At 39.5% G+C, this 237281-nt stretch overlaps 4 protein-coding genes across 15 annotated transcripts in view; 2 read left to right on the forward strand and 2 right to left on the reverse strand.

The window, feature by feature from the left end:
* The window catches only part of LOC136848114 (beta-1,3-galactosyltransferase 5-like), an 18536-nt gene extending 10713 nt beyond the window's left edge, over positions 1 to 7823 (forward strand). The window contains exon 3 of the mRNA XM_067120341.1: positions 7381 to 7823. Within this exon, the coding sequence (XP_066976442.1) occupies positions 7381 to 7540 (160 nt within the window). The 3' untranslated portion in view covers positions 7541 to 7823. The remainder of the gene's footprint in view (positions 1 to 7380) is intronic.
* Positions 7824 to 27840: 20017 nt separating this feature from the next.
* On the reverse strand, positions 27841 to 78716 carry HDAC11 (Histone deacetylase 11). 6 transcript variants are annotated; one of them, XR_010855936.1, is made up of 11 exons: positions 78566 to 78669; positions 67518 to 67636; positions 53100 to 53156; positions 50990 to 51128; positions 48202 to 48312; positions 43571 to 43662; positions 43031 to 43238; positions 37359 to 37525; positions 36942 to 37050; positions 30973 to 31210; positions 29640 to 30592 (listed from the first exon to the last, which is right to left on the reverse strand). XR_010855936.1 is itself a non-coding variant. In XM_067120336.1 (10 exons), exons 2-10 carry the CDS (start codon positions 67541 to 67543, stop codon positions 31046 to 31048), a joined length of 1074 nt encoding a protein of 357 aa, XP_066976437.1. In that variant the 5' UTR covers positions 67544 to 67636; positions 78566 to 78676; the 3' UTR covers positions 27841 to 31045. The 6 variants fall into 6 exon arrangements, 4 of the variants coding, with proteins under 4 accessions (XP_066976437.1, XP_066976440.1, XP_066976438.1 ...); XM_067120336.1 differs by having other exon boundaries at positions 27841 to 31210; positions 78566 to 78676; XM_067120339.1 differs by having other exon boundaries at positions 29082 to 31210; positions 78562 to 78716.
* Positions 78717 to 82884: 4168 nt separating this feature from the next.
* l(3)07882 (Nucleolar protein 14 homolog l(3)07882) lies at positions 82885 to 138469 on the forward strand. Of its 4 annotated transcripts, none has more exons than XM_067120342.1 (16): positions 82885 to 83015; positions 88628 to 88834; positions 97378 to 97527; positions 97685 to 97805; positions 104882 to 105129; positions 105462 to 105688; positions 106052 to 106188; positions 106928 to 107161; positions 110500 to 110654; positions 116129 to 116269; positions 117550 to 117615; positions 120753 to 120917; positions 124116 to 124282; positions 124844 to 125176; positions 128418 to 128573; positions 137550 to 138469. In XM_067120342.1, exons 2-16 carry the CDS (start codon positions 88658 to 88660, stop codon positions 137641 to 137643), a joined length of 2571 nt encoding a protein of 856 aa, XP_066976443.1. In that variant the 5' UTR covers positions 82885 to 83015; positions 88628 to 88657; the 3' UTR covers positions 137644 to 138469. The 4 variants fall into 4 exon arrangements, with proteins under 4 accessions (XP_066976443.1, XP_066976444.1, XP_066976446.1 ...); XM_067120343.1 differs by having other exon boundaries at positions 82888 to 83015; positions 88636 to 88834; XM_067120344.1 differs by lacking the exon at positions 82885 to 83015 and adding an exon at positions 83136 to 84152.
* Positions 138470 to 141037: 2568 nt separating this feature from the next.
* Ate1 (arginyltransferase 1) lies at positions 141038 to 219376 on the reverse strand. Of its 4 annotated transcripts, none has more exons than XM_067120347.1 (10): positions 217936 to 218092; positions 208976 to 209102; positions 207382 to 207497; positions 206897 to 207007; positions 198220 to 198393; positions 197569 to 197780; positions 170287 to 170442; positions 163525 to 163706; positions 158338 to 158590; positions 141038 to 145031 (listed from the first exon to the last, which is right to left on the reverse strand). In XM_067120347.1, the coding sequence occupies exons 1-10, from the start codon at positions 218039 to 218041 to the stop codon at positions 144885 to 144887; spliced, it is 1584 nt and encodes a 527-aa protein (XP_066976448.1). In that variant the 5' UTR covers positions 218042 to 218092; the 3' UTR covers positions 141038 to 144884. The 4 variants fall into 4 exon arrangements, with proteins under 4 accessions (XP_066976448.1, XP_066976447.1, XP_066976450.1 ...); XM_067120346.1 differs by lacking the exon at positions 170287 to 170442 and adding an exon at positions 184708 to 184869; XM_067120349.1 differs by lacking the exons at positions 170287 to 170442; positions 217936 to 218092 and adding exons at positions 184708 to 184869; positions 219260 to 219376 and having other exon boundaries at positions 142890 to 145031.
* Between the last annotated feature and the right edge of the window lie 17905 nt (positions 219377 to 237281).

Genomic DNA, 237281 nt, shown 5'->3' on the forward strand with positions numbered 1-237281 from the left:
GAAATTGACTAGTCGGCATCTTGTCTCGCAAAAAAACAGAAGAACACTTTAATTTACTTAGAAGAATCTCATGAGAGACCCGATTTAAAATAATGAACAAATTTTCTTTCTCAAAATTACATCCCATGGCGTTTGCCTGCCTAGGCCACTCCCCTTTTAAATCAGGGTTGTGCATTGACGGAAATTCGTATGCTAAATAGATAAAGATGTCATACACAAATTTCCTTGTTTTTCTGATTTATGTGACAGGTAGCGATAGCACAAGACACCATGAATTAGCTATGTTAAAATGTCAACACAATTAAGGAGACCGTATTCCTGCTTTGACAGCTGACAGATGACGAGCATGGTGTAAATGGGGCAGAGCTTAGTGATGTTACCAGAGTAACGTCATAGATGGCCAATCAGGACAAAGAAGTTTTCAATTACGGCTTGTTTTTTTTTTTATCCTTGTCAGTATCAGTATCAGGAGTGCAACAAAAAAATTACACTTTGTTAAGGCGTGCGAAGCTATTTTCATTGTTGTGAAACTTAAAAAAACAAACAAGTAAAATCATATTTTGGTTTATGTTACCATAGCGCTCAATGTGGATGACACTACCTCATTCTCTAGATACCATGCCTCTGTCCAAGGTATTATGTAAGAGACCGCATTGGCGGTCTTACGGGCGCACGTGCGTGAATCATCCATCGGAGAAAACAAGACAAAGCATCCTGCTTTCTCTCTCTCCCTTCCTTGCGTCACCTGGAAGGGACCGCTCGAAGGAACGCAACTTCTACCATATATATTTCTGTCTGTTTCTCTCTAACCATTGTTGTCTCAATTCATGCACAATCACCACTACTTGCATTGCCATGCAAGCATTCCAATCACGTACTCATAATGTTCCACCGAATCTTCTATGTCAAACTGTATGTATGTTTCTGCTTGTGAAGACGCCAAACGTCTCGCCATTTCACATATATTATGCTACTGCATTGTATTCATTAATCTGTCTCGAATCCCATGCAAATGTGTCATCCACATTGAGCGCTGTGGTAACACAAACCAAAATATGATTTTTACCCGTTTGTTTTTTAAATTTCACTGTAATAAAAATAGCTTCACAAGCTTACACGAAAGTGTAGATTTTTTGTTGCACTCCTGATACTGATACTAATACTTACAATGATTATAAGATAAAAAACAAGTTGTAATTGAAAACTTCTTTGCCCTGATTGGCTGTCTATGACACCATTCTGGTGACATCACTAACCTCTGCCCCATTTATACCATGCTCGTCGTCTGTCAGTTGTCAAAGCGGGAAAGCAGTCTTTTTAATTGTGTTGACATTTTAACATACCTAAATTATGGTGTCTTGTGCTACTGCTACGTGCCACATAAATCAGAAAAACAAGGAAATTTGTGTATGACGTCTTCATCCGTTTAGCAGACGAACTTCCGTCAATGCACAGCCCTGGTGTAAAGGGAGCGTGGCCTAGGCAGGCGAGTGCCAGAGCTGAGACAAGACGCTGATTAGTCAATTTCCTTCCGTTACAGATGCAACCACCTTACTTATACCCACCTTGGCTTCTATCCATTTACTTTCCCCAACCCCAACGGGGGGGGGGGGTGTTTGGAAGATGCGCTCAGTTTTTGTTTGCGTGTTCTTTTATTTTTTAAATATTGATTCGGTACGATCCTGTACCGTAAGAATTGCCTTTATAGGCACTATTCCAGTTTTGTTACCCTCATGATATGTTTTGCTGAGGGAAAAGTTATGATTGGATAACTGCATGAATCGTAACGGAATGAAATGTGGTAATTGATTGTTAATGGAGAGATCTTGTTAGGTTATAGAAACAACTACTGTGTATAGATAATACTAGTAAGACTTGAGTTGAAGAGAGGCATGTCTTGTCTGCTTTCCCATTCAGTAACTGGTTAGGTCCTCTGCTACTTCTCTTCGATCTGTTACTCCAAATGAGCTTTCCATTGATTCAGGGCATTAGATTTGATAGGCGGAGTAATTTTTTATTGTTATTATTATTAGCGTTTTATTTTTGTGCCGACCCTCCAGAGAGTTCAGGTAAGTTTGGGTTGTTTCCTGCATTGGAGGAAGGGTCAGTGCTCCAGCTTTTTATTGCCTTGTCCTTGGAATATCCTGTCTCACTCCCTTGTTCCCTCATGACTCAGAGTGACAGGGAACTGGGACGTCAGAAAGTGATGCGGATTTGTGCCCACTGTCCCCTTCCTCTGCTCTGTTCAGTATGGTATGGCACCAGGTCTGATATTAGTCACGTAAGGAATTTGTATTCGTGTAGAAATAAAATTCATAGCTGCCTTAGCTTATGTATATATATATATATATATATATATATATATATATATATATATATATATATATATATATATATATATATATATATATATAATGTATATATATATTTCAGCATTTTCAGCAATGTTAGTTAACTATGAAACCTTACATCTACCTTTTTATGATTGGAGGAGAGATCCTTATTAATTTTAAAGAATTCAAGGAATACAGGATGTTCCTAGCGGTACCTTGGTGTCTTAGGAGGAATGATCATGGTTTCTATTGCCTTTTTAGTATTTTTCCCTAGAACTCATACTTGGGAAAGTTCTTCTAAAACTTCCACTTGCTGAAGTTTTCCAAGTTTCCTCATGATTCAGATATTCACGTGGACACCATAACCATCTTGTGCTGAGTGATGTTTGTCTGGTGTGGACTGAGGATCTTTCCTAAGTTGGTAAGAGGTTCATCTACTAATGTTTTCAGAGGCAGTGGTTAGTTTCTCTCTTCTGGAGTTGGGCTGGAGGTATTTCCTGAGCATGTACCTCTATAGTTCTTAGTTTCCTAGTTACTCTAAATGCTGTCAGTTCCAGCTATTAGAGTTTTTAGGTCTTTGTCTAATATTTTATAGGTAATGATATACTAGACATTGCTAGCAACCTGCACCACGGGAGGTCTTAGGTCGGGTGTAATTAAGGTGCCTGGTACACCATAACTCTTTTTGGGAACCTTGATTGTTTCAGTTTTTGCCTCTTAAGCTGTTTGAGTCTAGTAAAAGCCTCTTAAAGAAATTAACCCTCTCTTTGTAGTCCTAGGACCTGTGATATGGTAAGAGAATTACAAGTGCATTGAAGATACTAGTCTTTTGTCCCTGACCTAAGTTGTGAACAAAATATCTATTTTGCAGTTTTTCCCTGTCAGGGTTGTTAAATGCAAACTGGACCTTATTTAAGGATAATGAGTTTGACACACTTACAAGCCTCTTAGAGATATTAATCATTTTATGTTTGAGGAGGAGCAAACACTGGTAGTTGATCAAATTACCACACAACCTCATCCTGAGTTACCTTTGCTGGAGGTAATTATTCATTATCAAAATTTTAGTGGATGTACTCAGTCACTGAGATAAGTAATAGTAATGGAAGGTACTCAGCATCCAAAGGCTGGCTGTACACAGTGGGCCATGGGCATCCCCTGTTATGTACTTGTTTGAGACTAAAGGAAGTCTTCTTTTTACCAAATTTTGGTTTACCATTACAAGGTCCTCTAACTTGGGCAGGTACACCAAATTGTTCCCTTGGTAGATCTAGACTGTAATTTCTTTCCTACTCTTGCTAGGTTTCAGAAAGTCATCAGTGTATTAGGGCAACTTGGTAAGTTGTCTCTTGGCGTTGATTAACCCAGGTGACCAGGGAAGGCTGAGTTTCCAGTTTCTTTCAGTGGTGGACACAAGCAACTGAGAGATGAAAAGTTTTCATTACAATCTCTCAAGCTACAGATGACTGCCTGGTATGGTCCATGGTTCTGGTGAACTCTAGGCGGGATCTCACGGTAATGCCATCATCAGTGCTGGGAGAGAGTCTACTAATCGATTCTTCCAACACCAGTGGTCAGGTTGTAAGTCATGGTCCCACGTTAAGGGGTTTTTTCCAGTACCAATACCTCTGTAAACAACATGGTTAGGCTGCTGTTGGTTCTCAAACATGAGGAAACTTCTTGGTAGCAGCTTTTAAGGCTAAAGTGCCAGTTGGCTTTGGCTATACACTTGTCGGAAGACAAAGAAATCTACATGTTTTTCAAGGTGTTAAAGTGGAGTTTCCCAGGTCTCTGCTGTGCACTTCGCCTTGGAATCTGTATGCGGTTTTTCAGTTCATTATTTTGTCAACCTTTGAAATGTTTAGAACTAGCTCCTTGTAAAAAAGTCTCTATGGAAACTTCACAGTAGCCTTAGACCCAGCTAAAGAGTTAGAGAGCCACAATCTTAGATAATATAGGCCTTGCTAAGACACGGCAATTATCTTTGCCTTATTTTAAGCTAAGTACAGTTTTGGGCTAGGCCCTCACCTACAACAGTATCTTTACCTAGCCTGGAGTCACTAGGGTTGAGGAACTTGACCCCTTGGGGTTCCAGTACTGTCTGTAAGGATTGTTGGAATTGCGCTAACTGAGTTAAACCTGATGTAAAGGTTTTGTCTTGAGTTATATGGAAACCGGAGTTTCCTAAGAGTAGAAATGCAGCGTCCTTTTCATTGGTCTTTGGTTAAGGACTTTCATGCTAATTTCTGTCCTTAATGGAAGGTAAGTCACTGGACATGTGAGCAATGCTACAACTTTTAAATATGAAAATTTATCCTTGGATAAGATACTGAAGTCACACAGTGGCATGGTCTCTTGTACTTGCTTTGACTTACCTTCATGGTGCGGAGATTAAATACGATAATTGCAGAACATTTACTCCTCTGCTTTGTGCAGGGGATATTAGGTCCCGAATCGATAGGTTGTCTATTTTTGGTCTACTAGCTTTTAAACGTGGTTGTGGTTTTTGGAAAGCTTGGAGGTACCCAGTGTTGAGTATTAGAAGCATACCTTCTTGCACATATGTACTTGTTAGTTATCCATCATTGGCTCTGCAGGGTTTTGGCACAGTAACCTTACCCCTCCTTTTCGCTGAAGGGGGCATCCTCCAAAGAGACCTCAGTTGTCTTCATGATGAGGATCTTGTACCCGAGTGACAGTCCTCCTAAGGCGGCAGTAATAGCCTGTGGACTGGTTCTCTGGTTAAAACAAACACTTATGTAGAAATATTTTGTTACTAAGTAGCCTTTAAGGTTGGCTGATTTTCACTTTGCCCACCTCCTGTTTCAAATGTGGGAATTACCTAAGATTAGTTGTTTAACTGCTTACCTTTCCATTATATAAATTGCCCTCCCTACCTCCCCACTTTCAAAATGGACAGAAGTAGACTGCTGGCTACGGGTTTGTACCTATTAATCCCCTGGTAAGTAGATGTATAGAAGAATATTCATAGAAAACTTGAGTGTTCTCCTTTTTTTGTTTTCCAATCTGTCGAACTCCCGCTGGTGCGGAAGTAAAAGCTATATAATGGAGGTAAGTATTTAAGAAATAAATCTTAAATTAAATCTTTATATTTTTTATTATTGAGCATTCTCTTTATACAATTTACCCATAAATAATTGTAATATCAGCAAACATACTGCTGGGACAGTTAAAACAATTACAGATTAATATTTGAAGAAGATATCTACAGTCTATGGTATAGGCCATGAACTTTCCTTTGCAAATAGGTTAATATTTTGATATGTCCATTTGCAGCAATTGTAGGTTACGATCAGTGGAATAGTAAATGACTAGTTCCTTTTCTTAGATATTTACAAATGAAAACCCATGTTAGACTACCATTCTCTGTTAATCACACCTTTGGATTTAGAGTAATCATCTGCTGGACTTGACAAAGCAGCACTATAGTTAATGAATTTTGAACACATTGGCTCGAGTGTCTCCTTGTTAATTTATTAAACCTTTTAGATTCATAGTGAGTTCCAAGGCTCCTCCGTAGTAAGACACTGTCAGTTCTGGATGAAAGCTTTTGAGCTTAGAGATATTGTTTTCTATTGCTTGCTGTGCATTTATTTTTCATGATATAATGCTGGTATGATCTCATAGTTCCATAATTGCAGGTTTTGTTGCATTTAAAAATGAAAAACAAATTATAAACTCAGAAGAGGTATGGAAGTTAGTTGAAATCATAAATTTATTACTTTTCATAAAAAGATTCGTAAATTGTTTTGCATCACAATAATGTATGATAAATTGCTGCTGTTTCTAAATGTTACTGCATATAAGAAAATATAGGGAAACAGGCAAAAAATTTTTATTCTATTTAGAACTGGTTTTAGTGATAACTACCCTTTGAACTGCCAATATATTTGTGGGAGATGAACTAATGTTATCTGACAGCAGAATATTATTTTTTTTTATTTCCCAGAATCCCAGTAAATTCATATCTCTTGAGGTGTACATTAGTTTCTGACTTCCTAAACTATACCGTACTGATAAAAGCCTACAGGAAAATGTTTATGATGACTGTAACAAACTTTATTGTAGGCTTTATAACAAATTTGATTCTAGATTTTTTTTATTCAAAAGAATTAAACTTATTTGATTGGTATATTTTTATTCACAAGAATTACACATACTGTATGTAGGCTTAATTGAAACTGGCACCTTGAGAATTTGATTACTGATAACGGTAAAAAGGCTAAGTTTTAAATTTAGGTGTAGTTGATAGTAGAAGCTCCTCAGAAATTGCATGAACTTTGCAAATTAGGTCTAAAGATGTTTAAAAGAGCCAATAAAGATGTTTAAAAGAGCCAAACAATGAGTATGGAGGTAAATTGATATATACACGTGACGTTCATGTTTGACGGTATGGAAAGGGACAAAGCTGGCACTGGCTGTGCTGTCATTCAAGTGAGCAGGAAATGCTTTAACCGTAAATAACCTGGTTGATACTCAGATGCATGTCTTAATTGTATATATATCTGCTCACAGTTGATTGATTGATTGATTATGAAATTTAGGTCTTGAAGACCAAGCACCGGAACCCATCAGGATTATTCAGCGCCATAATGAAGGTGAAATATATAAATTAATGATATGATTGATAATGAATAGGTGAATGATGACATACTAATAAAATTCAGTGTTAAAATATGGACATAAAAAATGAAGAATGATATTAGATAGAACCAGCAAAAAAATAAATATATATTACACTTTTATATTCAAAATATATACTTAGTATATAAAATAAATGTGACTAAAATCTTTATTAAATATTTGTAGAAATACAGATCAAGTTAGTCCTTCATTGGATTCTCAATACAAAATCTGTGTAGTGCACATCTTTTTCTGTCTGTTTGAATGCCAAAATGATAATCTTCAAGAGCCAGTTTTTGCAAAAATTTATAATCTCTATACTCAGCAGCTTTTTCTATCTGTTTGAATGCCAAAATGATAATCTTCAAGAGCCTTTGTGTGCAAAACTTTATTCGCATTTCAGGCGTCAGAGTGAAGTAGTACCAGAAATCCTCCAGCCAGAATACTACAATGGAACAATGCTGTTCATTCATGACCTTGATGGACAAATAGGTCAAGGAGCAACTTTGTATGTATGGAATAAGACTTTAGAACACTATAATGTTACGACTCTGTTATTGTGACTTTTAGTTTTGTAGGTTATGCCATCCCTATTATGGCTTGTAATTACAAGCCATGTTAGGGATTATGTATAATAGTCCTTTTTAATTAACAGGCAGATAAATAAACTTCAGTGTACTTGTCTTTAAATTTTTTAATATTATATCATTACAGAAGAGAAATTCCTTTTAAAACTTTTATCACAAATGAAAAAATTTATATTCTACCTCAGTTCCTACTTCAGGTACAGTTATTCTACGTTTTATTATACTATTTTGAAAAATACACTGCACTAACAAATAATTGTCATAAGACTTTTAAATTCTTCATCACAAGGTTTTATAAGTGAACTACCACATTTAGAACTAGAATAGTAAGGACATAATTATAAATAAAACTCCGTTATAGCTATTATCAGAATGGCTGTAGAAAGGCTGCATGCTAAAATGCCAAATTTTTTACGTAATTTGTATTTTTCCTTGGTGTATAAATCTTAGCCTTTCATATAAGGAATATCCTGCTGCATCTGCACTAGACTGGATAGCAAGGAAGGTAACCGAGGAGGGGCCATGCTCTCGGACCCATGCCAAACGTTGCTTCTTAGTCAAAGATGATGCAACTGTGCAACATCAGGGAATGCAGTGAGGTGGCTGAGGCAGGCAAAGCCTACATGAAAGGCTGCAGGTTGTATACCTAGGAAAAATGCAATATATTTTTTTTAAATGTCATTTGTTCTTACAGGGTTACATTGTGTCTTTCATATATGGAGACTCACTCCTGAGATTGGAAGTACGTCCTATGTCCAAGGACAAGGACCTGCTGCTCCTGCCAGTGCCAAAGAAAGCCATGAGCACAGGAGACAGAAGGAGAATTACTTGATAAAAGATAAAACTTTGTAGGATCATTGGAAAACCTTTACTTTCTGCAGGGAAAGTCACCTTGGTTGGCAGTTTTCCTTAACTATTGTAAGGTAATGAATTACAGGAAAACTCTACCATGGGCCCTTCCTTATCATGGAGAGAAAGAGGCAGAGGGCAAACACATCCTAACTGATAGGACAAGCAACTGTAGCATACTTACCTGGTACTCGTTCAGATCCAGCTTATACCTCAGCATGAATGCTCTAAAATATCGAATTAAAGAAAAATTTGTATTTATCCTAACATATGAACCTATGCCTTCATATATATTGAGTAATTGCTTCAACTGTTTTTGAGTCATCTCTTGAAAATAAAATCTTAATGCTATACCTGGGTCACGTGTGACCTGGATTGACCTACCCTTGTCCATTATACAAGTCAGCCTTGCTCTTCCTCCTAGACGGACTGAAAGATCGAAACTATGTGGGGTGGTACAAGGAGAGTAAATTTCCCTATATGAAAGCGTAGGTTTGTATATTAAGAAAAATGCAAATTTCTTTTTGATTTGGTATTTGTTCTGACATATATGAACCTATGCTTTAGTATATATGGAGCCTCACCTGAAGGTGGAAGGACACTCTCTCTCGGGTGACCATGTGGGAGTGCTCCTACCAGGTACCCCAAGGGCATGCAATGGGTGAATGCTGTGTGTACTATACTCACCATGGGCCTCATGATGTTTCCAGTGACACTGTCTCCCCTCCAGACAGAGCTCGTAGGGCTCCATGGCGTCATATGACCTGCTGCGCCACCGCTACCAACCCAGGATGAAGGTATCTAAGAAATTGTATGCTATATCCTTGAGGTAGAAAGAGGTGAATGTCATCTGCCTCTTCCAGACCCCAGCCTGTAGGACCTGACTGACCGAGTGGTTTTTCTTAAATGCTGCAGGTGGTCCTATCCCTCTGATATCATGAGCCCTGACTGGTTGCATCTGGATCTCCCTACAGTCCAAGTGGTATGCCCTCATGATTACCTCTCTCAGCCAGAAGGAGGTGGTGTTCCTTGAAATTTCTCGCTTCTCCCAACCTGTACTTGAGAAAAGTCTCTGACAGGCCGGTCTGTGGAGGGCTGTACGTTTGAGGTAGGCTCTCAAGGCTCTCACTGGGCATAGCAACATCTTGTCCTCTTCACCCCTACGAAGTCCTTTTATGAGGGGACGGAAAAACCATCGAACCTTGGGTTGTGTGCGGCGGGGTTCGGGGTCTTTGCCACAAACTCAGGGGAGAAGGTGAAGCCAATCGACATTCACCCATGAGTATGGGTAATGTTGTATGAGTGGGCATGCAGTTCTCCCACCCTCTTCATTGAAGCCAATGCCAACAGAAAAACTGCTTCAAGGGTCAAGTCCCAGTCTGGCACCCTTCTGAGTGGTTCATAGGGTGGTTGTCTCAGGGAGGCCAGGACCTTGGTTACACTCCACTCTGGGGGTTTCATTTCACAAGGGGAGCAACTCTTCTTGAAGTTTCTGATCAAGTCTGACAGCTCCCCATGATGTTGCAAGGTCTATGCCCCTCAGTTTAAACACAGAAGAGAAGTTCCACCACATCCCTCAAAGACATTTTGAGGGGATGGAGACCCCTCCCATTGCACTAACGAAGGAATGCATTCCATTTTCCTAGGTGCAGACTGAGGGACAAGGGCATGAGGGGATTGGCAATGACCTCTGCAACTTCTCCTGAAAAGCCTTTCTTTCTAAGGAGTTGCTAGATAGCATCCACCCTTGAAGACGGAGGGAGACCACCACCTGATGATACTGCACCTTGTGTTCTTGCTTCAGCATGGTGGGAGTGGGGGGAAGTTGCCTTAGTATGTCCACTAGCAGGTGGAGGATGTCTGTGTACCATTCCACTTGGGGCTACTAGTGTCATTCTCAGACCTTAAGATACAAACCACTTGTTGATGACCTCCCTTGGCTGAATGGGAAGGGAAGGCATACACTTCCAGGTTGTCCCATGGGTGCTGGAAGGCATCCTGCAGGATGGCTCTTTGGTTGGGGACTGACACAACAGGGGTAACTTCTTGTTCCTTGCTGTGGCAAACAAGTCCAATGTGGGGCCCTTCCACAACTTGAGTAACCTGTCCACTACGCCCTGTTCCAACAACCATTGTCCCCATTACTATCTGGTCTGCCACAATGTTGTTCTTCCCAGAAATGTACCTGGCTGCCAGCAGCAGTCCCCTGACCTCTGACCACTCACGCACTCCCACTGCTAAGTCATTCAGGTCATGGGAAATTGTGTCTCCTTGCTCTTTTACTTATGTGACCACTGAGGTGTTGTTGTTTATGACGACCATGGACTTTCCTTTGAGGAGATCTTGGAAGTGTTGGCGTGCCAGCCAGACTGCTTGCATCTCTGTCCCACTCCAGTCTCAAGGAGGGGCACCTCCATGACCTGCTTCTCGAGCAAGATCAGGAACTCCTAATGGAGTGCCGGAGTGAACCGCTCCTGCGGTGGTGCTGGTGTTCCCATTCTGATCTGTTGGAAGTTGGTCCCAGACGGTCTCTCTCCCGACTTGTTGAAGAAGGTCCCGCCACTGATGATGGTCCAGAGAAGTTTGAAGTTTGACTCCACTCGGGGATCTCTGTCTTGCCCAGCTGCCTGACCAGCGGGTCCGCTCTTCCACCCTCTGGTGCTTGATCAGTTGGGAAGAGCTGTAGGGTAACTACGGCCTGATCCTTTTTCCGGTCCCCGTGCTCACCTCCCCCGATTCAGTCATGCCGCTGTCCTGTACCTCTTCCTTGAGGAACTGCAAAAGAGCCTGCAATATCTGTTTTGGTTTCTTCCTACATGTCGACTTAATGGGAGGAAAAAGATCCTAACTGGGCATCACGGGGAAAGGAGGAATAGTTTGCGGGAGAAAAGACGATGAGGAAGGAGGGTTCTCTGGAGGTGGGGGTGGACTTCTTCCGGTCTTTTTTTTTTCTTTCTTTTTTCTCTTTCCCCACTGAGGTGACGGCCATGCTGCACACTCCTCACACAGCGCCTCGCGGGAACATTCATGACCCCTGCATGAGATACAAACCAAGTGGGGGTCCACATCTATTGGAGGCATGAATGTACTGTATGGCTTATCCTTGCTTGCACAATGACGTACTTCAGGCTCCGTTTTATTCCATCACTGTGGGGAGAGAGAGAAGACAGCACACGAATGCTAGGTATGCTGGGGATTCGCAAACGTACAACCACACGGGAACAAAATTTTACTATTTCCAGCCCTGGGAATTATCTCTCAGCTACATTATTTACATGTGAAAGGATGGGAACAACACTTATTCTGCACACTATTTTCTCCCTCACAGAGGAAGAGGCATTTGAATCACGTTATAGCACGCCACTTCTTTGAACTGCGCCAAGGGACAAAACAACACATTGTTTAACCAGTGATATATTCTACAGAAGTGAAGGTGTAAACCAGGTGTGACAAACCTGGTATGACAATAACTAGATACGGGGAGTACTTGCCCCAATCACAAAGAAACAACACAAACAACTACGTGAGACGACTCAGAAAATGTGCGATCGCTAGGGCGGCTGCAAATACAATGGACAAGGGTAGTTCAATCCAGGTCACAAGTGACCAAGGTATAACGTTGCGATTTTGTTTTTCAGTGAGGCAAGCATGGATTACTCCTTATTTATGAAAGCATAGGTTCGTATATGTCGGAAAAATTAGGAAAAAGGAAAAGGAAAGGGAGTTCTCACACATTGCTCATTCAACCCCAACATAAAGCAATTCAGCATTAGTACGAAAATGAGAATCCTGTGTGCCTAACCTGAGACTACGCAATTACACTACTTGCTGAGCAGCCATCATATGACCCAAGGATAACATGTCAAGGGACTTGCAGGCAACATCCCTATGGTAGAACAGAGAACATGTCAAGGGACGTGCTGGCAACAACCCTAAGGTAGAATGCAGCACTAATGACCTCATAGGTCCCAGTGCTTGGCCTTTGGCCTAAACTCTATATTCATTCCATTCCTAAAGTAGGAGGAAGTAAAAATCATTTGACTCTTCCAGACACCAGCCCTCATTACCTGTAGGACCAAGAAGTTCTTCCAAGAGGTGAAGGAAGATCTTACACCCCTGATCTCATGAGCTCTATGATGGGAGGAAAGGTTCAACTCCTCTGGAGCAGAATTATAAACCTGTGCACTCACTTTACAAAGTCAGGAGGAAATGGTATGCCTTGACATTTCCTTATTTAGATGGCTGGTCCTTACAAACAGGCACCTACACCCCAGCATATGGGTTTATGTTCTCTTCAAGGAGCACTTGAGAGTTCAGACAGCACCACGACATCTCATCTAGGTTATCACCAGCAAAATCCTGGAGGGGAACCAAGAAACTCTCAATCTTGTGTGTGAAACAGCCAGATTCTGAGTCTTAGCTACAAACTCTGGCACAAAAGATAATGAGTGAGATCCCACCCCACTGAGTACTGGACAGGATAGAATAAACTGTGTGATTCGTGGACTCTCTTTGCCAATGCAAGGGCCAGAAGAAACTTTTTTTAAAGTGAGATCCCTGTCTGATGACAGGGATAATGGCTCATATGGGGCAACTCTAAGGCTCCTCAGTTCAAGGGTAACGTCCCACTGTGGAGGATGCACTTCTCTGCTCAAAGTTCTCGATGAACATAACTCCACTGAGGTGGAAAGAGATACACCTTTCAGATGGAACACCTGTGAAATACCTGTCAAGTGGCCTTTAACAGCAGAAACTGAAAGGCCCTTATCTCTTCAAAGAAGGAAAGTCTATCATTTTCTGAAGAGGGGTACCAACTGGAGTGTAATCAATTCTGACACCAACTGCAGATGGCCCACTTCCCTTGCTAATATGTGCAGAGGCTACCTGACATTTCTCTCACTGCCTTGCGAGAAGAGTCTCATGCAGGAGGTGATAGATACCTTCCACCTGTGAAGTTGCAGGGAACGAACTGCCACATGGAATCTGTGTATGTTTGACTGGCAGAGAATAGTGGGCCACCTGGGATGCTCCCTCAGAATGTCCAACAGCAGAGATAGGTCTGCATGCCATTCAGCTACCAAGGTCATCCGCAGACCTGAAGTGGCAAACATGTTGCCTGTCTGACAGAGAAGACTGAAGGCAAAAAGATGTAAATGTCCGTATTTTCCCACCAGTGCTGAAAAGCATTTTGTAGTGTTGCTAATGGGCTAGGAACCAGAGATCAAAAGATTAGTTTTTTGTTCAGCCTGGTTACAAATAGGTTAATCATCAGTTGGCCACACATACAGAATAGCCTTTCTGCCACTGCTGACTGTAGTGACCATGACCACCACCAGGCCCTGATAGCTCAATTGATCCACCAGGATATTTTTCTTGCCAGTATGTACCTTACCTGAAGGTCTATTCCTTGAACAGATGCTAGTTTGCGCATCTGCATAGCTAGCTAACACGAACGAGGACACTGTTCCCACCTTGTTCATTGATGTAGACCACTATGGTTGTGTTGTCACTCATCAGCACTACTTAGCGGCCTTGCAACCAATTCTGAAAGGCTTGTAGTGCCAACCAGAATGCTTGCCTCTCCAAGGAATTTATGTCCTGATTTTGAAGGTCTTGGGTCAACGTCCCTGAAATGAACTCTCCACTTAATGCACTCCAACCCCTTCTGGAGGTTTCTGAGAAAAGGAGTATCTTAGGAGGAGCCTGGAGTCTGTGAGCTACCTTGGTAGGTCTTCACACATTTCCTTGTTCAGGGGAACTGGATACTGTAGTGGTTTGTTGGGGAGGGACCAGTGGCATTTCAGCTGCCAATGAAGGGGCCAAAGATGGCCTCTCCCCTGAGAGACAAGCTTTTCTGGGGACAAGAGATGACTCAGGGTCACTTGCCATTGCTGAACTGGTTGTGTGTGCTGCTAGGAGGCAGGCAGCTACCTTCTTGAAGTTGTCTCCTCAGGAAGCTGCTGGGAAAGCTTTTGCTGCTAAGGTGTTGAGAGTAATCCCCAGGTATTTAATGCATTGCTTTGGCATGAAATCAGACTTTTGCCAATTTCTCACTATCCCCAGATCCTGGTAATAGGACACAAGTAGTTCCCTGTCATGAAGGAGTTGCCTCTTGGAAGGGGTGAGTATTACCAGTAACTGATGGGCTGTCTCCATTGTAAACAGAGTAACAGATACAGCCGTTCAGCGTTAAGAGGTCTCTAACCAATCCCCATCTACCTGTTGCCTTCTCCGTCATGAAAAGGCAACTGTGAAAGCCTGGGGACAAGAAACAGACTTCCTTGATTGCTCCCTTCTGCTAAATCATCTCAACCTCTGCTCACTTAGCCAGAGACTTTTCCAAATTCACTACATATGTTGGAAATGGGATGGGATCCAGTGATAAGAGGAGGATGATACTTTTTGAAGGGCAGCCTGTATTCATCCCAGAGAACTGCATCTACACATGGCCCTGCTCCACGTGTATGCCACAATGCCCAGCAGCTCAACAGGCAACCCCATACCCTTGACAGCAGAGGCAGGGAGGTGCCATTCTCAGTGGCTTCCTCTTTTTTGCCCGTCTCCTCTTTTTGGCTGGTTTTGAAAGGGAGGCCAATAGGGCTGGAAGGAGTTAGTGCTCTTATTCCAAGTGTGGGGAGTGTCTTGTCTTGGTTATTGTGGTGCAAGTTGGTTTAAAAGTGGCCACTCTGGTGAAATAGACAGGAGTCCTTGTTTTTCAGTTCAGTAGCCACCTCTTCTACATGGAAGTAAGTAAAACTGCGAAACAAAAAAAGGATATTTTTTGCAGTGAGAGCCAACTCTCCTGGGACACCTGCTTCGATATCTAGGAGAGGAAGGAATCCCTTTGAAGAATGAAGTTTACCCAGATATTGGTAAGCTGGTGCAACAGACAGGTAATGGCCTTGCCACCTAACACCACTAACCTTCTAATGGAGGACTACGGCTTCACAAGCAAATCATGAATCATCAGGGCAGTGACTGTGCACTAGCAAAGGTCCAAGCACAATGTGGCCTGATCTGCGGACATAATTGCTATGTTATTTGCCTCCCTATGGTTAAAAGTGAACCCTTGTTTGTTGTTGCATCCTTTCCAGAGGCACATTATTTGTTAAGCAGCAGACCAGAAGGAAGGTGTCATCCACTCCCTCTGAGAAATAGAATTTCTTTTGCATGGAGGGCAGAGGGGGAGTAGCTTGCTCGATTTGCTGCCTGGAAGGGAACTACTTGACCCACAGATAAAATTCATTTCTACAAAAACCATGAGAGTTATAACTACGGTAACCTTATCAATGGTTTCATGTCCAGAGCAGAACCGACTAAGCTCTCCAAAGCTGAAACGCTGGGTAAAGTCAATGCTGTAGTCACCTCCCTGAAATTACTGAACTCAGATGAGTGCATTAACCTTATTGAACTCAGATGAGTGCATTAACCCGCTGGAAATATTCCAAATGGGTGGGATGGGCCTTCAAGGATGGGGTGTTTATCAGAACTTAAAGCTTTTCCTCCTGCACAACAGTGCTGATACTGTGGGGTCAGGGATGGAAGCTGAGCAAGGTTGGAGCGGAGAAAATGAGGGAGACTGGACCCCCAGGGCTTGGTACGCTGGGTCCTGACAGGGACCCGAGCACCCTCTTGTGTTGGCATTGGAAGATGAATGTCTTGAAGGGGGAGAGAAAGACCATTTTCTCTGATGGCTGATACAAGGAACCTATGCAGAGCAGGGAGCGATAGTGCCATGAGCGCCTCCTCTGAGAACAGTCTTGACTGTTCGGGGAGAGCAGCTATCCTGAGAGGAGAGGAGGCCCTTCTTAGGAGACCAGGACTGGGGATGGGAGGAGGAGGCACTATCCCTGCAGTGCCAAGAGGCACCTCCATTGTAAATGCTGATCACCCAGAAAATGACCTACAGTCTCTACTGTGCCTCCTATGCGATGAACATCGATGCAGAGGGTAGTGAAAGCTTCTCTTTTAAGACTTGGACCTCTTGTAACTACATTGGTAACCCTTAGAAGAGTATGAAGAGTAGAAGGGAGAAGGGGTCGGGAATGAGGGGGAGTGGGATCTCCTTCCTGTTGACCTCCCCCTCTTCCAAGACGACTTACGTACCAGTAAGGAAGGGGGCTGGATGGTGGGAAGTTAGCACCCCCACATTGTCGGCTACAGAAGGGACATCCAATGTTTGGGGGAACCTGAAAGTGAGGGGAGTTTGACAAACAACCCTTATTGTTTACCCTCTCTCCCAACCAAGGAATCCAAAAAAGCTGAGAGCGAGGAGTTACCACTAATGTTGAGGGAAAGCCAAGCCTTCATTAACTGAATTAAAGCAGCTAACTGGTTAACCTCCTCATCATCTGAGGAGGAATAAATGGGTTTGACGGGAGAAATATAAGCCTCATCTTACCTAGAAGTAGAAGCACTGAGGAAGAGGGGGGAGAGGAATGGAAAGAGGTGCATGAAATGTTCTAGGATTTTATATAATTTCTGGATTAAGCCTTTCATCAAGGAAAGAAGTTGGAGACTCCTTCCCAACCTTCCTTTGCCTTTTAGTTTAATGCTCCCACTGAGGAGAAAACCAAGTCTTTCTTCAGAGGAGACTCATGAGCATATCTGCTTCCTTTGAATGAATTTACTACAAGGTCAACTCACAACAGTGTTGATCCTGTTTATTCTCCATAAGAGTAAAGTGGCAAAACTCATGACCCATAGAACTCAACACAGACTCTGACAGTGTAAAAAAATGAAAGAACAAAAGAAAAATGGGTACTCACCCAAACCACAGACAAACAAAGAACAAAACCACAGTAAAGCACTTGTTAATCATTCAGTAATGGTTGGCAAGGGTCAAAGAGCGTAGTTCCCCTCTCTTCCTGGGTTACCTTCCTTGTTGTCCAGATCACAGCTGATCCCATGCATGCGGTATAGAATACTCCATATATGAAAGTTGTAATGTTTCCCTGTAGGAACAATTTATTTGTCAATCTTAAAAGCAGTTAAAACCAGAGAAGGAAGACTGCTTGAGAATATAATCAGTCTAAATGGGAAGCACTGCAAGTAGTTAATGTAGCTCTATGCTGCCAAGGGCAATGGCCATAATCAGCTTTAAGACTTAAGAAAAATAATTTGATCAACTGAATGTCAATACAGTAACACAGTACAGTATAAGATTAAAAAATTATAGTAATTCTTTCCCATTAGGATAAACAAATCTTTATTTTGGGACTTATACTTCTAATGCAAAATGAGATGACTGGCTACATAGACATATTTCAATAAAATACTTAACGAACTAGAAAACCTTAAATAGCCCCCTTAAAATATATTTCATAAAATTTTATTCAACAGGAATTATAGTAAACACTCTAACACTCCTAAGTAAAACATAACAGTAAATTAATCTTTTTACAAAAACATTTACAATAATTCTCTCCTAAGAAAAAAAAAGTTACTAACAAAAACATATTTTTAAACCTGCCAGTATTGCTTTTAGGTATAAGTACTTGTCCTTTGGGACCATCTCGAATCGTCCACGTAGCTAGCACAAGACTTCATTGTACTACAGGTGTTTACAAAATGAAGTTAGAGATTACGTGTATGTGTGATGTATACTGTTGCAAAAACTGATCAGTTGCAGCCTGTTTGACAAATAGTCCAAAACACTAAGTAGCAGAAAAAATGACATGCTATAGAAAAATGTATAGGACTGAAATCCACAATTTTTTACAGTTTTCACATCTACAATTTATTCTTATGCATTCATAAGAACAATGTTTGTGTTTTCACTCCCAGGTCTACTACTACACAACTTCCAGCTGAAATTTTTCTAGTACAGTATGTGAGCAATGACATGCACTAATATTACACTGTGACATTTTCTTTTAAATAGTTTGCAATATAGCTACAAATATAGAAGTCTTGCCATTATATATAAGCTACAACTTAATTACTTGGGCTTCACTAAGGCCACTGATAATGTATGTGGGGAAAGAAGGGTTAGCTGATAAATTACTCCATTTCTGAAACTTCTCCCAAAGGAGTTTTATTAAATTTAAAGAGAAATTTAACCACACCACTATATAAGACAACTGAGCTGGAAGGGGATAACTAACCTTTAAGCAAGTCATGCCATGATACATTTTGAAATTAGAGTATTTGCACTATTCTGAATCAGTTGAAGCTGATAAATTTATTTTTGTGGAAAAAGTTAGACAACAATGATTACAACAATGAATAAGAACTTCAAAGCAACCTACCAACACAATGACTTGTAATTCATTCTCTATAAAACTGCAGTCCTCTTTGAAAAAGAAATGCAACTGTTTGGAAATTACAAAACTGGTAGATATACTCTACGTGACTTGCTGGAACTTCCTGCATGTAGCAGTCTACATTTGCCAAGATATGGCCAAATTGTCAACCTAAAGGAGTGACTGTTATATAAGTGCATTAAAAATTTTTAAAAAGGTGCTAATCTCACAAAGTTTGAGGCAATTTGTGACATCAGTGTCTGCCCATGCTGACTTTTTTTTATATAAAAGTGCTTCAGAATGCTATACAACTCGTACTGTCTATGATTCATGCAAGGCACCTCGTAAAAGTGACAATACTATGCATCAGTATTAATGTGAGGTAAGATTATGTGCTAAGAAATCTGCTTCAATATTCTCTCTCTAAAATGGAAATGAGCATTCAAGCTATTATATAGGCATATTAGATTATTTTACCTTAATAAAACACTGTACTACAGACTATTGTATTGTACCTATGTATTTCCTGTACTGTAATTAAAAGGCTACATGTTAAACCTCCCAGAATCTCACATAAAGATTAGTTTTTGGCTCAACAAGATTCTCAAACACTAGCAAACTGTTCATTTTGAACCCTATAATGAGGAACTGTGTTAAAGGTTTTCCAGCATTATGAAAATTTAAAGCATGAAGAATGAGAAAACGACGAGAATTGAAAGCTAATTGGACCCTAGAAATACAAAATGCTCATGAGCTATTAAAATAAGTGATACAGCACAGTAGTTTCAAATATTAATAGTGTTACCAAAATTCTAGTCAGATCTTGAAGAAATAAAAAAAAAAGATGGCCACAACAACCACTGATGTCATTTTATCAAGAAAACTGACCTGGTATATTAATAAAATGTTAACATGTAAAAAAAAAAAAATTCTGTACATAATCAGTCTCTCTTGATCTTGCAATATAGCCAAACATACTGAATGGGCATATGCTGTGGAAAAAAATTTTCTGACTTAAGGATCGGGAGCAATTCCAATATGGAACACTAAGAAAATACTAATCAAGCAGTAAAACTTTCATACATATATATATTATCCTGAAAATTCCATTGAAAGTTGCAAAGTTTTATTAAGACAGAAAATTATTAAACAACAGTGATCTAAGAGGGAAGGGATTCACAAAAATGGCAATTATTAATCAGTTTCTTCTCAATATCGATAGAAAAAAAAATTTGGTAAAGCTCAAAAATGTTACCATCCAAATCCATTTAATATGTGCATGGGATAATAGTAGTTGAACTTAACCACAGAGTATGGATATTTCACTGATTAAATATATAAAAGGGCCAAGATTATCAATGACCCTTAAATGTGTAAAAAAAAGATCACATACACAATTCAGAACACACAAGCTTTGCCAACATCAGTGACACTATGTACTTACAGACATGATGTTCAGGGATGCATAAAATGCAAGTGACTACATTCACATCTCTATGACAAAATGTCAGCAACAATAAAGTGCCATAAAAACTGCTACTTACAATCTTCATTCTGCACATGCAATATACTAGATAACTACAATATTCAGTTTAGACCCAAGTACATCATTTCAAAATATGAATTAAAAATAAAAATTTCTACATTACAAGAACCTCAAATATATTTCTTGTGATAAACGTAATTTCATTAATGACACGAGTTTAATAAGTTCCATACATTTTACATTACCACATAACTAATCAGCATATATACAAGGACTAGTACACATTTTAGAAATAACCCTGTCTAATATACCTGTGAAGTCTATAGTCCAATACTCTGGTAAAAATTTTAATGAGGCACTAAGAGAATAAATTCTATTAAGAACTTGTGAGGTACTAAAATTTCCTAAACTACTTTCATGCATTTATACACATTATGTATAAGTAATATGACTTGAAGATAAATATTCACAGTAATTTAGATCATAAAATTAAAGTATAGTAATTAATCAAGTTCATCTACAATTTCCAAAATTAGAAAAATATATTTAAATATCACAGAACCTCTATAGTACAGGAATTATTCCTCCCTTAAAATTTCACAAAAATATGAGATTTAGTATTGTTTATAAACTATGAATAGATATGAGAACAACAAATAAAAAAATATCTGTACAATACTGTATGGCTTGTACACTAATATCAGATCTTACAGTCAGGTTCAGCAATCATTATTTTACCATGGTAGCTATCCTATTAAATTCCAAATAAATATTTACCATCTCACCTAATTCTCAGAATACAAGAAATTTATCTTAAGTTTATGTAACCTGTGTCAAACTACTGAAGTGCTAAAATCTTGACTGCGCAAGTGAAAAATGTTTTAATCTCTGCAGTGCATACAATAAAGTAGAAAGAAAAACTTGCCATCAGACAAAAATGCAAACCTCTTAACGTTTTGTCTATTTTAAGTTTCATTTATCCAGGTACAGTATACATGATGAGTAGGTTCCACATATCTGCAGGTAAATGTGAATTGGCATACAGCAGCAGACCCAAAAATACAGTACTACAGCATATTGTATATTTTTAACCCTTTCGCTCACTGATGGCCAATATAAATGTCATCTAAATTTAAGTCCTTTGCTTATTGATGACGTACACAAACTTAGAAAAAAAAAAAAAAAAAAAAAAAAAGATTGCACAAACCAGCAGACAAGATGAGGATCATTTTCAGTAAGTGTTTCTGTTATTTTTTATACATGTGCAACATTTATTTTTTTTTAAGTTTTTTATTCTATAATATTACTTATCCATTTTCTGCGAGAGAGAGAAAGAGAGAGAGTGAATACTTTTTATACATATGTAACAAGCATGTTTATTTGTTTTATATAATCTTAGTTTTTTTATTCTTTAATTACATTACTTATCTTTTTTCTGTGCACATGAGAGACAGAGAGAGAGAACTTTTTATGCATATGTAACATGTATGTTTATTTGTTTTGCATGATAACTCCAACAGTGTCAGAAGGGACAACAGCTCCATGTGAACTTGAAATTCACCAATAAAGAAGTTGATGGAATTCTTTTGGGGATGTCATGAGCTAAGATGATGGAATTGCTTCCAGGACATCAGGAGCAGAGGTAGTGGATGGAGTTGTTTCCAGGACATCAGGAGCATATTAATTGATTGGTTATAAAGTTTAAGCCACGAGGCCAAGCACTGGAACCTATTTTGGTTAAGTGTCTTTTTCATTTTGAATTTCCTGCAAGTATCAAAGAGCTTTAAAGATCTTCTCTATTAGAGAATTAACACAAAAAGTTAATTTATAACTAAATCAAATTTAAATATTTTGTAAGGTTACCACAGCTACTTTGTCATTTAAAATATCTAAAATATTCTTACCATCTAAATGGTATTTCTTCCTCAAACGGTCATAGCAACAGACTGAGGATTATCACAGTAGGCACACTTTGGCCCACTGACTCCTTCAAAATAAAACTATGGATTAATCCTGTCTCCCCAATTCTATGGCAGGTTCAACTGATTTCAAACCTGTTCAGATCATGGCCTAATCCCCTGAAACCAATTTCTCCTTTAATATAATTTTTATTTGATAGGGGCAATGACCAATGCTTTATTCAAAATTTGGGACCAATGTCGTTGAAAATTTGCATCTCATCATACCTTTAGCTTCACTGTCTGTGGGAGCAAGAACCCAACAAAATCGAACAGATGTGTGCCTAAAAATAAATTTACTTTTTCTTGAACACAAGTTATGGGTGATTTTGACACTGAGTTCCATCCAAGGATCATGTATCAATGTTCTTTTCATTCCGTATAGTATAAAATGCCTGGCTAATTTCCTTTTGTTTGTGCATTACTCTATTTCTTTTTCTTCAGTTTCCATTTTTTTGTTTTTTCAATTTTGCCTTTACTATGTTCTACTTCATCATCAATCACATCAGCAAATCCTCCTTTGCAGACATCTCCTACTGCCTGGAGTATTCTCTTAGCTTCTTTGTCAATCATAGGGAAGCCTTTGGAGTCATTCACAGCCTTACTCCTGGTCAAACACCAGGTGGGTGTATGTAGCTTTCACACTGGATTACATCTTGGTCATGAGCTACTACATTCATACTTTACGGACTCTAGATGGCAATATGGAGTGTTGACAATGACAGAAGGACCATGAAGGGCAAAATTCTCCAGGAAGTACAGTAGAGCCCAGTCCTCGACACTAATCCGTTCCAGAAGAAGTGTCGAGCTCCAATTTAGTCGAATTCTGAATCAATTTCTCCCATAAGACATAACTGAAAATGGATTAATCCATTCCTGACCACCAGTCATTACCCCAACTTTGCCTTTTTATACAAAACATTACACAAATTACAATTAAATAAGTTCAGAGTTAAATAACTTACTGTATCAGAAACTTTTTACATTTTTAAATGCATAATGTATAAAAAAAATTGGCCTACGACCAATACGGCCATATTACCGATGGTAGACCGAGCACCATAGGCTAGGCTAGGCAGCCTATACGCACTACCAGAACGTACTGTAACAGGTACACACAAAAACTGTTGTTAACAATAATAACATTGAAAAACAAGCCTGATTATTACAGTAAATTAATAATACAGTATTTATAAGCCAAATTACTGTATGTCTGTTATCATAAAATTAAGAAAAATTTCCTAAGTTACGTCGGCACTCAGCAACTTGTGGCATGAGCAGATGTAAACAAACCAAAGCGCCACCCTGGTGGCGTATCATGGTACCAATTACATAAATGTGTTTACGTTCAGTATTTATGGTAAATTTCATACAGAGTCTACTGGAATAGTGTACAAAATCACTGTAAAACATCTTTCAATAAATATTATGATACCCTAACATATTGGGACACATGATTGGATGAAAATTCAGTGCAGAGAGCCACAAAAAAAAATGATATACCTGTACAAGCATGTACTTCTCCAACAACAGCAGTAGTGTGTGTGGACTTTAAATGCTTTTAAATACGAGTGGGAAGAACACCACCAACAACACCAACTAGCGGCAGCCGACTGGAACTTTTTTTACAAACATCATATGATTCGTCGGGTCAGAAACCAGTTTGTTGTTCAAGCTACATCATATGATTTGTCGGGTCGGATTTCGGTTTGTTGTTCAAGCTCCGACGCAAAATTTACTCGACATTTCATGTCGAAATCCGATTATGTCAAGTTCTGGTACAGTCAAGGACCAGGGTTCTACTGTATTCCTTGACTTCACAAACACTCCATCAAAAGGGCAGTGACACACGATTTCTTACTAAGGTGTCAGAAAATTGGATGATGATTTATTCTTGAGATTGTGGGTTATCTGGGTGTTATGTAATGCCTGGCTATATCATTTGACTGGCAACATCACCTCATGGTACCAACTCAAATCTGCTCTTCCTTGCTTTGCAGTACCAAAGTGTCTGTACTTCTATAGTTGACAGTACCAAAGAGTGTCTGTGTCTGTATTTTCCTGGCTGACAGTGCCAAAATGTCTGTACTTTTATGGGTGACAGTACCAAAGTGTGTCTGTGCAAGTGATCACTAACCCCTACTCAACAGTGTAATGAACATCATGGGTAAATAATTACTGACAGACTTAACAGTACTTCAACAGGCAAGACCCAGTGAAAAATTACAGTAAAATTATATCGTCTCCAGAATGTGTTACAACCAATGTTCATATGCTTCCTGTCATCATTAAACTTGTTATTACTGTTCAATGCTGGTCAATCTGTGAAAAATAAACTTTCTGAGGAAAGGGAAAATACTGTAGTTAGTTGTTAGCCTTGCAAAAATACACTATCTGCAGGATCAAAATAATCTCCTCAGGCTACTATGCCTGTTTATTATAGTTACCCATCATTTTTATCAGAGACAAGTTTTTTATCTAATCATCAGTATAGCAGTATTACCAGAACCAAAATAATAAATTCCTTTGCAATTCTACATTAAATTCTCATATATCTGTGTTTCCTAACCTTGTCCATCCACATCTCAAACTCCTATTATACTCTAACATGGTGATGCATGTCCTTAAGACCAATGAATGTATAATTATGGCTAGCATGGAGAATAACATACATTGTTTATACAAAATAAATGCAAAAAATCATGGGAAATCACCCACTGAAAATGTCTTATGATATCTGTTTTCAAAAAAAAAAAAAAAAAAAAAAAAACTGGCTGCCTGACTAATCAATAGTATGGGAACATAAGGCCTGCACATTCAGTCCCTGGTTATTGGTGGGGATTGCGTTTGGATGGCGTGATAATAAGCGAAAATCGCCAATTCTCGGTTATCGGCGCCTCTGTTAGGTATGTATCGGCGCCAATACTCGATTATCAGTGCCGATAAGCAGAAATCAGTGCATATTGGTGCCAAAAATCATGGATTTTCGTTGCTAGACAAGCACCAAAACACTGGATCGCCGATAACCAAACCCGCCAATAACCGGGGACTACCTGTATTACTCTATACAGCAGGATCATGGACATATGTTCTTTCTTATGCAATTTCTATTGAGGTCAATGGCACTACTTACTGAGATTATCTTTTTATGCTGATTACTGTATTTTGTAGTAATCATAAACAATTAACAAATAAAAAAAATTATTTTAGCACTAGCAACTGTAATACTGTACTTCATTGAAACATGTAAAATACGGATCTGGAGTTGCAAGTAAATGGCAAAAGTTCAAGACACACCAAACTTCCTTGTTATTACCAAAATAAACTTTTAACAAATTTTTTATACACAGTCTATGTGAAAATATTTTAAGCATAAAGTGAAAAATCCTTTCTTCCAAAATGTAAGGTAAACAACTTTTATATATTTCAAGTTCTCCAACATAATGTTTCCATTAGCATTATACCCTTTTATTCCTATAATGCTAAGGAATATTATTAGAGCATTAGTATAAATGATATAATCATCTGTAAATATAGGCTGCTCTTCATGCCTTTTCTGTTAATAAACTTTAAAAAAAAAATCTGAAAATAGCTAATAATTTAACAGGCCAATGAGTTAATGAAAATGTCTAAAACAAATTTTCTGTGCAGAATGGAAAGGCCTGAGAGTTATGAGTACCATAATAATAATAATAATAATAATAATAATAATAATAATCCATAAACTCCTAGTCACCAACCTAAATGGTTTAGTAATCCATTTTTGGGTTGCAACCCAAAGGTTAGGAACCATTCTCTCATACACCATTTGGTAATTAACCTACTATTTTCCAAAAACATTTCTTCACCAATAACTTATGGATGAACATGCACAAGTGAACACAATCCCAAATCACTAAAGAAAAGATAACAGTGGCAAGCCCTGAAGCCCCTTAAACCTACTAACAACTTCAACCCAAGACCAGAAAAATAAGGTCTCTGAAAGAATTTAAATATATAAATACTGAGTTTTGAGTCAAGAAGAGTCAAATTTCTATTCAATTTTTGATCTGTCATAGTTCTAACATTTCAGATTTGCAAAACTATATACATTTAAAAACTCATAACAGATTTCGTCAACGTCTGTACCAATTCTGTAAGTTTCAGCCGCATATACTGTACCATGTGGCTGAAATTTTTAAAAATACCCACCACTGTTTTCTTTATTGTACCATGTGGCTGAAATTTTTAAAAATACCCACCACTGTTTTCTTAAGTTCAAAACTTGCATTAAGATCAACTGAGCTGATGAACACTACCTAAGATATCTGCTGAGCCATGAAATGTATTTTATTTCAAGTACCTGACATTTTTGTGACTTATTTATGCACAACCATGAAAGCATTCATATCTTCTTGTCACAAGTTCAATGCCTCTCTCGACTTTACAACTACTATATTCACAACCAATTTCACCAGTGTTCAAACCGTGTCTGCATTTCCAAAATATGCTTTGCCTTCCATTTTATATGAACATCAGTATCATATCTGCTAATGCTTGTCAACATCCTTCATTATGGGTGTGTAATGGCGAGGAATTTGAAGGACCACTTTTTTGAGACACAAAATCATTACTAGTGTTGGTATTCCTTCTACCCTATGACCAAATTACAAACATCCTTCAGCTTACTGAATGAAAAATATAAAAAAACCAATGGGCATGTTTGCACAACATAAATATAATCCTCAAATTGAGTAAAGCTTATTAAAGACATGTTAGAATATCACAAAAAACATTACAATGTTCTTAAAGTTGTGTGGATAATTTTTTTTAGAAAATTTCTTGCGACACACTCAAACTTATGATGTCCATTTCACTTGCCACATGTCCTGAAACGAAAAACTTCTCTCAGGAAGGAAGACCATCAGTAAGCCAGTAAGTAGTGTTCCAGTACAAGTGAGATCCATCAAGTCTTGACTGTCAACCACCTCATTATTTCTGGAACAGCCTTTGACATGCATGTAGAGCAGGAAGAAGGTAATTAGGTACTGTAATATAAGTTATGTTTGTTTTGAAAAATTAATTAATCTTATAACAAAGTGTGTTCAAGCCAGAACTCATTAATTATAGACCCCAAATCTCAATTTAAGAAGGGAAGGTTAAGTTGTCAAGTCCCCAGACTGCTGCTGTTGTTGTTACGAGTCTGTTTATTAGATTAGTTTCTAACTTTGTTATTAATTTTAATTCTTTTGGGTGACAGACCTGAACCCTGGGCCTGCTACTCATTATGGTAAGAAAAATTGCAGAGTACTACTGTATACGCTAATATTCAGGGCTTCCAGTCAAATTTTCTTGATCTCTAGAGTTTTGCCCACAACTGCAATTTGATGTTTTTATCCTAGACACTTGTAAGTAGTAACAAGTCCATATGAACAGGGTTCATCTTCCAAATACTGCAGTAGTAATAATAATAATAACAATAATAATAATATAATAATAATAATAATAGTCTTTCCTAGTAAAAGAAAAAGTGCTACCAACCAAAATGTTACTAGTGTTTTCAGCAGTATTATCAACAAAACTTCCATCACTTCAGAACATTAAAACAGGTAAAAATGCCAAAATATAATGAAAAAAAAAGCATAAAGTAATGCAAATGAGGGAAAGTCAATCTTTTAAAAACCTCTGATGAGTATCGTGAACATTCTTTTGGAGAAGTTTTTGTCAGGGAACATTCTGTGACAAATGAAATGGGCACTGTACAGTGACGAAAAACAGTTATGTGTTTACAAATACATTACAAGGAGACAGAGTATTAATATCTATCTTATTCTAATACAGTTCAGCTAAGTTTGACAAAAAGTGCAGTCTGCATCAACAATATGTTTTAAATTAACCCTGACTATTTTACCAAAAGGTCCTTTGGACATGTAAATCATATTACCAAAATCATAGATGTCAAGTTACAATGATGCAACCAAAATTATATGGTCTTATCGACTTTTGATTTATCTAACTAGGTTTCTTTTTCCTCTTCAACTTGCTTGAAATATATTCTCACATTATAGTGCTTGTACCCCAATATTTATATATTTACAGTAATATGAAAGTCAGTTCACCATCCATCATGCATGATGATTGTACAAAACTATGCATTTTAGCTACTAATATACACTTCTTGAGAAAACCTTTTATTTACACTGAAAAATCTTTGTGAAATAAGATAACAGTTCACTAAATCTCCTGCATTAAACAACTTTTAAGAAGGAAATCATTCAATGTACTTGTTTTTCTATAGCCACACCACTGGTAAAGGACATTTCTACTGTAAGTCTGTAAGCGGTATCACTAAATTCCTTTCTGTGACTAAAAACTATTAAAGCTAAGAGCATAATGAACAAAGATTTTCAAGTCATTATGACCTGTGTTTCCTGGCAATGAGTTTGATTTTAAAACCCTCTTCAAAGTAAGGTTCTTCTCTACATGATTGATTATACTGCTTCAGTTTAAAGAGATTATACTGAAAGTAATTTCCTTGGCAAACTTTTAGGTCCCCTGCTCTAAAACATTTATATTTTTTGCTCCCAATCTTTGGGCCATAACATTTTTCACCTACTGAGTTGAACGTGTTTTCTGTGAATAATTCTGCTCAAAGTGAGAAGGGAGAAAAACCTAGATAACCAAAAACAGTTGTAATGAAATTTTACATGGTTTGAAATAACAAACTAACCAGAGGTTAATATAAACTTAGATAATAAATCACTGTCTGAACCCTATTTGGCAAAATAAAAGATTTTTGCCAAGTGCCATAAGGCTGTCATGTTAAGTTACGCTGTTAGCTACTGAAATCAATGTACAAACTTAAAAAATAAATTCAATATTTTTTATAAAATACTATATCTAAAATAACACCATATATACTACTCTAAAGCCATATTAATTTGTAAATTATATCACAGGCTGTATACAAGTCTCCAAAAGTGGGGTATACAAAAATTAAATAATCAACCTTTACAAACTCCTAAACTTGCATAAACCCAATAATGTATATACCTTTATTCATACTTTTGTTGCAGATCCATGAATTTAAAGAAAATTTAGTTTGCAGATAATGCCTTTGACCTCCTGCCACTCTGAAAATATTTGGCTCCAGTTTTTCTCAAAAGATGGCAACGGTATTTATGTTTTTATTCAGTCATCTGTTAGCTGCATGAAGCATATGACTGTTCTTTATCATTTATTTTCCCTAAATATGATGACAAAAATGATGATATAGATTTGATGAACTCTGAAAGTAAGCTACATACTGGAGATTATCCATCACCAAATGAAGCAGAAGACTCATACCAATGAAACCACTAAATGCCATGGTGCACAATCAAGTTCAGAGTTACTGAAGATAAATTTTGGCCCCTTCCAAGTGTGCATGTCATTTTCATGAGATGAACCTTTTCCACCAGCCATTAATATCATATAACAAATTAATATCAAAGTAGCATAAAATGAGCAAAATTACTCATACTGTATTATTAATGTCTACTTCAATCTTTGGCATTCCATTTATTTTTCTGGTAAGTTGGAACCTACATTTTTCGTTCACATTTTATAATATCTATTTAGCAGTACTTACCATGTTTATTCTTGAATAATTACTTTTTTATTCTTAGGTCTTTGTGAACACTGTATCTGGCTATGCTCTAACATTCACATTCATATAGTTTAACTTACAGTCCTAGAAAACAGTCCACTTATGTAGGTAAGGGACCACCTGCAGAGGGAATACACTATTCATAAAAAGAAAACTTAAAAAAAAAAATTAACGTATGTCTAGAAACTTTATCTTAAAAGTTATGCTTCTGGAGTCTACATGCAATGGATACTGAAGATCCATGCACTATTTTATAACTGGATTGAGATGGCAAAAAAACTAAGTAATACACACAAAAAAATCTATAGCAGAGATAGGAAGAGGGGAAGTTAGAAATTCTCAGGAAAACTACTAAAAATTAGGAAGGAGCCAATGTTGTGCAGTTGATGACAGCCAGAGACAGATTTGAAAGAAATGATTTTACATTGTTTAAGATTAAAGTTGCAAGCAAGATGTATAGCTAAGCTTTTTTTTCAGGCACTAGGGTATATCATAAGCAATAATATCAGTGAGTTAAGAAATAATGATCTCAGAATCCTTGCCTTGAAGTCCAACTGGTATTCCAAATGGGGCATGTTAAGATTCACAAGGTCTGTCTGAGAGAAAATAAAGTGATGTATTGAATATTTAAGCAAGGGAATTTGAAAGACTGGAGCTACTAAATGCTTAAAAATGGTTTCAACCAGTTGAAGTTTCTGAGAGAAAAGATAAACATGAAAAGTGAGCTTGGTATTAAGGAATGAGAGAAGAGCTTGCAGAACTGAAGGCATTAAAAACGGTCAAGAAAATCACATGACTCTTATTTGCTTACACATTAGACCTCCTGAATGGTATCTGGCAACCTGTTCCCAACTGTAGTTTAACCTGAAGAAACAACCACTTGCTGTAGCATATAAAAATCTCATATATATAAACAATACTAGAATGATTACCTATTTCTTTTGTATTATGACTCCAATCACACTTGAAAAATAAATAATTTGGCTCTTACTCAAGTAATGGACAAACATTAAACATGAAAAGGCAGGAGACGGCTGGTCTAAAAATTTGTGAATCAGACCACCCCAAAAAAAAATTTTATTTGTAAATAAAAGGCATTAAAAATCACTATATTTAAGCCAAAATAATGATTTTGTGTAATCAGAGATATTGATTAAATGCCCACATAAACAATACATATGACATTCTTACAGTAAAACAAGTTTTTATAAAACCCATTTATCATAAAATACCCATTAAAATACCTTCAACTATGTAGGACAGATCCAGGTACACAAAGCAAAAACTTGTCTGAAGTTAAGGAATTAATAGCTTTGATTACTGTACAGACAAGTCAATATATGCTTTCTTATTCAAATTGGTAATGGAATCTGCTATGACAGCTGCTGTAGTACGTTGGTAGCCTCCACTTGTCACCATTACAATTGGAATTTTTCGCTGGGAAACTTTTTGGAACACTATCTCATCCCTTTTAATGATTCCCTGAAAATGTAGGAAAAACTTGAAATTACGTTATACAGCATTTGCATGAAACAGTAGACCCAAAGACTAACTCAAACAAAGCAAGGGTTTAATATTGTTCAACACTTTAAAGGACCCTGCAACTTATGACCCCTATATTTGTTTTTTAATTTAATCCTAATTAAATAATTTCAGTGTGTTGATTATACAATCAAATTGCTGAAAAATAGTTACTTAGCTGATATTATAAAAATCTGAATTTTATAAAATAAAACTATGAAAAAATTAGGAAAAGGATAAATTTTTTAAACTGCTAAGAATATTTTATTTTGAAATCAATCACATTTCTTTTAGTAATATTGAAAACTATACACATTCAAGTTTATAAAATGGACTGAATTATTCAATTACTCTTATATTCTTTGATGTTGGTATTAACTGATTAGGGGGACTATCATAGACATAGAAAAAATTGGAAACTAATATTGTACTGAAATTCATTTTACAAAATATGTACCGCAATGGTCACTCAAATCCGTGATTTCTTTTTTTCTATATTTCATAAAATTTCTTATAATGTTTGTCCAACCATCTTTCGTTAAGTTTTTGTTATTATTGCACAATTCTACAAAAAAAAAAAAATCATTACATCCACATGTGTTTTCATGTACATTCCTTGTTTCATTTGCTCTTGTCCCAATTATTGGTGACAAGAGTAATCTCTTCTCCCTTGACATAATCATTGTTATCTCTAACTTCAGTGTTTTGGATATCTGTATCCACAGATTTTACTATTATTTTAGGAGATAAAGGTATATTCTTAGTTTGTTTTTGTTCATTCTTTACATCCTTTGTCTTTGGTTTAACCAATGTTGCTCTAATTATAGTTGGTTTTTTTGTTTTGGGTGGCATTCTCTCCAAAAGCCTTTTTTTATCTTTAATTTCCACTCCATCACGACTTTCCTCTGTTTCTTCTGTAGTAGTATCATCATCTTGTGCTATTTGCATTAACATTTCAAAAGAGTTGGATAAAATGTTACCCATATCCTTTATGCCTGTTTCTTGATTCTTTACAATTTTATTTTTTTCTGTAAAGCATTATTTTCTTCTTGAGATTTATTTGGCTGCGGTTTGTTACTTCTATCTGTATTTATTTTTGATTCATTATTAGTTCTTGTTGTCAAGGCATAAGTATGTTTCTTAGCAGGGTCTTGAATTCCTCTCACTTTCAATTCTAATTTGGCATCTCCAATAGACATTCCTGTTCTTTCTTGTAGCATTTTCAATTCCATGTTGTACATGTAATACATGCATTCTTTGGATCTTGCATGATGATTCTACCCACAGTTTATACATTTTGGTTCGCTGCAATTCCACTGTGTGGCATGTTCTTCAGATCCACAAACGCATACAGGTTCGTTTCCACAATATTTTTTTGCATGCCCATATTTACTTCAGTTTTGACACTGTAGTGGCTTTGGGACATAGGGCCTTATTTCTCTGTTTTGACCTAAAACTTTTATTTTTTGGGGTAAATCTTGACCCTCAAATTTTATTTTAGTGATTTTAAAAATTTTCTTATTTTGTTGTTTACTTGGTATATTATATACCTCACAATCTTGGACTCTAGGATATCTTTTTAAGAGTCCAAGAGAATATTCTTTTCGATTGGCTCATCACTGTTCTCAGGAAGCACAATGGTACCCTGAATGCTGTTCATAATGTTTTTTTAATTTTTACTTTTGTATTATCTATTGTTGTTATAGACATACAGTCCTCAGACTGACTCTTTGTTGTGGCTTCTATAAGCCATGTATTTTCTCTTATCTGTCTAAACAACATTTCTGCTGTTGAATGTCTGTTTAATTGTTAGTTTTCCAACTTTAGGGCTGAAATTTTCTGTTCTGTTTCTAAGGTTAGAAACCTTGACCAACTTCCACTCCCAAAGAGGGAGTCGAAGTAAGTCAAGGTTGGGTCAAAACGATATTTACTTCTTTTGGGTTTGTTTTGTACTGGAGTATAAGGTTCCAGCGTAATTACATTCTGATTTTGTTTTGATTTTTCTAAAGAAAGGTTGTCATAGGAGGTTCCAGCAGTTGTCAACTGTTCCGAGTTGCTACCATCAAAGGGTCCAGGGGTACTCAAGTCCTTATAATGACTTGCTATAAAGATTGAGAGGAGGGGAAAAAAAATTTAGAAAATAAACCTGAAAACCTTAAAGGAAGATGATTTCTTGATAGCTCGGGGTGCAAATCTAACTGAACCTCGGGACCTGAGGCGCGATCTCTGATTTCCTCCATGAAATGGCTTTGGTTGTTCAAGAGGAGATGCTGGTTTAACTCAGAAGGCAGACCAGTCCCTCTGGTGCTTCGTTGATTGAGTCAACAAATCTTGCATTGACTTTTGGTGTAGACTCGCTGCAATCTCACTTACAGTGGGCTGAGGAAACAAATAATGAAGGGAAAAAAGGAGAGCCAATTTCTGTGGGGCCGTAACGCCCTTCGATGCGAAAGAGACCAAAAGTTCGCACTTCTTAAGGGTGCCCATGGCATAAAGGGCAGCTATTTCCTGTGAGCCATCTCTAACTGCTTTATCTGTGCAAGAAAGGAATTGAAACAGGTCTGCAGCTTCATCACACAAAAAAGCTGGTTCTTGAAGCTTCATGGCGACTACTCCCAAACACCAGTCGAGACAACTCAACACCTTGAAAGACTTAAACTCTTCAAAAGATGATCCTTCTCATGTGCTGAAAAGAAAGTTTTTGCCGAAGCGAGAGCCAATCTCCGTCCTGAGCCAATGAGAGCAGAAAAGTCCCCATGGGAGGAGGCAGCCACTCCCAGGGAAGGAGCTTCTCCCACTGCGTACAACAAGTACTGCATAAGTGCGAGACGAGAGGGAGGAACACTAAAACAGGCTTTCCCTTAATCCCTCTTCTTGGAAAGCCAGTTTCTCTACTTGGCGGAGAGCTTTCTTCGATGATTTAGAGAGAACCATCTTTGGAAGTCTCATCGAATCCACAGCCTGATTGCTCATCAAGAAAGACAAACTTGGAGAGGAAGGAGAGGTCGGAGTGAAAAATTCTGGGAACTGCTGAAGAAGGCACTTGAGGACTGACGCATATGGCGTACAAGACGCATCCTGCTCCTCTTTTCATCTTAAGAGATCAGAGACGTCATCGAGTCTAATTCAGGGGCAGTCTGTGCTGCTGGTTTCTGTAAAAGATGAAGAATATTACCCAGTTTACGTTACAAAGCTCTTGAGTTCAAGAGCTGGGTCCAACGCAGGAGAAGGCTTATCCAAAGCTGCAGGGCGCTTGGAGACTTGAGGGGCCTCGAGCGCTATGGGAAGATCGGAAGCTTCAAGGCGCTCCGACGAAAGAGAGCATCCGACCACCTCAGGTCGCTTGGCTGCATCAGGGCGCCTGGCTGCTACAGGGCGCTTGTCTGCTTCATGGCACTAATCAAAGCATTCCACCGATATGGGACATTCCGAGGAACAGGGCGCTTACGCGAAATCTGGAGCTGCTCGCCCGAGAGGTGTAGCGAGCTAGAACCTCACTCCTGGCGCTGAGGAGAGGAGTGTCCCACTTGCCACAAGAAGGTTGAGGACTGAAGGAAGGTTCCCTCATTCTCTTGTAAGGAAGATGCAGGGACTGCTCTTTACCCGAGAAACGTCTCTTAAGCGGGCAAGATTCATCAGGGAAATGACGAAGACAGCTCTTATGAGGTGAGGACTCCTCAGAATTTGACGAAACCCGATGCACTTCTGGGACGCCTTTCCAGCGGCTGTCTCTAGTCACAACCTGGGGTGCAACAGGTTGGACTGAGGGGACGACTGCCCATGGGCAGACCCCACTGACCTCCCTTGGGCTACCGGGATGCCTCCTCTCAGGTAGCAGGGAGTATGGCAGGGACCAACACCTAGGAGAATCAGTGGGACAAGCAACGGCCTCCTCCACTGACACTTCACCTTTAGCACTGTTTTCAAACTTGGGCATCAGGACACGCACTGATGCCCCTAACTGGGCCACTGTACTCATTACCAGATTTAAACGTTGTTCACACTTATTCTCAAGGCTGGCGAAGTGATCGGGTTTGGAAGTGATGGAGTCAGGAGAAGGAGTAGGTGGCTTAGGAGAATTAATTGATGCAGGTGGGGACGGGTTAACAGATGGAGAATTAACAGATATGTCAGCCTTATCCCATCTAGGAGTCAATGCCTGACTAGCTAATTTTCCGCTAGCTTTAGCGGCTGCTTTCCTCTTCTTATCTCTTTCTAGCTTAGCTAAATGAGAATTTAAAGTCTTCCATTTTTGTTCTCCCCAATCCTTGCATTCGTCACGTCAAATTAATTGAGCAAACTTGACCTCTACAACCAGAACACAAGGTGTGAGAATCATAAGTCAATTTTGTCATCCGTGTATTGCAGCCTTTACTGCAATACCAGAAACTAGAACTACTAGTGTCAGACATATCCTAACTAGTTGAAAAGGTCAAAATCGTGAAAGTCAATATGAAAAAATGCCGAAAAGGCTACAAAATACTTCACCAAAGAAGAAAATTACGAATCCGAAAACTCTAAACTGCTGTAACAGCACCAGGTGTTGATGCTACAAGCGGTAAAAACAAATTATCATGTTGGCGGTGTTGTTCCTCTTTCGTACCCCAAAAGTGGGCAGGGCATAGTCGTCTATAAAAAACAAAAGAATCGCTACCGCGGAATTCAGAATTCTAAATGCTGTTCGAATAGAAACTCTTAGCTAAGTAATTACTGGGTAAGTTACATATATAAAACTTACATTTACTCTTCATGATTGTCATGCACATAAAAAAATATTTTAAAAATTATATTACTGTAAGTGCTAACTTGACAATCAGTGAGACATAAGGAGGGGAGGGTAGAAGACTATACCCATACTCCTCCTTGCAAGGGGGCCCTTCCCAAATGCAACCCCAAATGAAAATGAGGAACAATGAATTAATTAAAAAGTGTAAAGAATGAATGCAGTATTGACACTGAAAATATGTGGACAAGGAGGAATTAAAGGCAAATTATGTGTGAATACTGAGGCCAAGTTTAACAAAAGTCTTTTGTGTCACTTGACCACTTCAGCTAGTAAACTTCCAGAGATAAGGGGGCATATTCTCCAACCTCTCTACCTTTCATGTTTTAAGAGTGATCAAAGTCTTGTTTAATGCCACAGGGACTGTCAACTAAAGTTCAAACATGATAGGGTAGGGAGAGAGGGGAAAAAGATCAAGGCAAGCGACAACAAAGCACCACTAATTTAACCACAGAACTAAATTAATATGAATAATTCAATCAAGATGTAGAAAGTTGCTTTCTGATCACAGCCCCACCATGACAATTGGCTCATAATCTAAAGGGGTGAGGAACAGATATGGATGTAGCAAAAAGTTTCAGAAAATTATGGAAAAAGGAATAGATGAAGATCTAGACCATACAGGAATTCAATCAGAAAGTGAATAAGATTCATTTTACAACCAACCAAATGAAGGAAAATGGGACAAAAATGTTATTGGTGATGATAATAAGGGACACATATTTCATTTGTTCTTACACTGTGGGCAAAAATGTATCAATATTAAATTTGACAAGTTAAAGGTGACAGACTGATTGTGTCAATTAAAAAAACTAATAAAGATGAATATCCTAACTCATCCTTAAATTGTGTATAACAACCATTTTCTAAATACATTTATTCACAGATAATGAGAGACCAATATCATACCTGCTTCGTTACGGACAAGAGGCCTAATGAATCACCTTCCATTATGTCTGTGCCAGCATTATAGATTACAGCATGAGGACTGAACTCATTCAGGCCACCCTCTACATGCCTATAAAAAGTAGAAAACAATTGGAGATTGGTTATAATACATGGGAAAAGAGTACATCCTTATATAAGAATAAATAAACTGTTTGAAAACAAACTAAATTCTCTGCAACATTTTAGTTTACAAGGTAAAACCAATATTTCTCTAATGTAAAAATCTTACAATATCTAACCATAACTCTACAGTACTTCATGGTACAGTATGTAACTGCATGGTATGTAGTTTACTAAAATTCTGGAAGCTCATTAGCAATTTTAAACATGCTAGATATTACTAAAATGTGCCTTCTGAAGCAAAGCAATGTTACTTACGTATTAACTTTCTCCAAATATTCGTCATCTTCTGTAAAAGCACCAAGTTCAACTTTGCGCTTAATTGCTCCCTTTGCGAAGGTGTCGTTGGGATAAATATGCTTATTGTACATGTCCATAATATAAATGTCTTTACGACCCATGAAATCACGTTCATGTCCATTACCCTACAATAAGAAGTTCACCTTAGATAATACCAAGAGATAAACTTTGCATAAAAAAAACAGACTCTTATGCATCTTATTTTCATGCTATCAACTTCATGACCAAAAGTGGCTTGTTGAAAACAAAAACATGCACATCTGGTAGCTTTATGTCTACATGAATTTGGCCAAGACTTAATTCCAACATTATATCTGTTAGGAAACTGAAAATGAACTAAACTCATTGAAAGAAATAAAACAACAGACTTCTACAGTTGTTCAAAGTACAGTTTTATCCCTCAGTCACCTGTCTTACCAAAACTGACACTTTTGCCTTTTGCTCTTTGATAACTAATATCAATGATGATTTCCCAATAGTAGTAAATGTAAATACATTTAATTACAACATAAAATAATTTTTCATACAAACCTATTACAGTATTATAGAAACTTCATTCATGTATCCATTGACATGTATTTTGATGTTTGGTAGACAGAAGCAGCACCGCAGCTCAATGTTAGTTCATGCATTTACACCTACCCCTAACTGAAAATAGCTACTAACCTTCAGGATGTGGGCACTTCCCTTATAACTGATTGGTTTGTATGATGCAATTTCATTATGAAACCCATCAATTCTGCATAGCCTGAATCACAACTTAAAGGGAGGCTGAGCAGTTGGCAATTTCAACCTTTGAAAAGGTACAATGAATTCAGTGAAGCAACTGGGAATAAAATAGGTCAGGAATCAATTGACCAAGTAAATCTCATTGGTAGCTAAATCAAGGGAGTAAAGTAAGAATTTTCCACTTGTGGTATAGTTACAAAAAAAAAGCGCAGAAATCAACTAAAGATCAACTAACTGTTCTGGTGAGACAGGAAGGTTGTAACATGAAGGGGGTGGCTCAAGAGTAAAAATAAAACAAGTCACTGCCAAATTCATACTTTAACAGCTGAATCATGGGTGAACCCCACATGCTTCTGTGGGCAATGAGAGTTTTGCTGTGCTGTATTTCTCAATATCTTGGGACTTTCTGTGCTGTATTTCTCAATATCTTGGGACTTTCTGTGCTGTATTTCTCAATATCTTGGGACTTTCTGTGCTGTATTTCTCAATATCTTGGGACTTTCTGTGCTGTATTTCTCAATATCTTGGGACTAAGCATCAATATTTGTTAGTTACCAAAGACAAACACACTCGCAATGACCCTACATCTAGGAAAAAATATTCTCTTGCACATGGGCACAGGTCTAGTCTAACATCGGTCCCAGCTGCATCTGAGAAGTAGCAGACTGGTTACTGTGCAGGAAGTGGCATCAGAAGAGTAGGCACGGTAAGATAGTAGCCAAAACTAGGAAACAGTCCAATCAATGAGCAAAGCTGGCAGGTCAGGGAGCTGCCATTATCTTGGGAGCTGTCCAGTAATCAGCAAAGCAGCTGGAACAGGCATCTTGCATGAGGGTGAGGGATCAGATGTGCAGTCAGTTTGGGTAACAGTACATCTGCTGAGAGAAGTCAATGATCACAAAGCAGAAACTTTCTTAGTAGAACACTTGTCCTTGCATGTTATTATATTGTCCAATTTTTGTAGTGAGCCCCATGGTTGGCAGCCCAACCCTGGCAAAAGCCAGTACTAGCCCATTTCAAGTGAGGCCAAGAAAATACAGCAGATCCTACCTGGCAAACCTCAACATTCATTTAGGCATCTTTGAATGAGCAATTAACTTTAAAATACTTTTAGTGCACAACACAATACTTGCCCTAGCTCCAATATAAAATACTCAACAAGTGGCAAATATACAAACTAAGTCATATATGCAGAAATACAGAATATGCCCTTATACTGTTGGAGAAAAGCAAACATTACTACTACCAATTCAGATGGCCAAACAAGATGCAAATAATACCTGGGGAAAGACAGTAAAACAACAATAATAAGCATGAAATAACCCAAAACTTATCTGAAGAACAAAAAAGTTACACCACTACTTAATCAGTTTACTGTACATATAAACTGGATTACTGAATTAAATATGAGAAAAAATAAACAAAACTCAACACACGATTACTGAATTAAATATGAGAAAAAATAAGCAAAACTCAACACACAAGGCGAAAATAAGTCAGAATACCACCATCTGACAAACAGAAAAACACCACGACACTATCTGTAATTCCTCAATAATGACTCACTTTTCCAAGAAAAAAAGGGAGGAGGAAACAGATAAGACAAAGAAAAAGCAATTAAAAGAAATGAATATAAAATACTGTATATGACAGCATATAAGGCAACCTTTTAACCTTAAAAAATCTCCCTCATAATAGGGGGGGGGTCATCTTATATGTTGAGCTGCCTTAAATCCTGCCAAGATTTTTCATGATAGGCTAACCCCTGAAGTGTTGATAGTTGTTTCAATAGTTAACTATTGACACTGTAAACAAAAAAAAACTGTAATAACGGTAAAAACCATAGGTAATTCAAGTGAATTACTAGCAACGCAACTATCAATACTGTAAACAAAACAACTGTAATTACAGTAATTACCATAGGTAATTACCATAATTAGACATAAGACAATACAGTTGACCCCCCGTGTTCATGGGGGATGCATACCACTAACCCCCCCAAATAGCTAAAATCTGCGAATACTTAAAACCACCTCTAAAAATGCTTATAAATGCCTATTGTGATAATTCAAAAAACCAGAAAACTGTCTAAAAATGCTTATACCTGAATATTTTAATACTTTTATCACAAAAAGTGCATTTATTCACAAAAATGATATGAACATACAGTAATATGTGAATATTTCTCTGTGAAAAATACCGCGCATAGGTGAATTTTCCGCAAATAAAGTGTATATATGTTCCACAGAGAAATCCGAGAATAGGTGAAGCCATGAATCCGGAACTGTGAATAGGTGGGGGTCCACTGTAATAGACAATTTTGTTATTGATACTTGGTATACAATACCATTTTAACAATGAGGGTAGTCTAACTTTCTTGCTTACGAAAAATAGCTGTGTTCATGGTTCCCAGTCGCGCTTGACTTATGAGCCTTGTTGTTTGCTAAAGGCCAATATTTCCTTGGTAGTATTTTATAATCAAACTAAAGAGTGTTGTCATATCGATAGTTCCCTAGTTATCCTTAATACTGGGGTTCTTTCCAATTTCAAAGGAATACATTCATGTGGATCTACTTCCAAAAGGTTATCACAAGTGCTGAGCATTTGCCGTGATGTTTACTGTATATTTTTTGTAATGGTGAGCTTTGCCAAACATTTTCAAATCTTGAAGATACTGCTTTTACACACTTCTGGTATGGTAACTCAAGTAATTGTTGATTTATTTATGTACCAACTAACTTACAACAGCGAATAATGTTATTTAATTTAATAAATTGGGGGTCATCTTATACAATGAACACAGCTCTAAACCTACATTTTTCCATGAAAAATGGGGGGTCGTCTTACGCGCCAAGTCGTCTTATAAGCTGGTATATACAGTATGTGAAATGTATTATAATTATCCAACCTGCTGAAACAAAGCAAGGGAAAATCTCACACTGATGTATTCAGCCCTGAGACACAAAACAAAAAAAGAGGATAATTAATATCTAACAATAAGCCTTGGGTATCAATGTGTGAACCGTCACTTTTAGCAACTGTGATGCTTTGAGCTACAAGAAAGAAGAAAAGCATGTCTGGGGGTATTCAGACTACTAATGAGGGCTCTACATGACAATGATTTTATTTGCCATGCAGTTACAGTAAATAGTGAGCAGATATGATATACAGTATTCTCTTTCCTTCAAAACAAAACAAAGGTGCAACTATGATAAGGTTTTTATTTTTATTATTATGTAGTTCAGCTACATAACTGAGTCAAAACACCCTATTATCTATAGATTCAATGTCTGTTATTTCTAAAGTTCTGTGTTTCAAAAATTTCTGTTTGTCTTTATTAAGCTGTCTCACAAAATAATTCGAGTTTTACAGACATCCCAGTAAAACATGTTACAACCACAAGTTCTTCTATGTCTTTATCCACTGTTCTATATTTTCAGTCTTTTGTAGTGGTGTATAACTAAGAGCATATTTATTTTGACCTATGATTTGTTTTAATGGTGACAAATCAGGAGCTCCATCATGGAGTATGTGCTCTGCCCCTCTTTCTTTTACTAGTAAGGGCAATGGTTTAGGTTTTTGTTCCACTATATTTTCTATCATCAAATCTTATTTTTGGTCTACAAAAAGGGCAATTTTTTTTTTAACAATCACAATTTTGTTTCTTATTTTTAAGAATAATAATGCCCTTATTTAGCAATTATATTTTCTTTGGTAATCTTTAATTTTCTTGATCATCCTCTGTAGTAAAAAGTTCTGTTAGGAAATGTGCACTTATATTGTCCATTTTTTGCTATAATTCAGTTTTCAATAGTACTCTGAGATAGAGCTATTTGGTACATAAAATATTTTGGTGGGTCAAAAAGTCTTCTAACTTTGAATTCCAGTTTAGTTTCTCTTACAGATGTGACATTCATACTCAGCACAGTAGTTTTAATGTACAAAACAAACATTTCTTGGATTTGGCACTATGGTCATAGTTTATACATTCAGTATTTTTAGAACTCATGAATGTGGAATGACTTTCAGATCCATATACAAAACATATTTCTTTCTTATGATGACTTTTTTTGTTATGACCAAATTTACAGTATCATTATAGTATCATTTGTATTGCCTTGTACAGTATTTCAATTTTCATTTGTAAGTTTTGTCCTTTGAATTTTACCACTGCAATTATTTTTTTACTTCTTAGAATCTTGGATATTACTGTATTTGAGGCATAAAGATTTGATTGATTAAGTTATTTTTTGTGATTTTTATCAGTTTAAGTCCACAGGCAACATAAGCCAAGTGGGAGTGATTTAATTATGATTCAAAATTACCATTATTTCTTTCACTTAAGAATTAGTGTCAGAGTGATTGGGTATATTGAGCCTACTCATTTAATAATTCTTTTTTCTTAAATTAAACATCTTTGATATTGTCTCAGAAGATAGATGGCAATAGTATTTTGTAGCAGTGTGATGGAACTTAAGTCAAAATACTGGAAAACAAATTGTAAAAAACAATAATGATCATGTGCTTTCTTATTTTCAACATCATGCCAATATTCAATCCCTAATTGTTTACTAGTACCTTATATTGTGAACTGTGGGCAGTACTACAGAGTTTTTGCAGTAGCCTTTCAGCCTCAAGCTAAGTAATTGCTGTTTTTATTTTTCATCTGTTCCCTTCGGTTTCTCCCCAGCTAGCCGTCCAACTTCAACTTGTCCTGCTCAAACTTTTACATCTCATTTAAGATCAAAAGATCAAATATATTGAGCCAACCCAATCATAGTCTAAACATAGGGGTCTAGAGAAACTGAAGAGCATAACCATTAAAATCAGAACCCAGTAGTCATGTAGGTAGGTATAACTTAAAAGCACAAATGAAAACATGGCTGTAATAATATTCTTACCTGATGAGCATCTAAATCAATGATCATGACCTTTTTAATCTTTGGATAATGAGAGAGAAGAAAGTGGATAGTAAGTGTTATGTCAGCATATGCACAAAAACCCCCGCCTTTGTTCCCGCAGCAGTGATGAAAACCTCCACCAATGTTTATTGACCAGCCACGTTCCACAGCCAATTTTCCAGCCAGAACACTACCTCCAGTTTGGTACCTACAGTATTAGAAAACAACTCGTAACTAATTTTTCTATTTTTCTATATAAGAAAGTTATTTAAAAAAACATGAAACAACATATATTTGAAGAAACTACACTGCTAGTCATGATGATTATTCATAGTGAGGTGTGGCACTCCCATATCTAATATCCATATACCATGCAGGCATACAGCATGCTCTTTTTCCTGTTGCTGACTGCGTATCAACTATATTGAGGCAAGTAGGTAGATAATGTAAAATTTTAATGTTCATAAAGTAAATTATTTTATTACTTCAAAATAACTTCACTTTGAGAAGTATAGTCTTATAAAACTGAACTATACATACCTAAAAGGTTTTAAAACTTTCTTTTGCAATAAGACATTAGGTACAAGGGCAGCTGGTGGGACTTCAGTAATTTTGGCTACATTGACACTCCACTGAAAACATACGAAAATGACATTTTTATATAAAAAAAGTTTTATATATACTTACCAAGCAATTACATAGCTATTAGTTTCTATTAACCAGCAGCTAGAACTTTGAAATTTGCAGTAGTGCCACTTTTGTTTTGGCCAGGTGACTGACACCACCCACTTTTGGGGTAAGAGAGGAACCAGCTAGGCAAACGAGCTCATCATGTTTCTGCCTTCCTAACCATGCGATGGGAGGAGGAAGGGCTTTGATTATGTAATTACTTGGTAAGTATATATAAAACTTTATTACAAAAATGTCATTTTTATATAAGCTAATTATCAAGCAATTACAAAGCTGAATCCCACATAGGAGAAGGTGGGATGCAAGAATTATCTATTCTAATATATTAAAAATTGTAATGTAAAAGAAATATAAATATTGCTAGCATTGGTAAAAATGCTTGCTGGTACCTTACCTGTTGAGAGAGCTGCTACGGGAAAGTACTGCCTCTGGATGGTGCTCATCTCAACAAATAGCAGTGTGGCGGTATAGCCTACTCCATTAGTGGGATTCTTTGTTTTGAAGGAGTGTCTGATTGCACACAATGGATTAACAAAGTTGTCCCTGCCCTGGGCACAGTACAATAAAACAAAACCAAAGAATAAAAATACAGTCGCCTATTGCAAAACGTTAAAAAACACCATTACCTAACCATTAATAGATAAAACTGGTGAGCACTTCAAATACAAAGTACCCCCAGGCTCCCCTACAACTTGACACCATGAATCAAAGCGAAAAAATAAGAAGGATGAAGGAAGACTTCCTACACTCCTTCTCCCGACACCATACCACAATCAAAATAGGACCCAAGGTACTGGAATTTTCATAAACAGTTTCAATTTCACGCATATAATGAAATTCAAACCCTGATTTGCAATTCCAAAACGTTGTTTGGATGATAGAAGCGATAGACAAATTATGTCTAAAAGCCAGGGACATGGCTAACGCCCTCACTTCATGCGCTTTTACTTTCACTAAAGGTTACACATCCTCCTTAATCTGTGAGTGAGCCTATAGAATAAGATCCTTCATAAAAAATGCCAAGGCATTTTTTGAAAGAGGGCGAGAAGGATTCTTTACTGAGCACCAAAGTGCAGGAGCAGGAGTGGGCAGCACAGAAGAGGACATGGGAGTTGCAGAAGGCTCAGAAGAAATTGGGCGATCAGAAGTGGAAATGGACTTGGGCGCCAACAGACTGACTTGCAGCAAATGGCAGACGGATGCTAACGGGTGCTCGGAGCTAACGAGCGCTTGGGAGCATACAGGGACACGGGAGCAGTTGGGCACTCGGCTAAGGAGCGTTCAGAAGAAGATGGTTGCACAAAAGACAATGGGCACTTGGAAAGAGCCACACAAGGAGCAGCACGTTCAACAGGTAATGGAAACTCTGGCGCCACTGGGCGCGTTGGCGCCAAAGACTTCTTCCCAGAAGCCAAATAAGATCCAGGTAATGCTGACTGTTCAGGAGCTACAGGTACAGGAGCTGGCACATGGGCGCTGGCAAGCACTCTGACACCACTACATGCCCAGGCAAATCCTCTGAAACTACGGATGAGCGCTTAGAAGAAGACGAGGTCCTAGAAGCAGAAGAGCACTTACAAACAGCAGCATACTTACTAGACAGAAACTATCCCACTAATTCCGGATGATCTTGGGAGAAATGTTCCGGACTGTCCCAAAAACTACAGGACGGCAGTCGCTCTGGAGAAGCTTCTTTAACCTTCTTAACCCTTAAGGGACGGAATAATTTATCAATGTGCAGCACCCTAGACCGGGGAAACGTTGAGGTCGGCAAAATAAAAAAAAAATCACATCAATGAAAAGAGAATGACAAGTACATTCACACAGTATAAATAAAAAAATTCTAAAAATTTTCCCTACCTTCCACAAGAAGTTGAAAATGACTATTTACAACCCCTTGTGGGGCCTCATTTACAAGACAATCTAAATTTACCAACTTATACTGTATATGTTTTTTCTAATAAATAAATTCATTGTATTTTGTAAAATTATTATTACTGCTCACACAATATCAAAACAGATAAGAAATAAAAGCAGTACCAATTTTTGGCATATTTGTTGTAAAATATTCACGTAAATTTACGAGTAGAAAGATTCAGTAACTTTTTTTTTTACTTTTACATGCTTTTTCTAATATTTCTTTGCAATTTTCTTTGTAAAATTACATTTACAACCGACATACTATCGTAAAAGACAAAAACAAAAAACAACAGCAACCCCTTCGTATATTTACAAGCAAATTTACAAAAAGACTCATGTGAGAGAGAGAGAGATGCAGTACTTTCCCCCTTGAAATCACAAGCATTACTGATACTGGCATAACTCTCACGTCTGTATAAAAGTTGCCATTAGTGAATTTATAGCATATAGAAGTACTGGCACCTTTGTTTTGAATCACTATTACCATAACAGTGGTGCGTAATTCTGCTTCACACTGAAGCTCAATCCATCCACCTCCCCAAACCTGTTTTACTTCACACTGAGGCTCAATCCATCCACTAAGGGTTAACTGGAACTGAAGGAGGCTGAGACACACCCAGGGCATGCCTCTTCAGAGGGCGAGATTCTCCTTGAAAACGCCATTGGTGCCTAGGATTAGAATCACTGCTGGAAACACTAGATGAAAGACGATCCACTTCCACAGAGACTCCTTTCCAGTGGCACTCCATCATAACCTGGGATGCGGCAACAGGTCCAACTGATGGGGCGACTGTCTGTAGGCAGACCCCACCGACCTCCTTTGGCTACTAGTTTGGCTCCTCCCAGGTTTAGAGGTTTGCCAGGGACCTTGGCCTAGAAGAATCAGCGGGACAGACAGCCACCTCCTCCACTAACACTTCACCATCACTTTTCATGTTCACTTCGTCCATCAGGACTTTTATAGAAGCACCAATTTTCTCCACTGTATTAACCAATAGTGCAAACTTAAGGTTAATTCTAGATTCAAGGCTGGCAACGGGGTCGGGATCGGGAGTAAGGGAGCCAGGGTGTGGAGTGGTTGGTACAGACTGAGAAGAGGGATCAGGTGGAACAATAGACAAGGAATCAGAATTATCATCATTAAAAGATACAGCAGACACCTGACTAGCTAAGAAGCACTCTTACTACTAGCTCTTGCCGCTGCTTTCCTCTTTTTGTCCCTGTCTAATTTGGTCAAATGACTAATCAAAGTCTTCCATATTTTACTATCCCATGAAACACACGCCTCACAAGTCAATTCAGAAGAAAATATCTGACCCCTACAAGCTGTACAAAGAGTATGAGGGTCATAGAAGGCTTTAGTCAGTCGCATATTACAGCCTTTACTGCAATATCTAAAACTTCGAGAACCTGCATTGGACACTGCTGACAGTTCACGAGTCAAAATGCCTCAAGACAGTCAATATTCAAAAGCAAAAGTCAATATCGGTAACACTGTTCTTTTGAAAAAACCTGACACTAATTGTGCCAAAAAGGCTACCATAAAGAGAATACTTCGCCAATGACTCCAAAGATCAAAAGAGAGGAGAAAATTCCAAAACATCGCTGCTGCCAATCACTGTATCCACAGCCATCAGCCGGCAGAAACATTTTGAGCTCGTTTGCTGAGCTGGTTCCTCTCTTACCCCTAAAGTGGGCGGGGTCACTTGCCTAGCCAAAACAAAAGTAGAGCTACTGCAAATTTCAAAATTCTAACTGCTGGTTAATAAAAACTAATAGCTATGTAATTACTTGGTAAGTGGCTTATATATAAACATACTTATCTCAGAAATACGCAATAGAAAAAATTTCAAGAATACGTCAATACATTATTGGTAGTGTTACAGGCAAAACTACTAATATACTGAAGTGATTACTTGAGCAGTGACATATGTGGGATCACAAGAAAATGTCTTGTCAAAAGGAAACATGAAACAGACTGCACTCTCAGATCTTGACATTAAAAATGAACCTATGAACTGAATGTACACAACTACCACAAACTATTCAAGTGTTCAAATTGTAAAAGTTGGGGTACGCTAACAAGACATTATCTTAAGAAGTGAATTATTTTTCACAGACTCCCTTGTCTACCCTGTACTTACTGTTCAAAGAGCAATGTATGAAAGGTAAAATATTCCTGGAAAATCAATGCAATACCATACTGAAATACAAAGTAATGTTCTACCTTTAAAACTTCGACATAAATTATGTAAAAATGGAAGATATCAAAAGAAATTAAAGAAAGAAAATGGAGCAAAACGGCCTGTTTATAAGGGATGTCAATCTGGCTTTAATTGAGATTCTGGAGTGGAAGTGTGAAAAAACTATTTAAGTAATGTACAGCCAAAAACATTATATATTTTCACAATCAAGGCCAAAACACCTGTCCCACCCTCCTCTTTCCTTGCAGACCACAAACACAAACTGGTACTGAAGTTCTCATTTAACATCTGTCCTATTTGTATCACTCATTTAAAAAATACAAAATTCTAAGCACTGAATAACTAAATCATACACACCTTGAGACTTTGCAAATATGATGCTGTGTGAACTAATCTTAAATCTGCCTCTGATGCTTCGTTAGGGGCCACCAAAGTTGTGTCTTTTACCAGCTGACGCTTCTTCAGGTACTGAAAAAAAGTCTCACTGTTCTCGCTATATTCATTACTGTCTTGCATGCTATTGGTTTCCATAAAAAAATACAATGCCTTATAAGCCATTCAAATATGAAAAGATGTTATAATTTCTGGTCAGCTTGGCTTGGATATTTTATATACAAACAATAACAGCTAATTACCAATATTTCTTATCAGCCAAGCCACAACTAAAAAAAGTTTAAGGATACAACTGCAATATTAGGTTCATCATATACCAAATTTATGGAGAAAATGGGCACTCAAGTTCAAAAATAGACTAGATTTTTTTAAAGGAAACTGAGTCACTTATAAAAAATAAACCATCAATTAGGACCACTTATTTATGAGAGAAGCAAGAATGATTAGTGGTAACAACTGCAGTCACTTAAAGTATGCAGGGTAATAAATACTGTACATAGAGGGAAACTACTACCACAAAATTTTAGTTAGTTGCCTTTCAAAGAACTGAAATGCAGGAACTATACTGCTTGGCTCTTTTACATTCCCCAATATTTAAAGGAGACAAATGCAAAAGCAAATATCTAGGTGCTGGGAAAAAACCTGTCTATCCTACTGACTGACAATGATTACACTCTCTAACTTTTTAATGTGTACCAGGCTGCCTAATGCTCTTTCTAGCCAAAGCCTGAAGAATATGAGAAAGATGGAAGCAATAGACCCACTTCCTGACATGTGAAAGATCATGGTAGTCAAGAGAAAACAAAAGAAGAGAGATTTTTATCAACAGTAAATTGAAAACTGGCCTTGTACTGTGCAAAATGAACAGTTGTGATATCTACACTTTAGATGTGGATTATAGTTTACCTAATGGGTGCCCAAACAGCCATCTGAAAGAAAGGAGACATTTTCCTTCAGCTGTAATGAAGGGTCATAGTACCCCTGGCAATGAGTCAACGCCACCTCATTGTCAAGAGAAAGAGGATTTCTATGGGGAGCTATGGATGAGGTACTCAAAATAATCAGTACACAAAATTGGAAAGAAAAAGCCCAATATAAGGCCACAGTGATGGTAATGATAAAAACTTAAAGCAGCTTAACAAAATAGGAAAATACCCTAAACTAAGTACAGTATCTAAGTACTGTAATAAGTACAGAGTGGACTTATTACATTGGAACTATCTCAAGCTTTGTTGTCTTTCCCTGGATTGAAGAGCATGAACTGTACACAGCAATTAGAAGTCTTGAATGGAATGAATTTTACGATGTTATCAATTACCACCATTCATTCTCTCTCAATATCAAACTGACTTACAGAGAAACACCAATTCAAGAGCTTGTATGGTGAGAGTGGGAAGTCAAAGGCAACAATTATCAGCAAAAGTATGAATGAAGAGATGGTGGGCTGCAGGCCCTGATAAATGAGGAAGAAATGGAGTATAAGAGTATTGATGGCTTGAGAGTGATGTGCAATTCTCCTTGATGACATGCTAACTGAGAGTATAGCACTGACTATTCTGCATACCTGACAAAAGTATAGTAATAGGAGTCTGGGGCAGTCCAGTCCAAAAAGTCACAGGAGGACTTGGGGTACCAAGAACACTTAGGAACCCTCAGGTCGACCCTACCTGAAGTAAACGTTCCACCCACTGCTGCCAACCCTAAAAGAGGGAAGGCAATCACTCAAAGTCCATCAGGACCTCTTGTGAGAGAGCTTCGATTTCTTTTTGCTTCTTCCTGGGAGAGGAAGAGGCAAAAAACAAAGAGTAGGAGGAGGAAGAGGAGGAGGAGGAGGAGGAGGAGGAAGTAGTACACCTGTGCTTCTTCTCACTCCTCTTATGGAGCAAGAGAACTGGTTGAGTTAAGGAAAATAGATGTCAATGGAGCACTATTCATGGTTGATGCTGCAGGGGCACCTCCCATGGGTAGAATGATGACTATCAGAGGCCAAACGGGGATTAGCCCCTTGACAGGTGCAGCAAGAGCACATGGAGATCTTACAGACTAAAGTCAATGCTAAGTGGTTTAGAAAAGAAGTAAAAGATGGGATCCTGGAATACCGAGGGAAGGCCATACCTTCTGTAGGTACTCAATCAACATCATTACTATCTGTAGAGCAGCTGATGTGATAGGGATACAAGGTAGCAAGGCACATGCATGCATCAAAGTCTCATCTGTGGTTTCAGAGGAGTATTTCCTCCTGAAAACACCAGTGAACACACCGAGCAATTTTTACCCATCCTCCTCATTTTCAAACCTTTTCCACTTTGAAATGGTACCAACTCATAAACTCCTCACAGGGGAAAATAAAGATTGCATGTCCCACCCATAAGGATCAATATCAGTGGGGATCCAGAGACATGGAGGACATGATGAGGCCACACACTCATGTCCTTCACATCTTCACTATTCATTCTTCTTAGGCACATCCATGATTCACAAAAAAAACACTGTATATAGAGAAAAAAAATTTTCAACTTTGCAGTTGGCAAAAAAAAGTTCACTGATAGCATATGAGTGGGGTTCCTCCTCCCACTCACCCATTTACCATCAGTTAATTACCTTGTTACAGCATTCACACTGAGGTATTTTACTCCTACTTAAAAGGCCATGGTTTGTGTTCCAATAATTTTAGTGAATGTGCAAGCTCGACAAGCAACAAATAGTTTGGTATATAAAGGTACAAAATCAAGAAACAAAGTTGAATAGTTACCTTTACAACATTACCCCATTTCCCAGCATCAAAAGGATGTAGTTTTTCCATGCCACAAAGACGTATGTTGTATTCATCTCGATACACAATTGGAATTTGATCAGTCCCAATATCAATGTATAATTTGCTTTCACCAGCCCTAAGAAACGGAAGTAGAGATAAAAAAAACTGTATCTCTAGAATTAGGCAATGGAAATTACAAAAATCATTCTTATTCATTTTACATTAACCCTTAAACGCCTACTGGACGTATCATACGTCGACTAAAATTGTCTGTTGGGTGCCAAGTGGACGTACCGTACGTCGACTACAAAAAATTTCAACCTTCGTTCAATTTTGACTCGACCGAAATGGTCGAAAAACGCAATTGTAAGCTAAAACTCTGACATTCTAGTAATATTCAATCATGTACCTTCATTTTGCAACTAATTGGAAGTCTCTAGCACAATATTTAGATTTATAGTGAATTTTTGAAAAAACTTTTTCCTTACGTCCGCACCAGAAATTCTTTCGTCACGTTGTCGTAATGTTTGCACTGTTTTATATTAGTCGTTACATAAAGTTTTATATATGGAAATGTGCGCAATTTCATGTAGAATACAAACAGAAAATAACTCATGGTTGTAGCTAATATCAGTTTTGAAATATTTTCATATAAATCACGATAACTGCCAAAATTTCAAGCTTTGGTCAACTTTAACTCAACCAAAATGGTAAAAAAAACGCAATTATGAGCTAAAAATCTTACATTCTAGTAATATTCAATCATGTACCTTCATTTTGCAACAGACTGGAAGTCTCTAGCACAATATTTCGATTTATGGTGAATTTCTGAAAAAAAAAAAAACTTTCCTTACGTCTGCGCGCGGTAACTCGGCCAACATCTCAGAAATTCTTTAATCATCACGTTGTCGTAATGTTTGCATCGTTTTACATTAGTCGTTACATAAACTTTTATATATGAAAATGTGCGCAATTTCATGTAGAATACAACAGAAAATAGCTCATGGTTGTAGCTTTTATCAATTTTGAAATATTTTCACATAAATCACGATAACTGCCAAAATTTCAACCTTCGGTCAACTTTAACTCGACCGAAATGGTAAAAAAACGCAATTGTAAGCTAAAACTCTTACATTCTAGTAATATTCAATCATTTAACTTCATTTTGCAATAAATTGGAAGTCTCTAGCACAATATTTTGATTTATGGTGAATTTTTGAAAAAACATTTTCCTTACGTCTCTTGCTGTAACTTTCGGCCGAACATCTCAGAAATTCTTTAACACGTTGTTGTTGTAATGTTTGCACAGTTTTATATTAGTCGTTACATAAAGTTTTATATATGAAAATGTGTGCAATTTAATGTACAATACAACAGAAAATAACTCATGGTTGTAGCTTTTATCAGTTTTGAAATATTTTCATATAAATCTCGATAAATAGAAAAATTTGACTTTTCGGTCAACTTTAACTCTGACCAAATGGTCAAAAACTGCAATTATAAGCTAAAACACTTACAGTCTAGTAATATTCAATCAATTAGCTTCATTTTTCAACAAACAGGAAGTCTCTAGCACAATATTTCGATTTATGGTGAATTTTTGAAAAAAAAAAATTTTTTATGTCCATGCGGCGTTACGAATTCATGCATCATTTTGTGATAATATTTTCTCTGTGTTGCTTTGATCGTTTTACAATTTGTTATATACCAAAATCATCGCAATTTAGTGTACAATACAAAAAAACAAAATAACCCGTTAGCTTTAATCGTTTTGCTCACAGCGATTTGTATAAAATTATATATGAAAAATTTTTTTGTGCTGTCATATATTTCAATATTTATATATGATAATGACATTTTTTTCCATTTCTGATGGTTGCATACTAAACTTCGGGCAATGACAAAATAAAGGAGCCAAAAATGAACTCTTAATCTTAAAAACTAAGCGTGCTGTGATTTTTTGAAAAAAACTTTTTTTCCGCTTCGGCGCTAACTCACCGAACGCAGCCGGCATACGGGAGACGTTTTTGTAAATAAAGGCTCGGTGTTTAAGGGTTAATTAAAGCAAAAAAATTTTAACGAAACTTAATTCATACATAAACCTTACATTTCTCTTGGCATGGCATCATTTTCTGTTGACTCCTCTGGGCAGACAGACGCCATTCTGTAAGAAAAATTTAATAAGATTAACATTAAAAAACAGTATTAGTATGATTAAAAACCCTCACAATTATTACCTGGTCAATAAAGTATTGAAAATTTCCAGACTGGAACACAATTAAAAAAAATAAAAGTGAAGCTAATCTGTGCAACAGCTCATCAGTTTCTAATACCACTACAGTATTATGCATACTGCTACATCTTTCCAAGCATCCAAGCTTCCAGAGCTTTAATATAGTTTCATTAATAAGAAATGCTGTGCTTTGCTGAGCACTGCCTGACAAGGAAGGGCAAAGAAATATTGGCTACTCCCAAAATCCTTCAACTGTACTCTGTTTACCTCTGTCCCTTTATCTCTGTAAACCTGTGACTGCCAGAAGTTCCTTTGTTTCAGAACCTGGAGCCGTGATAAGATTAATCTTGGCCAGAGGTGGAACAGAACCGGTGATAAGGATTAAGAGAGAGGAACGGGCCCCATAGAAACTTGCTGTCTTGATTGACCACTAGTGACCGAATCACAATGATGCACATGCATAAAGGAACGACACTAACCCCATCTGGACAGGAAAGCATCCTAATCCTAGAACCGAGGTTTAAAAAGGACTGACCCAAGGAACAGGTCGTCAGAGACATACGAGACATGCCTAGATGCACTTGAGACACAACCCTCTCCCGTGCTTTCCCACCTTCTTCAGAGTGCTGTGCCACTACCATGAGGTCCACCTTGCGGGGCCTCATTCTTCTTACCAGTGAGCCCCAAAAGTCCTCCTCCACCGCCATTTCTACACTGAAGCCACCTCTTCTACAAGAGGGACATTAGCCATGGAATCCTTCCTTGATTGTGCCTTGCACGTTGTGACCCCACGAGGCCCTTATCAGCATTGTCATAGAGACGGACTATTCTCCAAAGTGTTCACAGTCTTGTATTATACTTAATCTCCCAGACCTTACCTGCCTGATATGTTCACTTCATCTTCTGATGTTTTCTAATGTAAATATAAGTAATCTTAAAAATTACCCTAACTGTTTACTTACAAAGTGCCTTGTGAGTAGAGCCCTAAGCTCAGTAAAACCGCCCCTTGTCTTTGGATATTATGATTGCCTGAATCAACTGCAGTCAGAATTAACGAATTTTATGTGGTAAGCAAAGTAAACATCCATTCAGAGTCTATAGCCGGCTCATGGTAAGCATTCCCCCGGTTAAAATTGTAATAATATGATCATCCTTTTCTCAGTAAATGCCACACGGAGACAAACCTAATGTAATCACCATAGCCACTTTATAAACTCTCCAAACCAAATGATGATCCTTCTGAAGAAGCCACCGATTCTAGAACATTTCACAATGGCAGCGCATTTACCTGCTCAAGACAGCTGGAGAAGGGACCACCTACCTCAAAAGTCCCCCTCCCTTCCATCTGGGGCCAGAACCTGAGAGGTACCCTGAAGGGCAGAAAAGACTTTAGCTCTATCCTGAAGAAGATTGAACTCCTTGTTGAGATTTTGTGAAGAACTGGCCCTTCCCCAACAGACAATATAAGTGTAGCCATCCCCAAAGGCTTGGCTGTGGTCTCTTTTCAAACCATGAAGGACTTCAATAATACTGCACAATGGATTAGTGTCTCCCATTTATCAGAATGCTATTTCTCCACCACTACCTAAACTACTCTTCAAAGAGTAAAGAGAGTCCAACCAATATCTATTCCACACAAACTAATCTATTTTGAAGCTTGAGAGAAAGGCATAGAAATTACATCATGCTTTCTAAGAACATAGTTAAATAAGTACCTTTTCTCCCTGCACCAAAAACCTTTGAACTTTGCCAATCATCCAGGGATGACACACCAATGATGGTGATGTTAGCAAGCCCTTTTATATAGAGCTCAAGCCACACTGTTGCCTAAAAGAAGGCCATGGCAATCAACTCCACAACTCCTGCCTCCACAGGCAGGAAGGAAACACCTTGTTGATAGTCACTCCAGGGAGAAGTTGGTGGCGATTCAGCAAACTAACAAGTCAACCAAAAGTAGAATGCAGAACTTCACCTGGTTTGTCACATGCAGGGAAAGCAACTTGCTAGAGCAGTTGGATACCAGGGAACCTTTCCATCTGCAGATCAGGCTGTTAACTTGTTCCATGACCCCCTTTAACAAGTAGAGATCACAGCGGCAAAAATAATAGTCTAGTCTTCACGCAAACCTTTGGGTTAGCTCAATCACTGGGATTCAGTTCCACAACTGCGCCAAGTCAGTTCCTGAAGATCACTGTACTCATGAAAGAGCACAATGATCTCACAGAAGTGCCTCTCCAACTCCACCAACGTGGGTTATGTAGGACACACAGGTCCTAACAGTTCCCTTGCTGACCAAAAGGATCATCTCCTTGAGGAGAGACAACAGACATTACAAACCTGCCCCAGTAACCACTCTGGGTAACTGCACAAGACAAAAAGCTGGTGCTGGAATGGAATGAACATGATCCAAACCATAACCAACCAATCCATATACATACCTCCTTGTGATCAGCTGGAGCCGAACTAGTAGAAGGTCCAGGCCAGAAGCCAGAAGTGTACACATGCACACAAAAAGACCCAAACATACCAGGTAGGCTCCGGGTGAGAGAAGGGGTTAGAATGTAATAATGCAGTAAAACTGGAGAGTCATTTGATGGAGCCCTCCAATGCTTCCATTCGCACTTTTATGCGCCATTCTAGGAAGTCACATCAGGTTCTCATAAGACTTTTGGCCTCAACAGCAAAAATTATCCTGGAATCTTCTGGAAGCCTTTTGGTGGCAACTTCCAGCAAGGTGGTAGGGGTTATAATACCTAGCATAAAATTCTGATGAGGCTCTCCTCTCTGAGAGTCTTCTCATAGGGGTCCCAAACTGCTGCTATACCTAAAGGGAACTTTTTCTTTTCAAAAGGGAGTTGTAGCGTTGCCCATTCCTTGGTGGAATTTCCCAAAACTGGGATGACCATGGCAAATGGTTTTAATGCTGCCATTGTCTCTTGTTTTTAGTCACTACAAATTCTGAAAATCTGTCTTCACATGATTAACAATTTTGAAAGTGAAGGGACAGAAGGCTGGGGCGACTTGGTGAGCAACTTGGGTCTTATTCACAATGGAAGCAGAGATCCATTTTTCACTGGCCTGGTAAAGGGTGATTTCTATAGCTTTTAATGCTATAGGCAAAGGTAAGAAAACCGTTTGTTAGTGGTTTCTCCATGTCTGGTGAAGATGGTACCAGGTGCCATTCTGTATTAGGGAATGCTACCCTGTTTCTAAATTCTACATGTACAACTTTGAACACAGTTTTTATCTCATTAATTACATGCTTGTCATAGGGAGAGAAAATGCACATTGAGGCATCTCGCCAAGGATTATCATTATCATCAGGGGTGAGTATTGGAACCTCTATTATGTTCTGATCTGAAGTTCTGTATTCCGAACTGACCATTTTGTTGTTTCCAGTCGGAATTCTAACATCAGACCTTGTTTGGGCAGCATTTGTGTCCACACTCACTTTTCAGTTACAGGATTTAGTACTTTTACAATTTGGGGTGTGCATGACCAACTTACTTTCCTTTGTGGAATCATGCTTCATGTCCCTTATATGTTGCCGTTCTGTGGCAAGGGCATCTTTGATGATACTCAATTTCCTTACAAAACTGATCAAATGCCGCAAACTATGTATCCCCTTTCGGGGAGCTTGAGCAATCTGAGCTTCAGCAACTGAACTGTCTTCTTCTTCGTCTTCAGCCTTTACCCATCTCTATATAAGGTTGCTGTTCCGTGTAAGCCTTCTCCATTATATTCTATCTTGCGTATCCTGTTCTCTTAACCCTTTTTCCTGCATGTCATTTGCTAAGTTATCTTTCCATCTAAATCGTGGCCTTCCCCTCCCCCTCCTCCCAACCACCTCCATGTCCATGAACCTTCTACACACATGATCCTCCTATCTCTGCATGACATGACCAAACCACTGCAAGCTTCTTTGCTGAATCTTCTTGACACTTCTACCACTTTGACTGTCCCTCTTAATATAATTGTTCCACACATCCATCTCAACATTCTCATCTCTGCCACTTCCAACTTTCTTTCTTGAGCCTTCTTTATTGACTACGTCTCAGCCCCATACACCATCGCTGGTCTAACTACACTTTTATAAAACCTTCCTTTTACTCTTGCATTAATCATCTTGTTGCACAATATTCCCGATGATCTCCAATTCATCCAAGTTCACTGTATCCTGCGGTTTATTTCTGAGTCCATGCCACCATCATCCATCACACAGGACCCAAGGTACTTGAAAGTGGTAACCCTCCTGATGTTGTCTATACCTAATTTAACTGCACCCTGTTTTCCTTCCCCTCCCATCTACAGATATTCTGTCTTAGCTCTGCTTATCTTTAAACGTCAATCCTCAAGTGCTTATCTCCACAACTCTAGTTTTATCTCCACCCCTTCTCTAGTCAGGTCCACCAAAACAAAATCATCAGCAAACATCACACTCCATGGGACTTCTCTGACATCTGATGTAATAACATCCACCACACGGTCAAAGATGCAGGGACTGGGAGTTGAATCTTGATGTAAACCAGCTCTTACACTAAACTTTTCTGTTGTTCCCACAGTGCTCCTTACCTGAGTGGTAACCTCTGCATACATATCCTGGACTACTTTAATATACTCTTCTGAAACACCCTTCTCTCTCATACAACTCCACACTTCTTGCCTAGGTAACTGATCATATGCCTTCTCCAGATCAATAAATACTAGATGTAGCCCTCTCTGTCTTTCTGCATGTTTTTCCACTGCTTGCCTTAGCGCAAAAATTGCATCTACTGTACCCATTCCTGGCATAAACCCAAATTGTTCTTCACTTATTGTTGTTTCATTCCTTATTCTTTTCTCTATAATTCGTTCATTATCTTCATAGTATGAGATATCAATTTTATCCCTCTGTAATTTGTGCAGTCTTGTATATCCCCCTTTCCCTTAAATATTGGGACCATAATACTATTTCTCCAGCTATCCGGCATTTTTTCTTGGCGGTAGACCTTTGAAACGAGGTCCCAGAGTATGTCAACCCCTTCTCCTCCCAAGCATTTCCACACCTCAACTGGTATACCATTAGGTCCAACAGCCTTTTCATTTTTCATTTTGTCAAGTGTTCAGCAACTGAACTGTAACTGCATGTTAATCAAGGGGAAAAAGTCCAGGGTAAGTTACTATACCCCTCAGAAAATATAGTCATTTCAGTCGGAGTTAGGTGGATCCTAGTATTCCTTTTGAGGGAAAGATCCTATTCAGCAATGCTAGCTGCATGGGGAATAGAATTCCTTCTGGAAGGTTTCTCCCATGGCTAGCTAAAACTTGTATCCCTGAGCCTTCTGGGTTCAGCAGGGCCATTTCAGTGTAAATGTCCACTTCATATTCTTTAATAAGAATGTCAACCCCATGTAAAGATTCATCTACTTCCTCCTCGGGGTTAACCTGGGAGGTATTGGGGACTGATGTTACTGGGTTTTGGCCCAAACATAGATGTTGTTCTGAGAAAGAGATAAATATCTGCTGCCAGAGTTCTGCCGGAAAGATATAATCTCCCCCTTACTCACCCCTACTGAACCCTAAGACCCATCAAGACAGCTTAAAAGGAGCCGTTTCGTCCTTAAAACTTACTGCCAGGAGCATACTACAAATCTCGCCCATATCTGGCAACCAAGCAAATTTTCCTTACTTTTCACATGGACTATGCTCATGGCAGGTGGTATGTGTTGTACCCACTGGCAAAAAGTGAACCAAGTAATTTGTTACAGAAAACTTGAACTGAGGATCCTGCCTAATGGTGGCCCTGTAGTAATATAAAACAAGTTGTTATTATAAGCTAGTTAGTATTAAATATTTTTAAATGAGGGATGCTTCTGTAGTTCCTCATATAGTTTCCATATTAAAGGTAAACTTGATTACCAGTGTGTAGTTGCAATACATTTAATTAAATATCTATGTTAACTTAAACCCTCTAAGAGTCTAAGGTTTAGGTTAGTTTTCATACCTGTATATGGCTGTATTACTTATACACTGTTAGTCCTTTTGCAATGGTTATATGAAATTTTAAATTCTAACTGTCATGCCATTCAGACTAAATGCAATGAACTAATTTGTTTAACTAACCCAAGTTACTGTTTTATATGGGTTCAGCTTTGCTGAAGATAAGGAAAAGTGCTCCCTTATCTTTGAGTCCATTACATACTCCATCACGTGTTATATTGTTAATCATTACGATACAATACCTGGCCAAAAAGACCAACTAGAAGAGAATTCTTTGATATTAGTTTGGTCACCATGGAGCTCTGGTAGACCATGGAAGGTAACTTCTTGTGGACGAAACAAGCTATTATGCTATCAAAAATACCAAAGATGATAGCATTCCAACTTTCTGGTTAACTTAAAAAAATTGAAGCACAAAATGTAACTTAAATGATTTTTGGATTCCCAAAATATATTTGATTCATAAAACATACAGAAAGAATGATTTCTGGATTCCCAAAATATAGTTCATTAATAAACTTACAGACAGGATGATTTCTGGACCACCCCCATACAATTAATAATTAACATAATACTGTAAGATCATTTTTTTATTCCACAAATATGAAGTTTTCATAATAAAAATAATATTTTAATACTTACCTGAACACCTGAATTGGCCCTTAATCCCACTAGCCTGAACAGCTCTCAATTACCAATCCCACAGGTGGGAAATTTTAACAGCCAGCATTACCAACGCTGCAGGTAAAATCTTGTCCTTGAGCTACCATAATAAACAGTTGGCAACGCCGACACTCCTACCTTTGTCAATTGCTTTATTCAGGTTCAAAATAAAGGGGGGTGGGGAAAGGAGGGTGGGAATCATTCAGGTGTTTGGTAAGTATTACAATATTAGTTTTATTATGAAAACTTCATACTGCAATACACTCCCTGAACACCTGAATTTGCCCAATTAACAACATTTAAAGGAGGAGGGGTCAATTCTATTGCACGCCCCTTTTTACAACCGCAGAGATGGTAGCTCATCAATCTGCTCTGCATAGGATATCTGTTTAGTCATACACTCACCATATCAATCACTGTTTTCGGTGAAGAGACATGCTAGAGAGTACTTTGATTGTCAATCAGGTCAGTACTATCTCAGTCCGTCGACCTCCCATGTGGCTCCTTAGAACCTCTCATGTATGGAGGAGTACGATGAGTCTCCCATGTGGAGGGGAATGAAGCAGAGTGCAGAGCTGCTGTCCCCCTGGGTAACCCATATAGGTTGCAGATAAGGCCCGACGACCGACAAGCGACGAAGTATCTCAGCGCCGACGAAAGAGCCTAACCCACTACAGCACCCCCTTGAACTCTCGTAGGGAGACTATCAGAGACTAAGATACTTAGAAAGTACTAAACCTAAGTTCATGTGATTATACTATCACTGCTGCCTAAGATTTTAAAGACTAAAAGGAATTCCTCTACTGTATCTGGCTAACCTAAGAACCTCCAAACTAAGTGAATACCACTTCAGCCAAAATGAACACACCCTAGATAATAGAGTTAGCCGCTACACACGGACTAAGAGAATAACCCTCCGATGAGGGGAATTGAATGTCTCTTAAGTAAAAAGAAGTAAACACTGAGACAGACTTTCAAGTAGCCGCCACCAGAATAGAAGACACTGAATAATTCCTTAGAAAGGAAGATGAAGGAAGTGGCTATACTCCGAATACCATGCATACCAGGTAATACTGAGCTTGAAAACTACAAAGAACCTGGAGAAGCCTGGTAAATCACCACCCCCCCTCAGAAAGTAACTAATCGCATTCTTTGACAGCAGACGGGAAGGATTCCCCGAAGAGACAAAAAGTGTATGTGGATGAGGACGGAGTTTCTCAACCTTACAGCTTTTCGTTGGAAGAGTCGGTAGAGCTGTGGACTGGCACTCGCTGGGCCGGAGTTCGATTCCCCGGCCAGCTGATGAAGAGTTAGAGGAATTTATTTCTGGTGATAGAAATTCATTTCTCATTATAATGTGGTTTGGATTCCACAATAAGCTGTACGTTCCGTTGCTAAGTAACCAATTGGTTCTTAGCCACATAAAATAAGTCTAATCCTTCAGACCAGCCCTAGGAGAGCTGTTAATCAGCTCAGTGGTCTGGTAAAACTAAAGTATACTTAACTTTTTTTTTTTTTTTCTCAACCTTAGACAGATAGACTTTTAATGCCCACACCGGACATAAAAACATCTCCGCTGGATCGCCAGCAGCAAACTCTTGCAGAGAAAGAACCCTAAAAGAATAAGGCAGGGAGTTAACCTCCGACTCCATCTTCGCCACAAATTCCAGAAGAAAAGAGAAATACATGTCATTTCCCGCATAGGAAACCAGCCTAGAAACTGCCTGAAGCTCGCCCACCCTTCTAGCTGTAGCTAAAGCAGTAAGAAAAAGCACCTTCTTAGTGAGCTGTCTTAACGTTAGAGCTTCAATGGGTTCGAAAGCAGGGGAAAGCAGGGGAACGCAAAAATTGAAGTACTTCTGACAAATCCCACGGAGGAGCCTGAGTCAGCAAGACAGGACGTTCAATCTTAAAAGAACGTAATAGGCCACGGATGATCTTACTACTAGAAATTTCGGGAAGATTTTAACTAAATGTACTGCTAAGCATTGAGCGGTAGCCAGGAATAGCTGAATACGAAAGACCATTGACTTTCCGAAGGAATAAAAGAAAATCAGCTATCTTAGCTATAGAAGGTCTAGAGATGGAATGACCTTCCTTACAACACCAACTTCTACACATTGTCCATCTGACCTGGTAAAGCTTACGGGTTGACTTTCTCAAGCTGAAAGAAAGCTGTCTAGCCATTGCTTTAGAGAGTCTGGCCTGTCTAGCTGCTCGCTCGACAGTTGCCATGCAACTAGGTTCAGCATGCGAGGGTTTGGATGATAATGGTGAAAATGAGGTGGTCTAAAAAGATCTTTCCACATGGGTAGGAACATCGGAACTTCCGTGAGGAGCTCTAAGAGTTCCGGAAACCAAGGGTGCTGGGGCCAGCAAGGAGCTATTAGTCATAGATGTCTTGACACTCTCCCACAATTTCCTGATTACCTGATGAATGAGACTGAATGGAGGAAAAGCATACACCTGCATGTGATTCCAATTTTGTAACATCGCATCGGTGCCTATCAACATAGGGTCCACCATTGGTGAGAAATAACCCGGAAGATGATGGTTTAATCTCGTCACAAATAGTCTACAGTTGCTGGCCACTTCCAGAGAACCTGACATACTACTTCCTGAGCCAAAGTCCCCTCTCCCCCCAATACCTGACGAGAGCAACTTAATGAATCAGCCAGTACGTTGAGACTCCCTGATACAAATTGGGGAAGAAGAGACACTTTCTGCTCTTTGCACCATCTCAGGACTCTCTGTGCTACAGTATTGAGTTCTGTTGATCTTGTTCCCCCCGAGTTCTTCAGATACGACACGGCAGTTATGTTGTCACAAAACAGAGCCACTACTCTGTTGCGCAATAGGTCTGAAAAGCACCTGAGGGCTTCTTCTACAGCCCTGAGTTCCGGAAGGTTTATTGACTCCTCTTGTTCCCAACGCCCCACCCTTGATCTCAGGCATCTGTGTACAGATGACATCGGGAAGAGGGAAGTCAATCGACCTTCCGGGTGTCAGATGCACTTCTGACCACCACAGAAGATCTGACAGGCAAGAATCGTTCCAGACTATAACTGCATTCTCGTTGCAGAAGTCCCAGTGATTCCCGAGACATACCTGAAGAGAACGCATCCAGAGGTGGGACCCTGGAATTAAACGAGAGGGAGAAGACATTCTCCCTAAGAGGCTTCTCCAAGCTGATACTGGCTGTTCCCTGTTGGACAGGAACACCGCTACCTGCTGAAGGAATGACTGGATCCTCTCCAGGGTTGGGAAAACCCTCAAAGGAAAAGAGAGAATCCTCATCCCTAAATAGGTCAGAGATTGTGTTGGAACTAGGCAACTCTTGGAAAAGTTTAGACGAATTCCTAGTATCTTCCACAGATTCAATAAGAAGTCCCTCGCCCTTACTAGCTCCTCTAGAGAGGAGGCAAGGATCAACCAATCGTCTAGATACCTCAACATTCTGTACCCTCGATGATGCATAATTGCCGACACCAGAGACAGGACCCTCGCGAACACCTGCAGCGATGTGGTCAGCCCGAAGGGGAGAACGAACTTTGAACTGGAAGGCTCCGGCAGAAGAAACAAACCTGAGGTACTTCCAAGAATCCTGATGAACAGGAATCTGGAGGTATGTGTCCTTTAGATCCACCGAGACCATCCAATTCCCCCTCCTGAGTGAACGCAGCACCTACTGCGAAGTCTCCATATGAAATTTCACTGAAACCACTCAACGGTTGAGGCCCGAAAGGACCATAATGGACCTCCACAAACCTTCGGCTTTCGATGTAACGAAGATTTTGCTGTAAAACCCCAGAGAGGGAGGGGCTGGTTCTAACGCACCCTTCTCCAACAGGGCCTGATGGAGGACGGGGAATAACACAGAAGGTTGACAGGGGAGGAGGACAGAGGAGGAAGGGAATGAAAAGGAATCCGATAACCCATCCTCAGAACCTCTACTACCCTATCCTCCGCCCCCCAATCCTTCCAGACTCGCCAGAAAGGAGCGAGACAACCTCCCATCGGAAAGGACGAGGGACATATCTCCTATTTGGCAAAACCCCGAGATGTAGAAGGCTTAGAAGAAGACACCGACGCAACTTTATTCGCAAAACGCACCCATGGTGTTCTAGGGGAGACTTAGAAGCTGTTATCTTAGAAGGAGAAGACTTACGAGCTCCTTTTGAGGAACAAGAACCCTGAGCTGCTACCCTGATCATTGCCTGTTATGATTCTATAGCTGAGTTAGAAGCAACAAAGTTCACCATACTGGCCACATCATCATCCTTGAACAAAGAATTAGCTAAGGCTAAAGGTGCTCTAAGCAAAACCCTCTTATGAACATCCAGATAATGAGGGGGAAGATGACCAAGATAGAAATCTCTTTTCTTGCTCACACAAACATAGTAGACGAAGCCAAAGCATTCGCCTGGTGCGCCAGACCCATCGAGACAGAAGTTATTAAGCTGTCAAAAAGCCCTGGATCCGAAGGGACACAGCTGTCACTCTTTAAGAACCCCATTAAACCAGACAGCATCCAAAAAGAGTGCGAAAGAGCCTTAGTTTGATTGCGCAACACATCCTCCAAAGCACCTGCTTCCCTAAGAGAATTCCCTGCAAGCCGAGATGACGCCAGGGACCTAGACAGGATTGCCTCAACCGATTCATTGAATGGCAACCTGACACCTGCTGAAGGGTTACCTCGAACTGAATAAATTGCCTTACGTGGAGAAAGAAGAGAAATGTCCTGCCTGTTAGAAGCCACCACCGAAACTAAACGACCTTCTGCCTCCTCCAAAGCCTGTCTAACCCGATCGAACCAAACCAGCCCACACAAAAAAGGAGCAGGAGCTGGCTTAGTGGCATAAAAAGACTCAAAGACTGATTTGATGAATGCGGTTGGTCCGGAACTCTTGCTTGAGGGTACAAAGAAGTAACATATTCAAGCATGTGTCTGTAATCATTACTGCTGGCAAGAGAACATTCTAAGTCTGCCAGAATCTCCTGAACCTCCGTATGAGAATCCTATTCCGCAATGTCCGAACGGTCTAAGACCGATGAAGGAGGAGGAACTGAACGAAACCCAGATGATGACGAAGAGTCTGCAAGCAGATCACCATAACCAGAATGCTGAAACACCCACACCTAAACGGGTAACCGGAGCTGAATCCACACTGTTCATTCCACCGGGAAGAGAGGAAGGAACCAAGAAACCCAGAGCCGATTCCACATTGTCACCAGAGGGAAGATGAGTGAGGGGAGCTAAAACCGCATTGCTAAACCCTGGGGGAGGATGCGCAAACAAAACCGCTTGCGGGGGACGGAAGAAGATGAAGAGGAAGGAGGGAGAATGAAAGAGGTAGAAGCTACACTCGGAGGATCCACAGTGGAAAATGCTGGCGATGACAGCCGCAGACCGCTTGGAGAAGGTGCTGCAAGACCAGTCAAAACAGCGGAGCACAAACCCAAGCTAGAAGCAATGGGCAAACCCTGTGAAATACCTGATACTACCGTAACAGCCGCTTGATGTGGAAGCAAGGGGTTGTGCATACCCAAAGGGGTGGAACATGAAACGCCTGAGGCCAAATTCTACCGAAACTGTGTTTTCACCTGTCCAGAGGATGATCCTACCGAAAAAGACTTTACTAAGGAAGGAAAGGCGGGAGACCGAGGAATAGTGGACGCAGAAAGTTACCTAAGAAGAGGAAATGCCAAAAGTCAAAGAGGGAGGGAAAGCAGATGCGGAAGCCATAGGAAAGACAGGAGAAGAAGAAGCCAAAGAGGAGACTGAAAAAGGAGCAACAGAGAATGTGGGAGTGGAAGATGAAGCAACAGATAACCCAGAAGCAGAAGAAGAATCCTTAGAACGAAGGGACAGAAAGTACACAGAATCCTCCCCTCCTTGACAATTCTGAAGCATATCTGACATGAATTCTGGATACTCCTGTGTCACATACTCTCTAATGTTAGAGAAACCATTCAACAAACAACCTCTCACCAAAAGTCTGTACCCTTTTGAAAGACCCAACATATTCGCATTATATTCCGCCACATCCAATTGCCGATAACGCAAACCACTTTTAGAAGCCAAGCAAGACACACCAGAATCCGCCTTACTAGATGAAGGAGTAGGAAAAACAGAGAAGGGGGAAACTAAAGTAGAAGATTCAGAAACAGTCGAAGGAGAGTTAGGAGCTAAAGCAAAAGGATTCTGCACCACAGGAACTCAAACACTGACTTAAGACTCAGAGCCAGACCGAAAAAGAAGCGATGAAGGCAAAACTTTTGTCAGAGCACACGTTCCACTCGAACCCGAAACCAGAACCCATCCAGGAGAACGACTCAGCACACTTAATACTTTCTCCTCATTACCTAACCCAGACCTATCCGTCTTTGTCACACCTAGATCCATATCCTGACTAGCATTATCAACATTAAATTTATCATCAACACTACAAAGGGGTTGGGGGGGATCCTTCACTGCCTGCTCTGTGCCGAGAAGGGCCGGCAGAACCTACCCACTCAGAGGCTTGGGGTTCTCCATTACCCTCAGCACCCATTAGGGCTGGTTCTGGAACAGGCAGGGGAGCTGAAAAGGAAGAAGGATTAGACATCCTAATGCTACTACTATCCCTATCTGAAAATTATTGAAAGAGACTATCTATTAAATTTGTCATACTACTTGAAATCCTATCCTCTATCTGTTTGATTACCTCTGAACTCGCTAAATTTCTGTAACAGAAGCCTGAGACACTTGAGGCAATGAAGGATTTGACCACCGTTTGCCGCCCTTACTAGCCAACGACTTGCGATGACCAATGTAATCCTCCATCTCTTCTACCGTCCAATCGGAACATTCATCGAAACGAGTCTGCAGATCACACTTAACCTTCCTACATACCAGACAGACTGAATGTCTATCATGCCTCAAGGTACTCATCCGTCTCTTGCAGGCAGAACAGGAGCGATGGGCGCTAGCATCCACAGTCATAGAGGCAGTCGAAGTCGAAGCCAAAGGCACGGTAGTAGAAGGTGAAAGAGAAGACTTGTCCATGATGACCAATTGAGTCCAGGAACTGGCAAATCCAAATCCAAAAATGTTCCACTTCAAAAATACCCAGAAAAGCTCAGCAACCAAGCCAAAGTCATAAATCCCAGAGAAAAACCAGTAAATCCAATCCAGGTCTTCACCAGAAGTCCAAAATACAAAGAGAAGTCGGGCAGTAGGATTAAACCTCGCACTGTGGAAGGAAACAACCATCCAGCAGCGTGAACAAAATGCAACTGACAAAGGTTAGTGTTGGCACACACCTGTGCCAGTGTTGCCAACCGTTTGTTATGGTAGCTCAAGGACAAGATTTTACCTGCAGCATTGGTAACACTGGCTGTTATAATTTCCCACTGGTGGGACTGGTAATTTGAGAGCTGTTTGGGCTAGTGGGATTAAGCAAACAGCTCGTGGGATTAAGGGCAAATTCAGGTGTTCAGGGAGTGTATTGAAACATAATTAATTAATAAGTATACAGGGTAGGTGACTTCTGGATTCCCAAAATAAAATTCATTTGTAAACATGAAGAAAAGATGATCTCTGGATCCCACAAAATATAATTCATTAATAAACATACATATGCAAAATGAACTGGATAATGTACTCACTCATTTACAGATGAACACTCAGCCATGGTTAAGTACTGTACTTAAATCTTTTCTTGCCACATCATCTAAGGAGCCCCTGATCCTCCCCCCAATGTTTATCAATTGTGAAAACAAACATGCTGCAAAATATCCAAATAATAAAACTTTAATATGTAAAACCAAATAATCAGGAAGTGTTGGACAATCCTAGCAGTGTCCTTCAGAACAATATGGTAGACACAAAATGTAAATAAAAATAATAAGCTCCAGCTTTTCATAGTTTTGATTCCTTCCTATGCAATGTACAAGAGTATTTTATTACCATTTCAATCCCATTAATTAAATTTTACCCTTAAAACAATTAACAGTACAGATAAAATATGTGATAGTATAAATTCAACTGGATTTTTAACAGGTCATGAAGTCGACATGACCAGAAAGGCAGTGAGGAAAAATCAGAGCATACTTCACTAACTTATTACATATGGAATTCACATTGTCACTCTGTAGGCTCTAAATAAAGGCACTCTACTAAAGATTATTGAAACCCAGCAGTGTAAAGATTATTGAAACCTAGCAGTGTAAAGATTATTGAAACCCAGTAGTGAAAAATACAGTTTTTTTTTTTATGAACAAGATATTTCCTGGTCCATATAGGACAGCTTTGACAATTTCCTAAATCAAGTAGGACCCTGGAATCCTAGGTTAGGTTGGGTTAGGCTAGGGGGCAACCCTGTAAACACTGCTGCCAAACTTTTTTACTTACATAATGGTGAGTTCTAAGAGAAGCAAAAGCCCCCACCCAGCTACAAAGGACCTGGCTTCCTAGGTAAGTCATTATAACACTAACATTCTTCAGGGCTGGCCTGGAGGATCTGTCCTTAATGATTACATTAGATCTAAAAAATTACAAATGTCTGTGGTGGCATGTTTTTAATAAGTTATGGAAAGCTAGCTTAGTTCAGAATGCAACCATGTAAATACCATTGAAACATTTTTGGCTCAGGCTCAGGGACAGGGTTCCTTGGGGGGAGGGGGACTTGATCTCCAGGTTAATGGGAAATGCGTAGGTGCCCGGCTGTGTAACCTTGTCCCAGTTGGCCTTGAGGAAGAATTGCAAAACTCTAATAAGAAGTTTGTCTAACTTGATGACCTCTTGACGGACGAGAGTCTCCACTAGGCTCATCCACTGATGGGCCAAGCAAAACGAAGGGGATAGAAATTTGTGGACCATCTGAAGGCAGCTGTGATTCTCTTGGCAGATGAAAAAGCCCGAAAAGTTCGAGAGTTGAGACTCATTCCCAAAAAAGAGGAACACTTACAACGCCAACTGGGACTTCTAAAGGTAGATGACAATTACCAGTTTCTGAGGGAGGAGATCTTCAAGTCCTTTGTGCACTTTTCCCTTGAAGGGGACCAAAGAGGCAAGTTGTCCAGATGTAGACTGACGTTATACCTATTAAAAGAAGTCATTTGCTAGAGGAGCAAGGACTCGAGTGAACACTTGGGGCTGAAGAGAGGCTGAAGCAAAGAGCCCGAAACTGGAAGATTTAGCTGGCACCAGGCACTCCGAGAGGAGGCAGGTGTTTAGATGTCGACATGGGGTGCCTGAGAAAGTGTCCTGGAGGACGAACATTAGATGCTTCTGGAGTCGAGATGGATTGGGAAGTGGAAGCATGCGCCCTGCATATCCAAGGTTATCCAATCACCCTGGTGAATGGATGAAAGGACTAACTGGATCGTCTCCATTTACACTTCGTCTGCCGGATGAAGAGATTGAGGGCACATACGTTCAACAATTTGGGGACCAAAACAGACGGTAGAAGAAGTCCCCTGAGTTGATGTCCTCGACTTCTACTATGGCTCTTTCAAAGGAGAGAGGAGACCTTCTCCAAAGAGCCGAATGTTTTTCCGAGCCTCTTGAGCAGGCCATCAAAACAATGGGAGAAGGGACTAAAGGGGGCTCTCCATGAACAGAATGGAGAAGCCCTCCCTCAGAACCTTGACAATCCACTGTTCTGTCCCTCTGGTACTTCACTTCTCCCAAAACTCGAGAAGAATGGCTCCCACTTGTGCACGGAGGACTTCTTTCTCATTTCTCGGGCCAGGACTTGAGCTCCTCTTGATAGTTCTGGCTGAGAAGCAGACACTGGACCGGGTGCCAGACTGGACTTGGGCTTACTCCAGCAAAAGGGACATAGGTGGAGAGGAGAGACCGTCTTAGGAACAAACGTGGACAAATCCTTGGGGCGTTTGGAAGAATGTGCCAGAAGACCCTAAGTCGACTTCTGTTGGAGGTCCAATTTCTGGCCTAAGAGACTCCTTTAGTAGACTGAGAGCACCAAAAATCTCTTTCTTCAAAAAACCCCCAAAGACAAAAGAGCCACAAGTTCAAGAGAGCCATCCCTGATGGTCTTGTCTGCACGAGAAAGGACTCTTAGCCAGTCCGAAACAAAGTCTCCAACTTCAGTAAATCCCCCCGTATTCATGGTCTCATTATTTGCGGACTCACGTATTTGCAGATTTCTCTATGGAACGTATCTACCCATTATTTGCGGAAAATTCGCCCATTTGCGGTATTTTTCACTGAGAAATACAGTATTCACTAATTACTGTATTTTCATATTTTCATGACTAAATGCACTTTTTGTGATAAAACTATTAAAATACTCAGGTATAAGCATTTTTAGTTTTTTTATGTGTTTAAACTATAAATAGGCAGTTCTAAGTGTTTTTAGAGGGGTTCTAAGTATTCGCGGACTTTAGCTATTTGTGGGGGGGGGTGCGGTACGCATCCCTCGCAAATACGGGGTTTTACTGTAATTCACTGCAATCTACAATCTTCTTGCCCAACGCTCTCACCATCCAGTCCAAGAAACTGAAAGCTTCAAACAACTCAGAGAGGTCTTGGACAAGGAGGTAAAGTTCTGTGGACAAAAAACATAATTTTCGCCAACAAAAATACCAAGGGTCAGGAAGAAGGAGCTTTCCCAGTGGCATAGGAATGAAAACCTCCCATGGATTAAGCACAAGGGAGGAAAGATGAAGGAAGCCTCTCCTTGTTCCCTCTAAACAGAACCAAACTTCAATCTCCATGAGTGCCTTCCTAGAAGACGAGGAAAGCACCATTGTGGAGAGCCTAGGTCTGTCATCTAGATGGCTCCTCATCAGGAAGGTTGACAAAGGCGAGACCGGGGCAAGCTGGAGTAAAAAAATGTAGGAAAGCTCGCCTGCAAATATTGAAGGAGAGCTGCATAGGCTAGGAGACCCGCGGTCAGAAACTGGTGCTTGGTGCTCCAAGCAGGAGATTGATACTGAAGAGTTGGCGCTGGGTGCTCTGGAGCTTGGGAGCTGGCGCCGGGCACTTGGGAGCTGGCACTGGGTGCTTTGAAGCTTGTGCCATGTGCTCAGAAGTGGGCACCAGGTGCTTGGCAACTGGCGCCGGGAACTTGGAAACTGGTGGTGGATACTCACAAGCTGGCATCGGGCGCTTGTGAGGAGATGGGTGCTTGAACGAAGAAAACAGGCGCCTGAGAGGGATCACTGGGCACTTGGGCGCCAAATACTGGTGTCCAACAGAAGTACGCTCAGGAGAGAAATACTCTGGACTGTCCCATGCGCTGCAGAAAGGTTGAGGACTGGGCCTGGCTCCTCAAACCATTAACTGGGCAGTGGAGAAGAGCAGCCAGCATCACCTCCGTTCTTCTTCACTGGATGAGACGAATCTAAAAAGCGCTTGCAGCGCTTCCAAGTCTAGGCTGGAGACCTGAGAGTCATACAACAACTGGTACACAACCAACACGGCTTTCCAGCGACTGTCTGTCGAAACCTGGGATATACAAACAACAGGTTCGACTGCAGGGGGCAGCAACCTGCAGGCACACCCCACCACCCTCACTTGGACTTCCAGTATGTCTTCTTCCAGGTTCAGGGGAGCAGGACAGAGACCTTTGTCTAGAAGAACCGGCAGGTTGAGAAGCCACCTCCTCCATTTGCATAACACTTTCTCCTGTCAAGACACCCTTCCAGTGGCTGTCTGCCAATACTTGGGAATGTGCAACAGGTTCGACTGAGGGGGCAACTGCCCGTGGGCCAACCCCCTCAGCCTCCATTGGACTTTCGGTATGTCTTCTCCCAGGTTCAGGGAGAACCAAAGGGACAAGTAGCCACCTCCTCTGCTTCACTGTATTAACTACTAGATTAAATTCTTGTTAAACCTAGACTCGAGACTGGCAATGGCAAGGATCGGAAGGAAGGGAGCAAGGCACGGAAATAGGTGTATTAAAAGTAAGAGGGCTAGTAGCAGGAGAAAGCCCCAGGAGAAAAGGTGGGGAGGGGGGAAGAAGGAATAGCAGGGTTATCTTGTAACCTGGGCTTTGGGATAGATTTAGGCTAAGAGAAGTACTTCTCAGCGCTAGAGGCCGCATTCTTCTTCCTATCACTAACTCGTCTCGGTGAGGTTTAAGTGCCTTCCACTTAAGTTCACTTGGCACCTGGTGCTTGAGAGCTAGCACTGGGCGCTTGGGTAATCATACATTCAGCACAAGTCTCGCCTTACTACGTTACTGCAACCTACACTTACTACAAATTATATGTGTCCTAACTACAAGAGTCATATGAAGATTCAATCAATCTGTCTGCAACCTTTGCTACAGTAGCGATAACTATATGAACTTGAATTAGACAGAATAACAACAAACACTGGAAAACTGATCCTGAAAGTTATCAGAGTTTGAAGGCTACTCAAAATAAGCGATAATACTTCACCGAAATTCAGTTACTCAATCAAAAACCAATGAACAAGGCTGCTGCAAACCCCCGATGTTTACTCAATTTGGCAGAAACAGAATGGGGTTTTCTGCTAAGTAATTTCCAGTACTCCCGTTAGTGGGCAGGGCTTGCCACCTGCACTAAACCATCAAAGTGCTGCCACGAATTTTTAAATACTGGCTGCCGTGCAAGTTAGAAACTATAGCTGTGTAATTACTTGGTAAATTACTTACATGAAAACTTTTTTTCTTGCAGATTTTTTATAAGACAAACATATCACCACACATAAAAAAATAAAAACAGAAGAAAAGAGCTTCGATTTAATAGGTACTAAGAGCATTAGCAACATGCCTTCACTCAACAACAGAGTAAAAATGCTGGCTTACAGCAGGTGCGCAGGACTCTCCCTATTACCCGTCTATCACCAATTAACCACCTTTCTATCAAGCTTCAAAGACCATTTCTAGCTTGCACTAAGGAATGCTATATAAAAAGCTCTGGTTCATATTCTGTAAGAACAAATTAAAATTGAATAATAATCATGTATACAAACTCATGAAATTATAACTGACCTTAAACTCATTGGGGCACTAGCCCATTTGGTGACGGATGTTTTGGCACCGAGACAATTTTTAAAAAATTTTAATACTGTCTTTAAATACAGTTTTAAGGTTACCAAATTATAATACTGTATAGCAAATTTTTAAATTAATTCATACTTTTCATAGCATACAAACCTAAAGTTCTTTACATTGGGGATATGCTTTCATACACGAGCTGAATCAGGCATTCATACTTTTCTGACAAGGTAGTTAACCCTTAAACGCCTGTTGGACGTAGCAAACGTCGACTAAAATTGTCTGTTGAATGCCGAGTGGGCGTAACAAACGCCGACTACAAAAATTTCAACCTTTGGTCAACTTTTGACTCGACCAAATGGTCGAAAAACGCAATTGTAAGCTAAAACTCTTACATTCTAGTAATATTCAATCATGTACCTTCATTTTGCAACAAATTGGAAGTCTCTAGCACAATATTTCGATTTATGGTGAATTTTGAAAAAATTTTTTCTTACGCCAGCAAGTAACTCGGCGAAAATTTCAGATATTCTTTCGTCATTTTGTCGTAATTTTTGCACTGTTTTATATTAGCCGTTACATAAAGTTTTATATATGAAAATGTGCGCAATTTCATGTACAATACAACAGAAAATAACTCATGGTTGTAGCTTTTATCAGTTTTGAAATATTTTCATATAAATCACGATAACTGCCAAAATTTCAACCTTCGGTCAACTTTGACTCGACCAAAATGGTAAAAAAATGCAATTGTAAGCTAAAACTCTTACATTTTAGTAATATTCAATCATTTACCTTCATTTTGCAACCAATTGGAAGTCTCTAGCACAATATTTCGATTTATGGTGAATTTTTGAAAAAACTTTTTCTTACGTCCAGAAATTCTTTCACACGTTGTCGTAATGTTTGCACTGTTTTATATTAGTCGTTACATAAAGTTTTATATATGGAAATGTGCGCAATTTCATGTAGAATACAACAGAAAATAACTCATGGTTCTAGCTTTTCCATTCTCAGTTTTGAAATATTTTCATATAAATCACGATAACTGCCAAAATTTCAAGCTTCGGTCAACTTTAACTCGACCAAAATGGTAAAAAAACGCAATTATAAGCTAAAACTCTTACATTCTAGTAATATTCAATCATGTACCTTCACTTTGCAACAAACTGGAAGTCTCTAGCACAATATTTCGATTTATGGTGAATTTCTGAAAAAAAATTTTTTTCCTTACGTCTGAGCGCGGTAACTAGGCCGAACATCTCAGAAATTCTTTCGTCATGTTGTCGTAATGTTTGCATCGTTTTACATTAGTCATTACATAAACTTTTATATATGAAAATGTGTGCAATTTCATGTAGAATACAACAGAAATTAGCTCATGGTTGTAGCTTTTATCAGTTTTGAAATATTTTCACATAAATCACGATAACTGCCAAAATTTCAACCTTCAGTCAACTTTAACTCGACAGAAATGGTAAAAAAATGCAATTGTAAGCTAAACTCTTACATTCTAGTAATATTCAATCGTTTACCTTCATTTTGCAATAAGTTGGAAGTCTCTAGCACAATATTTCGATTTATGGTGAATTTTTAAAAAAAACATTTTCCTTACGTCTGCGCGGTAACTCGGCCGAACATCTCAGAAATTCTTTCGTCTCGTTGTCGTAATATTTGCACCATTTTATATTAGTCGTTACATAAAGTTTTATATATGAAAATGTGCGCAATTTCATTTACAATACAACAAAAAATAACTCATGGTTGTAGCTTTTATCAGTTTTGAAATATTTTCATATAAATCACGATAAATAGAAAAAATTCGACTTTCGGTCAACTTTAACTCGATTGAAATGGTCGAAAACTGCAATTGTAAGCTAAAACACTTACAGTCTAGTAATATTCAATCAATTAGCTTCATTTTTCAACAAACGGGAAGTCTCTAGCACAATATTTCGATTTATAGTGAATTTTTGAAAAAAAAAAAAAAAAAATTTTATGTCCGCGCGTTACGAATTCATGCATCATTTTGTGATAATATTTTCTCTGTGTTGCTTTGATCGTTTTAAAATTTGTTATAGGCTATACCAAAATCATCGCAATTTAGTGTACAATACAACTAAAAAAATTAAGTCATTAGCTTTAACCGTTTTGCTTACAGCGATTTGTATACAATTATATACGAGTTTTTTTTTTTGCTGTCATATATTCCAATATTTATATATGATATTTTTTTTTATTTCTGATGGTTGCATACTAAACTTCAGGCAATGACAAAAAAATGAACCAAAAATGAACTCTTAATCTTAAAAACTAAGCGTGCTGTGATTTAAAAAAAAAAAAACTTTTTTTCCGCTTCGGCGCTAACTCACCAAACGCCGCTGGCATACGGGAGACGTTTTTGTAAATAGGGCTTCGGCGTTAAAGGGTTAACTAACGACAGGCAGGAGGAAGCCGCACTCACCTGACAGTCTGCATCCACTTTACCTTCCGGCCCAACTGACAGATTAGAGGGTCGCTGAGGTGGGCCATGTTTGTATGTTAAGAAAAATAAAAATTACAAGCAGTCCCTGGTTAACGGCGATCCAGTTTTATGGCACTTGTCTAGCAACGAAAATCGGCAATTTTTGGCGCAGAAAATTGCCGATTTCCACTTATCGGAGCCGATAATTGGGTATTGGTGCCGATAACCGAAGATCAGCAATTTTTGGGGCTTATCGGCTCCAAAAAGCACTGAAAATGCCCCGAAAATCACAGATTTTTGCTTAGCGGCAATTTTCGGTTATCATCACACCCTCAGAAACGGAAACCCGCCGATAACCGGGGACTGCCTGTACTTTTAAAATTTACTATTTGTTCGTACACAAATACAAGCCTTTGGCCTTTACATTTGGAAACTTACCCATTGGTGGGAGGAAATCTGGGTACTCTTTGAACCAACTAGTAGGTTTGCCCAACTTGGAAATGTCATCTTACTGGTCTGTTAAGGAGCAAAATAAGAATGACCTCACACCTCTAGCTTGCTGCTCATATGGGATGTTGCAGCTCCTAGACCTTTGGACCACTAAAGAATGGATTATAATGCAATTACTGTACTTACTCAGGCTGTAAGAACCTTGAAAAAATAAAAACGTCAGAGATAATATATGGCAGGCCTAAGTCGATTAGGGCCTGATATATCGTCTATCCTCCTCTCACCATTACCAAGACAGGAGCAGAACTTGTGTTCCTTTGAAACCAACGAAAAGACTGATGCTCAGTCGAATAGCTAACCTGCACTCTCGTCCATCTTGCTTATACATGGATTGGCACTCTGACTATCTAACTTACAGAAAAAGGAGAAAGGGAGAGAAAAGGAGAAACAGTCATTCTTGAACCCTTCTCTTGCCAACCAAGTACCTTAGATGAGGTGCCACCTGTCCCTAAAGGGAGTCAAGCTAGCTACCCAATCCACGAGCAACCACCACCAGTCATCCAAGGAAAGTGTGTCCAAGGCCAGCGGTTAAGGTTCCTTGCCAGGAAAGTATGTCCAAGGTTGCTCAGAAATGAAAGTGTTCCAAAACTCCTATGTAGATGGAGGGGAACCCTCTTCAATGGAGATGCTGAAGTGCCAGAATTCTCACACCTGGAGGAAATCCAACTACAAGCAGCTGAATCCAATAGTCAACCAAAAAGAAAAACTCTCGGGACCTCAGACAACAAAGCTAGCAGGTCTGGATATTACTTGGCATTGGCATACAGGAACCACTAGAATATGCCTTAGAAATGAAGAAATCCACCTAATGTTGATTACCTACTAAAAAGGTGGAATGATAAGAAAGACATAAAGTTTGAGATTGCCTCTCAAAAACGAAACCCTTCCTCCATGCTTACCACAATCCAAACAAGAAGAAATTACTTCCAGAGCCTCCTGTTGTGCTGAAAAGCAGCCAGGTGTAAGCTTGAAACCTGAAAATCTTGAACAACTTTCTTGCCATACAGGTGTCGAAAAACTAATACAGTACTTCCCTTTTACCTTTTTCCATTGGTAGGGCTAGTGTGAGAGCTCAAAGAGTATCTGGACCTTAGCTCTAAAATGAGACTCACCACTCTGAGCAATGCCCAGGTGTGTGCCCCACCCTTCAGTGATTGTGTCTGCAAAATGAAGGTATTCCTGAAGGAAAGAGCCTAGAGACTCTTCCAAATGCAGTTCTAAGGTAAAAAAATGTGAATGTGGTTTGCTGGGACCACACCCTCGCCCGTAATACTTGTAAAACTGACAGGTTCTTGTGGAATGTGAGGAATGGACTGGTGCCCCTAACCTCATGAGCTCTCACTTGGATCATACTCCCAGCTACCTCGTCAGATGAAGAGTATGCCAGCTTGATTGTCTCATGAAGCCAGAAAGAGATCATGTTATTTGATACCTCTTACTTGGTCGAGCCAGTACTAACATAGAGTCGTCGAAACTCAGCCTGAGACACTGAGTCCTATTAAGGTAGTACCGCAGCACCCTAACTGGACACAGTAGCATTTTGTCTCAATCACCACCAACAAAGTCCTCTAGGGAGGGGATAAAAAAGGACTCAAATCTGGTGTCAGGGACCAATTAATTCTGAGTCTTTGCTACAAATTCTGGGGCAAACTCGAGCATAACAGATCCCCATCCCCTCAAGTAAATAACATCGAAGGAAAGGCCATTAAGCTTGCCTACTCTCTCTGCTGATGCCAGGGCAACCAAGAAAATAGTCTTAAAGGTCAGATCCCTGTCTGACGACTCTCATAAAGGCTAGTAAGGTGCATGAGTCAGGCTCCTCAAGATGAGAGTCAAATCCCACTTAGGGGGTTTAAGTTCCCTGGATGGGCAAGACTGTTCGAAGCTTCTCAAAAGCACGATCTGCCATGAGGACGCGAGATCTAGGCTACCCTCTTCAAATAAAGGACTTGGCCAAGGGCAGTTCTATAGCCCTTTATGGCTGAAACTGAGAGAACCTTCTCTTGATGAAGAAAGATGAGAAAGTCTGCTACCTGCTGAAGAGTAGCTCTGACCAGAGAGATACCCCGTTGACGCCAACTACAGAAGATGGCTCATTTCCCCTGGTACATAGCCGCAGAGGACTTATGAAGGTGTGAAGTGCCAGCCCTTCCACTGCCTGAGTGGGGGGGGGTGTTCATGAAACTTTAAATGGTATGCTACAACTAAGTTTTAAGTAGGCCTACATAGCCTATACCCGACCTGGCCTAAATGATTATTTATTAATAATTTGGTCAGTTGAATTTCTCTGATCAGAAACACATATTTTGGTTGGAATTTGGTTAAACTATGTCTAACACCCACTAAGCAAAGCGAAGCGAAGAAATTTCTGCAAAACTTTGTAGGTTAGGCCTAGGCCCATGGTACCATTGCATAAACAAACGAGATTTCGAGCACATTTACATTACTGGGCTACAGGGCTACGCTAGGCTAAGCTATATATCGAGTAAAATCGAAACGATTATTAACCTATATAAAATACAGTCTTGCAGTCTAGCCTGGATGAATTTTACGGTAGTATACAGACAAATAGGATAGTCGGGCTACCAAAAAAACTACGCTATCCTGCATAGCCAACCTCTTAAGCTACTTAAAAATAAAATAGCGTTGCAAAATTGGTTAAAATACATAAAATACGTACTAGGTTCTTTGAAATTAGTTATTAACTCAGCACTCAGAAATTAGTTATTAACTCAGCACTCACTTACAAACGTGACAACTTCTGGCAACTAATAAAAGCGGTAGGATATTGGATAGTTAAAGCACATAAATTCGTTCGTCCTAAATTTTCCTTCACTAACGTCACTGCTATGTTGCTCAAAGAAATTTTACCTTTGTAACGGCTCCAACTTATATTTTAGAAACTTTCTTTCTAACTTCGAACAATGGCTTTTATGTCATATATTGTGTGAGTTTCTTTTATATTACAGCATTCGTGTCTTCTTCAGGTCTTTGCTGAATGCCGAGTAGTCTGTCTCTTTTTATTGTAATATGTGATAAATTAATTTTTAACAATGCTCTTTTGTTTCCTGCGATTCAAGCAGGTGGTAAGGAAAATTTAATTAAAAAAGGACGAAGAAACCTGGATGGAAATTTTTAGAAAACTATTAAAACTTAAGAAAGTAGTAATGTTAGGTAAGAAAGGAAAGAAAATATGGAACTGTTGATGAAGTCGGGCTGCCTAATTCAAGAGCATCGAAGTCAGTCCCAGAGGACACCAAAATACGGGGTATGGTGTGTCCTTTGCGATGACAAGGAAAATGGGATTTTGCTTCAATTCCTTGAGCGAGGGAAACGGTGAATACACCGCTACTTTTTATCACGCCACAAACTACGTCAAGACTTAAGTAAGGGAGGAGGCAAAAAAAATTAATGCAAGCTTCTTACAACTCTGATAACGTACTGTACGACCCCTCTCATACCTTTACTTATCGCCTGGAGAGGAAAGAAATAGGGGACGGGACGGCTTTCGACGATGAGGGGCAAAGGGACAGACGCTATCAAACCTCCGGAAGAGTTTATCCTTAGTGGTTTTACCATGCCTTATGGTCAGGTTCCAGCGTACATCTTTAAAATATATATATTCCATTCCTTACAGAAACCCATATTGACGTTCTAGAGGTTATTACATCAATATTTGAATTTTCTACGTAACAGAAGATATATAAAGGGCAAATAAACTACTTAGCGAGAGTTTCGTTCTATTATGAAATAAGTCCTTTTTGTATACATCACTTGATTTAAAATAAATAATAAACACAATTCATTAATTACCATAGAATATCTGCCATTGAAAAGTTTCCAAAGAATTTTCAACGGACACAAACTTATTCGTCTCGCTGATAATTGTGCTGCTTCTTCCAACGTATTCTTTCATTACAATGTAAGTCAGTAATCTACATATTCGCAGTTTGAAAGAATTAAGCCAATACACTTTTATTAACTGATAACTGAGCGTGGGTCTTAAAAAATATCTAAAATATTCGTGATAGCCTACATGTTTGTGGAGTTGGGACTTGTTAAACCCTGATGATTTAGGCTACTCTTCACCTTGATGCATCCCATAAACAAAGAAAAAACAAAGAAATAAACATAAATGGTGTCAAAAACACTGTTTTATTGTTATAAAAGTTCGTCTACACTACAGTAAAATGTGTCATAAACCAGTCGAAAACTTATGGCATTCATATCACAAACAGGTTAAATACAAGTCAACGATCGTAAGTGGAGAACGAATCTTTATTTGGTGAAAGCTGGATAATTTCGTAAAGTGGTGGCTCAATATATGTCGTTGACTTCGTGTGATAAGTGGCCGAAGTTTGTTTTTGGCACGTTATACTGCAATGTGAAAATGCCCTAAAATTTGATAAGCAACGATGCATTCTATACCCACCAGAGAACGTGTGTGATTATGCGTCTCAAGGTCTAGAGACCTTGATGTGTCTAGAGCTAGACTCCAGGAGATCGATTTTCCCGTTGTTGTCGTTCTACTCAGGAAGCTTTGAGATTAGAGAGTATTTGTTGTTCTTGCCATAGATATAGATATAACTATGGTTCTTGCCTCCCACTGTAGCTCTCTGGTGTGGAATTTGTGGCAACGGTCTAGGGCACTAATGCTAATATAAAACCTTTTCTTTTTTATGATTGTTTCCAGCACTTAGTAACAACTGCGGTTTTGCAGCACTGGCACCACTTAACGAACAATGAGAGTGTCCGTCTGTCTCCCAGAAGAAAACTTTTGTCTGCAACTGATTCTTTTTTCCTTAAACAATTCCGTCCTTGATTAGTCCATATTAATTTGTGCGCTTACGGTGTAACTTATATTTTCAAAACTGATCATGTATAAAGGGGAATAAATTTGCATAATTTCCATAATTTCATATTGAAATATTTCTACTGAAAATTTACTGATGATATTTTTATAGGTGCCTTTTGCAATTAAACCTCTATAAGATAACACTGATGTATACTAAAATTATGATATACATAGGAATGTATAGAATCGGTAGCACTAGCGGATCCAGGGGGCGGGCACCCGCGCCAGCTGCCACCCCCCCCCCGCCCCATAAAAAGTAATGACAAAATAATAATATTGAAGAGTTAGATAATAATAACATAAATAAGAAATATAAAAATGGGGAAAAATCTATTATATATATACATACACATACATACATATATATATATATATATATATATATATATATATATATATATATATATATATATATATATATATATATATATATATATATATATATATATATATATATATATATATATATATATATATATATACATAATATGAAAATTAGTGCACCCCATGAAATTTTTCTGGCTCCTCTAGTGATCGGTAGCAACTGTAACCTATATCCATAAAAAATTTTCCAATATGCACAAGAAACTCTTTAAATCGTGAAACATCTTCTGATGACAAGAAAGACAAAAGTAGTGTATTTAGTCGGTTTGTCTGCTTAAAATAACAAATGTTTATGGCCAACACATGAAAGTCTGAGAATTTATCAGTGATATTACGTCAGTTGCCTTCATCGCTCTCTCGCGCAAATGCGTGATGGTATCTTTCACTTAGACTGCGTAAGAAACATTATTAGTGGACAAATACAAAGGTAGCAGACTACAGTAGATACAGACAACAGGAAAAGATTATCTATTACAGGCACTATAAGTAGAATACTTGGAAAGGCTGCATTTATGAGAATAAAGGATAAGACCAGTGATGTATTAATCCCTTTCAGTATGGTGGAATAAAATGAAGGTCGAATGACAGACCATCTTATAACCTCTAAATGAAGATGTAGATTATATAAGATATTTGAGGACTTCTGCTTACATACGGTGCAACACAAGGCTGGCTGAATGTAGATAGGGCATTAGAGTGCTTTGCACCTACACTAATAACGCACCCGGCGTCCAAGTTGTGGACAGACCAACTATAGGGAACAGCAGCTGAACCTGGATACTACTGATGTTGCCGCCGAAATGAAATGAACATAACTACATCCGAAGACTCTACACCTACGACTTGCTCGTCTGGAAAATCTAGACGGTGCAAGCATGCAGTTCACGGTTTGTCTGTTTAAACTGCTGTTTAAAGGAGATGCTATAGTTTATGATGATGATGATAACAATTCTGCGCAGTTTCCTAAGAGATGAGAATAGTTAGCATCAAGTAACTTGACATGAGATATATGAAAGATAAACTGTTGTAGCCTACGCTGTGCTACCTAGTCCAGCATGTACACAATATTCTATATGAAATGTCAAAAGAACATGTTGAGAATAAGATCAACGTGGACCAGCCAAAAAAAGAATACTTAACTGAATTAAATATAAGTCTGAGTAAAATTATTAAATAAAGAAAAGATGAATAAAGAATATATGAGCCGGTTACAGTATGATGGCAAAATGTCAGTAGAATATATATATATATATATATATATATATATATATATATATATATATATATATATATATATATATATATATATATATATATATATATATATATGCAAGAAGAATACTGGTATGATAATACAAAAGGTCAACCTTAACTGTTATGGCTAGGCTAAATACTTTAGAACTTATCATTAGGAAATGATACAAGATGGACGACACAATATGTCCATTAAAGTTAAGAAAATTCTTAGAGAGTAAAAAGCTAGCTACTAGGTTAAACGAATTGTGTAGTTTAAACTTCATACGCAAGAGTAGATGTTCGATGCATTTTGTGTAACAGAGAGAAAAAAAATAGATGCTGGATATTACAGATGGAGGCATATTAGAAATTCTTTGAATTAAAGTGTATTAAAACTAAATGGTTGACTAAAGTAGGTAACGTTTTACTTTTCACTGATCTATCCAGAGAGGATATTAAGAATATGAAAGTATCTATCCAATGCACATGGTACAGTACACGTACCGTGGGGAAAATAATCTCAAACGATCAGCAACAAATTTGAACGCACGCACGCAAGGGAGAGCTGCTTTAAAGAAAGGTGAATCTAATACTACTACTACTACTTCGACCCTACACGCCATCCGAACGTGTTTTCGTACTACACCTACTGTCCTACTGCGACTGTTTTCGTGCACGATTAGTAATAAAAATTACGGAAAGAGTTTAAAATACCAAAAAAGGTTAGTTCCCCAGATATATACAAAAGTAGCAAGTTAATATTTTTAGGCTACCCTATTTGTATCTGTATTGGGTATTCAGAATGCAGACCTGCATTTCTTCCCATAGGCGAATGTTTGTTTGGAATCGCTAGGTTTTGTTTCCCCAGCTTCCTGTTTATAACAGTTATCGGGGACTTGAATGGGAGTGGGGTCATTAGGGTAGGGTAAACACATAAGTGAATTTTACCTCAGGAATGGTCGGAAATGTATAAATTACAATTTAAACAACATATGGTTTTTCCTACACTTTTAGGGGTTTTGATACTGGCGGTGCATCTGTTTGTTGTCGGCCAAGTGGAATGTCCCCTCGCCGTGTTTAGTACTGGCCCGGGGGGCATTGGGTACCCATACGTTAACAAGTTATTGCACTTGCTGGACGGGATATGAACCGTTCGAAACAGATGCACCCGTGCTCTATTTTGTGAAGATCGCGTATGGAAACCCCTTGTTGGATGGACTTCTTGGGTTAATTACAGGTTAAGTACACTCGAGCGCCAAAAATTAAAGGCAAATTCATAATTAGCAACCAAAAAACTGTAGAAAAAGTCGAGTTGTAGTACCGTCGCCACCGAGGAGCTACTATATAGTTCTACCAATGGCTGAAGTGCGGCGCTCCTCTCACCCTGTAGTTCCTAAGACTGCTGCCGTAAGTCGTCCAGACCTAATCGCGGGACATTTTATTCCATCCAATTGTATTGCAGCTGACCCAGGTCATTCCCTAGGGCCCATGGATTAAATACATTGAACCAACCTGAATTTGTCTGATCAATATGATTCATAGGCCCATGCCCTGACCACAGTCACCCTTTCTTTCCTTCTGTAACTGCCGAGATGGAGAGTCCAGAAGCGATATCTAGAAGGTCTTCTGTGTCCATTTTGGGCGTTTCTTGATTTAATTAGGCGCGTCTATCCACTCGAGCCACCCAACATCCCCCGTCTCTGATTTACTTTTCCGGCCGAATACATTAAGACCCTGACCGAGTACTTCGGATTCACCTAATTGGCAGCCAGCAGCTGTAAAGAAGCCGAGGCTTGTAGCACCTGCAAAGAAGCTGATACTGTTACCTTCATGGTCGGACAGCATCGATTTTGAATAAGGTAAGTAGTGCATTTACGTTTCTTTTTACATTTTCTGTAACCCCTGTGGTTAGCGCATGCAGCGCAACATTACCGCCTGCCAGAACATACGAGCTCGCCAAGAATCTTTCAAAATGCGGACAAGGCGTGAAGCTCCGTTCTGCCACCCTCAGACTGAAAGCAGAAATGTTAAAAAATGAGTGCTAAAAAAATAGCGTCCATTCTAATGTAGGTAGGAGTAGCCCAGCCGATGTTTCTTATGTAGGCTACAAGTTTTCTGCAACCCTGTGGTTAGCGCGTGAGTGCAACATTACTGCCTGCCAGAACATAAGAGCTTGCCAAGAATCTTTCAAAATGCGGATAAGGCGTGAAGCTCTTCTGCCACCCTCAGACTGAAAGCAGAAATGTTAAAAAAATGAGTGCTAAAAAAATAGCGTCCATTCTAATGTAGGTAGGGAGTAGCCCAGCCGATGTTTCTTATGTAGGCTACAAGTTTTCTGCAACCCCTGTGGTTAGCGCGTAGTGCAACATTACTGCCTGCCAGAACATAAGAGCTTGCCAAGAATCTTTCAAAATGCGGACAAGGCGTGAAGCTCCGTTCTGCCACCCTCAGACTGAAAGCAGAAATGTTAAAAAAATGAGTGCTAAAAAAATAGCGTCCATTCTAATGTAGGTAGGGAGTAGCCCAGCCGATGTTTCTTATGTAGGCTACAAGTTTTCTGCAACCCCTGTGGTTAGCGCGTAGTGCAACATTACTGCCTGCCAGAACATAAGAGCTTGCCAAGAATCTTTCAAAATGCGGACAAGGCGTGAAGCTCCGTTCTGCCACCCTCAGACTGAAAGCAGAAATGTTAAAAAAATGAGTGCTAAAAAAATAGCGTCCATTCTAATGTAGGTAGGGAGTCAGCCCAGCCGATGTTTCTTATGTAGGCTACAAGTTTTCTGCAACCCCCTGTGGTTAGCGCGTGAGTGCAACATTACTGCCTGCCAGAACATAAGAGCTTGCCAAGAATCTTTCAAAATGCGGATAAGGCGTGAAGCGCCGTTCTACCACCCTAAACTGAAAACAGAAATGTAGCGGGTCAGCCTTGTGTATGTAGTGTAGCGGGTCAGCCTTGTGTATGTAGAGTAGCGGGTCAAGCTCTTATATGCAGACTAGCGGGTCAGAAAATTATGAATTCCGTACGTTACGGGCCGCTGCGTAGAACCCGTCTGTTGCTTCCCCCACCCAAAACCCTTATTCCCAACAAGGTCCCCCTTACCGTTAGTAGTTTTCCTGGTGCTTTTTTTTTTTTGCGCCATCGAATGCAGTAGTGATTTTTTACAACTATCAAGCAAAGAGGGAGCTGTTTTCGTTGCATTTTCTATAACATCTTTTTGGTGGCAAATTGGGGGTACCACGGACATTCACATGCTCCGGCTGGTACTAAACACGGTGCCCATTTTGCATGTAAACGTACTTACATCCTGAGGTTTGGAAACTTTACAGTGAATTATTTCTGGATGAAATCTGGAATGGGACAGTTGAAAACAGTAAGAAAACTGTCAGAAAAATATTTGTCATGTGGAATTGTAGTTTGGACCGGAAATGAACATTTACTGGCAATAGGTTAGCGAGTATCAATCACAAAGCAGTAAAGTTTTACTTTAAATGTTTATCACAGGTTTTCCTGTGTGCTTTGAACGGTTTTGATATTTGTTTAGTTAACCATGACCCAATCAACCACACCTAGCCCAACTTAACGTGACTTACAATACAGCTATGCTCAAATCTGACGCGACATGATTGTTTTTTGTATCGTCTAGAATCTCATACTCAACGTAACGTTGCCAAGTAGTGTTAAACTTTATTTCTATTTCTAATGCCATACATGTCGACAAGTTTGCGAATTCACAGCTAGCACTATTTTCCTTATGGTCATATATATATGATCCCTTTTATGCATTAGTATAATTTGTAACCTGTGTGATTTGAACTGATTTTTTTTTTTACATTGCTTAGCTCAAAGCACGGTGTGATAATGTTAGCGGTGCCGTCAGTGACAGCATGCTTAACATTCTCCTCGTGCTGGTCAATGTAACTACCCATGCAGCATCATAACAGTAGACCTAATAAGCTCAACAATCATAACAACATTTTCAAAATAGGAATATGAATTACTGCAAGTTTTCTTTGAATTTTGAAGTTTTAGGGTGTGTTCAAGCTGCCTGTGTTGCAAAATGATTTATAGGCCCCAAAAAATAATCTAAGCCTTCTGAGATGCAACATCTGCTACTAAAGAATTTATCTGTAGAGATTACCTGTTCTTTAAAGAATGAAAGACGATGATGATTTGTTGCGACACGATATACAAACCGTCAGTCCTTTACATTAGGAATTACTTACTATGAAGCTGGGCACGCCCGTTAAACTCTTGGACAAGGTGGTTAGGCAGTAACTACCACTAGGTAGGCAGGAATACCTGCCTGCCTGGATGTAAACATTCCAGTTTGCTTTCGGCCGCCTCTCTAGCGGTTGCATCACACACGCTCCGGCCACCTGTTGAAATCAGTGGATGCATTCTACTTTTGTATTTACCGGTACTTATTTACATTTTTTCAGTGTTGAGGCGTAAAAACAATCAAATAGGACTACAGTATTTCAAATTTTATGGTTGCATTGGACAAAATATTGATGTTACGACAAATTTTTTTTTCATTTAACATTTGAACTGAGGTTTGATGATGACTTTTTTTTTGTCAAATGCGTCGGCGATGGGAACGAAAGTTTTGAAAATGTTTCATAACTGTTTTTCCAAAATTTGGCTACATGTGAAATTTTCCTACAGTTTTGAAATATATGACAGATTTCACACTTATGAAACATATTATGGCCTTATTGTATGCAATAACTGTGTTTTTGCATTGAAATAATAGATAAATATGGAGGATGTTAGGTTGCCAGTTTGTGAATTTTGAATGAAATCCTATGCAGTCATGTAGCATCAGTTCTAAGCATAGCTGTACCAGGTTCTTACCTTACTGCATGGTGTTAGTTTGAACATTCCATGAACTAATCTTAATGTGGATAATAATTATCAGTGGGATTAAGGTGCTTGTATTTAATTTATTTGTATTTTCCACCACCCAAAAATTATGCTTTTCCACTGTGATCCCTTGAATTGTAGGATATAGGCTAAAGGTGGAGTCCACTATCTGTAAAAGTATTCATTTGCCAAAGAAATGAATACCAGAATCGTTCAAAGCGCACATTAAAATATATGAAAATGATGTTTTTAAGTCCTAAATGTTTATTCTAACAACACTGGGGCCTATCTTCCTTGGTAAGGGTAGGGAACCTTCCCCTCCTTGACTTCCATCCTAGTTTTACATAGAGCCCCAAATCATAAAAGTGAAATGTTGAAATTCATCCCAACCTTGCACACTTGGTCGTAAAGGGACTTCTATACCCGTTTTACCATTGCGTATAGCATATTTCTCACCTTAAGGTTGGGAGGTGCACCCAGAAGGCACACATTTGTTCCTGCAGTCCCAATATTGGCAATTGACTCCAGCTAGCATAACAGTTGGGGTATGAGCATATGTGTAGTCACTTCATGTCCACTCTTGCAATAGACCACACTTTTTTTTGTACAACCTGTAGGGATAGGCTCTGCAGTTCTGTATTCCCATGTGAGGAGTGTGGGAAGTAAGAGATATTACCTGAACCCATCAGTTATACTGACTGGATCTTATGATCTATGTTATCCCTGTTAGGACTACACTTGGTTCTCTAAGGATTTTTCTAAATGAGTGATATCCTGGACACTTTTTACTTGGGCTTAATGCTCTATTTGATCTGGTATCCCTATGCCAGATCATATAGGAGGCTCACTATCATGAATGGGAATAAGACATTTCTGGGTGGAGATTCATCGTGCCAGTTAGTTGAGAGACTCCCTTACCACTGAAGGAGTGGGTCTCCTACATACTGAAAGGCAATGATTTTTACTTCCACAGGAACAAATCACAGACTTTTAAAGTAATTTGTATATTTCATAGGTATACAAACCAGAGCATTTTATCAAAATCCCACTTGACCCACCCTAGTTAGCCCCTGATGACAAAGAAAAGTGCTTGATGATGACAAGTCAGTTGGGGAGGGGGATTCCCCATTCACCCAGTCAACTACCTTGTTACTACCGTAACAATTTCGGCTTGTGCTGAGAAGTACTCCTACATAGAAGGTTGTGGATTGCATACCTCATACTTAAGAAAAATATAAGTTACTTTAAAAATTTGTGATGTGCATTGTAGTGGTACCTTTACTGTAATGCTCTTGTAAATAAAGTTATGTTATTGTAAAATTGATGAAACAATAATAAAAGCAATTTTGTAATAAAAATAATATAGTTATTTTTAATTGGTTGTAATAGATTTTTGCACCAAGGAAAATTTTTTTAATGATTTTTTTTTATAAAAAAGGCCACTAATACTATAATCTTAATGTTCTAAAGTTAATCAGGTTGAAGTTGTCACCTTGAGACATGGCCAAGAGGAGCAAATTCAAGCCAAAAACTGGAGGAAAGGCACATAATCGGGCAGCTGAAAAGATAAACCCATTTGAAATTCATGTTAATCGATCAAAGCATGATGTTTTGGGTAGGAAAAGGAAAGAAGACCGAGGTTTGCCCGGAATAGCAAGAGCAAAAGCTCTGAAAAAAGTAAGTACAGCTCTGTATTCTCATGTTAGGCTGCTGTCATGTTTGTGTATTTTAATTTTGTAATTTTTCATCTAATCACACACACATATATACATATATGTATAATTTTTGGAGTTCTGTAGTGTTTTTTAAGATTTTGCATTAATTCTTCCTTGGAAGAATTAATTCATATGAGAAAGCCTTATTTTCCTTAGTTTTTTATTACCTCTTGCTTTTATGTTTCTATAATTTTATACTTTAGTAATGTTTCCATATATGTTTTAATAAGCACTACACTTGAAAATTTGGTAAATCATATATGAAGTGAATATGCTTCATTATCTTGGTTTCCCTCTGTATGTCATGTTGCCAAGGTACAGTAATACTGTACCTTGAACTTGCGCTAGGTTAGGTTCCAGAACCCCTCATGTAAGGCGAAGATTCGCGCAAGTTTGGTACAGTCACTTAAAATGCTAGTACATACAGTATATGCTTATTATATGTAATTTCACTTAGAAGTTAGCTTAATGTTGTACTGTAATTCATATTTCATTACAGTACCGAGAGAGAGAGAGAGAGAGAGAGAGAGAGAGAGAGAGAGAGAGAGAGAGAGAGAGGGGTTGTCCTTATGTTAAATGTCAAGAGAGTGAAATTATTCATGAATTGTTATGGAGACAGAGAGAGAGAGAGAGAGAGAGAGAACAAAAATACAACTCATACATCAAAGAGAGAGAGAGAGAGAGAGTTTAAATCGACAGCTGTTTTGTGATTTTGATTGATTTTACTGTATTTTAACGTAAAGTATGCTAGTATCATGTGGTATTTATGTACAAAAATAAAAATAATACAGATTTCATACCAATTTATACATACAAGCATGAAAACTTATACATTACTTGAAAAATTAAACATAACCACCTCTACAGGGTTTCTCGAGGATTTTGCAAATGTCACGTGTCTGTGAAAAAATCATGAATGCCAATCAGTTAGGTTCCAATGAAAAGTTCGCGTGTCTGTGAATTTGCGTAACTCAAAGCGCATAAGATTGAGGTATTACAGTACTGTAATCTCCGTTTGTGTTGATCATTTGAATCATGTATTTGGTCTGTAAAAATGTTTTTTTTAGAATGTTAGCTTTTATTTGAATTTTGCCCTGTTGTCATCTTAATATATACATCAATCTTGCATCCAGATTTTTATATGATGTATGTGAATATTCCCCTAAAAAGGCACATAAAAAGGAAAATTTCATTTGTTCCGACATGATGTACAAACCATCGGTCCTTTACATTAGGAATTACTGTACTTACGGTGAAGCTGGACATGGCCGTTAAACTCTTGAACAAGGTGGTTAGGCATTAACTACCGTTAGGTAGGCGGGGAATACCCGCCTGCTTGGATGTAAACTTTCCAGTTTGCTTTCGGCTGTCACGCGCTGCAGACATGTTTTCAGGTCTCTTTGCCAGACAGTCACTAAGCTCTTTATTATCCCAGTGGGATCTTTCTGTATTTTTGTGTATATATTGCATGTGTTTGATATTTATCAATACAAACCCACGATTTGTGATAGACTTGCATAAGCCATCATTCCCCTGCGTCTGGTTGTTGGGTTTGATGGCTAAGAGTGTATTTAGAGGGGAGTAACCGAGTGGTAATGCTTCTCTTCCAGTAGCCCTTTATTTAGATACTGATGGTGTTCCCCAGTATGTTTGGAGGTACAGTACAGGCAGTCCCCGATTATTGGCAGTCTCGGTTACCGGTGATCCGGTTTTACAGCGCTTGTCTAGGGACGACGATAACCAGATTTTCGTTGCTGATAACCGATTATTGGCGGCGCTAACCAGGGATCAGTGCTATTATCGCCAATTTTCGGTTAGCGGCGATTTTCGGTTATTGTCACACCGTTGGAAATGGAACCCTGCCGATACCCGGGGACTACCTGTATTAGATTGGGACATAATATCTTCTCTCCCCATGTCGATTGGGACGTAAGAGTTCGCTCCCCTTCTAGGGCTTCCGCCCTCCATGACTACTTCCTTTCTACTTGTGCTGAGTGTTGTTTTCTCCGCCTGTGCTATGGAGAGTTGTGGGGGGAGGTTGCGGGCGTTGTCGGTAAGTTTCGTTTCCACGGCACCCTTGGTGGCCTCCCCTCCTTTCTTCTCTCTCCCTGTAGGTTCTTCCTTATCTCTCCTTTGGGAGAGATCTCTCTCCTTCGTCTTCTTCACTCTCTCGTCGGGTGAAGACCGCTAGGGGGTGGGCGTGGGCAGTCGAGCAACCTCTTCTAAGGGCCTCCTCTCGCTGTGTAGGGCAGTTCCCCTCGGAGCAAGAGGGGTCTCCCTCTACTAGTCGTCTTTGCTTTTTCTTTCAAGTTGACTGAGCATCACAGGCACAGCAGTAGTTGGCTGAATACCTCAGTTGGGATATCTTTGTATGAAGGAGTCCTGATGTTCATTCAATGTTTATTCAGGATTGACCACAGGACCTGGTTGGAATGGTATAGTCCCACGTTGGGATCATTCCGGTTCTGTTCCTGCCGATGTGGATTAATCGCTGTCATTGCTGGCCTTCATGTATGCTGTGGTACTGCCTCTGGCATATCCTTGTTCCATCTGCTCCTGCTGTTTCCTTTGTTATGCTCCTGTTGACTCGACGACAGTCTCTGGGCAGCTCTTCCTGGTCTCCTGCCACAGTCATCCTGATCGTTCCTGTTGCTGCTGGTGACTTTCATGTGACGTTCCTGTCCGTTGCTGTAGCTCCTGCCTGCCAAACCACTTCCATAGCTCCTGCATTGGCTGTCCTGATCGTGCCTGCAGCTTCTCTTGGTGGTCATGTCCTGGGCTGCTTCCATTGTGATCATGCTTAGCTGGCCTGGAGATTACGATGTTTTGTGTCCACCATCCTGTAGAAGATGTCCGAGTGAAGGTAAAGGAAGTCTCCCTGTGGAAGTAACCTCCATCTTCTTCAACTTATCCTCGATTTCACCTTCTGCTGCCTCTTCCCTTCCTCTCCCGAGGTTCGAGGGAGTCCCGGGAAACGGATAGACCTCTGTTGGCCGAAGGAGAGGAAGGCTACTTCTTTCCCCTTGATGCCCTTGGACATCTAGGGACTGCCTCCTTCTGAGGAGGCAGTGGGTCTCTCGTTGGCTCTTCCCAACCTTGAGGTTAGGGAACTGATTCGCATACCCCTGGGTTTTGAGTTTTGGGAGCCGCGGGCGTGCAGACCTCAGTTTGCGATCCCGTTCCCAGTCCTAGAGGTTCTGCCTCTAAGAGGGAGGCCTGCTTTGGGCGCTCGTTCGCAAGCTGCTTCGAGTGCTCGAGGTTCTGTGGAATGTCGAGTATCCTGATCTGGTCTGGAGAGTACTCTCCCGGGCCCAGTTCAGGAGCAGTGCAAGAGAAAGGGCCAAGGCACCCAGGTGTCTCAGTTCTTCCTGCCAGCGCTACAAGTGCTCCCTGAGTGCTTACCAGTGCTTGGTCGGGTCTTGTGGGACTTCTAAGGGACTGACTCTCTTCTGGGAGACAAGTTTCTCCCGTTGGCTCTTCCTGCCTTTGGGCGGGAACCAATTCGCATTCGCCTCTGGGGTCTAGCATTTCGGGGACTGGGAGAGCATGGCTTCAAGAGGCTGCTCCCTCGTTGCCAGTCTTAGAAGTCTGCGTCTAAGACTGGTTCTATGACTAGCTCTATTTGATTTCTTAGGAAACCGAAAGCAGCCGCTCCCAATTTTTGGGAGCCTTGTAGGTCACTGGAATTCTGTGAATCACAGCTGGGTTTCATCCTTGTGTCTTGAACCCTAGGGTTCGAGTATGCAGGATAGCAGAACGCAGAATTCCCCTTTAAACCTTCTTCTCGAGGGGCCTTGGCCTTGAAGGAGTTTAGAGTTCAAGAAATTAGCGCTGGTTCAAAGCAGACAAGTTGCACCCTGTCCAGTTCCGATTGTGTTTGCACGATCGGCTCACCCCTCCCAGCCCCTGGTCGCATTCAAGAGACTGGCTCGGCTTGGCTTGGCTCTCCCCACCTGCCTCCCAGTCCACTGCATACCACCCAGTCTGGATCGTGTTCACGTGATCGGCTCAGTCCGGTGCTGCTTGGCTCGGCCCCACTCGGTTTTTCTGAATAGGGTTCTCAGCTCTGTTCGAGTGAACTTTTTGCTCTTCACAGAAAAGCGCTTTGCCATGGCACAAGTGCTCTTCTTACCCCATGTGGCAATAATCTCCTTTGGTTGATTATCACTCATGGTCCACCTCTCCTGCTGGTCTTACTGGCAGGACAGGTAGGGGTACTCTTTTTCCTCACCTGTTCCCTTTTCTTCTCGGTTGTTCCGAGAGGCGCGAGATGGACAGAGAGAGCTCTGATGAATTTGTCTTCGGAGTTCAGCTGCCTGGTGTGCTTTGGGCGTCGGTTCCCTGATTGTCTCGTAGTACAACCAGGTAGCCGAGGAGGGTATCTTGGGATTTCTCAAGGTCTCCCTCCAAGGAGAGAGGTACAGGAATTTCACACTTCAGAAGCATTGAGGGTCCTCCTCTTCAAGTTGTGATCGCCCTCGTTTTTCAGAGAACTTTGCACTGATTCATCAGCGCAAGGATCCCTAGGACAGGACTGCGGCTTCCCCAATGTATAATCTTCATCACTTGCAACCCTTGCAGTTCCCGAGGGGCTGAGAGTTTCTGGCGCCGCTTGTGAGAGTGTTCTTGACCAGATGAATACTTTTCTTCGGACAAGGAGTTCACTCAGGGTGAGACACCAAGCTTCTCTCCTGCCTCGACAGAGTACGAATTCTTCTTGCCTCGGAGGGTCTTGCTGACTGCAGGTTTTTCTGACTCTGCTCCACCCGGACTGGGTTCTCTCTCTCTCTGCTTCTCCTTGCCGTGAAGAGTATTCTCTTCTGCAACGAGAGGCGGCGATCTTGGAGGACACCTGCTGTTTTCCTCCAGGCAGTCTCCTAATGGATCCACGATCCTTCACTTTAAGGCTTTCTCTCCTCGGATACGACCATTCCTGGAAAGAATCCTGCCTTCTGGAGACTGGTCCTGTCCTGGGGGCAGGTCTTCCTATACAGTACCAGATGGCAATCTGTGGGCAATTCTGGTGCTGAGAAGAAGGACTTTGTCCTAATTTGGATCTCCGGTTTTGTAAGTCCTTAGTTGGCTCGACCCTTAGGAATGAACCTTTACTTGGTTTTGACTTTCTCTTTCAGAGATTTGCCAGATACCGTGGTAATCAAGGTTCGTACCAGGGCACTGCCTTCTCCTTTGGACAATGGCCAAGACCTTTGGGTCTTAGTCATCTCAGCACGACCTTGAGTTCAAGCCAGCCCCCCCTCAACTCCTAAGAAGTCCCAGGCAGAAGATCGCAGAACAAATAGCCCTCTTCATCCCTTCTAGGAAAGTGTGCATAACTGTGTCTCTTTCCACCCCCTTTTCCACAAGGGAGGAGGGTGGAAGGGAAGAGAGAAGGAAGTATTTACCAGGTAGAAGTTCTCCTACTGCAGATGCCTGGATGAAATGATACTTATCGAGTCTGGAGCTGGCAGCAACATTGCCGAGACCTGAGAATGGATTCGTTTAGAAGTATCTATTTCCCTTAGGTCTCGGCAATTCTTTTCATCAAACTTCCATCCCGCTTCCTCTCCCATGCTCCTGATTTGGGAAATGCCAGCCCGGCTAGAGCTAATTGTCTTGGTATCCTGTCATCTTGTAGAAGCTTCCCCATGGTGGAGAATGGAGGTCTGCTTCCATTCCTCCATCCTTCTTTCCTCTTCAAAATGTGAGGAAAGAGTTTGGCTAATTCTTGATTGAAGGAACCCTCGAATATGCTTGCATATTCCCCTCACATCGTGTGTCTACTTCTGGATTCACTGATTAAGGAATAGGCTCACACTTGTAACACTTTGTCTTGAAGGTGTGTGACCAAGATGATTAGTACCTCATCAACATCCTCGGCTCAAGGCAGCCTTTTGGCCTTCCAAGAATTCAGGATGAGTTTTGCAACACTCATTGGTTTCATTGAGTAACAAAACCACAGTAGTGGCATTCCTCAACAACAAGGAAATCGTTTTTTCCTCCTGTTTCACCTGTCAACATTTGTAAGTACTTGAGTGTTCTGTAGCGCAATCGATAGCTCAATTAGCCAGTTACATTCCCGGTGGGGATGTATTGGTAGGCGAGCTTGGCCTTGGGTTTGAGTGATCAGGATGAAATGTGCTCTTCACTCTTTTCCTCATGAAGATTCACGAAGAGACTGCTCGACAGAGATCCCTACCGCCTTTCTGTTGCCTCCCTGCACAACAAAGTCAGTAGTTTTCTTGCTCCTTTGTACCAGACCCAGGGGCCACTTCAGTGGGGCATGCTGTCTTTATGGGAAAATCGATATCTATGGGAAAATCGATATCTATGTTTTTCCCTCTGTATTTGTCTGTTTCACTAGGGGTTCACAAGCATTGCTCACCTTGAGTTACAGACAAATGCTGGAAGACCTCGCCTTTTGCCTGATCTGATAGCTCTGATTCCGAGGCATTGAGAAGAGTTCTGCTTGACCCAACCTCATGTAGCAGCTACACAAGAAGTGGTTCTTCAAGCAGTACATCCCTGTGTGTTCATGACTGGGAGACCTTCCAGCTTTCCTTGCAAGCATAGGCTTTCTCGCGGCAACGGATATAGCTGGGTAGCTCTTGAAGTCCTCTGCAACACTGTCCCAGGTACTGGATCCATCTTCACTGGTGGGTGTCATTGATCGAACTTCTTCCGGGTCAGAGTCACTCTTCAAGTCTTGACTTCCTTGTCTTCTCCGCCAAGGGTTTTTTCTCTTCCTTTTATTTGTGGAGAACGTAGGCCCTTGTGAGCTAGTCTTCTATCTGAAGTAGCCCTCTTCTCCTCAGTTGAGACTTAGGTACAGATGAGAAGCTTCTTCGGTCTTGCGGTCCCAGGGAACTGTTCCCTGGGTGGCATGTAACTCTCATTTAGGGTTCCTGTCCCGTGCTCTGCACGTGCCTGTACGAGAGTCGTTGGATGGAGATGTGCCCTCTTAGGACCATCTCTCATCTCGCTCCAGCCTTGGTGTAGAAGATGGAAAAACAGGTGAAGGGGATCAATACCTCGACTCCTTCTTGGATCTATTGTTGGGTTCGAGTCCTTCTTGTTCCCCTCCTCCTTGGACTTTGTGTCAATGATCCAGATCGTTCGTTACTTTGTCCTATTAGGGAGCTGTGGTACTTTCCAAAAAGGCTTGACATTCCTAACCTGGATGTCATCGATGTTTTCGCTAGTACTATTTCTCCCAAGGAAGAAGTGTCTAAGGACGCATCCTTCTCGTGGCCTCGTGAAGCGATCAAAGGAGGTATTCAGCAGCTGACAACGACAATACCGGTACTTTCCACCCAAGAGCTCACAAAGTCAGTGGCTTGGTCCATCCCTCAGATTCTGAAGTTTCTGTCAGCCTGGAAGCAAGATGTGGTCTCATAGACCACACTCTTGTCTTCCTGTGGTCTTGCCCACAGGCCCTTGGAACCTTTTATGCTTGGCTGCTCAACAATTTGTGTTTTCTTACCCAATTCCTTCAAGAGGACTAGTAGCATCTCGCCTAAGGTGTTGGTTCTGGATGTGAGAAGGATACTGAGAGTGACTGGCCTTTCTTCCTCCTCCTTCCCCGTCCTCCTACTTTTCCTCCTTTGGGATGAGAATAGGACTCGAACCAGTACTTGCTAGATCTGGTGTCTGATGTGGTAAGACTACACATTGATCACCTGTTCTATTTTTCTTCGAGAATCTTAGAAGCAATTCCGCTCCTTCCTCTAGGAAGGGGAGTAAGGAGAGACTGGCTATAAGGGAATCCATATCTTGGGTTTTCCTTGCTACCTCTGACTCTAAGATTCTTCCCAGCCTATTTCGTATGAGTTACGTTTCCTCACTCATGCGAAAAGGTCCAGTATCTGACATTTGATCTTGCAGTCCCTACACTTTGATCAATATGTCAGAGTCACGGTACTCCTCCTCGCTTTTTCGACCAGGAGGAGTAGCCCTGGTGTGCAGAACTCCAGTCAGTTCAAGAGATTCACTTAGATTCCTCCCTCCAACCAGTAAGTCTTCCTAATGTAAAGGACCAATGGTTTGTATATCGTGTCGGATACAGGTTTTGAAAATAAATTGTATTTTTCCTAACTATACAAACTTGAGGTCCCTTACATTACATTTTATGCCCACCTCATGCCACCCCTCAATCTGAACGTGGACTGAAAGGCAAACTGGAATGTTTACATCCGGGCAGGCTGGTATTCCCGCCTACCTGGCGGTAGTTACTGCCTAACCACCTTGTTCAAGAGTTTAATGGCCGTGTCCAGCTTCGCCGTAAGTAATCCCTAACGTAAAGGACCTCGGTTTGTATAGTTAGGAAAAATAAATTAACTCTCAAAACTTGGGATTTTATGGTTTTTGTTGTAAGGGTAGATAAATATTTTACTGTTTAAATTTGTTGTATCCTTTTTGGTGGCTAGTATACAGTTGAAATTAAAACTTTCAATGGTAAAATAATAATTTTTCTTGTTAACTAATTACATATAACATGATTGATTTCAGCGAGAGAAGACACTCCTGCAGGAATATAAAACTCGCCACAAAAGTAATTTATTTGTGGATAGGCGTATTGGTGAGAATGACCCTACCTTAGACCCAGAGAAGAAAATAGCTCTCAGATTGGCTGCTGTGAAGACCAAACATGCTAATAGGGTACGTAATCATTATTATTCTAATTTTTAAAAGCTGATGCAGTATTATTATTATGCTGTGTGGAAATAAACTTAGGGTGAGGACACTGGAATAACTGAAATTTTCTTGCTATGTGAAAATGAGAAAGAAATACAGTAGTCTCTTTTTTTTATTTCAGAAATCAATGTTTAACCTTAATGATGATGATTTCCTTACTCATGGAGGGAAAACACTTGATGATGACAATATAGACGACAGGATGGCATTTAGTGATGATGAAGATGACCAGGTGCTTGATGGTAAGTTGTGAAGAGTATGTTTATAGTTATTAGCCATAATACAATAAATGTTTGTTTATTGTTGATGTGAACTTAATCTTTTCCATCTTCTATAATCTCATTTGATTCTTGTATGTAATTCAGAAAATGGTTCCAGTGGTCAGTGAGCTCCAAGATGAACAGTTGTCCTTCGTTTTAATGTAGATACACGCGATACCATATTTTTTAATTACAGTATACACAAAGACATTAACAAAAATAATGAAGAAAATAGAATACTGTGCAAAAAGGATAATTTTGGGTAACTAAGAAAAAATAAATGCTATTGTACTTTTTTATTGTGTACTTTATTACAGTATGTATTATATTTTGTACTCTTATTTATCAATACAAGTAAACATAAAATATTTATGTTATAGATAGGTACTGTAATGATCTTTCTCATGTAGACTAGGTTACTATGGGAAATATAAAAGCAATTGTTAATTTCATCCTTTAAGTAGTTGAGTGATTGTCTCAAAGATTAAGCCATGTTTGTGACAGTACAGGCCTGTTCTAAAGCAAAAGAGCAAATGACCTATTAAATCAGTTATAATTTATGAAAGTGTCAAGGAAACCACAAGAGTCAGGATTGAGATGGCTTGGGCACCTGACAAGGAGGGGAGATGACAAGTGACTGGGAAGTAGAAATGCTAGGGACATGAGGGAGAGGAAGGCCTAAGAGATGACGAAGAGACTGCATTTGAGAAAACATAGAGACAAAGGAAAAGACAAAGGGAGGACACAAGATAGAAACACCTGGAAATGAGTCAATAAAATCAGCAACCCTAACTATAGATTATGTTTGGAAGATCAGCTCTAACTATTGCTCTTTGCATGAGTGCATGTGAAATTTTCTTTCTGTCTGTATTAACCTATACTTTATGTGAATATGTGCTCTCCCACTCTGTAAAAAATAGTGTTTCATACAAGTAACTTACCAAGTAATTACATAGCTATAGTTCTAACTCGTGTGGCAGCCTTTATGTAAAAAATCGTGGTTGCGCTTCGATAGTTTAGTGTAGGTGACTTGTCCCGCCCACCAACGGGAATAGTACTGGAAACGGCTTAGGAGAAAACCTCGTTCTGTTTTTGCTGGCTCTTAAGTAACATTGGGGGTTTGCTGCACTTTTGTTTCCTGATTTTTGGTTGTATGGCTTGATTTTGGTGAAGTATTATCACTTATTTGAGTAGCCTTCAAGCTTTAATAGTTTTCAGGATAATTTTTTCTAGTTCTTTGGTTATTATTATGTCTGATTCAAGTTCACCTATTTTTGCTATTGTAGCGAAAGTTGCAAACCATATTAATCAGTCTTCATATGATTCTCATACAATTTGCAGTAAATGTAGGGGTCAGAAATATAGTAGGGAGAAAACTTCTGCTAAATGTAATGGTTAGCAAGAGTAGAAGGTACTTAAATCTCAGCTAGACAAGTAAGAGAGGGATAGAAATGAAAGCGACTTCTAGAGCCGAGAAATGAGCTTCCCTTAGCCTAGAATTCTACCTTAGTGTAGGTTAGAAGATAGCTCTGCTATTCCTTCTTCCCCACTTCCTGGCTTATTTCCTGCTATTAGCCCTCCTACTTTTAATCCACCTACCCCCACGCCTGGCTCCCTTGCTTCTGACTCTTGCCATTGCCAGTCTTGAGTCTAGGTTTAACAAGAATTTAACCTAGTAGTGCTACAGTGAAGTGGAGGAGGTTACTCGTCCCGTTGGTTCTCCTAGACCAAGGTCACTGTCATACTCCCCTAAACTTGGGAGAAGACATACCAAAAGTCCAATGGAGGCCAAGGGGGTTGGTCCACGGGTAGTTGCCCCCTCAGTCGAACCTGTTGTGCATTCTCAGTTATGGGCAGACAGCCAGTGGAAAGGCGTCTTGACAGGAGAAAGTGTTGTGGAAGTGGAGGAGGTGGCTGCTTGTCCCGCCGATTCTCCTAGACGAAGGTCCCTGTCATAATCCTGTAAACCTGGGAGGAGTCATACTGGAGTTCCAAGGGAGGTTGGTGGGGTTCGCCCATGAATAGTCACCCCCTCAGTTGAGCCTGTTGATTGATCCCAGGCTTCAACAAATAGCCATTGGAAAGGTGTCTCTGTGGATGTGAATGAGTTGTTGTCTGACTCTCAAGACTTCCGTTGAAGAGGCAAGCAGGCGATGCTGGCCTCTCTTTTCCACTACCCAGTTAGCGGTTTGAGGAACCAGACGTAGTCCTCAACCTTCCTGCAGAGCATGGGACATTCAGATTATTTCTCTCCTGAGCATACTTCTGTTGGGTGCCAGTACAGTATTTGGCTCCAAGACCCCAATGATCCTTCTCAGGTGCCTGTGGTCTTTGTTTAAGCACCCGTCTCTTCACGAGTGCCCAATGCCAGCTCGTGAGTGTCCGCCGCCAGCTTGTGAGTGTCTGCCGCCAGTTTCTGAGCACCCGGTACCAGCTCCCGAGCACTCGGCCCCAGTTGCCAAGCGCCTGGCATCTTCAGTATCAATCTCCTGCTCTGAGCGTCAAGCTCCTGTTTCTGACCACAGGTCTCCTAGCCTATGCAGCTGTCCATCAGTGTTTGTGGGTATGCTTTCTTACGCTTTTTTGGCTCCTGCTGGTCCTGGTCTCACCTACCTCGACCTTCCTGATGAGGAGCCATCCAGATGACAGGCTTAGGCTCCCCACATGGTGCTTTCCTTGTCTTCCTAGAAGACAATCAGGAGATTGAAGTTTGGTTTTCTGCTAAGAGGGAGCAAGGTAAGGCTTCCTTCGTTTTTCCTCCCTCACGCTTAGTCCACAGGAAGTTTCTTTCCTACGCCACCGGGGAAGCTCCTTCTTCCCGATGCTGTTGATGGGATCTTTAGTGAACCAAGACCTGTTGTGTCTGGAGTTCCAGGGGATAGTGTTCTTGGTCCACTTATTTTTGGTGCATACAAGTGATATGGTAGTTGGCCTGGAAATTAACTTGTTCAGTATGCCAATTATGCAGCACTTGTGGGTATAGTAAAGTCTCCACTTATGAGAAATGAAGCTGCCCTCAGCCTCAGTCGGTACATGGACTGGATCAGTGAACGGTGTAGTTGGTGGGGTATGAGGCTGAACTCCAGTAAAATGAAAACACTATTGATTAGCAGATCTTGTACAGATTTTCCACCCCATCCTCCCCCTCGGGTGGATGGAGCTTTGCTGAATGAGTCTGAAGCTTTAACAAATCTAGGTGTAACATTTGACTCACATGTTACTTTTGAGAAACATCTAATGAAAGTTTCAGCAAATGCCAGACATAAGTTAGGTATTGTTCATAAGGCCTCATATATTTATAACAGTGATAAAATCAGTGCAACCTATTTAGGTCATTTGTACTTCCTTTACTAGAATACTGTTCTCTGGTGTGGATGCCTACTTCTGCCAGCGGTTTATCTCTTTTAGATAGAGTGGTTCTCGGTGGTAGGTTTCTGTTTCCTGATATTAGCAGTTATGACTTGGACTGTCAATGTATGGTCTCTTGTTTGTCACTATTTCATAAGTTGTATTTTAATAGAGATCTTTCACATTCACAATTGATCCCTGATCCCCTTTTCCTGCCAAGAGCAACCAGATTCGCTGAACAGCAGCACCAATATGCAGTAAATGTGTCTTGCTGTCGAAATTCTCAATTCCAGAGGGCTTTTATTCCTCATACCGTTGGGCCGTGGAACAGTCTCCTTGAGGATGTCGTGCAACTGGAACTTCAAAAGTTCAAGTGAAGTGAAGATGCAGTGCATTACTACCCTAATGCTATTCTCCTGCATTTAAGTACATTTTTATCTATTTATTAATTTCCCTTTACCTTCTCTTACTTCCTAATGAGCACCACATTCTTTGGAAGCTTGAATTTCAAGTCAGTGGGCTTGTTCCATATGAATAAGGTTCATCTTCTGAATAATAACAATAATAATAATAATAATAATAATAATAATAATAATAATAATAATAATAATAATAATAATACACCAGTTAATGATAATAATAATTAATAATAATAATAATAATCATGGCGATGAGATCTGACTTGAGTAAACTGACAGAGATGGCAGAAAAGAGGCTAAGAAGCAAGAAAACAAGAGAGGAACTGAATGAGAAATATAAAGTACAGGAGAATGTACTAAACAAGACAATAGAATCTTCAGAACCAGCCAGAAAGACTATACAGCCAACTAAGAGGGGAAGATGTCCATCAGAAAATTCCTGAAGCCAAACCAAGTAAGAGACTGGGAAAACATATGGAGCAATCTGGTATCACACAACAAACATGCAACATGGCTCCAGGAAGTCAAGGCAGAAGAAATGGGGAGAATAAAACAAAGATTCACCGAGATCACGACAGACAGTCAGACACCAACTAAAGAAAATGCCCAACTGGAAACCCCCAGGTCCTGATGAAGTCTATGGATACTGGCTCAAAAACTTCAAGGCCCTACACCCATGAATATCAGAACAACTACAGCATTGTATCACAAACCACCAAATAGATGACCACAGGGAGAACATCCTTAGTACAGAAAGACAAGAACAAGGGAAAAATAATAGCAAGTAACTACAGGCCTCTCACCTGCCTACCAATAATATGGAAGTTACTAAAAGGTATCGTCAGTGAAAGGCTATACAACTACCTAGAGGATACAAACACCATCCCCCACCAACAGAAAGGCTGCAGAAGGAAGTGTAGGGGCACAAAAGACCAGCTCCTGAAAGACAAAATGACAACGAAGAATAGTAGGAGGAGAGCCAACCTAAGCGTGGCATGGATTGACTACAAGAAAGCCTTTGACATGATACTGCACATGTGGCTAATAGAATGTCTGAAAATATATGGGGCAGAGGAAAACACCATCAGCTTCCTAAAAAATACAATGCGCAACTGCAATACAGTCCTTACAAGCTCTAGGATAAGACTAGCAGAGGTTAATATTAGGACAGGGATCTTTCATGGCGACTCACTGTCCCTACTACTCTTCATAGTAGGGAATCATGAAAAAAGTACTGCAGAAGATGGATACTGGGTACCAACTCAAGAAAGAAGGCAACAGAATTAACCATCTGATGTTCATGGATGACACCAAGCTGTATGGTAAAAGCATCAAGGAAATATGTGCCTTAATTCAGACTGTAAGGATTGTATCTGGGGACATCAGGATGGAGTTTGGAATAGAAAATGCACCTTGGTCAACATACAAAAAGGCAAAGTGACAAGGACTGAAGGGATAAAGCTACCAGACGGGAACAGCATCAAACACATGGATGGGACAGGATACAAATGCCTGGGAATAATAGGAAAGGATATAAAACACCAAGAGATGAAGGACACGATCAGGAAAGAACATATTCATAGACTTAAAGCAATACTCAAGTCAAAACTCAATGCCAGAAACATGACAAAAGCCATAAACATATGGGCAGTACCAGTAATCAGATACAGTGCAGGAGTAGTGGAGTGGACAAAGGCTGAACTCTGCAGCATAGACCAGAAAACTAGGAAATACATGACAATACACAAAGCACTACACTCAAGAGCAAATACAGACAAACTATACATAACACGAAAGGAAGGTGGGAGAGGGCTACTAAGCATAGAGGACTGCGTCACCATTGAGAGCAGAGCACTGGGGCAATATCTGAAAACCAGTGAAGATGAGTGGCAAAAGAGTACATGGGAAGAAGGACTGATAAATGTAGACGAAGACCCAGAAATATACAGAGACAGGAAAATGAAAAACTGAACAGAGGAATAGCACAACAAGACCATAAACCACATAGCAAGCTAATATCTGGCGATTGCACAGAACCAGTACAAAAAGAGGCATGATTCAGCAGCAAAAACCCTCCACTGGAGCCTGTGCAAGAAACACCAGCTAGCTTGCAGTAGTAAGTGGTATGAACACCAACCTGAGGGAGTGATAGAAAATGACCAGGCAAAGATCCTCTGGGACTATGGTATCAGAACAGATATGGTGATATGTTCCAGTAGACCAGACGTGATGTTGATTGACAAAGTTAAGAAGGAAGTATCACTCACTGATGTTGCAATACCATGGGACGTGAGAGTAGATGGTAAAGAAAGAGAAATAACTGATAGGTATCAAGGCCTGAAAATCAGAATAAGAAGGAAGTAGGATATGCCAGTGGAAATTGCACCCATAATCATAGGAACACTAGGTATGATCCCAAGATCCCTGAGAAGGAACCTGGAAAAACTAGTTGCCGAAGTAACTCCAGGACTTGTGCAGAAGAGTGTGCTACCAGAAACAGCACACACAGTGAGAAAAGTGATGGATCCTAAGGAGGCAGGATGCAACTGGGAACCCCACACTATAAAAACCACCCAGTTGAATGAGATGACTGTGATAGACCAAAAAAAAAAAGAAATAAATAATATGGTACAATGGTATTCCCATTAAAAGTTTCATTGTTTTGCTCTGAGATCAGAGCATGGCTCAGTTATGTCTATGTTCATATGAGAGTCATGAGGTATCTCTCTAAGAGGATCCTTTTAAATATTTAAGCTCTTTTGTAAAACTTAGGTCTGTAAAGAACATTTCTTTATAACAGAAGTTGCGTTCATTGTTTAAATATAATCTTGTAGATGTTTCATAAGAATTCTTATAAGGTTAATACTAGAAATTGGCCTAGATTCAAGCCTGGGCCATTTTCAAGTACAGTACTTTTGATATATCTTTAACTTTGTTTATTTTCACAGAATTCTGCAGTTTGTGTCAAATAAAAAATATACATGTAATGTGATTGAAGTTTTACTGCATCAGAGTTTTTGTCTCTTAGTACTGTCCTTTCCTCTTGTATATAACATTTACGGTATATTTAGATTATGTTTAAGCCGATTATTTGTCTATGAATGTAAAATCTTTTATTTCCTAATGATTGCATAAAATAACATGGAGTGATCTCAGCATTAACATTTTTTAGAGACAGTGGTTTGTAGATATTGTATGAAATTTTATGAAATACTTCTTTTTCAGACTATGTAAAATATGAAATACAGTACATTCATATAACTTTACTTAAGAACCATTATGATTTTACAGCCCAGTTTGTGAAGGAACGACATTTTGCTGGAGGTTTTTTAACAAAACGTGAAACAGGAGATGAGGAAAAGCCCAAAAGTAAAAAGGAGTGGATTGATGAAATCATAGCAGAGTCAAAGAAAAAGAAAGCTGAGGCCAAAAAAGATAAGGAAGAGCAGTATGAAGCTGTCAGTAAACTGGACGCGAATCTGAATACTTTCCTGATGATGATGTCTGGGAAAACAATTAAAGATGAGGATAAATTAGAGGTACTGTATTGGGAATTTGTTTGTTTGATCGCATATTATACTGAGAAATCATGTCCTTTAAAGGTTACTGCAGTTGGAAAGGTGGTAGGATTGATTCTGGTAACTCAGTTAAAGAATGTGCAATTACTGTCTTGTATCGAGCTACTTGTGTATCTGAACAAAATAGAACCTGGATATTTCATTTTTATGATATTTCCTTTTTTTATTTCCTTTTTGTGTGCGTTTGCTTGATAGTGCTATACAAAAATAATTTCTTGTAGTATGTTTGTCATGTAAAACTATACATCATAAAAATATTGAAGTTGTATGAATTTCTAATACTGTATTTGCAGGCAAAAAAGAACTGTGAATTTCGAGATTATGACACTTTAGTGAAAGAGCTAGGTTTTGATCGCACTGGAAAAGCAAAAACCTCTAGTAAATTGAAGACTCCTGAAGAACTGATAAAGGAAGAAAAAGAAAAACTGTTAGCTTTAGAAGCTGACAGGGTACGCAGGATGAAAGGAGAACCAGAACCATCAAAGCACACCTCACGAAGTGCAGATGACTTAGATGATGGGTATGTATTAATATTTTTTTAACTGCTATAGTTGGTTCCTGTTTAATGCCTGTACAACCTTTTGTTTTTAGCAATCTTATCATTAATTTTTTTCTCTTGGATTTTCCTTTTTCATGTATAGTACACAATGTTTAGGTTAATACTATGCATTGATAATGATTTATATAAAAAAGATAGTTTAAAGAGAATACTGTACTGAGTTGAAGATGACTCTCAAAATCCTGAGATTTTTTATCCAAGTCATTTGCAATGAATGTTGGGATATTCAAAGGATAATTTTTTTTTGCTAACGCACTGAAACCATCCTTTCTTAACAGTTTTGCCATGCTTCAAAAAATTTTTTTTTTTTTTTTTTTTTCACAGGTTAATTTTTACTGAAGATGACAGATTCCATTTGAGCTATAAAGATGGTGCAATGCTAGAAGAAGAGAAAGGTAATGATGACAATGACCCAGAAAATGACAACAAAAGTATGGATGAGGAGGGAGCAGAAGATGAAGGTAATTGTTGAAATACAAGTAATTTTTTAATTACAGTGTTTTTAAGTTTTACAATTATGTTTGTTGCACATATCAGTCACTGAAGAAAAATATTAGAAATATTTTAGAATATATATATTCTTAATATCTTGGTCTGATTCCTGCACATAGGGCTGTTGCCCAACTTTCATAAGGTTTTGTTCAAATTCTGCAAAATACCAACATTTATTTAGGGGCTTGTGGAATAGCCAGTCTCCTAGATTTACTACATTTTATTCATGGTGATACATAGTCACTTAGAAGTTGACAGTCACTGTCCATTGGAGGTCATACTTGACTACTCCCTGCTGGGGGGTAGTCCCATCAGTGCATTGTAGGCATTACTTAAGTTCTTTGTAGTGTCCCTTTGGCCCCCAGCTGCAACTTCTTTTATTCCTTTTACTGTACCTCTGTTCATATTCTCTTTCTTCCATCTGACTTTTCACCCTCTCTAACAATTGTTTCGTAGCGCAACTGAAAGGCTTTTCTCCTGTTACACCTTTTCAAACTTTTTTACTGTTTCCCTTTCAACACTGAATGACCTCATAGGTCCCAGCAATTGGCCTTTGGCCTAAATTCTATATTCCAGTTCCAGTACTCTGATTGACTGTTATTCATTATAGTGATACCAATCTGATAGTATCTTCAGTTTGTGAATAATTTTTGTTCATTGTAATAACATTGTTTATATTGGTTTAGATATTTTTCTCTTTATTTGTAGAAACTGAGAATGAGGATGAGGGTGTAGACAGTGATTTGGAAGATGGTGATGATCTAGAAGATGATGAAAGTGACAAATATTCTGATATATTTGATGAGGAAAGTGGTGATGAAGATAATGATAATGAAAATGATACACAAGAAACAGAAAAGACAAAGGATCACTCAGTAGCTGGAGATAAAAGGAAAGAAATAATGGAAGCTGCACGTAAGGAAATTCCTTATACTTTTGAAGGTAAGGTTTAATTTAATTTTAGCAGCATTTTGTGTGTATGAAAATTTTTAAAAACTTTTTAGGTATATTTAAGGTAACTTTATCTAGCATTTTTGCAACTGAGCTTTCAAGTAAGAGTTTTATATGCAAAATATTTTTAGAAATGAAAAATTTTATATATAAATATATTTTATAAATGAAAAATTTATATATATATATATATATATATATATATATATATATATATATATATATATATATATATATATATATATATATATATATATATATATATATATATATATATATATATATATATATATATATATATATATATATATATATATATATATATATATATATATATATATATATATATATATATATATATATATATATATATATATATATATATATATATATATATATATATATATATATATTATATATATATATATATATATATATATATATATATATATATATATATATATATATATATTATATATATATATATATATATATATATATATATATATATATATATATATATATATATATATATATATATATATATATATATATATATATATATATATATACAGGCAGTCCCCAATTATCGGCAGGCTCTGTTTTATCGCGATCTGGGTTTTGGTACTTGTCTAGCTTACAAAATCGGTGATTTTTGGCACTGATATGTAGGTTTCCACTTATTGGCTCTGATACGTACCTAATAGAGGCGCGATAACCAATAACCAAAAAATTGGCGATTTTTGGTTATCTATGATTTTTGCTTATCATCACACCATCAGAACAGAACCTCCACTGATAACTGGAAGTTCCTTTATATATATATATATATATATATATATATATATATATATATATATATATATATATATATATATATATATATATATATATATATATATATATATATATATATATACATTGTGTGCAGGGACTGCTGGTGTAATGTCACTGAAAGAGGAGCAGTCACTGTAGGCAGGGGTGTGACAGAGATAGTCAAATCTGCATGAGGTATATACTGGATGAGAAGGGAGCTTCCTTTAGTTTAGCTGTATATGATTCCTTACTGCTTATGGTCACATCTACAGAGCAGGAGTTGAATAGGTAGTTCAGTTGCTCTGCTAATTACACTTAGAGATAAATCTAGTCCACTTCCTATGGTAAAGGTTAGTAGTGGAACTTATGGAAGGAGTCAAGATAGCAGCTGTTTTTCCCTCTGAAAACCCTCTCTCTCTCTCTTTGTCAGTTCTGTATACTGGATAACCTTGCCTTATGGCAAAGGATATCCTGTCTGCTGTGGAACCTGTAGAAGTAGGGCTGCTTCAGGGGTTTCCCTCACTGGGGCAGAGATGTGGGGCAATGTGACAATGGCTTAGTAAGGTCTGGCAACTATTTCTGTCAGGTGGGTGCCCTTTAACACCCAGAACTTTCCCAGGACCAGCTGAATCATGCCAAATGGGGGAAGGTGTGTAACTCTAAACTGTCCCATCTCTGTAGCATTGCATCTGTGGCCCAAGTGGTTGGGTCTGTTTTCTAACAGTATGTTATTTGGTGAGGTTGCTAACAGGTACACCATATTTGCTGAATTGCCTTGCAAACTTCCTTATCGAGGGAATTTTGCTGGGAGAATCTGGTTCCTCCTGTTCTGAGAGTAAAATGACGTTCTTTTCGTCTTGGACAAACATTGGGATTTTCAAGATACTGTGTCCTTCTGCCCAAGTGAATATTTTTACTACTGGGTGGCATAGGTCCTGTGAATGCATCTCTCATATTCCTGAAGTGATGGTGGTCATGTTGTATGACATACTTCTTGAAGCTTTGACCCTCGAAGGATGTTATGAATACTTGGGTGCCTGAGAACTCAACTTGTGGTTCCAAGGTATTTATGTGCCCCTGTTTCTTATTTTGTCCAGACACCCCTTGTCTGCAGATCTAAAGTGTGGGCTTTTCAGCCTTGGTTATAGAAATATTTGAATAGGTGGACCCTTGTTTCAGGGGCACCCAGGGGGACCCCTTAGTTACTGGGACAGGAAGAGTATTGTGCATGGATGCTGCTTTTCAGTATTTTACCTGCTGCGGTGGGAGGGAGGATCCTGAGCCTGCTGAATGAATCTAATTTTTCCATGGAGACCAGGTGGCTTTCTTAATTTGCTACTTGCCCTGATTTTGTAGCTGGGGAGGTATGATCTGTTGACACAGGTAAAGCATGTATGTTATCTGCTGTATCCTGCCTTCTGATTGCTTTCTTTCTCCTGCAGCGCAGCTTTCATGGAGTGTGACCTATCTGATTTCCTCTTGTTGACCTATAGACCCAGGCATTGGCAGATTCCCTTCCTTTGGGCACAGGCTTTCACCAGTACCAAGGTCCTTTTGAAGACCTGTGGAGCCCTCAACAAGCTGGAGCAGAGAACCTTGGTGCTGGATGAATTGGGGTGTAAGTAGGTATTCTGAAAATTCAAGGAGGCCAGAGGTGTCTGGACAGAAGATGAGAAACAGAGGAACATAATTATGTTGGAACAAGATATTGTGTTACTAGGCCTCCTTATTAATTTGACTGTCTCTGTCTGTGTGTTTGGTGGTAGAGTTTTTAAGTTACAACTAGAAAGCCCATATTTGATTATTAAAATAGATTAAATTAATGTTGAATAATGAAAAAGACTAAGAAATGGATTACCAGTCAACACTTGTAGTAAACCCCCCGTATTCGCGTTCTCATGATTTGCGGACTCACGCATTTGCAGGTTTCTCTGTGGAACATATCTAGCCATTATTCGCGGGAAATTCGCCCATTCGTGGTATTTTTCACTGAGAAATATTCATTAATTACTGTATTTTCATATGATTTTCATGAATAAATGCACTTTTTGTGATAAAACTATTAAAATACTCACGTTTATGCATTTTTACAGGGTTTTTCTGTGTTTAAACTATCAAAATGGGCAGTTCTAATGTTTTTAGAGGGGTTTTAAGTATTCGCGGATTTTAGCTATTTGCGGGGGGGTGTGGTACGCATCCCTCCCCGCGAATACGGGGTGTTCACTGTATATCCATCTGTTAAGCAAACACTTGGGGAATAAGAATAAAGCTGTTAACATCACTGCATATTATTGAAAAGTGGGTTTGTTGGATGAGACATACTTGTGACTCTTTATGGTGAGTGAGTTGAGAGACCACTTTTCCTTTTAGCACTGAATGACCTCATAGGTCCCAACACTTGGCCTTTGGCTCAAATTTTATATTCCATTGCATTTCTGTATCTTTGGAATAGGATACTGTAAGAAGACAGAGTTTGATAGTATTCAGTCATTATCAATCATTCTTTTTTTCAGTCCCACAGGAGTATGATGCATTTTGGGCTTTACTAGAAAACCGATCACCAAAAGAAGTTAGTGTCATATTAGAGCGAACGATTGCATGTAACCATCCAAGCTTGGGAGCCCAAAATAAGGACAAATTTGAGGATCTGTGTACATATATATTACAGGTAATTTCAATTTATTATTTGTATGCTTATCTTTTTTCTTGTATGGAAAGTTGCAGCAGGAAAAACTTAATTCCTAAATTAGTACCTGTATACCTTTAAAATAATTTTGTTTACCTCGTTTCTTTCTAATGCTGTATAGGAAAACCTGACATATACTATTATAAATTACAGTATGTTCTCTTAATGCATGAGTTCCTAAAATGAAAAAATTTTTGATATACAAGGTAGGCTGACAATTATGAATTGCATTGTAACACATATGTCACACATTTTCACATTATGCAAACCCATCTTTAACCCTCACAGTCTGGCCTAAAATATATACTAAGCACACCCCTAGACCTGGCTAAATTTAAGGATGGCCAATGTGAAAAAAACACATCAGTGGAAAGAGGAAGATATCCATATGCACATGGTATAAGAAAAAAAATAATAAGAAAATTTCTGTACCTTTCACGGGAAGTTGAAAGTACATATTTCCAACCCTGTGCAGGACCTCTTAACCAAGACAGTCATAAAAAATATGCTAATTTTACCAAGTTATAAATGTTTTTTCTAATAATTTTTTAAAATTTTATTTTGTAAAATTATAATTACAGCTCACACAGTATCATAACAGATAAGAACTAAAATCAGTAAAAAATTCTTAGTATATTGTAAAGTATTTACAACACATCCTTGGATGGGAATGGTGGACAACATTCCCCTTCGACATCTCAAGGCAGACTGATCTCTCTGTTATAGTTGCTGTAAGAGTTGCAATGAGTCATTTATTGCTCATGAAAATAATCTGAACACTCTTCCCGCAACATTTGTTCAAACTGTATGGGGCAAAATGTTGATCGTCAGAGGACAATACGTGGAATTTACCCTAAAGCTATAAGTAGTCAACATTTGACGAAGCCCGCCCACAGAGGGTTAAAAGTGAGTCACAAAAAAAAAAAAAAGATATAACCCGGTATGCCTGGCTCCCTTGAAAATATGACATGAGAGTTACACAATACCACCACAAGGTAGCTGCACAGCAACAAATGCATTGATGCTGAGGAACTCCATTAAAGCTGTTATCTTTTATTGACAATTATAGTAATAAGAATAATGCTGTCTTTATAACTAACAATGGCCTTGATAAGAAAAGAACTGCAGTAATAACATAATGACCTATAAAAAGAGCCAACAAATCAAGTTTGAATCCGTTATACTGAAGTGGAAGAGGATTATCGTGTTGAATAAGGCAAACAGGTGTGTGAGTTGGACTGAAAGGTATTCTGAAAGGTATTTCAAGAGGGTTTTTTCCAGTTCAAAACATTGTTTTGTATTTTTTATTTGCAGTTAAAATGTATTGTCATACTTAATAAAAACATGAGTAAGTAGGTTATCTCTTTCTTTCTCTCCAGATAATAAAGAACAGAAAAATGCTCTCTTTCTCACTCTCATCTCCAGATCACAAACATCTTATCATCAATTGAAAAAATGGGATGCATCATTCTTTTATCACATGATAAATACAGATTTCCAGTCGATAGAATACATGAAAAAACATTGAGGTTGCTATTTGTAATTTGTATATGTGTCATTCATTAAAAATACAAACTCCATAAACTGTTTCAGGCTAGCATAGCCTGTTGATATATAAGTTCAGCTGTGCCAGATTATCATTGTGCCAAAAGAAAAGATGTACTGTAATTACTGTACGATACCAAGCGAAGTAATAAAGTGAAGGTCTGTTGGTACAATTTTATCCATCTTTTCACTTTTTCCATAACAGTAAGAACCATGTGATTAAGTCAGTTGATTCTATATGGAGAGGGGATAATGCTGAGAGATGGTCATTTTTTTTTATATACTCAACTTTACTTAATTTTGATTGTATTATAAAGTTTCTTTGATTTATTGAAATAATTATTTCTTGATTATTTAATTAAATTGCAAGTTACAGCAATAACCACACAATGTGAAACCATGTAAAATAATAATACCAAGTACATCAACAAAGTTACAAAACATCAGAGTATACAGTACAGCTTGTACTCTTACCATAACAAAAATTATCTGACCAAATCAGCTGATTGGATGTAGAAAACACTGTCATAGTAAGCTTTTGTGTCTTGTTTTAACAGTTTATTATATATACTGAATGTTTTTATATATTGCATTGTATTGGTGGTGTATTTCAATGGTTTTATATGTGTATGATTCAGTGATAAATGCCACCTCAACAGGTAGTTATGGAGGTCTGGCCTCCCAACAGATAAAATTCAGTAAGTAATGGAGATTGGGCAATAAAGCTTAGCTAGGCTAATTAAAGCAAGTATGGATATCTGTCTGTCAGTCAGTCATGTATTGTTATTTCATTGTATGTTTTGATAAAGGCAACAAAATTTGGTTAGTTGAAGTCCTGTAGTTGAGATGATACTGTATTTGATTTATGTCAATAATATAAAGAACAACTCCCTGCCCCTCACATTTAGGTAATTTTGTCTGGTTATGTATGTTTGTTTTTCTGCCATTTATATTACATTTGTTTAACTTTGGGTATTTTTTATGTGTTAATCATAATTACAGTCATACCCCGAACTTATGCAAGGTTAGGTTCCAGAACCCCTCATGCAAGGCGGATTTTCACGTAAGTTTGGCATGGTCTCTAAATATGCTAATAAATGCTTATTTCTAAAGTTTAAACACTAAATATGACCCTAATTATGCTCCCAAATTATTAAGCTAACTTTTAGATGAAATTAAAGTTACTGTGATTTCATTTAAAAGTTAGCTTAATATGTTACTCTTAAAAAAGAAATAAATGGTTAACATAAAAATGGAGAGTTGGAAGAGAATTTCTGTCTCTCTCCCCCTCTGACAATCTATTTTAGAAGTCTTCTCAACCTCTTTTTAACAACTTCTTTATTTGGCATCTCTTTCTCTTTGTTCTGAAATACTTTTTCATGAACGAACAGTGTTTTTTATTTGGACTAATACAGCTCTTAGTTATTATGTCTCTGTGTCCTAGAACGTATTTGCCACACTAGCGCATTTACACTTCGTAGACAGTTCAGGTAAAATTAGATCAATTTAAACTACCTACTGCACAGGTAAAGATGTACAGAGCAATAATAAGTTGTAAAAATGTGTGAGCATTAACTATGAGAGAGAGAGAGAGAGAGAGAGAGAGAGAGAGAGAGAGAGAGAGAGAGAGAGAGAGAGAGAGAGAGAGAGAGAGAGAGAGAGAGAGAGAGAGAGATAAGGGTTGCCCCTACTAAAGAGAGTGAAATTATTTATCAGTTATTATGGAAACAGAGAGTATAACACAAGAGAGGGAGAGAGAGAGATATATTGTCCTTACTTGAAATATCAAGTTAAATTATTTATGAATTATTACGGAAACAGAGAGAATAACATGAGAGAGAGAGAGAGAGAGATAAGTTATTTCTTATGTTAGATATCAAAAGATGGAAATTTAGTATTAAACTAACTTTTAAATTAAAGTTACTATAATTTTATTTAAAAGTTAGCCTAATACATTACCCTTAAAAAAATGAAATGAGTGGTTGACGTAAAAATATAGGAAAGTGTGAAGATTAGTATCTATTTCTCTCTCTTCCCATTCCACCGATCTGTTTTTAGAAGTCTTCTCAACCTCGTTTTCAAAAACTTCTTCATTCTGTCTCTTTCTCTTTGTTCTGAAATGTTTTGTCTATGTTTTCGAACGGCACACTTACAGTTTGTAGATGGTACAGTAAAATTAGACCAATTTAGAATTATCTGCTGTACAGTGAAAGCCAGAGAAACAATAATACGTAGGTTGCGCTAACTATGAGAGAGAGAGAGAGAGAGAGAGAGAGAGAGAGAGAGAGAGAGAGAGAGAGAGAGAGAGAGAGAGAGAGAGAGAGAGAGAGAGAGAGAGAGAATTACATAAGAAACCTTTGACCCGCTAACCAGCAGCACTCCCCCTTCTTGTCATGTTAAATCAACATATCTGACAGCTTTGCTTTCGAGCTTCTTACAAAAGATAAGGGAAAGATATTTGTTTGCTTAAAATAAGTGTCACATATGAATTTTGTAATTACAATTATTATTATTATTATTTGAAAATTATTATTAGGTAAAAAATTTATTCATAATACAAAACAAACATACCCATGTACCATAAAAATTCTCTCATCTCAGTAAAAGAGAGAGAGAGAGAGAGAGAGAGAGAGAGAGAGAGAGAGAGAGAGAAATTATTATTTTTATTATTTAATGTTATTAAATTTACACATACAAGGTTGAAAACTTGTAAATTACATTAAAAAATTAAACATAAACACTTCTGCAGGGTTTCTCAGTACTCACAAATGTTCGTGTGTCTGTGAAAAACTCGTGTATGACAATTAGTTAGGTTCCAGTGGAAAGTTTGCTTGTCTGTGAATTCGCGCAACTCGAATCACGCAAGTTTGGGGTATTACTGTATATTAATTAGACAAATAAAGTAACGACTTTGCACTATGTCCTACTTCTTCTAATTTCTTTTTCTCAGTTTTATCCCTAATCAGATTTGCCATTTTTAAATGAGCCATTAATTGGCCCCTTTCATAATTTGTTTTTGCTGATGTTTTTCAGATGCGTGACTTTTTAATTCCAACCCTCCCTATTTATCTGAGCTCGGGAAAGATAAAAGCATAATCATTGCAAAGTCTATTCCATTCCATGTGGCTGTTTTCTACCACACATATTTTGTTATAAAACAATTCTGTCAGGCTTCACAGACCAAGTTCTTTACAAAATAAGTTTTCCTTGCCATGTGAACCCCTTTGTGTAGTTCTTTTTTCCTCCAGAAGCCAAGTTGGTACATTATAGCCAAAGTCCTTGGGAAAGTTGTTTATGATGCCGGTGTCATTTTTAGATTTGTAACAAAAGCAGTTCTGCAAAAACTATAAATTTAATTCATTTTTTATATGCATATATATAATTAGTCATGATGTCCATAGTTTTTATATAAGTTTTGTCATTCTTAACAAATAATATCAGTGTCAGTGACCTTAGTTTTCCTGATGCCGATAAAAAGAAGCCAATTCAAAGGAACTCCTTGATACGTACATACATAGCATATATTAATTTCTTTTATCATACCTTCTTCCTTCTCTCATTCCTTTGCAGCTGCACATTATGTCTTCATTACCTACCCTCTTCCTCTGGAACATTCCCAGAGCTGAGTCAAAGGAAATCCTCTACCCCTTCCTTTCTCTTGTTCCTTCTCCTTCCCTCTCTTAATCCTCCCTCCATCTCTGCTTTTCCCGCTCTTCCTTCTGCATTATGCATTTATTCCTTATCCTATCCCTCTGTTACATTTCCAGAGCCAAGTCAAAGGGAATCCTTGAGCCCTTTATAGCATTTTGCAGTTTCTTCCTCATTCCTCAATTTGTATACTGTTCTTAGTGTCTTGCTTTAAATCATATTAAATATATTTTTAACAATGAACCTATACTTTTCTGTTACAGACTTTGAACGTTCTGACAGAGGAAAGTGGAGACTCTCCTGTCAGAGGGGTGCCACCAATGTCATATGTAGATGTACTTATACCTCATTTGTACACTGTCACACAAGCTTGCTCTTCTGGTGTTGCCAATTCATTCCGTCAGGTTAGTTCTGAAACTTGTTTTTAAATTTTAGTTTTAGGAAGTTTAACTGGAAGAAATGTCATGTGTTTTAGGATGGTCTTTGTCAGTGAGAGTAAATGAACATGAATGTTATTTTGTAAGTTTTAAATTGTTTAATCTAATATTCATGTCTAAAATCAAAGTGGATCATACCAATGATTTGCTTGGTAATAAAGGGTAGTTATTTCCTGTTGTTTTCATAAAAAAAGGTGTTTGTGTGGTCACCAGCTACTAGTTTCCTTGCACTTTTTCTGACTTCAGCCATTATCTTGTTGATGTCAAGTGCATACATAATTTTTAGTAGTATGTTATTCTCCTAAGTATTTTATCTACAGTCCTAAAAGAACTAGTATTTATCTACAGTCCTAAATTTAATTTGTTTCTCAGTAGGGCCCTTGATCTGTTTCTCACAGGTGCTGTGGTGCATGTAGGGAGGGAGTAAATCTCTCTTTTATTTAATTAGTCCCTTTTAGGTTCAGTGCTTCGTCAGAGACCAACCACTGTATTTCATAAAATATGTAATTTACAAGAAATACCCAGCTTATACTCCCATAAAGATTTTGTAAAAATGTGGCATCACTACTGAACTGAAATGCAGTAAAGAATCTTATTTTTTAGAAGCAAGTTTTATGGTTCAGGGCACTGAAGATTTTGTATTACCTAACTGTTTAAATTTTCCTCAGTGTATGAGTTAATGGGTTTCCTAAATAGTAACTGATAAGTCTAGGTTGTACTGTGTTCCAGATATACTGTAGTTTTGTTATGTAACTACGTAAGTCTCATTTTTATGCAAGCCATGATTTATTGATATGGCAGTTTGCAAACCATCTAGAACTCACATAACTGCAGAATGGGTAGTGTACTGTTCACATGAAGTGATTGCCTCTGTGGGATGAGAGATTCTGATACAAGGAATGGGAGTGTCACCATTTTTACTTAGGAATTTACATTCTTGGTTTAAATGTATATTGGAGTGACTTTCAGTAATTTTTTTTTCAATTCTCTATAACCAGAAACCTGTGGACTTGCATAGTAAGCCTTGCGGAATCAAAATAAACCATCCATGTTTAAATACAGAAAAGATCATGTGAAATAATTTTATTAGGCTGTTATATCAATTTTGGTTCATTTGTTTTTTGTAGTGGCAAGTCTAGGGCTTGGTTGAAATGAACAGTGAGCATCATGAGAAAGTAATTTTGTATTTTTAATAAATTATTTTTTTATAGTTCTTCAGTATTTATCAGTAATTTCATCTCTTCTAGGTATTAGAAGAAAAGTATGAGGACTGCTCAAAAGTTGAATTCAAAAGATATCCAATGGCTGATTGTGTAAGTATTGTTGTAAATCAGAAGTTGTAAAAGTATTAACAGAAATAATTCTTAATTGGAAAAATACCAGCACAGTTATGCTTTTAAAATCAGTACTGATATAGGGGCTTCTTTTTTAAATTTCAGTATACAGTTATCCTTTAAAATCAATACTGATACAGTAAATTCACAGGGGATGCGTACCACAACCCCCGCGAATAGCTAAAATCCGCAAATAGTTAACACCCCCTCCCCCTCTAAAAATGCTTTATAACTGCCTGTCTTGAAAGTTCAAATACCAAATGTATGCCTTAAACTAGTACCCAACGTCAGATATACCTTAACTGTATTAATCGTTCATTTCAAAGTCATCTTAAACGTTTTACCCTTAAAAATATGTATATATGTACTTCTAACCCTTCTAGCCAATAACAGAGAGAGAGAGAGAGAGAGAGAGAGAGAGAGAGAGAGAGAGAGAGAGAGAGAGAGAGAGAGAGAGAGAGAGAGAGAGAGAGTATCCTTTCTATCTATCTATCTTTCTATCTATCTATCTATCCATCCATCCTTACATTTCTCACATTCTGAGTATCCTTTGGTGTGAGAGAGAGAGAGAGAGAGAGAGAGAGAGAGGAGAGAGAGAGAGAGAGAGAGAGAGAGAGAGAGAGAGAGAGAGAGAGGTTTCAGTATCCTTCACCATCTGTTGGCAACATTACCTCCCCTTTGTGGTCTATGTCAATATGTCAAGTTAATTGACAGATACTTCCAACCCCCAATCTGAAGAATCAGAGGAAAGACTGGGGAAAAGACTGGGAATGGTATGTATTTGTTTAAAATTTTTAATAGTTTTCTATGCAAATGCAAAAAGTTGTTCGTCTTGATAGATTCGTCTGTATTCCGGTTTGGATGTCCATTGTCAACAAGGGTCTGGGCTACACATTCCATTTCTTCATGTGTGTCATTCCAGGTGGAGCAGAGCGAGAGGGCCCTCCTGACGTAGGCACTGATGGTGGAGCACTTATACCTCTCGGGGCGCTCGCTCACTCTGTTCATACACATGCCCAGGTTCCTCGGCTTCGTGTAGACCTTTGTAGAGAATAAGGCTTCCCTCTGTTCAACAAGGACGTCAAGGAAAGGGAGGCAGCGGTCTTGGCTATGTTTGATGGTGAAACTGAGGCAGCTATGATTGTGGAAAGCACGCCTCAGGTTCTTGATTTCTTCTTGCGAATTGGCGCTGATGAAGGTATCGTTGATGTAGCGCACGTACATCCTTGGATGGTCGATGTTTTCAAAGACCCTTTGTTCCACATTGCCCATATAGAAATTGGCAAAGAGGACTCCAGGGGGAGAACCCATTGCCACCCCGTTGATCTGGGTGTACATATGACCACGGTAGTTAGAGAAAGGGGCCTTTTTGGTGCATATTTCCAGGAGGGCACAGAGGGCATGCTCAGGGATGTTCAGGGATGGGGTAGTGGGGTCCCTATACACACGGTCAAAGATCAGCTGGATGGTCTCATTGACAGGGATGTGGGTGAAGAGGGACTCCACATCCATTGAAGCAATACATCCTCCGGGGGGCGTTGCTCTTAGAGCCTCCAGGAACTCTGCTGACAACTTCAGGCTGTGCCTGTCCGGGACATAAGGGGTTAGGATGGCATTGAGTCTCTTGGCCAACTGGTACATCAGGGCAGGAATCTGACTGATGATGGGGCGCAGGGGTTACCTCCCTTGTGCATTTTGACATTTCCCGTAATGTACCCCAGATCATAGTCTCCCATGATTGGTGGTAGGTGAAGAGCCTCTAAGGTTTTTATGCAGCGTTAAGCTTATAGAGAGAAATGTACATAATTTATGCAACAGTATTAGAAACCTGTATAATCTGATATCTAAATACATAATGTCACTTGTACATTCTTTAGTTTTAGACGAGTCCTTTCTACCTGTTCTCAAGGTGAAGTCACATGAAGTTTGAGCTGTGGCTATGTCTTGGGTTTTATAAAGAATTTGTAGTCAGAAGATACTGATGCGGCACAGTAGAGATGCAATTCCGTTTTTGTGTCTTACTACATAAAGGACTCGTGAAATTGTCATACATCAAGTCCCTTAGTTGCTGCTTGGGCTATCTAACTTGAATGGCAAGGGCCAGAAGAAAACTCTTCTCATTTGTTTTAAAAACCGTGGTATTTAGTTATGGGGATTATGAAGGTATACATACAGCATTGTGTTTAGGAACATACCTGCCATTAAGTAGATATTTTTAGCTAATCTGGTCAGTTTTGACATTGTGCGATACATTCTTTGGCTCAAGATCACTCCTGACATGATATTAAAGCAAGTCCCTCTCTAGTGGTACCTCTGAAATTTGCATACCCCACGAGGTCATTATCTTTGATGTCAATCCTTGACTGGAGGCAGGGGCTGCCAGTGGGATTACCTACATCAGGCAAGTCACTTGTTGGTTTACTTTTAAAACCATTCAGGTTTTCTGTGGGGTTTGATTTACCAGCCGTTGCTAAGAGCTGTACCATCCCACCACCCTTGTCAGTATGGTAGTCATCTATATGGATGTTAAGTTAGAATCATAGCAATAACACCAATTTTTAAATTAATATTAGTTATTTCTATGCTTACCCACCACTCATAGTATCCACCAGCAGTTCCGCAATCCAGAGGGCAAAAACTAACTGAGGCATAGAAAATGGTGTTGCTTTATCCTTACCTTCCAGAGGGAAGGTAAATTGAAAGATGAGATAGGCTGATAAATGAGGTACAACCAGGTACAACCCCTTCGTTTTCTTTTATTTTTTCTCAACTGCTAAAGGGAGCCTGCAACTTGAAAATGTATAGCTATATGTTAGTTAAGTATAGAAATATCCAGGTTTAATATGAAAATTGGTATTTTTAAAAATCTAATTTTATTTTCATTAGAAATTATTTTTCAAACAAAAATGGCCCTCATCCTGATGCCATGGTCTTTTGTAGCTGAATCAAACTATACAAAAGTGCATATGCCAGCCTACAAGAGCCAGCTGATCATTTTTCCTCTACAGCCGGAGGAAGTTTCTAGGATTTCACAAATTGTGCAAAATAGGCTGTGATAGTGATGTTCTATTGAAGTAATTTAGTTTTTACAAAAATGTATTTTTCTTTTATTACAGTTTGTGTTCTTGAAAGTTGCTGGAGTCCTTTTTCCATCTTCTGACTACATTCATCCTGTGATGACCCCTGTTATTACATTTTTGTCACAGCTTTTAGGTCAAGCCAAAGTCAACACGAAAAGAGATATCACAGCAGCTTTGTTTACATCTTATCTCTTGTATGAGGTAGGTAACAATTTTTGTGTTTCTATCATCTGACCATTCGTAGGATGTAGTTACAAAATCTGTCCATAGTGGAGGAAAGTTACTCCAAAGCCTAGTGATGTATAGTTAATGAGGGTGAGGTAAGTAATAAGTACAGTTGAGGTATACATATTTCCTTTGGCATACATTTGTCACACAAAACCCATTAATCTTGATGAGCCTTGTACTGTGTGAAACGGACTCTGTGATCCCGACATAAAAGGTTCCATTGTGCTGCCCTTTCTCTCAGTGATGTTGCCAACTGAAATGTTTCTCATTTTGTCTGGCTTCATCAGTGCTGGACATATGCTGTGCTTCCCAGATTCTGCACTGTTCTTTCCCAGTTATCTTGATGTTTTGTCCCTTATGTTCTTTTTTAACACAACTCATTCTGAAGAAATTTGTATATATTTTTACCTTCCAAAAGTCTTATCATGGTTTAGAGAGTTTTTGCTTTTCATTCTTCTCTTTCAGTTGGTGTCACTGTGAGTACATGCTTTTTCTTGTTGGTGTTCATATGTTCTTTCCTTTTTAATATATTTATGTTGTTGCTTACTTTTCCTTCCTTTGCCTTCCCTTAGCCAGGAAGTGAGACCGGCTGTGGCGAACCTCCAGTCGGTTCATGACATGCTTTCCTCCCACCAAAAGTGAGTCTATCCTTATGTTAAGACCCAGGTTTGTTCTGCATATGAAGAAATGACAAATTTTTAATTAATCTGTATTTTTCATTGCTAACAAACCTGCGATATTAACGTACACTGCCCACCTTTGCCTCCCCTCAATCTAGTTACCTGGGCTGGAAGAAACTGAATGTGTCATGGCATCATGGGTGAGAGGAGGTTGCCGGATGCCGCTTCTCTCATCCCATTGGCCAAACCCCGTTGCCACCAATTCCTTGTTCTACAATTTTATATGATTTTTACCAGTTTCCTGCTAGTGCTAGGTGAATTTATCCTTACGTTAAGACTGCAAGTTTGTTAGGTATGAAAAATACAAATTAATTAAAAATTTGTCATTTTTCACATATTTCCAGTAAATGCTGTTTTTGGTCTATTTATGGTAGCAGTTACCTGTGTGCACTGTTTCTCTATGGTATTATTTACTTCTAATGTTTTTTGTGTTATACTTGTGCTTCCACCTGTTTGTGCTAACCTTTAGGAAGAATGTTATCTAATTGCACCTTGGTGTTCCCCTTGGAGTTGCTTCTGATCTTAATTTTTTGTTTCTGGTTCTCTGTCCTGGTTCATTATTCCATATTAGTATGTTGCTACTAAGAATCTGCTTCATTTCCTCATGATGCCCTCCTCCTTGCTGAGGAGTTCTAGGAGTCATGTAGGAGGTGGACACCTTTGCTTTCTGGCACAACAGGCCCAATTCCTGTAATGTTTTGCAACGTCAGCTGCCTGATCCTTTAGCTTCGTCATGTCTTGTTTCTCTTTCAAGGGGAGTATCTGCTTGTGTCATCTACCTGGTAAAATCTTCCATTGGGTTCTTCTCCTCAGTTCTTTCATGAGGTGCACTGGTGCCAGACAGTTGCAGTTCTCTCATCTCAATATGTGTCCATGAGTTTTGTTTGTGCTTCATTGTAGCAGATTCTGCTGTGTGACAAGTGACCCCTGTCCTGCTAATTCTGCTTTGACTGCTCAACCTATTCTAAGATTTCTTTTGTGTAGTCTTCTTCCTGTTCCCCTTGTTTGTCTCAGTCCTCCTTGTAACTTCTTGTGTCTTCATACTTTTCCTGTTTAGCCATGCAGACTTGAAAACTGCAGCTGTATCCAACACCCAGATGACTCCTTGCCCAATTCTTTTTTTTATCCTGTTCTCATGGTCAGTGATTCTGATTTCTTCTTTTTTGGAAGTTGTTTAGAACATTCTCTTTCATCAATTTTATGACCTGTAATTGGCATCTTCTTCAGGGCCAATATTCGTGCATATCCTAAAGGAGGGTCATGACTCTGCCCTGGTCCTCAACTCCTGTAATAACCAAATTTTTCTTCTCTCTGGGGATCATTGGTATGCTTTCACTATTCTCATATAACAAGTCTTCATCCTACCCTGTATTTGGGCATCTTATAGAACAGAGCAGCTCCTAACAGTAACAGAACTTTTCAAGCTTTTTTCAGCATCCACCTTTTGCCATTCCAAGAACTTCAGTGAGCCTCCAAGCTCTTCTTGTTGCTTTTTGGGCTTCTGCTAGACATATTCCCCCCCCCTTTTTTTTTTTTTGTCCCTCAGGACTGTGTTTCTGTTTGCTCTCACCATTTTTGAGCGCTTCAGTGAGTTCCGTACCTTTTTCAACACAGAGGCTTTATTCCCAGCTTCATAGCTGAGAATCTCTTAGTAAGGACGTGGTTTTTGGACTCCCTGGTTTTTGCTCTTCTCCTGATGTTTTTCTTTTCTTGCTTATGGTGACTCTCAGGTTATGCCTCCAGAAGTTTGCATTTTTTTGGCTTTCTCACTCTCGTCCATGTTTTCTCAAGATTTGCTGATATTTCATTTTAAGGACCTCTAATTTAAGTCGGCTTCAACAGATTCATGTTCCTCGTAGGGAGTTATTGCCATCAGTACACCTCATACGGTGCACTGAAGGCATTACTTAAGGTTCTTTGCAGTGTCCCTTTGGCCCCTAGCTGTAACCCCTTTCATTCCTTTTACTGTACCTTCTCCTAACATCTGTTTCTAGAGCAACTGTGAGGTTTTCCTCCTGATACACCTCTCAGACCTTTTTACTCTCAATTTCCCTTTCTCATTGCAATTCCAGCTGATTCATACTTGCTCATAGAAGATAATTCTCAAGAGGTCCTCACACAGCTGAGGATCAGTGCCCTGAAAGTTTGCGTGCTCTGTGCTTTTCTGTTGTTTAGTTTTACCAAGGGCTCAGGTTTCCGTAGCATGCTTTTTATTTATGTTTGAGGCACAGTGTTGATGTTTCTAGTTGATTCTGACTTTTGGAGTGGGTTAGTCGGCAGACAGTGAACTGAGAGTTGGGCATGCCAGGTGGGTCCATTTTGCATGAAATAAGGCTAATTATGCTTATATGTTTGTATGAAGAAATACATTTTATTGTAAAAACATTGTTTCATAGCTTTCGTAGCATACATTGGTGAATATATTCTGTAGACTGTAAATTGTATGATGTGCATAATAGGTAACTTTAATGTGGAATTTTTATCATTCCAGTATTTAAGTATGTCCAAGAGATTTGTACCAGAATTGCCAAATGCCCTTAATGGACTACTGTCATTGTCAATAGAGGCAAAGAAAAAAGTGAAACTTCCAATAAATCCTCCTTTTAAACGCTTTGGTGCTGCATCCTCCTTGTTACTATTAGAAAACAACATTGAAGAGTAAGTTATAATTTGGGAAGACTGTATTGTATTTGCTGTATATCCTAGATTAAGTGTTACATGTTTCTCCTAGAATTTTTTAATGAAGGTTGCTTTGTGTTTCTTGTAAACCAATATCTATTTTGTTAATTGTTGCTGTTAGGTGTGCTTATCCTTTTCATTTCATTAAAGTTTTATTGGGTGCATTTGCTAACTAGGTTTGAAGGCTGTATATGAGCCATTCTGTTCATAATATGTACAGTTATATAATGTTCTACTTCCTTAGTAACAAAAAATAAGTTGAGTCTGGATAAGCATGCTCTTAGTGAAAAATGTTACTGCTCAGGACACATATCTTCCTTTTTTGTCAGTATTACTGTATTACATACTTTAAGTAAATAACTGTTATGAATTTGCTTTCTTTGCATCATCATTCTTTGATTTTTCCAACTGTAAGAGTTACCAGTCAGTATAATGACGCCAACACTTCCTGTAATACATACTTCAGTTCGGTTGTTTGGAGCAGTTATTCCTCTGTGCCTTATGTTTCTGAATCTAATGAGAAACCTTTCTATTTTACAGGGAAACATTGCCAAAATTGTCTCTTGCTTCTTTAAATGATAAGGGCAAGGAAATAACTGATAATTTCAAGGTAAACGTCTTGAGTAAAACAGTGAAGCTTCTGCATTGTCTATGTGATTGTTGGTCAAAGCTTCCATCAGTCAAGGCTTTGATGGAGCCAACAGCCAAAATCCTGGAAGCCATCTGTTTAGATCATTACCCAAGTTCACTAAAGGAGATGATCACTGGACTAAAGAGTGCCATTGACTGTTTGCCAGGACCAAAACAGGCATTAGTCAAGGAAGCGAAGAAACCCAAGTCCCTAAAGATGTATGAACCAGCAATTGAAAGAGTGTGAGTATATTTTTAGAATGACTCGTGATTTGTAGAGACATCTACTCTAGTCTAATGCAGGCATATGTAATAGGGCAGAAAGCAAAAAAAAAAAAAAAAAAGATTTGGAATGAATCTTACCTACTGTTAAAGTTAGCTTATATCTCTGTGCCATTAGGTGCGATTGGCATTCAAATAAAAGAAAAAAAAATAGTGCTTGACTAATCTGCTAGGACTGTCTCTGTAATCACCTGTTTCCAACCAAGTGGCTTTGGAATGTTTACGTTCTTGTCAGAATTCTTCATGCCTTATTCATGTGTGGACGGTGTGAATTGGCCCTAGTAATAATTTTGACTATTTCTGGCTGATTTTTTCCTGTACGGTAATGATCCTCTGACAAGTCTCGCTACCCTGCTGTGGTTCCAACATCTGGCAACAGTACTTACCAGTAAGGACCACACAACAGGCAGGAATGTTGAGAAGCTTTTTCCCCTTATTACAAAGGTCAGAGCTTTTAGTTTGCTTGGCTTAACAGTTGTTTCTCTAGCTGCACTAACCCACCATCCTCATTCAATGTGGTAGTCAGCTAACTTTAGCAGAAAGTAAGATTCATTCTGAATAATGAAAAGTTTTATGAAAAAATAGTTATTTGGATACTTACCCACTGTTAAAGTGGAAACCCACCCAGCCTCCCCACATCTTAGTGGATGGTCATGAAGAATTCTGACAAGTATGTAAACATTTCAGTGCCACCTGGTTGGAAATGGGTGATTACAGTGACAGTCTTAGCAGGGTGGTCAAGCTTTTTTATTTTATTTTGAATGCCAATCACACCTAATTGTAAGTATCCAAATAATTTTATAAAAAAATTTTCATATTTAAAGGTGAGAAAGAAAGGTCATTATATAATGGAAGGAAAGGAGCAGAAATATTAATGTAGTACAATCTCTTCTTCATGCCCAGTGTTATCCTTAAGCTAAGGGGACAGTTGCCTTAATGTACCTTCTACAGCTATTATTGTCTAGAACATCTTCCTTCATAACTTTATCGTGCCATCTAATCCTTTGCCTCCCTCTCAACCCTTTATCCTTAACAGTTCGATCTAAGCCATCTTCACTCCTTCGTACTCACTACTTGCCCAGACCATCTCCGTCTCAACTCATATCATATTAGTAATCTTTACCCCTCCTGCACTTCTGATTTCTCCATTTTCTAGTCACTCATGCAGTGAGATCCCCAAAATCCACCTCAGCATTCTCATTTCTGTTCACTCCAGTTTCTGTTCCTCCTTTCTTCTTAATAACCATGTTTCTGAACCAAACATCATCCCTGGCTGGATTATGGTACAACAGATCTGTATTTTTAGTTTATTTAGCATTCTTTTATCTTGCTTTCAACCTCAGCTTCATACCCTCCCTCCTGGCTTAAAGTAGAGCCTAAGTATATGAAATTCTCTATGCGTTTTAAATGTAGGCCTCTTCTATCTTGTATAAATAACATATCCCCTCCCTGTTTGCTGGACACCATAACCTCACTTTTACTGACATTTACCACTTTCTTATACTTATTTGCAATTCTTCTTCAATCTGTGCCATAACCACCAGTTTATGTACATACAACAATTCCTATAGATTTTCATTCCTAATACCTTCACTGATGCATCCATAACCATTATAAACAGAAATGGGCTATGTGCTGATCCTTGATGTAAACTAACTCTGATTTTAAACATTTTGGTTTTGCCACAAGCTGTTATTACTGCTGTCCTAGTTCTAAATCTTTTCAACAAACTTGATCAACTTTTCTGTCACTTTCCTCTTTCTTAAACCAAAACACTATCACCCTTGGTGTTCCATCAAATGCCTTCTCTTGGTCTAGAAATGCACAGAACTTTTGTTTACATTCCAGCTTCTTATCCTGTAACTGTCTTACTATAAAGACATCATCAACTGTACCTCTTCCTCCAGTGAAAGTGTACTGCTGTTAATCACCAATCTTTTCAATTGCTTGTAGTCTCAGACTAATAGAACACATGTTCTGTTAGCTTGATTTTTCTGTAATTACTACACTCCATAATATTTCACATCTGTTTAAACTTGATTACCATTACATTCTTCCTAAGCATTTGCCATTACTTCATTCCAGGTTGCCATTTCAAGTTCTAGTATCCATTTTTTCCCCTTTACATGAAGTACCTTCAGCAGTTCAGCTTGCATCTCGGATGGACCTGGTGCCTACCTATTCTTTTTGCTAGTAGCCTTCTTTACCTCTATAGATTGTATCTCCATCACTGGCCCCTCCACTCTCCCCATCCTCACCAAATCCCATTCAGTTTCTGTTTAAAAGAAGCTTTATCAGACCATCATTGTTTTCATGTCATCATCAATATGCAAGCTATTTCCTTCTCTATCTTCCATGACACTGGACTGCCCCAGATCATCTTTGCCTTTTCCTTGAGTTTGATAAATCTTCTGGACCTTTTACCACTGTTCCACCACCACTTTTCATTCCCCTTTTGACTCTCCATATCAGCTTGTTTGCCCAGCTGCTTTTCCTGCCCCTTTCATAGGTGTTTTTCTTATCATTCCAAATATTTTCTACTCTACTAACTTTCTCTTTTGAATTTATTCCTGTTATGTGTATTAGTTATCAGATCTTATACATTTGATGTGCAGTACTCTTGGACCAGGTAATGGGTGAAAACAAATAATGAATGTACACCCTTTCCTACTACATGTAGCCACAACAGCTTTGACAGATTTTAATAGTAATAAAACTCAATAAGTGGAAAGTAAGAGCAGGGACAGTGATGGAGTATATATACAGTATAATAAATAACAGAAGCTCTTCACTATTTATATAAATGATTCCACTCCTAAAGTATCTGACAAGTAGTTAAGAAGGAAAACCACCTTATTAGAAACACTTTTTAGTGGCTGACTCATTAATTTTGCAATCATATTACTAAAATTAGATGTATCAACAATCTTTAATTATTGGTGTTACTTCAGATTTTAACATTTCACTCAGTGGAATTTTCTTAAAAGTCTTGCAAAATAAGGGGATGGGATATTTTTAACCAAATCATTATTACTAATAATTACTAAGGTAATTATTAGTGCAATATGACATTAGGAAAATCCAACAAGCTATCAGATTTCAGCATCCTTTATAGGACCTCTTATGGCCAGAGTAAGTTAAAGGTTGGATATTTAGCATGAGTGGGAATTGTAATTATTTTAACCTATTATCTCCCCAACAGAATTGAAGGTATGAAGAAATCTGTTGGTACCAAAGACTTCCAAGAAAAACAGAAACTATTACAGAAGTTGAAGAGAGAGCGAAAGGGTGCAAAGCGAGAAATCCAAAGGGACACAGCATTCTTAGCCAGGCAACAACTCATGGAAACTTTGCAAAGGTAAGTTGTTGACAACCTTCCTCCTTTTCCATATATAATCTTAAAATTATTAGATTAGTTATTCTCCTTCAAAACTGTGGGAAACATTCTAATTATGAGGTTTTGAATTTGTTTTTTAATTGGCACTTGCAAGATATAGTCTCTTCTTGCATTTAATATGAAAGGTGGCTAAATTAAGGCAATTGAGATTTTTTATTACCAGCCAGAATAATTTGATTGCTTTCTTACAAAAGATTATTTATCCAAGAGTTTGAGGTATATTTTATTTATTTTGTTTATTTTCAGGTATACAATAATTTTTGTCCCTACAGTGCAAACAATCTCCTCTTATATAGGAATATTTCTCAGTGTGAGTTGGAAACCAGTCAAAATCTTGGTAACAAGGTATTTAACCAAGTGGTTTACAGATGGAGATGAAGGATAAGTGGGGGAGTATCCTAAAGAAACCGAATTCGCCTCAAACTTTTCTTTTGGCTGCTGACAGTGTCAGATGTGTTGCTGTGCTCCCCACCTGCCTGGTTGAACATTTACTCACTGCATAATCTTCCAGTGTGTTTGTTCTTTTTGATGTTGAATCAGTCTTTCTTGTTTTGTATCCATTCATAAAAAACATGAAATACATCGCTGCAAGGGATGTTGCTCCCTTGTGGGTTGTTTATGTTTATGTTGCCAGCAGTAATGGCCCCCCCCATACTACATGCGCTTCTTGCAGAGGGAGGGATTAAGTTTGCTAAGAGGAGGAGAAAAAGGACAGGAAGTGTTCACTGCCTTCTTTAATTAACACCTCTTCCAGTGATGCCTCAGCCCATTTAGTTCCATCTTACCTCTATCTTCCATTCCTCTTCCCTCTGCAAGTGCTGCTTCAAGGAGGAGGAGCACTAGGCATAAAGAGGACATAGCAGCTTTTGATGGGGGTGCTCTAACAGCAGCTGTGTCATCCTCGGAGACTTGGAGGTTATTGTTCTACCTCTAGCAGGGCTGGTGCTGCGGTAATGGCTGATCTTAGGCTTGGGGTCTGCTCTTGCCTCATCCCACTGTGAGGCTGTGTGTTCTGCTTGCTCTGCAGATGATTGTGGGAAGGCAGGTGTGCGGAACAGGCCTTCTCATTGCTCCCCCGGTTCAGAGAGGGAGGGTCATGTGCAACCTGCTTGCTCAGCTTATGATGCTACAGATCACTCCCAGGTTATCAGGGAGTTAGCTTCCCCACTGTGGCCTTCTTCAGGAGATTCTAAGTGGGAACCGACTCTGACTTCGTGCTTGCAACATTTACGCTCTCCGGCAAGCTAATATTTTAAAGTGATCCTACTCCAGGGAGAAGTCTCCTGTGTTTTCTTCCACTTATCAAGATGTGTGGTTTGCCACGAGGCCTTCAGTTCAGTTACTGTGGTCGCACCTTGCACAGGGTGTTTTGGAGGAGGTAAATGCCTTCATCTACAGGGCTAGGAGTTCCCTCACCTCCTGCAGAATGTGCAAACTTCTTCCCTGCTGCTTTTCTCGTCAGGTTTTGCATGAATAGTTTCTCGTTATGAAACAGTTCGTTGTTGGGCTTGTTCTTACTCTTTCCAAAGAATAAGGTGGAAGCAGTAATGGATCAGGGGGTGGCAGATTCTTGTCTTCTGCTTCAAATGCAGCTTTGGCCAAGCCTTCTATGTCTGGGGTAATGAGGAAGCTGCCTGCTCCTAAATCCAGAACCAGAGCCCAGTCTTCTTCCTCTGAGAAGGGCAGAGTCTTGTCGGCCCTGTCATTTACCTCTCTGGTGGTGCCAAGGAGGGAATTGGGGATCCCCCTCTTTCGTTGCCATAAGTAGGGGGTTGCCTGTCTCATCATTTGGCTGTGTGGCAGGAGCAGGGAGCGGAGTCCTGGGTAGTATATGTGTTTAGGGTCCAAAGGAGAACACCTGAAAGACCTCTGCTTCCTAGTGCATTCTGAATGCCATACCAACCCATTGAAGGAAGTTTTCTAGGAAGGATTACTGAGACAAAAAATCCTTTCCAATGCAGCAGTCTGCAAAGCCAAGACCATTGTAACCATGGGTACCTACCTCAGGAGATCATGAGTGCTTTATGGACACCTGAAAAGTTAATATTTGTATTACCAAAAAATGACACAGCTGTTGATGTATTTCGTCTTTGTCTGTTCTCCATCGAGACAAGAACTGACAAAAAGCACTGAAAAAAAAAACCAACACTAGAACTTTCAGGAACAAAAGTCACATAATTAAGCACTTAGGATTGATAAATCACAAGAATCATGCAAAGGAAATGGCCAGCACACACAAAAGGACTGAGAACAAGAAACATTTGAATACCACCCTTGTGCATGCACAGAAGGATACTCCTTATGTAAAAGGCATAGTGTTTGTAACCCTGTAGGAACAAGTAAACATTATTTAAAATTTTTTATTTTTGCTCGTTATTGTCAATTATTTGATTTTTGGTACCAAAATGAGTATTATTTACTTTTTATTCTTTCAAAATATCACCATAATTATTTTCATCCTTTCTGTACCATGATTTCTGTAGCATGAGATTTTAAATATCTAACTTCCCTGGTAGTTACATATATATAGCTTTATCCCGCCGATTCGTCATACAAGCACGGCAGAAATTCAAAATTCAAGGCAATCGCCGATAGATGGTCAGGTGGCCATACCTGAGCGCCCTCTACCAGGTAACTAGAACCATTCCCAATTGTCCTCAGAAATTCCTGCCGTCGTTCTATCAACACGTTGGAAATTCGCTCTACTTTGGTTTGCTTTACTACAATTGGTGAAGTACCCATTACTTGTTTGGTTTTTGTTGATGGCTTTCGCTGATTTTGGATCTTCCTGGATTTTTCGTTTTCTCATTGTTAGCCTATCTGTTCGATTTCTGACTGTTACAAATTGTTCTTTGTACTTGCTTTTCAAGATGGCTGACCCTGTTGTTAGAATGTGTGTTAGGGATGCAAGAACCGGCTTCCCAAGGCTGCTCTTGATCCCACACAGTTTGTAAGAAATGCAGAGATCATGTGTGTGCACTTGATGATAGATGCAAGGAGTGTGAAAGTTTGTCCGAGAAAGAGTGGAGAGAGTATGATCGCTATGTGAGGCGATTGGAAAAGGACAGAATTAGGAGAGCTAGATCTTCCAGTGTCCTTTCAGCTAGGTCTTCTGATAGTCAAGTCCTTCTCTAACTTGTCTGATACTAATATTCCTGATCCTAACCCTAAGGCTTTAGTACCATCCTCCCGCGGAGTCGGGAGTAAGTAATCCGTCTTTAAAGGATATAATGGCTGCTATTTCGCCATAGGAGTTTCTGTACAATCCCTTTCTTCGGATAGGGAAGTGATGTGGGGCAGTGCATAGTTTGCAACAAAAGTTCGGTGACAGTGTTAGTGCAGTGGAGGGTGCGTCCGTTCGTGTCTGTCACGCCCTAGCCCTAGACCTCTTCCATGCTCCCCAACCCCTGGGAGAAGGAACGTCGACAGGCTAAGGGAGGTGAGAGACGTTGAACAACGAGCGGACGCCCTCGAGCGATCCTGTTGACGCATCCCAGGACGCCCCGCCGCAGGAAAGGCGAGATGAGGACGTGTTCGTCTTCTCCCTCGGATGACGCAAGACCCAGACGTGGTTGGCGCCAGTCACAAGAGTCTAGACCTATCAAGAGACGTAGGTCCCCTTCCCGCCTCCAACAACCCTCTTGCAGCAAATGGAGCTCTCCAGAGAGATTCCTGTCGGAAGAAGACGGCGTTTCTGCGCCTAAACAGAGGCGTAAGACGATAGCCTGGCCGGAGGAAGAAGACGATACATGACTTCAGTTCACGCTTCCTCCCCAGAATGGGACGTGTCGCAAGCTGCGCCACCACCTCTTCATCAAAAGATCCCAGCTAGAGTCTCCGAAGTTGTGGAAGCTAGTGCAGTGCCATCTCCAGTTGTTTCCCAGCAGCAAGCGGCACCTCAAGTAAAGTTCTTGTCGGAAGTCCAGCAGTCCTCAAAGCGCTCTTTTTGACTCTTACAAGTCGCAAGGACTAAGAGAAGAAACACACAAGAAGGAATCTAAGGACGTCAACAGACCCAAGAAGAGGGTAAGGCAAGAATCAGAACAACAAGACGCTAACAACCAGCAAGACGCAAACCGCGCAAGTTGCAGCGCTCATAGACGCCTTCCTCGCAACAAGCCGCACGAGTGACGGAGGAACAAGGATCGCGGCTCCTCGCAGCAAGTTGGACGATGACGACGCAAGCAGCACGATTCACACGCTTCCCCTCGTTCGACATCGGAAATAGCGGATCCCTTGGAAGAAATCTCGAAGAGGAAACTCAAGAAACTCTTCATGCCGCTGATCTGAAAAGACTTCTTACTCTTTTGGCGGACTTATTTCCTAATGATTTTCATCAGGCCGCACTGAGTCCTCCTCCCAATATTTGATGGGCAGACCCCAGAAGTCTTCCTCATTCAAAAGACAGTGTTGGCCAAATCAGTGAAGAGAGCCTTTTCGACACTGAATGATTGATTTTGAAGAAGAAGGAACAAGGAAAGACAACTTTTTCCTTTCCCCGACAAGATTGGCTTCTAGATCCAGCGTGTGGTACGAGACTGGGGAAGCTCTCGGTTTGGGAGTTCCTGCCTCCTCCCAAGGGGACTTCTCCAGACTCGTTGACTCTTCACGGAGAACAGCCATGACTAAAGCCAAGGTTCTGTGGTCCACTTCGAGTTGGATCATTTGCTGAAAAGGCGCCTTCAGAACTATTGAAGTCTTCAGCTTGATGGACTGGACTCTTGCAGCTCTTGCAGAGGTGTCAGATCAGAAGAATGACACGCAAATGCACCTATTGCCTGTCTCGATAAAGCTGTGAGGGACGGGTCGGGTCGAACTTTCTGCCCTTTTCACAGCAGGTGTTATCAAGAAACGAGCTATGTTGTGTTCGTCGGTCGCCTGGAGTGACTTTAGCTCAGAAATCTGAACTGTTGTATGCTCCTTATCTAAACAGCTCTTCCTTTCAGAGCTGGTTAAGGACTTATCAGCAGCCCTGCGCAACAATCAACGCAAGATCTGATCACAAGGACTGCTAGGAAAGTTCTTCCGCAAACTTTTTAGCCAGGAAGGACAAGGAAGCTCCTCCTACGCGTCAGCCCTTTCGTGGGAGAGCCCTTTCGAGAGGAAGTCAGAGAATGGCTGCTGGAGGACAACTGTAAGAACCCCAAGCAGCAACCCAAATCCAAGAAATGATCACAACAACCTCCAGACACAAGTGGGAGCCAGGTTATCCCACTTTTTGGCAAGAGGGAGCCAAAGGAGCGGACGTATGGACAGTCGAAGTTTTGAAGGAAGGATACAAGATTCCTTCCTAAGGAAGCCCCCTCTTTCACAAGAACCGTTGAGTTGACAGCTACTTACTCGGGGAGCAAAGCAGCAGCTCTTCAAGAACAGGTGACCCAGATGCTATCAAAAGCAGCAATAGAAGAGGTAAAGGACCTCTCGTCAGAGGTTTTACAACAGACTTTTTCTGGTACCCAAGAGCTCGGGGGTTGGAGACCAGTTCTGGACGTAAGTCCACTGAACAAGTACGTAAGCAAAGTCAAGTTTGCCATGGAGACATCTGCGTCAGTCCTAGCAGGCACCAAACAGGAAGACTGGATGGTTTCAATAGACCTACAGGACGCCGATTTTCACGCACCAATTCACCCAACTACAGAAAATATCTGAGGTTTGTGCATCTCGGGACAACCTATCAGTTCAGAGCACTTTGTTTTGGACTAAAGCACGGCTCCTTACGCTTTCTCTCGAGTGGCATCGAACGAGCTCACTGGTTACATCTAAAAGGGATACGGATTTCGATGTACCTGGACGATTGGCTAATCAGAGCCAGATCGCAAGCAAAGTGTCTGGAGGATCTGCAAGTTACAATGAATTTGACGCAACAATTAGGTCTGGTAGTAAATCTAGCCAAATCGCAGCTAACGCCTTCACAGGACATCATCTACCTGGGGATGAGGATTCAGTCAGTGGTTTTTCGGGCTTTTCCAGCCCCGAAACGCATTCTAGATTGCTTAGAAAGGTGAAGCTCTTTCTAGGGAGATGGACCTGTTCGGCGAGGGAGTGGATGAGTCTGCTGGGGACCCTCTCCTCGATCGAACAATTGCCTCCTGGGAAGACTACATCTACGTCCACTTCAGTTCCATCTGTCAAGCTATTGGAAAAGAGGCCAAGATCTGAGACGTGGATTCCGATCCCTCTGGGAATCAAAAACATTTGAGTTGGTGGAACGACCCCAAAAACTTCAAGTAGGCCTCGAACTTCAACTAAAGAACCCCACCTAGTGTTGTATTCAGACGATCGGACATGGGATGGGGTGCAACGCTGGGGAAGGGCGAGATCTCAGGTCTATGGAAAACCATCAGAAGAAATGGCATATAAATGTCAAGGAACTGGGGCCATTCATCTTGCACTAGTCCACTTTCAGGAGAAGGTCCAGAACAAGATTGTACAGGTCAACGCAGACAACACCACAGCGTTGGCCTACATCAGGAAACAGGGTGGCACTGCTCGTTTTCCCTTTACGAGGCAGCCAAAGATCTCCTGCTGTGGGCAGAAACGAACAACTTAACTCTGATCACCCGCCACAGAGGGAGAGAAGAACGTCAGAGCGGATCTTCTCAGCAGAGGAAGACAGGTTCTCACGACAGAATGGACCTTTACATCACGATGTGTGCAACAGGCTTTGGAATCTGTGGGGAGAACCGTCAATAGACCTCTTTGCAAACACAGAGAACGAAGAGGTTACCAGTCTACTGCCTCCAGTCCCAGACCAGGAAGCAGTGGCGGTGGACGCTTCTCATGAATTGGGAGGGACTAGACATGCACGCTTTTCCTCCATTCAAGATCCTAGACAGAGTCATGAAGAAGTTCAGAGAGTCGAACGACGCCCGCCCGTGCATGACCCTGATAGAGCTCCATTTTGGCCCATGAGACCATGGATCACGGAGGTGATGGAGTGGCTAGTAGACACCCCAGATCGTTACCTTTGTCGGAACGATCTACTCAGACAGCCACATATAGAGAGATACCATCAAAATCTCCTCGCTCAACCTAACTGCCTTTCGACTATCGAAAAACTGGCAAGAGCGAAGGGTTTTTCAAGGAAGCTGCAAGAGCCATCGCGAGAGCGAGGAGAACGCCCACACTCAAGGTGTACCAATCAAAGTGGGACGTTTTCAGGGAATGGTGCAGGAAAAACAACATTTCCTCTTCCAGTACCTCTCTAACTCAACTGGCAGATTTTCTTCTGCATTTGAAAACCCAAGGAAACCTAGCAGTATCTACCATCAAGGGATACCGAGCATGCTTGCTTCCGTCTTCCGCCACAGAAATATTGATGTGTCGGAGACAAGGACCTCACGGATCTCATAAGGTCCTTTTGAGACAGTTAAGAGGAAGGACAACCCACCCTCTTGGAACTTGGACGTAGTCTTAAAATTTTTAACCCTCGAATAGGTTTGAACCTCTCGACAAGGCTTCATGGAAGGATCTCACTAAGAAGACCCTTTTCCTGGTCGCTTTGGCTACAGCCAAGAGGGTAGGAGAACTACAAGCCTTTAGCAAGAAAGTAGGCTTCAATGGGGAAAATGCAGTATGCTCACTTCAACTTGGTTTTCTCAAGAACGAGAACCCTTCTCAACCATGGCCCAGATCTTTTTCCATACCAGGGCTGTCTCATTTAGTAGGACAGGAAAAGAGAGAGGCCTTTGTCCAGTTAGGGCCCCTAAAATTTTATCTACAAAGGACCAGAAACATGAGAGGTCAGACAGATCACCTCTGGTGCTCAGTGAAGAAACCTCGTTACCCTTATCAAAGAATGCACTGGCGTTCTTTATCAAGGACTTAATAAGGGAAGCTCACCAAGAATGTGACGAGAAAAGCTTTCAATCCTCAAAGTCAAAGCGCACGAGGTAAGAGCTGTGGCAACTGATGGCTTATAGACACAACAGGTCTATGAAATCGATTTTGGAAGCGACTTTTGGCTTAAGCAAATCTATCTTCGCAGATTGTTACCTGAAAGAAGTACAGACCCAATATGAGGATTGCTGTTCCTGTCCGTACGTTGCCTCCGGCGCCAGAGTTGGAGAGGGTACTACTGCCTCTACCCTATAACCTTTTTTTTTTTTTTGTATTATACCCTTGCCTTTTCTTGATTTGAACTCACAGGTTGTCAGAAGGTTGTTGCAACCTTCCACAGTCTGGGGTTGCAAGTCTAAGTTAGGTTTTATGGAGTGTGTTATTTAGTGATTTTAGTGGGTCAGGTGGTCAGCTCTCTTTGTCCATGGCTATGCCAGGATAGCAAGGGTGGTGGTCTAGTCATGTTAAGGTCGAGGACCGTGACAGCCCCATAGAGACTTTCTACAGCCCCCTGGATGGGTCGCTGGGTCTCAAGGAATGCAGGCGAATGAGGCAGGATAATTATGAAGCCAGCTTCCTTATCAGGTAAGAACCAGAGTATGTTTACAGCTATTTTTTAGTGTTTAGTAATTATACAATTCCCAACGGTGTTTTGTTCTCTAACCCACCACCAATGGTGTCAATCAGCTATATATATGTAACTACCAGGGAAGTTAGATATTTAAAAATGGTATTTTCATTATAAATAAGTTTTTAAATATACTTACCTGGTAGTTACATATATAAAAGGTCCTCCCTCCTCCCCTCTGAGAACAGGGGCATGGAATTTCTGAGGACAATTGGGAATGGTTCTAGTTACCTGGTAGAGGGCGCCAGGTATGGCCACCTGACCATCTATCGGCGATTGCCGCGAATTTTGAATTTCTGCTGCCGTATGCGACGAATCGGCGGGATAAAGCTATATATATGTAACTACCAGGTAAGTATATTTAAAAACTTATTTTATAATGAAAATACCATTTTAAATTTGAACAGGTCAGGATATATGAATGCCAGATATTCCAGGAAGTGTAAATTTTCTTTTCATTTTCTTTTTAGTGATGCTGAACGAAAGAGGAAGGTCAACCAGATCATGGCTGGACTTCAGAGTCAAGAGAGCGATCACAAGAAGTTGAAGTTGAAAAAATTTTAAAATCTTAATGTTTAAGGTAGTTTTATATTAGTTAAAACAATTCTTATTGTTAATTTGTTTTATATATTAATGAAAGTTTTACTTCTCCTGTCCTATTTCAGCCAAAGTATATTGAAATATGAATTATTTCAACCTTGTGTTGAGACTTACCTGACACTTGAAGAGCTGTGTACTGGTTGGAGAAGTTAAAAGAAAACTATATAACTATAAAAAAAACCTCCCTATTTAAGGCAGTAACATGTTATCCACAAAACCTGCCACCAGCAAATACCTAAGGCCATTACTGTGATGGTCAAAGAAAGCAGAATGGAATGTCCTTTGTAGGGGTGGAAAATGAAGAATTGGAAACTTACTGATAAGGCCTATGAGTCAACTTTTACTGTAGCATTATTGATGGTATGCTTGGCACATCTTAAGTTTGACACTGTATAGTATATTGCAAAATTGTCCATGTAAATACCATTCCCAATTCCAAATTACAGCTGACTACTGATGTCAGCTACTGCAAGTGTTAAGAGGGAGCTTGGTGGGAAAATGCAATTGGAAATAGACAAAATGCAATATTGCTCAGGGCAAAATGGACACTGCTAAAATTGCATCTATATAGTTTCCAGAAAAATTTGTGTAAAGATGCAGAAACTTAACATGATGCAAGAATCAGGCAAGTTAAAAATATTGGTGAAGGGAGTTAGTGCTAAATGTTTGGATTTCAGTATTTCAAAGGCATTAATGAACATACACCTTACCCATCATCAACCTTGATATTCCATGATAGATCCTTTCTTCTTGGAGTTTCAATAATGTGAATAAAATGCATCCTTTATCATATAGTTGTATATAAAAAACTTCCAAAGGTTAAATGATAAGAGTTAAACATTAACAGCTAGCACTCTCCCAGTTGATAAAACATCTGTTGAATACAATATACAATATGTAACTGTGTAAGAATATTTCAGAACTATATTCAAGAGGTAATCTCCTCTTATGAAGTGATGATAAGGAGCTCAGCAGACTACTGAGCCAGTTATCAACTCTCACGGGAACAACCCAAGCTGTTAGCTCCTTAATAGATGATCTGGCTTACTTCAGTTGTTCCTATGGAAATACAAACCACCACCTTTTCTAATAGGAGATATCCTTCAGCATGAGCTGGGACGGTTGTTGAATATGTTAACAAAGTAGTTAACTGGTGATAAAACGGGGATGAGTGGAGGAATACTTGCCTACCCAACTAACCACTTATCCTTCACCCACTGTAAAGTGGAGATGTCTTCCACATCTCTTGTGTGGTTGTTGGACTGGATGAGTAGCATGTTACCCTTCTTTCTTTCATCCTTCTTTGCTTCAGTTGTGTACCTTTTGTAGTAATTTATATCATTATGGAGAAGAAACATGACCAACGTTGGTTCAAGGGACTTAAGCATCTGTGTGGTCACTTCATATACCCTTTCTTGGTTGACCCACATAAGTACTACTTTTTCTGTATGAATATTGTGGCCCTCATTCCTTTGTTATCTTTGTGCATAGTCCTCTTCCCAGTGAGTAGTAGTGCCACCCTCCAGCCTTTCTTCCAACCCAAATGTAACAAGTCCTTTTCATTTCATCTCATCAGGGGATGAGGAATTATACAGTTGTCATCTTGTCTAATGAGTTGTAGCTTCTCTTCTGCAAGGAAGGGAATCCTCCAGTTGCAATCACTCTTCCAATAGTTGAACCTCTGGCATATGTTTCAACATCTGTTCCAGACCAGCCCTTGATGTGGAAGACAAACAAGGCATCCCAGAGAAAGACTGCTCCCTCCTAACCCCGCATACAGCCTCAGGCTTACATGGATGGATTTCAGCATCCCCTTTCCTCTTCCTGTTCTGGGTCTGTTGACCAAGTGCATTCTGTATCTCAGGGTAGACCATTATCCCAGTATCAGGAAGGGAATGAAAACTTTCCCAGCTGGTCCTTCCTCCTCCAGCTATGGCTGATAGGAGGGAAAGGGAAAGAATGGGTTGGGAAGGTTATTTTGTAACTATCCCATTATTTTGGCTTCTACATTTTAAAAGGTTGGTTGTCTACCAAGACTACTGTCCTTAACTCTCTCAGACACCAATAGCATCTTATCGTCCCTTCAGGTTCTCCAAGACCTCAAGCCTTGCAAGTAGGGTCTACAGAGATGATGAAGAGTTGCTGAAGTCAAGAGGAACCAGTCTCCAAAGTTCACAAGCGCCTCTTTTAAGAGGTCCACAGGGAGTGGAGTTTGGTCTCCAAACCCGATCTATCAAAGAGTATGTGCTGTGTTTAGTTTGGCACCATAGGGAATGACTTCATCCTTGGACAGTTCCAAGAAATGTACTTGGCAGTGCCTATCTATCAGAACTCTCAAGATTTTTCCTATTCATATTTGCTACTGGACCATTGCTTTTGAAACTGTCAGACCAAAGACAAGTCTTCAGGTGGTTACTGGGTATCCACATGAATGCTGTCTTAGACTTCTGCTATGTTTACACTATAAGTATTACCTTATCAATGAATTTCTCATAGGCTTCTTCTCTGGGGGAAAGTCCTCCTACTGTCTTCTAACAAATGGGGCAAAAAGATTTAGTTAGATTTCATACCCAATTAGCAGACAAGTATCTAGGTATGCCTGTAGGATACAAACTTGGGGAGGTACAGCACTGATTTCTGTCCTAGCAAGAACAGTCATAGCACCTTTGGAGGGTTATCCTTGGCCACTGTGGCTCTCCACTATAGCCCTTCTCTCCTGGTGCATTTCACAGAAGTGCTGGATGGGACAACAAGAACCCCTCATGGGGAGCTCTACGAACTCTCCCTCCTCCTGAAGTGTATCAGTGTTTAGATGAACTGAAGGAGGGCTTGAACACTTTTCAGTAATATTTGTGGGGGGATTCTTCTGGCCATAAGAATTGTCCTATCTGCAGGTCTGAGTGCTGGGAGCATGGGAAGTGTTGCTTGCTGCAGGTTTCCAAGTATAGTCGACAAGTTACTTCAGTAGTGTTTTTGTTACAGCACAGCCATAGGGTTTCCTGGCCAAGCAAAGAGGGGGGGATTTTCTCTCTTTGCATGGGTGCATTTACCGATACTTGTGGACAATTTGCCAAACGGGACCTGAGGCTGAGGAAAAAGTGGCTAGAGTCAGTATGATACTGAGTGAGGGGCACTATTCCCCCACTCACTCCCTTTAGCACTAGTTAACTATCTAGTTACCAAGTTCAACAACTGTGCCACCTCCTGCTACAGGATATGTCCTATCATATAAGGCTCTAGTTTGTATACCCAGAAAATATGCGAATTTTAAAAATTTGTCAAAATGGCTGAGTAAGTTGAAAAAAATTACTATCTTGACTCCAAGTGATGTAAAGGATTATATGTCAATAAAAAACAATTTCATATAATTATTTTATAACAGTCCGTGAGCTTTAATCACAGCAGGAAATTTATGAAAAAAAAAGTAATTTTCTTAAATCAAATCACCAGGATACATCTTGGGTACACTATCTGCTGAACAGTATTATTACTAGTTTCAACACAACTCCATTAATCATACTGTATGCCTCTACTTGTACCCCAAATGTTCATGAATACAGGTATATAAAAGATTATTGGGTTTGTACGAAAACTTTTGTTTTTGAAAACAGTGTTTTATTGTGTTTTGTAGTATATTAACAATGAATTAAATCTCAACTAATGGTTTATGCAAGTTATACTGATGGCATCTGAACTCATAATTCATTTCCTTTACTTTCCAAGGGCATCAGGGAACTTAAGCAATCTTGACAATTGACAAAACTATAACCTTACCATTTTCAAAGAAATCTGAACCCTGCCACAATAGACATCTCAGTAAAAATATAATTATCTAACAGAAACCAAAATTTCTTTTATGATAAAATGAAATACCAAGATTTATTTAGAAAACCATCTTCATAATTAATGCTAAAGAACATTTATGTAGCCATGTCATCTTTCCATATATAATTTATAAATGTAAATATTCCACTAGTAATGACATTTTAAAAAATTTATGTGGAACATCAGTTCCTCCATTAAAATTTCAGTATAGTGCCCTCATTTAAAATGTAATTAGGCTGATATTCCATGAAGATAATGTTCTGCATGAAATAAAACATTTCATCAATGAGGCAGTATAAAGTTAAAATACAGACAATTCCAGCAAGGTTGTAAAATGCAAAATATAATGATGTACACAAATAAAGGAAGATTTCATTTAACATGAATTCAAAGAATAACTCATTTCCCTACTTGGCATGTCAAGAAGATATGGAAATGTTAATGCAGAGAAAATATTTTATGGAAAAAATCTACCCTTACAGGGAACAAAGACTTAAAAAATATTCCCTTGTACAGTAAAATGTTCCCAGTACATTTTGACAACAGATTTCATAGAGCAAGTAGGAACCATAAGAACTTGAGAACAAACCAATGATTATGCTCAATATATGGATGTTTCAACAAGAAGTTGAATCAGGCATTAACAGCAAAAGTAACAGCCAAGAGATTACAATAATCTCAGTAGATATATAATGGTTTTGCCCTTGGTTTCAGATTCCCTTATAAATAATGAAATTGCTTTACCTTCCATACTTCATCATCTATCTTCCCTTTGGCTTGATGTTTGCTTTTTACAGCACACACTTGTACATACATACATACATATTCTCTACAGTCTCTTTCATACTCTTTTTTCTTTTTATTTGTCTGGACCTTTCTGTGTACTATATTTATATTTACAAACTGTGCCTGGTACAATAACTGCAGAACTAAGAATACTTTCTCTGTTATACTAGGCCAAAATTGTACTGCTAACAGACACACTGTATTTACTGCATAGACATCCTTTTTCCTTTTTAAGGTGTTTTTTGTCCTCAAACAATCCCTACATTTACTTAAGCCTTGAATGCAAGGTAGCAAGGAAGCTTTGGTTCCACTAATAAGGTTTTCTGATCATTAGGTTTTAGACATTTAAAAATACTTTTGGTCTTTCACTACTGTTTCAATTTTTTATCATTAGCATTAGCAGTTTTCAGCATTTAATCCAAATTTTTACACTAATATGACTGATTCATATTCCTAGTAGTATATATTTAAACTATTTTTCTCTAAGTTCTTGATAATGACAATATTAAAACTGTAAAAACTATAAGGTTAAAACAAAATATTCAATTACAATTTTGTTTCTACCTTTTCTGAGATGATAATAATAATAATAATAATAATAATAATAATAATAATAATAATAAAATTGCTTGGGAGTCAGTCTGCTACAAGCCACCTTGCAATTAGGAATCAAAATGTTAAATATTGCAGGCAAATGAATGATTGCTACCTGCATGGTCCTCTACCTGGGAAGTCACCCTATCAACCTCAAATAAACTTGTACCTGCTTTCAAGGACATTTGCAAACTTAGGGTGAACTTTTTTAAAAATCAAGTAACCACTTGGTATACTGCCAAATTTGGTATTTAAAGTCTTAAGAGGCACATAAATCAAATTGAATTTAATTAAAGCACATAAGACATTTTAAAATAATATGGGCATTTTCCCAATTTACTAAAGGCATATTCCATACACTAGGCACTTAAAATTCCACAATTATGAATTATGGGCCATCTTTACAATTTAAATCTGGTAAAAAAAAAATATCAAACACTGAAAGTACATTTAAGCAACATTTACTATAAAAACCTTATATTTTATCGTGAAAATATTATCTCAAACGAGCTTACAACTGATGCCCATCCATCACAAGGCATGAATGACCACTGATATTGGTGCATGACAGCTTTTGCTGCAATACACAATATAGAATGTGTCGTTGCCCAAAGGAAAGCACAAAAGTGTCAGTTTTCAACTGAGTATACTTACTTTAGTAATCAACTCAAATAAATGTAATTAACCGAAAATAAGAAAATTATTTCCTCTGGATCAGCTCATTTAGTTGTGTGTACTAGCTTTTCACTTTCAACACCTCGTGTAAAAACCTTGCAATATCTTGACAGTTATGAATTAATGTCAACAAAGTGTTAATAGCTAATTTAGTCCTTGTCTACATTGGAAAATTGGTTCTTTTCAATGGCTACAATTTACAGCCAACAGTATGAAGGTATACTTGCAAAGGCTTTTCAGTGGTATGTTACACTGTTCAATATGTTCAGTTACAAGTAATTTATGAAACTAAATTTTTTGCATGAAGAAAGTAGGATTAGCTGTGCACCAAATATTATCTAAAAGATGAGCAGAAGTTCAAAACTTCTAAACGACTGTAACCTTTAATTTACATAATGCATCCAACAATTCTATGAAAAAGTTATTTACTACTGAAACATGATTCTGAATACATTTTGGTATACATAAAAGCAGTACATAAAGCTAAATGCAACTGAATATAAAAAGTATACATTACTGTATATTTTGATTAATATAATTACTGGGAATAGAAAACAATTTCAAGAACTGTCAAACAAGTCTAGATACTTGATAAAATTACTCTTTCATAAAACAGAAGGACACTATATCATATGAAAATAAATTGTATTCTAAAATGAAAACAGTAAATAAGAATTATAGAGAGAAACATTCAGAGAAAGTCTGCTGCTCATGTGGTAGAATATACTTGTACCTAAGGGAAAAGTAAGTTTCAGTAGCTCTAAGTTTTACTACTGTAAATTAATGTCTATAAAAAATAAAATATAATGGTACCATGTACCACCTTAAAACAACAACACAATTTCTTCTTTTTATACCCTTTGGAATCAAAGTCAGGTGTTTCATTCTCCTTGGACAATTCTAAGATACTTCAATCTATGGCAATATTAATATTAAACTAATTAAAACAAACCACAAAATAATGCTACCAGTATTTAGTTTCAATGAACATTAAACCTGATTTTGGGATTAGCAACACCTGCTCGTCCAAATCAAAGAATAATTCCTAATACCTTTCATAAATTTTATCCTTCCATTTTATACAAATTGCACTTTATAAGGCCCTGAAGGAAAAGAAGTAAAATATCCTAAAAGGACTAGCATACTTTCACTTCACCTGAAACTCACCCTCTGCAGACTCTACAAATAAAATATATACTTTCTCTATATGAATCACCTGATTAAAATATATCTCATTTGTATACATTAAATAAAAAAATGTCTTTCCTATTAAATTAAAACAGAGAGACTAAAGTTTTCATACACTTCAAAAAAATGTAAGTACTTTAGCCACGGTACAATACCATTGAATGGGCACTCTTAGCACCTACAAGGGAAGCATATTCTTTCACCTCATCTTCATCATCCCCCTTGGGATTAAGCCTCTGATACATTTCATATAATATCAAGTCTTGATCGTAAAGAATTTTAATCTGAAACAGAAAAATGTTGTCATTAATATAAAGGTACCTAATGAGTAAATACGTACCATAAATCTATGAAAATTAGGAACTTTCACCAGAACCCATACACCGTGCACTCTCAAGTCTTCAAATTTCTCAGTCACTGCAGTCTTTTGTCTGACAGATAGAAGAGCAGTAGTAGTACTGTAAATGTGCTAAATAAGTATTCATGCATATAGCAGGTAATAGCTTCTCTATTAATGTCTATAGTACTCTTAAAAGTAACTAAATTTCCACATTGCTTTTCTTTATTGCAAGACTGCCTGCAGCTCTTTATTCACAACCCATTATTTCTTATACATATTTCACTTTTATTTTGGCCTTTTCTCTTCAAGTTTGCGTAGATAAACTTGTTAACCTTACCTGCTTCAAAACATGTTCTCTACAGATGATCAGATGATTCATAAATGTCTAAATTTCTAGTTACAGTCTTGGACACCATCCTCGAGAAGCTTTGATGGGGGCAGGATTCAAGGCACATACTAGTGAGAATAGTAACAATAATTCTTTCTCTAGAGATTCTGCTATACATGGCAGCATCAAACCATGGTAAGGACACTCCTCTAGACTACCAGGCAATTTGGATCTTATTACTAAGAAAGAAGAGGTAGCACGGCACAAGATCTAAGATTGTTCAACCAATCATCCAATGCAACACAATGTAATCATGGGCAGCCTCTGTCTCAGGACGCAAGATCATTTTTCAAAATGGTTGCTGGATCTGGAAATCTGTATGGCACTGATATTAGTTGGGCACAGTGTTAGTAAAACCAATGTGTCTCAAAACTCCCAGCTGTCAATTTACTCTTCATCACAACCAGATCCAGCAGCCTGGAGGACAGATGCTTAACTCGGCAAAGAAGTCTTGATAAGTTTCAGGCTCCCAAAAACCTGAAGATGACCTAAATAGCTCCTCTGGATTAAGCTGAAATCTCTTGTTCATGTTGGTGGATAACTAGGATATCCAGGAGTGTAGTAGTCTTTGCTGCTTCATACGAATAGTTTACTGCAACAACAGCCTAAATCATCACCAGACTGCAGCTGGTACAGTGAGAGGTTTATTAATCCACCAGATTCCATTATCCATCTAATAGCAGGCTTCCTCCTTTTCCTTAGATACTGAAAATAATTGTCAGTTTCAGCCATCAAGGGCTACAGGTCCTTGAGCTTTATGGACTAGATGTGGGTTCTTCAGTATAACTCAGAAAAGTGAATCAGCACCCTGAGGGATTTCTTCATTTTTGAGAAGCCTTACCATGCCACTACAAACCCATGCAGGATATCCATGCTGTTGATCTCACACTGAAGAATTATTTTTTTCTTGGCCTTTGAGTTCTCAAAACAGGTCTGCAAGATTCACATTCTCTGCAAGTCCTCTATGCTTAGGGCAGGAGTTCCCACGCAGCCTTGGCCATTCCACTACACCCTCTGCAATACCTTCTCTTGCTTCCTGCTGAGTAATGAAGATGAAATTCTTTGTCCTATTAGAGCAGTTTGCCTTTCCCTCATGAGGACAAGAGATTCTTGAAGCAGCTCTTCTGGACTGTTTTCAATAGGTTGTTTTAAGAACCTAATTTTTAGGGACACCATCTGCTAGGGCATAGGCAATTTATAGCTTACTGCAATGCGACAGCTGATGAAGCTGCAACCTAATTTTTAGGGACACCATCTGCTAGGGCATAGGCAAATTATAGCTTACTGCAATGCGACAGCTGATGAAGCTGCACAAGTTAAAATTCTGGCCCATGGAATAGAGTTATTAGCATATCTATTTTTTTAAATGCAACCTTAACACCACTACTATCAAGTACAAGCACCTGAAGGTGCTAGTCAACTTCTGTTAATGTCTATCCATAGGAGGTAGCACCTAAGCAAGTGGATATGTATTACCTAGGACTAACAGTAGCAAGAGAGCAGATTTTACCTCCAGAAGAGAACTTAGGGTATCTTCATCAATTTAACTTTTTTCTCATCCCTTCATTTATGGCATCCTTGGAAAATTCCAGGGTTACTAAATACTATGTCTAACATAAATGGTAAAAGCTGTCTTCTCCTGAGTCAGCCACCACCTACACATGACAAGAACATTATTATAATCTCAGAGGTACACCCTTTCTTGTGCGCCCCTTGTACGGGTCAGAGACAAGTCTCTTACCTACTTCAGTCACCAAGAACTCTACATGGATCCTGAAGCTCACAATTGGAATTCTAAGGCACTGGCAAGTTTGAATATCCCCTACTACATTGCCATTCAGGCTGCGTATGTGTGATGGGTTCACAGTGAAACAAATTAATTTCTTTTGAAAAAAAATTTGTTTTCCTCATACAAAGCTATTGCTTGCAAACTTCTTCACTGGGCGCAACGACCGCCAAATTTCGAGGAATGATCAGTTTTTAGTTAACAGTTTTCAACTGTTTTATGTCTAAATAAACATATTCTTAAGCGTTAATGATAAAAATTTTTTTTAGACTGGTTTATTGACATTTTTGTATGGCTTGTATGGCACTGTGAACCACAAATTGTAAAAAACTTGTAAAAAGAAGTCTATAAGATAAATTCTGGATAGAATCAAGTTATACCACTGTTTTGGATTGTTTTATGTGTAAATAAAAATATCTTGAAGCGGTACTGCTAAAAAAAAAAAAAAGTTAAGATTGGTTCACGGACAATTTTGTTCATCGCTTGTATGGCACTGTGAACGACAAATTGTAAAAAGGCATGTACAAAAAATGTCAAAAAAATTTGTACAAAAATAACTGTCACCCATTAAAATATCCCATTCTCTTTAGTGGTAGCATCATAGAAAAAACAGGTTATAATGATACAAGGATAACTCACTGTCCTGATTCTTTCAGGATTCCTTCAAGTCCAAAAATTTTGTTTTGTTTTGCTGTTTTCTCAAAACTTACTCTTTTCAAAACTAAATGCTTATTTTTCTAAATGTCTAAATTTCCCCATGAGAGAATTTTCATTATTAGTTGTAGAATAGGTGGTAAAAACTTGAAGCAAATCCCTTCAATAATATGGTAGAAACAATCATTTACTTTATAATGGGGCCTTATGGCATCAGTGCTCCCCTTAAAATGCTCTGCTGTGGTGTCTTGTATGAACCATTATTTGGTTGACCTATACAAAATGCCATGGAAGTGGACCATTAAACCTGGGGCTGGGATAGTAGTGGTGGTAAAAATGGATTTAAATAACTATCCTATGTATTGCTTCATCTACCTTCAGGTAGCCACTGTCCATTGCAATGTCAAGCTTAAGAAATCTCAGCAGAAGATCCAAACATTTGCCTGGTCTAACTGTTGCAACTCCGTCTGAAGAGGAACGGTAACAAGTCCACAGATGCAGAGCAGGTAAGATTGGGTAAGCACGCCTAAAACACCCACTACTCAACAGATGAGGGTTTCACTACAGGTTCAGCAAATAAGTACGGAACAAAGCTTGCTTGGCAAGCGAATACAAGGTTGTGCAGCATCTCAAAAGTAAGAACAAAAGCACAAATGAATGTGTTATATGTCAAAAAATGATAAATTATGTAAACACATGGGGGCAGAATTTCCACTAGCATATGATAAAAAACACAATTTCATACTTACCAAGTAGCACTTTGATAGTTTAGGGTAGGTGGCAAACCCTACCCACCAACGGAAGTACTGGAAAACGACTTGGCAAAAAACCTCATTCTGCTTCAGCCAACTCTCGAGTAACATTGGGGGTTTGCTGCAGCTTTTGTTTACTGATTTTCGGTTGTATGGCTGGATTTTGGTGAAGTATTATTGCTTTTTTGAGTAGCCTTCAAGCTTTAATAGCTTTCAGGATCATTTTTTCTAGTTCTTTGGTTATTATTATGTCTGATTCAAGTTCACCTATTTTTGCTAATGTAGTGAAAGTTGCAAACCAGATTAATCAATCTTCACATGATTCTCATACAATTTGCATTAAATGTAGGGGGCAGAAATATAGTATGGAGAAAACTTGTGCTAAATGTAATGGTTAGCATCAGTAGAAGGTACTTGAACCTCAACTAGACAAGTTAGATGGAGACAGTAAGGAAATAGGCCTCTAGAACGAAGAAACGAGCTTCCCTTAGCTTAGAATTCTACCCTAGCCTAGGTTAGAAGATAGCTCTACTATTCCTCCCTCTCCTCCTTTCTGCCTTTTCCTCCTGCTACTAGCCCTCCTACTTTTAATCCACCTAGTACTCCTGTGCCTGGCCTAGCACTAACTCTTCAGTATCAATCTCCTGCTCAGAGTGCCAAGCGCCCGTTTCCGACTGCAGGTCTCCTAGCCTATGCAGCTCTCCTTCAGTACTTGTGGGTGAGCTTTCCTACCCTTTTTTTGGCTCCTGCTAGCCCCAGTCTCACCTACCTTGACTGTCCTGATGAGGAGCCATCCAGATGACAGACCTAGGCTCCCTACATGGTGCTTTCCTCATCTTTAGGAAGACACTCAAGGAGGTTGAAATTTGGTTTTCTGCTAAGAGGGAGCAAGGTAGGGCTTCCTTCATTTTTCATCCCTCGCACTTAATCTGTAGGAGGTTTCTTTCCTACGCCACCAGGGAAGTTCCTTCTTCCTGACGATCGGCGTTTTCGTCAGCGAAAATTATGTTTTTCGTTGGCAGAACTTGACCTCCTTGTCAAGACCTCTTTGAGTTGTTTGAAGCTTTCAGTTTCTTTGACTGGATGGTGAGAGCACTAGCCAAGAAGATTGAAGATTGCAATGTTTTGTGGAGACTTCACCTCGGACTGGCTAAGAGTCCTTCCTCATGCAATAAACTTTCATGGATGGCTCTCTTGAATTTGTGGCACTTTTCTCTTTGGAGGTTTTGAAGGAAAGATATTTTTAGTGCGCCCATTCCACTAAAGAAGTCACTCAGACCCAGAAGTCAGACTTTTAATAGATGTCAACTCAAGATCTTCTGGAGCACTCTTCCAAACACCCCCAGAATTCGTCCGCGTTTGTTCCTAAGACAGTCTCTCCTCTCCAGCAACATTCCTTTCATGGGAATATGCCCAAATCCAATCTAGGACCTGCTCCAATGCCCGCTTCCTGACCAAGAAGTTTCCAGGATGTGTCTCCTGAAGAACAGAACTTCATCAATGTCAGAGAGCTGAAAGCTATTCACTTAGGGCTTCAGTGCTTCTTGACCCTAGTTCACAAGACTGCGGCAGTCCATCCAAACAATACCACAGCCTTACCGTGCATATGAAAACAAGGTGGCTCTTACTCTTTTCTCCCTGCCAGATAGTAAGAGACCTTCTACTGTAGACAGATCAAATCAGGTGATTCTAATCACTCGATTTTTCGGGGCAAACTAAATATTCCGACAGATGAGCTGAGCCGAACAAGAACTATCAAGAGGAGCTCAAGTCCTTAACCAAGAAATGAGGAGGAAGTCCTCTGTGCACAAGTGGGAGCCAGTCTTTTCGAGTTTTGGGAGAAGTGGAGAGCCCTCCTTCGGTCCCTTCTCTCATCGTTTTGACGGCCTACTCAAGAGGCTCGGGAGAACATTCTGCCATTTTGGAGGAAGTCTCCTCTATCCTTCAAAAAAGAGTCATAGAAGAAGTTGAGGACATCAACTCAGAGGGCTTCTTCTACCATCTGTTTGTGGTCCCCAAATCACTGGAGTTTGGAGAACAGTCTTCAACGTAAGCACCCTCGACCTCTTCATCTGGCTGACGAAGTTCAGATGGAGATGAACCATTCAGTCCATTCATCCATTCAACAGGGTAACTGGATGATAACCTTGGATATACAGGAAGCATGCTTCCACTTTCCCTTCCATCAGGACTTCAGGAAGTATCTAAGGTTCATCCTCCATTCAGGCGCCCCGTGCCAGCATCTAAACAGTTGTCTCCTCTCAGAGTGCCTGGCGCCACCCGACTGCCCAGCACCAGGTAAATCTCCAGTTTTGGGCTCTTTACTTTAGCCTCTCTACGGCACCTCAAGTGTTCAATCGAGTCCTTGCTCCTCTAGCAAATGATTTCATTTAGTGGGCATTAACATTAGCCTATATCTGGATAACTTCCCTCTTCGATCCCCTTAAGAGGAAAATGTGCACGAAGGTCTTGTACATCTCCTGTCTCAGGAAATGGGAATTATCATCTACCTTCAGAAGTCCCAGACAGCCCCTTCGCAAAAGTTCCTCTATTTGGGGATGAATCTCAACTCTTGGACTTTTCGGGTTTCTCCTTCTGCCAAGAAAATTGCCAGCTCCCTTCAGACAGCGCACAAGTTTCTAACCCCTTTGTCTTGCTCGGCCCATCAGTGGATGAGCTTATTAGGGACTCTGTTGTCCTTCAAGACGTTCGTCAAGTTAGGCAAACTTCTCACAGGGAAACACAGCTGGACACCTACACATTTCCCATAAACCCAATAATCAAGCTGGACCAGCATGGTGGCGGTCCGAACATATACTTTTGAAAGGAAAGCCCTTCATCCTCTGAGCCCAGACTTAGACTTCTATTTAGACTCCTTGGTTCTAGGTCAAGGAGCCCTCTTGGGCTACGCCTTTCCGCCCTTCAACATGGTCAGGGAAGTGCTGAACAAGCCTTAGACTCATCGCAATGTTATGATGATTCTCATAGCCCCGTTCTGGCCCATGAAAGAATGGTTCCTGGACCTGCTACAGTGGTGGGTGGACTTTCCGAGACTCCTTCCCCTAAAAACCATGTCTACTCAGACAACCTCACTTCAAGAGATACCAAAGGGTTGTCCGTTCTTGCCCTGACAGGCTTCAGACTGTCCGGAAGCTTGTCAGAGCGTAAGAGTTTTCAAGATGCACTGCAGGGACTACTGCAAGATGAAGGCATTGATTTCCTAGCCGCATCTTCCAAGCTAAGTGAGCGATTTTCCGAAGCTGGTGTCTCAGACTCACTGTCTCTTCTTCTGAGACGTCTGTGACCCAAACTGCGGACTTCCTTCTTTATCCGAAGAAAACTAGGACTCTCTTGTTCTCCACCATTAAAGAGTATCGAGCTGTGTTTAGTTCAGTGTTTAAGCACAGGGGTCCTGAATCTTGCGTTAATCCTAAATCTTGACGACCTTGTCAAGTCTTTTTATACGCATAAGTAGGAAAGGCAAATCCGGTCTCCTGGAACCTGGATGTAGCATTGAAGTGGCCGAAAGTCACGCTTTTCAACTCCTTTGTTCCTCTTCTCAGAGAAACCTTACTTGGAAGACTCTTCTTGTGGCCTTGGCTACTGCTAACATATTAACGAGTTCCAAGACATCGATAAAATGTAAATTTTTTCACAAGGGGATGCAGTTTGCTTCTTTACCCTTGGATTTTTAGCCAAGAATGAGGACCCTTCCAAGCCCTGGCCCCGTTCTTTCTCTATTAACCCTTAAATGCCTACTGGACGTATCATACGTCAACTAAAATTGTCTGTTGGGTGCCAAGTGGACGTACCGTACGTCGACTACAAAAAATTTCAACCTTCGGTCATATTTGACTCGACCGAAATGGTCGAAAAACGCAATTGTAAGCTAAAACTCTTACATTCTAGTAATATTCAATCATGTACCTTCATTTTGCAACAAATTGGAAGTCTCTAGCACAATATTTCGATTTATGGTGAATTTTTGAAAAAACTTTTTCTTACACCAGCAGTAACTCGGCCGAAAATTTCAGAAATTCTTTCGTCATTTTGTCGTAATTTTGCACTGTTCTATATTAGCCGTTACATAAAGTTTTATATATGAAAATGTGTGCAATTTCATGTACAATACAACAGAAAATAACTCATGGTTGTAGCTTTTATCAGTTTTGAAATATTTTCATATAAATCACGATAACTGCCAAAATTTCAACCTTCGGTCAACTTTGACTTGACCGAAATGGTAAAAACGCAATTGTAAGCTAAAACTCTTACATTCTAGTAATATTCAATCATTTACCTTCATTTTGCAACCAATTGGAAGTCTCTAGCACAATATTTCGATTTATGGTGAATTTTTGAAAAAACTTTTTTCTTACGTCCGCAGAAATTCTTTTGTCACGTTGTCGTAATGTTTGCACTGTTTTATATTAGTCGTTACATAAAGTTTTATATATGGAAATGTGCGCAATTTCAAATAGAATACAACAGAAAATAACTCATGGTTGTAGCTTTTATCAGTTTGGAAATATTTTCATATAAATCACGATAACTGCCAAAATTTCAAGCTTCAGTCAACTTTAACTTGACCGAAATGGTCAAAAAACGCAATTATAAGCTAAAACTCTTACATTCTAGTAATATTCAATCATGTACCTTCATTTTGCAACAAACTGGAAGTCTCTAGCACAATATTTCGATTTATGGTGAATTTCTGAAAAAAAAAAAAAAAAAAAAAAACTCGCCCGAAATCTCAGAAATTCTTTTCGTCATGTTGTCGTAATGTTTGCATCGTTTTACATTAGTCGTTACATAAACTTTTATATATGAAAATGTGCGCAATTTCATGTAGAATACAACAGAAGATAGCTCATGGTTGTAGCTTTTATCAGTTTTGAAATATTTTCACATAAATCACGATAACTGCCAAAATTTCAACCTTCGGTCAACTTTAACTCGACCAAATGGTAAAACGCAATTGTAAGCTAAAACTCTTACATTCTAGTAATATTCAATCGTTTACCTTCATTTTGCAATAAATTGGAAGTCTCTAGCACAATACTTCGATTTATAGTGAATTTTGAAAAAACATTTTCCTTACGCTCTGCGCGTCACTCGGCCGAACATCTCAGAAATTCTCTCGTCTCGTTGTCATAATATTTGCACCGTTTTATATTAGTCGTTACATAAAGTTTTATATATGAAAATGTGTGCAATTTCATGTAGAATACAACAGAAAATAACTCATGGTTGTAGCTTTTATCAGTTTTGAAATATTTTCATATAAATCACAATAAATAGAAAAATTCGACTTTCGGTCAACTTTAACTCGACCGAAATGGTCGAAAACTGCAATTGTAAGCTAAAACACTTACAGTCTAGTAATATTCAATCAATTAGCTTCAATTTCAACAAACGGGAAGTCTCTAGCACAATATTTCGATTTATGGTGAATTTTTGAAAAAACATTTTTTACGTCCGTGCGTTCACAATTCATGCATCATTTTGTGATAATATTTTCTCTGTGTTGCTTTGATCGTTTTACAATTTGTTATATACCAAAATCATCGCAATTTAGTGTACAATACAACTAAAAAAAATTAACTCATTAGCTTTAACTGTTGTGCTTACAGCACGATTTGTATACAATTATATAAGAGTTTTTTTTCGCTGTCATATATTCCAATATTTATATACGATAATGATATTTTTTTTCATTTCTGATGGTTGCATATTAAACTTCAGGCAATGACAAAAAAGGAGCCAAAAATGAACTCTTAATCTTAAAAACTAAGCGTGCTGTGATTTTTGATAAAAACTTTTTTCCGCTTCGGCTAACTCACCGAACGCCATGGGGCATACGGGAGACGTTTTTGTAAATAGAGGCTCGGCGTTTAAGGGTTAAGACCTTAACGGATACCTTGGCTCTGAGAAAGAAGTTTTTTTTGTTCTGCTAGGGCTTTAAGGTATTACCCGAGCAGGACCGAGAAGATCAGAGGACCATCCAGTAACCTCTGGTGCTCCATCAAGAACCCGTCTCACCCTCCGACTAAGAACACATTGTCCTTCGTCAAAGACTTAATTTCCGAGGCGCATTCGCAGATTCAGGACAACATTTTGCCTACTTTTACAGTGAAAGCTCATGACATCAGGACAGTCTCTTCCTTATTAGCTTTCAGGCACATATGTCACTCCCTTCCATTCTGCAGTCGGCCTACTGGAAGTGCAAACCGATCTTTGCGTCTCACTATTTGAAAGAAGTTGAAACATTGTTTGAAAATTGCAGTACCTTGGGGCCATTACCAGGGGTTGGCATGGTACTGGGAGAGGAAGCATAGGAATCTCTCTTTTCTCCTACTATCTCTTCGCCTTAAAGTACGGCGTTGAATTTTTGGGAGCCAGGGGGTACAATGCGCCTGGAGTACCCACCAGTCTCAGTGGATGGGTTGTGGTGTTTTCAGTGTAGGTGAAAACATTGTCTGGTTTTTCTTGTGCTACTGCACCAAGGGCAAGGGCATTTATTGATGCTTTGCTAGGCATCGGACATATCCTTCGCTGCAAAGCTCCCACCTAAGCAGAGACACTGCAGGGCTATACCGCCATGCCACTACACTGCAGGGCTATACCGCCATGCCACTACAGGTTAAGATGAGCACCAACCAGAGGCAGTAATTACCTACATTAGCTCTCTTACCAAATAAGGAAATGACAAGCATTGTCTTCAATGGTAGCAACTTTTCTATTTCAAAGTCATTACCATAACTTAATGTTTTGGAGTAGAATATGCCCATGCATCCCACCTCCTCTCAATGTAGATTCAGCTATGCAATTACTTGCTAAGTTACTTATATGAAAATGTTATTTTCATGATGAAATCAAGTTTCATATATATAATTACCAAGTAATTACGGATTGGAGCCCACCCTCCTTCCCTCTCATGGACATATGGGCATAAACAGAATGAATAGAATGAGGTTTTCTACTAAGTCGTTTTCCAGTACTCCTGTTGGTGGGCGGGGTTTGCAACCTACACTAAACTATCGAAGCGCTACCGCGATTTTTAAAATTTAAGCTGCCGAGCTAGTGGAAACTATAGCTATGTAATTACTTGGTAAGTATACATGAAACTTAATTTTATCAAGAAAATAACATTTTCAGAGGTACAAAATTAATGAGGGCAAGGGTGCCAAAAATTACCCCCAAAAAATCAAAGGTAAAAACTCACAAATTGTATATTTTAAAAAAATTATGAATAATGTTTTTGCCAAAAGGAAAATAAAACGGTAAGAAATACATGACAATGTTAATGCACCAGAGAGAACTGTGAAGGAATAAGAAAAATACAGGCACCTGACACTTACACAATCAGTTAACCAGCTAACCCCTTAAAACCAAAACTACTGAAAATACCAAAAATAACCCCGCCCCAAAAAAAACAATGAAAACTTGTGCTAACCTGAGTGAAGACTTGAGAGTCAAAACAGACAAGAATTCAGTCATAAATGTTAATGGATGCCTTGCTAAACAAACAATTTGGTTAAAGGATATCTTGTACAAGGAAAAATCCTATTAAAAGATGTCTCCTCATTTAAAGGACAGACAAAGACAACTGGTTAAAACATGCATGAGATTAACATGTCAAGTAGGTGACATGTTAAAAGTGAAGGTTCAGTCTATGCATGAGTCTTGCTTGGTGCACATCACTACTGAATTGTGTGTGAGTGAGTTTTTTCACAGTTGAGTGCTAAGTAGAGTCAATATTCAAGTCATCATTGCTCCTAGGAAGGCTAGACAAAGCCAGCAATGTTGAGCCTGTTATGGAGTAGACTGTATCTCTTGACGTCAAGTCCATGGGCTTGAAGGTCAGTGATGATGATAAGAACTGCAAGACCTTCAGGGGCAGCAACAGAAAACTGCTATGGAGTGTCTTCAGAGGAGGGGGCAAGGGATGATGTCCCTAGTACATTAATAAAAGAAATGTAAAAAATGGTGGGAACTGCAGTTTCCTTGAAAACTATCACCCTGATAAAGCTGTAAAAAACCATGTTATAGACCTGCTGAACGACAATGCTATCTCTTGCGTTAGGATCATTTTATAATGCAAGCAAAAACAAACATAACTGGGCAGGTTTTTAGTTAGAAAAAGAAACATAGCAAGTCTCAAAAAGAGAGCAGTAGAAAGAGAGAAAAAAGAATCAACCTCATAGGCACATGTGCCAGTTGTTTTTAAGGAAGAGGGGTTCCCTACCAAACAATAACATCTCTCCTCCCCTCACCACCTTCCACATAGGCCATCAACTCTCCCAATTACATGTAAAGTGAGACATATTTGCATATATTTCAGCTATTTACTCTGTTTATGCTTTTTGTATAATACTGCATATTTGGAAGTCTGGGATGGATTAATCCAATTCCCATTATTTCTTATGGGAAAAATTTGCTTGGTTTAAGGACATTTTGGTTAAAGGACAGCCTTCTGTAATGTATGAAGTCCATTAACTGAGGTATGACCGTGATTAAAAATCACCCCTTGTTAACAAATCTGCAAAGGATCTACTTGTCAAGGGGTTATTAAAGTTAACTACCATCATCACATTAAAAAGGTGAATTGATGAAAAGTTGTGCAAAAAGATGATGCAGTGATTTTAAGACTTTAAATAATTTCTCTGGGCAATGTTACACGCTTATAACACTACACATAAAAAAAGAGGCAGCTGACAGCCATGAACCCATGAATCCAGGTGATGCATGCATAGGAGCATTACCAATCTTCTGTCTGTCAAACACAAGCCACTGCAAAACTATAGAACTGAAGAGTATATATATCGGTAACAGATGATCAAGTCACACATGGAAGAGAGGAATACCAAATGAAACACAAGGGAAAAGTTTCACTGCAATAAAAAAAAAATACTGAAAAACCCTGAATATTATTTCTCTGCTAGTTCAGAATATTTAAATTATGTAATTACCTGAAAACAGGATAAACTATGCTACTGTAACCATAAGATGTCATGATAGCACCTTTTGAAATATCTTTCAAATAAAATCTGAAACACTTCCTCAACCAACAACGAACAAGAAGCTGTACTGTGTCTGAAATAAACTGGAAATACAATCATCCAGTCTGACTGCACCCTGCAAGAGGGTATCAGCTATAGTGTGTCTTGTATGTGTGAACCGTAAATGCTGAACGTATTTTGCAACACTCCTTCGCCCTCTCAGTTGTCTCTCCCTTCCAGGCTAGACTAAAAAGAAGCAAAAAACTAACGTACTGATGCAACTATGGAAAAATACAACAGCAGAGTAATAAGGGTACACCAGACAAAAAGATTAACTATGATGGAGTAATAACAGGACTTCACCACTATGACTTTTCCAACGCTTAGCCGGACAGTGGAAAATACAACAAAATTAAGAAAATTTGATGAAGACAAAATGCAAAACAGAAATATAAAAAAGGCAGACTCAAGAAATTCAAGCTATGCATTTCCTGCAGTACTGGTCTTCTCCATAAACTATATAACAATTACCATACATAAAAGCCACTTTATGAGGGAAATTATCAATATACCTCCAAGCAGAAACTAAGCAGTGCTAAGTGCATTATGTAACTATAGCCAGAAGTGTAAACTTTATGGCAAAGTGTAACTTCAGATATTATACTTACTCTGTTGAGGTCTACTTCTCCATAATAATCTCTAGCTGATGTATCTTCGTTCAATCTTGAATACTCGGCTAAATCTAGTTTAGGGGTTGCTTTTTCAATAGGTACCCAAATGTATGTCTCAGGGCAAAGGAGAAACGAAGGAGAGTAGTTCCCTTTATAGCGCATTTTAGGACACGAATGTATGTAGAATCCCATGTAATACCACTTGAGTGCTGCTGCAGTGCGCTGCAATTCCCGTGTAAGTGCAAGCTCTCTGTAATATATTAAAAGAAGATTTCTGGCATTTCTGGAACTCAAAAGATGTGCATAACTTTTGAAATTAACAAACATTTTCATTAGAGTTATGGGTACTAAAATATATACAAACCCACATGTAATAAGGTACAATACAACACCAAAAGCCCTCTTGATGTAATCACTTGGACCACAGTTTGATTTACAATAAACATACAAATATACACATACAATACCTAAGTAAAAAGTGAAAGTATGAAAGAAAAAGTAGTAAGCACAAGGGCAAAGCTAGACTATATTTTTACTATGAAACAAGTTTTTTTTTTTTTTTTTTTACAAATCCAATCATCATAAATAGCCTTAACAGTGCAGAAGGCATCCTGGCATACCAACTTGAAACAGTGCTATGAAAGATCCAACTACAATGCTCAGACAATTCCAAGATACCCTGCTCTTTCCATCTTCTTTGCTATCCTCCATCTGAAGGAAGAGGGGAATGGTGGAGGGCACTAAGTTATGATCAGTGGGTTTGCATAAAATCTGTTTTCATTGTAAAAGATAGTTTTTCTGTACAAATCCATTAACCATCAAAAGCCTGAATCACAATATAGGAGGCAGGATTAAAAGAGTGGGCCCAAGACAAGGATGACAATGTCCACTCGGGCCAGTTCACAAGCCTGAGAATCTTCCTACAGAAACTCTAAACAGAGTCCATCTCCAAAGCAGTCCATCCAGTGGGATGAAGTCTGAATGAGCAGTGGCATCCTGGGTAATAATTTCCATGCTTATGGAGATAAGCCTGCAAGAACTGTATCTAAAAGAACCTCCTCAGGTGCTGACCTGGAGAAGGGAGATGACTGCCCGCCCTCAAGGGCCTGTTGTAACTTCTACTGGAACTACAGCCAGCCATACACAGCATAATGTCATAATCAGCAAAAGGTTCCATGTCTTAGAGCCAGAAACTTCAGCTTAGTTATGTAGAGGAGTTATGAATGATTCACACAAAGGCCTCCTTTGATGCCTAATCTTGTTACATCACAGACATGATTAAAGATCTCCACAAAGAGGTATCTTGAAGGGTGCATAAGTCTTCAACAGACTTTTTGTCAAAATCTTCATTAGCTAAAACCAAGTCCAAAGCCAAATCAAATCATACCTTCTGGGAGTTTGAAGAGAACCAGGTGAATAAGATTAGGCCCTAACTCCTGATGGGTCAGGGGTAGGCAAAGAGGTGGAATGGACAGATGACATAGCAATAGTCAGTGGAGCAGTAGTCTTGGAGCAAAGAGATTGCTTGAGAAGCAGGAGGCAATAGGAGCATATGCAACAAGCAAGGAACTATTTGAAGAATGAAAGGACAACCAGACAAAGTAGAGGGCTGTCTTCATTCAGAATGAGAATCACTGGGGGTCAAAAGTAAGGAGATTAGGTATGAACCGTGAAAACATAGCCTGGGAAGATAACTCCATAGGTAGGTATGAACCGTGAAAACATAGCCTGGGAAGATAACTCCATAGGTGGGGGCACCCAGGATAAAGTAGGAAATGGGGCAGGCAAGGTAGAAGGTGTTGACACGAGTCACAAAGGTAGCCAACACCGATGTGGATAACAAAATGAAAACATCAGAGGCAGTGAGTGTTGGAGCAAGAGTTGTGGTAACCAGTTACACATAAGCAGGAGGGTTTACAAGTGCAATGGGATAAACTAGGTTGAGCAACAGCCAAAGACAAGAGACTCTGACATATAGGCAGAAATGGCTGAATACACAAGAGCAGTCAAGGATCCACGAGTGTCCAGGTCACAAAGTCAAAATACTTAATGGTCATATAGTCCCAAGGATTTGACTTTAATAACACAATTTAATTTTTATCTTTTAGTTCACAGTTCTTTAAAACAGGAAAATGATGAACATTTTGACAAAATTTCCTTACCCAGTTTATTTCCAAAGCTTGATGTATGTTGCTGGTTGAAGCCTGAATATTCATATAAGATACAATACTCCTAGATGTTGATACAGGAATGCCCAAATATATGGTTAATGAATACATGGCCACATTAATGTATGCCAATGCAGAGGAGCCCATTGGATAATTATCCAGAAATAGAAGGAAGCACAAATGCTCCCACGTGTAAGTGACAAAGCAGCAAGAATGACAATGTCATGCAGTAACCCCAGAACTGAAGGAGGAACAGACTCTGACAGTGAGACAGGGGGTATCAAGACATGAGGCAGCCACTAACGCACTGACTTTTGCACTTGCCCAACATTCAACAGCAGCAAATGCAAGAAGTCAGCAATAAGGATGAAGATTCAGCCTGAGAAGGAAATGGGGAGTTAAATGGATGATACAAAAGCAGAAGCATCAAATGTAGCAGACAAAATGGGCAGATTCCTACCAGGAGTAGACAGGCGGGGGTGACATTAATCAAGGTAAGAACTACTCTGGTGAAAAGAAACTGGAATTAAAGATTGGAGAAAGCCTTCTTTGTGAGGTTTTCATGGTACTGAGAGGAGATAATGAGGAGTCATAAGCTTCATCCAAGGACACTTGTGATTTCATAATTGCAGTAGTGGTATGAGGAGATGAATCCATCGATTCGGTAGTGACATAACAAGATGACTGCAGACAATGCAGAATGCTGCTTGCAGACATGCTGGTGCAAGTACAGAATATGGGACCAATCCTTACACAACTCACAAATCAGTTCATGGGAATGCTGTTGGCCCCTATCCAAAGAGCACTGTAAATGTTGGGTCCTTCTCTAAGGATGACAAACTTGCTACAAGATTTGCCATCCTTACATAAGTATGGTGGTGAGGCATAATGAACATAACATTTCCTTGATAAAGGACAAAACAAACAACCTGGAATTAGCAGAGACAAAACAGAGTGCTGTAGGTAACTATGACCACTACAGAAGTAAACATACTGGGCAAATTTAAAGGCCCAACCAAAGTAAGGCAGGGTTAAAAGCTATGTAACAACCCATTACATTCTGAAAGACTAAACCCAACAGTAGACTTAACTGAAAATGAATATGAAACTTGATAAATAGAAAATATTTTATTGAAAATTACTGATTACTGAAATACCCTCAACTCAATGAATATTACATGGCATAAGTGAAAAACTGCAAACATACATGAATCAAAAGGTGTGCCAAACGGTTACTAAAGTCAACTCACAAAATACCTGCATCCAAATTATGAAAATGAAGATATATGAGAATGCATAAGTAATAAATCCACAAAAAAACAACAGAAAATGATTGTTAATCCTGGGAGAACAGTAGCATCTCTGGACTAAGTGAGGAATACAGAAGAATGCATAAGCATGATGTCTTGGTTACTGGAATTTTTCCTTGCAATGTTTCAAGTTGGTACGTCTGGAAGTGATCTATACGGTTCAGGATATTTATGATTTAAAGGGTCTGTGATAAAAACCATTTCACTGATAAGAGAAAAATATGGAAAAAATATTTTTAACACCAAGTCCTACAAAACCAGTGAGGGATAAAAACAAAAGTGAAGAGATAAGGCACGTGGACCTGAACTTTGGACCGTCACAAAAATGAGGGGTGAAATAGACAATTATGCGATGGTTATATGAGGACAAGGTTTTAAGTGGATAGTGGTTATGTTACAATAAAAGCAGTAACATTGATAGACAAATTTTTTTTTCTCCATTTTTTTTGCAAAAATACATTTTTTGTATAATTTAACAGAATTCATCATATATCTGGGGATGTAAACTGGGATAAATATAAGGAAAACAGAAAATGAGAAAGAGTATGCACAAAAGGAAGAAATGACATTAGATAGAGAAAGGATCAGTGACACTTATAACTTCAAATATTTGGGAACATTGATATCCAATACAGGCTCTCCTGAATTGGAATTAATTGAGAGACTTAAAAAGGCAAATCAAGCAATGGCCGGCTGTATAAAATTTGGAAATCAACTTGGATGGAACTGCAGATGAAAGTAAGATTATGCAATAGTCTAGTAAAATCTGTATAATATGGTATACAGACATGAATCATGGTGTGGCTATGAAACTATCTTGTTGATTTCCGAATAAAACTCTAAGAAGAATACAGGGAGTCCCCAGTTAATGATGGCATTTGTTAATGGCAACATCAGTTTTACAGCACTTGGCTAATGACGATGTTAACCGATTTTTGGCACCGGTGGGCAGTTTATCAATGCTGATGAACCCCTTAACAGCGCCGTTAAGCGGATCATAGGCACATTCGGTTAACAGCGATTTTCAGTTACAGGCGCTCGGCCGATAACCAAACCCCTGCTGTTAACCGGAGACTGCCTATTAGGAATCAGATGGCAAGAGAGTGATAAATGATACTATATGAGACACTACGGAAGTTCCATATGTAGATGAGATAATGAAGGAGGGCAGATGGAGATACAGTAGTTGGATATATCCTTCACACCACCCAGTGGAGAATACACAGTACGTTATAGTGTCAACTGGGCTACTTTAGGCACCAGAAGAGCTGGAAGACCCAGACCTATTGTCTGAGAAATATGAGACGAGTTTGGAGATGAAAAGATATGTTGGTTGGAGTAAAAACAAAAGTCATGGGTGATGGAATTTTTCACAGGCTCTTTGTTACACAGCACTGAGGGCAATGATGGTCAGTTAATAGGATAACATTTTTCATGCTTGGAGATTTCTACCTGGTAAGTAAAGAATGGGAGAACCCAACACAGAATTAAAAAAATAACCGTTTACCATGACTCTAATTGAAATAATCTATCTTAAAAAATTGTACTGTCAACAGGAGATAACTGATGTCATGTTTGTAAACAACCTATGGCTTTGTATCTTGACCTGGCCATTTTACTTGCATCAAGTAAAAGTAAACAAAGTAAACTTAAGCAGAAAAAATAACGAATGTAAAACCCAGAGTTTAAAATCAAAACAGACATACCTTAGAGATGCATAAGTGCCTAAAGATAAAAAGGAGAATTCTGGGTCGTAATACAGATACACAGAAGATACACAATGGGGTAAAATATCCAGCACTCCCACAGCTATAAGGCGGTCATCCAACCAATACTGGTGATGGAAGGAGCCATAGCCACTCAGTGGACCACACCCCGGATGCCAAGGCTGTGAAGGAAACAGATTAGCAACAGATGTACTTACATACAAATTTAGTATCTATTTCATTATTATGATTTATTCACTACTTAGGAATTTTTGAATATGTTTGAGAAATATTTCTTACAACTGGAAAAAATTCAACAATCTAATTTTAATGATTATTCCATATTATCATTAGAAAAAATGACATGCTTTGTCAGAATAAAATAACTGTGCAATATATTTTAATAAGAGATAATGGGCAAAGGAAAAAGGAAGATAAAAAACACTTACTTCATTGAATATGTGATGGTTTTGCTAGCAAAAGTAATCTATAGGAATATACAGCAGCATGCAAGAGAGGTGGCTTTAGACAGCAAGGAAAACACTCACACTTAGAAACAGGAAGATTAGAATATAACAAAACTAAAACTAAACTAAATGCAAAGAAATCAGCAGAAAAAAAACACTTTGGAATACAGGAATAAAGCCTCAAAAGGGAGAAACAAATTCAAAACTATATACAAGTGCTGCAAAAATTAGATGAAAAAGCAAACCTACAAATATGGATATGGGGCAAAAGAGGAGATTAAAAGTGCACTTCCATAGTTCATAAACCCTTCCCTCCCAATGATGACATGTGCAGGAAAGGTAAATACAACAGAGTCCTAAGAATATATTATTATTAATATTCTTATTCCAAAAATTATCATCCCAATGGGCTTGCCTCAAGCTCTCAGGTAATAAGTAGCCAGTACACAAAGGAAGCTCAAAAATGAATGATTTTAGAACCCTACTATATGTCTTTTCAACTCTTCCATGCCTATGATAATATATACTGGTCCTACAGCTGATGCTGTAGTTTCATTTGACATACTTCTTAAAGAAGAATAAATGGTTAAACAAGTTTTTCCACTATGTAAGAAAACCTCAATAAAAATGTAATTACAGCTCTTGGTAACTGACCAACCAGATTTTTTTTTTTTTAGCTCTTTTTGTGTCAATCCTCTAATGTGTAATCTGAACAAACTTTTTAACAATAACATCCAACAACATCATCTTTTGTGTGACCTAGTAGAATGCACATGGAAACATACCCTAGAATGCACATGGAAATATACCCAACATACAACTACACAGACTGTGAAGAAATATGAAATTCTTGTCACTTACACAAATACAACAAACTGTAAAGGCACATGAAATGCCTTTCAAACAACTGAACTTGCATGATAAAAATTCAAACGTTACTTCAATTGGTGTCTCAACATTTATACAGAATGAAAGATGCTCAGCTAGGCCAGAAAAGCGAGAAAAGATAGGTATTGCATATAAATAGAGGATTTCCACAATTAAGTGCAAATAAGTGCTACCCTTTAATAACTGACTTTTTTTGTAAAATATAAACCATACCTTACTTAAGTCTATTACTTAGGTACTTTGACATATTGACTAAGAATTTAAAAGAGAATGGCAACTGCACCACTCAGGTTAACATCATCTCTCCACCCAATCAGATGGGAAAGAGAAAGTGGTTTGTATTCCACAAAACATTTTTGTTTCCTTACAAAATTACAGCCTTTGCCTTCTTTGGTATGAATACTCACTTGACAACATAGATCTGAATAATCACCTGAAGGACAGCAATAAGTAATATTAAGTGATAGCAGCGTCAGTCAAGTGAGTGCTAGTGCTAAGTGTATATGACTACCTTCACTACATCTGAATGTAATGAGGTACTTGTGACGTCCCTGAGGAAGGGAGGTGGCAAACATAAACTGGTGCTCAATACTGAAGTAGTGTTTCCAAATGGCTTTAAGGTGGCCTGTACTTAGTAAAATCCTCCTCCCAGAGAATAGTGTAATCCCTCGTGATAAGTTACTTTATCCAAAGGGAAACTATTCACTGAAATTAAACAAGTTTTTTTTTTTTTTTTAGAAATGTCCTGCCACCTTAATTGGTATAAATATATTCTTTCAAAGTTCTTACAGAAAACAAAAGCAGTTATTTTCAGTAACCCACAATAATGTCTGAAAGAGAGGTTGGAACTGACTGCCATATTAAATTTGAGGATCTTAGCAGATGATATATGCACTCTTCTATACTGACAAAAAAGAAGATTCATGGAGAAGATAAAAAAAAAACTTCATCCATTGATGACTCCCCTAATGCTTGACAGAGGGTTCACAGAATCAAAAGTTGAGATCATACTAGGAAAATTCAAAATTTTCAAAGATGGTTTCCATCTCTGGAAAAATATCCTTCTGGACCTTAAGAAAGGGCTGCCCTCTAGGCCTTGGTTTTATACAAGGACCAAAATAAGTCTCCTTATAAAGAAAACATGGCATACAAAGTAGCCTCTCCTTCAAAACCAAGCCACAAAATCCAGAAAAGGGAACTCGCTGGAGGTAGAAATGCCTGGCAGTCTTAAAGGAGAACCATCTGTTCTGGAGAACAGATTGGAGGTCTACAGACTGCAGTGGAATTTGTTGGCTTGAGGTAGATGAGAGTGAGCAATTTGAAAACCAAACACTAAACATTTTGTTCAGGCTACTTCAGGATGATAAGTTAACCAATGACTTTTGAAGGTCATCACTTTGTCCATAACACCTTCAGAGAATGACTGACCAAACAGATGAAATGCAAAAATTCCAGGCCAGCCCAAGATTGTATATGTTATCTTCCAAGGTTGCGGTTGCAATAAAACCTCGAGGATCTGGACTTGAAAAATCCAGATTTTGTGATGTGCTAGACACTTCAATTTTTTTCCATTCAGAAATCAAAATAACTAATACAAGAGATATTAAGACAAGGACTAAATAATGGATGATTCCCAACTTTCTCAAATAATACATCCATACTGCACTTTTAGTTAAAATTTCAAATGCTGAGATTAAGGGGAATCTGAAATTCACTTGGAAGATAAAAATTTTCTTTTTTTACAAGCACTTACTGTTATACATATTGCGAAAAATAAGCAGTCTTACCACTCCCAAATACAGGTAAACCAAGGCCAAATACCCCACTGCTCTTTTCCAACAAAAAAAATTTTCACAATTAAATTATTACAAGTTCTGCAAGTTAAAACTGTTGACGAATGAAATTCAGTTTAAACAGACCTAAGATATATGTACAAATGTATAGACGGTTTGTCTGTACTCCAATAAAAGAATTATTTAATCTTTACTTTCTCAGCAACAAAAAAATTCCTGTTTTCTGGGAAAATTTGTGAAAATTTTCATTTTTGGGTTCTTTACCATTTTGCACTACCACTTTTCTACAATTAAGTTAAATTTTATCATAACTGTTGGAAAAAAGATAAGTTATATATTTAGTTAAAAAAATACTGTTTTAAGAAAATGACAAGAAAGGATTGCAATAGCTCAAATGGTTTAGGCAGGACTTAGTGTTGTGGTGGTTCCACAACCATGTTTGTTTGATTTCACTAATAACCCATCCTTACAAGTCTGTGAGTTAAGGATGAAGGGTTTGAGGGAGCCCACTGGTTTGCCTGCCAGGTCATTAATGGGGACTACCTTGTTCTCTCTGGTCTCAGTATGGGTGGAGGGAGGTTTGGCCAATAATCATGCGTGTGGCTGAGTTTGAGAAAATGGCTGTAAAGGGTCGCAATAGCTCAAATGGTTTGGACAGGACTTCATGTTGTTGTGATCCCAAGTCTAAACCATAATCATATTTGACTGATTTCACTGGCAGCACATCCTTACATATCTGTGAGTAAGGGATGAGGGGTTTTGGAGAGCTGCTCATTAGTTTGCCTGCCAGGTCATCAGCAGGCACTGCCTTGTTCTCCCTGGTCCCAGTTTGGGTGGAGGGAGGTTTGGGCACTGATCATGTGTGTGTGCATGTGTGTGTGTGTGTGTACGCTTGTCTCTACATTATGTGCATCTACCAATAATGAGAGCCCTTAAACCTTTCAAATACACTCAAGTGTCACCTACAAAGGCACCGTCTCAGACCTACAAAGGCACCGTCTCAGCACAGTCATCCAATTATAACTACTTTGTTATACTATCTTTTCAGCTTGCCTTTCAATTTAGTATGGAAAAAAATTAGCTGAATGTTAATGCCTCTTATTCATCAAAGACGTAGTTGAATTTCTTTTTTTATCAAGAAAAAGAAATGAGAGAAAAACGAATGCAGCTAAGCACTTATTTGCTACTAAATCCTTTGACTGGACTAAAAGTGTATTTTTTCACTAATAAATGTGTTAAAATTATATAATTTAGGTAACTAGATAATCAGGATTTACAGCAGATTCTAATCTGTATTAAAGTTAATAATTACATTCCTAAAATGCTGTGAATTTATCCTGTATTAAGAAATTAAATACTTTAATCTATAACAACATAATCTGGATGTAATTGCTAATTTATGCATTAAAAAATAATGAAATTACTTAATAAAATGCTGCATATTTATTTGGTAATCAAAATGTTACAAAAATATATAATTAAATCACTCATGTTGTCTATATATATATATATATATATATATATATATATATATATATATATATATATATATATATATATATATAATGTATATGTAAAATATAGACATATATATATATATATATATATATATATATATATATATATATATATATATATATATATATATATATATATATATATATATATATAAACCAGTTGCAAGTTTCATACATAATGGAAAGCTACTGACCTCCCATCCACACTTGTTACAAAAATGAGTCAGTGTTCATCTAGAGCCATCACATAGGATTTATAATATTCAACTGCTTAGACTGCAGAATTTGTAAAAAAGTCCTGTTTTGCAAGGAATTGGCATGCTGCAAACCTTGATAAAAATGTTGAATGGCTAATGAGCCACAAGCTTATTGATCAAGTTTCATTGACAAATGATTGGACTTTTACTAAATGCTTCAGTTACTCATTATCCAAGGAGGAACAGGTGCCGCAATAGCTCAGTGGTCTGGTTAAACTACATTAATAATAATAATAATAATAATAATAATAGTAATAAAATAATAATAATAATAATATTAATAATAATAATAATAATAATAATAATAATAATAATAATAATAGCAGTCAATTGTAATGGTACTTTTCCACTAAGTTCTTATAACAGACGTACTGTCTTAATCAATTATGCACCATACATAAGGTTTGTGGGTTGAGCATGGGGAATCCATCATACACTAATTACAATATTATGATAAATTTTGATGATATTGTATACTCAGGTTGTTGAATGCCATTCGCTGACATATAAAAAGTTCATACCCTCTGGTTTTCCAGTTTTAATCTTTGTTTAACCAAACACTGCCCTAAGCCTAATATAAAAATATAAGGGAAACATCTAGGTAATAGGTAAAAACAACTACAGAAAAACTGTAAAATTAATAAAGTACTAGTTTTAAAATAATGTACAGAAAAAAGGAGCAAACTAAAAATAGCTTCCACAGCATGGGGATGTGAGGTTTTGATTTTTATGACATACTAGAAATTCTTTAATTGCTTTAACTGAAATGAGTGCATTACATTTAACAGTCATTCTATTAGTATTATCAATATACTTAATTGGAAGAAAAGTACGAGAAAATCTTGTTTCGTCTTATAATTATTAAAGTCTTGTAACAATTAGCTTAGCTTATAAAAACTTGACATTGGAAGATCCCACAACTGCAACAGGGATACTATTCCATATTTTAGTTCTAGCCAAGATAAAACTCCTGACAAACTGTGTAATAGTATTAAAACTGATGCTAGAAAACAATGCGCTGTTTCCAGCAGCAGCGTGTCTGGTGTTGCAAGCAAAAACAGCTAGGTCTGCTCCATTGGCATGAAAAATACCCATCATAAAACATGTGAGCACTTTATGACAAAAACATTAGTTGATTTCAAAGGATGAGCAAATGCACTTTTACCCCACTCATAGGGAAGTTCTTTCCCTCTTAAAACTGTTAAAGCTATACTACATTTAATCTTCCACTGATTCAAAGTACCAAAGTAATATGCTACAGTAAGGCAACGGTTTGTATTTGTCTGTATACATCCTAATACTTGGTTGGCACACTGACATGAAAGGAAACTATCTTCCTTATATACTGTCTTATTTCAACCATAATAATGACATTTTATTGTTTAAGTCTTGTTTATAGACATACTCAAGCTCAGGTACAGAGTTGATAATACTTGTTACAATGTTTAAAACTTTATCAACTTGATAAGTTATTCACAAATACATAATCTTAGAATTGGCATCCATACAGCTTGTAAGAATCTGTGTTTTCAAAGCTACATAACGTAGCAACAAAGATGGAATAATGTGCTATATAAAATCAAAATACAAAATCTCAAAGTATACCTAATGAAAATGTCAACTAAATTTTGAGGAATGCTTCAGATACTTTTCATTAATCTTGACATAATTTTGCTGGATATTAGCACTTATGGCAAAGATGAAGATACAACTCCATACAGTGCATGCATACCTCAAATGATGGCCTTCAAAGGCAAGGTACTAAAGCAGTCACTAACTCAGTGTAGGCAAACAAACACACAGATAAGTGCCATAGAAAAGTGGAAAAACTGGGGCATACCACAAGGGGCCCTTCAACCAGGAAGCTTTTGTATGTTGCTCTGTCGCACTCCCAATCATGGTGAATCTCCAACTGGTACTTCCGATAGACAGCATACGAAGCTCTATAGCTGGTTCTGAATGATGGTTCATTTTCGTTTACCCTCACTAGCTTCAACTGTTAAGGTTCAAGTTGTCTTAAACTTGGTATGAAGATAAAACTAGCAAAAACATTTTGCCTTCCTAGTCATACACATAAGTTTCTATATACTCAGAAACAGCTAAATATATGATACAACTCATCTCTAATCCTAAGTCCAAACTGATGAAAAAATAAAAATATAAATGGATCAAAAGGTTTTACCATCAAAATGAAGCACTGCATTGTAACTTTCCTGAACCCAACAGGAAAATAAAAATAAGTTGTGAATTTGCAAGTGCTTAACATTATGGTTGAATAATTCTGTACATCACACATCTATTTGGCTTCTCTAAACAATCTACATTTTATGCCTGAAAACAACAGATAACAATTAATGAGCATAATTTACAAACAAAGTGTCCAAATTATGGGAAGTTATTTTTGCAATTAATCCTGCTATTCAAAACCACAAGACACATAGGAAATTACCCTTGCAGACCGTTTTCCAAACCTTGGGTGTTCTACATCATATATCAATACCTTTTCCTATAATAAGTCAAGCAAAGTTAGGTTGCTTTTGTTTTATAATAAACAAGTCCTGTATACTAATCACTTTAGCTTTAACTCATTCAAAACATCAAAAAGAATCATCATTAACTTAAATAATATCCATGAAGGACTGACTTTAAGTTAACCCATTCCAAAGTATTAAAATGTGACCTTAAATACATACTTATTTCTACAAGAAAAAAGGCAGAGAAGTTGGAAATTAGGTTCTCTAACAATATTAAGAGCCAGAACAGCAAAATCCATCACACTCAGCATCAAAAGAACAATGAATATATAACAAAATAATCTTGATCAGAATCATGATATTGGATGAAAACTCTCCTGGCTGACAGATAAGATGACTATCCATACCAAAACCTTTACATGCCAGAGGGCATCAGTGCTTTACAAACTTTGTTAATTCATCAATGTTGCTAAGAATGATGAAATAAGTGTTTTCGAGAAGTAAAGCCGTTTCAGTCCCATACTTTTAAGAAAATTTTTTCACTAGAAAAAAAAAATTAGCATTTAATAGTAGTTTCAGAGCAGTAAGGAATAGGGGAAGCAATAGGCTATACCAGTTTTCAAGATCTTAAATAAGTTCTCACATTACTATTATGATAGTGGGCCATTTCTAGGCTGCCCATAAGGATCTGTTCCTGAAGGAGTGATGAAAAACTGAAGCAAGAAATTAAAGCAGCTGAACATCTGGGTGGGGAGAGACATGGGGTAACAGAGGAAAAAAAGACAGTAAGCTCTAATTCTTTACATCACATTCTCACTTTTTGTCAGAGGAGTAAACTTTGAATGAAAAAAAAAATATTACTATCAAGTCCATCATTCATTACTAATGAAAAGACTATTGTAAAGTCCCCGCTAAGCGGGTCTTCTACGATGACGACCCGTTTTCTATACCGCTCCCATAGTAGCGGGTCAAGAGGGAGCAGCCATGCTGAATCAACCAAACTGATCTATGTAAATTTATACCTGTTACTAACTTATATTGCATATGTTTCTTTTGCACATGTATCAGATTGTTGTTAGCTTGATCATTGTCCATTTTTGTAACTCAAATTGTATTTATTCATTGTAATTATTGTCAAGAGTAATTGACCTCAGGTCACCCTGATTCTCATTGTATTCCTTGGCGTGATGTCAGTCCGCCGCTATATAAACCACCTGTGTCCTGAATAAATCAGCAGTAACTTTTCTCCTGCTCATTATTTAGCACCTTAAACTATAACTATTTGCAGAACTTTACATATACAGTATATGCAGTTCATATTTACTATGTAATACTAAACTATTTTTTCTGTGTTGTTGACTGTAAAATATAAAAATGGGGTCTACTTGGAATTGTAGAACAGAATTTTATGAATAAATAGCACCCAGCTTCTGAATATTATCAGGAGGGAAAGGAATGGAGTGGAATATGAAAGGTAAAGCGCTGAAAAGGAAACAAAGTAAAAAGGTTTTAGAGGTGTAACAGGAGGAAAACCTCGCAGTTTCACTACGAAACAACCATTAGGAGAGGGAGGAAAGTAAAACGGAAGGATGAGAATAAGAATGGAGGTTCAGTAAAGAATGAAAGGGGTTGCAGCTAGGAGCCAAAGGGATGCTGCATAGAATCTTAAGTAATGCCTACAGTGCACTGCTGAAGGTGCACTGACAGCACTAACCCCTACAGGGCATGAATATTACCAAGAAGGTCCCTTTTTATATGGCTCATATTTAAGCCTAACCTAATCCCACTGATGGATGCCTGTACTGAAATTGCCAAGCAACACTAATGAGTTTAATAGTAAAGTTACTGTTTTGTTAATCAGATGTACTGTAATTAAAGACTGGCTGGATGTAAACAATAGAAATTATGTGGTTATTTCTGGGAAAATGTAGCTCTTGCAGAATACTGGAATGAGTAGATTTGTATTCATATCTTATCATATTTGATTCTGTTATGGTCATAAATTGCAGTTCCAAGTTCCATGTCAATTCTCATGGACTGGCTGGCTAATTGGTAATTTCTACTTTGTCTGTCATATTGCCCAATAAACTAAAGATACAACTGCATGGGATTATATTCTGACATCAACCGCTATACTTTACCTATTCAGGTTCTCATTTGGAGTCCATTTACATTCTACTGGATTATATAGGGATTTTATATCTAGGCGATAACTGTCACTTACTGCAATTGACTATTTTGCTGTTCTTTTATAAATTCTGAACAAACCTATTCTGTTCTGTATTTGCATTTTTTGGTGCAATATTCAGTTTTCATTTTATGTCATTACATATTTATTCAGGTTCTAAATTTTAGATTCTCTACATTTTTGTTCTAGCTATACTGCCACAAAAGCAATCTATTGTATACACTTCTGGTTTACTCAACATTTTATTCCAGTGTTATTACATTTGGTAAGTATGTTATTCAAGGATATTTCACTTAGGTTTAAGAGGGTACTTTGTTCTTTCATGAAACATTCATGACATTAATAATGAGATAGAAACTTTATGCTTCTCCACTAGATATCAACCTCCCTTATCATATTTTCTGTCACCCTGAGTGCCAAGCCTCTGTAAGCAGCTAAAAATCACAGTGCAAAAGCATTTTTCAAATAACTCCAGCATTGGTAATTTTTATCTTAGAGAGTGCATTTTGGTCTCTTGTTTTTTTTTTTTTTGGAAAATGATTGAACTTTATTCTACAATCATCAAAATGCCCTAAATTAATTTAGCTGAAAATGACAAAATTTTTAAGTAATTTGTATTTTTCTTAACTATACAAACCTGAGGTCCTTTACATTAGTTATTGCTTTCAGTGAAGCTGGAACGGCCGTTTAACTTTCAAGCAAGGTGGTTAGGCAGTTAACTACCATCCAGCTGGCGGGAGTCCCGCCCACCCAGATGTACATATTTCAATTTGCCTTTCGGCCCAGGTAACAGACTGAGGGGTGGCATACGGTGGGCATAAAACTGTACAGGACCTCAGGTTTGTATAGTTAGGAAAAATACAAATTACTTTAAAAATTTGTCATTTGTTCCTAAACAATACACAAACCATCGGTCCTTTATATTAGGAAGACTTACTTCTTGGAGGGAGGAATCTGAGCGAGTCTCTGAACTGACTGGAGTTCACCACGCCTGGATTCTCTTCCTGATTGAATAGAGTGAGGAACAGTTCCGTACCTCTGACATATTGAACAGAGTGTAAAACTTCATGTTCAACTGTCAAACTTCTGAGCCTTTCCGAATGAGTCGTAAAAATGTGACATCATTCAAAAAGGGCTAGGATGAGTCCATGAGTTGGAGACAAGAAACAAATATAAACATTGGGTTTATTTCATTGTCAGGGTCCCCTTTCTCCCCTTGCTTGAGAAAGGGGCAGCATTGCTTCTGTAAGTCTAAACATAAAGAATAGAATGGGTACTCAATGTGACACTTACCTGCATTGGTTGCCAGTTCCAGCATGTGACGGCTCGTTATCCTTCTCTCTGCCCATAGAGAGAGTGAAGGATGACGAAGAAGGGAGAGGAGGAGAGGCCAGCCACTCACACATACACTCTTCCTTCAACAACCAAACACCTTAAGTGAGATGCAATCTGTCCTCTTAGAGGAGCCAGGTAAGCTACACAACTTGCTGTGCAGCCACCACAGGACCCAAAGAAAAAGTGTCCAAGGACTTGTGGGCAATGTCCTGAAGGTAAAAGGATGTGAGGGTGGTCTGGCACGACCACACCCCAACCTTCAGTACCTGAGGAACCGAAAGATTCTTCCGGAATGCGAGGGATGGACCAATGCCCCTGACTTCGTGAGCTCTTGGACAGAATGTACTGCTGCTGTCTTTGCTAGCAGCAGAGTACGGTCTCTTGATCCTCTCAAACAGCCAGAAAGAGACTGTGTTCTTGGGCATCTCTTTCTTGGACAACCCAGCTAACAGAGTTGTCGACACTCAGGCTGGAAATGTCCTCATAAGACAGCACCGCAGCACTCTAATAGGACATAGCAGCATCTCGTCTGGATCATTAGCAACAAAGTCCTCTACGGAGGGGATCGTGTAGGACCCGAATCTGGTGTCAGGACTAATGGATTCTGACTCTTCACTACGAATTCCGGGATGAAGTCGAGTGTAACTGATTCCCATCCCCTGAGTGCGAGTGTAACTGATTCCCATACCTAGTGCTTAGCACTGAAGAAAAGTCCATGAAGTTCACCTACTCTCTTCACCGATGCCAGGGCTAGCAGGAAGACAGTCTCGAGGGTCATATCCCTGTCTGACGACTCTCATGTAGGCTCGTACGGTGCACGAGTCAGGCTCCTCAAAACGAGTCACATCCCACTCAAGGGGCCTGAGGTCCCTGGGTGGGCAAGACCTTTCAAAGCTTCTCATCAACAGAGAAATCTCCAACGAGGAGGAGATATCTACTCCTCTCAGGCACAGAACTAGGCCCAGGACAGCTCTATAGCTTTTCACAGCTGAGACGGAGAGAGCTTCTCTTGGTGAAGAAAGACGAGGAAGTCCGCTACCTGCTACATAGTGGCTCTGACTGGAGAGAGAACCTGTCTAAGACACCAACCACAGAAGATGTCCCATTTTCCCTGGTATACTGCTGCAGAGGCCTGTCTGAGATACCCAGCCATCTCTGTTGCTGTGTTGTGAGAAAAGCCTCCCACTCACAAGAGATGCTGGATAGTCTCCAGCTGTGAAGACACAAGGACTGCACTGATGGAACTGTTCCATGTGCGGTTGACACAGGTCATGTTTGGGAGGAGTCTCTCTCTGTTCCACGGAAAGTAGAGCTAGAAGGTCTGGATGCCAAACGGCACGTGGCCACTTGGGAGCCGCCAGGGTTGTTCTGAGATTTGGGGTGATCATGGAGGGAAGGCGTAGGCATCGAGGTTGTCCCATGGGTGTTGAAAGGTGTAGGCATCGAGGTTGTCTCATGGGTGTTGAAAGGCGTCCTCTGCAGTGGCCCATGGGTCTGGTGCAATGGAGCAGAATACCTGGTGCTTTCTGTTGTGCTGGGTGGCAAACAGATCAACAGAAGGGCGACCCCACACCTTGAACAGCCTTTCTGTGTGAAGAGACCACACTGTCCCTATCACTCGATCCTGGCAACTGAGCTTGCCCGCCACTACATTCCTGTTAAATGGAATGTATCTGGCTGACAGCTCTACTGAGTGAGCTACTGCCCACTTGTGCACCTGCATTGTCAACTGATGAAGCAGAAGGGATACTAGACCCCCTTGCTTGTTGACATATACCCCTACTGTGGTGTTGTCGCTCATCAACACCACCGAGTGTCCCATCACTAGATCTTGAAACTCTTGGAGAGCCAGGAGGGCACCTTGAGTTCCAGGATGTTGATGTGAAGGTGCTTGTCATTTCGGTCCCACACACCTGAAACCAGCAACTCTTCCAGGTGTGCGCCCCATCCCTCGCTTGATGCATCTGGGAACAGAAGCACGTTGGGAAGCACCTACCTTGGAAACTGAAGGACCACAGATCCAACCAGGAGACTGCTTGGAGTGCTGCCATGGAAGTAGCCTCCAGGTTCACTGCTTCTTGCTGCAAAAGAGAGATCCCTTCCACAGTAAGCTGCTGCAGCAAAAGACCCAGGCCTAGACAAACCAGGTCTGGGTCAACCTGCTTAATTGGCAAAGACCTCTCCAAGGGTGTATAACAACGATTCGAGCGAAGCGAATTCTCCTACCCAGAAACCAGAAAATTCACTTACTCAAATACTCCTTCAGAAAGCTCGGACCACAGCAGCCCCAACAAAGCTTTGGGTTCCTTCTTAGGACCCAAGAAAGATTCGAGGCATGACGGACGATCCACAGAATTGGCCATGGCCCCTTCCTGAGATCGTTGTGCTGATGAATCAGTGCAATGATCTGTGCAAAGGTCCTCTGTATCTCGGGGGTGTCTGAGTCCTGGGGAAGAGGACCCTCGAGTCCTTCCAGGGCGCGGTCCTCCTGATCCACTCTCCCTGCAGGAGGGAGAACCTCAGCAGACCCCTTTGATCCACCCTCAACCACTTGGGTATATGTCAAAGTCGGTCCGAGAACTGAACCCGGAGTGTAGGCCTTTGTGGCAGGACTTAGTTGGGAAGAAGCATTCCCATTGGAGCCCTTCCTGTCCCACTCAGGCCTCCCAGTGTGACCCCAGGAAGTTGATGGGATAGGTGAGGGGGATCGAGCACTCCTTCCTGTCCTGCCGGAAGTGCCGGCAGGAGAGAAAGGCTGTGGGCAATCGCCAACCCGCGGTGGCGATGGCTGCACAGGTCTAGGAGAGCATAGAGGTTCATGTGAATGTACCCGAAGGCCCTTGTCAGGCGAGCGAAGTCGATCATGCAAATGTGAACAAGGGCTGGCCAAGGAGAGCAATCGTGTACTCCCGGGCATGAACTTACACTGTCCTCACAACCTGCTCCAGTCTTCTTCATGGCCAAAACCTCCTGGCAGGAAGAAGACTGAGGAGGGGACTTCCTCGCTGCATCTCTGAGTGCTTGGACCCTTGAGTCCGAGGCACTAGGTTGGGAACCTGGCTGAGTACTCGAAGAAGTACCAGTAGGAGGTGAAGAAGCACCTGCATGCTTCGACACTTTCACTCGCCCTGTGCCTAAACCAGACCAAGGAACAGGCTCTCCAGTATTGGTTTGGGGTACTCGAAGTTTCAGTGAAACCCAAGTACTCGGAGTGACTCGATCCGAGCACCTGAAGGTCCCAAATCTAGTCCAGGACGATCAACAGGAGCCCCTCCTACCAGAGTGTCTGAAGAAACATGAGAGGAGGCAGGCACAGCATCAATCTTGGAAGAAGACTTCCCATACTTGGTTCCGAGAGCATGGGCCTTGGAGACTCACGCACTCGAGGCCCCTGAATCATGAGACCTTGGCGAGGCATGTGAAATGGCCCCTAAAGTCTGAAGGCTGGGGAAAGCCAACGAGAGATCCCACTGCCACCTCTGTGGAGGGAGGCAGCCCCTTAGAAGCCCCAACACAGGACTTCTGGGGCGGGGGGGAGAGCAGCAACCTCCTTCTTCGTCCTCTTTGGCTGGCGAGAGTCAGGAGAAGGAGAGGAGGCAGCAGAAGAAGACGACGAAGAAGACGACGATGACACCTTACAAGACCTCTTCTTCAACTTCTTTCTTGACATCTTCTTCAGGATCACAGTCAGCAAGTGGTCCCCCAGACAGGTGGTAGCAGCAGGAGCAGCAGGAACAGCAGGCGAAGGAGCAGGAGCATGGGGTGCAGTATGGTCCACCACAGCTGGGGTTATTAGGGTTGGATGCATGGTAATGGAGATGGTTGTTTTAGTGAATGACATCATTGTCATGGTAGTGATGGTAGCAGTGATGGAGGCATGTGTTACCACAGGTAGCTCAGGTGCACAACAAGATCTCACTTGTGTGGCCTTGCACCAAAGGAACCCCTGAGAGACCCATGGAGATCCAAGTCTCTAGGAGTTCGTCCGCCTGACCTGAAGACAAAGTCGGGTCAGGGGAGGTAACCTCCTCTTGCCCCAAGGAAGAAGCTTCCACAATCAATCAAGCAAATGATCAAAACAACAAAGAAAGATCCCACCAGGAAAGCAACGAAACGGCATGCTGGGCACAGAGAGGAGATGCACGTCCGCATCGCTCAACGGCTGAAAGCAAACTGGAAAGTTAAACGGCCGTTCCAGCTTTGCTGAGAGTAATTCCTAACGTAAAGGACCAATGGTTTGTATACTGTGTAGGAACAAATAAAAATCTGAAAAACATATCTTACCTTACTTACATTGGCACAAAAACTATTACTGACAGGAATTTGAAATATTTTTTATCACATAGCTAATAAAATTTCCTTGTCATTTATATATAAAGTAGTTTTACATATTTTGGACAAAATAAATAAGAGTTAAATTTGATAGAAAATGAATGCAAATTTCTCACAGTGCCTCATGAGTTACCTTTAGACTACACAGAAACAATTTTGTTAGATAACTCTGGCATCATTAAATTCTATCCTAGAGCGCTCATTTTGGTCTTGTGTTTTAGTGAATGACTGAACTTTTATCCTTAAATCATCATAACCCCCCTAAAGTATAAAAAAAAGTAAGAAAATTAAGTTAAGTGTAGCTCAAAATGAAAATTCTTATGCCATGTCTTACTTCACTTACCTTAGCAAAATGTTTTTTATTGTACAGCTGACAAAGTTTCCTTTTCATATATATACTGCTTTGTATATTTTGGACAAAAAATATATGAGAAAATACTGAGAGAAAATATTTTATAAATTTCTGGGTGTGACAGATGGGTCTCTGTGTTAAACCTGATTGTATATGTGTAACATCATCTTTCTATTCTATAAGATTTCTATGTACCTGTACATAAATCTTTCATGGCAAAATCCAGAAATACAAAATTGTGACTAATACAAACAACATTACACCACCTTGCAACTTTGCCCTTTGGCATGACCCCAGTAACACCTTTTGGCATCTTGAATAAACTGAAACCAAAGTATGACATCTCTATGCTGGGGCCTCTCAACAAGCATTTGGCATCCCTCCAACATGCCTGGCATAGTACATCTTGGTGATACGTCTGGAACTATTTTTCGAGATTTAAAAAATATATTTTACCCAAATCTATTCTATGTCCAATGGCACTGAAGGGGGTAAAAATGCCTAGGCGTAGAATATGTCCTATGTCCCTCAAACAGCTAATAACATGCAGAGCTGCATAATTCATATGATATTCTTTGTACAAGAATACCTCTCACACATGAAGTGGAGAACTATTTCTTCTTCAAATGATTTACAAAGTGTCTCCAGCTCTTTCTAGCAAGTGTGAGAGAGAACTGTTGATAATACCATCCCCTCCTTGGACATCCATGTCACCAGCACTCGCTGAAGCTTCCAGATGAAGGTGGAAGGAAAACCGACAGACATCATGCTCTGTCTTGATAGCAACAGCAAATGCTCTGCTAAATTTAAAACATCGGTTATAAATGCCTATGTTGGCCATGCCCTCCCTCATTGCTCTTCCTGGAGTACCACATCCAAAGAACTTGAGCACATCTCCCAGACACTAGCTGCCAACAGGTATTCTTAACATCAAATCACATGGGTGTCAAGGAATGCTGTTGATAGGTGGTGGTGGCACGCACGAGAGCTGAGGCCCACAGGAGGGCATGAAGACCATAAAATTATTTTCAAGGGATATAGGAATACTGAGCATAAGATGGACGAGGCAGCCCTGAAAGATATCACTCTGGCTGATGTAAACCCTGCTGAAGTAGACACTGCGGTCAACCTTACAATCTAATATAAGGATTTGAGGACTGCCCAGTGGCTCATGAAGAATAGCCCCACCGTTAATATCGGTTTCATGAAGAGAGAGTAGTTGTTTAGCAAATGCTTTGCCCCAAGAATGGATGTCATCATTCACACATCAGTAGGATCACGAATCGCCTTAAGAGGATCACTGTCCATCTACATGAAGGCACAGTATACCAACAATGTGCATGAGGAAACACAGCAACGCCCCCAATACCAGCAGATCATGAGAAATAGCAAAATTCTTGACAGTGACATGGACCACTGCTGCCTCGCCTACAAAGAGGTCCTCGCCATTCTTCACTGGAAACTCAAAGTTAACGTCTCTCAGGAGACCTTCATCCTTCCAATCACAGTCAGGGGAACAATGAGATAAGTCCCTGAGATAATGCAACAGCCATCCTCCTCCTCGAGTGGCAAGCCCAGCAAGCCAAGTCCCCACTTATTACTGCAAGCTAGCTGGTGTGTCTTGCACAGGCTCCAGTGGAGGGCTTTTGTTACTGAATCATGCCTCTTTTTGTACTGGTTCTGTGCAAGCGCCAGACATTCACTTGCTATGTGAGTTATGGTCTTGTCTTTCATATTGCACTTCCTGCACATGGGCGAGATGTTATTTCCATCTATTGTTGGACATATTTGGTTCTTAGGGCCTGGTCTTGTGCTGCTATGAGCATTCCTTCTGTTTCCTTATTGAGTTCTCCCCTCTGTAGCCACTGCCACATTTCATTGCTGGCCAGTTCTTTGGTCTGTCAATGTACTGTCTGTGCACTGGTTTGCTGTGCCATTCCTCTGTTCTGTTTTTTATTCTCCTGTCTCTGTATATTTCTGGGTCTTCATCTACTTTTATCAGTCCTTCTCCCCAAGCACTCCTTAGCCACTCGTCTTCACTGGTTTTCAGATATTGCCCCAGTGCTCTGCTCTCGATGTTGACGCAGTCCTCTATGCTTAGTAGACATCTCCCTCCTTCCTTTCATGTTATGTATAGTCTGTTTGTATTTGCTCTTGAGTATAGTGCTTTGTGTATTGTCATGTGTTTCCTAGTCTTCTGGTCTATGCTGCAGAGTTCAGCCTTCGTCCACTCCACTACTCCTGCGATGTATCTGATTACTGGTACTGCCCATGTGTTTATGGCTTTCGTCATGTTTCTGGCGTTGTTTTGACTTGAGTATCGCCTCAAGTCTCTGCATATATTCTTTCCTAATCACATCCTTCATCTCTTGGTGTTTTATATCCTCTCCTCTATTATTCCCAGGTATTTGTATCCTGTCTCATCTATGTGTTTGATGCTATTCCCTATTATTATTATTATTATATTTAGTTAAAAGAGGATGGCAGCATCAGTGGAATTGATTTTATATATGGTCTTCTCAATTCTTATTATTTTCTTCTCATCGGGGCTGATATTCATAGTCTGGATAAGGAATTGGTTTCTTGAATTATTAATTTTTATTGCATAAAAGAAATGGAAGTTAAGAGGGGCGTTTGATTACCGTAGAGTTTCTGGAAATCTTCTTTGTTGTTCTAAGGGCGTAGAGGAATTCCAACGTTTCCAACCGCATCTTCAGTTTGTTCTCAAAGAAGGGTGGGCTTGTTCTGGTTGGAATGGGGTTATCAGGCGGTATTTATAGTGTTCCAGGTGTCCTGTGTTGTGAGGACTGAATTTTCATTGGCTGCTTCTGGGGATTAAGTCCCTGGGCCAAACCGTCTCCCAGAGGTCGATGCTCACACTGGTCTCCGCATGCAGACGTTGGAGACTGGGAGGATAGTATGGGGAAGGTCACTGTTGGTAGATTGGGCCACCACCTGATTGGTTCATTCTCCGGCTCTGGGGTGCTGGCAGACGGCGGCCTACATGCCACCGTCGTGAGGAGGGACGTCTCCTGTGTGGTGTTGAGGCTAGGTCTCTCCTTTCCGATGTGTAGGGCCTCCAGGAGGTGGAGGTGGTGGTCTGTCGCCTTATCAATAATTCCGATATTAGGAATTATGTCCTTTCGGGTTATTCTAATATTGTGGATATTCTTGGCATGATTATAGATGGCACCTTCCTGAGCATGGCAGGAGATCCTCTTGGAAAATCTCATCATGGTCATCCCAATGTAGGCGCCGGGGCATTCCTGAACAGGGCATTTGTATTGGTAGACAACGCTGGTTTTCTTCAGGGGGTCCTGCACAACTGGGGCCAGGTTGTTTTCCATGATCAGGCTGCTGTTCTTGCTTTTGTAGTAAATTACAAATTTAACCTTTTTTGCAGGGTCTGTATGGGTGACGATTTCTTTTATGATACTGCGAAGAGCTCGCTCGTCCTCTTTGTATTTCCTGTGGAACACTCCCTTGTAATAGAAGACGACGTCTTCAAGGGCGGCGGGGCAAGGCTCCTACTGGTACCATTTGTCAATACTCCTACTGATGCTGCCATCCTCTTGAACAAAACATGCTTGAAAGAGGGTCTCTTACCTTCATATACTATTATTATTACTGTATTATTATTATTATTAATTATTATTATTATTATTAACATTATTATTATTATCATTATTTATTATTATTATTATTATTATTCAGAAGTTCAACCAAAGCTATAAGTTAAAACAATTAGCTCTCAACATATGAAGTCTCATTATTTTTCTTGGGTAATACAGGCAGTCCCCAGTTAATGGTGGAGGTCCTGTTCCTGTAGGCTGAGCGCTGCTAACCAAAAATCACCGATAATTATTACTGTAATAAATGGTGTTTACGATATTGTAAGTGCCAATAAACCGCTGATCGGTGCTGTTAACTGCTTACTGGTGCTGATAAACCGCTTACGGACGTCGATAAACTGCTTACTGACGCCGATAAACTGCTTATTGATGCCGAAAATCGCTTCCGTTGCCGAAAATCTGGTTAATGACGTTGTTAGCCAAGTGCCTTGAAACCGGAACGCCATTACCTGACGCCACAGATAAGCAAGGACTGACTGTAATGCTTTTATTCATGACCCTAAACTTCTCAATATAGAGCATAAATCTCTCTCCTGAATTTGTCAGCAGCTCCTAATATACAGTTACCAACCAGCTTTTATACATATACAAAACATGGGAACAGCATTGGTTTTAGTATGTAAATCAAATTTTACTTATTAACAACCTGACAATAAACACAACACAAAAAATAATTCAATACAGTAATACTGAACATTCACCTCAGTTGTTCTTTAAATTAAATATAAACTGAACACTGAATGAAACTTTCTATAAGCTTTTATTTCTTGTGATAGTATTTGATCATTCAAAGGCCTCAACTTGTTACCGAATTCTAAATGTCCGTTTCTTTTGCTGTTTGGCAAAGTTTTGCATGTTGCAAAGACTGACAGACAATGTATTCCAGTGAAGAATAATTTACACAAATACACTGCCATGAAAAATTATGCCATGAAAATTACCTTACATCATGCTACCATATTCAATGAGCTTATAAAAACAACGAATAGATGAACCAACTCAAAAGTGAGTATGTGCTGGGCCATCCACACTTCAAAGGCACTGAAAGAACAGCAACAAAGGAAATGACACACTCGAGAAAAATCCTCTCAGCATTACTACTCTACCCCAAATTATATCACTATCCCATATTATATCACCATGTTCAAGTGTGATATCCGCAAATCAAATACAACATTCAAGACAACTCAGTACTTGGCTTAAGTAAATGAAACTGCCTGAGCAGATTGTGAGAACTTTTGGCAAAACTAATCAATTAACCTGAATAACACAATTAAGTTATGCAAGGAGCTTAATTTATATAAAAAAAAGCTTCCTGGTAGATTGGCCCACAAACTTACATGATGGAAACAGATTATACAAATATAAATGTTCCTTATATATCTGTAAGCAAATACAACCATTCTGCTTTGTCAGTTTCATAAAGAAGTTTCTAATTGTGATTCTTAGTCAATAAAATTAAAATTAATGAAAAAAAAAAAAAACTGAGGTTTAAAAAACAAAGTAAGTTGGGGTTATAAGCATTCACATGATTTTAAGTGGTTGATTTCATTCTTACAGAGGGATAAATTTAATTACCTTAAAACTTTCACCAGGGTGTAAATACCTTTCCCACTCCCCCAAATATCAAAGAAAGAAAGCATGACAAATTTATATAAGATAGGCACTTGAAAAGGAGAAGGTATCAATGCTAAGGCTGAAGATATCAGAGATAGCCAAGACAAGCAAGCAACTGGAAAACATGGAAGGAAACAGCTGTCTACCAAACAAATTCATCATACTAAAAACAATACATAGCATTTGTACCACAAAGTATTCTAAAATACACCCCATGTAAAACCAAACTATTTTGCTGAATGGATTTTAACATTATAACTGGTTTCCTTCCAAGTTTTTTTTTTTCCTTTGCCACAACAGAGGAAAATCACAGAAGTCTCTTTAAATGTACCTCAAGTGGAGAATTACAAAGAAACCGCCTAAATTGTGACTCGGAACACCTATCAGGACTGTCGCCATGGATGTTAATCTGGTATTTTTGGTATACCTTATGCGCAATGCCGAAAGTTTGGACAAATCCCATACTTCCAGGATGGGATCGGACTAACTTAACCTGACAGTTGACAAATTGTAATTATTACTAAAATTATCAATAATCCAAAATGCTAGTGCTAGCCATATTTTTTATACTCTTTAGTTTGCTAGATAAAGTCAAACATTCTATTTATATGGATAAAAAACACAGGAATTATCATAAACTGAAGACACAGTGACAGGAGTACCTTGGCAAACTGAGACATACGAAATCTTGCCTTACCAGTTACATCTGCACTGCTTTATAGTACTAAAAAGGACTGAAAAATGCATAGAAAATTTTCAGTCATAAAAAAGACAATACTGTTTTTTATGAGCTTACCATAAAATACTGGACAATCATCCTATCAGCCATCAAAAAATAAATGAACCCTTCCATAAACACAACAAAGCTTCAAAAATGTCACATATGAAAATACTTAAGGGTACAAAGCTACTTGAAGATATAGCAGTATTTACTTTAACACAGTGACAGAGCACAGACTGGGAGTCCTCAGTTATGGACTTATTCATTAGGATAGATTTCTAACAAAGACTTATCCTAACAAATGCTTTACAGCTAACTACAATTTTTCCTTTCTTTTGTCGTTTATTTATGGAAAGAAATGGTCTCTATTAAAGGACCTTATCTTATTTAATAGATATGGATGAGATTAACCCTTTGAGATTCTAAAGACATCATGCAAATTTCATCCCTTGAGATTCCAATGACATCAACTATACAAAAAAAAAGTTATCCATAAATGTTTTGTTGTTGGGTGTCATTGAAGAAACATGAAAATACTAGGGTTTTCAAATATTTAAATGTGAAAAGTAATAAAAAAATTGTTTGGCTACAAAAAGGGGCCAAAACCATAATTTTCTCATGAACTAAAAATTTACATAACATGATAAAAGATGTACAGTATTCTCTAAGTACTTTAGCAGTAAGCAAGAACAGTGTATTTTACAATAGACAACTTTTGGACTCTTAACAAAAATCTTGAAGGATTAATAGCCACATTCTCTCAATGGACTGATAAAACATGGGGTAACCTGTGCAAGATTTAATAGTGTAAATGTTACAATAATCCTTGCATATTACAATATACTAAATGAACAATTCAAAACCTTGGAGTTCGAAGTAAAACTACGTACAAAAAAGAAAGTAATCTAAAGTTTAGAAAAAGATAATCAATACCCTGAATAAATCAAAAGCTACTTTACTGTTGAATTTCCCATTTCACATGCTTTGAATACCTACTGCCAAGCAAAGAAATCAAAACTTTTAGGTAACAAAAAATAAATTTACTTAAAAAATAATTTGTATTTTTCCTAGGTTATGGAATTTCTTCTGCAAGGCACGCTTCAGCTGTCACTAACTATAAAAAACAAAATCATGCTGGATAGGCCTATGAGTCATGTGACCTGAGATGGCCATTATAAACAACTCCCTATAGTGGCAAAGATTGGAAAAGCGAGGGGTAGGAGAAGAGGGTGAATTCCTTTATGAAAACTATGGTTCATATCCTAAGAAAAATAAAAATTATTTTTAAAATTTGTTACTTGTTCCTATGAAAATACAAACTATGCTTCCATTAATGGAACCTCACCCTTTAGAGGGAGGACAATCTTTCCCCTGCTACCAGAGATGGGTGTGCCCCAGTTGGTGGCGAGTTGCGGGGGGCCTTGGAATATATAACTTCAGCGTCGAGACACTGAGGGCCATCTTTAACAGCTATCGGCGCCTAAGTGAGTCCAGCAATCCCCTAGTCAAAACTATTTCAACTATTTCAGCTGGGAAACTTGATAAACTTATCGCCCCTGCAGAGGTCGACTGGGCCGACAAGTTATATACGTCAGTAGATGGAAGTGGGCTGGAGGAAGCTCTGCAGGCCCCCAAGCCCAAGTGGATTGACTCTGGCAATCATCTCTTGAGAGATGGCACCTTTGTCAGCTGCATCAAGCTCCTTCAAGGCCTCCTCCAGATGCCAGTTAGAAGTGCCAGAGGCTGGGATGTCAGTGGCCAATGCGACCTTGGCTGCACTGCTCCAGGGACTCTCCACCTTATTTTACAAGTATGTCCAGCTGTTCAACCCTGGAGGATAACCCGGCACGACAGGATCAAGGAATGTATTAAGGATAGAACAGAGAAGGCCAGATACAGTGTCACCAGCGAGCCACGAATACCAACTAGAGAGGGCCTGCAGAAACCGGACTTCTTCATTTGGAATGTGGGGGAGCCCATCGTCATCGACGTCCAGGTCTGTGGCGATGGTAATGTAGGGAACCTGGACAATCTCCACAGGATGATCATCAAGTACGACAAGCCTTGTATCAAAACGAGAGTCCAAGAGATCACCAGAAAAACCCCGTCAATAGAGGCCGTGACTATCAATTGGAGAAGGCTGCTGAGTAGAGCAACTGTGAGACTCTGTAAGAAGTTGAGGATGTCGATCTCCTTAGTGTCAAGACCTTACAAGGGGGTCTTACAATATATGGAAACTATCAGGGCATGTCTGGCGGCAGCGACGTGATGTAGGGCCAGGGTCCACGAGAAGGCCCATCTTGACGTTCCTATGGGGCTACGAGGGGTGGCCTTGTTGAGTGGAAATCATGCTGGGCGGACCTGCGCAAGTTGGTACCATCTGGGAGGCAGCAGAGTCCATTTGTATATATTGTAATACAACTTTGTATTGTATAATTAGTAAATAAAGCAAAAGAGGTACATCACCTGCAAATGAGTTGGTTAAGATCTGAATTGTTGTTGTTATGGTAGGTGATGTACCGTAAAAAAAAAAAAAAAAAAATTGCCCTCACTGTCTCAGGTTGCTACTTACAATTAATACTATCACTTCCCCTCAGAGGAGGTTCCCCTCCAATACTCACCACTTCCTTACAACGCTCTTTCTGGTGACCTGTCCACTTTCCAGTGGGGCATTCCTCCTGGGGCTCAGAGCCCCAATATCACTTGCTGGACTTCCACTACTGGCCTCAGGATAAATGTGTCCAGGGACTTGTGTACTAGGTCCCTCAGGTAGAAGAACTTAAAGTGGATTGCTGCTTCCACATGTCTGCCTTCAGGACCTGTAGAACAGAGTGGTTCTTCTTGTAGCTGATGTCATAAGTCCTGACTCTTCCAAGAGGCGCCTTCCCACCTTCCTTGGAGATGTAAGCCTGACTATGACCACCCTCAGGCAGAAGGTGATGGTGTTGTTAGATACTACTTATTCCTTCCCACGCTGATGGACAGCCTCTTACATACTTGTCTATGGGGGGGCTGTCCTCTTCAAGTACTACTTCAGGGCTCCTACCAGAAACAGTAACATTTCTTCCTTGTCATCCCTGATGAAATCTTTCAATGAAGGGACTGAGAACCTCGCAAACTTTAGGTCTGGGACAGAAGGGTTCTGTTTCTTGGTCATAAATTCCAGAACAAACTCCAAGGACAGGGAGGACCACCTCTCTGGGTAGAAGACACTGCAGGAGAACCCAAGTAGTTCTCAGACTCTTTTGGCTGAGGCAAGGGCCAGGAGGAATATGTATCCAAGGTTAGGTCCCTGTTGGAAGCCTAATGTAGGGGCTCATAAAGAGGATGACATAAGCTGGCTAGGACCCTCATAACACCCCACTCTGGGGATTTGACCTCCCTCAAAGGGTGCTTTTTCTTGAAGCCTGATGATCGTGGACAGTTTCCAAGAGTTGGGCAAGTCAATGCCCCTTGGCTTAAACACCTGGGCGAGGGCCGCCATGAATCCTTTGGCTGCTGTTATTGAGAGGGCCTTCTCCTGACGTAGGTAGGTTAGGACGTCTGCCACTTCCTTCACATAGACCTTGGGCAGACATGACAACTTTGACTGCACCAACCACAGAATTCGGCCCAATTTCCTTGTTATTGTACTTACCGATGGAGGATGTTCTGAGGGTGTGTCATGGCTACAGCAGCTCCCTTCAAAAATCCCTTCTTTTTAAGGAGCTGTTGAATAACCCTCATCTGAGAAGGAGGGACGACACCACCCAATGATACCTTCTGTTGTGCTCCTGCAATGGTAGAGTGGGTGGGCATCTGCAATACTAGTTCCCTTGGGATGTCCATCTGCAGGTGTAAGTCTGCATACCTCTCTGCCTGAGGACACATGGGAGCCACAAACATCATGCAAAGGCCCTGGTAGTTGTAGTCTGTTGAGGACCATTCTCATTTGACTGAACAGGGGAAGGGATAGACATCCAGATTGTCCCATGGGTGCTGGAAGGCGTCCAGTGTTGCAGCTCTCTGGCCAGGGACTGGGAGCAGTACAGGGGCAGCTTCACATTGCAGGGTGTGGCGAATAGGTTTATTGCTGGGCCCTTCAAAAGCTCCAACCATATGTTTACTACTTCCTGGCTTAATGATCACTATTTCTGTGACCTGATCCTTCATGGTGAGCCAATTGGAGATGATGTATTTCTTTCCTGGGATGTATCTCACAGTCATTTCCAGGCCCCAGGTTGCTGACCACTTGTGAATCTTGACTGCCAGACCACACAGTTCCAAAGACATCATCTCTCCTTGCTTGTCGTGTTGTAATGCATGATGACCACCAAGGGGTCCGCTAGGTTGTGTTGGAAGTAATAGAGGACTAACCATACTTCTCTATTTCCAGGAGGTTGATGTGCTCCTTCATGCTTGGGCCCCATGTCCCTGAAACATACTTGCCATTGAGGTGCGTGCAACCAAACTCTTTAGGAGGAGAATACCAGAACCTCTTGGGCAGTGGTTTGCTGACTGGAACCCTGGTCTGCTGAGCAGAACCCCTTACATGAAGTTAAAGACTTCTCTCCATCATGCTCGATCCTCCCTCACCTTCTGTGTCACTTCTATGAGCTGGATCAGGCCCTTCTTTGGCCAGCGCTAGTTCTCCTTCAGTTGGCACTGGAAGAACCAGATATGCACCCTGCCCCTAGGAACCAGCTTCTTGAAGGACACTAGATGTACCAGAAGAACCTGCCACCTTCACTGATTGGAGAGCCTCCATGAAGAAGTCATTGGAGGTGCTCAGCAGGTTAGCTGCCCTCTCCTCAAGACGGGAAGGCCCTCATCCCTAGATACCTGATGTTCTTCTTGGGGAACAGGTTGGATTTTGGCAGGTTGACTATGACACCTAACACCTGGCACTTTGCTTCCTTCTTTAATGGGGCGAGGATTAGCCAGTCTTCCATGTATCTCCTCAGCTGTATGCCCTTTGTGTGCCCAGGAGGACATCAGCAGGAACAGTCTGGTGAAGACTTGGGTTGCTGTTGACAGACTGAAGTAGAGCCCTGAAATGGTACTTTATGCCCTTGGAAATGAAGCACAGGTACTTCCTGGAGCTCATGTAAATAGAAATCTGGAGGTAGGCACCCTGTAGGTCTATGGAGATCATGAGGTCTCCTTCCCTGATTGATGCCAAGACCAACTGAGGTGTTTCCACAAAGAAGGATGTCTGCTGCAGGAAGCTGTTCGAAGCCCAAAGATCTATCACCGACTGCATTCCCTGGAGGCCTTCTCCACCGAGAAAAGGTGTCTGTAGAACCCTGGGGAGTTGTTCTTCATTATTTCCACTGCTCCCTTCTGTAGCATAGTATCTATCTCTGTCTGCAGGGTTCTCCCCTTTGGAGGTTGGGGTTGGTAGGACAGAAATGGGATGGGAAACTGGGACAGAAGAGCTTTTGTTAGATCGAAGGGCAACGTGTACCCCTGCTTGAAGACCACCACTGCCCACTCCTTTGTTCCGTGCTGCTGCCACACCATCCACTTGTCCAACAAGAAACTTCCCACACCCCCTGACTTGTGGTGGCTTGAGCAAGGACATCTTCATCTCACCTTGATCCTCCTTTCTTGCTGTGGGTGGCTACTTCTCCTAAGGGCAGGCTGGGATGCTCAAAAAGTCTGTGGGCCATTGTCTCCAACTCTGTTGGGTCCCCCAATCTGCCCCTGCTGACAGAACCTCGGCCGTGAGGAGGAATGCTTTCTGCTGGAGTGGTACTGACTGCTGAGGGGTGCTGCTATGCTGGTCATACTCATGGTCAGATGTAGAGTCTCGAAGAGGAGGCCTGCAAGAAGAGAGTAACTTGTGCGCTCTCTCTTCTGATTTCTATTACCTTCTGGATCAATTCTAGGCAGAACAAGCAGGAGGAATCCTCCAAAGGGCTGTTCCTCAGGGACAGCAAACTCTCCTGGGAGATGTTCTTGTGGACTACTGACAGGAACAATTCTCTCTGATCATATTTGCCCAAAGATGCTCCACATTTCATATTTCCCTGGAGGTACCAGGAAGTTCTAGATAGCTGGCCAATGCTTAGGAATAATCGAGTCATTTATTTCCAATAGCCAGGGTCCCTAGCACCTGTCAAACCAGGAGATGGCTCTGATGGTCCTGGCCAGCATAAGTTCCATTGTTCCCCAACCTGCAGATGGCGAGGTCCAGACTCCTGGGGATCGTGAAGGCCTCCTCTTTAAGGTAATACTTCATCTGATGGGGTAACAGAGGCGGCAACAGTTTTCTGATCTGGCTAAAGCCAGGGAGCTCTCTGCACCCGTAACCAGATTATTTAACTCTGTATAAGGCCTTTCACCAAAGGAGACCAAGGTAGGCATAACGACTGCCTTACCTCTTGGGTGGTTTCTGCCATTTGACGTAAGTAGGAAAGCCAGGAGAGGGGTCATCCAGGGTGGAAGTGGGGGGACCCACCAATCCCAGTCGCTATCATATTTGTGCAACAAACTCTACGAACCCCTTCTCCTCCTCGGGTGTCTCCAACTGTGCCAGCTCTACTTGTGCATTGTGCTCCACCCTGTCAACCTCTCCTATGTGCTGCTGGTGGAGGATGACTCTCCACTGGACATCGACCTCTAGGCTGGGGGGTTAGGCCTAGCTGTGCTGTCTTGCACTCGACTGCCTCAGTCTCCTGGGTGGGAGCTAGGTAACACTTAAGGGGGGAAGTCCTTAGGATGAGTCTCAGTGGTCTAAGGTGGGGAGGAATAGCTTTCCCGGTGGCAACATTTAGAACAGGACGAGCGATGACTACATTGCTCTTGGGAGTACCTGTTCCACCTTTCTAGTTGGCTCCTAGATCTTCTGTCTCTAAATCAACTCCTGGAATGGGAACGTCTCTGATGACTGTCTGAATGCCTTGCCAATCTGCTGCCCCACTCCCTCTGACTTCTGGTGGAGGAATGACTCCTTCTTGATCTGCTCCTTCTTGCTGTCCTGCTGGAACTCTGGTAGGATCTGTTTCTTCTGCATTTCCTGGAGGAGGACCTGTCCCTCTGGTGCTGTCATGAGGTGGGACAGGAGACAGAGGAGATACACGATGGAGCTAATGAGGCTATTGAGAGGGGGGGGAAGCTCTCCCCCACCTTGTTGATTCCACTGCAGAACCCCCTCTCCAAATGCTGATACTCTGTAGGGGGGAATTGTGCGGCAAATGAGTCAGAGCAGGAATGTTTCTTACCTCCTGAGGTGCCTTTTCTCTTTACCTTGCACACCCCTGAAACGGAAAAGGAGGATAGAACATTACCTTCTCTGCCCCTGCCAACATGTGTTGCAAGATGATGGTGGGAGGCTGGGGTAGCATTGTTACCTGACCTGTCTAGTCTTGCTTTACCAAGATGTCCAAAACTTTCTTTACCATGACTTCTGATACTGGTTCCTTGGTAGTTGCTACTGGAGGGACAATGGCAACTGTTGGAGGTGTCACTGGAGGAGGAGCCTTTGGTGAGGGGGATTTTAGAGGTGGCAAGGAAGAAGGGCTTAGGGTTGTTTCCCTAGATGAACTGCTACCCTTCTTGTGTCTCCTCTTCTTATACAAGTCCCACTGAGGTGTCTGCCACCCCACACACTCTGCGCATGGCCTCTCTTGAACATTCTCTCCCCAACAGGAGATGCACACAGAGAGTGGATCACTATTCTGGACATAAATTTGCTGTACAGTTTACCTTTGCTGACATGATACCTAAATTCTGGCTTACTTTCCTCCATGGAAGCCATCTAACACACAGGCCTCAAAGCACACCAAGCACAAAGGAGGTCAACCATGTGGCGCCACACCATGAACAATGACAGCACACACACACATAAACACACACACTACGACCTCAGCCCTCAGATTCTCAAGAATTTACATAAATCTGGCAATCACCATGGTACAGGAGGGCAACATATTTGCAGCAGCAACACAAGAAATAATGCACGTGGCATGCATAAAGAAAAAAATCTCAGCATATAACGGGAGACAATGCAGTGACAACTGAAAGCTATTGCGGCTGAGAACACAGTGGACAAGCTAGGCCATCTCAGATTGCGTGACTCATATGCCCACCCGATAGGATTTTATTTCTAGCTAGTCAGTGAAAGCTGAAGCACGTCTTGTGCGAGAAATTCCATTTATGAAAGTGTAGGTTCATATTTCTGTAGGAATAAATTGGCTTAAACTGGATACTGCTCCTTTGCATCAAGAGTCCCTAAAAGGATTCTAATATTTGTCTGTAAATTTTATAAATCATGTTTTAATTTTTCAAAAAGTGACAATCATCTCCAAGACTAGAGTTTAATGCCAAAAGCGACAAAGTTGTACAATTAATAAAACAAAAGATTATAACAGTATTATATACATAAGTTCTTAAATGAGCACTATATCTTATAAGAAAATTACCAGGTATACACAATACTTATACTTTCAAGAAGCAATATAAATAACACCTCCTCCTCTATGACTAAATAATATACTACATCCGGGGGACGTGAAATATAAATGCAATCACTTATAAAATTGAAATGAAACGAAACCTTACCACAATCAGTACACTGGAATTTTCAAATAAAATACCAAATGCATACCATTTTTTATACTTAACCCAATAAAATGTTCAACAACCCAAATAAAGGAATCTTATCAAAATATGAACAAAGACTTTCTGTAATGACTTGCAATCATTTTTATAACATTGGCACTACTTTCATTTAGCTTCTTACTCTGTTTTCTACATGCTAAAAAAAAAAAAAAATTCATGGATATAGAACACTGTTTCACAAATGCCCATTTGTCAGTATTGGCATGCATTTACCATTACCAAATATAAACTACCTTGTTACTAAAAATAACTTCTGTATATGGTGCATCCAAATGGGAAATTCTCTTCCTCAAATTTCAATCAATTCTAGCCCACCTCCTGTTCACAAAGACATGTTGGACACCGAACTCTTCTGGAAAGCTGAAATGAACTTCAAGTACAAAGAAGACTAATGGGCCCTTTGCCTCATCAAGAACTTAAACCTTCTAATTTACTACACCAACTAAAAGAGTGCCAACATCATCGTGTACAACAACTGCATCCCTCCCATGCAAGTTACTTATGATGCTAAGAAAAAGTTGGAGGTAAAATCTCAGTGAATTACTGACACCTGCTCCATTGCATTCTCTCTAATTACAACCTCCTACTAAAGAATGAGCTACTCCTGATGGAGAAGACACAAAGGAACAGAAACAGGAGACTAAACCAGTGGAGGAGAACCCAAAAGGAAACATAACTCTCCTTCAGTGCCTCTACTAATTATGGTTCTGCTTCTAAGCCTCTCCAAGCATGCTAGAAGATCTGCAATTGGCCTCCCATCAGAACCCGAGGGCTGAATGGATCCCTGAAAGGTATAAATACAACTTGTACCATTATATCCTCCTTGATCACCTTAGAGAGTCAGGCTTAGAAGACGACCCGAAGGAGAAGCCAAAAAAGCTGCCATTTCCTGTGCAGAAAAAGCCTTTAATGACAGAAAGGAGCATAAGTGTTCTCACTTCTTCGAACTGAGTTAGCATAAGCATGAGAACTTTGCCTGCAGTGTCAGAAATGGGTTTGACTGCACAAATCAAAAACTCCAACACTCTTCCTTGCTAAAATCCTGCTGGTGCCACAAACTCCTTAAGCTGTCACCTCAACCTCTCTAAGCTGGCACAGAGAAGAGGCAATTATACTGAGCTAAAGTCCAGTAAAAGATAAAAACTTAAACAATCTAAAGAGAAACCTGGACAATAAACTCAGTCTCTGCATGTCCAAAACAATTGTTAGTTTGGAGTTCGTCTCTTCACAAGAACGAAACAAAGAAAATGGAATATTTGACTGAAGACAGTTCAAGTGCTGATAAAGCACCTGTTTTGTAAGAGGCAGTTCTCCATGACTTCAAAGAACCAGAAAACAAGCTCTGGCAAACTTAAAAGAAGCTTTGAGTGCCAGAGTATGAGAACTCTTACAAAAAGCTCTCTAATTGAAGGACAAAGCTTTGGCTCTCGTTCTCCAAATACTTAATGGGCTCTGAAATACTCTAAGACAACCAAAACCTATTCTCTACATGGCCTCTTTCCTCCACTAAATGAAGATAAAGCAAAGCACAATGCTTGAGCAAGTGCCAATAAACCAAAGGAAATTCCTCTGATTTAAACTCTTCTTCCACCAGAGGGCAACAGCAGGAGACAGGAGGCAACAGCAGCTACGTACAGTAGGTTCTCGGTTTACAGTAGCTTCTCAGTTTACTTTGTACTCGACCTATGTCATTTCATGGTTACATCTCACAGTCTCCAATAAATTTATTAAAAAATTTTTGTTCCATCATTCGGATGTAAATTCAAACTTTGCACGGGAACTAGTTCGCACGTGGCACGGACGAATAACGTTGTCTCGTGTTGAATGTGGGGATGATGGCATTGGTTCCTTGCTTGCTATACACCATCTTAAATTGTGTTTCATTCGCTCTCTCTCATTTGTGTTGCTTTTTTGGGAACTTTTTTTAATGGCATTATGGCTCCCAAGTGTAAGGCAGACTCTTCTGATGGCAGTGCTACGAAGAAAGACAAGCCACCTCCATGGAAGTGAAAGTTGATATAATAAAATGATCTGCAAGGGTGAAACACTGTCAAATATTGGCCATGTGCTTTGGTTTAGTCGTACGACCGTGTCGATGACCATCAAAGACAAAAAGTGCATACGTGAACATGTGAAAGGATCTGCTTCTATGAAATCAACTGTAATTACAAAGCAGTGTAGTGGTCTCATTACTGAGATGGAACGATTATTAGTGCTTTGGCTGGAAGACCAGCACCAATGGCGTATCCCAGTTAGCCTAATGTTGATTCAGGGGAAGGCTAGAAGTTTGTACGAAACCTTGAAAAGGGAAAAGGGGGAAGGGAGTGAAAGTGAAGAACTAGGTGACCCTGCCCAGTATCTCCAGCACCTTCTGCAGGTTCTGCTTCTCCAGACTCACCTGCCCCCAGTATCTCCAGCACCTTCCTCCACACAGCAGCCTAGTCAAGCCTGTCTCACCTCCTTTGCAATGCCTAGCAAGCAAGCCAACCACAGGAGTAAAAGTAAGAAGTGTTTCTTTTTATTTACTGTACAGTAAATGTAAGGATAATATTTACCATTGTGCTGTATGTGCTCGGGAATTGTTTTCTCTTTTATTTATTTTTTTTATATTTACTGATTCACGTCATTACGTCTGCTTAAATTCCAACTTACGGAAAAACTCGGGTTACATCCTCGCCGTAGGAATGGATCTCAGGCGTAAACCGAGAATCTACTGTAATGAATCCACGACTCAAAGAAAGGGAGACTGGGAAACACAGTCTGAAATGAAGTGACTCACCTACGTCAACATAAGTTAGCTGAGCAAAAGAAAATGAAGTGCCAAAGAAAATATGAAATGTTGGGAGGTGAGGGGAAGAGTTACAACAACTCTCCCTTCTCGTTTGAAAGCGACTCAACAGACTTCAGAGCATTCACATATGACACATCCTTAGAAAGCTAAGTAGCTAGAATAATATCTAACTTGAAAACAACAGAAGATAATGTAACCATAGTAGGATTGGAAAGAGAAACATTGAGGAAGAAGAGATTTGCCAATAGCTGAAGAAAAAGCATGTAAAGAACAGACTAGTGCATTGCAACGGAGAAAGAGGAATAGCAGACAAGGATTTAGAATGTGCAGTAGATGTAGAAGAGATTAGTTTAACAACTGACTGAGGAAACAATATCAGAATACGTACAACTCACTACAGACACATTACAGTGTGTCACCGACTTACAGCGGGGGATCTGTTCCAGCGCCGTGCCACAAGTTGATTTCTACCACAAGTTGGTTTTTTGGCTTTTATCGATGCCTTAACTGTGCTTATGTTGTTTAAAATGCTGGGTTAAATGGGTTAGATAAAAAAGAATCTATGTACTCATACAGCACAATACAAACCACTTGCATCAGCATGAAAACACAAATCGAGAAAAATGCTCCATGTTCCTCTATTATTGTTTCAAATATGTTAAATTCCACTGCGCTGTTCATTTTTGTAAAGAAAAACTTTTCTTGTATTACCAACAAAATGCAATTATTGTACTGTATTCAATTTATCCATCAGTGAAGATGATGATAAGATGGAATGAAATGAACGAATGAAACCATCCACAACCAAAATAACAAAACCTGATCCACAAATAATATTGGGACAGTGGAGCAAGGGTCCCCTAGAGAATGACCCAAAAATTGTGTGCACAATCCAGCCATTTAAACACATGTAAAATCAGAGGTCTGTAACTTTTATGGACATATTATAATTATACAGAGTACAATGAATCATGTCTTCAGTGCCCTGAAATGGTTCAACAGTAACTATGACTTAAAATGAATCATATCGTCAGTGCCCTGAAATGGTGCAACAGTGACTATGACTAAAACCTTACCTCCAATTTGTGTGCTGGAGATTCTGGAAGGGGTTCATTCAAAAAATCTTCTAAAGATTTTGGAGTATTATTAGATGATTTGGACTTCGTTACCTCCATCAATGACTCTCCCCTACTTGATGCTTCCTCCCTTCGCTTTGCTAACTTTGCTTCTCTACGCTCAAGCCGGATAAGTTTTGATTTTCTGCAAGGTGGCTTACTTGGATCTGGGCCTAAGGAAAAAGAAAAAATTATCTTTTTACTACCAATCCAAGTTCAATGTCAAACCAAACAAATGAATACCAAAACTATACCTGATCTTCCTGATATAGGATAGCCAAAACTGGGCATAGTCAACCACACCTTTTAAACTTAAACCAATCAAATTAATGTACATATATGCTCAAGAAAATTAGTTGAAATTTCTATTAAGTCGTCCAAGTTTCCAAGAGTTCTTTGAATCAAAGACAAAATTATTTTCATAATTACATAGCAATTTTATCCAAAAAATTCTGAACACCTCAAAAGTGAGGATTATTATTCTTCTATATTATTATTATCATTACAAGCCAGCTAGTTTGAAAAGCTGAAAGCTACACAACCAAGGGCCCCACTAAGAGAAGCAGCCCAGTGCAGCGAAAGAAATATCTTACAAAAACATAAAAAACTCACCAGCTACTTGATGGGGTGATTTGGGAGACAAGTTCCTGGTGTCATTGCCTCTTACAGGCTGTATAACTTTTCCTGAATTCTGAGAATGGGAATTACTGTCAACACTACCATCGACTGGCAAAACTTCACCACTAATGCTGCAATTTGGTTCTCTTGCACTTGCAGTACATGTTCCTGTTGAAGAGATAGTTTAATTCATAAATCATATACGGATTTCAAATGTTCCTGTTGAAGAGATATTGTTTAATTCATAAAATCATATACGGATTTCAAAAACTATCTCAATAAATAGTTAAATTAAAACATAAAACAAATGTTTTATCAACCACCTCTAAGAAATAAATGTGGTCATGATATCCTCTATACAAAAATGAAAAGTCCAAAATAATTAACTTGAGTCCTCAAGGTTAACTATTATAACTTTACTGCACACTAAAATTATCCAACCAAATCCAATTTTCTGCATCAGATTTTTGACTTCATGACTTCTGTTTTATGACTTTATTTTCAATTCAGGTCTTCCAATTCTCCTTGTTAAAAACTCAACCAGAGGCAAACTGCTTGTTAACCCTTACAGGCCATGCTAAATATACATTTCCAATACCCTGAGACCAGGCAAACTTTATGGTTGGACAATTTAGAAGAAAACATATCACTGGATAGAGGTTGATATGGAAACTGCACATGGTATAAGAAAAAAAAATTATAAAAAAATTTCTGTACCTTCCTTGGGAAGTTGAGATTGAATACTTCTAACCCTGTGTGGGGCCTCTTCTCCATGATACTTGTAAAAATACGCTAATTTTAGCGATTTAAACATGTTCTTTCTACTATTCTTTTCATTTTACTCTATTTAGCAAGATGGCATTTTCATAATAAAGTTAAATTTCGTATATACGTACCAAGTAACTACATAGCTAATGTTTCTAACTTGTGCGGCAGCTTAAATTTTGAAATTTGCAGTAGTGCTTCTATTGTTTTAGTGTAGGTGACGAGACCCCGCCCACTTTCAGGGGAGAATAGGTATAACACAGCTGAAGAGCTCAATTCATGCCCTATGTCCATAAGTAGGGAGGAGGGAGGGCTCCAATTGTGTAATTACTTGGTGAGTATATATGAAACTTAATTTCATTATGAAAATACCATTTTCATTTAAGTAACTTACCAAGTAATTACATAGCTGAATCCCATATTGACAGGAGGTGGGATGCATAGACATATTCTACTCCAAAAAATTCATTAAGGAAAAGAATTTTTAAATGGAAAAGGTAGCTAGCACTGGTTTAAATGATTGTTGTAACCTTACCTCGTAAGAGAGCTACTGCAGGAAGATACTGCCTCTGGTTGATGCCCATCTTCTCCTTGGGAGAAATTGACTCTTTTTACCTATGGCCTGCAGCTCGCTGACTCTTTTGGCCCTCGCCAAAGCAACAAGAAAGAGAGCTTTCCTTGTCAAGTCTCTAAAAGAGATGGAGCGAAGGGGCTCAAATGGAGGACCCGAAAGTCACTTGAAGACAACGTCCAGGTTCCAGGCGACTGAGTCTGTCTTACTTTGCTTATTTGTATCGAAGGACTTAATCAAGTCACTGATGTCCTGATTAGATACTAGATCCATGCCTCTGTGTCTAAATACCAAAAATAGCAGGGCTCTGTATCCCTTGATGGTAGAAGAAGATAAACCTATGGAAGTCCTCAAGAAAAGCAGAAAATTTGCAATCTGCGTCACAGAGGCTTGAGTAGAAGAGACATTATGTCTTCTACACCAGCTGCGGAATACTGCCCACTTAGCTTGGTAGACCTTAGAAGAAGACTAGCATCTACACTTTGCAATCGCCTTTGCAGCTGGTCTTGAAAAGCCCTTCGCTCTGAAAAGTCTGCCAACAGTCTGAATCCTGTCAGAGCAAGAGCAGACAGACTTTGGTGGAATTGTCAGAAAGGTGGCTATTTGAGAAGACTTGATCTCTGTGGCAGGAGTCTTGGAAAATCCACTAGAAGCCTGAGGAGGTCCAGGAACCACTCCTTTCAAGGCCAGAACAGAGCCACTAGGGTCACTGAAGAATTGTGGTGAGAAAAAACTTGTTTAAAACTTCCCTGACCATGCTGAATGGTGGCAAGGCATACAGGTCCAAGTTTAACCAATTTTGGAGCAAGGCATCCACTGCCCATGCCGGAGGGTCCGGGGCTGGAGAGCAAAACAACGGGAGGTGATGGTTCCTCGATGGTCTATCAATGGCTATCCCCAAAGTTTCCACAGGTCGGTGTATACCTGTGGGTCTAGAGTCCACCCCGTGGGCAGGACCTGTCTGTGACGACTTAACTCGTCTGCTAGCACATTCAACTTGCCGTGAATGAATCTCGTCACTATGTTGGTTTGATTCTTCTTTGCCCAAAAGAGGAGGTCCTTTGTTGCTTCGCAGAGGAGAAGGAGTGAGTGCCTCCCTGATTCTTTATATAAGACAGAGCGGTGGTGCTGTCCGAGTCGACCGCTACTGTTTTGTTGAATGTCACTTTTGCAAAAGATTGAAGACCTAAATGAATAGCCTTCAATTCCCTCACACTGATGTGAAGGTTCCTCTCTTCTGGCGACCAAATCCCAGAAATTTTTGTCTTCCAGAAGAGCTCCCCAACCCATATCTGAAGTGTCTCAGTACAAGGCTAGGCTGGGACTCAGAGGAAGGAGAGTCTTCCCTTCTAAAAGTCTTCTTTCTGAAAGCCACCAACTCAAGTCCTTGATTTCTGGAGTTATTGGAAATACGAACGAGTCCGGGTGTTTTTTCCTGTTCCAACTGGCCTTCAGGAAGAACCGCAGTACCCTCATGTGGAGTCTTCCAAGATGACGAACTTCTCAACGGATGCAAGGGTTCCATAAGACTCATCCACCTGTTGGCCAAACAGGACTGGAGGGAGGGGAAACACGGACCGTCTGAAGGCATGCTTGGACTCTCTTGGGGGACGGAAAAGCCTGAAAACCCAGAGTCGATTGTCATCTCCAAATAAACAATTACTTGAGTCAGAGTCAGTTGAGATTTTGGTAAGTTGATGAGTAAACCCAGCTCCTGGGTCAGGAGGAGGGTTTTCCTAAGGTCCTCTGTGCACTGTGCTCTTGATGTAGAACGAGAAGCCAATCGTCTAGGTACAGGGAGATGTTGATGCTCATGAGGTGGAGCCAGTTTGGGAGAGGGGCGAGTACACAAGTGAAAACTTGAGGAGCTGTAGAGAGGCTGAAGCACAGAGCCCGAAACTGAAAGACTCCGCCCTGAAACACAAGCCTAAGGTAGTCTTCCTGGAGTCCAGATGTATGGGAACATGGAAGTATGCGTCCTGCATATCAATGGTTACCATCCAGTCGCCCTGGTGAATGGATGACAGAACTGATCAGCTCGTTTTCATTGTGAATTTCGTCTTCTGAGCGAAGAAATTCAGGGTGCTGACGTCGAGGACAAGTCTCCAACCCCACGATGACTTGGGGACCACAAACAGACAGTTGTAAAACCACCATGCTGACATCCTTGACCACCTTCACAGCTCGTTTCTTGAGAGACGAGACCTCTTCCGTAAGGGCCAAATACCTCTCTGAGCTCACTGAGTGGGCTGTCAATGCGATGGGCATCGACACTAAGGGAGGATTCTCCCTCAAAGGGATGGAGTTGCCCTCTTTCAGAACTATCGAAATCCACTGCTCTACACCTCTGGCTTCCCATTTCTCCCAGAAATGTAGAAGCCTGGCTCCCACTGGCACACGGAGGACAGGATCTTCACTTATGAGCAGAAGGTTTGGTGGGGGCCTTTTTAAGTGGTTGGACAGAGTACACATTATAGCGGGGTCTTGGCTGGAATCTTCCCTACTGCCACGAAAGGGCTGTTCTTGGAGAGGCGAGACCGAGCCAGAAGATCTTGAGTAGATTTCTTTTGGAGATCTGAAGCTATCTCCTGAACTGTGGCTCGAGGAAAAAGATGAAGATGATCCAAAGTGAAAAAAGGAGCATGGATTTCTGGGTGGAAGTAACACTTTTGGTGGTGAAAGAACATCGAAGCTCCCTCTTCTTCAGTACACCCATGGAAAACAAGGAAGCCAACTCCACTGTCTTCTATCTTTTTTGCAAAAACGCCAACAGTCCAATCTAAAAAACTAACCACTTCAAATACTTTAAAAACCACTTTCTGCTAAATGGTCTACTTCCGTAGAAAAGAACATGATCTTGGCTGATGCGAAGGCCGACATTCAGGACGAATCAACAGGGCTAGAGAGGTCCTCTTGGGAGGAGGCAGCGACTCCCAAAGCAGCAGCTTCTCTGGTGGCGTAAGAGAGATATCTCCTATGTGAAAGATGAGAGGGAGGAGAATGGAAGACTGCCTTGCCCTGCTCCCTCTTCTCCGAGAGCCACTCTCCAATATCTCTCAAGGCTTTCCTGGACGAAGAGGGCAGTACCATCTTAGGAAGTTTGGAACTCTCAACAGACTGGTTCCTCATCAATAACACCGTGGTTGGAGAAGCTGGAGAGAAGAAAGACGGAAAGAGACAAGTCCGGAGGGTCCTTTGTTACTGCAGGCGACCTCTGAAGAAGGGCTAGAATGTTATCAAGTTGGCGCTGAATTGGCACCAGTGAAGGATCATGCTCCGCATGAGCATAAGTAATGGCAGCAGCAACTCAAGAGGTGGCATATGGTGCTTGGAGAGTGGCGCTGGGTGCTTGACAGCTGGTGCCAAGCATATGGAAGGTGGCGCCGAGTGCTCGGAAACTGGCGCTGGGCGCTTGTTAGCTGGGCGCCTTGAAGACAACGACGGGTGCAATCGGGAACTAGATAGGTGCTTGGGCGCCAAATACTGGCGCTCTTACACTGGACACTCAGGAGAAATACGTTCTGGGTTGTCCCAGAAGCTACAGGATGGCTGAGGACTGCGCTCAGGCTCCTCGAGTCACTTACAAGGAGGTAGAGAAGAGCGGTCTGCAACCGCTACATGACTCTTCACAGGTCGGGATTCATCAGAGAAGTGCCATTGGCGCCTCTTCTCCTGGCTGGAATCCGAAGCACTGGAAGAAAGCTCATGCACTTCCTTTCAGGTGCCTTTCCACTGGCTCTCCGCTGAGACCTGGGACCAGTCAACAGGCTCGACTGAGGGGGCAGCCACCAGTGGGGAAACCCCGCCGACCTCCCTTGGACTTCCAGTATGCCTCCTCCCAGGTTTAAGGAAGTCTGACAGTGACCTTTGTCTAGGGGTGTCGACGGGACAAGTAGCTACTTCCTCCACTGACACTCCACCTGCACTGGTCAACATGGGCTTTGAGACTGGCAAGGGCATTAGGGTCGGAAGCATGGGAGCCAGGTAAAGGAGTGGGTGGAGTAGTCAAAGGGCTGGTTAACGAGGAAAAGCAGGTAAAGGAGATGACAGAACAGGTAAATCGGCTACACCTGATTTTGTACATTCTTAGCTAACTAAGTTCCTAGCTTCGGCTCTAGCAGCCGCCTTCCTTTTCCTGTCTCTTTCAAGCTTATCTAAATGGGCTTTTAAAGTCTTCCATTTCCCCTGATCCCAGTCCCAGCATTCAACACAAGTCAAATCAATTGTATGTGAATCATGGAAGGCTTTTGTCAATCTAGTTTTGCAGCCTTTGCTGCAAAAACGAATGCTAGAGGCACTGGAGTCAGACATAGTTAGGAATAAGGAATAAGGTTGTAATCAATGAAAATTAGGTATAAATAAAGCTAAGCTATCTAGAAATAACATGAAGGCTACCAAAGTAATGAATACTTCACCAAATGGAGAACAAGTACAACCATCCAGCGACCAAAATACAAAATAAAGCTGCTCAAGACAACTGAAGTTCAGTCATTAACAGGCAGAAACGAATTGAGCTTTTCAGCTGTGTTGCACCTATTCTCCCAGAAGTGTGCAGGGTCTCGTCACCTGCACTAATAATAGAAGAGCTACCGCAAATTTCAAAATTTAAGCTGCCATGCGAGTTAGAAACATTAGCTGTACAATTACTTGGTAAGTTACTTATATGAAAATTACAACTGCAGCTAACATATTGTAAAAGATAAGTAATAAAATCAGCAACAATTCCTAGGAATACTTATGGACAAATATTTAAGCGATGTTCTGTGATGGAGAGATGTAGTACCTTTTACTGAGTTAGACATCTTCTTTCACATTTTTTTTTATACTTTACTTTCCAAAATTACAATTACAGCCAACATACTATCATGAAATATAAGAATTAAAACCAACAGCAATCCATGAGTGTATTTATGGGCAAATATATACAAGAAGGGGAGATGTAGTATAATCCCCAATGAAATCTCAAGTCAGACTAATCTCCCTCCTTCCTGAGTTAAGGTGTGAGTGTTGCCATATGTAGTACTCATTCATTCAAATGTCATGGCTCAAAATAAGGATAATCATGTGATGTTATCTGGTAGATTTCTTATGCCCTTTTTGAGCATCATAGAATGCCTGCTGCTCTGAAAGGGTTAAGATCTAGTTCAGCAAAGTTCATCTCTTTAGATTCTAGGAATATGTAAGTTTTGAAACTATATAAATTTGTTCAGGCAAAAAGTCATCATCTATCTAATGGCCTAATTTGTAACCTTCAAAAACTACTGTATAATTGCCTAATTCATACATCATAGACAATCAATTCCTGAATACTGTCTGCAGCCCTGTCATACGTAAGAATCTCACTTCTTATGTAGTTTAGCTAAATAATTCAGTGGCCAAAAAGACACAAATTATGTGCATTTGTAGGCTCAAAAAAAAAAAAAGGGTATCACATGTGAAATAAAATAAACAGATGTCCTTACTAAGATCTAGATGTAAAAAAAGGAAAAGGCTCCTAGGAGAAACCTGTAAAATGAGAAAGACTGTACTTGCAACTTCAGTCTACTTTGTTCTCTTTCTTCAAGAACCTCATGACGACTGGCAAAAAGGTTTGTCTCATGCTGAACCTTATACCTGTGGGGACCCAAATCTGACAAAGTGAATAAGAGATCCCTGACAGGTTTAGTGATAGTATAGCTGCAAGACCCATGCTGCATAAGCCAGCAAGGTTGCTTACAATACAGAATATGAATACAATATTCAGAGAATGGCACAAGGCATCTTGAGTAATGGTCAGATGTGTCTTTACTGCTAAGTAGAATATATGGGAATGCCTTCTGATCTGAAAGTCTGATAGACAGTACTTATAAGTTAAATACTGTATACCAACAGATCTAAGCATCTGCCAAGTGCAGCAGCTTTTAAGTGTTAGAGGCAGCCATCACTTTGTGTAAACACTGCCAGCCATCCATTGTCAAAAGTCCTACTTTTTTCAGATGATGTGGCCATCCATAGTCAAGTGGAAAGAATTGAAGAATATGGGGTCCTAGGAGATGTCGGGCACGAGCTCTTCCTTTTTATACAAATGAGAGTGACTATTGTAGCCCAGGAAGCAATTTCCCTTACAGTCAGAAAAAAAGAACTACCAAACACCTTCCTGAAACACACCAACATGGATAATGAGCCCGACTTAACAGTCTCACTGGACTACTCAGATCAATGATCAAGATGACTTAGGCGAGGATGGATGGTAGTTAGATGCAAAACATCTGAAATTGCTGTCACAATCCTTCAAAGCAGACTCCTTAAGGGTTCTGTTCTTAAGAAGCATATGTACTTTTTCTGGAATACTACAATCACAAACGTTCTGGGAGAAAGTGAAACTGGGCAGTTGGTGCTAAAAAGTTTAAGATGTTTCACAAAATTATCCAAAGTGAGTGAGACTGAAATCAGCATCACAACTAGAACAAGGGCAGCAGGAGGGCCTGGAACAACTACAGTAATGGGAGCTGCAGACATTGCTTGGCTGAAATAACAGCAAGGAAGGAGCAGGTGACAAAGCAGGCAGCACAGTAAGAGGAGCAGGATCTGCAGATTCAGGCAGAAATGGAGATGGGATCTACTTATACATAAAGGACAATGCCTGTATATTGATAACCTTTTTTTCTATCTAATGTCATTCTAACCTTTAATATCAAAGATAACAGGATCACTTAAAAACTATATGCACAGAAATTACTTTGGAATCTCCAATGCCACACAAAAGTGAAGCTCAGGAAGTTAATTAAATGTAATTCAATTAAGTAAACATTCTTGGTATATTTTAAATTTAAAATGCTGCTGTAAAAATTAGCATGAAATAATTGGAAAATAAAAATTAAAGCTAAAATCATCAATGATTTCCATGAAAAGGATTATTCATAGCAAGGTGGACCAAAGATGTGAGGTTCTTAAATTACATGAAACCAGAAGTCCAAGGGTATGCATGAGCCCTGATGGAAATCAGCCAGGAGACAAGCTTCTGGTTGTTATTTGGAGACAAGTTGCCTAGGGTTTGTAAAGACTGCCAATTAGGCAATTTTATAAAAATGATTGATCTTACATAAAGTAAATGGCACTGATCCGTTATTGTAACTAAAATACCTTACCCAAGAATTACACTAATTTCACATACTTGAAATATTGTGGTCAATAGTGCTAAAACTCTAGGTATGGATAGGGAATTCTTTTCTAAGACTATTTCAGCAATGGACTAATCAAGAGACTTCATCAATCTCAAATATTTCTCAGTACAGTATACAGTACTACAATCTAATAAACAATAAAACAAAAAGACTTACTCATGGCATCCATTACCTTTGGCATTCTTAATAGCAGCAGGTGACACAGACACCATAGATAAATCTTTAGTTGTATCAAACTTCGGTTTTACATATTCTTGGTTTCCTGTTGGACTAACACATTGTTCTGAAAAAGAAAATTATGTAATTCTGAGGACCATACCAAAAAGCTCAGTAGTGTTATCCTTAAACTCACTGAACTTTCTGTCACGTGTCCTGATTCAGTAAGATATTCCTGATTCATTAAGATATTATTCGATACATTTTATCCTATTGCTTTAAAGTGAGCATTCCAACTTCAAAATATGTCATGCAAACAGAAAAACAGTGATTTTCCTTCAGTGATGATAAATACAGGAAAAAGTTATTTTCCTTCACTGATAACTAACATCCTTGCAACTGACAAAATGCTATCAAAAGCACTGAAACTGATTCTACAGAGGTTAGTAGTCCAACAACACATGCCATCTATCCACCAACAAGGGATACTGAAAAACACACCATTGTCTGGGATTTTTCCTCCTTCAGGTTTTATGTCTCCATGGCTAAGATATCGATGTACTCTCTTCAAAACCTTTTTCTGGCCTTTAGTTAATCGGATTTCTGAAGCATCACACCTAGAAGTAAATTATATATAGTTTAACCAGACCAACGTATCATGTTTCAAACCTATCAGTAAAGAAATATCTTAATTCATTATCCAGTATTTATAATATTTTACAACAAGAACCATCATAGTTTTAATAGAACATGAGGAAGAATCAGGACTTCTTCGTGGCTGCAAGACAAGCCCTATTTCTAGCTTCCCACAGGCTTCAACATGCCAGCTACAGATACTGACAGGCCTTTGAAAAGCAAAATTTCCATTGTTATTATGCAGCTTACCTAACCCACTGTGAGGGTTGATCAAAAGGTGTTGTTCTGTTATATATCCTATCTCATAAATTGCAACTTCTCACAAATTAATGAAATTAACATTTATTCAAGAGATTTGTGTTCAAAACTTCTTTTTGGTACTGTTTAAATTGGGACAGTCAAAAAAGGTTAACATGGTTATTAAATGGTGCTTTATAGAAACAGACTTATCACCAAGCTTATTCAGATCCTCCTTAGAGAAAACTGAAAACTAAAGTCTTGAGGATACACAAGTCCTTTGAGAAATTTCTTTAGGTATCATATGTTGCAATCATGTTATAACCCCTATGCTGAATCCCTCATAACAGCTATTTCCAGTCTAACAATTTCATGTTTTAACCCCTATGCTGAATCCCTCATAACAGCTATTTCCAAGGTCTCATAATTTCTTCAAAGTGGTTCCTGGAAGAGGCACCATTCACTGTGTCTTGCAAGGCACTTTACATGCAGCCCACTGCTTTTTTTCTCACTGCCTCTCTATTACCTACTTCTCTGTATCACTTCTTTCTAGGCTTCTCCATTTTCATCACTCATTAATGAACAAATTCTATGGGTCAGCCCAATGAGCCAAAAACAACTCAGTGGGTTGCTAAAACTCAGAAACAACACAATTTATGAGTATTATCCTTCTACAGTTTAACTGGCAACATCCTTTTTCCAAGCTATAATAGGAGTGGCCCTCAGGATTTGTTTTTCAATGATGGGAGAAAATTTGAACAAGACAGAAATTATGAAGCTGCCCAGCTAGATGGGAATAGCATGAAAAGTAGAAGGCAGAAGCAAACCAACTCGGGGAAGGAGGAAACGGAAGTTAATAAGAACATTAAGCATTAGAATGGTCCACTAATTGTTGATGAGATGCTGACTCGTCCTTATTGGAGGAATTTACAACTTTTTAGGATAAATTAAAGCATAACAGCTGTATGGAGCTGTATAGCACAAATATCCTAATAGTGTTATCCCAGCATCACAAACCTGTATAATTTTACTAACTAATGAGGAAATAAAACCGAAGACTGCACAGTCAATGAATGGAAAGAAGGAAAGCTAACAATGTACATGCATAAACATTTTAGCCTGCTAATTAAGAGTAGCTTTAATTTTGGCTGCAGAGATTTACTGGCATCATAAAAAAAAGCAGATATTATACATGTAATCTGTTACATCAGAGTATAATTACCTGATTGTATACAAGGGACAGCAAGTCCTGTTCATGGTTGGCTTGTAGCAATATTTACCACTCCGTCGCCATCCCCGATCTATGAGATCTTGGTAATCTCCTACCGCCATTCTATGTGCCCACATTCCTGTAAGGAGAAAATAAAAGACTGAAACTCTGTTCCTCAGAATCAGCATTAATTTTAAAATTATGATATTTCCTGAAAACAAGAGTAAGATATTCTAAAATCATACCACAAAACCACAGAAGATCCTCTCAAATTCAAAGAACATAAATGTTTTGAAGATCTGTCGGCCAATTAACTGACAAGTTACCATTACAATGGGTAAGGAAAGTTCAATATCATCATCTCTAATGCAGTCTATAATGAGAAGGTCTAGTACAGAGCACCATCCATACTACTGTAAAGCCAAGAGTCATTTACAATGGAAGAATGTTAGAATAGGAGAACCTGTGAAAACCAGGCATGACATTTTAGTAATTACTGAAGAGAAACCACAAATTCTTACTGATCTGCACTGCCTCAGAATTCTATAAATCTGAATCTTTTTTGTGGTAAACCCACCCAACACTTCTGACAAAGAACTTCTAGCAGCTTTGCAAGTTTCCCATCTCCTACAAAAAAAACATAAACCCATACATATCGTACTTATAAATGCTCTGGGTTGCTTGTCTTGTAATTATGGATACTATGGAAAAAGGACTTCCAAAATTTTTTTATCATTCTACAACCAGCTTTCAAAAAATATATGTACTAACAGTTTATAAGTTTTATAATCAGATGACATCTGATCCACTTAGGACATACCTGAAAGATTAAAAAGAAAAAAATATATAAAAATGAGAACCCACAACTTTTGACCTCCTGAACTGAAAGTGAGGATAAGATTAAGGGGGTCCGCTCACATGAGGCCCCACCCCTCTTCCTGCCTATCAGGTAAGAGCTGCACCCTAGATTAGGTCTGAATGCATTCCTGTAATTACCATTAACACATTTTACTGCTTTTTATCTTTACTTTTACTGGCATTCTCATAATCAATAATGCTACTGATATTAATTCATATTTGCTTTTCCTAACCCCTAAAACCCATTTTTCCACAATGATAATCTCATAATTGTGAGATGCAAGTGTAGATTTCACAAAAAATGATGGTTTGCCCAACAAATAGTGGCCAAAAATGCACTAATAACAAGATATACAGTTACTTATTATGAAGTGCTGATGGTCATACAATATTAACTGCAGCATTTTTTGCTTAGGGAAAATGAGGGGCTACTTACTAATAAAGAAGATACCTACCAGCTGGCGATTTTTAAATTTTCCAAATATCACAATTTTTTAAAGTAATTTGTATTTTTCCTAACTATACAACCCTGAGGTCCTTTACATTAGGAATTACTTACAGCGGCACTGGAAATGGCCATTGAACTTTCAAAAAAAGTAGTTAGGCAGTTAACTTCCGTGCGGTAGGAGGAGTCCCACCAGGGACGTAAATATTCCAATTTGCCTTTCAGCCCAGGTGTCATATTGAGGGGTGGCATGAGGTGGGTATAAAAATGTAATGTAAAGGACCTCAGGTTTGCACAGGTAGGAAAAATACAATTTGCTTTAAAAATCTGTAATTTGTTCCTACGAGGTATACAAACCATCGGCCCTTTACATTAGGAAGACTCACTGGTTGGAGGGAGGAATCTGAGTGGGTCTCTTGAACTGACTGGAGTTCACCACACCTAGGATTCTCTTCCTGGTTGACAGAACAAGGAAGAGAAACCTACCTCTGACAAATTGATCAGGGTGTACTACCGCAGGATCAATTATCAGACTTCAGGGTCTTTTTCGCAAGAGGGAGGAAAACATAACCTCATACGAAAAAAGGCTAGGATGAACCTTAAGAGTCGGAGATAGTACGGCAAATACAAGTACTGTATTGGGTTTGCCTTACTGTCAGGATCTCCCTCCTCCCCTTGCTAGAGGAAAGAGTGCATTTGCTTCTATAATCATGGACGGAAAAATAGAATGGAAGCTCGATGTATAGACTTACCTGCATCTTGAGCTCCAGGATGTTGATGTGAAGTCAGCAACTCCTCCAAGTGTGTGGCCCATCCCTCAGTCGATGTGTCTGAGAACAGAAGCATACTCCTGTTAAGAGGTTCCTGTCATCCAGCCACCAGTCTACATCCTCTCTCACTTCCCCCAAAAGAGGAATGAGAAAGGATTGAATGTCTCGAGACTGGGACCAGTACTCTTTCAGTCTCCATTGAAGGGAACAAAGGTGAAGTCACTCATGAGGGACCAGCTTCTCCAATGGTGACAGGTGACCGATGACAACTTGCCATTGCTGAGCTGGCTGCTCCCATCAAGACAGGAACAGTTGTCCTGCCTTCCTGAACCTGCTGATACGAGAGTCAGAGGGGAAGACTCTGGCTGCTACCGTATCTATCAGCATGCCCAGGTACTTTATCCTTTGCTTGGGGAGTCAATCCCTGTCCTGAAGCAACTGCAAGCTCCAACAAGCCAATCATCAAGATACTTCAACAGATGTATCCCGTGCAAATGGGCCCAAGCTGACACCGGGGTGAATACTCGTGTGAACACCTGAGGAACCATTGAGAGCCTGAAACAGAGTGCCCTGAACTGGAACACCGCCTCCCTGAGGATACAGCGAAGGTACTTGTGAGAGAATGGATGAATGGGTATTTGGAAATATGCATCCTTCAAGTCCACTGTAAGCATGAAGTCATTCTCTCTGATGGAGGTGAGCACAGACCGTGCCGTCTCCATCGTGAACCGAGTCTGGCAAATGTATCAGTTCAAAGAAGAGAGGTCACTGACTGGTCTCCAAACCCGCCGAGGCTTTCTCTACAAGAAAGATATAATGTAAAAGCCTGGGGACTAATCCAACAAAACTTCCACAGTGCCCTTGCTCAGCATGGCTTGCATTTCTTGCCTGAGTGCGAGATCCTTCAGCGAACCAGGAATGTAGGTTAGGAGACAGACCGGAGAGTTGATGATGGGTGGTCGAGACTCGAAGGGGAGTAGATATCCCTCCTGAAGGACATCCACTACCCAGGTCTTGACTCTGTATTGCTGCCATGTTGCCCAATGGCTTGACAGGCATCTCCCCCCCCCACACCAATGGCAGCAGCTGGAGGGGAACGCCGCCTCTAGCGTTTCCCCTTCTTCTTCCCCTTGCCCCCTTTTCCAGACTGGAAAGAGGGCTGAAAGGGGTGCGATTGCACACCCTTTCTGGCAGAAGAAGACTGCTGGGTGTTCCATGGGCGCCCTTCGAAGTCTGGGTCTTCTTAGGGGCCGAGGAAGTGCTAGCCTGGCTGAAAGGTCAGGCTGCAGTGGCGCATGAAGACCCGTCTTAGCCACTGCCTAATGGACAAGGCGGTCGCTGTCTTAAGCCAGATGCTTGTCCACTGCAACATCCACCAACTCTCTAAGGAAGAGAGAGGCAAGAACCCAGTAATGGTCTGTTCTGCAGGATCAATGCCAACTCAGGACATATAGGCATGGTGATACGAGTCAGGACAGCATCCCTTCTCTTCAACACCTGGTTTGCCCACAGGTCTGCTGCCTGGTGGGCAAAGTAGGAGATGGCTCTACCTCCAGACTAGCATAGTCTTCCAAAGGCTGAGTCCTTCCAGGAACAATAGCACCTGAGGAGGCAGCCATCTTGGATATTGTGAATGACCACAGATCTAGCCGGAGACTGCCTGGAGGGCCGCCATGGCAGTAGCCTCCAAGCTCGCTGCCTAATGCTGCGAAGGGAGACCCTTCCAAAACAAGTTGCTACAGCGAGACAGGGGCCTAGATGAACCAGGGCCAGGTCAACCTGTTTGGTCGGCAAGGATCCCTCCGAAGGAGTGTAAAATCGCTGCTGTCAAGGCAGAGGAGGGGGAAGGAGCTTGTCTGAGCAGTTCAACCGAAGCGAACTCTCCTGCCCAGAAACAAGATTATTCACCTGGTCAAGTACCCCCTCGGCAAGTGAGGACCGCAGCAGCCCCACCAAAACCTTTGGTTCCTCCTTAGGGACCAAAAAGGTTTCGAGGTGTGAAGGATGATCCACAGAAGAGGCTGTGACCCCTTCCCTGAGATCATTGTGCTGACAAATCAGCGATGATCTCTGCAAAGGTCCTCTGTATTGGGGGTGTCCAAATCCTGAGGAAGAGGGCGCTCAAGTCCTTCCAGGGTGCGGTCCTCCCGATCTACTCTCCTGGCAGGAGAGAGAACCTCGGCAGACCCCTTAGATCCATCCTGAACTACTCGGGCATACAATTGGGTCAAACCAAGGACCGAGCAAGGAACGTAGGCCTTTGTAGTCAAACTCTGAGGAAAGGACTCTCCAGAGTTCCTCCTGTCTGACTTGTGCCTCCTGATAAAACCCAAGGAGGCTGAGGAGACAAGTGAGGAAGATCGGGCACTCCCACCAGTCCTGCCAGTGGAACCAGCAGGAGGGGTGGGCCGCTTGCAGTCATCAACCAGCTGTGATGACAGCAACATGGGTCCAGATGAGCGTTTGAGCCTCGGCGAAGCACTGTTCCAAGGAAAGCGTACGCAATCGGGGGCTGGGCAGGGTCAAACACGAACTGGCTGGCAAGAACTAGTGCTGTCCTCTTGATGTGCCCTAGTCTTCTTTGAGGCCGAAACCTCGCGAAAAGAAGACTGGACAGGGGACCTCCTCTCTGCATCTCCAGGTGTTTGGACCCTCGGGACTGAGAAACCAGGATGGGAACCTGGCTGAGCACTGGTGGTAGTGCCAGCAGGAAGAGCCAAGACACCTGCATGACTTGGCTCTTTCTCTCGCCTTGTGCCTGAACCAGGATGGTGAGAGGTCTCTCCAGCACCAGTTCGGGATACTTGAGACTACTTAGGGACTTGAGTACTGTACTCGGAGTGACTCACAAACGAGCACCTGACACAGCACTAGTCTTAGAAGCTGACTTCTTGGGACGGATGACGGGAGCACAAACTGAGGTCTGCGCGCTCGCGGCTCCCGAAACACAAGACCCTGATGAGGTAAGCGACTCAGTTCCCAAGCCCAAGGACCGGGGAAGAGCTGATGAGAGATCCTACTGCTTCCCCTATGGAGGGAGGTAGCCCCTTAGAAGCCCCATAGCAGGGACTTCTTAGAGGCTGGGGGGAGAGGCAGCCTTCCTCTTCTTTGGCCGACAAGCCTCGGAAAATGAAGGGGAGGAGGTAGCAGATGACGAGGACGAAGACGAAGTCGATGAAGACAACAACAATGACACCTTAAGGGACCTCTTCCTTGAATTCTTCTTTGTCATCTTCTTCAAGATGGCGGTCAAGTACTCCATCCAAGAGGGAGCAGCAGACATCACAGGAGCAGCTGGGGCAGCCAGGGCAACATTAGGGGCAGGAGCATTGGTAACAGGAGCGGCCGGGACAGCCAGGCCAGGTGAAGCAGCAACAGAGGCCCGGACAGCAGAGATCACAGGAGCAACAGGGGCAGGAACCAGCATATGGGGCACATAGGAGGTAACCATCATTGATGGTACAGCAAGGGATGCCAGGGCCACAGTGAAACCTGGAGGCAGGGGCACCGCATGCTGGGATGCCGTGACAGAACCACTTGGGTAGGGAAGTGCAAGGAGACAGCCACTGGCATCTTAGCAAACACTGTCATCATCACCGTGATGATCACGGTGGTAGAGGAAGCATGGGTCACCACCAGAGCGTTCACCATGCCCGACGAAGCAGGCGAAGAAGATGAAGGAGAGTCCTCTCCTGAAGGATAGACAGCCAGAAGGGAAAGCTTGCCGGGAAAGAGAGACGAGGGAGAAGGGTTAGCCACCAAGGGCATAGTCAGGGGTGTATAACCCTCATATGACGCCTTGGCAGCCTTCCTCCGATACATTTCACTGACTTCAGACTTCACCCACTGCTCAGCTGACCAGGAGCAACACTCAACACAAGTAGAATCATGTGGGCAAACATGGCCCCTGCAGGAGGAACAGAGGGCGTGAGGATCTACTTCCACACACACTGAGGGAAGATGGCCTTACAAACTGGCTAGTCAGATTTGTGGGTTTGCATAATTAAAGTGACAAACACACATATACTCAAGCAAACCACAAAGAAAGAAAGATCCCACTGGGAAAAACAGTTCAAAGAAAATCAGGGCAGAGGGAGAAGAACACACGTCTGCAGCACACGACGGCTGAAAGCAAACTGGAATGTTAACATCCGAGCGGGACTCCTGCCTACCGGACAGCAGTTAACTACCTACCTACCTTGTTTAAAAGTTCAATGGCAGTTTCCAGGTCCACTGTAAGTAATTCCTAATGCAAAGGACCGAAGGTTTGTATTTGTGTAGGAACAATCATGTTCGTTCTTTCACGTCTTCAGCTACCTCTATGAGATTGTGTTAGAAGCCTTAAGTCAAACACATATTGCATGTGTGGTTTCTTTCCTTAATTGTTTTTTCCCATACCAATTATCATCCAATGTCTTAGTGACTGAGTGGTCACTTTTTAAACCCATAAAAACTTTAAGTTTTTTATTTTCCAATTTACACATTTTCAGATTACTCCCACCCTCCCATTCTCGCTGGCATTTAGTAGGCTACTAAACTGATTGCTGCCATAATGAATGCCATGAACAAGACCTTGGTTAGATCTGTTTAGGTACTATTAGGTTAGCAAACCCTTCTGTAAATACCTGTACCTGAACTTTTCTCTTTACAGGTTATGGTGGAAGGAGTAGGTGTGTGGGAAGCATCTCTGACCTGGGTTACATTGGGTTACAGAAAGAATTACCAGTACCAAAAACTACCTTCTCACACTTCATTCTTTTTCATTGTCATTGAAGGACTTAATCTTGTGCACATGAACCATATATTTTTCCACCTGCTTTACTTGTTTTTTTTTTTTTTTGCACATTTTACCAATTCTGTTAGTAAATCACTCAATTTAGAATTAACCTCATCCAATAAAATCCAGGTTTTGCACTGCATTCGTCCTTACTTGTTATGGGATTAGGGGAACGCAAAAACATGTAGTCTGCACCACCAATATACTAACAGTAAAAAATTCACAGCATAAAACACAGGAAGACATACTGGAAAATCATATGATTCATTTGCTTTGTGACTGAGTTCTATAGGCTAATTATCAGTATGCCTACCCCAAATGTTGGTAAATTTAAGGAGATGGCTGAATGAAGATATTGTTTATTAAAGTAATTTTTCTGACAGATGAACATAGAAAAAGGTATAGGCTATATATAATACAGTACATGTGAGCTAATTTGAGAAAGGTACTGAGATGATGAGAAATTTACTGCCTTTTTTTAAAATTTTTACTTTAATCCTCAAGGCATGGTACTAAACACAGTGTCATGAGGAGCTTCTACCATGATTAGTACAACTCCTTGGGGATGAACTTTTAAACATTAACAATAGATGGTAAATTTCTCATTACCTCAGTACATTTCTCAGATTATTTCAACTGTATTGTACTACATACACCCTTTTCTATAATGTTTAAGGAAAATATTATATTAATAAATGGGGGTATTATGCAGAGTAGGGGGGGCAGGGATATTCAGTGTTACTTGGGGATCAAGGGGGAGTGAAGCCCCCAGACCAGGTCAAGGCACAGCACCCTAAGTTAGGATAAGAAGGTAAGGTCTGGTTAGGTCAGGACATGGCATTCTGGGATAGATTAGGATTTCTCATGCCTACCCCTGTCTCCTTACTCTGCATCTGCTCCAGAAAATCTTATAGTTCATTTGTCTTGTGACTAAGCTCCATAGGCTAATCATCAGTAAGCCTACCCCATATTTTCAAATATAAATTATATTTAGATCAACCTTGGGCCACCCCTGATATCACATAACCTGAAGATAGAGCACTCAGTGTATACTACAAACGTGCAAGACCTATAAGAATTGGGTAGTTTATAGAATGACAGGACTACCGCCTAACAGAAGCTTAGTCCACTGCCTGAGATGTTTAGTGTTGCGGTAAAACTACACGGTAACTCCGCACGGACTGCCATGTTGTTTTTAAGGAATGGTTCTGCACATGCAAGTGACATCATTAGGGAACCATGTTCAAGGGACTGGCTAAGGAAACCTATTATAAAAGGAACTATACTAATCTAACGTACCCTAACCTAACCTAGCAGGCTGTGTTACTTAGTCAGGGGGGCTCTGCCCCCTGGAACCCCCAGTGAAGGAAACTCCACGTTTTACCAAAACCTCCCCTATAACAGTGTGCATGCATGACAGCATACAAAAACAAATCAGTCCTGATGTTAAATACAGGTTAATTACAGTCGACCCCAAAAAATAATGGTAAATTCCTAATAAGCAACCAAAACAGCCTACTACAGGAAAAGTAAATTTCCAAGGTAATACCTGACACAGAGCAACCTCATAGTTCTACCACCATTACTTGGCGGGGGGGGGGTCCAGGAGGAAAAGCCCCTCCAGCCAGGTCAGCGCACTGCGCCCTAAGTGAAATTAGGTAGGTAAGTTCTGGTTAGTTCAGGATGTGACATTCTAGGAAAGGTTAGGATCTGCAGAATGAGGTCCCATCGTTCTACAATCCCCCCCCCTCTCCAACAAGAATCATTTGGTAACGATAGACCTGATAAAGAATAATAAAAACACCTAATTTGCAAAAAAACATTTTTTACTTCAACCCAGACTTTGGCCTAGGCAATAGCTTAGCCTACCTGAGGCTACCTGTGCTTGTGCTGACTTTTACAGGTGGCTTAGCTATTCCTACCCTTCAAAAATATTATCCAATACAATAATACGGCAGAGAAGAAGCAAGGATAATGATAAATAGAAGCTCATGACTGAATATTGTAAAAACTTCAAATCTGTTCACAAAAACTTCCTCGAAAGATACCCAGCCTCCCTGAACACCCTCAAACTTGAGAGAGCTACAGTAAATATAGGAAATATACAACTATTAATTCATACCATGGCTAAAGCTTCCTGCCACCGACTTGCAATAACCACACTTGTGGGCACTGTGGTCCCCCGTGTATTCCAAAATAGTAAAAGAAGGGTCCCTTTCTTCCGCCATGTTTACTCTATCGGACGAAACATGACTTAAACGTGGGAATGTCGGGACCAACGTCTTCTGTTCCATAGTAATAGCTCTTGATTAAAGTGACCCTGGCCTTTTCTCTCTCTCTCTCTGTATCTCTCTCTTCTTTGATCCTTACTATTCTAATTGATGCGAGATTCGCCATTCGTATGAAATTAATTCAGTAAGAAAAAAGTGAAGATTTTAGGATGCTAATATATACATATTGTATATATATACATACATACATACACACACACACACACACACATATATATATATATATATATATATATATATATATATATATATATATATATATATATATATATATATATATAAGTTGTATGTACCAGGTGACCAACTTGAACAGAACTTCTTTAATTCTCAGAACTGATGCATATTTGTGTTGCATATGGGTGTCCTTTATCCATAATCGTATCGTACTTATTCGGAATTAGTCATGAGAACGTTGGCGGAATTGTAGGCCTATATTGTATAGATATCTGAAATAAAATGGAAGATTGTGCATGGAATGCCAATTACCTCACACTGGCTGAAGGAAGTGCTGATTTGTGATGGAAAAGATTTGCCGAAACAGGTGAGACTTTACAACTGACTGAAAAGGAAAGCGTTGCAGTAGAATGGTAACAAGATTAAATTCTTACTGATAACCGTAAACAGAAGCAAGGAGAACTGCCTCGTGATCAGGTGATATGGAAATAAGGAAAGGGTTGTCTTCTATGCAGATGGGAAGAAATGCACCTTATAATTGCAGGAGGGAAGAAACGAATCACAGTGGGAGACGCAGGGAAAATTTTAGGACCTGCGCAAATGAAGTAGAAAAAGACTCGCTTGAAACTTGAGGGTACGGAGCGACTGTCGAGCCGACCTTTTTTTTTTTTTTTTGTGAAAAATGACAAACGACTGCACAGTTGAATGTGAATAACGTAAAGGATAAAGTTAGAAGAAGCTGAAATGTAATTTGGTGTGTGTGTGTGAGTACAGAAGGTATGATGAAATGGCAAAAATATCATAAATTGGTGACATGATGTGGTTTGATCACAGAGAGAATGTGATACCGTAGGTTAGTTTAATTCTCAACTTTTAGGAGGAAGCAGGATTGGAAAGGATTAGAAGCTATTTGTGTGAGTGAGTGGCTGAAGAAGTAAAATAAAAGACCTTCAGTACCATGGAAAGCACAAGAGTACATACTAGGTGTCCACGATGCAATATCCGTAACGGGAGGTTAAAGCAATGCTGATGAGACTTCTGCCTAGATTACTAAAGTAGCAGCGAAACTGTATTTTCTTTTTCATAGTCAGGAGAGTTAGCATTGTTTCAGTAATAGGAAGCTTTTCTCTGGAGTCATCATGTCGCAGTACAAATGGCTCACTGGTGAGGAAGAGTATCGTAGGGCTTTTCCCTCCTACAACATGTACTGAAAAGACAGACAAGCAACTATGGATCAAATCTAGTTCAGCCAACGCAAAAAGAGAAGAAGAAATGTGAAGGTGACCACGGATACGTTTCATTGGGTTTGTCAGACGACCGTTACTGTTAGAATATATATTTTTAGGCATTTTACGAGGACCGTGGATGGTTTTCTGTCAACTACATAACCATTGTGAAGAGTCAGTTTCGAGACCGTATCAGTGAAAGGTAAACAAAATGCAGCTGCAAGCCCACTGGAAGCGGTGCTGAAATATTTGAAGCTTATAAAAAGATAATATGACGTTAAGCATAACATAAACATAATTGACGTTGGCATTAAAAATCATAGGGACATTGTAAACTTTTCTCAGAAATTAAATTTCAAATTGTAAGTACATGAAAAACTTTATCGTAAGTGAATTCGTAGTAGGTAATCCATTTTATCACTACCTCCAGACAAAATATGAACAGACAATTGCAAAAAATCAATAGCCTATATCTGTAGATTCTTCTGCCAGAAATGAAAGTAAAATTCTATTTGATATTTTTATACTTTATTTCTATATTTTGTACGGAGTAAATTGCAACTTTCTAATGTGTACATTTCGACGACAGAGAAACCAAGTTGAGCATTAACTCAAATTCAAAATACGATAAGATGTGAGTGAAACATACAAAGAAATAAAGAACCAATATAAATTAAAGCAACTAACCATCAACTTCGGTAATTTGTGTTCACTTATGGTGTCATAAGTGACCAAGATTACCGAAGAATATGCAAGTCTAATTTCACTCCTGGATTATTTCGTATGAACATCCAAAAATATATATACGTTTGAACTTCACTAACATAAATTGTTAAATCAAGCTGCATTTTAGTCATCGAGCTCATTCTGTGACGTCATCAGTGCACTACGAATCAAAATGGCGGGCAAGGATCGCTCCGAAACTGTTATTGGCAAGAGAACAACGCTATCTTTCTAGGGTATATCGTACTGGATTTCGTCCTTATGACACTGTATGTCCTACAGATGCGTTTGCAACGTATCATTTTGCATGAAAGTGATTAAATGAATATCATATATGATCAATATATTGAAAAACGTGAATGAAAAGACGAAAGTCACCGGCGCGGTGGCAGGAACGTCGGGAGTCCACAGAGTTACATAATGGTGCCGAAACTTCATCAGGTGAGAGGAATGACACCGATTCTCCGTCAGATCATCCCACTGCCACTCCGAAGTTACGTCTGAAGCTTCAACGGGAGATATGACCGTACCTCAGACTCATCAGAGGCTGATCGTCTATTTTTGTATTTTTTGTAATATACGAGTATTGTAAAGCGTCATCACAGCTCTTTCTCCTGCGTCCTACATCTTGGCTGAATCTTACCCCGGCAATATCTATTATAACAGAAAGTTTTCTTGATTCTTTATATATTTTACATAAATATTAATAAATTGTTTGTTAGGTTCTGCTATTTTTACTTGTCCATTTCTCTTTTGCTGCCTTTGTGGTGAAACTTTAAAGTTTTAGGCCCACATTCGGTACGATTTCATTCAACCTTAAGCCCTCCTGCCCTAGCTTTGAATGAGACCAAGTTACAGTGCTGAGGAGTTTACTAACTTACTTAAATGTACCATGAAGTCAAGAAACATTATATTCTTTCCAACAAAGTGCAGTTGAGAAACAATCAACTATATTTCCTGCACCAATTCTTTTTGGGTGATGCCACACGGGTTCACAAATACGCATTTAAAAAGTTTAACACATATAATTAATATTTAAAGGACACAACAATCATCCAAGTTACATTAAGAAGCAAGAAAACATTAACATATTACTGCAAAAATTGACAAAACGTTACGTTACTTCGATAGAGGAAAACATAAATGGCAAGAAAAAGGGGATTTCAGAATATTCTTATGAAGAAATTACTGCAATGACGACGACAGTTCACGAGGTGATGGGGCTGGATTTTACGAGAATTTCTTCTACAACTTGCCTTTCTGGAGTTTGCTGCGAAACAGGCAGAGCTTCATGTTCTCACCCTGGAAGAAAACTCGGGAGGAGTATATTGGATAGCACAGTTGTCACATCTACAAAACTACCGGGTTACGTAACAAACCATCAACTAAAACACAAACATTAAGTTGTTTAATCGTAACCCAACATACAAAAAAAGGGGTTTCGTCCAGAAGGCAAGCTTAAACTACTGGCATGTGCCCTTACAAATAAGAAAACAACACATATATTCTCCACAAGAAGAAGTTTGACAACACTGCAATCAGACGTCATTTAATTTTATAGAGATGGATAAAATTTGCGAAAAAGGTGTTTTACTACTTTAAATATCAATGTACTAATTTATACAAACTCATTGCTATAGTTAATATAATAAAAAGCTTCTTCTGTGGAGCAAAACAATCACATCAACGTATTTTTTCATAGAAACTGGGAAATACATCAAAATAAGTATTCAAGAAAACTAGGAAATTTTATTCAAGGGGAATAAATGGCAATTTTTGACATTCTCCCCCAAGAAAGAATCATAATTAGAAGTAATCACAACTGCACCCAGGAGCGAATTCAATTGAATAACGCTATGCAGCTGTGACCATCTTAACACATCAAAAATTTAAATCAAATATACATTTTAGAGTACATCCATAGAAATTAAATCCTTTCTCTCTTGATCACAGCGGATTGCTGCTGCACGCCGAGGTCTAGTACCACTCAGAGGCACACTATCTGGCTCCTGAGTTACGACACTATCAAATTCCCTCTCAGGTAATTCCAGAAGTACGAGCTTTGTGATTGATCTCATGTATAGTTTATTATTCACTCTCACTTCTACAGACCTAATCACACCATCAGACGATGGAAACAGCTGGGTAACCTTACCCAATGAGAGGAGGGATCTATAGCCTTTCCCCAGATGATCTTCTAAGTCTACCATCACTATGTCCCCAACTTTCACATTTGCAGAGAGATAATCACTAGAATTAAAATGTCTCTCTCTCAAGGACACTAAATAGTCTCTTTTCAAGAGTTCTCAAATTTTCTTAGCACTGATGATAATCTAAAATATTGTTCTCTAAGATCACTTGAACTCATGAAATCTGGGTCATCAGTTGCTGAATTGTTAAGAGGAGGGAAATACAAATATTTCGCCCATAAAGTAACATGGAGGAGTCAAAGCCTCACAATCTCGATCAGAGGAGAGATAAGTCAGTGGTCGAGAATTTATCACAGCTTGAAACTCAACAAGTAGAGTTCTCAACTCTTCAAAGGATACACGTTTGTGATATAAGGCTTTGGACAAACATCCCTTTAGAACACCAATAAGGCGTTCATAAAAGCCTCCAGACCAGGGCGCTCGCGGTGTAATGAATTTCCAATTAACACAATTTCCTTCAAGGTATGACTTTACCTCTGGTTCATCCACAATTTCCTTCAGGAAATTATTAAATCCAACAAAATTCCTACCATTGTCAGATATAATCAGACTCGGCAGAGAATGATATGCTACAAAGCGTCGAAAAGCCAGTAGGAAATCGGAAGCAGTCATGGAATGAGTCAATTCAAAATGAACTGCCCTGCTCGTAGTACAGGTAAATAGACATATAAAGACCTTCTCCTCCAAGCCAGTCTCATGATCAAAAACATTAATAGCACCAGTATAATCAACTCCTACTGATTGGAAAGATCTATCATATCTCACTCTTTCTGTGGGTAATGGTGGAGGAGGAGGCAAACACAACCGTTTCTTGGTTAACTTCTGACACAAAACACACTTTGACAGAATCGATTTGATAACTTGTCGTGCTTTCGGTACCCAAAAGTTTCTCTCAACAATACCAGTACAGAATTGACACCACAATGGTGATGATGTCTATGCAAATGTTCAACTATCAACACTGTTAAATAACTTCTGGAAGGCAATAACATTGGGCACTGAGTATCATAAGACATGGAAGCGTTTTCATGCGACCCTGAGACCTAATTAGATTTTCCTCATCAACAAATAAGTTCAACTGATTACAGAAATTCTTAATATCCATGGACACTCCATGTGAATTCTTATCACAGAGGTACATTCTGGTAGTAGAAAAATGTTGCTTCTGTTCAAGGAGGACAAGTGCTTTCATTTCGTTAACAACAAACTTAGAACCTTTACTGCATTTATTAAGAAAAAGCAATATTGACCTCATGATACGTTTAAGCTTACTTAAATTACTGTAACGTGGGATGTCAATTAATGGGGTTGGAGGGTTAACAAACTTAGGTTCTGAAAGAATTTCATTAACATGCACAGTTTCTGTAGCTAAAGATTGGGGATAATCACCAGTTAAAAGCCATTTAGGGCCATTCCACCATAAGGAATTTTTGCGCTAAATCTTTACTAGTACTACCTCTGGATAGAATATCAGCTGGATTATCCTTAGAGGGGGTATACCGTAGAGGAAACTTGAATTCATTAATTTCAGTGACTCTGTTTCGTACATAGGGAATTTTACTATTATTGTTCTTCACCCAACAAATAGAAACCATGGAGTCACTCCAGAGAGTGCAAGAACTCAATCTCAAATCATCATTCTGCATTAATCTTCCAGCAAGTTTCGCACCCAAGGACAAGGCTGTCAATTCCAAACGCGGAATAGTCTGTTTAGGGTTTGGTGCAACTTTACACTTACTGACCAGTAAACTGCTTACACTTCTCCTGAAATCAATCACAGGCAGCAGCTCCATATGCCTTGTTAGAGGCATCACAAAATACATGTAAGTGGGAACCTTCAGGATGTACAACAAACCTAGGAAACTTTAAACTTTCTACATTTCTAATATATTTGCAAATTTCATCAAATCTTGAACATAATGATTCTGGCAAAGGGTCATCCCACCCGTAGTTACTCCACAAACATTTAAGAAAATATTTACCTCTCACCTGTATTGGTGACAATAATCCTAGAGGATCAAACATTCGAGCTATTACTGATAAAACCTTTCGCTTGGTTAAAGGTCCTCTATACTCACAATTTACTTCCTTCAGTGACATCTCATCTTGTGTTAGATACCACTCTAAACCCAAAACGTTCACTCTTTCTTTGATAACATCTATGGTTCTGTTAAACTCTGAATCATTACTGACCCATTCTTGTAGAGGCATATTAGCATCTTCAAGAATCTCATTTATTACTGGATACTCATCCATCAAGACTGACACATCCTTGTAAGTTTTACTAAAATTGTCTACATAGAAATTCTTCATCAGAGATGATGCAAGGGGATTATCATGTAAAGATAAATGATGCAAAAGGGTTTGCTGCAAGAGAAAGGGGAGCATGTAGCTCCAAAACAAACTACACAAAACCGGTAAGTTACAGTAGACTTCAAATCGGAGGGATCAGTTATCCATAGAAATCTGCAATAATCACGACAGTCAGGTGAAATGCCTATCCTTAAAAGGCTTTACTGATATCTGAAATCACAGCTACTGGGTTTGTACGGAAACTCAACAGGGCATCAAAAGTTTAGTAGTTAATGAGGGACCAGTTAATAAACAATCATTTAAGGAAAGTTCTCCTTTAGCCTTGGAAGAAGCATTAAAAACTATTCGAATGGGAGTTGTTTCTGAATCCTTCAATACAGCATGGTGGGGTAAATAATGCCCTATAATAGGGGAGCCTGAGGGAATTAATTCTATAAACCCAGACTGAACGTAATCTTGGATAATCTTATCATAATGAGCATACAAGGAGGGGTCAGATTCGAATCTATGTAGCGAGGAATTTAATTGACCAATGGCTATTCTATAGTTAACAGGCGGTCTACTTTCATCTTTAAATGGCAAGGACACTTCATACTTATTGTCAACCCTTTTACTTTATCCTTAAAACACTTAACTGATTCTCTTTCTTCAGGACTAATTTCAGATTGACGGATACCAACACTTTCTAAATCCCATAATTTTCTAACTTCACAACAAGAATTAATAGGGATTTCCTCTACTTCTATTCTTGAACAACATACATTTGATGTAGTAATCTCATTAGATTCTACATTGTCATAAGACCAACTAGGAAGAGGTCCAAAATTAGTGCACCACCAGAACTATTCAATATCTGTATTCCAGAGCAAATTTGACTGTTGTGAATGAATTTTCCATAGTAATCAGCTCCAATGACCAATTCTATACCATTCACTTCATCTGAATTTAAATCATTATCTGCTAATTTTATGCCTTTACTCGTCAAGAACGCAGCTGACTTACTTATACCTGGAGAATAAATTCTGGAATTAACTCTATCGAATGCAATGGCATTAATGACAGTACGAATCTTACCTAGTCTCACCACAACTCTTACTATATTACAATTAACTTCCATGGCATCACTGCCAAATGGTTTTACCTTTAAGGCTACTGTTGCTATGGACGGTAGGCTAAGCTTATGAGCTAATTCCTTTGCAATAAACGTTCTTTGTGCACCAGAATCAAAGAGTGCTCTCCCAAAGGAGCGATGTCCATTCCCTGACACAATTACATTAGCAGTAGGAAGAGCAGTCGAAACAGAAATCTTATTAGTCTGAGAATGATCAATACCCAAAGAAGCAGTCATAACTACTGGGGAATCACCTTTACTTACAGCACCTTTAGAATCATTATGAGATTTCCCAGAATTAACATTTGACTTACTAACATTAGTACTATTTACACTCAACTTTGGTGGAGCAGGATTAACAGGGTTTTCTGTTTTCTTACAAATCATCGGGTAATGAGGCCCATCACATATATTACATTTCGGTTTGTTTCTACATTCAGAGAATAAATGACCTCCTTTGAGGCAAGCAAAGCACAATCTTAAATATTTAACTCTGTCCCTTCTACTATCAATGGTTTTGAAAGTCTTACAATCGCGAGAGGCATGGTTCGACGAGCAAAACACACAATTATGGTAAGAACTACTATTACTAGGCTTACTGTTACTTTGTTGTGCTCTCTGCACGTTTTGCACATTTGAGGAATCACTTTAGAATAGTTACCCTGATCACGTTTTCTCTTATTAGAATTCTCACCTTCGTAACAAAATTCCATTAATTCACAAACATATTTCAAACCTGAGGAAATTTGCTTTAAATCAAGAGACATACTATTATGTTTATTAGCTATAGCCTTACGTGTTTCAGGTGATAATTTCTCGCATATTATACTAGAGAAAATGGGGTTCATGGCCTCTACATCTAAATTCAATGTGTTCATTTGTAAGATAATCTTCTCATATTCCAATTTGAACGTGTTCAAATCCTCTATTGTATGACTGGGAGGGACTAAATGCGTTAATTTGGACATAAGTCTACGTTTCAATTTGTCCTTATTATCATACTTCTCCTTAAGGGTCTGAATAGCTACTGAATAATTGGCATTAGTGACAGGCAAACCTTCTATGGCTTTAAAGGCGTTATCCTTTAAACTAGCTCTGAGGGTAGAAAACTTAATCACATTGGAAATATCCATACGATCGTGAACTAAACTGTTAAATATATCCCAAAATGCAAGCCATTGTTCTTCCCCACCGCTAAATTCAGGTATCTTAATTGCTGGGAGTTTAGGGGAGGAGAGGGTTAATGGGAGCCGAAGGAGGAGGCAAAGCGGGCTGTTGATTTATATCTCCCGTGTCAATCTCGCTCATAGTTTTCTGTGCAGTAGCAATAGCTTTCCTTACACATCTAGTTATTGCTCTATAACTTCTACATAAACTATCATATTCACTATCCTGTGAAATAATCGTCACATTCTGTGACCAACTATCTTCAAAACGTCGTAGACCCTCAATAAGACAACGTTCATACATTACAAGGGTCGATTTTGGTGTATCAGTATCACCAATGCAGTTATCTGTCTCATCAAGCAAATCTTGTAAGGAAATAATTTCCCTTTCAATAACTACCCTAATCTTGGAATCCATTATCTTGTTAATGGATCAATAAGAAACTTGCTCAAATATCAAAATGTATGGCAAATTATCTAAACCTGATTGAAAATATAACTAATCTTATTCATAGGTCGAATAACATTCACTGAATGATAGATAATTTGACCACGTGCTCTTCATCACTTCACAAAATAAATCTGGTCACGAAAACCTAAGTTCAAAAATGGCTACGAAATTCAACAAGAATTTCTTCACAGAGTATTCACTAAATACGAACAATAATGTTCCATAAACAATAGATTACTTGGCAAAACACTTCAAGTAATCATCACTTCACAAAATAAATCTGGTCACGAAAACCTAAGTTCAAAAATGGCTACGAAATTCAACAAGAATTTCTTCACAGAGTGATCACTAAATACGAACAATAATGTTCCATAAACAATAGATTACTTGGCAAAACACTTCAAGTAATTCAATACCTTACCCTGCTCACCAAATAACTTTGGACACGTGCCAGCTACACTAGAATGACTTTATAGCCATCCATCACCAACGTGAACTTTATCGTAAATTATCTTTAACATCCAAAAAAATCCTTTGTGAATCGTTATGGCATCCGGTTCGTTCGAAGGACCAAAGCAAAGTACTACTATAACTAGCAAAGAATGTGGTGAAACTTTAAAGTTTTAGGCCCACATTCGGTACGATTTCATTCAACCTTAAGCCCTCCTGCCCTAGCTTTGAATGAGACCAAGTTACAGTGCTGAGGAGTTTACTAACTTACTTAAATGTACCATGAAGTCAAGAAACATTATATTCTTTCCAACAAAGTGCAGTTGAGAAACAATCAACTATATTTCCTGCACCAATTCTTTTTGGGTGATGCCACACGGGTTCACAAATACGCATTTAAAAAAGTTTAACACATATAATTAATATTTAAAGGACACAACAATCATCCAAGTTACATTAAGAAGCAAGAAAACATTAACATATTACTGCAAAAATTGACAAAACGTTACGTTACTTCGATAGAGGAAAACATAAATGGCAAGAAAAAGGGATTTCAGAATATTCTTATGAAGAAATTACTGCAATGACGACGACAGTTCACGAGGTGATGGGGCTGGATTTTACGAGAATTTCTTCTACAACTTGCCTTTCTGGGTTTGCTGCGAAACAGGCAGAGCTTCATGTTCTCACCCTGGAAGAAAACTCGGGAGGAGTATATTGGATAGCACAGTTGTCACATCTACAAAACTACCGGGTTACGTAACAAACCATCAACTAAAACACAAACATTAAGTTGTTTAATCGTAACCCAACATACAAAAAAAGGGGTTTCGTCCAGAAGGCAAGCATAAACTACTGGCATGTGCCCTTACAAATAAGAAAACAACACATATATTCTCCACAAGAAGAAGTTTGACAACACTGCAATCAGACGTCATTTAATTTTATAGAGATGGATAACATTTGCGAAAAAGGTGTTTTACTACTTTAAATATCAATGTACTAATTTATACAAACTCATTGCTATAGTTAATATAATAAAAAGCTTCTTCTGTGGAGCAAAACAATCACATCAACGTATTTTTTTTCATAGAAACTGGGAAATACATCAAAATAAGTATTCAAGAAAACTAGGAAATTTTATTCAAGGGGAATAAATGGCAATTTTTGACAGCCTTCTTTTAGCTGACTTCTAGGTCCTACATTGAGATGTCTGCCAAGATCGGTAGTCTTCATTAGTCTCAGTGTAAGGTAAATCCATTAACACTACAGGAACTGAACTTACTATAGTGCGACACATCTAGGAGCAGACTATGGCTGTTTTCTTGGGTCGGTACTTGGGCGCCACTTCTTCGTCGCCCTTTAAGTCCCACCCTGAAAAACAATAGCTCTTTTCCTTTGGGAATACTCAAATCCGTTCTTAAATTCACTGTTTAAACCCGGGTTCAACCTTCTGGCTTCACGCCGTGTACAGTGAGTGTTTTTTTTTTTTTTTTTGTCTTTCGTGTATCTGCAATTTCACCTAAAATTCAAATATGTGAAAGTACTAAGAAATGTGAAAACCTCGACCTGCAATATTTCAATCGGATTGGCCTCTTATTCTTAAAACCGATTATTTTCATTTCCTATAGAAATGTCTTTATTACGTCATGTTTTTGTATTTTCACATTACTTTTCCTTTGCTGCGCTCAAACAAATCATTTTTAAAAGCTTCATGAAATGATTCTTTGCTTTGCAAAAATCCTGTATTTTCCATTACAGAAACGAAATCTTTTTAAACGTAGGGATTTTGTTTCTAACGCAGAAGTTTCGTAGCATTTCTTAAAGAGTTCTTTAAGAAAAACACTTATTAGCAGCATTTCTTAAAGAACACTTATCGAAATGGTCTAAGTGTGTCAAAGGTGGATCAAGCTTCTACGATTTAAGAACAGTATCTTGAAAGAATGACCCTTAATTTCATCATGGGTTAAGCAGCTTAACCGTCCCAAAAATGACATGTCCTAAGTTGATAGGAAAATTTGCAGCACTCATCAAAACATATGCTACGTTTCTAGGTTTATTATTAAATTTCAACCGAAAACAGTAAAGATAATGATTCAAAAACGAAACACATTTCAGCGAGAGAGCAAATATACCCGACAGTAACCCATTTCTTAGTTTCTCTAGTTAAGATGAATATCTGGTACTGGACAGTGATGTATGCATGACATCAACACACTGACTTAAATCAACGACCAGAATCTCTTCCTAAATTTGTCGCACTATAGATTTCGTGTCCACTTTATTATTCTACAATTTAATTACGACATCAACGAGTTTATGATGCACCATAGTTCTACTTTTTTGAGTTGACGATAAATATCAGTAGCCGATATCAAAAAAGCTTCTATCTTGCTTCTAATTGGCCGTTGCAATTAGGTTACTACGTAACTTCTGGTGGATGTGGGAAACACCAAGATCTCTTTAGACTTTGAGAAACATGAGCTTCTCCAGTCACGATCAGTTTCGATGATGCCGACTGTGGGTATTTACTGCAAGCTTAAGAAAGGCTGTAAAGAGAAACGGGCAAGTAAAGACAACGTCAAATCACCAATGATCCATTTTCCTTTGTGGAAGAGATACATAGAGACAAGATCATTTTTCCGTTGTAATAGACTTTGTAAAGGTAGAGATCAGTTAAGATGCAGGCTATTAATGAAGAGAAAGAGCTGTGGGGATGCTTTAATAATAGATTAGAAAAAAAACAGAAGAATAGTGTGGGAAAACACAAATTAAACAAAATAGTTCACAGATCTGCCGAATTTAAGGAAAAACAACAATGAAAAGCAAACGTGTTAGCAAAATACTTCTGTAAGATTTTTACCCGAACCTTATTGAAATTGTCTCATAGCTGGATATTGAGTTTCTCACAAAGCTTTTGACGGGACAAAAAAAAAAAAAGTGAATGAACCAAGACCTTATTAGGAGGCAACTGGGAAAACCGGATATTTCCAAATCCCCTGGCCCACATGGCCTGCAGCCAAAATTTCCAGATGAAACGGAGATAGAGATCGCCTCGCCTTTGGGGATTATATTCCCTATGGCACCATAAACAGGACTGCCAATATACTGGAATAACCAAGGAGGTCAGATTTTGGAAATAACATCTCCGTTACTACAGTTTTCATGTAAAGAGTTAAGACCAGACCTTTAACTACAGAAACATCAATCTGGCAAGTATATTTTGTAAAAAAGAAAACAAAAGTGGGGAAAATGATAAAAACTCCAATAATAAAAGATGTGAAAGCGAATAAATACGTGTAAATAAGTATTATGGAATGGTGGACCTAAGGGACTGCCTTATGAACGTGGTTTGGTCCTACACTTTTTTTATCTACGTCAGTAATTTGCTGAATAAATTTCAAATAAGAAGCCTTAATTGACACAAGTTGATGGAACAGGTACAAAGATCACCGTGTAATGATGCAGGAGGATATTAGATAACAAGTACAGTATAGGCCTAGAATACGCGATGGCTGCTGAGTTTTCATCCAAATAAATGTGTTGCTGTGATGCTAAATCATATAAAAGATGATTTTTAACATAGTATGTGATTCAAGTAAAGAAAGACGATGGTGTCTGCATAGATAAGAACTTGGAATTGGACTTCCTTGCTCTAGAAAAATTAGAATTCCTTGTTCTAGAAAAAAAAGGTAACAAGGGCTTCATGGGCAATTCGTAAGAAACCAACACTATTAAATTTCTGTCATGATAGTCTAATAGAATCTCGGCTGTTTCCTAATATCTATGGAGTCATAATGCCGTTTAGAAAGAAACAATATATAAACCAAATTTTGATCTGTTCAAACATTTACAACTTTTGTCCCATTAAAACTGAAATATCTGAGTTACAACAATATTCATTAAGCAGACACTTGGATCCTGACATTTATTTAGTAGAATGAAGTTTACACAATGTAATGTAGATATAAAGTTTTAACAATTGAATATAAACTATGCATTCTACATCCTTTAGTTTTCTTTATCTAATGCTGTGCATTCTACACTCTTTTGTTTTCTTTATCTAATACTATGCATTCTACATTCTTTTCAGTTTTCTCTATCTAGTTCTATGCATTCTACACTCTTTTTAGTTTTCCTTATCTAATACTATGCATTCTACATTCTTTTGTTTTCTTTATCTAATGCTAAAGCTAATTCAAATTATAGATTTAACCTAAGTCTCGTGTGCAACACTGCAGTTACGTATCGGCCTCAGGGTACAATGTGTAGTTTCATTACTTGATGAAGAACTGAAGATATAGGTAATCCATCATGGTACATTGAATAAAGTTAAAAGTTATTTAAAATATTTATGCTTTTTTTATCAAATGCAAATGTTTTTCTTAATGAGCGGACTCACGGCCTCATCTTAAATTTAATGAGCCGTGATGACCACTGCATGTCAAAGAAAAAGTAATGGTTTGATAACAAATACCAAATACCGGATTTAAGCTTAACATTGCAATTATGGGTTTAGTCATTTAGAAGGTCGGTCATAATCAGTCAATCTAACATTTCTATAGGAAACAAGATAATTACTTCGTCAAATTCTCGCTGGTAAATGAATATCTTAAGCAGGGATCGCCATTGTCTCGGCATTTCTTACAATTCTGGGAAGATTTTCACAGAATTAGACCAGATCGGGTAGTGACCTTTAGGCAGATTGGTTTATAATAAAAAAAAAAAAAACTCTCGGTGATCAGTAAAGATCTGAGTACATGTACAGACCATACAAAATACTGAAACCTTTAAGAGATCACTCTCTTTATAACGAAACCTGTTATACTGCGGTGTACCGACCTGCAGTCCCAACTTCTCTCTACCTTGCAACAACCATAACCTGTTACCTATGGGGACAGAAGCAAAAGATAATCTGATTTTAAATATATTATTATTATTATTATTATTATTATTATTATTATTATTATTATTATTATTATTATTATTGGCAGTGGAACTGGTCGTAAAGCCGTGTTGCTGATGGAAAATTTCAAACCCTTTGGTTATGCTGATTCTTCAGTATTTATTGTCTTATATATGCTACACATATATCAACAGACTATCGGAATACAAGACAACGCATTCATAAAGGCCACACTGGACTGTGCTTATAATCCCATTCTTTACTGGTTATAGGCCTAAGGCCTTTTCCGACTAAGGCACCCCGTCAGTAAACATACAGGATTGTTCGTGAATACCACGAAAACAAATCCTTTAATGAACCGGCCCCTAGAGACTCTGGACAAGCGAGATTATCCGTCTTATCCAGGGGCAAGAAGCTGTGACCTTGCTGCGCCTTTTTGGCTATTGGACCTGGGAGGTCCACACCAGCCCTCCTACCCACTTTCACCCACGCTTACAGGCCCGCCGCTCTTGCTGGTATGAACTGGTTTGATCTAGAACGGGTACGTGCAACCTTTTGGGAACCTGGGGCCGCATTATAACTTTTCCAAACGAACTGTGGCCACATGGTATTTTTAGTAATATTTTTATGCATAAAGTATTATACCAAACTGCACCTATAGAGTTACTGATGCTACTTTGGCTTGTTATCTACGCTTCACCTACTCCGAGGTGCTAGAAGTAAACACCGTACGGTAAATGTAAAGTAAACGGCCGCACCAGGATATCGTTTGTTAATATAATTTGTCGACCACACAATAAAAAAATTGGTGTATTAGCCCAGGCACTTTAGGGTTTTGATGTGAAATAATTAGATAAAAGCTTAAACATTACACAAATGTAGAGATATGAGACATGAACAACATATCAAATGTTCCATAGCCTCCCACTCTTATGTTAGCCGCCATATTGTAAAATGGCCGCCAAATTGGAATTCGCTTAAAATTGAAATATCTCGTAAAATAATGGTTTTATCAAAAACATCACTGAGTAAAAGTTGTTCAGAAGTTATTTTGTAATAGGAATGAGTAGTTTGTTTTACAAAATTACGGCATTTTATATGAAATATGAATAAAAATAATGAAACTAATCCTATAATTTTATTTTCAAAAACAATTTCCACAGAACTGGTGGTCTGTATGACCAAATGTTTCGAAACAAAAGTTATTGAAAAAATCATCTTATTTTCAAATATATATACAAGTTTGTACATATCTAGAAAAATAAAGTAGTTATCACAAATCAAACAGTAACTTTTATTTTTCTAATTTAAAAATAGCCTTACTTTGCCAGCGTTCCACTCAGTTACTGAACAGTAATGTCTTTTTATACATTGTTGCATTATGTTTACTAATGAGCTCGGAAATTACAGTGAATGAAACTGATGCAATTTTTTTTCCTATAATCAATCACACGGCATGCATGCGAAGCTAGGAGTTTTTTTATATAAATGAACTATGGTCACACAAATATCTCGTGTACAGTTATGAAGTAAATATTCTGTTATTCCACCATCTACATCTTAAAATAAAAAGATAGAAAAAATATTTCAACTGAGATGACAAAGAAATATACAAAATGAAACATACATACACGTGAAGGACTACAACATGTTTGTTTTAAATACACAGGCAATAAACATGCCATGAAGGTACTAATGAGAGTGATTAAAACTGAATCAATTCAAATTTTGAATCATATTTAAATACCACACACACACTGAGCATACGTGCATACTTCAAATAAATCTCATATCATCTCACTATCCAATTCATCTTCTTCCTCAAATAGTTGTGAATTTTTATATCCAACTCCATGGCACTGGCCATGCGGATGAACACAATAATCAACCCTCTTACATTCACACTGATGGCGACAACCTCTGCGGCAATTACAGTTCCCAAGACTCCCTTCCCCATTCGACTGGAGAAAGATGGTTGCCGTGCCAATTTTGTACTTGCAAGAACACCCTAAAAGAGTGCAAGCAAGCTGCATCACTTGTTGGTGGCAATGTAGAGAGATTAAATACACATTTGACTGATATTTTTGCTACTGTTCTCTTCATAAACGCGATACTTATCCAAGGATCGACACCTGTCAGCTTTCACTGCTCCGTACACTGAAAGGAGGAAAGCTTCCCCAGCTTTCGCCACTTCATCTTTAGATGCTGCTGGGTTATTAAATACAGAGACTGTGCCACTCATGTCTTGCCTATTCTTCAAGATATTAAATGACTTCTTTCTCCCCTTCCCATGCATACCTGATGTTGTCTCACAACCTGTGACTGCATGGAGGAACAACAAATGCTGACAAATGTGTCCCAGATTATCTTGAAGTTTGCCAATATCATATGCCTCGTTGGGGTCGTGGCCTTTACCAAGTTTTAATAAAAAGTATTTTCGTGGAGGGACTGGAAAGGGATACAGGCAGTACAAGTAAGTCTGTGTCATCACCCACTGCTGCAACTTTATGTCCTGTATCTTCTAAAGACCAACTAGTTTGGTATATCTGCATCATCATTAGCAACTATAACAGTTATACCTGCAGAATGGAGGTGTTCCTTAGGCTTATTGATCAGATGTGTCTTGTCATGCTTATTGCAAAGGAAATTTGCTTGCGGTAGGGTTGAGTAAACTTCCACTGCAACTTCTATAGAACAACGTTTAGATGCTCTACGTTTTTGCCCATCAGATTTGATTGTTGGTTCTTCTGGGTAACCATCAAATACAACAGTTGTATCTTTGCCGTAATCTGTGTAGGCTTGAAAAATATCCCAGTACATAGCTGGCCTTAGGCACACAACTTTATGGAGGAGATGACCTCCATCCACGAGATACCTATATTCATCTGTAACTAATCCTGAGCAAGGTCCACATTTGTCAACATGGAAAATAATGACAAATTAATAATAGTGAAGATTTAGATAATAATAACATATATGAGAAATATAAAAATGGGAAAAAATTATAAATCTATTACAGAAATAATAAAATTTTCAGAAAAAATAATAATAACAATTATATATATATATACATACATAAACATACTGTATGTATATTTATATGTATATGTATATGTATACATACATACATACATACATACATACATACATACATACATACATACATACATATATATATGTATATATACATGTATGGTAATTTTTATGAACAAATATTTGGTATGCTATGGGGAATCCTCTTTCGCCACTTTTGTCTAATACTTACATGGAATTCTTTGAGTCTAGACTTATTCCAAGAAATCTGTTCTCTAAGGTGTTTTGAGACAGACATGCAGACGATTGTTTTTGCACTGTAAAAGAAAATGTAAATATTACTGATTTCTTGCAAACAATTAATAATCTTGTACCGTCCGTAAAATTCACAATAGAATATGAAGAAAATAATTGCATACCATTTCTGGATGTCTTAATTATAAGAAACAACACCAATTTTTTGTTTTAAAGTATATAGGAAACCCACGAATAATTTGCCCTATATTCATTTTCACTCCAACCGTGCTTCATTTTGTTTCACTTTATTTGGTTTTATGTACAGCCCTCCACAGGGATAATTCCCTCTCTGGCGGGCCCTTGTACTTTTTCAAATAAAGTGCTCCTCATATTTTATAATTGTCTTTCAGTGTTTTTTCGTCAGTATCGTAACTCCTGCAGGATAGGAGAGTCTTTAGTTCCTTCTTCTTATATGGTCTTCACTTCAGGTGGTATCTTGTTGTATAGTCTTGGTGCTCAGTGTACAAATTAAGGTGTCAACATTTTCCAGTATGTATCTTAGAGCTCTTAGAATTTGTAGTCCTGAATTTTTGGAAGAGGAGTTTAAGATTATTGATAAAATTGGAGATTCATTATGTTACCCTCCAAATTTTTTAGAACTTTGTAAAAATAAAGCAAAAAAGACAGATTACAATCTAACCAGTGTTAACAAAGAACTTAAGAATATTCCCTGTTTACTCTTTCATCCTAATTTCATTCATGCAGTGCCCATTTTAAAAACAACTGATATTTCTCAAAATATTATTATATTTAAATACTAATTAAGATTGGCCTACCCAATTCAAACAATATTGTATATACAGTATTCCTTGCAAAGACTACAATAATATTTATATTGGTCAAACATCAAAAAGACTAAAAGTAAGAAGCTTCCAACACAAATATGCCATTTCAAGAGGCTTATCAAATAATGGCTTTGTGGATCATTGGCTTAAGACAGGCCATACGATGAACTGGGATAAGTCAACGGTAATTTACAACGTCAACGGCCATCGGAAGATAAATCTGCTAAAGACTGTATTCATTGAAGCAACTTCCACCGGGAATGTTAATCTCCACCCTGTATTATCCCTTGACCCTTTGTCCCTGTTTCTTTTTTTGTGCTTAAAGAAAATGC

This window comes from Macrobrachium rosenbergii, chromosome 18 (genome assembly GCF_040412425.1).
Source record: "Macrobrachium rosenbergii isolate ZJJX-2024 chromosome 18, ASM4041242v1, whole genome shotgun sequence".
Lineage (NCBI taxonomy): Eukaryota > Metazoa > Arthropoda > Malacostraca > Decapoda > Palaemonidae > Macrobrachium > Macrobrachium rosenbergii.

What these genes read in the sequence shown, in the direction of transcription:
- Ate1 (XM_067120346.1), bottom strand. Translation starts at nt 218,041, where the DNA reads ATGGCGGAAGAAAGGGACCCTTCTTTTACTATTTTGGAATACACGGGG. An exon ending in ATCACCCCATCAAGTAGCTG is followed by an intron (nt 197,781 to 198,219) that starts GTGAGTTTTTTA and finishes CTTTTTCCTTAG; the next exon opens with GCCCAGATCCAAGTAAGCCA. An exon ending in CTCCAGCACACAAATTGGAG is followed by an intron (nt 184,870 to 197,568) that starts GTAAGGTTTTAG and finishes GTCAACTGTCAG; the next exon opens with GTTAAGTTAGTCCGATCCCA.
- HDAC11 (XM_067120336.1), bottom strand. Translation starts at nt 67,543, where the DNA reads ATGGCTGAGTGTTCATCTGTAAATGA. An exon ending in GAGTGTTCATCTGTAAATGA is followed by an intron (nt 53,157 to 67,517) that starts GTGAGTACATTA and finishes TTTTTCTTACAG; the next exon opens with AATGGCGTCTGTCTGCCCAG. An exon ending in AATGGGGTAATGTTGTAAAG is followed by an intron (nt 48,313 to 50,989) that starts GTAACTATTCAA and finishes ACTTTTTTTCAG; the next exon opens with TACCTGAAGAAGCGTCAGCT.